Source organism: Halichoeres trimaculatus, unplaced genomic scaffold, assembly GCF_033239565.1.
Source record: "Halichoeres trimaculatus isolate MK-OKI-2021-1 unplaced genomic scaffold, fHalTri1.1 fHalTri1_scaffold_17, whole genome shotgun sequence".
NCBI classification, from domain to species: domain Eukaryota; kingdom Metazoa; phylum Chordata; class Actinopteri; order Labriformes; family Labridae; genus Halichoeres; species Halichoeres trimaculatus.
In genome coordinates this window covers 14,507,465-14,795,822 of record NW_027437195.1, presented here as the reverse complement: position 1 = coordinate 14,795,822, position 288,358 = coordinate 14,507,465, and the positions used below count along the sequence as shown (strand labels likewise).

The window sequence follows — 288,358 nt, the reverse complement described above, 5'->3', positions numbered from 1 at the left end:
GAGGACAGTTTTAAGAAAATAAGTCGCTCTAAATCCCCCTTTTTAGCGACGCGCAGGAATGTGAGAGGACGGTGCAGCCTTCACATAGAGAGACCGAGATTTAGTCCAGGAGAGGGCTTTGTTTTTTTTCTTCATCCACTCATTTTTTTGGTCACATGTTTTTTTTTCTTTATCTGTAGATTTTGACTCTACTTTTCATGAAACACACTCGTATATTAACTGACCTTTATTTTATTTTGCGTGATTTGATGCTCCTATCTGAATCTTTAATGAAAATTAGATCTTTAAAAAATGCACTTGTGGGTAAGTTTATTATGCCCCCAATCAACATGACTGATCAAAAGGTATGAAAGCTTGTGTCACGGCAATAATTTGGCACACAGCACAATATGGATTACGGAAAACTCTTTGTTCAGGCACACAGTCTAAGCACATATTTTTGGTCGCATTTTTCTCTCTTTTCCCCCCAAATACTGCCTCCACTTTATAGATTAAATTTTAAAAATCATTTGTGACTACACTGACTTTTCCTGCTTCAAACTGCACTTGTCGTCATCCCCTGGTTATTTATTATAAGTGTTCCCTCTGTGCGCTGGGATGGGGATGTTGTCAGTCGCCCTCGCTCTGCCATTGGCTGAGGACTGTGCGTCAAAAAAGTAGCTGGAGACATTTGTTTCCCAGAGAAAAAAACCCTCATCCTCCCCACCGGTGTGAGAGACGGAGACAGAGACAGACCTCAGCTCAGTCCTGCGGCTCCCATTGGCTGGCACTTTGTACAAAATCCAAGTCAAGCACTTCACTCACAACACACCAACAAATCCTAAAGGCGTTCATGCAGCCTCCTCCTCCATCACTGCGCCGCTGTAGCACCGCTTCAACACCCGATGTAACCGCTCAGCGTTTAACTTTAAACCGTGCTGCTTTCCTGCCACCGACGACAGTTGATCCTTTTCCTGCTCCTGCTCCTGCTTTTGGGCTTTTTCATGTGCCAGGACTTCGTTTGTCTGCGCTGACTTTTATTATTACTCCAGGAGGAAACCGAGCAGACAAAGAACTTTACAACTGCCGAATTGAGGGTGAGTTTCACTTTTATTACCTGCATTTCTTTTATCAGACTAACGTTTAGCATCACATTATAGTATCAGCTTACATCGAGCTCTAGGATCGCGAAACCAAACCAGTAAAACGAGGGAATCACAGATTATTTCAAACCTTCATTTAAAGGCTTTACAAAATATTTTCTATATTTTTTAAAAGAGAAAACGGTCCCTTATCAAAAAGCAGACGATTGCTTTCAAACTTACTTTTTTTATTTTATTTTAGCGGGGCACTTAGAGAGTGAGTGAGTGTCCCTCCTCCATAAATATTATTGATAAATTCGTACAGAAGTAAAGAGGGAAGTTATTATGCCTGAATATCTGTTAATGCCAGCAAACCAACACTTACAGCTAAATAAAAGCCTTTTTATGCTACAGTCTCCCTTTATTGTACCGTGGGGCTGACATTTTACACATTCCACCCTCCTACTGACTGAAGCCGGTGCGGCTAAACGAGGAGACCGGCTTTATACTTAGGGAATAAAGTTCCTACTTAAACCGTGTTTATTTACACGGATAATTGGTCGTTAATTTAGAAATAAAATTCTATAACGATTGAATGATAAATCTGGAGAGCTGTAGCTGAAATCTGCACCAAATGAAGAGTGTATTTAGGCCTCGAGTATCGAAATATATTCCGGGGCCTTTCCTCTCCCCTGGCTGCTCTGTGCTTCACACATGAATAATGTAGAGACTACAAACATACACGTCAATTGTAATAAGTCACCATGTGTTGGGTCGTATTTACGCGTCTAAACCCAAAGTTTAACTCAGTGAAAAAATATTTCTAAGATTCCTATTTCTTACTGGATGTTTCGAGTTTGATTTCTGCATAAGGCTGATGATGAATCACGTCAAACAGGAATACACAGGAGGCCCATGTTTGAACTCTAACAGTAGTTATTAAAGGACCTAATCTGAGATATAATTTCCAGGAGCCTGGAGCAGCTCGGACCGTCTTGATACCAAACTGCAGTTCTACTCATACCTGCCACTCAGATTATCTCGTTAATTCATCACCAGAAAAAAAAACATTTATCATAATTAATTTTTCGGACAAGGAGGTTGTTATTGAGCGGGTGTGTGCAACTGGTTGACGGGTGCGTTTTAAGTGTGACAGATTGGGATGAGGGGGTTAAAACCGTTGGATATTGAAAAAAGAAACTAATCAAGACGCGCAGTGGGGATGACGGCTGAGGGTCACTGAAGATGAAGTGACAGCAATCACGTTTACCGATCAACGCCACGGAGAACATTGATAACTGTTTAAAAGACTGGCACAAACTACGTGTTCAATCTGGACGCATGTGTAGGTTCAATGTATTGGAATATCACTAGAATAAATAATCTCGCGTTTTTTACATGAGAATAAAATATAATGACTTCTAACTGCCTTGAATGCAGGGCCTAATTTGTTATTTAAAAAATGAGCCAGGTGCTTTAAACAGACACCTTTCTTCACGAGCTCTTGATGAAGAATAAATATAATTTAATTTGGATTAAGGCGTGAAAATAATTTTATCACCTCTTCCTTCAATAGATGTTTTAAGTTCAACATATTTTAACTTCACTTTCCCTATTTGTTGGAAAAAATAAAGCAAATCTGAGTACAAGGTTAAAAAAGGCAACCAACACCTGAAGTATTTTTCATTTAACTTTGATGTTTGAGTTTTTTGTACCTCAATCAGCTAATCATCAAATATTTCCATTTTAAATATGTCTCACTTCATAAAGCTACAGCTCTCCTCGTTATTACTTGAACTCTCAGATGCCGTGCTGCAGTTTTAGTTCGGGGTACTGCTTCATGTTTTTGGGATGTGGAGGAGGGGATAGACATGAGGACAGCTGGAGATGTGGTTGGTGTTTTTTCAAGGGGCGCTGTGCGTTTTTGCAGGGTTCATTCCACGTCAGCGGCATGTTAAGAGACCTAATTCCTTTTTTTTCAATGCGCTTCCTCATCGATGTCTTCCTGTCTCGTCGCTTGTGAACAGGTGCCCGTTGTATCACGGACCACAGGGCGCGCAGAAGAAACCAAGTCCACCTCGGGAGCTCCATCAGTTTTCAAGATTTTCTCCAACTTCAGCCCTCAGACAAACATTAGCATGATGTCGTATCTAAAGCAACCACCTTACACAGTCAATGGACTCAGCTTAACGACTTCCGGGATGGATCTGTTGCATCCATCAGTGGGCTATCCAGGTGAGCTTTTATATATGAACACCTAAAAGTAATACATGGACAAAAATAGCCTGGGGTTATTAACCTGATGTATAGGGAATGTTACAGATTTTATTTTAAATCTTGTAATTGTTGCTCCCAAATAAAGACTGCTAATGTGTTTGTCGTAAAAAAAAAAAGTGAAAATATTTATTTTCGAAAATCCTTTGCACAATTCTTTAGAGATTATAAAATGAGACTCTTTAAGTCTCATCTTGTGATTATAATTGTATGATTTTATTTTTAGATGTGCCTTTCGAATGAATTACTGAAAATTGCTTTGATTTTTGAAAACAGCATCAATTTATGGCACATTACTGTTAAGTACATCAAGTGCTACAATTCGCCCCTGGCGTCAGTCTCACAGGACTTGTGCGTAATTACGCAAACAACAAAAATTAACACTGCGCTTCGGTTACAGATCTGCCTTTGATGACTTTTGATCTTCTTAATTGCTTCTCTAAATGGATACATAACAGACTTTTTTAATTTATTTCAAATTCCCTTTCATTTGCAGCAACGCCACGGAAGCAGAGGCGAGAGAGGACTACTTTTACGCGTGCACAGCTCGACGTTTTGGAGGCGTTGTTCGCCAAAACTCGATATCCGGACATATTTATGCGCGAGGAGGTGGCCCTGAAAATCAATTTACCCGAGTCCCGAGTACAGGTGAACTCACAGAAAAAAAGCTGTCATGTTTGGAAAGTGATTGTTGTGGAGAATATTTACAGTATGAAAAACAAAACATGCATTAGTGTGGCACCAGAGTAATGTACACTTTTGAGTCTGCTTCAGTTTGATGATTGGATTGCTGCAATAATGAGGGAAAATACTTCAAGCAGACTACATCTACAAATAATGGATAACCCTTAGAGGGAATTGTAAGAGGTAAAAAAAAATATTAAAAGTATAACTGCAGTGCATGAGACAGTCATCTTAACCTGTGACTGACAGTTTTTTCGAAGCTCAGGATTTTGTCTGCCTGAAATCAAGTGAAAAACTTTTGCCGGAGGGCTGAGATAATTTCACACGACGTAAAATGTACTTTAAGAGAATTCAGCAATTAAATGAGAACGTTTTTTCATGGTAGCAAAACTAGTAGGAGAAAGGTGTAGAAACCCTTGAATATAGTGAAAAGTAGGTTTTTACGCATAGGTTTGTCTGAAATAAAAAGCGTCTTTCAAACGGCTTACATTTTAGGTTAGATGACTGCTATAATAAAGGGATTTATTCGGTAACATGAACCCTTCTGTGCCTCTTCCAGGTCTGGTTTAAGAACCGGCGGGCAAAGTGTCGCCAGCAACAGCAGCAGCAGCAGAACGGGGGCCAGAACAAGGTCCGACCTGCCAAAAAGAAAAGTTCTCCCGCCAGAGAGGTGAGCTCGGAGAGCGGCGCCAGCGGCCAGTTCACACCCCCCACCAGCACCACCACCGTCCCCGCCATCTCCACCAGCACCGCCCCGGTGTCCATCTGGAGCCCTGCGTCCATCTCCCCGCTCGCGGACCCCCTTTCTACCTCCTCCTCGTGCATGCAGAGGTCATACCCCATGACCTACACGCAGGCCTCAAGCTACAGTCAGGGCTACGCCGGCTCAACGTCCTATTTCAGCGGCATGGACTGCGGCTCTTACCTCACTCCCATGCACCATCAGCTGTCAGGACCCGGTTCGACCCTCAGTCCGATGAGCACGAACGCGGTAACGAGCCACCTGAACCAGTCCCCGGCGTCCCTCTCCAGCCAGGGTTACGGGACGTCCGGCCTGGGCTTCAACTCCACGGCGGACTGCTTGGATTATAAGGACCAGGCGGCGTCCTGGAAGCTGAACTTCAATGCCGATTGCTTGGATTATAAGGATCAGACATCCTCATGGAAATTCCAGGTCCTGTGAACAGAGCAATCAGGTGTCACTTCAAAAAAACAAAGTGCACAAAACAGTGACGATCACCCCTCAATAAACACACAGGACAGGTTAGCACGAGGCAGAGCTCTCAGGGGCCTCGAAATGATATTTGGTCCTCCCAGAAAGAGGAGAAGTTTAATTTATTTTAGCACTGGCGATGAGATTCCCCCCTCTGTTCCAGGTTGTAGCCCCCCATTCATGTCTGTCAGTGTGCCTCTGTGCATAAAAACACCTGTTGAGGACAAAGTTACACCACAGCCACGGAACTAATGTTTATCCAAGAACAAAACTAAGTTCGTTCTCCTGCTCGGGATGGACAAAGCTCCTTGAAACTTTTCATACAACTTTGCCCAAACTGTAGGCAGAGAGACATGAGGACGGTGTGAGGACATGGATGCACTACTTTATTTAAGAAAAAAGTGTTTATAAGGAATCAATATGTAGTTTCTAAGAGACAATCAGTGTGTGTCTTATATAAATGGTACATATGTGTTTTTTTTATCTGTGCTAGCCTTCAAAACTGTGATCTGTTGTATTGTATGCAATTTGTGAGCCCCCTCGCATCAGACTCTCTGCTGTGATTTTAATAGATTTTTAACTTTTTTTGAACAACGAAAGGATGCTTATGGTTCGATTCCCGGCATCACGAAGAGAGAAGAGACTTTCCGAGCACATGGTAGTTATAAGTTAAGGGTTAGAGCCCCACTGGAAGTGACTCTCGGGCCGCTGAGAGCTCCACATTTTTGCTCCCACTCCACTGATCTGAGCACACGGTGATTGTGGATCCTTCACTGGCTCCAAAGATGGTGTGACCTCACCGCTGAAAAAGACATGAATAAAGGTCCTGTGAGCTTAACACTGTCATCAAGAGACGATCTCTGTGTGCCTGAACGCGTGTGTTTGTATGGGTCTGTGTTTGGTTGCGGGGGAAATGGGGAAAATTGAGTTGTAAAACTTATTAGCACAGTGAAGGAAACAAATTTGGGGATTTTTCTAAGCTTTGATTTACAGGAATACTTATAAACATAAAGTCTCTGAAATTATCTAATGGATCATATATTCATAAATTATTCTGTTGTCTTAAACGAAAGCGATTATTTTGAATTTGGCTAAACTTAAAAAATCAACTATTTTCCAAACAGATGGCGAAAATAAAGACAAATATGATTTAAATTAGATATTCTAAAAAATAATGCGCATGAGTGTTGTAGCATCTCCATGACCACCACATATAGATAAAAGTCTGCATAAAAACCATGATATGAAGAACACTGCTTGTACCCACTACATTGTATTAAGTGGTTTTAGAGCCACCCAGTGTCCGCAGAAAAGTGCACAAAAAACGGTTCAAGGACTGTCAACGAAATCAAACAAAAGATGGAGAAAAGAAATGAATATTGGGTCATGGGTGGTGTTATTAACATTTATTCTATCCCTTTCTTCGTTTCCGGTGATTCACTTCAGATTTCCCTCACAACGAGAGTGTACGCTTTGTCAGAGCACTTTTTAATCCCGGCCTCCAAGAGATGTTAATCCCAATATTTTACCGCCGGGTTTTTTTTTTTCTTGTGGGGCTGCAGTGGTCCCTTTCAAAGCCCACACCGCGTGGGTTTACAGGCCTGATCCCCAAATGTGCGACATAATGCCAGGCCTAGTATTTCATCTAAGGGGGAAATAAGAGAATGCATTTTTTTTGTTAGCTTTTCTCGCATCAATATTTAAAAACCACTAAATAAAGTTGCAGTGATTTAGTTAAATTAGCTTATAAATTTTGTGAAAACAGTAGTGATGCGTTTATACTGTTAATGCACCACTGCAGCTTCAATTATTCAAAGTTAAGTGCTGGGCGTCTTTTATCTATTCAAAAAGGCGACAAAACAATGTACTGTGTATTTTACATACCCATCAAAACTAGTCAAAAATGCAATAAAATAACATTTTTTTTTTTTAAAGCTGCAGTGCCATGAGGGAAAACGCTTCGTTAGATGAGTTAAATGGAACTCACTTTTGAAAGTTTCCGGATGGTGACATTTAAGGTTTTGTTGTCGACCTCCTTAAAATGTTTAGCTTTAGCTTCTTGAAACACACCCGAGCAGTCAGAAGGTTAAACCTGTTTTCAGTGTTTGTTTGCGTTTACTTCTGGTGTAAACTGAAGGTTTCACCGTCGGACTGAAGACATGAGACAATGCAGTGAGAGCGGCTGTGGGATGTGTAATGAGTCGACATGGCTCTGCAGAGGGCTAATTGTTAGAAGTCCAACATTCAATTAGCATCCTTGACATTGCCAATAATCTCTCTTTCATTGGAGGCTGCGCTAAAGGAGAGCTCTAATTAAAAGCGTTGCTTGAAATAATCGAAGCGTTAAAGAGAAGAGCGACTTTGATTCCACTCCTGCGTGGACACAAAATAGGTGTGTGTGTGTGTGTGTGTGTGTGTGTGTGTGTGTGTGTGTGTGTGTGTGTGTGTGTGTGTGTGTGTGTGTGTGTGTGTGTGTGTGTGTGTGGTTTGAATGTACTTTTTGAAAGACTTAATGACACAATAGCCCGTATCCATAACTTATTCAAGGGTGAAGCAGAAGTAGCTGTTTATATCCGGGTACTCTGTTCTTTGAACTCATCACACTGGCTGATTTCGAGCGTCATAATATTCAAGAATCAATTATAATATCTCCGCAGTGCAACGCCAAGTGTAGCTGCATGCATATATATCGTTATGGCGACAAACAATGCAACAATTGAAAGTTGGAAACAATAGCTGAGGCTGACAGAAGCCTGAATATTCATGAGCTGCGTCTGCGAGCAGTGTCAACAGCTCCTCCAGACAGACTGCTGCAGAAAAGGATGGAGAAAAAGAGAGGGAAAAAGTGTTTCAGGCTGCAGGGTCACTTTCAAATGTCAGCTGTGGAAAATGCCACAGTTTGAACCACTGAGAAGATGCAGGAAAGTGAGTAAAATGAGGCTCAAAGAGTCTTGAAAATGTGATCTGGGACTTTCCTATTTTTCATCTGGAAAAATCAAATAAAATAAAAATTAAAAAAAAAGAATAATAATTAGCAAATGGGCCTCAACGTATGCATCCAAACAAACTGGCAGCACAAGCAGGCGACTCAGTAAAATCAGAAGAGTTAATTTCCCACTCTGAACAATACACTTAGTTAACCCTGATCAATGCTCACACATACTTCCAAGAACAGCAGACTCACAATGTTATTGTAACCTTGGAGCCTCATGCCTTCAAAAGTGCACAAGTCATGAGGAGGATTAGATATCCGGCCTCTGCAGTACTTCATACACATCCATACAATGGGTTTTAATCAAGAGCGAGCAGGGCTGAGGAGCATATGGGACCAACAGACGCAGCATTAATCCCTCTTGGTTTGTGTCTAGCAGCGCCCCTTGTCCCTCTGGTCTCCTCCGCCTGGTACTCCTAAAACCATCACAGGCCTGCTCAGAGCTGCTGGTCACAAGACCGTCAGAGACTGTCATAGGAGGTGACTCTTGTGGTTTTTCCCCGCAACAGTCAGCAGGTGAGATTCACTCAACTTTAATCTACTCCTGCTTGAAAACTTTTGATGAAAATGGAGTCTAATTATAGGCAAATTTATGATTGAGGAAAAACAGCATGTCAGACAGAAACAGATCATAAAAAGTTCCCTGGAATGTGGGGCAGTTTGTTAAAATAGTAAAAATAATCTATGGCACTCATTAAAATTACCCACAAAATGTTTTTTGATAGCCTGCATGAGTGGCTGCTTGTTATTTACAGTGTTTGCATGTGCTTATATTGATAGACATTGTAATGAAATTAAAAATACAAGCAATATTGATGTGGATAGATGTGCCAACAACTAATAATAAAAAAACAAAAATAAATAATATTTTTAAGCTAATCCAACAGTATCCCCTTGAAAGTGCTTATCCGGGCTTAGTCGACATTTTTCTGAAATTATTTAAGTTTGTGACATCATCAATGAATTTGATAATCTTGTCAAAGATTAAATTAAAAGGGTTTTGTATAGCCTACATAATAACAGATTTAAATGTTTTTTTTTTTTTAAATGAAGTCTAAAGAGATTTGAAGTAAGCGCAGTAAAAAGCATGTTATTTTAATTTCTCAGACTGCTCACACAAATCCGCGGATTTACACAGATCCACAACTGATAATGATACCAGCAGCTCCACTAGCTGGAGGTCTGATGAAGTGAAAAAAGGGGCCACACATTCTTTCTGTACCAGTTACACTCACACAACCTGTGAGATAACCTCAGACCTGCTCACAGTGTTTCACCTTTCTGTGTTTTAGCTCAGGTCCTCTGCCCTCTTAAGTGCTCTTTAAAATACAATTTAAAAAACTGTCTCCTAAAATACGCCCAAACATTTGGCTTATAATGTTCATAAGCCCCACAGGACACAGAGGGCTTATCAGTTCATTAGCCACTTGATGGCCTATTTCAAGTTATAGAGGGAGGGAGGAGGGCGATGGATGAGGATACCACCATCCATTACCGAGGCATATTTTGTTAAGCTATTCAGGACCACGGAAAAAAAACCTCAAACCCATAAGAAGATTACCAGATCTCAGCATATGTTAAAAAACACATTATTACTATGCTTATGGGTCCTGCTAATGCCTAGTTAGTTAAAGCTCACCTAGTTAGTTTGGAAGAGGACGTCCTTTTGAGTAGGAATTGTTAACATACATTTTCTTTGACCACTTCGTGAGCATAAATCAAGTTCTGAACAAAAATAACAGAGTCTGAATTTTTGTTTGATGTAATAACATGGTAAAATAAAGACTTTGGTGATGGATTTTAAGCATGCAGGTTCTTTGTAACCCCGTCAATTAAATAATCACTCACCAATAAAAAACACTTTAACTGGAAAAATTTCATCATGGATTATGGTTCATCATAACACCCCTTATACAGTTTTACAGCCCCAAACTGATTAACAACACTGAGGCCCCCAAGGTTAAACAAAGTTTGGCCACTTCATATTTTAAAGATCAAGTAAACACTGACTTGGTTGTTAAAATCCAACATATAGGCTACACTTTTTGAAGCCACAGAAATGAGAGACAGGACCCACAGCTAATATGCAAACATGGTAGGGAAAATAAACTGGGTTAAGGTGTAACTTCCTTTTAGTTTCTGAAATATCCTCCCTAATTTGCAGCTGTCATTGGATGGAAGTACTCAGTTTGATCTTGACCAGGTCAAAAGATTTAATTAAAGGGAAAAAAAAGTGAGTTACAACCTGCTTTAAGATTTTTTTTCTCAAGCTTCCATTTCTGAGGTCAAGAATGAACATTGAAGCTCATTTTTTCTGCTTGTTTCAGTCCACAGGGGAGTTGGTCTGAGCCGGAAAACTGAGTCAGAGGGAGGATTTTGTGCATCAAATGTTCGTCAGAAAACAATGCAGCACATAAGAAACCTCAGAGGTGCTTTTAAACAACATTTACACAGTCAGCTTTTCATTTTCTTTCGTGGCTTAATTTTTACTTTTAACTGAAATTGGGTGGAAATAGCGGGAACGAGTGACATTTGACACTGCGTGTAAGCCATGATCAAACTCCATAGTTAATGGCCTCAAACATACCTTTTGATCACAAACAGCTTACAAATTTAATGACTTCATGGTGAACAGAGCCAATTTTTTTCTCCATTCTGCAAGTGTTCTCACCACAGGCTACACGGTGAATCAAAAACAGCTACACAAGAAGCAAAGTAGCAACAATATCAGTTTCTAGTTTCACATTAATCCCTGGCCGCATGGATTCTGCAGCATCAACACAGTAATTCACAAAAGTTCAGATTCCTCTGAGCTTAAATCACCCTCACTTTTTGCAGTATTTTACAATTATAATGTAGCTCATTCATTGACGAGATCATTTAAGTATATGTGATTCCCCTGTCAGCTACCTGTGAAAGACCCTCTTCTCTCCTCTTGATCAGACCGCCGAGACCCCTCATTACAACAATTAACACAGGTGCCTGTGATGAGGCCTCACTGATCATTTACACCTTTCTAACAAACACTCTATCTCTTAATCTCCTGCAAACACTACTCTCTTCAGAGACAGGGAGGAGGAACCAAAAATTAATTAGCTGCATCCAACAGATTAAAGCCTGGAGACCCCCCCCCCCTCCTCCTCCTCCTCTCTCCCTAAATGGACAGCAGTTAGTCAGACTACAGTTCAGAGAGGACAGGCAAATCAGCCCCAGAGCACAATCCCCTTTTTCTTTGCTTATTTCAATATTTCATTGAGTGTTATACATCAATGAACTGTTTCAGGGTGTCGTCGTGCAGAGGCTAAGCCTTTGGAATTCACAGCCTGCAAGTGTACGCCTTCATCCAACGTGCTCTGAATACATGAGAGCTGGCGTCTCTATCACACAAGTTCAAAATACACTTTAGCTTCCTGAGACAGCACATACACAAGACAGAGGAAGTTCACCTAACATCGAGCTTCAACAAAGGAGAACTTCTGAGGTCATAGAGACAGTCCATGAGCATGCAGCTAACACCTACGTACAGTACGCATGCAGTTTGCATACAAGCCCTCGTGTGTATATTCTTGTTCTTGAAGCTGAAAGCCTGGGTTCAAATCCATCCTCCACCCATCACACCCCACTCTCTTCCCAAGTTGCTTTCCTATCCACTGAAATGCCTGAAATATCCCTAAAAGAGGCACCAATTAGGCCTACTGGTTAAAGCTAAAACCCCATATATAAAGGCTTCAGACCTTAGTTCAGCAGTTGTTGGTTCAAGTTCCAGCCATGACCTGTTGCTGCTTGTCATTCCCCACTCTGTACTCCGGACAGATCCCATCCCTCCTTAGATGTCCTGTCCATCAAAGGCAAAACACTCCATAAATCAGTTTTAAAAGAAGCCAGCATCAACTGAAGAAAAGGTATCTCCCTATTTCTTCTGTTTTCAGTCTTTCTCCTGGACATCACCTGAAGATTAAGACAAAAATATGATAAGTAAGGAAAAAGCTAAAACCTGATCCCACAAATATTGATGCCTGGATTGAAATAATATATCAAATTTATATTCTGGGGAAGCTGTCTTTTTCTCAAAAGGTTCAGAAAAAATCATTTTATAATATCTGGTCCAAATGGACAGAATATGTTAAACCTATAAGACCTGATTTTATTTGAGTGAAGGAGTGAAGATAAGGTTTATTACTTTCAACTAGTATTTTATTTTGGCTTGCTTACAGTTTTCTTTTTTTTGCAAATTTAAAATGAAATCTTCTCATGTTCTGTTGTATCTCTTCAGTTGTTCAAAAAAACACTCTGAAGAGATAAATGCTAGAAAAATGTCAAATGTTTTCCCAGCTTTACTTGTTGAATTCAGCAGTTGATATATGCTGGTTGTAAAATGATTGCTCTTCTTCAATAAAGAAAGAATAAAGAAAAAAAGAAGTTGATGTACACAAGGACACAAGTAATGAGTGAGTCATAAATGACCACAAGATCTTCATGTGCAAGTGTCAGAGCTCAGAGTATCTTGACTGGTAACTAATACTAGACCTTTTACACCTGAGACTTAGACATATTGTGTTGTTCTGGTAACTACATAAAATAAGCCTTAACAGTTGATGACCCAGTCCAACAGTCGTGTAAGGCACAGGCCTTTTATCACTCCTGGTGTTCATAAGTCTCATTGGTTCTCAGTGGTTTCTTTAAGGAGGGAAAATCTTAAACCTTTGGTAACATCGGTCTTTGAGAATCTACCACAGTTATTGAGTTCACAATAACTCAAAAGGATGTCAAAAGACATGGCTCGTGGTGAGTAGCATGGAGTCCACCCAGTCTAGAGCAGCATCATGGCTGTTGCTGTTAATAGAACATACAGCACCTAAAAATGATTCACTTTTGGATTTTGTCCCAATGGAGGATCAGCAATGTTACTTCCAAAACAGGGAGACTGTGCAAAAAATAGCCGACTACACAAACACAAAGACAGCAACAGTGGCCTGTTGAAGAGACGATGCTCTGGGGCCTGGGAGCCAACACAGCCTTCAGGCAGAGTCCTTCTAATAATGCAGGCCAAACATTTAATATGGCTTAAGGGTTAAGAGTCTCCTCTAAGTGAAATCTTCCAGGGATATTCAAAATCTCTCTTTGGTTTCATCTCGCTAATTTGACAGTTTCAAAATCCCTCTATCCTTTTTTTGATCAAATTTACCTCCCTTAATCCCCCCGTCCCCCCTCCACCTGTTAGTCTGGGTGTGCCTGCGTGCCTCCCTCTCTCCTGAGAGCATATGGAGCAGAGGCTGACCCAGGGAGTCGTTGAGTGTGGGGACAGATGCAGCCTCCCCCTCCCACCGCCTCCGCATCCCCCCTCTCGGTCCACCCGCCTCGCCCCGGCCCCTTCCCTCCTATCCACCTGTTTGGGTCACAGACCAGAGGGACGAGTGGCTGGTGCGTGTGCCACACCAGCGGCTTGGCCACTGCGTTATTATCCCACCAAAGACAAAAGGGTATTTAGGGAGCCGGCTGCCCGCCCGAGGGGACACAATGCCATGAGGCTGGCAGGCCTGAGGACTCAGGGCCACCGATCACGTGCCCGCTTTATGTGGACCAGCGTCAGGGGGCATCTGGTGTGTGAGTGTGTGTGAGTGTGTGTGTCTAACCTGAGGTATTATACCAGACAAGGGGGACAAAGAAAATGACGTGTGTGTATTTGTGCGAGTGTGGGTGAAAGAGAGGCCAAGGGGTGTGTTTAAAACAATTGCACCTATTATAATTAAATGAGGTCTGTATTTGAATACATTACACCCTGACAGGTCAACTTCTGCTGCTAATGACAGTCATAACGGAGCACTTATAAACATGTGCTTCATAATAACTGCTATTAATTCAAAAACCTGTTACTCATCGTCCACCTCCTGCTCTGAGCCTCTTTAGTGAAAAATAAGAAATTTTAGACTAACTTTAATGTTTATGAGTAAAAAAATAAAAAAAACCTGAAATGGTTCAAAATTCAAGATTTTCCAACCAAAGTATGGGTGTGCCTCTGTATGTATACCTCTGTATGATTGAGACGTTATTAAATTTCAGCTTTAATTTGTCTCCTTCAGCACTTGTTGCCATGCTCATTTATTTTCTCCTCATAGGTCGGTAAAAATTGATCGGTTTAAACAAGCTATGAGTGTTTTCTGCCATCTGTTCCGATTTGTGTTTATCAGTGCAGCTCTTGCTAGCTCTTATTTTTCTTAGATGTTTGTTGTTTACTGGACTGGATCTGTTTAAAACTATTAGTACACCAGAGTGTAAGCCGCCTTTCTAACTATTATAACTGCTTCTATCTGTTGTCAAACAGTGTTCCTGTTTTTTAGCCCTGTACGTTAAACTCATTTATTCATGTTTGTATTTTTGTTAAGTCTAGACTGTGTTACATCATCCTGGCAGTGGTGTGTGTGTATGTTATTGTGTCTACTGATGCTTACTCCATCGTGTCATGCTCTCTTGTCAGGCACGGTTACACATGGCTTGTGGCGCCCTGACCTACAACTCCCCCTCTTGTTTGTCAGCAGTTGTTTGGCCTACTTTCACCACGACAAACACGGCCATTTGTGTTGTTTTGAATTTCCATGAAAATGGAATAAACAAATGGCAGGGTGGGGGACAGTTGGAGCAGGTTGTGTGGGTTGGGCGAGGGGGGGGATTCTTGTTCTTACAAAAATTATAATTTCAGGAAACTGTAAGAGGCTGTTAAATTATGCCCATTAAATGATCCCAGAGAAAAAAGTCACAAAGAAAAAAAAATGAAAAAGACATAAGGCTGCTTCTACACATACTTAAATGCTGCACTCACTAGAAACAGACTTGTTTTCAAAGACCAGCAGTAAAAACATTGATTTGCCCACTTTATTTTTTCATCTCTGTGGATCTCTCTCCTGACCTTCTGGGCACCAACTGAACCACAAGCCACGAGTTCATCAGACTGTCACAGTGAATCAGCCCCTCCCTCCCTCCCTCCCCTTTCCTCTCACTCCACGGACAGTAAGGATGCTACAGTTCATTAATGAGTATGCTCCATAGCTCTTTAAGAGTCCTTAATTAGTGGCACACTAACACTGGCCCGCCATGCACAGGGAGGGGCATGCTGGGGGGAGGGGAGGTTATCTGACACTGTTTGCTTCAATGTTTTTTGATTATAATTCATTTAAAAAGATTAAAAAAGGCCTTCAACCCCTTCTGACTCAAGGATCCCAAGAGGAAATCAATAGTTTTGACATGAGGAATCATGATCAAACAGAATTGATTAGGTCTCTAAGAGGGTGTGACACGGATAGAGCTCTGAGGCGAGGCGATGGACTGTAACAAACACATGTGATTGAAAAGCTTTAAATGGGTGTCAAACAAGCGGGAACATAATGTTTGACTTAAATTATCAGCAGTCCCACAGGGGGCTTCCAGGACCCGCTCCCCAGAGCCGAGGTAGTGTGTGGAATACAAACAGGGGATTCACCAGTGACCAGCGGGTCAGCTGCTGGGAGAGGGATGGGGCGCTGGGTGCTCCTGTGGGACTTGGCGACATTCCTGCAGCAGCTTTTTTAATTTGCTGGACATGACCTCCCGGCTAGCAGGCGCTAACAGGACAGACAGCACTTCAAACATACAGACGCAGTCCCTCGAGTGTGTGTGTGAGTGTGTGTGTGTGTGAGTGTGTGTGTGTGTGTGTGTGTGTGTGTGTGTGTGTGTGTGTGTGTGTGTGTGTGTGTGTGTGTGTGTGTGTGTGTGTGTGTGTGTGTGTGTGTGTGTTTTCTGAGCAGGTGGGGGGTGAGTGAGTGGACTGTTGTAGGGTCCCAGATGGGTTAATGGGGAGTTTAGCATCAGGATTACAATGCAACTGTGTGGCTTCAGATGGAGTAGTTACTGGCTGCCTTTTTCAACTGTTCCCCAGTCACTGCTACAAGACAAGTCATTGTGTAATGTACTGGTAAATAAAAGCTAGACATTGTATTGACTGAATGATCCCAATTTTTAAGTTGTTAAAATTTTACTCTTACACCGAACTTTGCAAACAAAAAAATCATTGATCCAGTCTTAAACTATGAGTCATAAATAGTTCTTCTGTTGGGTTCTTTTTAGGTTTAATATGCTACACTAGTATGTCATAGTCCATTTAGCCTTCATTATCAGTCATCAAGTCTTGTTAAACTGCAGTCTCTATTGTTGAGAAACAAAGCAAACAACGAGGAACATAAATAACGTAGTTCCTTGACCGTTCATTTGGGACTGGCTCCAAATGACAAAAAATCTTCATGAAGCCCATACTGCCATCCTCATTTTAACAGCATTATATAATGTGTTTACAGCCTCTCACTATACACAGTTTTAGTCTTTCTGACAACTGAACAGAGTGCTCTTAACTTATCTGCTCTGATTATAATGAAGAGGAATTTCCCTTAATTTAACATTATCAGTGCTGTGGCTGACTTAACTCAAAGATGATCACATTATTTTTGTTTTCCTGACAGTAAGGTTATAGTCTCAGCACCAACTCTCAGGTGGTTTCTACTTGAGAAGCACCAATACCAATCCTGGTATCGGATATCAGTCTATCTAGCCCCTCAAAACTGGTTTGAGAATCAGCAGGAATGGGCAAATCCATGGTGCCCAACCAGCTCTATGTCTTATTTTACCAGCACTTCTTGATTTGAAATATTACCTCTGATGAACTTTTTTTGTTTTTTTGCTGAATTACCAGTCTACAGGGTATAAAAGTTAACGGTTAAATAAGAATTTTTGTATGTCCAGAAGCTTTGTTTGTTCCAAACAGCTGGTAAACATTTAAATATTATATAGTTTAAATAAAAATTAATTTCAGGAATTGTTTTTACTCATTTCTTGCCTTTTGCCCAAAACATTACCAGTCTTATCCCACAGTAGGGCATGCAGGTTATTATTACTTCCACCAAGGAGGTTGTGGTTTTGGGAGAGTTTGTCTGTGAACAACTAACTCAAAAAGTAAGAAACGGATCTTGATGAAATGTTCAGGAAATGTTCAAAATGGGATAAGGAAGAGGTGAATACATTTTGGAGGTGATCTGGATCACCGTCTGGATCTAGGTTTTTTTTAAAGTATGCTTTATCATTGTAAGATAGGGCTGTTTTCACCTTATGTATATATGATTCCACCATAAATGGTCGGATTGCTTTGTAAAACAACACAAGACAAAATCATCATAATTTCTGACAGATGTAAAAGTACGATCCAGATCCTGGCAATATGCTGGATTAGGGGTGCACTGATCACACTTTTCTGGCCGATCACCGATTTTTAAAAAGCCTAACCTGCTGATTCCAATTTGGGCCGATACCTATTTTTATTTTTTATATCTGACAGCATATACCCTCAATGTTCCAAACTTATTTTGTTGAAAATCATTGAACAATAAACAATAAAATCTTTATGTTTTAACTTAAACAACTACTAAAGTGTCCTGAGTTCCAGGTCTCAGAGCAAAAAGCAACAACAGCTGGTTGTCAGACCTTCCAGGAGGATCAGTTTCATATGTAAGGATGGGCCGATCACTGATCTCCCAAAATTAAGGAAATCTGCACCGATCAATCGGCCGACTCATCGATCAGTGCATGTTTATTCTGGATACTAAGATCTGGAATATGAAATATGTACTGGGTCATCATCATTTTCAACACTGTCAGGAAACAAATTATGGTACAAACCTGCAACTAGTGTTGGTGACAATTACAATATGCTTAGCAGAGGTCTGCGCTTTCTGAGGGATTTTCTAGTTTAACACTGGTATCTGATTGGTATCAGAGTAGGTCAATACCAAAAGCCCAGGTATCGGTATGGGGAGCAGAAAAGTTGGATCAGTCCTAGTTTTTACGTAAGCTGGAAGTCAGTTGGAGTCAGCATTTCCAAAATGACCCTTCAGAAACCAAAAGCTGATGTCACAGAGACCACATCCATGCTTTCAAAAGTCTTTAGTTTTGGTCAGATTGTGTGAAATGGACAGCCCAACAGCTCACCAAAAAAAGAAACCAATTGAAGACATGTGAATGCTGGTAGTATAGTTCATGGAACCAACAACCTCGATTGTAACAATTAGGACTTGTGTCAACTACAAAAGCAAAATCCCCTCAAATCCCCTATCAAATAATATTTGATCAAACAAGGTTACTGCCAAAGAAGTCTGATCTTATCACAATGATTTATGTGCAGTTTCCAGCTCAAAAATATGTCACCAGTGCGACATGTCAGTGACTAATTGCTGTGATATTTTGGCTTCATTTTTACAATGGAAGGAGATGGGATGTATCATCCATATGTCTGCAAAGTCTCTGGTCTTTGAAAGGTACAATGTGTTTCCTCTAATGGCCGGAGGTGATTATTACAACGTTTTAAGGAAAATATTTGGCGAGCACGAGTCGAGACACAGTTGAAGTCCATTTTCTGAGCCCCTCTGTGCTCCCTTATCTCCCCCCCATCAGAAACACTCCATCAGGGTGCTAGACTAATCTGTTTGTCAAAACGTGTCTTGCTTCTGCACCCAACATCCCTCCTCCTCCCCTCCCTCCCTCCCCAGCTGCTGGCCATCACAGGTCCAGCTCCAGCTCCGCCAGCGAGCCAGCCAGCCCAGGGAGATTGAAATGTTAAGGGCCGGGACGACAGCTCCACTAATTAAATTCCCCAGGTTAATCCCTGCCGATCCCCTCATCGCACTCTCCCACCAGGCCCTGCAAGGAGAAGAGGAGGCAGAGACTGGGGGGGCAACAAACAAACACTGGGCATCAACGATGGGTTTGAAAAATTAAAAAATGTGAAAATGGAAAGACTGACAGACAAACTGTACATGACTGGGGGGCAGGTTAAACACGCAAGTACAGAGACTAACATTTTACTGGACTATATCTGTTTCATCTCTCACAGAAAAACTCACAGATGGAAATTAACTTCATGAGTCCTGCTGATCTATAACATAAAAAAACACCTTCAGATTACATTCAAAATAAAATGAGCTAACAACTAGCTCCCATGCTGACAACATGTTCAGCTGTGGCCTCACATTCCTCGCAGTAGCCTCAGACCTGTCATCATCTCAGCATGTACAGTGGCCTCATGTCTGACCTTCAGCCACTGTACTACAGAGGACAGCTGACATGCTGACCAACGAGCAGCCAGCTATGTGACCTTAACAACATCAGAAGAGGCAATATATTCCATCTCCTCACCAAACCATGCGCTACAGGCTCAGGGAGTCCTCTCAAAGTGGTGTAAGATAAAGACATTTCTTTCCTTGTAGGCTTTTATTTTGAAAGGGACATCATGATACAAAGCATAACAAATGACCCTGATTTACACCAACTTACAGCAAAGTATTATTATGAACCTTTGCATGACCCAACAACAAACTCTTCTCTTGATAGACTAAGAAATGAGGACATATCCACATGCATGCCAAGTGCTTAATGTCTGCAGATGCATCATCCAAAAGAAGAACAAAAAGTGCTCCTGTTTCTTGTATTTCTCTTTTGGCTGAATGGATGAAGTGTGTGCAGGAAGGTGGGTTTAAAATGAACTGAATAGTGCAGGTGCTTTTGCACAGAGTGGGTGCGGTGTCGGGGAAGACGTGGGTGTATTACACAGTGTGGGCGTGCTGCGTCACACACACCACGCGCCTGCGTTGTGGCTTTGCTCAGAGGTGTAATGCCTGATTAGGGGATTACAGGAAAGTGCTTCTTTGCAGTTCTGTGAGAAACAATTATTAACATGTTGGTGTCTCTAATCCTGGATAAACACAGCTTTTCAAGAACAACAGCGAGTCTTTCTTCCCCCCGTTTTCTTTTTAAAAAATCCGTGTTTAAACCCCGTAGTCACTTGAACTCCAAAGCCTAACTAATACCAGCGGAGGAGACAGGCCAGTCGTGTGGAACAGTGTCATTACAGAGGTTATGCTCTTGGTGGAAGACGCAGCTGGCCAGCAGGCCTTCACATCAGAGGGGAAATCCAAGTTTAGCTCGGGGATAGGGAAGCATTGTGCTGAGCAGTGCTTGTTGAAAGGGCATTAGACTGAAACATGTTCACAGCCTGTAATCTGTCATTTGTTTGTACACTTTACTTGTGTAATCTGCTTTCTACCAACACAGAGATGATTTCCTAAGTCATTTCAGAGGAACCAGGGATCCAGGTAAAGCACAAAGATGTAGGGTGGGTTGATACTGCAAATTACTGAACCTGACTGTATGCACGCTGTGTTTCTCTGCTATCGAGAGGGTAAAGATCTCGATGTGAAAACTGTTCATCACAGCATTATGAGATGGTAACAGCTCTTACAGACCTGTTGCGTCTGTGTTATTCCATGACTCACCATCAGCTGACCTGGTACACTATGTGGTACCAGGTTGACAAAGTGACCACATCAGATCTTTCTGCAACCATAAAAATCCCACTTTACGCCCCTGCTAAAGCAGACTAAGTGTAAACGAAGTGAATGAATCACATAGAGAACATAAATTGGTGTATTGACAACTTAAGAAACATACACGCTAATCTTGTGATTTAGGATCCCAGCTGGAGATAATTTAGGGCCAAATGTGTGATTACAGTCAAGCATGAAGCAATCAACACACTGCTGATTCCTGAGCCACAAGTATAGCCACCCACACACACACAAGCTCTGCACACACATACACACACTATCATTTCAGTGTTGCCTGTGGCTCAGAAATACAGCACATCAAAACAACCTGTAAGTTTCATTACTGATACCCCTGAACCTGCTGACTGGCCATTCTGTGCACTGGCTGACACTTTGAAGAGTACCTCATCTCAGTCGTGTCTCCTGCCGCCATCCTGAGTGGTCCTTAGAAGACATGATGGATGTTGGGAAGAAAGGAGTCTCAGTATTATGCAGGTAGCATTGCTTGCTACATTTAATCATTTTGTAAAAGTGCAGAGCTGTTGTAGGTGAATTGATTGTAACATTTTCATTGACCAGTGAGTCATTGAGGAGCATACCAGTGAGTCCATGACAGAAAAAGGGGGGCAGGGCGAGTGCAGTCCTAAAGGTGCTGGTGTGCGATGTTGGGGATGTGCTGCCCATCTGGCAGGGCAGGGTTTAGCCCTAATCTCAGAGCCCCTCGGCAGGGGAGCCCCAGACTGTTGATCACTCGCCCCCCTGCTGGCTCCTCCACACTCCTGACCTCCTCAGCACACAAACACCCAGACCCCTGCCACATGAAAACAAATCCACACACAGCACCGGATCATAAACTGCACAGCCTCGCAAGAGTACATTCATATTCTACAAACCTCTCATTGTTCTGGGCATATGTCAATATTGGGGGAAGATTTTTTTCTGTCCAGTAGAGACATACAGGCTTAGGAAGCAGCTCCGGTACACAAATACAAACAAACACGGTGAATGACGGGAAGAAAATATGACCCCCGACCAACAGGAAAAACAGAGAAACATATCCACACGCATGCAGAGGGCACAGAAACTTGTTTTTGTGAGGCAGCGTAGAATAACACATTTATCACACACACAAGTAGGGAACGAGTAAATATACACACACATAATTACAAAAACATAGACAGATAGGCAAACACACAAAGACACCCAGAAGCAGTCACCCAGCCATACACACCACACACCTAACCACTGATAATCCCCCAGACACAGGAACACACTCGCACACACACACTGAGCGTCATTATGTTTATCACTGTGAACCAGCCCACCGACACCCATCACTCTAATTCCATTTGTCTGTTTAGATTCGTTTTGCTTTAATCCTCCCTTGTTTGTGCACATCTGCAAGCACTGCAATAGTACAGACACAGCGAGACCGGGAACCAGAGACCGACAGAAAGAGACAGAGAGTGAAAGAGAGAAAGGGAGAGTGAGGGAGAGCTCACAGGGAGCACTCTCCCTCCTGACATCCTGGTCCCTGTAGCTCCAGCAGAAGGGGCAGACAGGCGTATCTTCATGCCCAGGGAGAAGCTCCCTGTCCCAGCCACGGAGCTGCCGCCAGGCCCGCAGGCCCCTGTAATCACTACAAACAGTCAAACATCCAGTCACACAGGCTCTTACACCAACACAACATTACAGGCTTTTTACACAGTATTACACCACATCTTATTATCCCATTCAAGTCCCTCTATTAGCTCAATTGGATGGTGGGATTTTCATTTGTAAATTGGGGGATTTTAGATTAGCTTGTCTGTCAGCGATGAAATGCCCCCTGAGACTGTGAATTATGTGACCAATCACATATGAATCAATGCTTACGCATGCTGCAGAGCATGAATGGATGGTGTCAGCAACAGGAAATGAAACAACTTGAACCTAAATTTTGTAGACTCTGTGTGCTATACCACAGATTTTATCAATAAACGTCTCACAGACGTACAGCTGCGTGGTCACGGATCTCATCCCCTACATCATCTCCTATAAAAGACTAAACACACACACGAATGAATCAGCCTTAATATGACCACAAAACGCGAATGACACCATTTTTGTAGCGCTGACAATGAGCAGTGTTAGCTTTTATATGGCAAATAATATTCAGGTCTAATAGAGAATTATTAGGGAGATAAATATTAGCTGCTTTACACACCTAGCAGCAACATTATGCAGAACTGAAGCTGGTTGGCTGAAAGGAGGCGAATGAATTACCCGTCTTCCTCCCCAGGCCTTCCATTCAGACACGGAGCGAGAGCAGGAGAAGGAGGAGAGGGAGGGAAAAAAGGCACCCCGAGCTAGCCGAGAGACCCGGCAAATTATGAAAATGCTTCTCTGTGTCCTAAATGGAGGCCGAGCTCTTTAATGTGGCACAAAATTAGAACCTGGGGGAGGAAGTGTGGCCCGCTTGATTGGCGAAACCCCTCCTGGTCCACTACCCCCCCCTTCCCCACCCTCTCAAAGCACACAGAGATATTATCCTGTGGCTGGTGGCACTCTGCTTGTATTGGGGGAAACTGAAAGACCCCAGAGAGAGCCCAGGGGCGTCCATAAAGGTGCCTAATTTGTCAGTTTACTCCTCAATTATTTAAATAGATCTAAGAAGAGAGCGGCGAATGGGGCTTTTTCTGCCTCTTCGCTGTAAAAGCAGAGAGAGACCTTTCTCCACGGTAGCCATTTTCAATTGCGCTCTGCACTGCTGTCTTTGATATACAGAGGAGCGGTAGTGGAGAGGGGCTGTATCAAATAAACAAATGTGTGTACACAAGATAACAACGGGAACTTGGGGATAATATTCTGCTTGCTCAGAAGGACTCAAAGTTATTCCACGTTTACAAATTTACGGATGGAAACTAACTTTACAAATTTCTGCACGCACAAAACACAGACACACCATGTGACTGACTAACAAACATAAAAAAAGATAAATAAGTTTAAATATCTGTCAATGAAAATTAAAGACGTTTGGATTCAATAGAGGACCTTTTTGTTTTATCCCTCTGCTCCTCCATTTATCCACACAGTCAGGTTACCACCACACGCCCACTATCTCATCACCCCACAACCAGCAGGAGCACCAGCTCACTCAGCCTGGCAATGCCAATGCTCAGCCAGAGAGACCACTGGAGGTATGCGGGGCCTGGGGCCAGAGATTATCGAGCAGTTGAAGATTGATCCTGGAAATAGAGATGTCGCATTTCCCAACCCTCTGACCTCTAATCCCTCACATATCTGCCTCTATTGTTTGGTTTGTTTAACCAGACGGGTGAGGTTGGTCAGGCTGAGGAGGGTGAGGATGCTGTGACGGTGGAGGGGGGTCCACTCAGGGTCCTGAGGTGACTTTATCTTCCACATGCGTCTGGCTGCAGCAGGTAAAGAAGCCTTTCTGTGTCTGAATGCTTTGCTGCAGACGTCTATTGAGATGAACTCTCATCTGTGCAACAACAATCACTTTCAATAAGCTCTATATCAGCAGCCATGCCAGCACTGGGTCCAGTGTTAGCACAATGGTCTGGCTGCGCCCACACAAAGACATGCACACCAAGACAATGGCACAGTCCTTTATATGCAGGAAAGACACTCAGGAACAGAGTAACACTTTGACCATTCTGACACAATGGATGCAAAGGCAACACAAACCGGAACATAATGGAGAAGACTACAAACACCTGGACAAATAAACTCAGTAAACCCGCAAACATTCTACACCTGACGTACAAACAGCGGCTGCCACACACTGAGAAACACACACATCAGGAGTGATAGCAAACAAAAACCTGAGACAAGTCAATCAGGGCACCACGTCAACACAGACTGACGCTAATGGGCCTAACTCAACCAAATAAACATCCATGAGCTTCAAGGAAAACGTTTAAACAGGCAAAGTGACTACTGCTTTAAATATGTGAAGAGATTTTTAGACTTGTAGATTAAACTCCCTCATGAAATAGATCAAAGTCTATATGTAAAAAGAGCTGCCATTTCACACAACCCTGAAACTTAGTACACAAGAATAACTACAATCCCCGGCTAAAAATACGCTTGGAGTTTGTTAGCAGGCACTGGCACCCTCCACAAAGATGGGTGGCACCTCGTAAACATCCTTGAAACAGGTTTCTCATGCTTAGGAATGGGATCTGCAGGCAAAGTTTTACTGAGAGTGAGATTCTGCAAAATCTGTGGCCAGCTCAGTATATCATGCCTCTCACACCCTCTATTCTCTTCCCAAACGCTAACCAACACAGCCCGGCCCTCCGCCTCCCTCCACTCCACAAGCCTCCATCCAGCCAGAGAGAGGAGAGGAGAGGAGAGGAGATAGGCCCAGTTGCTAAAGCTGTCTTTTCAGCCCCTGCTCCCGCTCGGTCTATCTGAGATACACAGCAAGCGGAGGTGTCGCTTTTCCGCTGGCATTTCGGACAGTATCTACTTATAGACGGGAGAAAAAGAGAAAAGAAAAACAGAAGGGGTATTATCAGGGAGGGATGAGAGCAGCAAAGGCATTTTGTCTTTTTATTCCCCTCCTAAGCCCTGGGCTTTGCTCCCAATCCGATTGGTCGATACGGCCAGGGATGTAAATGAAATGCAAAGAGGAATAAGGCTGGCTTCCCATCTCCAGTGTGTGCCCCCCTAAGTCCTCCGCCCCTCTTTCTCTGTCTTGCTCTCTGGGCTGTTTATGGTGTTGTGTTTCTGTCTCCCCATTCACAGACTTTCTGCTCTCCCTGTTTCCGTCTCACCCTCCTCGTTCTGCCTCGCACCCCCTCCTCCTCCTCATCACTCCTCTCCTGCTGCATCCCTCCCCTCTCCCTGGCTGGGCTCACAGCTCTTATCTCCTCAGACGCCCCACATTCCAGCGTTGCTGTGGCTCCCTGCCTGCATCCCTGGTCACGGCGATTCCATGGGTTCCCACAATCCTCGGCAGCTTGCTGATTTAGGGTGGGCAACTGACTCTCAGAGACAGGGGAGAGGAGAGGAACAGGGGGGTTTGGGGAAGACAGGGTGAGAGGGGATGACAGGATGGAGGACAACAGGAGGATGACAAAAGGGAGGACAGGGAGGAAGTGAAAATCACAAACGGGGCATAAAAAGAAAAGGAAACGGTTGTGATTTTAAAACAACAGAACACAAATGGTTGAACAAGTGTGATCAATATTTGAGGCCTGAAAAGGCAAAGTCAGCTGTGGAGGAGAGGTCCAGAATTCATTAAACAAACATAATCTTTATTGAAATAGTTTTATCAGTAGAAAGCAGAGTGACAGTTTTCCCTTTTCATGAGAAAGCAAACCATCTGTGCTACAGCAGGTCGAATCTCATCATCCAGCCAGCTGACAGCCGCTAACCATTCCTGCGAACAGAGAGGGCAGATTACATTCTGGGAAAACTACACGTGCACAAACTGTCCTTCGCTTTCTAGTAGTATCTCAAACAGCAGGCTCCTTCAGCTGAGTTTTATAAAGCTTATGGCCATACACTGCTTTGACCTCTGCATAACAGCTTCCATGGCAGCAGGTTCATTAACATCATCACAAGTATTTACAGAAACAGTCTGTAATTGAGGTTCTGGACCCTGAGAACACGTCAAAGACGGGTGACTCTGGTCTGTTCGCATGCCACGTTGTCTCTTCAATAACCCTCACGGGGATAAAAGTCTGTTTTCCCGCAAGCTGGGAGGCGGATGGTCTTGCGTGTCTCCGTTTGTCCCTGAAGTTTGCATGACTTTGTGCCTCTATGACGATCAAAGCTCTTTGCTTTTCAGTGCGCCGATGTGTTTATCGACTATGTTTATACACGGTTCAGGCAGTGAAAAGGCTTGGGTGGAGATTTAAGCATGTTCTCACACACACACACATACACACACATGTCCACATGCAAACACAAATCAACACACATAAAAACACACCTCTAAAAGGGTCCCTGGCATTGTGACATTTCACATTTCATTTAAATCCATGAAGGATTACAGCCCTCCTGTTAGGAAGGAGGAGAGGGGGAAAAACACTCATTGAATCCATTAGTTTTAAACATTTAAAGGACCATCTAAGATAGACTGATGGAAGGATAGAGGGGTGGGTGGGTGAGTGGGTGGTGGGTAGTGCTGGTTATGCAGAGTGGGGACTGTGTGGCATAGCACAAGTCTGTCCTAGATTAAACAGCCGCTCTAATCCCCCATTTCTGCCCCCAAATTGGTTTTCCCTCAATCTCGGCCTTGCCATCCTAATGTGAGAAAAAGAGAACTGGAGCAGTGGCTGAGGCAAAATAATCAGCACGTTAAAAGCTGTGAGAGCAGAAGAAGAGAGGAAAAGGGACTGCGATGTAACGATAGAGCAATGATGGAATGGGTGAGTTTAAGGGGAGCACGCATAGCTTGATTGGGGTCAGTCAAGGCCTCCTGAAGTCGGGCTCTGCTCCTGGTCAAACATCACAGACTGAAGCTCAGCCGAGGGGACGTCTGTTCTTTATACCAGAGTTCTGTTTTGATGTCTCGAGACCCACAACTCTGCATCAGCATTCTCCTCAACTCATAAGTCATATTTGAACTCATTCACGAATCCTAAAGGTCAGCAAAAATCTGGACAGCCACTTTTATCCTCTGAGAAGAGGCATGATCAGACTCCTCTCCAGAGTGCAGCACTTCAGCTGGGCTCTCACTCTCCGTGTTTCGGCTCTATAAAGGTCTCTGGATCCTGTTACGGGGTTGGCCTCTGCCTCTGGCGGAGTCTGTCCCTCTCTTTCAGCAGGTGAGTAATGGCCGAGCGTATGGCGGGTGCCTGGGGATCTGTGGGGTCCTTCTCTAAGTAGAGACTGAAGTGCTGTGTGCTGCAGGTCAGCAGGCTGTCTGGACTGTGGCCCTGTTGACCAGAGCGGAGCAGCCTCTCGCAGGCCAGTGCCAAGTTCTTGTCCCAGTTAGGAGGGTAGTCTGAGTGGGCCTCCACAATCTCCTTATACAGCTGTCCAGCAAACACAAACACATAAACACACAAAAACACATAAAAGCAGATGTTTTCACAAATAACAAGCCAAAGCCTCTGATTATGTCATACTTTAAATCTGCTCCATTATGGTCAATGACAGTGTTGCTACATGTTTGTTAAGGTCAGACTCACGGTGTAAGACAGCTCAAAGAGGCGAGCGCTCCCCTCTCCCTGCATCCTTTCTGCCAGGTCAAACAGAAAGAAAGCCGTCTTCATCCTGAAACAAAGCACGCAGGCTCAGGGCTAAGTGCTGGATGGATGAGCCATGCAGATCCACACTCACAGACGCACCACTCCAATGGAGTGATTTATGTAGATGCCAATACCAAATAGAATGTACATGTAGATGCTCTACTACACAAGACTGGTTTATGGAGATGTTCTTGTGAGCTAGTATGCATCGTGACGCAGCTTTTTATCTGCAAACTATACAACCTCTCCACAGACAGAAGCAGTGTTTGCAGTAAGAGCTGTACTCTACCTGGCTTGCCACATCTCCTCATTAGCGACATGCTCCCAGGACGCAGGATGGAAACTGTTCACACATGAAGAAAAACATTTTATTTTTTATCCCACAAGCTTGAGGCTTTTCAGCACAGTCTCACCATCTATAAAGAATTATTTATGTGAATATATTGTTCCACTTGACTGTGTAGATTTGAACACACTAAACATGGATGTTTGCTGCATAAACACTAATGACGGAGCAACAATACCAGCAAACACATTAGACATGCAGTAAAGCCACATCTCTCCTTTTTTCACTTTGTTGACTGTAAACACTTGACCTCTTCTTCAAAAGAATATTTTAGCTGGGCTCCCAAGCTAATATTTGGCTTGTGGGCATCGACGGACACGCTTGTCGTGAGGGTGCAGGAAATAATGTCACAGTATTCAGCCGTGGATATCTGAGTGAATGAGGGGCTGCTGGCAACAGCAACAGAATATGGAGCTTTGACTAATTCCACTTTTGACACAGTTATTGACAAAATGCAATAAGAAACTCATTATTTTTCATCTTCAGTCTCATTTCAAATGGCTGAGGGCCTGATGTCTGCTCTGGTTAAATTCACAAAGAGCTGGATCACAGCATGAAGAACAGAGAACAACCTCACTGTGGGGAGCTCTGTGGAGTCTGATGAGAGATGACTGAAGACCACAGGCAGATGAGAGGCTAAATAAACTTGGATAAAGAGGAATGTGGTGAGAATTCGTGAATTAAATCTTTACAGGTGCATAATTATAGTTTCATCCCAACTTATGAATTTTCTTACTGCGCTATCTGAGCCTATTGATCCCTGTCATTCTAGCCAGTTCCAACCCAGAGTCTCAATGATGCTCGTTCAGATGCCAAAGTTTCAAAATGAAACAGTTTTATATATATAAGACAAACTATTAAAGGCAAATGCTACTTATAAGAAAAAAAAAACACATCTGAGGGTTGAAGTATCTGTGATTCTGAATGTGTGTGTGTGTGTGTGTGAGCACCTGTCATACGGTTCCGTCCAGTCGTACAAGTTGCGAGTCTGCTGGGCCCACTTTTCAGGGTGGAACTGCCCCTGAGCTGGCACCAAGACATCACACACACCCCAGGGCCATCGGGAGAAACTCTTCTCCCAGCTGGGGTCTCCTTCAGGTAGCCCGATGCAGGCAACCACATCCCTCCTGCAGAAAAACACAACATTTATTAATACTCCTCTCTCCACAGCTGGCAGCTGATGATGAGACAAACACAAACACCATGTAGACAAATATTTCCTCACATCTAAACACCTTCTAGCTCCCCTCCAGCCTCGGCCCGGAGGTTAATCCCACAGGTCAGTGTTGCCCCACAGGGAGACAGGCATGTTGGCCTGGCAAACACTGCCCCCTGGTGGGCTTGGTATTAACAAGTCCCCAGCCGGTTTCTCGGTCTCATTTCCTCTTGGAGGAGTCAGAGATGAGAGCAGGGAGCAGCAGCGAGTCCACCAGAGACTGTTTAACCAAATCAAGTAGATTAGACGGCTTCTGTACTTCATCAAACTCCTTTTATGGCCTCAACAGTTCTACCAGCTTATCTTCTGGCTGCACTTACCGCTGTGTGGATCATTCCCCTGATCTCTGCCTCATTAGATCACCCACTTGTTCATTTGGACTATTGTTGCCCTCCCAATTCACTCTTTCTCCTTTTTTACAGCCTTCTATTTATCCTTTCAAACCGCCTTTTAGCTCCCTCTTTCTCTCCTTCTTCCTCTTTCTCTGCCTGTGTGTCAGGGACTCACTGTGTGTTGTGCATCAGAAACTGCTCCAGACTAAAGGTGTCCTTCTCCTCGGGGTGGACAGGGTCCCACAAGCGGCCGGGGAAGTGGACCCCTGGGTGATGCTGCGCCAGCTTGGCGACATACCAACTGTATGTCATCATCTAGGAAGAAGGAAGAGAACCACACAAACTCTGTTGGCGTCTTTGTATCCAATGTGATTAGCAGTCAAATTAGCAGCCAGTGTACAAATGACTCCAACAAAAGGATTTGTTGACTTTGTCAGTGGCTTTTTGCTCCTTAATTGGAATTTTAAAAGGCTTGTATTTCCTTTGATTCAATTTTGCAGTCGAAAATGGGAAGTTGCAGCTTCTGCCCCTTATTTCAACCAGTGAAGTTTGTTCAGAGTGATGCACAGACTTATGATTGCGCACAAAACTTACAAAGCAATTAAGTAACTTCTAATCATTGGGCTAGAATAAATGTTTGTTACCACTTTTTTTCTTAGTTGTATTTTTATTTAAGGCACGCAAACTGTTCTTGCAAGTTTGTTAATGTGTGTGTTGAATACCAAAACTTCATAAGAACATCGTGACACTTAACAAAAAGTAAGAAACTGGAGATTTCAAAGCTCTAACCTCTTGATCGACCAGACGTACATCAGGCCGCACCCCCTCACAGAAGTATAAGTAGCGCAGTGAGTTTCCAGGCAGATCTCCTCTGGTTAGGATGATCGAGTTGTTTGGGACGGAGGCCAGAAGCTCCCTGCCGAACCTCTCCACCACAGTGTTTCGGCTCTGGTCACACTCCCTAAGATCCACACCACAAACACCATCATACTGTAAATAACATCGTCAAAACACAAGCTGTGTTTACATGAATTTCAAAGAAGGTTGAGCACATCTTTACCCCTGCTAAGAAATGTTTGAGATCAGTAAAACCAAGTGTATGAGAGTGAGTCGCTGCTTGTAGGTACGCTTTCAAGGTGCTCTGAGGGTAAGTTGTCAGTGCCCCCGCCCCTTCCCCTCTGCGGAGCGCTGTGGCTGCCTATCTAATCGTGGGGAGACAGGTGTGATGGGTCTGACAGCACAGGCCATGCTCTCTCCTTGATCAAAGCCGCTCAGTGATGGCTGTCTGGCACTCCCCAGCACTACGCCGGTGTAATCTGCCTCCTCGGACAGCTAACATCTCAGACTGAGCGCTGTGAGTGGAATCTATGTGCTAACCGTGCCTCTCTTCAGCCCCTACCATGGGGTGAGCAGAGAGAAACCTGACATGTGGAGTTCAGACCTGCAGTATGAAGCACAGAGCAGAAACAAATCAGGTTGACTCAGGGAAAACTTCTGCACGGGGATTTTGGAAGGAAGCAGAATGAGAGGGGAGTTTTTACTTCACTTCAACTTTACTCAACAGAAGTATTACAAAGTAACTGCTGACATTTTATTCAGGTGTAGTTCCTTCAAAAATCACTGTACAGTTAAACTATTCCACGGCTAAATGCACACAGATTCACTGCTTGGAGATCAGAACAACCTCTATCAGAGGCTGTCATCACCGTTTGCCTGTAGAGCAAAAGCAAGCAGCCATAATAATTATAGAGGTAAAGATTCCCTGATGCTATCGGGTACAAAATGCAGTTCTTGGAGAATTACTTTTGTAAGATGTATGTTTCAAAATCAACTCAGTGTGTCAGCCCTAAAGTCAAGTGATGGGTGTTCACTGCAAGTTCTGAGCAGCTGAAACGGAAGTGAAGTTAGGTGGGCTGAGGTTTTCACTACATAGACCAATTAGATTTGAGAGGAGAACAAGGTGGAAGACTTATTTTGAGAAATACAAAACAGTAATCCCGTGATGTTATTATGCATTTTAGGAACAGTCTGAGGATGTAAAGTCAACAATTTGAACTTGCAGTTTTTGTTTTTTTATTTAGAAGCCATTCAAAATCATTAATTCAAAGAAAACAGCATAAACTATTACAAGTGGTACTTTTATTGACTCTACATGGTGAACACAGACGGCTCAAAAGTTAAGCTACGCAGCTGCACAGAAACTGCAAATTTGAATGTTTCCACTTTCTTGTTTTAATCAGGGAGGCTTGCATGGAAAGATGTAAGAACTTGTGATCGTGAACCAAACCTACAAAGCAAAGTAACTTTTTGCACACTCTGAGTGTTGCTAAATGTGAAAAACAATGATTAGGATTGGGCCACATACAAAGTAAAAGATTTTCCTTTTAGGACACCCTAAACAGGCTGCATCCTGTTTTCAATTCACTCACGATCATCTTTGTACTCACCTGTGATTGGTGTGCACCATATGTGCCAATAGACCCACAGTGAGAACCCAGCCTGAGGTTTTCCACAGTCCCCCATAGCCCAGCCTCCTCTCCAGCTCCATGTGTGTCCTGCTCAAGCCGAGGCCTGCCAGCACACACACTGCAGCATCGCTCTGGAGCCAGAAACGCTCAACCTGCAAAAAAGGAGTGGAGAGGTGCTCACAAACAAGCGCATAATGGACTCATCCTTAAACCAGCACTCAAACAAGCTGCTCTTTCATCAGTTTTATTCAAGGATGAGTGTTCTGCACACACAGGTCCTGTATACAGACTGTGAGACTGAAGAAATTTATTGAACTGGACAGTGAGCATGCCAAAAAAGAAGTAAAATCTAATATCTCACCACTCCGAGAAGTAATGGTCTGCTGATGTCTAGGTTGGCTCTCCAAGCGAAAAACAGCGAGTACACAACCAGCATGGCAGTCAGCAGCCAGACCACCGAGCGACACATCCTGGGATAGGAAAGGGTTTTAGTCATAGGTGCATCAATTCCTCTCATTTCATTATCACTTCTTAAATGTTGCACCGTGGACCCCTGGATTGCAATTTCCACATTTCAAGTCTGATGTATTCTGGTGTCTGTTTTCTCTGTGAATATATACTTGTTTTGAATAAGTCCGTAAAAAATATTAATGCAGGGATGGAGATCACAAGCCCGGGGGCAAATGTATACGCCAGCCAGCTAAGAGGTGCATGATTGATTTTCTAATGCAGACTGAGTCATAATGAGCTGCTGCCAAGCGCTGAATCACAAACTCATTACAGTACAGCTGTAAAATGTACTTATACACTAAAAAGAAAACACGCTAGCCTTATGGCAATAACAAATCATCATCTGAACCTGAAGAGACACTTTCAAGCCAGAGAAAATGACTTCTTCTTTCTCTGCCAACGAATTGATCTGATGTGCTCCACTGCCTGGCCACGAACTCATACTGTCAAGATTCTGTTTTTCTGTTTTGTGTTTTGATTTCCTCAAATTATGCACAAGGTGTGAAAATATATGCATGTTATAATGTGATATATTTGGCATTTGTCTTCTTTTGGCATCCTGTGAATTGACCTTGCTCTGTTTGGATGCAGTTAAGTTGCACGCACGGAGAGCAGGGGGAGCAGAGGTTGGTCGGAGCCCCACCGAGCCCCCAGGCGTCACTGGGTTTTATCAGCTCCACCCCACAGACCCCAGGAAAGGCTCTGCTGTAATGACTAACTGGATCAAACCGCCACACTGCCACAAACAGATACATACAAGCAGTGATTTCCTTGTGCACACAAACATGTTTGTGAAAATTTAAAACACACATCAACCTGTCTTGATTTGAATGTGGAGCGTCGCGACAGCTTGACAGTTAGGTGGCTCAGTGTTTTTTTGTATTCTTTTTTCCTGAGATCAGCGTTTTGTCAGTGGTTTTGTTCCCCGTCTCTTACTGCAGGGGATTAGATTTTTGGTTGAAGTGGCTGAGGAGATGTGTGTGACAGAGTTTGGTGTTTTGTACGCTGGCTCCTCGCTCATCCTACCTGTCCCGTGAGGAGAGGAGGAAGCCTGTTCCTGCCAGGACCAGAACAGGAAGTGAAAGGTCTGCCAGGCAGTGGTCCACCTGAGCCCTGAACACACACAAACACACACTCATATATATGAATATAAATAAATATATATACAACACAGAGTATGTGACGGACACCAAAGACAAGCTCAATTACCCTCCCTGCTACTGAACTCAAGGACACCAATTATTAAATGCCCTCCATCCCCTATCAAAACAAACTCCTTGGACTGTGCGCTCCTCCTTTCAATCGGATTGACAGATACGAATGACTGTGTCATCCACCCCCCTGCTGCCCCATCCTCTCTTCACAGCGCCTGTCAGTCAGCAAGCGCTTGCTCAGAGCAGAGAGATAGTTTCCTGCCTCTTCCTTAATACCCATCTCTATTTGACAGCTTATTGAGTCTCTATATCTCCCAATGTACAATATGTGTGAATGTGCTCACAAGCGTGTGTTTGTGGGTGTGTGTGTCAGCTTCTCCAGCGGGTTTTACGTCTCCAGTGCGACATGCCTGTCATGTTCGCCTCTCTTCCCCATCTTGAAGGTGTGCTTGTCCATCAAGCAGCGGGGGTGATGGGAAGGGGTGGGTGCCTGGTAGAAGGGGGGCTGGTAGTGGGGGGTCTTAAGACGTACATGCTCCCCCATCCCGTCAGCTGGAGAGAGATACCAGGAGTGGGATGACTGCTGTGGTGGTAGAAGGGAGTAAGGGAGGGAATTGGGCAGAGGAGGTGGTGGCAGAGGGAGGGGGAGGGAGGTGGGGGGTGTTGCTGGAGTGGAAAAATACAATTTCTCCAGCTCTATTGCAGTGTCTGTCATCACAGCTTGTCACGCTTAAACACCAGAGCTGAGTGATCATTTCAAACTGCTGGAGAAACAGAACACAGCGATTTGGCCCTCTAAGCAGGTTCAGTTCTGCTTTGATGGGAGAGAGTGGAATGGGAAGAACAAAAGCTGCTGGGGAGAAGAGAGGGGTAGAGGGACAGGCTGCACAAATGACTGCAGGCTCTCAGGAAAGATCGGAGTGTCTGTGGTTAAACCTGTGTAAAACACCAGAACCAGCACAAAAAGAAGTGCTCAGGTGCTCCATCACTCGACCAGCATGTGCCCTCTCCCTGCCTGACGGTGTCCAATCAAATTCACTGTTACTTCTCTTGTTTCTTCACTACTCTGTTTTACAATATTTTATCAGAGTAGAAACTTAAACCAAGGTTACACACACTCTACACAACAAAAACACACTGTCCTATGTAGTTCTGGTCTTCACTATGAAGCAGCTTAGAGCTCAGCTCAATAAGATAAAATAATGACACTGCTGTGGTAACACTGATCATTTGGTTAGCATGAAATGAGTAAAGAACCATCAACAAGTGCTAAACATTTCTTGTTTCCTACTTTTGTGACATCACTGTTTTTTGAGGGTTTGTTTGGTTTCTTGTTAAAGTTATCTAGATATAAACTAATACGAACAGTCAGAATGTAAAATCTTAGGTGCAGCTGCAATTCGGCATCCACAGATGACATAAATGACAAAAGATGCAACTAGAAAAGCAGTCAGAGAGCGCAGACCTCCACCAAGCATATTGTGATTGTCACTTTAGTCCTACTTTAATGTTATACTCACTTTCAGCAGACTGTCTGCAACAATTTGGTGTTAGTTGCAGGTTTGTACAATAATTTGTTACCTGACAGTGCTGACAATTATGATGACCCAGTGCATATTTCATATTCCAGATCTTAGTATCCAGAATAGACATGCACTGATCAATCAGTCGGCCGATCGATAGGTGCCGATATCCTTAATTTTGGGAGAACGATGAAGTCTTATCAAAGGTCCTTAATGGACTGGTGGCTCCCAGCCCTCTAATCTCTATTTTTGGTGTTCCTGACAATTTTGGTTGTATCTCCACCAGAGAGGGGATAGTTATTGCTTTTGCTTCTCTTGTGGCCCGTAGGCCAATTTTATTTCATTGGAAGGACTAAAAACCACCATCTCCTTATTCTTGGCTGAGGGACCTCATGTCTTTTCTTTACTTGGAAAAAAATTACACACAGCATTAGAGGTTGCTCTGACAATTTTAATAAGATATGGTGTCCTTTTTTGTCCTTTGTTGACTCTCTTAGGTCTTTGGATGACTAATGTACTGTTTGACAATCACATTGAGCAAATCTTATTTCTGTGCTCAGCTGTCTTGTACATTTTTTATTTTTCATTTTTATTTATTTATTTATTTTATTTATTTTTTATTATTATTTATTTATTATTTTTTAAGTGTGATTTATTATAAGAATTATCAGTTATTTTCACTGTTATTTTACTTAGTATTTGCAATGTTTTTGTTATATTCTTATTATTTTGTATTATCTTTGTTATTTTGATATCTTGGTGGGAGTGGGGTTAACATGTTGGTTGTTCAGGGGGGACAAAAGGGTTTTGTGTACATTGTAATGGAAATGTGCAACGTGGATAACCCTAATAAAAGAAATATTTAAAATAAATAAATAAATAAAAGAATAAATTTTGGGATATCGGTGACCTGCCCATCCTTACATATGAAACTGATCCTCCTGGAAGGTGTGACAGCCAGCTGTTGTTGCTTTTTGCTCTGAGACCTGGAACTCGGGACACTTTATTGGTTGTTTAAGTTAAAACATAAAGATGTTATTGTCTATTGTTCAATGATTTTCAATAAAATAAGATTGGAACATTGAAGGTATATGCTGTCAGTTATAAAAAATATAAATCGGTATCGGCTAAAATTGGTATCAGCAGGTCAGGCTTTTTAAAAATCGGTGATCAGCCAGAAAATTGTGATCAGTGCACCCCTAATCTAGAATATTGCCAGGATCTGGATCGTACTTTTACATCAGTTAAGGTCATCAATCATGGTGACCTTGTCTTGTATTGTTTTGCAAAGCAATCCGACCATTTATGGTGGAGTTATATACACATATGGTGAAAACAGCCCTATCTCACAATGATAAAGAATCCTTCAAAAAAATCCTGGATCCAGACGGTGATTACCGCCAAAATTTAATCACTTCTTCCTTATCCCATTTTGAACATTTCCTGATAATTTCATCAAGATCTGTTTGTTACTTTTTGAGTTATGTTGTTCACAAACAGACAAACTCTCCCCAAAACATAATTTCCTTGCCGGAGGTAATAAGATGTCATGTGAGCTTAAAAGCTTTGATATAGAGAAAAATGCAGTGAGTACAGTTACGTTTGTATCACTTTAAGAGTAATGAGTAAACAGTCTGGTCACAAAAGCGAGACAGAAAGACAGGTAAGAAGTTAAACAGACTCACTTCAGCATCGAGGTCAGGTTCACAGAGCTCTCTGACTTTGCCTGCAAAAACAAAAACAAAGCAATAAAAAGAGCTGACAACATGAGCAAAACAGAGGACGTTTACTAATGGCAAAGTATACGAAAAATTCAGAGCAGTAAGTTGCCACTTACCAGGCTGAATGTGCCGTACTCAGCCCGCAGCAGGTGGGTCAGCAAGCCTGACAGGGTGGTTTGATCCCCCCAGCTCCAACGCGCCGTGTTCAGGTAGGAGGAGACGGGCAGGTAGATGTACGGCAGAAACCCCACGAGGAAACACACTCCGAGAGATATGAGGACACTGAAATACAGCTCCTGTCGAGATTATTCAGAGAAGTTCTCAACTTTTGCATATTCTCTGAAATTTATGTTAAACTGATTAAGATTCAGAAAAAAAAAACTTTAAATCGAGAAACTCTAATTTGGCCTGATTATGTAATATCTCACATGAAATATACAGTATGACATGTGCCTACACTTTGACTGGGATGGCAACAAGCCCTCTGTGATACTTATATACATCCTTAAAAAAGACAATGTTAGACTCCTCTAAATGTCACATGAAGAGTCAGATAAAAGGTTTCTGCACTTGAAATACTTTTTCTTTTTTAAAACCACAAAGCTTTCTTGAACACATCCTCCAGAGACAATCAGAGAGTGAGTTTTTATTAAAAAGATCTTAGAGCTTACCCTGTGAGCATGAAGTCTGTAAAGGACCCATGGGATGATGACCAGCACGTACAGCACCAAGGTGTGCTGGTTGCAGAGCCCCAAGCCACAGCACAGCGCTCCCCAGTGTGCCATCTGACAGGGTGAAGATTGTTACAGCATTGGCATTTTAATAACTCATTTCTAACTTCCCTGACAAAGACTTCCTTACCTTCCTCCTCTCTGCGCTGTCCTCTGCACAGTGGAAGCTTGCGGTCAAGAAGAAGAGCAGGCCAACAAAAAAGTTGTTGAGTGTGAAGACCTCAGCCACCACTGACCACTGCCAGCTCAGCCTGGAGACAGCAAACAGTCCTCCAGCCAGCACGGATCCAGGACCAGGACCTGCCAACCTGAAAGTGACGCAGGAGAGGCCTCACTTATTGTTCTCTGTTGAACATGAGCCAAAACACACTATATGTGTTGTTTCAGTGCGTAAGGGAAAAGTTTTACCTCAATCACTGATTTAGAAATTAAAAGACTAAAAGTTTGTTTTTTCTTCTTTTAACCAAAGTTAAAAAAGCAAAACAGCAAAATTTACAACTTCACATAAAATTACAGTTTTGTCATCAGAAGACATCCCCCAGACCAATTTAGGGACAATTTTAATCTTCCCCCAACCCAAGTTTGCTTCTCTGACAAGACCTTGAAAAACGCTCCATGAATTGGGCCATTCAAATATCATCAGGAGAATTCCCTCCACAGCAGCCGGTTGATCTGGAGCAGACTGGCACAGAAACCACCGTGGTGGAGATAGCACTTTATTATCCCCAGCTTCTTAAATATAATGTGTGCACAAAAGTTTCCCCTTCCTCCTCTCCTGTACTGTCTCCATCTCCTTTGCGGTAATTGAAGCAAACTTGGGATAATCTGTCATACGCTAAGACCCACCACTTACTAAAATGAGAGACAGAGGAGGAGAGAGGCAGGGAGAGGCGACGAGTGATGAAGAGGGGGGAGAAAAATAGTGCAGAGGAGTGTGCGTTATAGGGGTGAGGCAGTGTGCGGGATAAAGGATGAAATAAAGAAAAAGGAAGAAAAAAGTTCAAGAAGAGAGGGGAAAAAGAGAAAAGGAAAAAAAAAACACAGCCCAGTCCCCGGCATGCTGGCTCTGAAATATGAGCAGGCTCGACAATTAGGGAAGTCAGGCAGTATGGCCCTTTCCGCCATTGTGTGGAGTGGCTTAGAGTCCTCATCAGCCTATCAGCTAACTGACAGGCAGAGAGCTGCTCTATTCAGCACCGCAGATACAAGCTGCAGGCCAAACGGCTGCCAGGTCCCTTATGACCCCACAATCCCTTGCCGGTGACAGCTTCAAGCTCCATAGCAAATTAGGCGCTCTCACATTACAATCGCAGAAGACAGATTCCATTAACGGTATCTGAAATTGAGTAGAGAGCAGGCCCGTTATCAGACCTGACTCATAAGCACCGCCATTAATCACAAGGCATGATACCATTTATACATTTCCAGCTCTCTGCCTGCCGCTGTGATAGTCAGCCACAAAAGGCCTGATGAGACTTAGGCTAGGGGAACAATGGAGCTTTCTGAGGAAAGCGCGGTAAATCAGGAAAAAAAAAGAAGAGGGAGAGCGAGAGGATGGTAGAAAAGAAAAAAAACTCTTGCTTGCTGACTACTTCCCCTTTTTTTCTTGGGTTTTCTCTTTCCGCTTCTCTCCACTATTTTTCCTCTGTGTTCTCTGTGAGGCGAGCTTGGTGAATGAATATGCATGTGTGTGCGCATGTGTGCGTGTGTGTGTGCACATTAGAGAAAGGGGGTGGACTGTGTTGATGGGGCGTCTAGGAGTGGGTCTTAATAAGAGATAGCAGCGTCTTTCTCACTGCATCGCTCCAGGAATTAGTTGTAACTTGAAGGAAAGGATGAAGACGGATGGGATGGGTGATGGAGGATGGAGCAGGAGGGTGTGTGGGGGGCAGATGGGGACTTTTGTTGAGGTGCAGAGACCCCCCGCACCCATAATTTTACCTCCCTGCATGACAATTAACCCGGAGCTCTTACACCGAGCAGGGGGGCTGATTTTGGGGTTACACCGGGTGCAGAACAGTCGTGGGGGTCCACAGACTGGGGTTATTACACCAAGTTTGTTCCTGCGCTTGATAGCAAGGCAGCACCCGTCACACATTCAGACACTCACACACACACCCACACACTCCTGTTCCCCCCACTCTTTTATTCTCCCTGAGTGCCTGACAAATCTCTCTGTTAGAGCTTGTCAGTCTGTGAGAGCCCAGTGATGTGTGTACAGTGCGGGCTGTAAATGACCTGTCTGTCTGCTCGGGACCACCTGGGTCCCAGTCAGCCTCTCAACTGCTCCACAGCTCATTCTCCGGGCCGGCTGCTCCCAGGGCGCTGGGATAAAGCAGGACACATTCTGACACCGGAGTGGCCGTGTTCCCTGTTATCACCGCTCAATGCGGTGCAGGATGCCGCTGTGCTGAAGTGTCGTGGCTCAGGGACAATGGCCTGGTTGAGACGTGGCAGGAGAATAACCCGGCTGACAACGAGGCTGCTCTACCCTGAACTGAACCACCCTGCTGCAATGTCTGTGTCAGCACTTTGGTAATTAACTGAATGGCAAACATTCTGCGTAAAGCCTGGAAAGAGGACAAACTTTTAATTTACAGCTAAAGGAGAAAATTACCAATTAAGACACTTCTTTTAACTCAAAATGACAGATTGCAACATTTAAATGTAACAATTCTGGTTAAAGGGAAGATCAAAGGTAAATAAAAATCAAACAAATGACAATGGCTCTGGTAAGCAATGTTCCCATCAAGGACACAACAAAAGCTAAAAAAAAAACACTTTGAAGTGTCAAAATGGGACCTGCCTCAGCTCGACAGTGTGTGCCAGAGACATGCCAGCACCAGTCGTCTGTGCTAAATAACAGCACACAAAAAGCCGACACCAGCACTCTGCACTGATTGAGGCTTCACAATGGAAGCTGGCCGAGGGAGCCACTGTCACACACCACCCCGGGGAGCAGACAATACCACAGCTGTGCCATCGCGGATCAGCGTAGCACTGTTCTCTAACCGAGTGGTGTTTTGGGAAAGGGTCGCTGGAAAAGAATCACACATTCCTGAAGAGGGTAGAAAGCCCGGGAGAGGAGGTGGCCTGCTCGGGCTGAGGAGGAGGTTTCCAGCTGGCCCTCGATGACACCCGGGGGCTCTCCTCTGGCCAGGACTCCAGGCAGGGTACTCTGTAGCTATTATATGACAGTGCTAAGTGTCAGATGCAATGCTTTGAAATTCCAAAGCCAAGCGGTGACTGATGCACAAATCTAAGCTTTCAAACAATCTGATATGTAAATGTATCAAAAACAATTAAGTAGAATATTCCTAAAAAGAAAAATCCATAAAATCTGTAATCTAAAATGAACAAGCATTGGACTTCAATTTTCCTAATTTACTCATTCTGCATTCATCATTTTTTAACATGGCTTCAATTCTACACATCATGTTAAGCATTTTTGTCAGCCTGTGAAAACTCACATATGCTGATAAGTGTGGGTGTGAAGAAGCTTTCCAGTGTCTAAAAAAATAATTAATCAATGACATCATCTTTATTTGGCTTGGGACTGAAGATTTTTAGCTAAAACTTCATGGAACAAACTTCATGTGTAGAGATGGAAATACACAAAGACATTCAGCAGAGGAGCATGATGGGAAATGTAGTCAGTTTTAGCATCTAGATATGCTGGACACATACACAGTGAAAAAGTTTTTACTTTAAGGCAAGTGTACGACTGCAAGTTTGTGTCTGTGGCGTTGTTGCACTAATTTTTTTTTTCCTTATACTTTAATTGCCGTTTTTTAACCTACAAGACACATACATTAACAGATAAGCAGTTCCAGACCATAAGACAAACCTAAAAATACATACAAACACACAGTGACAAGTTAAACAATCTCACACGCTTAACTTGCACACATTTTACACGTAAAAATAATGATGAAATTAAAATTATACTTATCATAATAAGAAAATAAATTTACTATTTCTGTTCAATCCAAGCCTATATCTCTGGCTTCAATAATGGTCAAATAAGGTTCCCAGAGCTGGATAAACTTTCTCTTTTTGCCTTTAGCAATGTACGTTAGTCTTTCCAAGCCAAAACATGCTGCAAGTTCCTTTGTCCACATCCTCAAGGAAGGGGCATCCATACTCTTCCAACATAGTGCAACAGCCCTCCTCGCCTGAAGAAGTCCAAAGTCTGTTAACTGAAAGTGTTTATACGTTTGAATGAATACTTTGGGGAAAAACCCCAAGTACACAGAGCTTGGCATTAAAAGGTACTTTTGTTTTGAAAACCACTGACAAACATTCTATAACATCCTTCCAAAAGTCTTGAAACTTAGGACATTTCCATAGTAACTGTATAGGCGTACCCTTTTCATAGACACACATAGGACAAGCATCTGGAATACTGGCAGACATATAATGAAGTTTAACCGGAGTAATGTACATTCTTGTCAACTATTTATACTGAAGCAGTTTCAACCTTGTATTTATCGTTTGTTTGCACTAAATTAAAATAAAAAAAGTAAAATTTTCTGTTTGCCAAAGACCTGACATTGTCAGAGTTATCATGATGTGACCTCATTTAGAAAAGGCTTGTGAGCAACAAAGTGTCATGTATGCTGGAGCCTGACAAAACATAGGACGTGTAAATTAAAAAAAACCTGGCTGCAGCCATTAGTGTCCGAAATAAATGATTGGCAGATGTTTGGTGGGATTGTTTGGTGGGATATGTTGTGCTTCCTTTTATTTGTGAGTGTTTGCTGGCTGTAAATCAAATAATCCCTTTCATTATATTAAAGATCACATTAAAATTTACTTTGAACCTGCCACTGACAGTCTTGGCATTGTGTGATCTTATTTAGAAAGTCATGTAGTAGCGTACATTTTCAAATCTAGCACTTCAGCTTTAGTTTCTGCTTCTAATTGGAAACATAGCTTAATGCCTCAAACTTTATAAAGATGCAATTCTAAATTACTCGAGTGTACCTTTGAATTAAAAAAAATTAGAGTAAAACTCAAAATGAAACTCTTGAAGTTTTTAATTGAGAAATCAAAGCAGGTCAGCAGCTGAACTTTGTGATGTTGTTGGCATATTTGAAAAAATCTGGAAACAATTCTCACCTGCTGTAATTGTTAGAAAAAAGACGTTACAAGTTTCTTTAATTTTTGAAGGAACCACATTTTTCAAGATTGTGGTAAAAAAAATACATGTTTTTTTCTCCAGGAATATCTCTATGCCTTTTTCAGTCGGTTACTTACAGAACCACATCTGATTCTTAGATGTCACCGCACAATTTTCACCATCGAACCAGTTACTCCTCCGTCTTTTCTGCCTCCCTCAGGGTACAGAAGTCCGTCTGCTCAAACAGAGAACTGGGTAAATAAGGGTCCCGGCTCTGCCGCTCACACACCCCTCCTACAGGAGAGTACAGCAGTGCTCCAAGTGCATGTAAAATTAATCACCACAATTCTGCTCAAACAATGCAGCCACTGACATGACAATTTCTCCCAGAATGCCATCTTAATCTCCACCCAACACACAAAAATTACAGGGAGAGGAGGAAAAAAAACAATTTACAAAAATCCTGTGTTTATGCAATTCTCTGAATGCCATTTTTATTGCTGCCTTTTCCAACAAAGTCATTAGGCACACACCAGTGATACATAAATGTTGCTGTATAGATTCCATTAACTAATTCTGGGTGAATCGTAATTGCCGAGTCTGATCCGTCTCCGTGCCTGGTGCCTTATTAAGACCGCCTGTGGCGGGTGAGGAATGTAATATTGACGTCCGAGGCAGACACAATCTCGGGCCCACGGGCGAAAGGAATATTAAACTGCTACTGTATTCTGCTGTCTATCTCGCCCTCCTCCCTCCTCCGCTCTATCCCCATCCCATAGCCAGTAATGAGGAAATAACATCTTCATTAGACATCTGTTTAACTGTATTAGAGGATGAGTCCTGGGGGAACCATTGGTCATGCTGAGGATGGGGGGGAGTAAAGGAGGTCTGTTGGACTACAATATGACGGATGAGATACTGCACAAAATGAACAAAAGGTCTACAGATTGGGGCCTTTTAAATAATCAAACCTGAAGTTGTCCTCCCTTCGAGAAGGGAACAGAAATGGCTGTATTCTCTGATGCAACTTGGAAATTTTATCCAACCACAGCAGATGTGAGAGGGAGGGGCAGACCTGCCACCTGCAGGGAGAGGTGAGGACACCATCCGACAAAACAACTCTATTCAGCTGTTTCCGTGACACCTCCCAACAACTCACACTTAGGGAGTCTCTGAAAACACAATGCTTCACAAATAGCTGCAAAACAACAATGCCCACACACCTGACATGACCCCCAACAAGATACACACAACCCCACCTGTGTGGAAAAACAACAACCCACCTGAGCAAGGAGGGAAAAGCAGCATCAGGACCATATGGTGAAAGTCCTTATAAGGAGCTATGAGTGGCACCATGCCCACCCTCAGGTCCTCTGAGGTATCAGCTGTGCAGCACGGGCCAGACCTTAGCAGGGGGGGCATCGTGAAGGTGTGTGTTCGAATACAAGGACTTGGAGTGACAAGGGGGGCCAGACACTTTAGGTGTGCTTCAACAGTCTTGTTATGTAATCATGTGATCAAACAAAAAAGTGCTGATGACTGAGCGTTCAGGGTTGTTTTTCTGCTCTGATGGCTGTCAGCAGGCTGCCGTGTCTGCTCCTGGTTTCTTGGGATAAGCTCAGGAATGGAGAGAGATTCCTCGCAGGTAGCAGAGATTCAGAGCAGCTTTAGCAGATAAACTGTGAAACGAGAGAGCGCAGAATACCGAGCTGTCTGGATAATCCTGCTATGAAGGGTGCATTCCTCCAGAGACTCACTGCCGAGGCCTTTAGCATTCAGCGGGCCAAATGTTTCCCGTCTGTGAACCTCCGAGTGCAATCGATAGTAATTATCATTACGTCCACCATCCTCAAAGGCTTGTCAGGCCATGGTGTGAAAACATAACAAGACGTGCAATTTGGCCATCAAACCAAATGATCAAGCCAAGAGAACTGTAATTGACAAATCAAAGGGAGGCTAAGTGCTACATTTTAACTTATGCAAGAGAGAGAAGTGGCTTCCAAGCCTATCAACTTACATTCCCCCACATTAAACACGGCAATCTGGCCGACTAATTTAAATTGATACATCAAAGGCTTGCCATGTTGGGTATACTCCAGATGAATTTCAAGGTCTCACAATTCACGATTTGAGGGAAACTGCCTTCAAGTATCTGTATTAACTCCAATGTATTTTCCATCTGAAAATGATCTCACAAAGCAACCATTTGTTCGGAGGAGGAAGTCTGCTTCACTCAGCTCATTCAAACCCTGAGATAAAGAGAAGTGACAGAGTTTTGTCCCTCATAGGATCCAATAAAACATTTTTAAAAATGAATCATGTTGAAAGAAGATGGAGGAAACTGGTGTTGCTGGGTGAGGGCAGGTGTGAACAGGTGTTCTGGTCAGTTTTGGCCTTTCATCCGAGGTTGAGGTCTAATGGCAGGACACCTATGCCTTTACTCTTCGTATGTTCATAACACCAACTAACCTTCGCACTGGAGCTGTCAGAGGGGTCCTGCCCATCCAGAAACCCCAGGACCCTCTTCACCCTCCTCACCCCCGTAACCCCTCACCAGGAAGCGTATGCCAGCCGACACGCAGCCAAAAGCTAAACCCTGAGCAGATAATGACTAAAACCTTTTATGCTTATTTTTCAAATTGAAAGCGTAGATTATACTTTCATACTTAAGAGCTTATATAGTGTGACTGTGTGCTCTGGCTGGAGTCCTCGCCACCCATCATCCCTTGTTGGGGTTTGGAGGTCCTCATAATGACTTTTTATTTGACCATAATCCAAAATTGGATCTAAATCTGCAGAGATTACGAGCAGGGCTACAGTTAACATGCACACTGTGAGCCAAGTATCATCCAGACTGCATGGATATTTTTCTGGCCTCAAAGTTACTGTCGGCACGTCTGGCCAAGTGTGCTGTCCAAACGACTGATAACTCATCAAATGCAAAAAGACTGAGGGGGGAGTGGGACACAGAATCAACAAACCCAAAAGAAACACAAGGTTTGACCTTTTCTTTCTCTCCTTCCTTCTGTCCTGGGAATGGTTTTCATTCACCTCTGAAAAGCAGGACCGCTTATGGTCCAAGATTGATGCAGTCTGGGCTGAGATCCAGTCCCCTGAGGAGCACTTCCTCCGCCTGCCCTCCTGTATCAAGGCTGACCCTGTACCCTGACCTACTCCGGACCACCTGCCACCACAAACAGTGGCCAAACACACAGGAAGAAGACCCAATACCGAGCTGGAACACACACATCTTCATCTTCACCCTTACTTCATGTTGATATCCTGTGTCCTGTCCCTGGGCTTCACAGAGGGAAGGAACAACGTTACATTCAACTGTTTCCATTCTGTAGACTATATGGCATGCTTGGAAACGCTCCAGTACGCAAAAACACTGACAAAAAGGAAAAAATGTTGACACTAAGCTGCCACCAACAATGCAATGCGAGAAATGACTTCAATCAGCAAAAAGGTGATGTGAAGTATTTCTGGATATAATCACACAAAGAGGAAGGAGTGGAATACTTCCTCTACAACAGGGTCAGCAGCAGGAAAAACTGCAGGGTGGTCGATGCGATGAAGAGAGCGTAAAAACTGAACTCCTGATTCAATGAGAGGTGCGATGGTTGGAGAAAGAGAAGAAGGAGGAGCAAAGCAGTGATCGTGTCCCTCTCAGGAGGCAAGAAGGGAGAGATAAGAAATCGTGCCATGTCAGGATTGGGAGCATGCTGGGCAGTGGTGTTGGTGGCGAGGAGGGGGACACGGGCAGCGAGTGGGGGTTGGAGGGCGCGATAATTGTGATATACATACACACGCACGCTCACAACGGGTGGCTGATGGGTAAACAGGCAGGGCAGGGTGGTGGGAGGGAGGAGGGCGGCTGGGCTCTGCTCCTGAATACTGAGCAGAGGATCAGAGGCGACACTGACAGTCTGACAGGACCCAAAATTACCACTCTGCTCCAGACAGCATCGGGATGCAAAAAGTCAGAGAGGGAATGTTAAAAGACCTCCTCAACTCGAAGAATGTGTCCTTTTCTTCAAGGAACTTTTGCTCTATGGTTTGATGGACATGCAGTCAAGGTTTTTTTTGAAGAAGAAAAATTTCATCGTATTATACAAAAATTAAAGAGCAGTCTTTCTTAGAGTCCCTATGTGGACTGTCTTGATGGTCTTGAAAAAGTCTCACTTTTATTTTTGCCTGATGGTAACTGCAACTTAGAATGGGATTATCAGCACCAATATAGATTATTTTGCAATGCTATTGCTCAATTTTTTCATGTCACATCAAATTCCTTATGACAACACCACACCAGCTGACAAAGTTTAGTAGTGAGAAGAGATCTGTGTTTTTTTCTTCTGAAAAGGATTCTTGGATTTATTTTGTAGTGATGATGGACACTGGAGCTGGACAGGCAAAAAGAAAAAGGGAGGAAGGGCAGAAGAAAGATAAACAGGAGAGTGATAGAGCATAAGCCAAAACATGGCCAAAGCTTTTTTGTGATAATGAGTGAGGTTACGTAAGCTCTGCTTGGTGAGGTTGGAGTTGGTAGATGACTGGCAGGACATAACCAGGATTCACTAATGTTACTAAACTACCCTACAGATTGAGTTTACAAAATTTGCTTGTCGTCATGTTTCAAACAATAGTGCTTCGTACTTATCAATAAATACGTTACCTCGCTCGCTTTGTGTCTGGAAAAAATGTGTCTTGATCATAGAACAGAAGTGTTGAAAAGAAGATCTGCTCTCCTTTTATTTGCTTCAAACCAAACGCATGTTTGGTGAGAGCCACATCCTCGTGACAATGGGCGCTGGTTAGTGGCATGCAGAGACTTTTTGAAGAGCAGGGGCAAAAAGAGACAAAACGCACTAACTGCAAATTCTCACCACTGAAGAGGGCACTAAGGCCCCGTGTACACATCAACGTTTCATCAGAAAACGCTAAAATCGGTGAAAAAAATCAGTGTTTACACGGAAACGCTAAGAAACTAAAAACGCTGTAGTGAGTATGCCAGGCCTGTTGGCGCTGTAACTGTCTTGTCCAGAAGCAGCTTTTGGGAGATCTCCACCAAAGTAGAGTTGAGCCGATCATCTGGTGTTTTGTTAAATACTAAGAGCAAAGGTAGAGTAACAGATGCTCATTTTGTATAAGGACAGTCAGCAGATGCAGCAGATTGAGCGGCACGAGCACAACACGGTAGACCACGACGATCATAACAACGGTACTGTTGTCCTGTTGTATGCGCTTACGTGAATTGGAGTGTGACATCAGCGTTTCTAGGGATGCACGATATTGGATTTTTGCCGATATCCGATATGCCGATATATCAAAACCCCTTTTGGCCGATGCCGATACCGATAATCACAAGTTTGTTTTTTTCACTGTAAAGAAAGCTAAGTCTATCCTGTACTGGCATTTATATGTAACTCTTATTGTGACGGTCTTATTTGTTTAAGAAACATAAAACAAGACAAAAAACATTTGATTTTACCATAAATAAGAAATGTATTATTTTTTCAAACTCAAGACATTCAGTATTGAAATACAGAAAAATAATTTCTTTAGATCACATGAACTTTAAATGTTCAATGCATTTTTAAACATAACCAAGTTGTATTTGATTATTTTAGAGCTACTGTAACAACCTGGTGACAGACACAGAGCTCTGCAGTGCAAATAAATGAAGTGCTACATTTTATTCAAGGAGCTTATTTTTCAGATGGAAAATAATAATAATCCTAACTGAATAGCACCTTATCAGCTGTGCATATCGGCAGAAATTTTCATATCTGCAGATACCAATAAATGTGCCGATAATATCGTGCATCCCTAAGCGTTTCCACTGAAAATGTCGGCTTCCTGTTAACACGGCAACGGTGTCGGAGGGCGCTTTCAAAAGTTTGTGTTTTAGGTCGGCTGAAACGCTGTTTCCGTGTAAACGCAAGGCCGAAACGGAGCAATACTTTGGCGCTGAATGAGCACTATCACATTTGGTGTAGGTTTCAACTGATAGATTGTGTTGTCTCAGAAACTCTATGGTTAAATTTTAATAATATAACAATTTTAAAAAAGCAGATCCAAAAGTCATCAAAAGGTGCAAGAGCTCAAACCTTATGGGCCTACCTGCAGACTGAAATGCAGAGGGCGCCGCTGGCTAACGCCCCCAGCAGACTGCTCATCAGGTTGACACTGTGGGCTGGAGAGAGGGAGGGCAGGAGGGACATCGCCAGACGAGCTAGTAAGGTGAAGACAGGGTAACCTGGAGGATGAGCCACCTGAGAACAAAATAGGAAAGGGATATGAAATAAAGTTAACACCTGGAGATGAAGTCAGAATCAACTTACAGCTCACAGAGAGCAGTACAGTCTGAAAATGTTGGAACTTGAAAGTAGGATACTAAGGCTAGACTTGATAAATTTTGAAGATGATGTCTACCATGATTGTTCAGTTGGTGTTAAGGAGGAGCATGGAGCTCTTATCTTTCTTGTGGGGAAACCTCGCTGCTCTACCCCTCAGAATCAGAGTGAAGGTATGCTCTAGACTTTCAGCTATGGAGGAGAGCAAAATGTCTGCCTGCCATGACCGCAAGCTGACTCCTCTCCCCCTCTTCCTCCCTCCTCTTACTTCTTTCCTCTGGCCTCTTCCCAAGGACAGTGCCGCTCCCCAGAGTCCCCGCTGGAGCACGTGGTGCTCGCCAACACCAGCCCCCAAACCACCTCCGAGCGGCAGTCACTCTCGCCTGGGGGATCTAAGCAATCACAGCAATTAGCTACTAAGTCTCCTCCGCCCAGATAAGGGCTCAGTCATTAAACACAGACTCATTCGCTGGCCCTGATAACACAAGCCACGCAGGCAGTGAGAAGGGGGCAGCTCTTCTGACGAACAGAGCTGAGAGGTGACAGTGCGGCTGCATCACCGGTCACCTCAGACACAGCAAAGGCTTCGGTTACATTCAGGAGACTCGACCCAAAGCAGAAAGGTGGGCTGGAGGACGTCACAGAGCAGTGAGACACAAGTCGTGTCGAGGAAAGACGAAAGTAGCTGTGCAGACAGCTTGATGAGCGTCTGAAAGAGCATCAGTTAAGAGAGTGTGTGGCCAACAGGAGTGGACAGACACAGCTAAAGGACAGCTGAGGGACAGAGGCAACAGGGAGTTCAGGGGAGCAGAATTCTGGAGCTCTGGGGATCAGAAAGGGGGGCCAGCAGCCTGGGGCCCGGGGACGGCCTGTGAGGCCCTGGGGAGGCCTGAAAAGCAGACAGGCAGGCCACACGGACTGCAGCACTAACGGCAGGATTACTGGCATAGTGACACCGACACAGCCTCCCTAAAAGGATCACAGCGGCGTAATAAACTTTATTAAATAATAAAACTTATTATAACTGTTAACCCGATTTAGTTCATTCTTCGCGGCTTACACACACACAAAAAAAGAGGGGTGGATATAATAAGCCTTATACCGTACATAAGGCAAAGCCTACAAAAGCCATCGCCTTACCATTGACTTTAATTGGATTTGAAAAACGGGTTGCAAATTATAGCATTCTCTACTTCAACTTAGTAAAATAAGTGTATAGAAAAGAAGAGGAAAAACCTGTGGACTGAAAGTAAATTAATCTGCTTTCTGCCCATGCTTAATTAAACTTCCTTAATGCTTATAAGAGTTAATGAGTGAATTGATTAAACAATACAGCTAATACTTACCCCCAGCTCACAAGCAGTGGTGATCAGCTCTCCTGTGGAAGAGAATAGGGGAGGAAATTAATGTAAACCCAATAATTATTATTAAGAGACAAGTCTGCTCCCAAAGTTTTCCCAAATCAAATACTTGCACTGGGGTTTTGCATTAATTTGCCAGGATCAAAACCTACAAATCTTCCCAGTGTGACATTTCCTAAGCGGCACGCTCATTCTCTTCATCTCTCGCTTCTCCCCTGATGCCTCCCTCCCTCTCTCCAGCACACAGATATAAACACACACACACAAACCATTAGACTCCCTCTCTGTCACACAAAGACACACATATGCTGATCTGAGAATAATGCTTTCAGTCCCATCCTCCCCGATGCACCAGGGTCCTTTCCTCTCCCCCTTTCTTCTGCCGCTCTACGTGCCTCTCTGTTGCTCCCACACTCCCAGTGTCTCAGTGTCTCCTTTAGTCCGTTGGGCACAAACAGAAAGGCAGTGTTGGTGACAGTCACAGAATGAGGTAAGCTGTGAAAATAAGAGCGGGTTGCACAATTTTTTGACAAGCTCTGTGTGAGGCGCAGCACAAAGTGAAAAGAAAACCCCTAAAAGCTATTTGAGGAAGCTTTAATGTATCTGGGCACAAACCCATTTGTGCCAGAATACACCCAGAGCGTTTCGAATTAGACTGATTTCTCACCCAATGTTTGCATCTCCCACTCATGAAAATTGAAATTTGGTTCAGATTAAATGACATTGATAAATCTTTGGGTTCAGGACGGCTCCCTCTACTGGTACTAAACAGGTAGTCAATACAATTACATCAGTGTCCTTGTTTCCTCCAGCAGCAGTCTATTCCCACTCATCTATTGAATATATTTGGTTTCTGGTGAACTCAAAAAGAAAACATACTTAAAAGTTTTCATATTTTTTAACCATAAACTTCACAGCTTCACAGAAGTCAGCTATTTTCAATCAGAGCATCTAGAAGTGCTGGAAATATATTTAGAACTCAAAATAAACATTTTCCAGGGCAACAACATGGGCCCAGAGTCAGCCCCAACAATTATAGAACAGAGCGGCTGAATTTCAGACGGCGTTGGCTGCATCACATACTCTGCAACCTTGCCGATACAGTAAATTATTCTGCCTAAATTTCTGCCACACGAGGAGCCCTAACTCTTATCAGTCTAATGGACCATGAAGTCAGAACTCCTCCACCTGCTCAGCTTAAATGTTTTCACAGCTCCATTTCACCTGGCATGAGCCGCCAGCTACCTGCCATCATTTTACATCACACTTTCTCAGCCCTCATCGCTTTCTCAATTTCACTCGTTTCCCCTCAGTAGCAGCACACTTTTACACCATTCAACGGAGAGAAACTCAAACTAGTGTTGAGCCAAAACATCTGAGTGCCACAGAGATGCAGTTCTGCAGCCCCAATGCTAAAAAAGGAAAATATTGACTCAACGGGGTAGCAGCACGGGTGCCAAGACTCTTTGTGATAGTGGAGCATGGGCACCCACACCAGTCTTCCCATAATCCCCATCATTTCCACACTCCACATTCCTAGACAACAGCGTACCCGCGGGGCTGTGCTCAAGCCTCTCCAGGGCACATCACACCTAAAGAGATTAGGACACAGAGACGGAGACCTGGAGAATTCAGAAGGGTGTTCAGCTGGCACTATCAGAGCGGGCATCCTGCACCGTCCCTAAACACTGTGGAGAAGGGGCTGGCCGTTTTTTCAAAGGCCTGCGCTCGCGAGGCAGCAGCACAACCAGCAGGGCTACTCAGCTACTCCAATTGCCTGCTCTCACCTCGTCTCTGCTCGCTCGTATCTGGACGAGCTTTTCATACGCTTTCATTTCGCAAAATGTGCATTTCCCCTCCACAGCAGCTCGTATGGCAGAGCGGTGCAAAGCTAACAAGCAGATCCTTCATGCCCTAAAGTCCACATTTACAAGTTTGTAACCTAGCTATCACTTCGAAACACGGTCTGTAATTGTGCAAGGCAGCGCTTCGAAAACTGTATTACAAGTATGTTGGAAGACACATCTACCTACAACAGAGAGAGGTGCTGATGAAACACAGTCTGTCCCATGCTGAGCCTTGTAACAGAGAAATGCAAATTAAATTCAGATCAAACAAAAAGTCTGTTCACAAGTCAAGAACTGACGACAGCATTTTTCAGAACGCACACAGCTGTATCACAGGGGATTTGTAAAAAGTTTCCTTTTTTGATTTACTCTTAAAAGATTCAGTTTCAAATATTCTCCTATTGGACGCATGAGAAGTAAAATATTCAAGTCTTTTAATTTTGATGGTTCTGGCTTATAGCTCATGAAAATCAGTAGAGCTGAAACGATTCCTCGAATGATTCGAGGTACTCGATTACAAAAATTAATCCGAGTAATTTTCTCAGCCTCGAGGAATCGTTTAATTTTTAAAAAAATCAAAGAGTGGTATTTCAAATAGAGCTGAGGCCATATTAAGAGAGTTTTCAGACCCCTCAAGCTACCTCTTATACAAAATAGCAACTAGCAACAAATCTAGCTTCTTTTCTGGAGTTTGGAGACTAATGGGTCATTTTACGAAACGGGTGCCATTTGGGTCCGCAACATTTGATGAGATGTACAAGGCACAAAAAATGTGTCAAAGTGTGTTAACAAATTTTGGAGCTACCACAGCAAGTGCTCTTATTGACATGCTGTGTCAGAAAATTCTATTTCTTAAAGAGAAAAAATTTCATTTGAAAATTAACTGCTCTTTAACTAAACAAAAATGTATTTTATCCGATTACTCGATTAATCGATGGGATTTTCAGTAGAACACTTGAATACTAAAATATTCGATAGCTGCAGCTCTAAAAATCAGTACAATAAAGTAATATGAGTAGCAGTGGGAGAAAAAACTCAAAACACGCATCAGGATTTTTTGTTTGACAAAACAATCGGGATTCTTTGTCAAAAATCTTTTTTTTTTCCAAATTCAAATTTTTTATTTTAGTCTTTGTTTATAACCTGGATTGGAGAAAAGTTACCACTCTTCTCCAGCAGAGGGTGAAACGTTTCTCTGACTCACTGTGCATTTTATGGGAAAATATGGCTCTCTAAATATGGCCTCAGCTCTATTTGAAACACCACTCTTTGATCTTTTTTAAAATTAAACGATTCCTCGAGGCAGAGAAAATGACTCGAGTAATGTTTGTAATCGAGTACCTCAAATCATTCGAGGAATCGTTTCAGCTCTACAGTGAACATTTTCTGATGGTTGAAACCCACTGATCAAGACACAAACCTGGGGGCAGTCGCAGACCCTGACCATGATTCTCTCTCCTAAAAATGACAGTAAAGCATTAAAACATGTTACTGACTGTGACCTGAAAAAATATATAAAAGAAACTAGAAAACTGATCTCTGCATTTACCTTTCCAACCAAGACCAAAAAGTTGATCACATCACTCCAGTTCTGACGTTGCTGCACTGGCTCCCTGTTTGTCATGATTTTAAAAACTGCTGATGGTTTATTAAGCTCTGATCAATTAATCCGGATCTTTGAGGTCACCTGTTATTGGTCGGCTTTCTGTCCCCAAACCCAGAACCAAACATGCAGAATCAGAAAAGTTTCTGTGCTGTATCTGGAACAAACCAGAAACTGTCAGGTCTGTTATTTTTTAAGTTCCTTGGAATCCAGGTTTAAGATCCTCTTATTTACAGATGCTTTTAATTGACAGTTCTACAGTTTCATTCAGCAGATGCTTTTGTCCAAAGAGACGTACAACACAAGCAAGAATTTAGACAGAAGGAAAACCTAGTAAGTGCTACAACAGTGCTACAAGTTATTTGGCTGCATGTGCTGCCATTAAGTGCAGAATTTTTTAAATAATCAATAATAATCTAGCCAACAAACCACAATTATTTGCTGCAACAATATACTCCAACCTTTAACAACATTAAATTTAGATATACTATTACATTATTTTAATACCTATCTTTATAGCACGAGTCTGCACTGCATTTCTGTAGGCTTATTTTTATAAGTTCCGATTATATTTCAACCTTCTGTTTGATTTTTCCGTGCAAAGACGTCTCTCAACATTCTAACTTGAACACAAGAATGCTTCATGTAAATATCATTAAACAGGATAATGACTATTTCATAATGACTCAGCATCATCGTAAAGCATGATTTGTATAGGAATCAGGCAAAAAGTGGTCGTGTCAGTGAACTGTGAACCGCTACGTCTGGCCAAAGGATTTCTGAAATGGACCCATGATATTTTGGTCTTGTCTTATCATTATGCTGAGTGAACCAGATTTGGGAAATCCATTACATCGCTTCACTTATGATGTTGAGAGGTTTTATTTCAAATGTACTTAGTAGTCTGAGTGAATTTGGAATTTAAACCCATGAAGCTCAGACCTCAGAGACCACAGTCTCACAACTATAGGTTTCTCATATTGGCACAAGTTATATTTTTATGTGCCACATTCTGCAGCAGCTCGAGCAGGAAAGAGGCAGTGCATGATTGGCTGACCTGCAGCACAACAAAGCCACATGACCAGAAGAGAAGCATTAGCTAGCAGACTAGCACCAACCTGAGTCTCCACCGGGAACAGTCTTCTGCACACAGGGTACATATAAAGCCATGACACAAGCCACCGTAGCGCATGTTAGTGTCCAGCTCCTCTTCTGCTCCGGAAACATGTTCCTTCGTGGACAAAAAACGCAAAGATTTCAAACAACCGCTAATGTTGGCTTACTAGCGAGCTAGCTCCCGTTAGCACCCGTTCATTTCAAGCGCTGGAGACCGCAAGTCGAGCTTTTGCGAAAGGTTACAAACAACTTTGAAACCGGAGTAACTCCGAAGCTAATCCGAGTTTCGATAACACCAAGTAAACGCCGAGTTTAACTGCATGAATGGTGCAGGCTTGAATGTTTGCTATCTTGAACTGTTTCTCTTCCAGAAATGAAGAAATGTGTTCTCGTCTGCTGTCAACGCTCGCGAGATTCCCGAGCAATTCGCGCCATTTTTCGAGAAACTGATCATAGGGTCTGGTCTGATGTGATGCACGTCTTTTGTTTTTCTCTGAGCCGTTGCCTGCACCACTTGTCCGTCCTGTTTGTAGTGGCTCAGTGGCTACAATGAGACGCTGAGATTCTTTCCATCACCTCTTTTTATACAAGTGACAGGGGGAGTGTCTGACCCCACAGATAGGCCTGGATAATAAGCACTAAAACCTGTTTGTTTGGCTCCTCTCTTTGTTTTTTGAACTTGTCCTCCAAAGGTCGGGGGACATTCTTTGTCTAAAAACTGAAATAAAAAATGACCAAAACACCTTTCCAACTGTGTTTTAAAGTAATAGAACATTTATAGTTATAGCAAATAGAAGAAGGAAAATATTTTATTATGCAAGAAGAGCCTAGGGTGCAATAAAGAAGACCAAAGGGAGACTTATAAAAGACAAAATTGAATTTTTAAAAACTTTTTAGCAATTACTTATCATCTCTTGTGTGTGCAAAGCTTTTCATGTTTCTGTGAATATCTACGTCCAACTGTAAAAAGCTTTTCCAGTCTCTAGGTGTTACACAGTTGGTTTGTTGGAGCATTACATGTAAATAATAACGTACATGGTACTTCTTTTCCATTTGGTTGCATTCATGCACTTTTGTTCACTCTTATGTTTTTGTTGAAGATACATTCAAACCTGTTTTACCCGTTTCCTGCTCTGCCCGGTATCAGAGAGCAATACCTTATGAGAGTTTCAATATGGGGAGTATAATCAAGAGAGAATATGGACAGTTGAGATTTAGAGTGAATAAAAACTCAAACACATAAGCCTTTATAAAAAAAATCTTCATGCCATATTTATTGTAACCCCTTTTTTAAATCCCTGAAGGTCATGAGATTCATCTTTTTATCATCATCATTATTATAAGAAGTATTAGTAGTAGTATAAGTAGTTGTAGTTGTAGTAGTATTGGCAATAACTACTTTATAAGGCTCTCATTATTAGTGAAAATGTACTTTAGGAAATGTCAATGATCATCAAAAGGATGACTATAACACAGAGAAAAACAAAGCAAAGCTTTGAGTAGAAAATGGGACACTGAATTATATTTCTAAAAGTATATAGTTATAGCATAAAAAAGTAGGCCTCCACCTCCACCCATTTTCAGTGTTTGTTTGGCTAATTGGGCTTTGTTTGTGGCAGATTATCTCTAAAAGGTGCATTTTCTGTTGTGAAGAGTATAAGGATAAGTCATAGTTTGAAATTCAGATCTAAGTTATAACATCAGTTGATTAAACACCATCATGTTCCAGTCAAGGTATTTCTAAAAACAGAAATAAAAGGGAATTAAAAAAGGCAGTTATTTGTGTTAATACTGATTTTAAGAATGACAATACTACTTAAAGCTGCTAATACAACATTACTTGTAGAAGGGGAGAACTAGCTTTTAAATAAAACATGATAAATGCACTCATAATTGTCTCACAGGAGCCCATATTTCACAGGTTGAGAGGTGACTGTAATAAAGAAATTGGCCTATTGAACTGATAATAATCCCAGCCCACCATAAATGAGTCTGATCCCTCAGTAAATTGAGCCCTTGGTGAGGTGGAGTGGTGTCAGCACCTAGGCAACTCTCGGATGGCTCTCTAATCCTCGCTTCCCTCTCACCACCACCCTCATCGTCTAATCAGTCCTGAACACTCACACCCATCCAACGCACACATACACTCACACACACACACACACAAAACCAAGTACTCACCCATCCTCACACTCGGGCTCAGCCATCTCTTCAGTGTGATGTCACCGCTAATCCACGCTTGGTTATCCGCTGGGCTGCAGTGCTGCCAGAGGGGGAGGTTGAAGGGGAGATGGAGTGAATTTGGGGAGTTGGAGGGGGGTAATCAGGCACGTCATAAAGTCTTCTCACTGAAAACTAGCACTCCCATCACCACCCCATGCCATTAAAAGCCAAGGTGTTGCACCAGGCCAAACTGAACAGCAAAGAAGCTAATATGAACACACTTTAAGCTCAGATAGGGGAGATAAAACTGTGGAAGCCTGCAGCTCCTATTTGAGAAGCAAAAGAATCATGAGGGCGCGCTAGATTATCACCCGTCCTAATACAACCAGAAAATGTAAGGCCTCATTATTGACAGCTCGTACAAACAGAGGAATTACCCTGTATGACCATAGTTCCATATGGCACCAGGCTATTAACAAACATTAGTTGACTGTAATAGCAGTGGTATTAAAATCATTATTTTGCAGATGCTCTGTGTGTAGAAGTGATTTTCTATCTATGTGTGAGTGTGTATGTGTGTGTTTTTGGTGCTGCAGTGCATAAACACACACACACTGAATGGTAGCCAGTGTGTGTGATTAGAGACTTCTAATGTTCCAGCTCTGGGGATTTGTAGCATGAGATAAGAAAGGGCATTAATGATGAAATGTGACGGTCCAACAGAGCAAAACTGTTGTTTGAAATGTGCATATGTTTCCTCTGCTGAACCCTCTCGTACTCATACTATCTACATATTGTAACACATAAATGCACCTCTGATTGCTGATTATTAGAACTCATTGCCTTCACACAAATGCACACTGGATAGGCATGCATGAGCGAGTGGCTTACAAGACCACTGAGTGAAATTCAATCTATTTGATTTTGTATTTTTCTCACTTACCACATATCTGTTTTAATCTTACCTTAAGCATCCTTGAAATGAGGTGTAATCCAGTTAAGCCCCTTTTGAATCTGCTCCACAGTCATATTACCCCCATTCATGGTCCCACAAACATTCACACCACTAAACATGCGTTCACTGTGAGGGTCCACAAGCCAGGATTCACATTGTGTTAGAAAGATCATGAACTGTGTTATGGGTTTTATTCAAGTGTGACTGCTCAGTAAGTTTCCTTTAGTTAAAACCATAAGCAACATTACAGATGCTCTGAAACTGTGTTTTCCTTCCAGATGCTGATTCTGATGCTTAAATTCAAAAGATTAGAGTTCTCAAATATACAGAAAATGAAAGTATCTTATAATCACATTCTATTATAAATTATCTACAACATTGTCATTTTTGTTTGGCTTGTCTCTGTACAATCTGTTCAGAAAGACGCCAAGCAGTGAGAAACAGGTTCAGCTAGCCGTAGCTTTGGTAAATGTTCCTGCTGTCCATACAGAAAGTCTGAGGAAAATGTTTTTTTACGTTTAACTGTTTTATTTGATTATTTTGAAAATTTGAATTGTCATTTCTTAATTTTGATAAAACATAATCACAAAATTTTATTTTGGAAGACTTTTAACACCCTGCTAGCATGATGATTCACCTGAAATCTGTTCGTTTTATTCTCATAGACTTTTATTGTATATATTAAATCAGTATGACCTTTTTTAATTTTTTAATATTGACCTTTTGATATTTTAGAGGGGGCTAAAAGTCACATCAAATCAATGCTTTAACAGTTGTACTAGCGTATAACCCCATCTAACAACATCTGAGACTGTATCAAAGGCAAGTTTTTGAACTGAATATGTAGGACTATAAAAATAAACATAGTACAATGGGGCACATTATTGTTGCTTTATCCGTGTTATGAAATAGGTAAAATAAAGAAAGTAAGTTTGTTATAATCAACCCATTCTAAATAAAACTAGATCCAGTGAGTCTGTACTTCCTATCGTGCTGAAAAATCTCCTCCTTTGAAAACCACAAAGAAATTTCAGTCACAAACTCAAACAAAATGTGCCACAAATACAAAAAAAGTATTTGTTTTATTATTCAAAACCTCAGATAAAAAAAATCAACAAAACAAGTCAATTTTCCTTCATTTTATACAAAGTATGCTGTGGCCTTGAACAAGTGAACAAGTCTTCAGAGAGATTAATTCTCCTCTGTGATCCTGTTCTCATTACAGGAAGCAGGGGACTCAAACACACGTAATAACAGGGCCGACCGCTGTTCCTTTGTAACATGTGGCTACCTAAATGATCCTAAATAAGATAGATGACAAGGATAAAGAAAATCATAATCGGCATTTTGCACAATGGAACATAATAGTCTGAGGAGAACAAGGGGACAACATACAGAGCTGGTGTTTGCATCGCCCGGAGCAGCACACCTCGTTGAGAGCAATTAAAATGAGAGGATTCAATTTTGTCAAACACCAGGAACCTGAGATAAATCTGGTATCTCATTTTCCAGCAGAGGACACTCCCCTCTTGTCGCTGCTATCATGTTTGTTATGGTATTTTTTAAGAAAACAGCTGGCTACTGACAGAGTTGGTGAAACAGGCCCCTTCCATGAGTGACTCTAATCCCAGTCATTTCAGTGTGACACCCAGGGGTGAGGAAGGGGGAGACAGGGGGGGATAAAAGATGGTCTCAGAATGTGGTGTTGGAGGAAAATTTAGACAGAGCAGTAAGGAGGGAGGTGGGCGGGGGTGAGACAGCGTGTCTCTGCATGGTTTCCATGTGGGAGAAATCCACTTACTTGAACTGATAAAGATTTAATTAACACAAGACTCTGCAATTACTCCATAATTAAAGTCATTTGTCCGCTTGTTTGGATGAGTAGGCAAGACGCCACATGTGCCTCTGTATGCGGGAAAGGGGGCATCAGAGGCTAAAAGAGGTGCACCCTCAATGTTTAAATTTGATGCTTGATTTTCCAAACCGGTTTTCTCCTCATATGTTTTAATAAAATATTTGTTTCAGCTTCTCTATGGCCTGTTTTTATTTGCCTTTTACTTGACAACTCATTGTTATTCATTGGGAAAGTAATAAGCAGAGTAGGCTGAGTGCAAAGTGTCATCAAGAGCCACATGAAATAGTAAATAGGCCTGATATAATCATAATCCTCTTCAAACTGCAAGGCCTATGGTTAGGACTGGGTAATGCCACCCTCAGAATGTTAACTGAAAAGTAGAGCAGAAAAAGTGAGCATGTTGTTTGATGAGATACAGTAACATTAATGAGGAAAAAAAGAGAGGATATTTTTGTGTGTGACGTGTTGGTTGGATACATACCACTGAAAACTTTTACCAGTTGGAATAAAAAAAATGCCTCTAACTACACAATATCAGGCAAACAGCTGTGTCCTGTGTGCACCCTCTAGAGTTGTATGTACTCTTATTGAGTTACACGAGGAGCAGAGCTCTAACGCTTATTTATGCATGATGATCAGCATACAATACAATTGAGATCAGTATTACAGACCTCAACTTGCCAGCAAGGATGTCTTGTTGATAGCTTCACAGCTCATGCAGCCACCTGCGGCATCTTGTATGTGACGTCTATGCATCAAACAAGCCTTAAAATTCTAGTGCTGTATGATCAATAAGGTTGGATTGATGTAAAACTAAGCAACAGTTTTCTTTGCATTTAAGAGTCCTTTAGTTTCACTTTGAGACTTTGGTTGCACATCTTCATTTTGTTTCTTGGAGGACTCAGTCTTGCAAGATTTGGATGTTGCCAATGTGGTATGTTTCTTTAAAGTAAAGAAGAAGTGAATACAAGGGTGCCAGCTGGCCCAGCAATTTTAGTGAGCGCTAGGGATGGGTACCAAATCAGGTACCGACTGAATTCTGTTAAAAGTACCGGGTACCGATTCACGTAAAATCAAAAACCATGTTTAGGTACCTAAATGCATCCTTGTGACTGTGAGGGAGTAGAAAAGTAGGCAACTTTCCATGCTGGACATGAACACAGCATTGCAAGTTTATATACTGAAGAATGAATATGTTAAATTAAAAAAAAAAATTCTATGATTAAACAAACTGATATTTTTTACCACATAAACACAAAAAAGTACTGAAAGTTGGTACCATCGAATACCGGTACCAATTGCCAGGTACCGGGCATTGGTACCATATCGCTTCAAATGTGAAAGGTACCCATCCCTAGTGAGCGCCACATTAACCAAGGGTATAGTCCTCTAGCGTTTAGCTGAACCTTTGCTCCCTACACTTCCTGTCTCTCCACAGCATTCAATAAAGGGCATAGAAAGCCATAAGTTTGATGCTTACTGAGACAACTGAAAAATCAGAGCTTGATCAGAGATAAATTCACCTTCAAGGAGCAAAAAGAAAAAACAGATTTCATTTTTTTTAATTCAGTGACCTTTGTGTGTCCCTCACTTTATGCTATGGACCAACATTAAGTGAAAGGATAATCCCAATAAGATCAAAGTTTGTTCACTATATTCATTGGCATACTATTTCTCCCAACACTTCAGTTCACCTCCACCCAAATTGTCTGAATTACTGAGTCCCCTCAGCCATCTCTCCAATCTGCTCTGATTTAAAGAAAAAGTTGTGGAGTTTTAGTGAAAAGGATCACAGTTACGTTCCCTTTCATTCCTTTGCTTCTGCAGAATTGGCCTTCAAGTGGTCAGCCTCTCTGTGCGGCAACAAAAGGTGTATTAGCTAACCAAAAAGGACTTTTTAGCACCACTATAATGCAACTGAAAATGAGGCTCCTGTGAAATGAAGTCATGTGGCTGCGAGAAGGGGAAAAGTTAATGAGGTTTCCAAAAGGTTACGCTGGAAGCACTGAGGTTTGTGTCAATCTTACACCGAGCCCTACGTCAATATAACACATGAACCTCACTTTCTCATCCAGGAGGCTGGTTCAAGAAAAAAATATTGTATCATTCCACTTCTATTTGCATAACCCTGGCCTGCTTAAGGCAGGGGAGCCACCGAGTGATCTCAAAATTAACATGCTGTCACCTTCAGTGTCTCTTCTGTCATTCAGAAAAACAGGCAAGTGTGCAGACATATGAACCCATCGCACATCTACTGCAAAATGTTAATTAGGAAGTGAGGCATCCCACGGCTCCGTTCCCTCTCCGAACGCCTAACTGACATGTTATGTATTTAAATCCCTTTCATGTGCCCTTATTATAGAAGAGAGGAAGTCACATGCGAGTGATGGAAAATGTCATCATCATCTGCATCGTGCAATATTTTTGCAAAGACAAAAATAAAAGCTAAAAACTGCTCACAACTGTGCTTATTTGTCAGCCATGTTTGATGCAAGGATTTAAATCTGAAATAAATCTAACAAATGAATAATTAATTTGTAGAAATGTAAACGTAAACACACACAAATGTTGAGGATTAATCAGTAGATGTCCAACCTTAAAAATGTAGCAAACATACATTTTCTCTGGTAACGTAATTGCACATATAGAGGATTTTCAGGCATACTGATTTAATTTAATTTCTCTTGATTGAAATGTATGTGTGATGTATTTATACTGGCTCTTTTTTATAATAAACATCAAACTTCCATTTCATTGCTGTATATTTTGGCTACTGGATGCTGCAGGCTGAGTAGTGTGGGCTTAATGCCAAGACCTCTATTGTTGATGAAACAGTGCCCTCTTGTGGCCACAAAGGGAAACAACACCCAGCAGTAAACACCAAGGAATGTGAGCCATGTAGCCTTTTTTTATGAGAAACATTAAGATTAGTCTGATAAGGCATAACATGAAATGCATATAAAATACGACTTCAAGAAAAGTGTCTCTTATCTTGTGAAATAGTGCGTTTGATGGAGCTATCAAAACAGAGAGCAAGTTTGGCGAGCTGGGAGACAAGAATGATGAAACACACATGTAACTTAACATAACTGCTGTGTTGTGTGTACACAGCTGATACATCTGGAGGTTAAAGGGAGAAGCCTCACAAAGAGAACAAATTGTGAAACTTTACATGGCTGTCATATTTTTGAGAGAGCTGAAAATCAGAGAGACAACCGACTCAGTTTTCAAAAAATATTTTATTCTTTGCAAAGGAGGCATTGGGAGCATCAGTGCGTTCTATGGCTTGTGTACAGAGTTCCTGTAGGGGACAAAATCATAGAACAAGCCCTTGGGTGAACTGAGGGCCCCACCCATGTTTACCGAGGAGGAATGTTTGAGGCAGCTACTCGGCAGCTGTTACAGAACACGGTCTCAAGCAAACCAGCACAGTGTCGGAGCTCAGAGTGTTGGAGAGGAATGCTACTGTACATTATGTGACTTTGTACTCGAACCTTGTTGGCAGTTACATAAAATCTGAAGAAAAACAAGCCATTCAGAAATGCTTCGTGGTATGAGTGAAGAATAATGCTGCTGATAACTTGAAGAATGCTAGGTATGTTTCTTGAAGGAAGGAACAGAAACAGAAAAATGCTCCAGCAGTCAAGTCGGCTTAAATCAAGGTGAAATCTCCCCGTAACTACACTCGTGACTTTTTATTCATTTTAATGCAACCCTGAAGAAAGACTGAACGCTAGAATAGGAACAATACTCTCAATATCCCATCATTTCATGATCTAATACATTTTATAAGACAGTGGCAGATTAATGCCTGCATCTACACTCTACATACGGCACAGTCTGCTCGGCTCACAGAAGAATGCACAGATTTGTCCCAGATTCTTTAGTTTCAATTCATCCGCTGCTTTCTTTTGGACAACTTGACTCATCCACACACAAAAGAACTTGCTAATTTTGGCATAGTGTGTGATAATATCATTATTCCCATGCAGCCGGTTGCAAACAGCCTCGCCTGTAATCCAGAGCTGTCACCGTTCCACCGTAGCAGCAGTTTGGGTTCAGAAGTGTTTACAGAAATACTTTGGATCTGAGAGAGTGGACGTTACATCTCTCGTGTGGAGAGGAAAACAGCTCCTCCTTATATTTGGTATAATCTCTGGATGCTGCTGAGACTGTGCCCAGGTTTGACAGCGGAGAAATCATTGGATCAGACCCAGCGTGGGATAAAGCTAACAACAGTGCAGATTGAAAACAGTACATGTGTGCCAGGCAGGGATACAGCTAGCCTGCAAGCTAGCATGCACGCACGCATGCATGCGCGCACGCAGGTGTCGCTGACTCAGATGGTAGCACGGTTTCAGAAACACACCATATTTTTTAGAAAGCGAGTTGTGTAATTGAAGCACCACCAGGAGAGCAGATGTGTATCAGTACATTCATTGTCAAACCCTGCACGGTCGCTTCCACTCTGTGTTCTCTCCAGTAGTGTTTCATTCTGGGGGGTGGGTGAGATCATAAAACTGAAATCGGGGTGAAATGATGCAGGGTGGTTTGAATAAAGCCCACAGAGTCCAACTCTCACACACACACTATCATACATTAATGCTCACACTCATACACATCATTTATGCAGGAGAAAAATATATTAACATTTGCATTATAAAACAGGAACGAGGGCCTCTGTGTAGTAAAATACGTCTTCAGTCGAATAAAAACGTGAAGAAGAATCTGTGTGGGTTGCAATTTCCTTATGTCATCTGAATGTAAAACTATCTCTCCCTTTGCCCTCAACAAAATATCTCATTTAAGAAAAATATTCCCACGTCTGATGGGATTTGAGGCACTGGATTATATCTCTGTACACAAAAAGTCTTCCTCAAAGTTTGTTCAGCCAACAGCAGAATCCAAAGCGCTGCATGAACCAGGTGTTGTCTCTTTTTTAACGGGGACGTTTTCACTTAATGATCCTCCTGTGCTTTCTCACAGCCAACAGTCCAGCTGTCTGGCTCTGTATAGACTCAGACCCACCGGGAATTGAACTACGAACCCCAGTACTCAAAACAGACCCGACAAAACCTGATCACTGTTTTTTTTGTTCAGTCTTATCCAGGAAGTAAAAGCGATGAATTCCTTCGACTATGTTGACTCTGTGGCCCTTTGATGCAATCCCAGCAGCCATTGTAGTTTCAAACACCCGAACGCTGGAGCCTCGTTCAAAGCAGTCGGCTGGCAGAGCGGTGAGAACAGTGTTTCATTCAAGAAGAGCCAGGCATCTGCGGTCCTGTGTGCGTCACATCTCCGTATCCCACAGAGGCCTCAAAGCAGCCACAAGAGGCCCTGAACAACCTGTACTGGTTCTCTGTGGTGGAGTATCCACAGAGTGAGCAGGACTCTCCTGTCCTCCGCTGGCTGACATGAACAACACAAAGCACAAAATATTCCATCAGTTTCACAGCATGTTGGCATCCCTGTCTCATCCTCTCTGCCAAAGCCGGACTCTTCTGCTCAATCCACCGGGCCCTGGAAGATCAGCTTGGAGCAGCCCTGAGTCAGGCTGAGCTGAGTGGCACAGAAGGGGCAGGCGGCGTGGAAGGCGTGGGTGCCGTGGGGCAGAGGGATCTCTGCCCAGTACTTCACTGATTTTTCCGAACACACGTGTCCACATGGCACAAAGGCGTGCGTGGGTGCCCCCGTGTCCACGTAGAAAGCAGGTTCGCAGCCCAGCCACAGCGGCACGTATGGCCCGACCACCCGGCACATGGGACACTCTCGCTGGGCGTGCTGCTCATGCTCTGAGCGGTGCCCCCAGTTGTGGTAGCCATGCACATGACCACACGCAAGGTAGACCCAAGGCTGCTTGTCCTCCAGAGAGGAGAGGGCACGGCTGCGTTGCATGCTGGGAAAGGCAAGGGTGTTGAGACCCACAGGACACTGAGGCCGTGCTGCGTTGATCTCCTGCCTGAGAGCCTCCAGGTGCTTCTGGGTGGGAGTGTGGAAGAGGCCTTCGGCAGTGCGCCACAGCAGAGTCGCTCCACACAGATCCACCAGGGAGCCGTCCTGCAGTATGTTGCTCTCATTCTCCACCTGCAGATGAAGCAGACGCACATTAGCTCCTCTGTTAATGCAGCACGATGTTAGCATGTTACATTTTGAGCAGGGGAACATTCATGTACTGACCAGTTTGCCTGGGGTCTGTGCTGAGCGCGTCTCTCTGAGCGTGTAAACATCTCCACAGACGGAGATCTCTCTCCAGACACCTGGCTTTGACTCCTCGGTGAAGCCGCCCTTAGGGTGCATTACCAGCACGCCATTAGTGGTTAGCCCGTCCATGTGACCATCAGGGTTCTTCCATTTTGCGGCTTTTTCCTGTTAACCGAACAGAACATATGATGATGATGCAAAGCAAGACTGGTGAAGAAACTGGATTTGTCCATCTGGTCCTCACTCTCAGTTTAATGGGCACAAACTGGATATCCTGTCTATGACAGCGGTGGAAATAAAAATATAGCCCATGGTACTTTAAATTGTAATTACCCCAAGGAAGATGTTTTTGGAAGAATCAAATCCAGCTGCATAGATGCGAGCAGTGAAGGGTGGGTTGCGCTCACAGACGACTCTGCAGGCAAAGCGGGAGATGGTGCTCTGCGTGATGGGAGTCTCCTCTCCATCCTGGCCTCCCGCTATTGTGTCAGTCACCACAAAGTCTATGGGACTCTCTGTGGAACGCCCAATCTGCACAACAACACAGTAATCAGTACGGCTGGAGCGCTCTTTTTATGATGTGTTGACTCTACTCTGGGACTCAGCAAGCTCTCTGCAGATATCTGAACTTTTGACTTTTGTGCTTCTCCAGCAGTTAAAGTTTGTAACCAACTGATGTTAAGAAAAACAGGGTGAAAATGTTAAGATACAACAGTACAAGACATTCTGGCAACACACAGCTGAAGACACACAACATATTTACAGCACAATGTCTCAAACAACATTCTATCACTGCTTCTGTGTGACAGACTTTTGTCTCGCAGTCCGCTGAGCTCAGTCCTGACAACATGCTAACATTTCTCAAGCTGAACAAACAAAAGGTAAAAATAAGCATTTCCCTCTTTCATTTCCTCTTTTTCTTCATCTCAAATTGCCCCAAAGTCCTGCTTTTTGCACAGTTTCCCCTTCCCTGCTGTGTTTGTGCTTCTGGTCAGCGTTTATTTATCACACATTCTCACACACACACTGGTTAAATATGCGTCTGCTTTTTCTGAGACCTACAATTTAATCACTTCACGTTCAGATTAACAACACAAACAGAGCCGTTTTCAATAACATTCAACAAGCAAGGTCAACCCTGGAGTGGTGATGGAACTGAAATGTATTTTACCTGAAACATGTCTGTGTCTTTGTCATGGCAGTACTCCACCACTACCGTCTGGTTCCTGGACAGGGTGTAGGAGATGCTGTGTTGGCCTTTACAGTGCACAGCCTGAAAAATTTCAAAAGCTCATTAAAAACATGCAAAACGTTGTTATGGTTTGGGGATAGTTTGTCTGTCTGTTTGTGAAGAACATAACTCAAAAAGTAACAAACGGATCTTGATGAAATTTTCAGGAAATGTTCAAAATGTGATAAGGAACAAGTGATTAAATTTTGGAGGTGATCTGGATCACCGTCTGGATCCAGGATGTTTTTAAAGGATTCTTTATCATTGTGAGATAGGGCTGTTTCAACATATGTGTGTATAACTCCACCATAAATGGTCAGATTGCTTTGCAAAACAATACAAGACAAGGCCACCATAATTTCTGAAAGATGTAAAAGTATGATCCAGATCCTGGCAATATTCTGGATACTAAGATCCAGAATATGAAATATGTACTGGGTCATCATCATGTTCAACACTGTCAGGAAGCAAATTATCATACAAACCTGCAACTAACACTAAATTGTAGCAAACAGTCTGCTGAAAGGGAGTATAACATTAAACAGGGTATGTGCTAAAATCCTGAGGTTGATCTCAATACCATTTTAAGACTTTTTCAAAAACCTTTAAAAAAGTTTTAAGACTTAATCGCAACTTTCAGTTGTTGTTGGCATCCACTTTTTAACAGTTGTAGTTTACATTTTTACAGAAATGATGTAAGCTAAGGAGTAATAAAGCTTGAAAGAACAAATGAAACTAAAGGCAGGTTTATCAACACTCCCACAACAAGAAACAGCAGTTATTCGAGGCCAACTTGCTGAAGAAAATGAGAAATTATTTAATCATTTTTAAAATTTAGGACATGTGCCAGAGATAGTGTGATTTGCTTTAATGTTGTATTTAATTTCTCTTTATCAAACAAGAAATGACTTTATTTATAGCTGGTGTTTATACCGCTCACAATCCTTATTGTTGTATTTTATTGTAACTAGAGTCTTTATGTATCGTTTTTATTTTATTCTTTTTTATTTTTGTATTTTTCTACTGACTCCATCGATTTCTGCTGCTAACACAACAATTTTCCAGTTTGGGATCAATAAAGTAACTCTATTCTTTTCTATTCTATTCTATTTTAGAACTTTATCGGGTGAATGTTTAACGTCCCAATCAGGGGACAGTTGCAATGAGGAAAATAAATATTAATGGATATTTTTTGGGGTCAAAGCTTGAATACTTATGAAACTTAATACCTCATAAATCCACAATTAAGACTTTTTAATACTTTTTAAGGGCCTTAATTTTCCCAAAATTGATTTATCAACTTTTAATACTCTTTAAGACCCCGCGGACACCCTGTTAAAGTAGGACTAAAGTGTTGGTGACAATCACAATATGCACGGTGGAGGTCTGTGCTGTCTGACTGATTTTCTAGTTTGAAAATATTTTATCAGCCTTTTTAGTCGCTGCAAATAACTGTTCATGCATTTTCCCTTAAAAAGATCTCTGGCAGGACTTTGTGGTAGAGGAGCAGCGTGTAAAGTCACACTCCTATGACAGTGATCATAAAATGCCCACAGGCCTGAGTTCACACAAGCTCGGCCACCAGCTGAACGGCCTCGTCCGGTGCAGTGATGGACGGTGGGTTAGAGTCGGTCAGACAGCGCTCCCATCAACTCTTACCACATGCCACTATCATCCGGCTCTAATCTGCGAATTCCATTTCCCAAACATACCCCCTCTCTCCCCTCCTCCTCCTCCTCCTCTCCTTTTGTCACGTGTGAGAGGGGGAGAGAAAGTGGGTCATCATTGCTGCCACGCTGCTGTAACCTCAGAGACAGACGGGGACAAATGTCATCATCACATGCAGTCCTGTCTCGACTGCACCACTACAAACAAATGGTGCTGCACCTGTTCCACGTAAGAGCACTTCACTGACACAACTCTCAGAACATAAACATGAATATATATGTTTTTAAGCGTGCTGCCACACCTCCCAGAAATGTCCCAGCTGAAGGAGTGGAATGAAGAGTAAATCCACGGGCTATCTGACCCCCTGCAGGAAGGTCAATGCAAACAATCACACAAGAACAAACATGATGATTGAGATCAAGCAGGGACACAAAAAAGCAAGGGCATGATTTGAATAGAAGGCAAGCAGTGGCATCATGGGAGCTCCACGTTATCTGTCATGAACACCAGAGTGTGCACAGACACGTGAGCTTCCCCCCTCAGCGCCTGAGCCACAGAGCAGCCTCAGTTCATCCGTACGACACAGCCACACTGTGAGGGAGCTGGAGCAGGCTGGGGGGAGTGCAGCAGGAAAGAAAATATTAGAAAAAGAAGGGAGGCACGGCTCTCCTCCAAGTAAAGTCCAGCTCATTACACTGCTCGTTTCCAAGGCACGGCTAGTTTCTGACCTCGCGTACCACTGGGACGTGCAGGGTCAGGCAACTGAAACAACTTCCTCCTCAGTTTACCCTTTTAATCCCAGAACTGGTAACAGGATGGCAGAGAGGAAGAGAGGGGAAAGGGGAAGAGGACACACACAAGTTCCCGTCTCTGAAACCATTTTCTGACTAACAGACCTGAGTAAACATCTTTAGAAACAACCTGAAGTGTAAATCAGATGAAACATTTAGCCACGTCTCACACTCCAAAGGAACTTTGAATGATGAACAAGCTTAGCAGAGAGCAGGCGAGAAAAGCTCTCCACAGACATCAGGAGTCAAGTTCCAGAGGGTGAGAGTAACCTGAACCAAAGAGCCTTTCTGAGAATCGAGCTAAACTCAACAAAAGTCTGAAATATCGGCCTCAGAGAGGTGCAGAGGTAAGCAGGTCCTTCAGCTTGTTTGGCAGTTTTGCAAAGGCAGGAATGCAGCAAGGCAGACATGTTATACTCGATGGGGCAGTTTCGGTGAGGCGCTCCTGTGCAAAGAAAAGCTCGGAGGCCCCGGCTAAGAGCTGCAGTTATTGTACTGGGAATGTCAACATTTGGGCCTGCCAAAAACAATGCAAAGGAGTCGACTGCACACCACGAGCTACTGCAAAAAACAACCTGCTGTTCCCAGAAAGATTCTGCTCTCGCTGCTTTTAATCTGCTGAGTTCAACCAGGAAATGGAATCAGCACATCCACAATATTACTAGGGATGCACGATATTGGATTTTTGCTGATATCTGATATGCCGATATATCGAAACCCCTTTTGGCCAATACCAATACCGATAATCACAAGTTTGTTTGTTTTTTTCACTGTAAAGAAAGCTAAGTCTATCCTGTACTGGAATTTATATGTTACTCTTATTGTGACGGTCTTATTTGTTTAAGAAACACACATAAAACAAGACAAAAAACATTTGATTTTACCATAAATAAGAAATGTATTATTTTTACAAACTCAAGACATTCAGTATTGAAATACAGAAAAATAATTTCTTTAGATCACATGAACTTTAAATGTACAATGCATTTTTAAACATAACGAAGTTGCATTTGATTATTTTAGAGCTACTGTAACAACCTGGTGACAGACACAGAGCTCTGCAGTGCAAATAAATGAAGTGCTACATTTTATTTAAGGAGCTTATTTTTCAGATGGAAAACAATAATAATCCTAACTGAATAGCACCTTATCAGCTGTGCTTATCGACAGAAATTTTTACATCTGCCGATACCGATAAACGTGTTTTTAAGCTTTTATCAGCTGATACCGATATTGTGCCGATAATATCGTGCATCCCTAAATATTACTCATCCATCTCTATGCTTAAACACACAAACCACCAACATTTTCTGGGAGTTACCTTGCTGGCCTGTGGTGTGTTGAGGATGTGCACAGTGCTTGGCTTAACACCATTGGCTTTGGTCCTTCTGTACAGCGCAAATCTGCTTTTCCTTCTTCCGCGATCTCCGTTAGGCAGAGAGCCATTGTACCTGTCACAGAGGAAAAAAAACACAGACATTTTTTATGATGACATCAACAGGAAATGTTTCTGATCACCTGAGGAGCAAAGACAGGGAAGTAAAAATGTTTGTGTCTTTTGGAGAAGAGTTTTGCCACACGTTACATCACAGGGAATCTACTGCTCACTATTGGCAATGTAAGCATTACCTTGGATAATGTCTCATATTACATAACGCACTCTGCTACTTGTGATTTCAGTGAGCCAAGCCTGTGTTAACTGCAGCTGTTCTTTGGCGTCGTGTCCCAGGCAGGAGCAGGTTTTAAGATGCACGTCAGGTTTGCTGTCACTTTGGGGAGGCAGAGTCGGGGTGGAGAGATGGTTCACATGACTCAAACACGTTCTTCTCTCTTGGCTGACTTTTGAACATCGATACTAAAAGTTCTAGGATTAAAAATTTAGAGACTCAGAAAAAGCAGAGGAGCATCGGGAGAACAAGAAGTCTCAGTGTGAGGGACCTCGCCGAGGCCTTGTGAATGAAGAAGCCCCTTCCGGTAGACCAGTCCTCTCCCCACCCACCAGCTGGTTCCTACAGCTGGGACACCCCATGCTCTACCTCCATCCAACACACAGACCTTCTGTCACCCACTCACATGTAACCACGGTGTGCTGAGCAGACACTCTGAACAACAGGAATATCTCTATCACAGCCTCAGGTTTGCATAACGCTGCACATCAGGAAGAACCACAAACCACAGCACAAGCCCACTGTTCTCTGTGGTGCGAAATAAATCCAACAGTAGCAACAAGAGCTCCATTCTGCTCCTCCCTACCTCCCACCCTAGCTCCTCCACCTGTCCCATGTCTGCACATGGCGGGCCAGGCATGGAAACACATGGTCCCAGTCAGCAGAGTGCACAAAGCTGGCCTGTAGGACACGCCACCCACAGAGAGCAGGAGAGGCTGTGGATAAAAGTGAAAAAAGACAAAACCGCAACAAACAGACAACAAGAGGAAAAGCACAAGAAATCACAGATGGGTTTTTATTTTTGAGGGAACCTTTGAGGTGACACCGTTACAGGTCAGATCTTTAATTCTAATATTGTTCACTGACACACAGTACACATCAGCCCTGTGGTCCCAACCTGCAGGTGGATCAATCCTGGGTTGTAATGCTCTTGATCTCACTCACATTAGACTCACACTTTTAAGCTAATTAAAAAGTGTGCTGACTCCGTATTCTAATTTTATCTGTCCCAGAAACTCCCCACCTGAATAAAGACTAGGCCTTTATACGCTTTAGTCATCTATTGACTTAGGAAATAAAACACTTATCTGCAGCTTGCTGTTTTACTTGCTCTTTATATCTCCCCACACGTGTTGTCTATTATCCATCATTACATGGAGGAACAATATTCTGTCAGTCAGGGAACATAAAATCACATTAGCGAGGACAAGCTCTATAAAGCTGTGCTTTTTAATTGTGATCACTTCCCCTTTTGACCCGTGTCAGACAGACAGACAGTGGGTTTACCTCCCAATGCTTACAAGCAGGGATTATAAGTGTGCGGTGTATCACCTATCCTCCAGGGCTGCACTAAGCAGCCCACAGCACCTCCCACCTCTCCTGCTAACATGAAAGGCTAGTGTTTTCAGAGAGAGAGGGAGATATGCTGAGATGTTATTACCAGTATTAGTGTGACTGAGAGGCAGGGTGGCCTCACAGGGTCACAGAGGATGGCACAGAGGTTAGACGACGCAGTCAGCTGACTCAGACTCAAGCTGCCATGGCTCCATGTGTCCATCTGACTAATGCAGCCTTACCCAGGATTGACTGCCTTTACTCTGACCTCACTGTGGATTCAAAGATCAGGAAAGGACAACTTCAGAGAGACTGTGAGACCATTTTCTCCTTCCTGACACCTGGACATGAAAACAGGTGCTGACATTTTTGTCAACTTTGACTAACATTAAACTTCTTGAGGCTAACAAACTAGATCAGTGTATTTTATTTGCTAGAAACTAGCTTATTTAGAGGGCAGGGAATTGGACTGGTGCATCCTTAATACTCTTACTAATACAAAGGATGTGAACTTAACTCATGATACAATTAGGGATGGATATCGAATTAGATACTTTTATAGGTACCGAATTCTGTCAAAAGTACCTGGTACCGATTCACGTAAAATCAAAAGGTACCATGTTTAGGTACCTAAACACATCCTTGTGACTGTGAGGGAGTGGAAGAGTACACAATTTTCCATGCTGTAAATGAACACAGCCTTGCAAGGTTATATAGTGAAAAATAAATATGTTAAATTGAAAAAAGATATATCATTAAACAAATTGATATTTTTCACCACATAAACACAAAAAAGTACCAAAAATTGGTACCATTGAGTACCGGTACTAATTGCTAGGTACCAGGCATAGGTACCTTATCATTTTAAACGTGAAAGGTACGCATCCCTAGGTACAATATTTGCCACAAGCTAGTTCACAACATGTTTTCAAATTATCATTTCAAGGTGTTATTGCACTTCATGCTACCTCATTTTATGTTTTGGTTAAAAAAAGAAATAAACTTTTATTTTGAAAAACACTAAACTGTTAAGTTATAGGGGAAATAAAGATGTGTTTCTATTAGTTCCTCTTCAGTTAAGTTTGATGTGTCATATTTTCGTCTCTCTGCTTGTCAGCTGTGGAATCACATATCCCGAACTTTACTCACAGAGTAGAGAGATCATCCGATCATCACTAGTCCATCTGTAGCTGATAGAAATCGTATATAAAAGGAAAAATAAAAATGCTTAAATAATCAGTGAATCATCACCTATGGGTGGGAGACACTGGCACTACTTCCTCAAACATTTGAGATTCAAGGACATTTAATGTGACAATTTAAATAAGTATATCGCCCTCTGCTGTTTTATAAAGGCTTTTATTGCTCCCTTTTCATCTTATTGATAGAAATCAATCCTTATTTGTAACCATTTTCAACAACCTCACCGCCTTGTCAGGGATTCATAAATTTATTTCATCTTCAGAACGACTGTTGAAACCGAACTGAGACACTCATGGCTACATTAACTTCAGCTGACTCAGATTCAGGCTGACATGGCTCTGAGTACATCTGACTAATATAACCTTGCACAAGAAGATGATACCAGGTCCACCTACACTATGACCTCATTGTGGAGTTGAGGAAGACAAAAGGATGACTCTTTCGTTTTCTTTGATAAAAGAGATTTGTTTTTAAAAAGGGATGGCCTCCGAAGAATCAGTGTCACTTTGTACCAGAGATGTTCCTTAAGTTGATTTGTACACTTCCTTGACGGAGTGCTTCTTTGGCGATAATGTCCCAAGTTCAATCAATAGGCCTAGTATCTGCACCACAATGGACAGAGGAAGCTGAGGAAAGGCAAAGCCTGGGTCCTGATCAATCCATCCTTTCATTTCCAGGATCCCAACGCAGCCACCCGCCCTCCTCCTCCTCCTCCTCCCCGCCTCCCCCTCCCTCACTGACCAGCACCGAGCCAACACACCCAGGCAGGGAGCAGGGATGGGGGGCAGCCATGCAAGTAATAAGAGCCACCACGGTCATGACAACAAACCACTGAGGGAACTGCTGCTCAAACAAGCTTTGTTCCGTGCTGTCAGCTATCTTGTCTACCATCGGTTTTATCAATGGGATGTGATGTCATGGTAGTGATTATACACCCGTCACATCTGATTCAAATATGTGTCTTTATGTCAGGAGAGAGAACAAAAGTGTCAGCTTCAAACACACCACATGTTCAGCCCGGGGTAATAAGCAGTCAGCACGTTTTGTCCCTTATAATAAGCAGTATGGCTGTGAGTGGATGGGTGGAGGGCACAGGACAAAACCACACTTCATATATGCTTTTCCCATAGCACAAACACCTAGAAACGTTTGTTTCAAGCGTAGATTACTTCCATATGAGCGGCAGTGTTGGCCAAACTTTAACAAATGATGACGCAGCAAGTGTTTTCCAACCTAGGTGGAAGCTGTCGCCCTTTATAAACACAAACATAGTAGTTTAGAATAACAAGCGGCTGCAGTTTCATTTGTACAAACATAGTCGTGCTTTTGACTTTGCTCTGACAGAGACAGCCCAGGTTTAACCTGCTGACAGGATAAGACATGTACAGAGAAGCCACCAAAACTAGCTCGACTGTTTTCTCACAACAAAAGATTAGAGGGTATTGTTTGATAGTTTGCAAAACTTCTTACAAGGTGATTCCAGTTTCATTGCCTATAGTATCTACTGGTTGCTGGTTCAATACTAGACTGTTTAGTCTTGGATTTAGGACTTGGTCTTGGATCGAAGACCATCAATTTTGGGGGTTTTGAACCCCAAACTTTACAGCAGTATGTGAAGGGGATTATTCATTAGTTAACAGATTGGCTAATTGTTAGTAAATGAGTTAATGCAACATGTAGCTTTAAAGCATCCCAACCAGGAGTAAAGTATCAGTACCCAGCAGTAGATCCATATAACTATTGACTATTTAGGTCATCTTTTCTACTCAACATGAAGAGGTTATTGGTTCCAGTTCCTTGGTGTCGGGGTTCAGTTATATTTCATAAAAAATCCTGTACCAACATTTTAAGACTTTTGACAGCAGGTTGTGAGAAATTTGAAACCATCTTTCAGTGCAGCACTTCTTAAAAGTTTCAACAGTTCCTCAGAAATACTTTTTTTATGTAATAAAAGTTAAACCAAAACAGAGACAAAGCAACAATATTCTTGCAATTTTTATGACATCAAAAATGCTCAAATCAAGCCACTTGTTTGGTTCGGTGTTGAAATAGCACGCCCCAAGTACAGAAGTGGTTGTCTTCCTTACAGTGGTCACTGGTTCAATCCCTAGCCACAACCTTTGGCTGCCCTACTCAGCCCACTCCTCTGCTACAACCATTCCTTTCCATTTCAGTTAAGATAATATAAAAAGTCTTAAGTTGAGTGCTTTCCCACCACACAAACAAAGGTCATTCACAAGTGTTTTTCTCAAGACTGCCTTCACAAAGAAAGTTAGTTTACTCAGAAGCAAATGTGAGAGACTCTACGTTAGTATCAGGCTGCTGTCGTCCTTTGGAACAAAGTTCCTCTTGTGATGAAGTAAAATAGTTTACAAAGATCTCGTTGTGCTATCCAGCTGATGGTGGCTGTCCCATTTGTATTGCTGACTGGATATACTTTGAAGTATATTTGAAATTGAGCAGCAGGTCGGTGTCTGCAGTTGTGATATTTGGGTCCTCAACCTGCACATGTAAACAGATGATTTTAGAGAATTTCAGGAGAAATCCACATTGCGTGCTGAGATAAGTAAGCTGTGTGCTACACAAGTTTTTTGTTTTGTTTTGTTTTGCATCAAGAAAAAAACAACAATCAGGCCCTGGGGTGCTGTACGCGTGACCACAGAGGTAAAGTTGTGTAGCTTGAGATGGTGATGAAAATAGGAAGAACACTGAGGACTGGGGGAGGGGACCATCGCCACTTCCGAATTCCTAAAACCCCATGAATCCAACCTTTAGGTAGGAAGGAGCGCTTTGGTCAGAGTTGATGAGTGTGGGAATTGTTCCACCCGAGTTGCCCAACTTGTCCAGAATGTTTAAGTTTGGTGTGGATCGGCTCGTACAGAGTTAAGAAGGCAGCGATTTACTTCCTCTTAATGTAGGAATGAGGTGCCACAACCGCCTAAAAAAGCTAAAATGTACACATTTCTGACTGCGCACGTGTCTGATTAGTGGAGTAACGTGAGCTCGTGAATCTCACTGCGCTTGACGTTTTACCAAGCTATTTCTAGAGGTATAATCGAGCCGATACTCCTGTTAAAAAATGAGAACTAAGAGATCCACATCTGATCTATTTTTAATACCCAACATGACGTTCAGTCACGTCGCCAAGTTGGCTACGTGGGAGCCCTCTTGTGAAACTTCCTGAGGACAAATAATCGCTTTCAGTTCAAGCGGGGGAGCATATACAAAAATATAACCACGACTTATGCATCAGAAAGGCTTAACTTACCCAAGCACCACCAGTTCCCCGTACTTCACTGGGTCTTTGGACGGGGCGCAGTACTCCTCTTGGCTTGACGAAAACATGAGGCTTCAGGCTTCACTGTGTAACGTTGGCTATACAGTAATAACAACGGCCCCGAAATAACCAGAAACTGTCCTCAAAATACACAAAAAGCTCTCATTTCATGTCAAATGTCTAGCGGTACAAATCTGTGTATCTACACAATTTCAGTTTTCTATAAATACATTGGTCTCAAACTTCTTTACCGTGACATGGCAAAACGTAACTTACTTGGCGGTTGAATCCGCTCTGAAGCAGATACAAAAACAGCGAGCAGCAGGGCCGGAATGTACCATCCCGTCTTTCTTTACTTTGTGTAGGGGTGGCCTATTATCGAGGCTGTGCTTTTACTAATGTCTTTGCCCTTATTCAATGTACATACGTCTGAGAAATATATAGTATTACATAAAAATTCAATTTATATTTGCAGTACTCTTAAGTACGCAATTCCATCGTTACTGAAGTAAAACTATCTACTTTCCCCCCTCACATGGTCCATTGATCGCGCCCTGTGTTATGTAAACAAAGAGTACAATCTGGGAATTCTTAAAGGGATCATATCTTTTCTGATATGTTTGCAAAGTTTCCAGGGTCCCATACCTTATGACTTAACACATGCATACACAAACTGTGTCCCAGCATTTTAAGAATACTGATGTCATTGTGGTAATTTCTGTTAACCAAAGAGGTGTAAAGATTAACATAATACAAAAAATGACTGCTTTATATAAACTTAAATTATCCTAGATTGGCATAGAAAAGATCTAACTGTTTACAAGGAAGCAAATTAAGATTATCATTGTGGTACATTTCCAGGATGCATCAAATAAAAGATTTACTTGTTTTATTGGTGACCCTTTGACTCTTAAACTACTTTATTTGATTAGGACTTTACCACAGTTATAAACTGTATGTGGTTGATAATGCAACACAGCTATATCACTACTTGTCTGCTTGCCTGGAAGCTGTTTTCTCACAGTCTATTACATGGTTTAATTTTGTTATCTTGCTTTATATGTGTATATCACTTGTTTGTAGGCCCAGTCATGTGACTTCACAAAACAAGATACAGATCAATGGAATAATGCCAGCTAAGGTCTTGCCATTTGCTTAATTGGTTCTTCTTGAATGCCTTTCAGACTCCAGCCTAATGCACACACCTCATGTGAGGATGTCAAGAACTTATAAACCTCTAATGCCATTCCTTCCTCTATCCCACATGTCCAGTTGTTCTCACGTCTTACTGATGAATGCGCCACTTCTCCACTTTTGTCTGGCGGTCTCATCAACATTTTACTGCCTCTGTCTTGTTTTCACAAGACCCTCTACTGCTGGAGGTGCCCTCACTGCTCCAGGCCCCCTTCAGTGGCCCTATTGCCTTAGCAATTATTGCCTCCTGTTTGAACTGGTGTTCAGTTTCAAAGTGCAATAACACTTGACACAAAAACAAGAAGCAGTGGGGGATTCAGAGGAGCCCATGAAGATTCTTACCTTTCCATCCTTTTGTAAAAATAAAAGATAAAAATTTTCAGTACGAGATACCACACAGTAGTGTTTTTGACTATAGCTTTTGTTGTTTCAGTTCATAGCTGCTCATACTTGTCCATTAATGGTACAATGGAGTGAACTTCAGCTTCTTCAGTAGTTGTGCATGAGGATCAGGCTGCATTAGGCCCTGAACTACAGGCCTCGGGCCGGCCTTAAAGTTACGGGGATAATGACTGTTTACTGCTCTTTTGTGTCACTGTCTCTTTCCGCTTGCTTTCATCCACTGGCCATTGTCTGTGCTACAGTCTTTTCTATGTTTCTGTGACTCACCCTCCCGCATGCGTACACACACACACACACATAGTAGATTTGGGGGGCGGTGGGGATCAAAGGCTTTCTAGCACATACCACACTGATGGAGAGCAGATGCAGGGAGTGGGCTGCTTTGCTGAAGTTGCGCTGGCGTAGTGTGAGTGCAAATCTATGTTTAGGAGGAGGAGTCAAATGTTACCAGGCATGAAGCATGCAGAGCAGAGGCCTACTGCAACAAGCTCAATTGCGCAACTGAGTCTAAACACTGTGAGCAATGATGACATAGAAAAGACAAAGCCCCCATTAACTTCCTTGCAGGCTTAACACGTCAGACTTTTGAAAAAAGTCATGAGACTATCAGTGTCTGACAAAGTGTAACCTCAGGCTGATTTGTGCTGGTTGTTCACCCACTAATTTATGTCTTTTGTTGTTCATCCCACAAAGGATGACATGTCACGCTACATGAAGGAATAAAGCAAAGAAATGGCAAGATATTCTTCCTCATAAATGTGTCGGTAAAAAATTCAAATCTATATTTCTAGAGCAGAGTGATAACAATCTGAGGAAAAAAAAGACATCTAAAACCAGGGCTGTTTCAGGAAACGTACATGAGATACAGCACACTCCAGCAGCAAGCTGTGAGAGATGCTCCCTATATTCTCCACTTCATGACGTGTGGTGAAGACACGGTGATGCCTGTAGAGCCGCGAGGTTTCCATGAAGGTAAAAGCCAGATCTCAATCAGCTGACTGCAGCATGACAGTGTGGGAGAATGTGAGGAATGTGCTGATCCCATGTTGCTCGCGCCCCTGACCTGACCCCCACCCTCACCACACCAGCACAACAAAACTGTTGTTTAAAAGACCTTTTTACATTCAAAAGATAAGAGCAAAGAATAACAAAGAGCTTCTATTCGTCTTTTCTATAAAAGGCTGGTGGTGAGAAAGAAAAGGTCAAACACTGAAGGAATCAAGCATCTCACTAGCAGCATCCATTCACACTCAACCACTCATGTCATAAACAAGTCACCCAAACAGAGTGTTCATTTATTAAACATTACCCCCAGGACAGATGCTGGCTTTGGGGTATTTCAGAAGTTGTATCCTCACTTTGCCAGAAGTCTTACATTTGATGGAAAACACAACGTAAAACTTTATGCAGGAGATATGTCTCCTATTCTGAGGGATTATACTGCACATTAGCTTCACAGGAAAGTGTTCACATCACAAATGTTTGAAAATTTAGGGTGCAGTGTGCTCTCCTCTTTCGTCACAGAACCCTTACCTAAAATGACACCCCTGCAGGACTAACATGTCAAAGAGGGAAGTCAGATGAATATTTTGCCAAATTAGAGTATACCTGCCAGCAAGAGCTTAATTTCCCTGTGCACATTTAGGCTCGAGTTGAATCTCCACATCAGGCATGTGCTGCCTCACAGTGGTAGAAAGAAAGAAGTGCATGTGAGTTGAAATAAGTAACACAGGAAGCCGAGCAGATTTATCAAGCATCCCTTTTATTAACATCACCTGTTACAAAAAGAACATAATCTTCAGTGTTAATGAACTTAGCAACAATATAGCAAGTGTTGATTACAGATGATATGGGACACTTATTCCTAAAGTAGTTGCAGTAGGATTAAAAACCTAACACTGTTGACCTGGCCTTCTCTTTCCACAGCCAGGGTCACAGACTCCCTTCTCTCTCTGGAGCTGCAGTACAGACACACTACAGTTTGTCCATAATTACAGTCACCTGGTGACCCTTCTGATATGCTTAGCCCCCTTCTGATCCCTTCTTCTCCCACCCAATACTGAGCCAAGGTATGTGTGGAGCCATGATTTCATGAATGCACGGTTTGTGATACTTTTTCTGATCAGGAGGCAAACAAATCAACAATAATGTATTTCAGCAGGTCCTAACTGTTACATTTCAACAATACATGTCTTGAAGTTAAGAAAGAAAGACTGAAAAAAAACAAAGTTTGTTCTCATCAAGTTGGAAATTTGTATAACTGCCCTCTCTTTACAAATAAACAACAAACTACTGCAGTATTCAAAAGGAGTTCATTGAAAAATACAGGTGTCTTTAAACAGAGGAATGGTTGCCACACAGTTTAAATGATGCTGAATGTCACTTAAGTTAAAGATAAAAATGAACTGGTGATGCTGCTGAAGGAGGAATGTGGTGGGAGCTGAGTAGTGTGTTTTGGTACAGTGTGTGGAGTGTTTGGAGTTAACAGTAACCATCACCTGTTCCCTTATGGCCGACTGTGGGGACTGGGAGTGGTTTCCCAGAGTCAGTCGGAGGCAGCCTACAGTACAGGTGAGGTGACAGGAGTTTGAGGGAGGGGGTGGCTGGGCCTGACAGGATGGTGTGACGGTGGTAGTAATAAGACCAAAGGTCAAAGGTGGTCTTTGTAGTGCAGTCAGGATGGCTGCGTGGGGTGGGGGTCTGTTGTCCTCTTACTATACCTTGGACAGGTCTTTTTCCCCCTCCTGTAGAAAGTCAGATAGTTTCACAGTCAAATACAGCCTCAAGTGGACAGACACGCTTTTTAAACGGACTGTAAGGACAGCACAGTCACAGGCCTTACCCCTTCCTGTCCCTTGGTAAGTTGCCGGCTCACGCCTTGTAGCAGCTGCTGCAGTTCTCTGACTGTTTGGTTCAGACCTGCAGTCATTTTCTCCTTTCTGTCAATCTCTTCCTGCAACAACCGAAACATTATGCCATCAATAAACCTCCATAACCGCTGAAACATTCACCACCAGCTGTCACCTGAACTACCCCAGACTCTTACTCTCTGTGACGTCAGACTGCTGTTCTCTATCAGGTCATCAGCATTATCCGTGGCATTTGAGAGCTCCCCCTGGATCAGGTCAAGAGACTGCTGGGCCTGAATCGAGGAGCAGAGAGATCCACTTGTTTACAACCCGGTCTGGAGGCAGCGTCACATCAGAAGTGGAATGACAATAAAAGCGCACGCTCACCTTATAGAGATCGGCAGCCACCTTTTGCCTCTCATTCTCTTCTGTCTCCAGCTTTTGCAGAGTCTCAGTGAGCTGGGTTTTTAGCTGGAATCAAAAAAGACATTATAACCTACAGTGTCAGAATTTGATTTTGCATATATGCCTATCCCATTTAACTACAGCTTCCTACTAACCTTGCCCTCATTAAAAAAGTCAGAGAGCTGGACTTTAACATTGATCTAACAGTTTTTCATTGTCCTATTTAGGCCTTCTTCAAAAAAACAACAGCCCTTGCATAAAGAAAGAGTGTTTGGGGCTGCGTTGGTGTGGGCAGGTTGTTACAGGTACTTGTGGGAAGATGAATCACAGATCTAAAAGTCCGGTGTGATGAAGCCTTTTCAAAGGCTATCACACCACAGAATACTTTATGACACTTTAAATCAGAGTTTTACAATCAAGGAAACAGTGCAGCAGTGGTAACTTTCCACTGTCTCTGTGTCATTACTTCCTTCACAGAGTGGAGTGTTCAACCAAGAATTTGGATATTTGCAAACCAAATTTGCCAATGCATTGTTGGGTAATAGAAGTTTAGCCATTCAGTATGTTGTAATTATTTAAGAGGCTTCGTTCTTGTACAGTGCATGTGTTGGCATGAATGCAATAGTTAGAAGATTACAGAAGATAAAAGAAAATTCTCTAAAAGAAATGATGAAACAGACAGAGAGGACAGCGTGAGTTTGAGAGGTGTAAAATTACAGTCAACAAAGGAGCTTTTTCTTGAGCTTGAGAAGTCAGCTTTTTGTTAGATGCCTAACCAGAGGTGATAAGAAATGCCAGCAGAGAGAGGAGGCAGGAACTGTTAGTCTTGTAAGTACTGCTAAGAGTGAAGGTGATACATCATCCTTAACCTCTTGAACCAAAATCCCTCCAAAATCAGGGAGGATAATTCCACCTGTAAGTTTTAGGTGAGTCAATGAGGTTATGGATTGATGACCCCTGGCTGCAGAAGACACGAGAACCCCGTCCCGGTAAGAGCCACTGCCGCTGAGTGCATTAAAGAAGAAGTTTTTTTTTTAGGAAGAGGGAGATCTAGCTAGAGAGTGAGCAACGCTTACCAAATTCAGCTCCTCATTCTGTCTGATAGCCTCTGTATATGAACCATCAAGCCTGGTCTGCAATTCAGTCAACAGATCTTTGAGCTGAAATTAAGTTTGAGATGATTTGTTTAATGGGAGTCTGTGGGGAGTCATTCCAGGACAGCACTACGACACAGTCTACGCATGTAAAGGAACTGATGGGGTGACAAGGACAGAGGGGGGACTCCTGAGGAATCAGCCCAGCCATGAAGAGATAAAGATATAATACAGCACAGGACCATGTTGTGCTGTAAACCCCCAAAGAGACTCGATTCAGTTAGTCTTGTAAGTTGTGTAGCTAAGTTATTGCGAAAGTTTGCTATGTGGAGTGTTTAACTTTCATTTTGTAACATCAGTCCTGAGTAGGGATGGGCATTGATAACCAGCTCCTGTTAAGAATCAATTAGAAATGGTTTGATCCATCAACATCATTAGCCTCTATGCTGATCGACTCCCTTGTCCAATCTTCAAAGCAACCGAAAACTTGGTTTTACTTGACCAAAACAATGCAGAATGCAGTTTGTGTAGCGCTGTAATATCATACATGGGTGACAACACCACCAATGTGTTAAACATTCGTTGACTTTTGGCGTTACATAAATGTTGATACAGAAAACCTGTCGGTACTAGAGATAGAAAGGTTTGTGAGAAAAAAAAAAAAACTTTTACGGATTCCCTCATTTAGTTCAGGGTGCGTGTGCTCTGTTCGGTTTGTGGTTTTTTTTTTCTTCATTTTAGAGTTTAAAGCAAGTACGTAGCATAGATCATACCCATACGCAATGGGAGGTGGGGAATATAGCTGAACAGTTGTGGGGAGGCCTGTTGTGTTGTTTACATGACGAGCGAAGAAGACAGAGTTAGAGGGTGTACTTGTGACGTTAAGTCATTCTGCTGTCTGGGAGCACATTAGATTAGATTTCAGACCCCCCCTAATGTTAAAATGGAAAAAATAACTTGTGTTATGAGAGGCAGAGCACAAGAATTTGAAGAGGTAGGGACACCCCTAATGAGCTTTCTTGAATAACAATAATGACAATGAACTGTGGAGTGAGACAGCCACTTTTATTTATTTATCTATTTTACTTATTTCTTTATAAATCTATTTATTTGGGGTTTTTTTAATATGTATACCATGACTGTTATTATTTTGAACTCTTAATTTTTCCTTTAGGTACTTTTTGCTATTATTAATTTATGTATTACTGTCTTTATGATTGTTTTGGTTTTTGTTTTCTTTCGTCTTTGTTTGTATGTTCATATTGTTTAATAGCAAATGTTTTTTTTCCTTTTTCTAGCGTATTATTAATGTTTGTCTGTTGAAAACTAATAAAAAACATTTGGAGTTTGGAGTCTGACGTTGAAGCGGGCTTTGATCACGTGACTGAGCAGCGTGTGCTATCGTGAGCCCCTCCCCTATCTAAAACAATGGATTACTATGCAAATTAGACAGCAGTGTCATTTATTTCACTTTTAGTGACTTTGGGGACGGCCAATAGTGACTTTCCTTACTGAGGAGTTGGCATGTCGAAACATGCAATGTTCCACTCAACTTTAATGATGTTTCAAATGGGAAACAGCCTCATTCTTTCAGGTTTTTCATGACTAGACATGAGATAATTAATGTACTATGTAGGTCCGATAGTTATCGTGCATCCCTAATATTAATAATGTAATACGATAAAAATAAAGGTGTTAAAAACAACAACAATGTTCACTGAACCAAACCGAAAACCGTGACCACAAAACCATGTTAAGAGCTGGATTGTGGATTTTGTGAACCGTTCCATCCCTTGTAGGAACTGATGAGGAAGTCAATGAAGAATTGGATCAATAACGAGAATCAGAATGGCATTGTTATTAAAAAATAAAATTTTATCAAAACCCATCCCTAATCCTGTGTGGTGTAGACTTCACATGACCTGATTGAAGAAAGTGCAGTATGTAAAAACCACCAGAACACACCAAGTGACACACAACAGAGCTCCCTCCCAGCAGGATGGACACTAAAACATGACCGAGGACGACAGGACTGAGGGCAGCAGCCATGTTTGATACTCACCTCTCTGACCTCTGTCACGTATGTAGCACTCTCACGCTCTGCCCTCTCCAGCTCTGACTCCAAATGCTGCTTTTCTCTTCTCAGCTACAGAGACCAACAGCGGTGTCAGACATATGAGTAAACAGAGTTTATGAAGTTCGAAGTGAGAGTGTTAACTTGTGACGTGTGTTTTAGCATAACTCACATTTTCCAAGTCTCCTCCATCACCTAGTCTCTCAATCTCTTGCTCCAGCGTTGTGACTTTCTGGCTCATCTGTGGTGATTAAACGCGAGAGTGACGCAATGAAGTGGTGCAATAATTCATCACCTCTGTGTTTTGGTTTTCACCAAGGCAGCTCATTCCTAACAAAACCTGCCGACTCACCTCCTTGAGCTCTCCCTGTGATAGCTCCAGTTTCACCCTCCAGCGAGACTCCTCCTGCTCTACGCTGCTCTGGAGGCGCTGCAGGATGCCCTCCTGTGGATGCAGCAGGAATAACAGCTCAGTCTATTAATGACACAACTATAAAAATCACAAAGGTATAAAGTAAACCTTCAGTGCCTCACCGTCTCTGCCAAAACCTTCTTGTACGTCTCACAGTCTTTCTGTAGAATCCTTTGGGTTTCCTCGGCTTCTTTCAGCTTCTCAGCCAGTCCCTGGCACACAAGAGGGAGAGTGTTTGTCAATGAAAATGCCTTCTTATTAAGAAGGAAGTGTTCAATTCTGAAATCCATTTTATTTACCTTGGAATCCCCTGATGCAGGGGTGGATTGTGTGGCTGAGCTTTCAGCTGCTGCTGCTTCAAATCTCTGGAGCCACTCCTGATGATTCTATTCAACAGGAGACAAGAGGCAAAGAATAAGCAGAGAAACACCATGAAATAGAGTAGAATAGGGTCTTTATCACAACTCAAATGAGGTACAAATTCGATTATTTACCTGCTCACTGGGCAGAGGCACATGGGGCAGAAGTCTGTGCAGAACATCCTGACACTCAGCCTGAACAGCTGCCAGTGCTGTCTGGTTCTCCTACAAGGTGACGAGCAGGGCAGAGAGGAAAGAGAGGGAAAAAGAGGAGGGAGAGCTGATTAAGCGGCAATTGTTGTAAAAGTTCATTTTTCTCAAAGACAAGGCCGTCGAAGCAGATCTGAAGTTATCAATTGAGCTGCTCCAATCAATGTCACAGGAATGATTCAGCACCCAAGTCATCATTTCAGAGAAGAGCAATAGGATAAACAGTCTCGCTTCTACTTCCAATTACCCCGAGAAAACATCTCTCAACGGGCCACACCTACACAAAGTGTCAGCAATCTGCAATTCAGAGCATATCACATGCTTCAGTCCTCCTCGTACCACAAATACATCAATCTGCTTTCAGGAAATTGTACAAAGTACCTTGAAACTCCTCAATAAATAAAAAGGTAGCTATCAATCCTCCCACAATAAGCTAGCATCATGCACTGTCACTCTGAGGCCTGGAGGGAGAACGCACGCCAAGCACTAGCCAGCTGGCGCTCGAACCGCTATTCACATTAACACACTGTGTCACAAGGCAGCTCAGAGACGAGTGAATGCGACCGGCGTACACTGACAGTACACAACAGCTGCCAAGGAACTCCCTGGCTCTGCTCAGAGGGAGCTTTCTACTGTACTCAGATGGCAGAGGAGCAGCTGCTGTGCTGACAGTTCAGCATGTACCCTTCCCTAATGTAGGTGGAGGACAGCAAAAATACACACACGTCACAGGAACTGCTAATAGACCAGCTCTCTGGTAGCCCACTGTGTTAATACCACGGACCTTAAATCTCCAAGAAACACACTTAGGATTCTGCTAACAGAGGAGGAAGGAAACTGTTGCATGGTCAGTGAACTTATCTCAAACGATCTCACTTCCTGGGTTTGACCTTAAGTGATTAATCAGATATTTATAGACTGAGGGAATGCTTCAATTTAGGTAAACAATCATATCAGGTAAGGAAATCAGGAATTATTACACAGAAGGGACAATTCATACAGAAGGCTGATGAATGAATCTTCATGACCTCTCCTTAAACAACAGATCTGCATTTTGATTTGTACATCAAATACCAACATGCCTCCTGGGTGAACGCATCACAAGTGGTCATTCTAGTGCACTCGTTACAGGTATACATGTGTCATGTGTCCTGAGGATGAATTGATCCATAAAGGAGACTGCAGGTAATGTTTTAATGAGGAATGATTCTGTATTGATAAAAGAGGAGGGAGAGACAGGGCAGGTTAATGCTGTGACCCATAGTTTAAAACATCACAGCGCAGATGTTTTATGCAAAGGAGGCATGGCGATTGAACAGAGATCTCTCCATCGCAGACCATTCAAAGCTGAGTGATCCAATATTTTTGTGATGTAATGTGTCATCAGTGCCTCCACACGCTGTGAATTATGGGAGAAGAGCTGAACAACTGTCTTATCGATACTGATTATTAGTCGGCAAGGAGGCCGATAACCGATATTTGAAGCCAATATTAATTTGCAGTCAAAGTGAAAATATTGGTGGAAAAAAAATTGAACAATACAAACTCAAAAACTTGACTGCAATCAACTGTCTTCAAGCATATTCTTATTAAACAGCTCTCAGGCTTAGCAGAATGTTTTACAAAGTTAAATGAACACTTAAATAAAATAAAAAAAATAAAATAAAGTTTTCCAAAATTTCAGTGTAACTGGAATAAAACTGGACAGAACTGAGTTTGTGCTGCCTTTTACTGGCATGTTATGCAGTTGAATTAATTTTCCGTTTAGTTTTACATGACTGATTTTAAATGACCATCTAGGGCTTCCATAGTGTAGACAGGGAGAAATTCTGTGCAGAGAAACATCAGAGCCAAAACAACACAGTTTTGGAAGGGTTTCATATCGGCTGTCAGATTTTAAAAAATGACCGATGCCGATAAGCCCCAAAATGCCAAATATCGACCGATAGTCGGTCTATCCCTAGTTATGAATCTGTATGTTGCACTTCATGAAATCAAACAAAAGGTAATGATCACTCGATTACTCCAATAGTCACTCACACTCTGCTGCTTGTGTTGTCTGCCTGTGCAGCTTTAACGCATTCTGATCTGCACAAGAGTTTGTCATCATCATCATCATCATTTAAGGCTTTTTGGATTTTAAAGATGCTTCTTGTAAATACACTGGTGGTCACCAAAGACGATGAAGCGCATGTTGATATGAAGTGAAAACTTGAAAACGCAGAGCTGTTCACTATGATCCGATCATCCAGGAGGCATATTAACACTACAGCTAAATGACTTCATGTTGTCTCTATGTTATAGCGTGCACCATGGTGAAGCAGCAAGTGAAGATTTAGCATTTGAGGCCCAGTGTTACCAACACATGGTAGAAAACTAGGCACCCTGAAGAAGTTTATGTGCCAACCATTTTTCCTTTTATCGCTATCTAGGATTGAAAAACCAGTGGACCACCTCTCTGACTCTGTCTACTCATCTGCTCTCTGTTATAAAGATCTTTCGGCTATCTTAATTTAAGACTGTAACCTTATAACCCAGCAGAAGTACTTGTCCCATCCTTCAAAATAAAAGCACTTTTGAACAGTAAAAAAGGCCACATACATGTACCACAAATACATTAGTGTGTAACAACCTTTCCTCTAAAGTGGGAACATTTACAGTATCACACCTTGAGAGGATTTGCATAACATTGTAGTAAACCGAGAATCTTGAGTCATATCATGTGATGGCATGTGTAAGCGTATCATTACATCTCTACTTAAATTCACAGAATGGATGTCCAAAACAGAATAAAGGAAAACATGCTAGAAATGAGTCACATGAAAGAAAAGACGAGAAGCTGCGAGAATGATTATGATGAATCTCACTCTAATGAAATCTAGTGAAATTGTTTCTAGGACACTGCACACTCATTTCCAAGCATCAGCCTGAGCTTTAGGCGAGGACAAATCTTTTTATAATTCAGAGCTTAAAGCACAAATATATCTGCTAAAGAAAACAATGTTTAAGGTAACAAAGTCAGACTTTCCCAGGAGAAGAAGCATAGCTTAACAGCTCAACACACAGCCAATTGAGAACTGGAGGCCAAACGACAGAGGGGAGGTGGGTGAGTGGGAGGCAAATGAGTATGCAGCTTTGTTATGATTTAGGGTGGGAAAAAAAAAGAAATTTCACTGGGTCAATCATGGCAAAAAAAAGCATTTTTCGAGGGGGAAGGATGGGGGGATGCATCAGATTGGAACTAGAGTGAAGCAGGTGGGGGTGTCGAACCTTGACAGCTTTGCTGAGTTTTCCTTGAAGCATGGACTCGGTGGCTGACAGAGCTTCCATTGCACTCCAGTTTTTCTCCCGAAGCTCCTGTTTTGGTCAGTTCCAGAGAGACACTACTTTCAGTTTGCCTCAGGGGAAAATGCATCCAGTGACCCTCAAATAAAGACTGGTAAGAGTAACAGAACACACTGATCGCATTGCTAGTTTTGAGATTACTACACTCTGCTTTTCACCCATGCTCCAAGTGCTAAAAAAATTATGAAGGAATACCCTCAAGAGTCCGTGTCTCACACCTTGTGTGGGTAAAATCAGCAAGGAGAGTACGCAGGATAGGTAAAGTAGCTGTGAGGCTTCTATTAACATTCTGGTAATACTGTTTTAAGAGATAGAAAAGATAGGTATAAAAATGAAGAAATAAAGTCAAAATATTTATCTTCAAATCAAAGACACCTCGCTTAAAAATACAAGGTAGGTGAGTTTCTGATGCCCTGATTCATTCACAAGCACAGACAAGCTAGCTCAAACACTCATGGCCACCGGCGAGCATAACAAGAGTAGGTTGGAGGCCCTGTTATGCAACGCTCAGCTTAAGCAATCCGAATCAAAATAGACATCTGTGCTGATGTGTAAAATCTCGTTGACAGCAAACCTCACATAGAGAAAGCTTTCTATTCTCCGCTAAAAAAAAAAAAGTTCAAAAAGAACAGAAAGCAAAACAATCAAGACTTAGTGGTGGTGGACAACAGGGGTGTGGATGTATGCAGTGTGCAGCTCCAGTGAGAGGGGAAGGCTTTGGGGTACCACACAAGAAGGAAGGAGGGTGGATTTTTGCAGGGGTCACACAGTTCAAGTCATCGCTACAGGAAAACCTACGTTGTTCTTCTTCCTGTGAAGCTCCACAGAGTCCCTCAACTCAGCCAGCTCAGCTTGCAGATCTGAGACCTGCTTCTCCTTCTCTGACAATCTGACAGACGAGATAACCACTCATTATTAACGACACAGTTATGATCCTTTTAAATGACACACGTGATTCCTGATGTTCACATGAACTTACTCTTTAAGCATCTCCAAGCTTGGTGCTGCTGCGTGGGACTGCTGTGTAAGGGGAAAACAGATATTAAAGGGTGATGCTGTCTTTGATTAATATCAGCATTATATCACTTTAGTCAGTTCTCATTATGTCTGCATCACATTTCCACTTTCTAAAGGAGCATTTGTTTGTTTGTGGCTGATCCTCACCTGTTGTTGTACCTGCTCCACCTTCTCACTCATCTCCACAGTCCTTGCCTCCAGCTCAGCCTGCAGGTTCTGGATCTCCTGGTCCTTTGCCACCAGTCTGCAGATGATGGAAGGTCATCATTCGGCTGGAAAATGCATGGTTAGTTGTTTGTGTGTGTGGGTGTGAGTGTCTGAGGCATGGGGGTTAACGTACTGATCCTGGAGTTCATGAACCTGGGCACCACAGCTGCTCTGCTCTTCTGGCATCTCTTTCTCTCTCAGCTGCTCCATCTCTGCCTGCAGGGTGGCCAACTGCTGCTCCAGAGCCTGAGGGACACAAATTGCTTCAGACGAAGGCTCAAAGTAGGCCAGTGCAGCACGTATTACCGAGGTACTGCCATCAAAAATGTATTTGATTGATCCAGAACAGCCCAAACCTCTACTGTCTTCTCTCTGGCAGAGCCACTGTCCTGGGCTGCCTGTAGGCTCTCCTCCATTGATTTGAGCATCACATCTTTCTCTTGGATCCTAGAAAACAAAGTGAAACTAGAGTTTACCACAGTCTCTGCTGACTTTTCTTTACACAACATTACCTGCTTCAAGCTAAACAATACATACCAGGAGATGAGGTGTTAAAAGTCTCAGTATCAGGGCTGTGTGTGGGGATTAACTTCAATATGCTCACAGTAGACTAAGTAGTGGCCTTAGGTTACGTAACGTGTAATTATGACATCAGCTGCTCTACATCCAGGCTGGCTGGCAAAGCTGGCGCCACCGATGAACGAGTGTGACTGAAACTTTCACAAGATATTTTTATCCGTAGTGTCTGTGTGTTGTGGATGGAGGTGTGTGTTCATTAGGCTGTTATTACACAGCTGATTGGTTAATCTAATGATCATGAAGGGCACATGTCTTTGGAGGAACAGGAATTTGAAGAGCTTCTGGTATAGCTAGTAACTACTGATAAAGTACTGAGGCTATATCTTACATTATTGTGCTGTGGCTATGTTTGCAGCCTGGTTAAAAATCTTAAATAGCGGTAGTGGTGAGGAAAAGCAATATTTAATAAGTAAAGTTTAGCAGCACTTTTATGCAGGCATCAGTTTGTTGACTTTAACTGCAGCTTAATCGCTATTAGGGGCCACCAAGGGGCTCCTGGAATGTATTTTATTGGACTGTGGTTTCTGTTTTACTGTATAAATTCAATCACCACCGAAACTGAGGACAAAACATTTGTACTACAAATTTAAATCAGAAAACCACAAATATCATAATCCCATCCTGCCCCTGCAAGTTTAGGAATTAAAGCATCACCACCCTTAACCATTCATAGTACATTGTCCTTTTTAAAAAAATGGTTGGTGGTTGTATGTGTTTTCATGACCAACGGCATTAAAACTAAAGCCATTGCTAATGATACTACTTATTCCAGTAACGAATAATCTGATTGATTCAAATGTTATAAAGCCTTTATCGACAGTGTAATAAGGCCCATTACTATGTATGCGACCTGGCTCACTCAGCCAGGCACAAGAGAGGAGCTGTAGATAAAATGTGGGGAAAAGCAGCAAACACACAAGTAATGATGGGAACAACGATGTTGAAATGTCTTTAACAAAGAGCTGATGCTAAAGTTAACTTTTCAGCAACAAGTATCACACAACATGCGTCTCCTTCAGCATCTTTGGATTAAACCAATTCGAGGAAGAAGGGTGGATGCTTTTTGAGGTTTGATTGTATGGCACAAGTAGCCGACTTAAAGCAGGACCAGGCTTAAAAATAAGGGGTTAATTGGGAGAAATTACAAGTCGGGAGTGGAGTAAGAGACAGGGTTAAAAAGTGGGGAAATCCCTCCTAAATCGGGAGTGTTGGCAGGTCTATACGACCTGGCTCGCTCAGCCAGACGCTGGACAGGAGCTGCAGATTTAAACAAGCGAGTCCGGGTGGAAGTAAACGGACACCACTTCAGCGTCATAGATGTTAAAGGCAGGAACATATATGTGAACATTATGTCCCAGAGCAAAAACAGTTACTTTTTTAAAAAAACCTTTAATTTTGCAAAAAAGTAACACAATAATTACTTTCCCTGGTAATTAATTACATTTACGAATGAGTAATTCTGTTACTAATTCAATTATTTATTGGGAAAGTAACAAGGAACTATGACTAATGATTTTTTTTAAAGTTATTTGCCCAGCACTGTTCATGCCTCACTTAGGAGCCTCATTATCACTTCTACATTCAACAGGGGAGCACCCTGTAACTGTTTGCCAAACAGCAAGTTTATTGCTTTGGCCCTGCCTCTTCTCCAGTTTATTAATTAGCTCAAAGTTGGTTGGACTCAGCATTTCCAATCTGACGATAGCCATCTTTAAGCTTCACAACACCTCTTTGGAAGCCAGTGGTTGATGTCACAGACTTCCTTCAGATAATGTGTACAAATTTTATAATCATGATCCCTAAATAAAGTTTACTTGTTTGATCTTACTTGTTCTGAAGTTCTTCCACTATAGACTCTGATGGGACCTGTAATGTGAAAAAGAGATGATTTTTAAAAATGAATCTCTAAAAATAAAGCCTACAGCCACTCCTCATTTTAACAATGCTAGACATTTCACCTGCTCTGCTGTTTGTCTCTTCACAGCTTCGATTTCTTGTTTCAGAGCCTCGTTCTCTTCTCTTACAGCCTGCATGAGGATGAGACACCCTCTGTTATTTTTGCCCATAGGGGAAGTGATTACAAGGCATGCAATGCAATGCAGAGTCACTTAAAGCATGCTCATGTCATTCTGATGGATGTTGTCTCTTTTCAATTAAAAAACAACAGACACCTTCAGCTCTTCCTCCTTGTTAGCCATCTCAATGAGCCCCTTCTCCAACAGGCCCTCCACTGTTTTCATGTTCTCCTCCTTCTCCCGGACACTGAGTGAAAGAGGATTCAGTTAATTATGATGACTTATTATTCCAACTGCCAGAAAACAAGCTGAACCAGCTGACGTATTTGAAATATGTTCCAGTTTTCAAACAAACACACACACACCTCTTCTGGAACTGGTCCAACGCCAACTGAGAGGCAGCCTGAATGGGGAGAGATGTAAGCAGACAGTAAGACAGTGGGTGTGCACATGTGAGCATATCAGCACATGGGTTTTGTTCTTTAAAGTGGAAGTGGAGTAAAATGTTAACCTGATCAGAAATCTGTGCCTGCAGATTCTGAAACTCTGCCTTCAGTGACATGTTCTCATTGTGCAAGGCCTGCAGAGGAAAAAGGAGGCAGAAGAGAAGAAACAAAAACATTATGCAAACATGACACAAAGCATGACACTTGGCTCTATCCACTCGGGCCCTCAAGCCAAAATATCTCTAACTTTGTACCACTCTCAGCTCTCCTGACACAATCAGAGGCCTTACCAAATTCCTGCAGATAAATGAACCCACAGCAGTGTTGGTATAAGACGCTGTAGATGAAACGGTCATGTGACTATACCTGCATTTTGGTCTCTCTACTGGCCCCGCTGCTCCTCTCAGCGTTTAGAGAATCCTCCAGACTCTTCCTCTGCAGCTCCTTTTCAGCTAATCTGAAAAGAAAAAGAGGAGAATGTGGTTCAGGCAAGAACAACTTAATAAGTATGAAGTTTATCAGTATGTGCTGAAAGGTATAAGATGAACTCAGTTCTTACAGCTTCTGTAGCTCCTCAATGTGGGAGACATGGGTTGCCTAAATGAGACAAAAATGTTGTTAGCCCTCAGTTGTACATGGTAAGTCAGAAAGAATCTTAAATCAATGAAATACAGTTAAATGAGGTTGAAAAACACACCTGTGAAGAAATCTGTGCCTGCATGCTCTCATTCTGGGCCTGAAGGCTTTTGTTTTCGTTCATAAGCTCCTGTGAAACATGGGTTTTATTATACTTGAAGAGTAAGTGTAAGTCTCTGGTGTTCTGATAGTGACAATCTGTTTACAGACTTTGACAAAATTGGAATAGAATTCAAAGGACATTTAATTTTGTTTCATTGAATTTCCTGTGTGTTTTGATGCGTCTCACCTGGACCCGTGCTTGCATCGCGTCATCTGGCATGCTGTGCTGCGACATCTCCACCAGCTCCATCACTCTCTCCTCCACTCGCTCCTTGGCCACCATGGCCTCGGTCAGGCTGCTGTGCAGGGTCTGGAGCTCCTTGTTCTTGTTGTTCATCTCCGTCTCCGCCGCCAGCAGCTGGTTGTGAAGCTCTGCACCCACACACAGAAACACATTCAGTTGCTAAATGTAACGTGATGGTTCACTTTGATGTGAATTAAGGTCACTCAGAGGCTCTGATTGTTTCAGTGACTTCATGTTTCATCATCATCACCTTGCTTAGAGGTCTGGAGTTTCTCTCTCTCAGCGTTGACACCGTGGCAGAAATTCTGCAGGTCTTCCCACCGTCTCTTTGCTTCCTGCAGCTGAGCCTGAAGATGGAGAGATGTAACCAATTTGGTGAACGCTTTTCACCCACACATTATACAGGAAAACAAGTGCCTACAAAATGTTATCAGGGGTGGCTTGAGTAGGCGTCAAAATCCTACGCTTGAAGTGTTGGAGTGTGCAGCTCCAACACGCAGGGAAAGATAACAAATGTCATGTATCCATCTGTCTTCTGGCTATCATTACCATTACTGTACTGAAGACTGATATGCATTAAGTTAAGGGGGTCTGAATTTTGAGAGGCCTTGGATTCAGTACTCCTCTTCAGAATGGGGTTAAAATGTTCTTCAAAACAACACAGAACAGAGAAGTTACAAAACCATTTTCATTTCCAACCAGAATAAATCCAAAGTACACGTCTATTGCAATGAAAATATCCATATTGTACTAATATTGATACAGCAATATATCGCAATACTTTGACCTGTGATATGGATATTTTTGTTAAAATAAAAATTCATATTTTAGGTGAGTTGGATGTACAATACATCTTCCCCACCTCCACTGTGGTAGATGGCGCCGAAGAGCTACTCCGCTGCATGTTGCCCATAAATGTTGATGAAAATGTATGTTTTCTCTCTATTCTTGGGTCAGTTAGTTTAAAATCATTCAAAGTTTATTTTTTACAGTGTAGACTGATAAAATAATTATCATAGTCATATTTTGTGCAGTATTAGTTTTTTTTTTTTATAAGTAACATTGTTTACACCAAGGGATATTTATCAGTTTCACCAAATGTCCACGACTTTTACCCAATAAATTTTTTGCAACATTAGTTTCATTTCATAGTAGTTTAATCAACAACTTGACACACTTTATGTTTTTAAGTTAAGTGTATGTATGAAACACTGCATCTGACTTTCATCATTTCAAACACAATAAATAGAAAAGTTGTGCAATGTATCACAATATTGTGATATCGTGATATTATCACATCATGATGCGTATCGTATCATGAGTGTCTTGTCAACACTCAGCCCTGTATTGTTCTGTTTACTTTGTACAGATGTAACACAGTACAGGCTTGCTCTGTATGCTATAGGGTCATAACCTTGAGGCAAGAAACCTGTCCTTTAAAAAACACCTAGAAACAAGCTAAGGTAACACCAGCAGCCCCAGATGAAGTAGAATGACTGCTAATGTTTATCATTTGCTTGCTTTGTTTAACTTTGGGTTTCATTATCTTTACATAAAAAGAGGAGACTGCTTTAGAATATGATTACAAGTACTGAAAGCTGACATAATTTAGCTTTACCACCATAGTGATTCAACAGCATAGCCCTACTGTTCACTGTTATTTTAGCTTCACAAGTTCAGGTTTGTTGCTCCAAAGGAGAAGGCAGACGTAATAACCTATTGTTGTTTACCCATCACTGCATTCACTGGTGTCTGTACTGATCAAGGTTATAATAGTTTTTCATTTGTCATTTTAATTAAGTTTTAGTTAGTTTTGACATTTCTTTTCCATTACAGTTTAGTTTTAATTAGTTTTAAAGCAGGCATTCTAGTTTTTATTTAGATTTGATTTTTGCAACAAGGCTTAGTTTTAGTTTAGTTTTAGTTTTTTCATACCTTATTAACCAGGTGCAGGATTCAAAAAGGTCAAAGTAAATATTTTGCAATACTGTTTATTTTCCAGTTCAACATAGTGCTCACTGCTCAGTCAATGCTGATACTGAACTGTTGGCTGCTGCCTTAAACACAAGAAAATAATATAAACTTAATATAAAAATATAAACATAAATTATATAAAACAATAAAATATGACCTTAAATAATTAGAAACTTGGACTCTGTAACAATAAAGTCAGACTCACATGAAATTAAACAAATACAGATGCTCTGATTTATTGCTCCACTATGTTACGTCGCAGCACAGCGCACAGCCAGTCAGTCAGTGCAGTAAACAAGCACGCTCCAGTTGCTATGATGGTGCTGTACGGCACTGACAACTGCCGTAAAGTGTCGTAAAATTGGTTGGGAAAATGTGTCGGATTACTTTAAATCCTAAAGGCTATTAATGTTGTCAGAAACGATTAAGACGAACATTTTGTCTATAATTTTGGTTTGTTTCAGTTAGTTTTGTGAACACAAGATACAGTTTTAGTTTACTTATTGTTTTTGTTTTTTTTTCTAGTTTTTATTAGTTTGAGTTAACTGCAATGTATTTTAAATTTTAGTTTTCCTTTTTAGTTTCATTTTAGTTAACTATTACAACCTTGGTACTGATACCCAGGGAATTCAAATGGGGAAATCTCTGACAAAGAAAAAAAAAGCTGTCTGTCAGGACAGCCTCGACTGTGGGCAGGACTCTCCCGCTCAGACTCGTCTGTGTTGAGCAACTTTAATGTTCATCTTTGATGGTGGTCAATGAAAAGGCAGGAAAGGCTGATCTGAGTGTCTCGCAGGAAAGTGTTGTTTATACACAGCACAAAGCCTCAAACATTCCTGCCTCTAAAGCCAACACACCCCTCCCAACACAGGTTCTCTTTCCCACACCCTGAAGCTGGACTGCAGCTACATCCCCCTCTTATTTCCCTGTTAAAGTTACCACACCCGCTAACCATATTTGAAGCCGAGCGGCCTTCCAGGGTCTTGTGCAGATCTGTTCTTTTCTATGTTGTTGTCTCGGCTGGGGAAACCGAAGCGCAGGCTAAATAAACACATTGTGCATCTGGATGTGCGTACCTCCAGCTGGGACACGTTCTGCTTGTAGCTGACCTCTAGCGACTTCCTCTGGTGCTCCTCCTGCTGCAGCTTGCCGTTGTTTTCTGCCAGCTCTTTCATCAGAGCGGCGTACTCGGAACGCAGCTTGTTCAGCTCGGCTGAATTCCTATCAAGAAACGCACGCAGACACATGCACAGATGAGTGATCTGAAAACGGCTGATGAGGCATGTTTGGAGAATGGTACGGGTGGAACAATCTACTAATAGCCAGAACAAGGCATTTAACATGATGAGACTAATTTTACAACCACAGGGAGAAAAATGGATGACTACACAGAGAATCCAGGTAGCCACTTTAATAAAGGGACGTGATAAGATTATAATATGAGCTGGGTAACTGGAAGTGAAGGCTGAGCAGATGAGATGTGTGTGATGGTCTGCAGAGCTTCACCTGTGGAGTTGTACTGTGCATTAACCATTTTGTAAACACTCACTTGCTCTCCATCTGGTTGGTAGCAGAGCTGACGGCGTCCCTCAGGATGCCGTTCTCCTGCTGCAGTCGAGTGATCTGGCTCTCCAGCTGCTCCCTCACCTGCTGGAACTGCACATTAAGGAGACGGCAGACAAAAGGATTCAGTCTCTGAGCAGCCTTGAGAAGACTGTCTGAAATTAAACTAGTAGATTTTTCTGACACTTATTATGATACAGGTGGTTTGTTTACTTAAAGAGATAAAAAAGGATCCAGCTTTGGATTTATCTCCACACTTCAGGTAATCATATGTGTCTCACTTTTATCTGCATGGTCTGGATCTCCTGGAAGCTTCCCTGTGCTTTGGCCTGCATTCCCCCAAGTTCTTTCTCCATAGCTGCACGTTGCTCTCTCATCATAGCCTCCACACGGCCTGTCTTTTGCTTCTCCACCTGAAGCTCCTAGAGAAACAAAAGCAAGAAGGCACGAGAAGCTACTTACTGAAAGTTATGTAACACTCTTCACAATCAGGATATTTACGTATAAGGAAGTCAGTCAAAAGGTTCAACAATCTAGACCTGACTGAGCTGTTTCACTTTGTCCTTGGCAATAGAGGCCTCCTCCTGCAGAGTTGTGAGGAGTCTCTCTCGTTCCTGTGCAGCAGGGTCAGGTCTTCCAGCAGTCTGATGGTGAGACAGGTGGTGTTAAAAAAAGCTGGCAAAGCAAGTCTGACTACAAACACATCTGGTTGAAATGAGTCTCTTTTCATGGCTCACTTTGTGCCAGGCATCTAAGGCGTTAGGGCTCTTCTCTCGGAGCAGGGCCATCACACTGATGGCTTCAGCTTCAGACAGAGCCAGGCTGGACAGACCTGACAGCAGCTCCTTCAGCTTCACCTCTGTGTTTTCTGTTAGTACACACACAAACAGAAGAATTTAGCCCAGAGGTGTAGCAGTAAAAAGAACCAAAGATGGTAAGACGTCTCTTTCCTCTTACCTTTGTCAGTCTCAGTCTTCTGTTTCTTGCCTTTGGATGGTACATCGTCATTATGGGTTGCCTGGTGGTTGGCAGAAGCTGCTGAGTCGGCCGTGACATTGGCATCATCGACTGAATTCGAGATAAAAACAAGTTCAGTGTAAGGTGAAATGTTCAAACACACATCCTGCTGTTTAAAGGAATTGAGATAGTTGTATAATCATTACCAGGTTCAGTCTTCTGTTTCTTGGCAGAGTTCTTCTTCTTGCCACTGGGAGCACTTGGAGTTGCACCATCCAGAACTTTGGTTTCAGCAACAACAGGGGCCTCCTTCTTGGCTGGAGCTGGAGCCTGCTCTGCCTTAATCTCTGGCTGCTGGTCATCAACTGGAGGAGAATAGATAAGAGAAAAATGCTGTTAACCTCAGAAAGAGGTCTGCTTTGAGACTAATGTTTGACAAATTATTCCTGTACTTATTGAGGATGTGGCTACTGTGGATAACTTTATCCCACACTTTCCATTGATTCCTTTATACCCTTGTTTTTCCTGCTTTCACTTTTTCCCTTAATGTCTTGTGTTTGCATCTGTAGTCCTTTATACTCACCAGCCTCTGCTTTTTGTTTCTTCTTCTCCTTCTTCTTTCCAGAACTCTGGGGAGGGGTCTGAGCTTGAACTGGGGCCTGAGCAACTTGGACCTGAGCCTCAACTGGGGGAGAGGGAGGGCTGGACTGTTTGCTCGCAGCCAGGGGCGCCTCAATCTTCTTGCTGATGGGCTTTGAGCCGTTCACCTCAGGCTCCTCAGAGGAGGAAGCTGCAGCGGCTGCAGCAGCCGCAGCAGCCGCTGCAGCTTTGGCAGCTTTCTTCTCCTTCTTCTTCCTCTCCCTCAGACTGACAGGAGCTTCTGGAGCCGCCGAGACAGGCACATATGGAGTTGGTGTCGGTGGATCCGGGTCTGGTGTAACCACTGGTGCAGGTTCTTCCTCTAGCTCCAGAGAGGAGCTGTTTGCACCGTCAGCCACATCAAAATCCCGAACGTCCTCTTCTGACTCTCCTCCTCCTCCGCCACCTCCACCGCCTCCTCCGCTGGCACTTTCCTTCTTCTTGCTCTTCTTTTTCTCATTCCTTTTGCGAGTGTCCGGCTTTGATGGTGGTAGCTTGAGGTCCCGTTTCTGCCGAGCCAGCACCTCATCATAAGAGGTTTCCTTCATGAAGAGCCAGAAGAAGAGGAACATGAGGGCGATGACCAGGGAAGGGGCCAGGATGAGCAGGTACTGAGAGTCGTAGATATCCACCGCCATTCTGAGGAGAGGGACAAAGGCTCAAACTCATAAAGTAGAAATGACTTCACACAGTTGACACCAACACTTTGAAGGCACACCATGACATTCATCAGCTAATACGTTACATATTCTGTAAGTATGAGATTATAAAAGCTGGCAGAGGATGTAAAGGAGGTGTGAGTACATCTGGGTTGCTGAGAAGGTGAGAGAGATGGACTCCTACTCACACCCCATCTTCTCTCAGTGGTGTGATCAAATTAGATTACACTACACAGCTTAACATCCAACCTGTTTACAGAGAAGTTGAGTGTAGTACCTGGCAGATTTATGGACCTCTTATAGATATAAACGATAAATATATTACAGTTATAGAGCTGAAACGATTCCTCGAAATTATTCGAGGTACTCGATTACAAAAAATACTCGAGTAATTTTCTCTGCCTCGAGGAATCGTTTAATTTAAAAAAAGATCAAAGAGTGGTATTCCAAATAGAGCTGAGGCCATATTAAGAGAGTTTTCAGACCCCCCAAGCTACCTCTTATACAAAATAGCAACTAGCAACAAATCTAGCTTCTTTTCTGGAGTTTGGGAACTAATGGGTCATTTTACGAAACGGGTGCCATTTGGGTGCGCAACATTTGATGAGATGTACAAGGCACAAAAAATGTGTCAAAGTGTGTTTACAGATTTTGGAGCTACCAAAGCAAGTGCTCTTATTGACATGCTGTATCAGAAAATTCTATTTCTTAAAGAGAAAAAAATTCATTTGAAAAATAACTGCTCTTTAACTAAACAAAAATGTATTTTATCCGATTACTCAATTAATCGATGGGATTTTCACTAGAATACTAGAATACTAAAATATTCGATAGCTGCAGCCCTAATTGAGTATGCATGCATTCACCATGTTCTTCTGTCTTTACCACTTAGTTTCATTTTAAGTCATAAAAAGTTTCACTTGAAGCATTTCCAGCAACAGGCGAGATACAAAAAGTTATTAAAGGAGGATAAAAGCCATGAGCTTCCCTCATGGCGGCTTAAAAGGGGACAAAATAGGTCAAGAACAACTCCACTAAAAAGAAGATGGCTCTCTGTCTCATTTAGTCACTTCACTCCTTCAGCCCCCACAAGGACGGCTCGTGGTATTCTAGACTCATATCAGGATGGATTTGCAAGAGGCAAAAATACACCCACATGCAAGTGTCACCTGGTGCTGAGGGCTGCTGCAGCTGCAGTTTGGCCCCTGCCTGCTTCAAGCCCCAAGAGAAGAGGGGCTTCTTCAATCGCAGGCAAAGTTTTTAAAGTCAAGAGGTCCTGAGAGGACTCCAGTTTCACATCTGCCATAGATTTTTTTCAGGAACTTTCTGTTTCTTCAAAGCTATTAGTAAAACCTAATTTGGCTGATCACTTTTAATAAATCAGTTACAATTAGGGCTGCAGCTATCCAATATTTTAGTATTTGAGTATTCTACTGAAAATCCCATCGATTAATCAAGTAATCGGATAAAATACATTTTTGTTTAGTTAAAGAGCAGTTATTTTTCAAATGAAATTTTTTCTCTTTAAAAAATAGAATTTTCTGATACAGCATGTCAATAAGAGCACTTGCTTTGGTAGCTCCAAAATCTGTAAACACGCTTTGACACATTTTTTTGTGCCTTGTACATCTCATCAAATGTTGCGGACCCAAATGGCACCCGTTTCGTAGAATGACCCATTAGTCTCCAAACTCCAGAAAAGAAGCTAGATTTGTTGCTAGTTGCTATTTTGTATAAGAGGTAGCTTGGGGGGTCTGAAAACTCTCTTAATATGGCCTCAGCTCTGTTTGAAATACCACTCTTTGATCTTTTTAAAAATTAAACGATTCCTTGAGGCGGAGAAAATTACTCGAGTAATTTTCGTAATAGAGTACCTCGAATCATTCGAGGAATCGTTTCAGCTCTAGTTACAATTGTTCATTTTAAACCACTTTCTCCAAACCAGCTACAAGATGAATCTGCATTTCTCTGCATAAACAGCACTGATAAAATGCCTGCATCATGGAAAGAGAGGTAATGGACTTATTTGTCAAAGCAACAGCTACTCATGCATTTTACACATATAAATATTAATCAACTCAGCTTCTCAGCCGAGTAATCTGATTAATCCAATAGACTAACACTGCACAGGACTGTCTCATTTTCCTCTGGTTTGCTCTCATTTATAGGATAGCTTTCTGGTAAGTACTATTTGTTGCAGCACATGTTTCTGTTCAAACAAGCTTACTTTCATTTTAAGTTAAGAGATTACTTAGAGGCTGATTCAGCTTTTTTTTAAAAAAGAAAAATTTATAAAAAGGAAATTTATCATCAAATAAACAAAAACACTGTGGGGTATTTATCTCAAAGGAACACACAGCAGAACTCTAAGATCTTGAAAACTGAGTAAAACCAGCGTTTACTAACAGTAAATGACCTGGCGTGCAGCACAATCACATCCTATTCTTGAGATCTGTGGCAGTAATATAGCGTGGGAGTCGGCGTGGTAAAGCAGACCTCTTCAGTAATTTGGATTAAGCAGATTACCCATGATAATACATTTAAGAATAACTTTCCACTGCAGGCCTTCCTGAGGACTGGAAGGCTTAGGGCTGTAGTGTTATGTTGACCCTGTTTCAGCACATCTTTAGAAACACACACAAATGTCACAGTCCAAGTGTACATTTCACTTTTCTTATACTGCAATTTTTTCCCAACCTTCATTACATAACTTTCCTGAAGAATTTCCAACAGTTTTTCACTCATCACTCACTTTTCTGAGGAGCCATGACTGATACTATCATCTGATTGGCTGCTCCTATAATACCTCTCCACTTCATTTCCTCTGAGCAGCTCCTCCTGTTTCAAAGAGCATGCATTCCTTCATACAGGATAAGCTACAGCTGGGGGCAAACTCATAGAAAATATTTGGCTACAACAGCTTTGAACTTATGAGGCAACCTCAGCACTGAGCTGAAATCCAAACAGTCATTTAAAGACGTTAGCTTCTCTGTTTGTTAGACTTTGTTAGTCTCTAGTTGTCTGTTGAACAGTTATTCAATCTGGGGCCTAATTGGAGGATAAAAGACAGTGACATGTCAATACAGAAATCCTTAGCTAGCAGCATGTTTTCCTTTACTTACATGGCCACTTTACATGTTTTATAACATGGGACAAGAGATTATTGTGGCTCAAGTACACTATGTACTACCTTTACAGCAAGGGGGAAAGAGGTATTCAGTTCAGTGTTTAGTGGCAAGCTACCAAATCTGGATGGTTTTTTATGCATTCATTTCATGTTCCAGGAAACTCCCATGTCAGAAAAAATTAAGCTGTGAAATAACTCTTAAAGCAACACGGCTTCTTGGCCTCTTAGGTATGGGTGGAGTAGGCAGCGTAAAAGTTAGAGGCCTGCGTGCTTTCTTTCTGTCTCTCCCAGGCCTTACTCAAGAGTGGAAGGTGCATGCGTTGTTTCCTTATTGTGTAGCCTGAGCCTTGTCCCAGCATCGAAATGAGCCAGGAGGACAAAGCCCTCTCGGGCTGTTGGCTCCCCGGAATCTGGCTACTTGGCTGGCTGGGCCTCTTGATTTGGCAGGATGAAACAGAGAGGGAACTCCTAAAATCTACCAGGGCCAAAAGAGCAGGGCAGACAGTACTTCAAATCCAGGCCATGCAGCACTCAACAGCCAACATGCTTAAGAACTAACAGCAAGTCAACAGTTTCAGGGAAGCCAAACAGACTATTCAAACAAAGTTTCAGTAGTGGTTTCCAAATAGACCACAGTTTGATTTTCAACGTGCATGTCAAGCCAATCCCAAGTCAGAAATGTGCAGGTTACATTTAAGATGGGGCTAATGCTAGTAGCAAGGGCAATGTCCACCCCTCCCTGCAGTTCTATTTATTCAAACTCTGTTTCACTAACTGGAAAGGATTGGTATAAATTTTATCTAACATGCAATGAGTTTCAATGACTGTGATACAAATAAAGTAAAGGAACCGTTTCACAGTCTATCACTTTGTAATGACACTGCAACAACTTCACACTCAAAACTATTGCTTACTACAACTACTGCTGGTACAACGAAAGCTAGGACATCTACAGAATTGTGGGTTATTAAAGTGACAGTATTTTGGATCATTTGTCAGACAATGAGAACAGCAACACATTTATAATCCACCATAATCAGCATGTTAGTCATAAACAATACAAAAGGTGCCAGAGTACAATCTAGGGCATCTTGAAAAACATTAACAAACAGGTGTTTGTCCTTTGAAATGTAATGCTCTTCCTGTTTGGTCTGAAATGAGGAAGCACATTTGTACTAAATCAAAACACAAAATAAAAAATTATAGGTTTAATCATATCTGGGGAACTGTTAAAGATGGCAACAAGTTCTCAGTTCACTTAACAGGAGAGTAAGTTTATTAAGACGATATATCCTGAAGCCATTAGGGCACAGTGTGACAGATATGCATCGTCACGTCTCCAGTCACCACCTTAATGCTGACGTGGGAGGCTGCCAACAAAAGTGACGATCAACTGGAAGTCCCCCAAATACATCGTTACACTTTAACTCGTCTTGAAGATAGTTTGATGTCCACCAAGCCATCTTAGCACTCTAAACGGGCTAATCAGTATAGTTCAGTACCAAATGTCTCAACATGCTAGGTCATGTCTAATCGTAGGCCTTCTGCATACTGCTGAACCAAACTATGTGACAGCAGCTGTTCGTGTATCAAAAAAGGATGCTCATGAATATAGACAGTAATCGAAGAAAAAGCAGAAGTGATGCAGTTATTCGACTTTGCTCATTTAGCCAAACTGACTTCCTAGCAAACGTTGTAATCTTTTGAACGGAAAAGAAAAGAGAGACGAGGCACACGCCAGTGGCCAGCTAACTTCAACTAAATGATAAGCAAGAAACTGTTTGTGATAACACTGAATGAAGCTCAATAGGCCTATACGTGGCTACAAGTAGTTGATTTCATAGTTAAAGGCATACAGGAAAAGGCTGGTGGGTAGCTTCCCAAGTTCGACAGCGCTATGAATGAGCTAGCAACCATCAATGCTAGCTAACTAACGTGGGCCACTTACAAGCGTTAGCCGGTGTTACAGTTAAACAAGTGACCCCTTTAACCGGCGACTTTCAGCTGAATGCGTCGGTGGTTGTCGTAGTTACAGGGTGAATGGGGTTCCAGGTTTTTTTTAAAACTACGACAATCATCGTTACATTCGGCAGAAACTCGCCAGATAGCATGGTTAAACGTTAAATGTGCACACCGGTCAATCCAATTATTACTACAGTGGAAGTCTTCAAATACGGTCTGAAATGTTTGTTGTAACAATAAAGTTTGTGTCCTTTTCTCAAGCACTCAGCCCACAAGGAGGCGTGGACCGCTTGCCCCACAGGCCTCGTCTTGGTTGTGACCCAGCCTCCCTCTCTCCTGAAATCTCTGACCCAGTCTGCTGCTTCAGTCTGCCGCTCAAGTCCTGAGGGCCGTTCCCAGGCCCGGGTAAAGAGCTTAGCAGTTTAGACCGGGATAAGAGGTGTTCATATGCTGAGAAACGGACAGAATACTACCCGAAAGATCATACCTGTAGTTTCAGTTCTCAGCTTTCTCAGCAAGTGGTGAAATGGCGTTGTTCTGCGTTGACTCTTGCAGACTCCTGACTTCCCGGGGCAGCTCCAGCCTGGCTCTCTCCAGCGCTATCCGTCAGACTATCTCCCGTTTCTGGTTCGCGGGGGCGGGTCATAGTCAAGCTGCTGGGGGAGGCTCGTTTTGTGAACTAGAGCATCCCTTTTCAGGTCGCTGTCGTGTAAATCAATACATTATTACAACTCCGTCTTTCTCAGACTGCCGGTGTTTGTAAATCAAACGATCAACGCAGACGAAAAGAGGGGAGTGGTCATTGCACTTCCCCCAGGCCATTAGCCACATGAGTACAAAAAGTACTTTAATATTTCTATGGGGACCTTTGCCATGTCTCCAGAATGACGAAAACTTCAGCTTATTTCTATCGTATTGCGTAGGTGTTTTTCTCACGGCAGTATCTCACATAGCATTTCACATATATAGCAATGAATGACAAAAGTTTTCAACTTACTTTCAGCTCATTTAGCAAATTTTTATACCTTTTGGTTAATTGTGTTTTAGTTGACTAAAACTGTAGTTTTAGTTTAGTTTCATTGGTTTAAGTGAAAGTTTTGTAGTAGGACATTCGTCTGGGGCAAGATATAAAGATGCCAAGAAAAGCTCTTAGTTGTAAAACTCAACACAGCAGATCATTTTGAAAATGTGTTTAATTTAAAAAGATGAATAAGCACAACCCCAAAGTAAAGACAAACCACATAAAGATGTGTCATGCTCTGTGTGTGATTTTTATTTTTTTAATCAACACCACAGAGCAAAATCATTTTCTCTAAAGTTTTAGTCTTTAGGTTTGTTAAATAACAGTTTTACTTCTCTTCTTTTTAAAATCTTATTTTTTGTTGTTCATTCAGCATTTTTTCCTGACATTCTGGTTCTTGTTCTTACATTTTTTCTTTATTATTATGAAAAGCTTATGTTATTTGATTCCCAGTTTGAAACAGTAGCCCAATAGGTTAAACAAACAGTGATCATTAGTCAAAGATCTAGTCCTCTAAATGTATCACTGCCCCACCCCACAGCTTCCCCCCTCTGTAAGGCTGAGTCAGTCATTCCTCTGCTGTGTCAGTAGACGCTGACTGTCCTGCTGGCTGCCCTGCTGCCTGCAGCTCTGCCTCAAACTGCTTCTTCAGAACCTTCAGATACATACGCAGGCTGTCTGGGTCCAGTCTCGAGTTCCTGGCAGTCTGCAGGAGGCGGGTGGCAAGGTGGTACACAGCTCTCTGCCGCAGTGTTTCTGGGTCACTCTGATGTTTGGTCTAGAGCAAAAAAAACACCATGGATCTTTACCTGGCCAATTTCTGATACGTATCCTAGGATTTATTATCTCTCAACAGAAGCCATAGCACTGCTGGTCTGTCTTATTTTTTGGGTCTTGTACTAGTTAACAAGAATTGTGGTTATAATAAAACCTACTAAAAGTTGCTGGCGGACTTTTGAAGCAAATGTTTTAGCTTCTTGAATTATGTCTGGAGGAAGAGCAGTCATCTCAGCGGCTCTCAGTCCTAAAGAGAGAGAGATAAAATAAGCCATGAAACCGCTTTCACACCCAGTTCCAGAAACATCTTATTGGATGTCACTGAGCTACCATAGTGTCTCTCTTCAGAGCATCCTCGATTCAGCAGGAATGTGTACACCACACCTTCAGCACCAGTGATACTACTGCGTGTGTGCTGGACCTCCATGTGCTGATTCTCCACGTTGGGATACATGGACTCTAATTGGCACAGCTCAAGGAAATGAGTGGCGAACAGGGTGAACGCCTGTTAACATGAGGGGAAACAGCACACACCCTTAACGATCATAACAATAGTGAGCACATGCTATTCCTGTTTGGTTCACTACCTTACTCAGTGACGTGATTATAGCAGACAATTACATGTTAAATTATGCAGAAAAAGAATCTGATCCTTCTGGTTTTTAATATGAGGGAAAGGATTTGCAGTTCAGTTCTGTAAAGGTGGATACTATACCTTAAGGTTAAGGAGGAACTCACAGACTGAGTGACAGATTCCAATGCCCTCCTCAGCACTGGTACCACGCCCCAACTCATCTATGATGATCAGGGACCGGTCACTTACATTGTGAATTATGTACGAGATCTTTGGGGAGGAAATATAAAGTCAATTATAATTTCATGACCCCATACCCAATCAAAAGGCACATGTGCAGGTCAAATGTATTAAAAAAAGATCATACCTCCTTCATTTCCAGCATAAAGGTGGAGCAGCTAGTTTCAAAATCATCATCAACACCAATTCTGGTGAAAATCTGGTCTGCAACTCGGAAAGAAGCGTACTCAGCTGGGACAAAAGAGCCTGGAATGATAATGAAGGGGGGTTAAAAAAAAATCAGATCAAATGATTATCATAGAAACATGTGATGCTAAACGGTTTGCTGCTGACCTATCTGAGCCATGATCTGACACAGCGCCACCTGTTTGAGGTAGGTGGATTTGCCGCTCATGTTGGGTCCAGTGATGATGACAAAGTTGGTGCCCTCAGAGATGTAGCTATTGTTCGCCACAGGCTGCTGCCCAGCCATCCGCTCCAGAACGGGGTGACGTCCCTGCTTGATGGCTAGTGTGTCTGTGAACTCTGGACGCACTGACAGCAGGAAAGAAGAACATGAATCACTGCCTATATTTAATGTTTCTTTTTCTCTCTTTTATCACTCATCACAAGTCAGTGCACGCATCATGTTAACAGAAAACTATATGCCGTAGTCTCACTCAATCTGTTTTTAAATGGCATTGGAAGTTGGTTGGAGTGGAAGGTGTGTCACTGTGTAACAAAATAGATTTCTAAGAGAGGTGTGAGCAGCAGTAGCAACAGCCAGCCAGCTCCTCTGCTGGGGAGATTTTTCTCGGTAAATACAGCGCACCAGTGCACACTTATGTAACAAGGGTAATCTGAGTACAAGCTGGCGGGGATGGAAGGGGGCAGGCACTCAGCACATGTATATGGAGCTACACTTTCAGACAGCTGAGGGGCAGCGTTCACAGCCCACGTGGCTGGAGCTGCCAGCGACCCACACAGAAAAGGATCAGAGGCCTCAATGGAATACTTTCTGGCTGTCATAACTGGGTGATGCCTTATGTGCATGAGACACTCCTTCAGACAACAGTTCACCTCAAGGGTAATGTAACAGTCTGACAGCGGTTCACTCTTACCGTAGTCTGAGATGGTGCATGCATAAGCCAGTGATAGCAACATGTCCAGCATGGATACAGCATCAGAGAGCTTGTAGAGGCAGTGGATGTGCTGGTGGATAGTGCTCAGCAGCTGACATATCACCCTGTATAGTGACAGGTTAGATGCTAAACAAGCAAAGCACTGGAAGAAAATATTTTCTAGCAAACAGCACACCCTAGTGGACAAAAAATAGGAAAAAAAAAAGAGCTTATCAGCCATTACTAACATGAAAACTAATAAGATGGACAAGTGTTGACTTGCAGCGCATCCTTTTAAGATATGAGTTGACTAATTGACTTTATAATTTAATTTAACTAATAAATCATTTTGTGGCCATTAATTGGGGGTTATGTCAGACATTAAATTACAATAGTTTTAAAGCTGCCGGTGTTTTAACACTTTTTAGGATATAATTCTGATTATGTACTCTCTTCTGCTTGGATAACATTTCATTACATAGAACAAAAGGTTTCCAGGGACCTTAACTGTCAGATTGGTCAATTCATCATAAAAAATCTGATTACTACTCAACAAATTCTATTAACACTCTAACAAAGGATAGTCCTTGCAATTTTCCTTTTAATGTGTATCAGTTTAATCAAGTCCTACAATTCATTACTGTGTGTGTTTGTGAGTCAAAGGATCATATAATCCTCACACGTAAGACATGTGAAAGATCTCCCTCAGGGCCTCATCACAGCGATCATTCATCTTCATCAGGTCAGCAGTGGTGAAGCTGTAGTTGTTCTTGTGCTTGGTAACCTTACATATAACAGAAGATAAAACTATTCATTCATTCAGTTATTTAAATGATTTAGGGTCTTTTCTTCTCTCAAATCCATGGAAAAGTTGTCCTCGTCAGTGTTTTTAAATACCCCTGTGATAAGTTTACTACACCTTAATAAACTCTGCTGGGAGTTTCCCCTCTGATATGACCACTCCCTCAAGCTTCATCTGGATAAAGAAACCTCGAGCTGTGCTGAAGCTGGTCCGCATTGGCCAACCATATTTCTCCCCCGTCTGGCTCACCAAGTCTGTCAAACACAATCCCATTCAGTTACTTTGCATTATTATCCCAAACCAAAAGTTTTACAGGAAAAAAGCAAAATAAACACCTGCAATGTCATCCACGATCTCAGTGTAAGCTCTACGCGCAATGTCAAGGAACTCGTTGATGTTTGGGCGGACAGCATAGCACTTCTGCGTGCGCATGTTCAGGCTCCCCTTCAAGTACGTAGTGTCATCATTTATCACTGTTTTGATCTGCTCCAGGATCATGTCAAACCTGAGGTGGAAGTCAAAGATACAACATAGCAAGTTGTAGACACTACATGATTATAAATTCACGTCAAACAAAAGCAAAGGGCCTTTACCTGTTGTCTTCAAGGGAAGTGCTGTATGCTTTGAGCAGGGCTGTGTTGCAGTTCTTCAACGCCAGCTGTCAATAAAGTACAATGCTTAAAGGATTTATTATTTGTGTTTAAAAACTGTGATTTTTCAGCAGTGTTTTTTTTAACCCTCATAGTGTACTATACAAACAGACCCTGAGCCTTGGCACCAGATCCAATGTGTGTTTCAGCTGAATGACATGTGTAATCTTTGCTTCAGCAGCCTGAACCTGTAGAAAAACAACAGTCTCACATGAAAGGCCGATAGAGAAGAGAATCTAAAACTTACATGTAAATTCTTTTAACAGCAAGACATTCCTTGGCAATAAAATCATCCTGTACAAAAAGCTGTACATACGGTTTCCTGCTTTGGGATTTGGACGAGAACAGAGAGCAGCTGGTCAATGTCCAGGAAATGACCAATGGCTGAGAAGTGCAAAAGATCACATATTCAAACCCTGTGTCACAACTTCAGTTTGATCATGAACAGAGTTTAATGGGTCAATAATCTTTACCATTCTTGAGGCCAAAGAAAAGCTCCTCGTCCTGCAGCATCTCTTGTATAGTGTCTAAACGTATGTTGATGGTGTCCACATCAACCAGAGGCTCCAGAATATTTGAGCGCAACCTTCTAGCACCACCCGGTGTTTTGGTGTGGTTAAGTACTCCTAAAAGACTATGCTCACATCTTTGCACAGATAGACAAATACAAACAAATGTACCACCTTTGTGACTAGAAGCACTATGCAAACCTGATACTGTAGATGCTACAGTTCTGCATCTCTTACCTGGGGTCTCTGTTATTGAGGACCAATTCCAAGTTGGAGGCTGATGCTGAGTCGATCATTGCTGTCTGTTCACTCCCCTTGAAACTCACTTTGAAGGATTTTGGAGCGTAGACAGAGTTCTGAATGAACTCTAAATATTTCAGCAAAGCAGCTGCTGCTGCTAGGCAATAATACCTGAACAGATCATGACACGTGGTTGCATAAAATGGGAAGCAGTACAGTACAGTACAGTACAGCTTTGTCTATTCATTTTTCACTTAGTGGCGCACTTAGCTTGCACTTCCATGAGGACGGTGCCAAATTCTGGAGCACACAGCTGCTGAATGTATTCCAGTCCTTTCCTTTCATTAAAGTACTTCCTTTGGACAGCGGTGAAAGCAACTCCCTGATGGAAATACAACAATCAAATAATTAAATAACCTAAAATTAGCCAGTGATACCATGGAAAACACATAAGATGATACTTTCAGTATTAAAAGTGAGCATTTAGATGAATTCATTGTTTGCGTTTATTCAGCATGGTACCGGGAAGTTTTCTTTTATGAGGTTGAACAGCTTTGTCCCTTTCCCCTTCTCACTGGCTGTGTCTGGCATCAGTATTTCCAGTGGCACTGAGATGTTAATCTTGGTTATTACCTTCAGAAAAGAAAATGTAGCTGAGACATGAGTGCGTGTATGGCCATGATAAACAGTAATAACTCCATGTTAAAAGCTTGGTTACCTTGGCATATGTCCCAGTGTCTGCAAACTGAGAGAGTATGAGCTCTGGACATTTCAAGTTGAGACTGGCCATACCAATCTCTCCTCTGGCCAATCCACGCCCTTCAACCACAGCCACAACCACTGAGGCCCCAGAGGCTGTGGTTGCAGAGGATGAAGTACCGGTACTACCAGTACGATCTATAAGTGGTGTTCGTGCAGGGTGTGACCCAGTTGTTCCCCTGACACTTGGTGTCCCTCTACGGTTGTAGATGGGTGTGCTGTCTGAGGTCGATGCTCTGACAGATGAATTTGTCACGCCTAACCTGAAGCAGTGAGGAAACTGACCTGTGCCAAAGCATAATAAGAAGACATGTAACCACAGTATACTCTCAATAGACAAGGGTGTTAAAATTATCCTTCTGTTTTGAAAACAAACTCAAAGACCTGGGAATGTATAATTGAGAAGGTTGTTGTTTTATATCTAATCATACATTATCAAGTTTCCAAACTGTCTGGTGGAGTAAAATGCTAATGTTAGCTTAAAATACCTCAGCTGTCTGATGATAATACCTGAGGGTAGTCGAGGGAGTGATGGATCAAAGCTGGAGCTCGTACTGCATTCATCTGAACCGCCGTGTGATGATCCACATGAAGCTGATGCGAACGAAGTAGTTTCATTCAATCCTCTTCTGTCTATTGTGGACACTCGTTCACATTCTGGGGTGTCATCACCAGGTGTAACCTCCTCTGTGCTGCTATGAAACATGTTAAACCCCTTTATATAGACACTCAAATGGTTGTCAACTTCTTCCTAAATAAAGCCACTTATGTCGCTACCTTGCAGTCTATGGTTACGAGAAAAAAAACGCATTAGACGAACGTGAATGTAACCGACCAACTTGGCGCCTGTAAGAGTCACTACCAATTGCGCATGTGCGTGCACTCGATTCGATTCGACTCCGATTCAACTGCCGCTTGGTAGAAGACTCAAGTGAAGTTAGTAGTTCGATACAGTAAATTCATTGATATATATATATATATATATATATATATATATATATATATATATATATATATATATATATATATATATATATATATATATATATATATTTTATTATTATTATTATTTTTTTTTTGACATTTGACTTCAGTGTGGGCCTGGACTTTGACTGGAGTAGACTATTACAAAAATTAAGTAGATCTGTAGTAGCTCGAGAAAACAGTTGACACTTTATCTTGTTATTTAAGTAGAAAGTAATCTAAAAAATTATGGTTGCAAGCTAGCTTTAGGCTCCCTACGTCTGTGCTTTTATTTTGAACTCCTTTTTTTAACCGGAAGTCCTCTGTATGTTCCTGTCGGCCAACATGGCTGCCAACATAAATGCTAGTCATTACTTTGTCAGGGAAATCGATAAAAATGATGGTTGCACCTTGAAGTTAAAGCAGTGCTACATGGGGGACGTTGGTTGTGTTGTTTGGGATGCTGCCATCGTTCTTGCGAAATATTTAGAGACGAAACAGTTCTACGAGCCGTCCTCAGGAGTGAACGTGTGGGCTGACAGGAGAGTCCTGGAGCTCGGAGCTGGGACTGGGGCTGTCGGTCTGATGGCAGCAGCTCTGGGGTGAGACAACCGTTGGTACTGTAACTATCTTCCCAACGCGAATACAGGAGTATTTTGACCATTTTAGTTCTTTTGCCTGACGTGCTTTTATCGCTGAAGACCCCAAATACTGTCTTGTAGCGTATGTTACATTAATTAAGTTTTTATTACTGTATAACTTTGGTTTTCATTTCCCTGTGCTAAACCCCATAGGGCCCAAGTTACTGTGACAGACCTGGAGGACTTGCAGACCCTTCTAAGGCTGAACATTCAGGAAAACCAGACACTTATCAAGAGTGGATCAATTACAGCCAAGGTACTGAAATGGTTTGTACTTCCATTTTGTTTCTTAACATATCCTGGGTTTGTGTTTGAGTTATGTTTTCAAGTATAACGAGATAAGAATGAATAATTTTGCCATCCATCCTTAACACTTATGACTGTGCTGTCTACTTTGTGCTGAATTTGACAGTTATAATATCGCCAAAATTGTCTGTTGATCCCTCAAGTTATTCTGTACATGGATTTATCCATGCTCTTATGCAAATTCTGAAAATGAAGATGTCAATGTATCAATCTTGATGTTGTATATAAAAAGTTAAACGATTTATTCTCTTTCACAAAGGGGTGAAGATGTGTCTGAGTATCTACCTCCCCCGCATTATATCCTCATGGCAGACTGCATCTATTATGAGCAGGTAATTTGCTGTAATGATCTGCACTCTATAACCATTATGTCTTAACAGAACAAACACCAAATTTGTAATGTTAATCATTTAGAGTACTTTTCATTTGTTTCTACACAGTCTATTGTCCCTTTGGTGGAGAGCTTGAAGTTGCTCTCTGGACCAGAGACCTGCATCATCTGCTGCTATGAGCAACGCACAGAAGGGGTCAATCCAAAAGTAGAAAGCCAGTTTTTTAAGGTAAGATCCGGACCTTTTGCTTTATATGCATACAGAAAAAAAAAAAAAAATCTGAGCCAATAAGGTCCTTGGTTTTTTATTTCAGCTGCTTCAACAACACTTCGTCTGTGAGGAGATCCCTGCAGACAAGCAAGACCCAGAGTTTAATTGCCCAGACATCCACATCCTGCATATCCGAAGAAAAGTTTGAGTTTGTAAGAGAATGTGTGTGTGTGTACACATACAGGTTTGATTATAATGGACATGTAAATAGAGCATTTAAAATCTGTCCTGCTTAGCGTGAGTATCTTTTAACTGCTCTTTTGGCTTTTTTACACAATTTTCGAAAAGTAAGATAGTTGTACATAAAATTGTCATGACTGGAATAAAAATATGTATTCAAAAAGTACACAATTTGACAGCAGTTTTACATTATTTGACCTTAGTTTGGAATCTTTCTGCGTATTCACTGTATTGATGTTGTTAATTTAGATAGAGGTTAAAAAAAAAAGATGAGAAGTCAGACTGAGTGTAACTTTGAAAATAAATGAAGTACAATGAAAACCACAGTGAAAGTAGATCCAAGGTGGGTCAAAATCTCAGACTGAGACTAAGACATTCTTTCTTGTGATTATTTTGATACTTGGTGTAAAGATTTTGTTTTGCAAGGGTAGGTCAATGTTTTGGTTTATGTGCAAATCACAGTGATCATCCAGATTTCACAGCCAAAGAAACTGAAAGAAAACCATTTTTTTTGTTAAAGTCTGAGTAGCAAACTCTTCTTTACTCATGTGTATGGCTGAAAAGGAGTTCTATAAAGTTTTAGTAACGGGACAATACGCAGTCATATCAAAGTTGAAAAAAAAATTGTACATTCATAAAAAATGATCCTGAAAATTTGTGAATGGGTTTGTAATTAGAACAGTCCCTATTTGTAGCAGTAGAGGGCAGTAGTTGCTTAAAATCCAATTTAGAAACAGAGTAAAAACCCTTAAGTTAATGTTTATATAGAAAGATTAGTAATCTGAGGGTTAAATTTGTTGTTTTAGGAATATAATTTACCCATTAATCTTAAAGTTTTTGTTGTGATTACAATACAGAAACACTTAATGGATAGGGCTCAAAAAATAATTGTTTCTCAAGTCCCAAATCCACATGATTTCTTTGATGCAGCTTAACCAACATTAGATCTGAATCCATCACTGTATATTTTAGCTATCCTGGAGGCGTTCGCCCTCCATGTGAGGGGAATTCCACCCCAAGCCCCGGATTAGCTCAAAGATTATGGCGTTTTCTTTTTTTTCTTTTTTAGCGTAAACCATGAAGTACGCCCCGCACTCCCACAGGCATGCTGGGGCCTCTCACTGCCTTTCATGCTGCTCCCTGTTTACACAGTGGAGCTGTAGCGTAATAAGTGGGTGGCCTCATACAATCAGTTCAAATAGAAATGTTAATGGTTGACACTAAAGATCTACTTGCATAAATAACCAACGAGGAGCATGCTCCTCACGCTCATCCTAGTATAACATCTGTAACATCTGTGATGGCACTGTGCCCAACACCTATAAATATTTGTGAATTTAATGGTTAGATTTATCATTTCTACAGAAACAAGTGTCTAGTAATGGCTTAATTTTCTGCAGGTGCATTCATGTGGTGTTTGGGTGCAATCAGCTCTGAATCATGGTTAAAACACAATCTGAATACACATGTTTTGTATCAGTATAATAACGCCCTTTCCTGAACAACAGATTCATTGTTGCAAATTTCTGTGAATGGGAGATGTTTGAAGTAGAAAAAAATTGAGGTGTGGGTGTGTTGAATCATAGCACAACAATCTGACCCCTGACTCCCTCTTGGCCTTGGTCAACCATACAGCCAATCATCAAGCAGACAGAGTGAGATTAATCACCTTTTTTCTGAAAACTGAACCAAGTCATTTAAGACAATCACTCCCTGAGGCCTTCCTCTGCCCTCTCCTTCTAGCCTGAGGCACCTTCACTGCTGCAACCAGAATCATCCTCTTCTAAAGGTCTCCTTTGGCTCTGGCCAGGATATACTCAGCTAATTAATTTGACTCACAGCTGGAATCGAACCTATGGCCCTCAGTGTGATGGAGACATGATCCAGAGGGAATACATGGAGGATTAGAGTGTTAGAAGGTAGCGCCTCCACTTTTTCCCACCCATAGTCACATCATTTATAATCTAGTCTCTCTGGTGTTCTCTCCTTAAATGATAACCCTGAAAAATAAAGTGCAGCTGTAGTCGTCTTGTAGTCGGCTAATTAGGCTAGCACTACAGGGGAATTCAGGGGACGCTCAGTAAATGAGGACAGCCCACAGTGAAGCAGTGCTGTCTCTAATCTGTTATCATGTATACATTACTGTGGCTTCCAGTGACTATAAACATTCATTATAGAACATGTGGCACACATCCTGCATGCATAAGACAGAATGAGGACGTGCTCTGCCAACAGATGGTGCTGTTAGGGGAAGTAGCTCTTACCTGTGTAGAAAACCTGCAGGAGGAAAAAAATAATCTATGTGTCTGTGTAAATAGCGGATGCACTGCTTGTTGCAGGATGAGACTTTGTTTCTTGCCTTTTATATGTGGTCAGAATTAGGATTTGAGAGTCTGCACTTGGATTTACATGGACCCTGTAACCCACATGCATCCTCCTTACTTGTTTTCAAACAAGAAAACATGAGGGAGCCGTGCAACCCCCCTCCTACCAAAACCAGATGGGTGGAGGAGAGCCTGACTCCCTGCAGCCCATGTGGTGGGACCGCTCCGCTCTGCTGCATCACAGCCAAGTGACACAGAAGATCCTTTGTGTCACCATCATCAACGCTGCCTGGAGCCAAGAGACACTGTTCCAGAAAAGGAAGGACTCATTTTCTCACTCACTATCAGGGAGTGTCTCAAGAATAGACATCAAACTGGGCTGATTAAAAATAGAAGAAGAAGAAGGCTGCGTGAGAGTGTGACTTCTCTGATCCTGCAAATGCACCCCACAACCACTGGCAGACTTTCCACTGACAGAAAGCAGCCTTCTCTTTTCTGAGATGAAACTTTCTATGAAACAGGAAGTCAGAGCTCCCTGTGCGAACACAACTTTTCTGAAAAGAAGTTGCAAAACCTCATCATTTTGGCACAGTGCAGGAGAAACAAAGCCTGATAGGACAAATAGCATAAAGAAGCACAATGCTGTCTCCACCCTCCCTCACCCCTCCTGCAGGGGAACATGGGAGGGCGGGGGTGCTGTTAAGACAGCTGTGCTGCAGTTGAGAGGGGACACAAATCCAGCACTGTGAGAATATTGTGCACACTTGCCCTCTTTCTTCTACACCTGTTAATACTGTAGCTGCAGCACTCTGATGTAACATACCCATGCTGTCAGAGGAGGAAAAGTTGTGGGTTTAAAACTCTCAAGAAAAGCTGTTCATGTTTACCTCGGTTCAGAGGGAGCTAAATCCAGTGGTGTATCAGTAAAATGTAATTGTATATTGATCCTGTACTTTAAATTCCTCATGTATGAGGACTTCTGTGTGCCTGCTGGCTCTACAGCATTCTAGTGCACTGATGTATCTGTCATCATTAGATGGTGTGGCGGCCCAGCACTAAGAGGAGAATAGCAGAGGGGAGGAGAGTTGCTTGTGTATGTGTGTGTGAGTGTGTAGCATTTCCCTGAGTCATTACCCCTCAGTAGCCTGAATCTGGACTCTGTGTGTGTGTGTGTGTAAGCAGCAGTGCCTGACTTGCCAAGGATCTGAGCAAAAGTGTTGTCTAATCCAGACGCACCGTCACTTGAAACACCGCCTGCTCTGTAATTACAGCAGATCTTGTCAGAGATACAGATGTAGTCGTTCATGGAGTGTGACGGAGGCCTTTGAGGTTGTTTTGCATTGATCTTCATCATCCTGTCAAGCACTGTGTGGAGTCTCCTGCCTGTGTTACTGTACACTTGCTCCCCTGTGTGTGTAAAAAGGTTGTGTAAAGCCACATTACTACTGCAGAGGTCGGTGCTCTTATTAAGCTTTGAATAATCTTTAAAACAATTTATTTAATTTTGCTTCGAAACAGCAGCAGCAGCAGCATCTATACTGCCTCCACCTCCTTCTCCTTCATGCTGAGCCACTGCTTACATGTCAATGCAAGACGGTTAACACTCAGCTCTGATCCTCTTTACACTCTGTGTGTTACAGCTGGGAAAACAGAGCCCATAAGTCCAGCAGTCCACGGACGAGGAACCATATGGAAAAATTCCAGGTTTTCATGTAGCATTAATAGAAGTCTGAAAGACTTAAAGAAAGAAATGAGAGTTAGACTGTGCCTTTGAAATGGAAAATCAAGCATGATTATCATGCAAAACTGTAATGTTTGTGGATTAAATTATGTATTTAATGCTTGTATGAGCACTTAATCCACCCGTTAAAACCAAATTGCTTGTGTCATTTAGACTTCCAGCGCTTCATAATCATTTTCTGCTTCTTTGCTTTTGTAATTTCACCACAGCAAGTAACCTTCAGTCGCAGATATGAATGGAATGTATTTTGGAGCGGTGCCCAGAGTGCACCTTGGACCCAACAGCCACACATTTCAGCCTTACTTAGCCGGCCTGCACCACAACTCGACAAAGCCCCCTGATAAAAAAAAAACAACACATCAGTGTTTGTTTAGCTGTAAAAATCTGCGCTGAAACACCTCCTGTCAAGGTCAACTACGTCACATCTATGGTTGTGAGGGAAACAAAGTTGATTTCATTCAATTCAAGCAGCTTTATGAGCGAGGAGGAGCTAGTGTGAGGCAGTGTGTTTATCAAGAGAACTAAGTTATGCTGTCCTGCTTTACTGAGCTAAGAAAAAAAGACTAAAATCAGGTCATTCTTTTCTTCTGCTGACTTAGAAAAGGTCATCTATGCATATATTTCTTCTGGAATTTACTATTGTGCTGCACTGTAATCTGGCATCAGCAAATGCAACATCCAGAGGCTGCAATAAATTCAGAATGCTGCTGCCAGGCTTATACTCACTGCAAGAGAAGTGATCATAGACCACCAATCCTCACTGCCCTTCACTGTGAGTTTCAAAGTTGACTTTAGCATTTACTGTTTACCTTTGAAGGCTTATATGCAACAAAATATATGGACTATCTGAAAAGGAAATTACTTTTAAAAAAAGGTGGAATCTTTGTTGCCCTGCTCCATAGAAGCTTCAGAGTTCAATCACATGTGAGATGATCATCAAATAAGCCCCAATCTCTACGTTTGAGCATTTTGACGCACGCTTGGCATTTAAGAAGCTTAGCAGGAAAGAGGAGTTCTTTCTCAAATCTCACATGTGAATCAGACTACACCGGAGAAGTTTCAAAGCCAAACTGTTTTGATGCCCTTGAAGACAAGCAGCAGCTGAACCAATCTGTGTGAGCTGTGGCTTAGAGTAGGTGTTCCCTCCTGCGGCTCTGCAGATAAATAAACCGCTTTAATAACGGTGTGCACCAGAGTATCTGTGTCTGCATGCATCACAAATCCTACAGTGATTATCCAGCTGGGTGTGGCTGTTGGACTGCAGGGCCGGTGTTAAGCCAGCGATGACTGTGTTCAGCTCAAGACCTGTGGTTTGAAATGAGTGCTACCTGCGCACATGTTGCACTGCTGCTGGACTTAGCAGGAAGCGAAGACAAGAGAAAACCACACCCCTGAAAACCACAAGGCTGGGGTTTGCAGGCTTGTCAGGAGTGCAGCTGTAGTACAGTTCACAAACGTTCTGCATGAACTGTTTCAAATCTCAGGCTGACGTTTGAGAGAGGGCTGGTGATGTGACGAAGAGGAGAAACAGGTGTGGGTTCCACTATTGCAGAACTTTGGTCATTTTCAATTTCTTCCCACTCTTCCTCTTTCCATGCAGAATAGAGGAACTGACAGGAAACTTTTCAATACCAGGTCCAGCAGGCCCACACCCACAGAGGTCCCATCAGGCTGTTGTCAAGTAAACTATCCAAACAAACAGGCCACCTATGCAAAACCTCTCACACATATCCGTGTGCAAACCAGTGGCATTTTTTAATCGCTCAACTTCTTCTTTTAAGAATTACAACACCTTTAATTTGGATGAAGTACTCAGTGAAATGCTAATGTTGCTGTGTTGGGGGTCTGTAGTCCTAAAAAGCAATTGGTAAGAAGAAGAATCAGAGTCATTATAAGAAGCACCTTTAACGAGCTTCCTGTCTGTGACCTGACACCAGCTCTGAACCTTTCCTCCCAGGAAGTGTAAGGAATTTTAGTCAAGCACAGAGGGAGTTGACAGAAAGGCCAGGAGGTCTTGTCTTTACCAGAGGAGAGGTCATAAAAGCTTGGTTACAGTCTCAGCCCTTGCCCTCGGGGCCGCCAGTGTTACCCATAAAGCTGTGAGGATCATATGGTTGTAATGAAGTGGTGGGAGCCAAAGCAGCCATTACAGCCAGTTAAAGTGCCATCACTGTCTAATAGAGGCCTTCGTAGAAGAAAGTGCTGGAAGACCCTCAGAAGCTGGGACAGCCTCTTAATTAACGGTGCACTGCTGATAGCTGTAGCTGAAGTCACACACCAGTGTTTATTTGTAAAGGAACATCTAAATCACAGCTACAGGAGGTGTGTGGGTTGTCTGTTACATTTTCTGTTGCAGCAGTCATATCTGTCGATGTCACCTGACCTGTCTGACGGAAACCTCTGGTGCTAAAGCAAACATCCTGAGGCCGCTGAAGCAACTTGATGTAACGTCAGATTTTCCCCACAGCAAACGCCGCCACCATCATCAGTCAGTCACACACAGAAATACTGACAAATGTAAATCCAGGAATGTGGTCTGACAGTAAAAGCGCCCAAAAATTGACTTGTGCTCAAGAGACAGAATGTGCATTCTGTTCTTACCAGTTGCAGAAAATGCAATCTCTGCTTTTTGAAATGGCTTCTATAGTGCAGGATTCTGTGTGGATGTGTAAAACAGTGGCAAAGACACTGTGCCCTTCAGTGTGCAGAGCAGGAAAATCCAAAAAAAATCTGCAGAATAATACTAATCTTTTGTATCCCCAAACACAGTAGCCAGACCATTTGTCACTATCAATCCCATCTTTGTGGGGAGGGACAACACTCATTGTTTATCAGCTATTATGGAATCTGAAACTTTCTGGCTTTCAGTGATGACAGTCCAAAACTTTCTGTCCCAACTCTGTTTTAAGATATCAAAATTATGCTGGTTGTAGAATAATGTTTTTACACAGTCATTAAGCTCATTATTACATGGAAGGACCCAAACACAAGGCTGAGTGATAACTTTTTAATAAAAATGTCAAACTAGCTGAGTTAGACAATGGTTTTTTCACAGTAAAATGTTCATCTTCCTCAGAAAATCAGAGCACTAAAGGTCCAAAGGCTCAGTCTTCATTTCCTCATTCTTTCTCAACACCGGCCCTAGCTTCGTCATCTTGAAAACACATCATCCTCCCTGAATAAAAACTGCAACTTGCTTTCTAGATTCAGGAAGTCACAGCTGACAGCTCAGCATCAACTCGATGATGGCTCACGACCAACTCACAACATTCAAAAAGAATTCACAATTCAGCTGTATATCTCTCCGCTCTCTCCCTCTCTCTGACTCTCATGCAAACTATCATGTGGCTCTGCTGTTGTTCCAAAAGGCCAGCAGTTGGACTTCCTGTTTTGTTCATTTTCCCCTTTTACTAGCAAGGCCGCTGAGGCCAGAGAGTTATTGTGAGCGTGGACATAAAACCCTTTTATGGAGAATCTGCCCATTAGAGCTGAAACCAAAGAGGACTTTAGCACTAAAGGCGTCTATTTCTGAACTTTGTGCATTCTTAAAACTATCCCAGAGTTCTTTTTACAGTCCAGCTCTGCTGTTTAGAGATAACTCTGACTGAAATAGTTTGATCAAACACAGGCCAAGCCACACAAACTGTATTCAATCCTCAAAGAAAATGAGCAGACATAACAGATTTAAAATCACTTTTTTAATAAGACATTACAATGACACTGTTCTGTACATGGTTCCCCCAGTCAAAATAGGAGTAAGAGCTGCACCTCGGGGTGTCTTCAACATTTCTCTGGTTAGCAGCTTCCTCTGACTGCATGACAGATGGACTCTGATGTAGGGTTACTGTACTTTCGTACTCATGCTACAGATATAGGCTATCATATAATGTCCCAATACTGAGACTAATCAACTGTGGTATCAGATTGAGAGCTCAGAGCTGAATGACATTCCTTTGGAAAGACTGAGTTGACTGACTGCAAGTTACCCCGAAAGTTCAAAATGCATCCCCGACAAGCACGTTTCAGACTTACTGGAGGCCTTGTCCATCCAACACGCAGCGCACTTCATGTATCAAGGCTTGACACAATAGGTTGATCAGTGAAATAGAAAGCCTATATCAGAGGATTTGAAGGGGTTAACGTAACATGTCAGATGATTTTTTTTCTCTGATGCCAAGACCGGTGACAATGAAAATGGTCAATACCACTGAGAAGAAATACTTTTCATCACAGAACTGTGTTAAAACAAATCTCAAAGTCCTTCTCCTTCGCTACATGAAATTAAATGTCTTAGAATTAAAGAAAAGAAGGTCCAAGTTGAATGCAAGAGTCTGAAGAGCCTTGAAACAAGCTTTAATCCAAGAGGGAAGATAAAAATTTCAGCTGCATTAGAAAAATTATATAAAACAGGGAAAAGAATAGGCAAAGATGGTGATCTCTGTGGCTTTAACATAAGGACCAATTAATTCAATATTCATCAAGCAAGCCTCGGAATAATGAATGTGATAAAGGCCTGCTACAGAGTACAAGCAAAGTTTAAGCCAGCAAACCCAGTTTAAGATAAATTAGTCATGGGGTAAACGCAGTATTAAAAAATAAATGGGAATAAATCAACTTTTTTTAACCATACTCATTTTGAGAAGTTATTTGTTACTTGCAACGTTGTTATAGTTTGACCTAAAACAGTCTGCACTCAATCATTAAGATTTGTAATTTGAGGTTAGCCATGTCAAGCCCTCATACAGTCCATCACCTGTGGTCGCACAGGAGGGCTGAACATACCAATTCCTATCTCTGATGCGGGTCAATCCCAGCTTCTCTTGGATTTCATGTGGCTTCATGGCATCTGGAAGGTCTTGCTTATTGGCGAATATCAAGATGATGGCATCCCTCATCTCCCGATCATTGATAATGCGGTGGAGTTCCTGCCTGGCTTCATCGATGCGATCTCTGTCAGCACAATCCACCACGAAAATCAAGCCTTGGGTGCCCGTATAGTAGTGTCGCCACAGAGGACGAATCTTGTCTTGACCTCCAACATCCCAAACGTTGAACTTGACATTTTTGTAGGTGACAGTCTCCACATTGAAGCCAACTGTGGGGATTGTAGTGACAGACTGTCCCAGTTTCAGTTTGTAAAGGATTGTTGTCTTTCCAGCAGCATCAAGTCCAAGCATCAATATTCTCATCTCCTTGTTGCCAAATATTTTTGAGAGCATTTTCCCCATTTTGAACTATTGTGCATAAATATATTATTCCTAAAGAGAAAAGTGTCAGATATTGTGCTGATGAGTACTCTTTACCTAGAACTTCTACCTATGGATTGACTTGTGACAACATGACTCAATGAAGAGCTACGTGGAGAAAAATTCAAAACCGCTCACTCATTTTAAACCTTTCACAGTTCTTAATGACTTATGAGTCTGTACGCCCTGTGAAATGCAGGAGCATAAACGTTCAGAGTACTACAATGTGTGCGGGGCCTGTACACAACATGGCACGGTAACACTAAGAAGTTGGCTCCAGCTGTTGCAGGACGTTCATTTTGTTACTCAAATCAACGTTAAGCTGTCTGACAAAGTCCAGCCGTAGCGATAAAAAGCTGCACAGAACAGGCGCAGTGTAAGTTTAAGGCCCAGAAAAACCGGCGGTACTTGTGAATTCCTCCTGGTGTTTGTGTCTGGCGGTCCTCCTCATCGGGTGCGCCCTTGTTCTTTTCACGGCCACCGGAGGAGAAAAGCCGCTTTCTACGCAAACCGTTAGTCCATCAACCGTTATGCCGGGATGATTCACCGGGATGGAATGAAGTTCTACGCTGAAAACCCTCTCGGTGACTCAGCAACATATGTATCCACTCATGAAACTCCACTTCTTGTCCCCCTGAAAGAGATTTGGGAGGAGGGTCAGACATGCCAAATTAGCAAGCTAACGCTCATGGCTGCTACGGGGGTCTAGCATGCTACCATTGGCTAGCTTCAAGCTAGCGTCTGCTAACTAGATAACGGCAGTTAGCTGCTGCAAAATAACCCTTTTTGGACATAAAATAAGAGCCAAGGTAACAAAATGATTATCTTAAATCTTTCTGAGAGCAACAAATAGCTGATATAAAAGTAATTTACCTCCTTTCTCCCCCTCCTGGCTCGATAATTACACCCAGCTCTCGCCTTTCTCCTTTAAGTCGAGCTGGTCGCAGTGCTGCTACACCGGAAAGGTGTGGAGCTGCATTAACCGCCACTTCCTCCCATCGACTTCATTCAACTGCTGCTTCAGCTTTCAGTGTGTCTGACGCATCCACAACACATGGCATGTACAATTCAAGACCTGGAATTTAATCCAGTTTTACTGCCATTTGAATTTCATCATTGATCTACATTTATCATTTTACAACAGCTCTCCATTTAAGATGATTCATAATATTTAACTTAGTCTGCACACAATAATAAAATTTCCTTTAACGTGAATTTTCAGTACGTGTATGTTATGGTCACGTTTTATTAAACTTTTATAGAAATGGGATACGGATAAAATGTTCAGTTTGAAATTTTAAAGGTGACTTGCAGTATATCTAGGGTAACATCACCCTCTTGTGGGATGTATGAGGGATGACTACGCTGTCAGCCCCATGCGTCTTGTTTTGTTTTTAATAATTAGGGCACTTGTCAGACTTAAAAAAAAATTCAAAACCATTGGCCTGTCAGTCATGCCGATATAGTAATAGAACATTTTTCTCATTTTTCTGTATTTCTATCTTTTCTAAAGCTCCAATATGTACAGCATATATATATATATATATATATATATATATATATATATATATATATATATATATATATATATATATATATATATATATATATATATATGTATATATATATATATATATCACTCTCTTCTTGCATGACCAAATATGGCAGTTCAGCTACAATTGTATTTTTCAAACCAATAATATAGACCTGCAGATGTAATCTGAAATGGCTATGCTTTTTAAAAATGTAGGGTGAGTAACCCTAAGTGTCCTGTGACAACAACCATATTGACTTGTAAACTCTCACGACTCTGACCATTGTCAAGTCCACTCAAACATTTAACTGAAAAAAAAAAAACTGTTTTATATACACTTCAACAACCCCAGTGCCCAACCCCACTCTTGTAAAGCCAACCAGTGTTCTTAAACTGAACATAAATCATTGATTGAAAGAAACTGATTCAGTATCACACATAGAATTAAATGTTTGATTCTACTTACACCTTCTGCTTTTTAATGCCTCATAGCCACTTGATGTCACATGGCAGATCCATAGTTTCCATGTGCATCCTCTGATGCAAAATAACCTGTATCAGAGTGTAATACAACAGTGTGGCCCACAGTAAAATTGGTTTAAATGTATGCATTTCACATTTTTTCTTCTTGCACAGACATGTCTTCCTTTGCTCACCTTACCCAATGGTCTTCCTTTCCTTCCCCTTTGGAAAACATAGAAAACATGGAACATGTCAGTAACTGATGTCTTTAATAGATCATCTACATCATTATAATATCAAACAAATACATAAACATAAATCCCATGCATAAAAGGTTACCATGACTAAATGGTTATAGCAGCAGCAGATTTTAATAGAAACTGATTTCAGATTTTTCTCTTTAACTTTTGCCTCTTTGAGTTGAAGCTGCAGAGAACTATCAGCCATAACAGTGATGATATTCATTGAGAGGTTCAGTTCATTAGAGGTTCAGGTCATCAGCTCAGCACAGCTTGAATGAAATGTTTCTCTGCCAACATTTTTATATCTGGCATATCATCCACTGAAGGCTGTTGTTTATGGCATAAGCTTTGCATAATGCCAACCCAACACTTAGAAGAGACAAAGATGCAGAATACTAGTTGGCTTACTAAGTTGGTGGTCATATTTTGCCTCATGTGATGGTGAAGACTTACAAAAAAATAATAATAATTAAATTACAATCCCAATTTGACAGATATCGCCCATACTGCAATACTAACGGGGGAAAAATAATCCTTCCGGTGTATTCAGTACTTTGAATGCCCATCAAGTTTGTTGCACTTTAGGCCACACCCACTTAGTGACGTCAATGTGGGTCTCTTCATCAGCCGTTCAAGGGCAGAATCTTAAAGAGGAGATTCAAGGAGGAGAATTCAGAGGTGTGGGTTACCTTCAGTCGAAGTCAGACTATGGATGCACCATCAGTCCTCGGTCTCACGTCTTTGCTATGAGATCTGCATTTCATGTCAGGAGACAAACAAAGGGTTAAAGAAGCGTGTTGCATGGTCGCATGGTATTTGTAGCACTAAGAGACCACCTTGTTTGAACAGTGTCAACAAGCGCATTTAAAGGAGCAGCACAAGTTGAGTCGTAAGTCATCATGGCGGACTCCAGCTTCAACAACCTGACATCTCTAGCTCGGGCTTTATCACAGCCGAAACTCGACCTGTCAGAATCACCAGACGTCGGCCCACCGCGTAATGTACAGTTGCATCCGACACGAAGGAGGAAGTTATCGAGCTGCAGCTCGGTAGAGACCGTTGAACCCCTGACTTCCCCAACAGCCGCTGAGGCGCGCGTGCTGGTTATCAACACCGGAGGAACCATTGGGATGACACTTCATGATAACGGTAGCTACACGCTAGCTCAACTCGATGTTGTTTTCCTGCACAGGCAAATATAGAGTGTCACATTGCCAGCAAAGCATTCATAGCTTGTGGTTTGGCGTATGTTATTCTCATGTTATTATGAGCGTGAGGCTTCAGGGTAAACTCCACGTGACAACTAACGCATCCTGAAATAGTTCTGCATACAGCCTTAAGTACTCTACAGCACCAGGTTAGCCAGCTGTGTGTGTACACTAAGCACACACGAGCCACCCATCCTCGTTTACTTCATTGACCTAATGTCAAAGGAATCATGACCCCCATGTCCGAAAAAAGCAACACGTTTAGATTTACAGAGCGACAAAGTATGAGCAACTCTCATGATGCAGTTGGAGCATTGTAACAGATTCTCTCAATGTATAACCAGATGTTGACATGGGGTGTTGAGGAACATTTGAAACACGTGCAGAGGCCAAATATTCAAAGGTCCAACCAGTTTCAGACACAAGTTAGAACAAATGTCATTTGTTACATAATAGCTTACATGCTCTGTTTATGCTTGCTGTGTGTTGCTGTTTTGAGGCGCTTGAAAGCATCGTTGGCTTTACTTTTGAATGGAAGGAGCTCTCTGAAAAAGTTTAATTGATCAGAACTATACTCCTGTGTTAAAGGATACTTCCAGCACTTACTTGCATTTCCACGCCCCACAAGAAGTCTTTGAAAATGCATTTTCTTCCCGTGAATTTTACTTTTGTTAAAAGATTATATATTTATATAACAACTTAAAAACGGTTTTTTTTAACCACATTTGTGTTACTGAGATGTGTCTCACTCTTACCAAGGGTATAGATTTGCCAGTTTAGTTCACAGAGTACTGAATAACTGGCTGTGATATTAAGCCAAATACCAAAAAAAGGCTATATTAAAGTTACTGTTACATGAGTTGAGTTAATTTTTGAACTTGTTCTGTAAACACAACTTGTAAGCTACAGGGCTAAGATTGCATCCCCCTTTAATTACATCTCACAAGAACTCTATCTTGAGTAATAAATGAAGTTCACTGTAATTAATATCCTCAGGTTTGGATACTCATGTGTCTGTCAGCAGACATGTGGTGTTATTGATTAAACTGCTAGAATTTTGGAAGAGTGCCTGTACATCAGCTCAAAATGACTGTGACCTCTATGCTATGGACTTCCAGCACCACTTCTTACATTGACCACTAGGGTTCAGTATGAGACTGATGTGTGGTGTTCCAGTGATTGGACACCTCCTGTATTATATTTATAAATCTGTAAGGACAAACTGTAAAACCAAAAAGAAAATTCAAACTAACCCACTTGCATTTTTATATTTGTATCTCACAGTACTTGCCCCGAAAGCCAATGCATTTGTGAAGAGCCTACGCAAGTTGCCCATCCTTCATGATGAGTTGTATGCCCAGCAGACCTGCATGTATGAATACTACGGATCTGAGAACAGCCTGGTCCTGCCGTAAGCACACCTCCAGATTCTTACTGATCAGTCAGCAGATAGCTTCAGTTTAATTATGAAAATCAAACTAATCCACGTTTTCCTTTAATATGAGGTTTGCAGATGTAACACAAGTTATGTCTTGTAAGTAATGTATAACAACTGTTTTGTTTGGTTTTATGTTCAGCAAATTTTTTAAGTGAAGAAACAATAACCATATTCCCATTTTTATCCAAATAGCCATTTCATTCCTCTTCTGATTTGATTTATTTGATATTTTCTATGCAGTCTAATTTAACATATGAGGAAGTTTATAATATGTTAAAAGTAGTGTTTAGCAAACAGACAGAAGATATTGTTAGCTGTGGAAAGTTGGGTTTTTTTACAGTATATATTCACATCAAAACTGTTAAGAGTAAAACAAACTCTCAGCATGAGGATGATAAAAAGTTGTGACTCCAAACTACTTTTGTTGCCTAAACAGGAAGCCAACAACTCATTCGGACCATTTACATCACGGGTGATGTAGCACTGCTAGCATTGCGTGTGCCTGCACTGTGATTTGAAAGTGATTTCAAGTCTCTGTTTTCTTAAGAAATGTCAGGGTGTGCTTGCCTGACAGGAAATGCATGCTGACGTGGCATTGTCAAAAGGGGAGAAAGCCAGGAAGGATACAGGAGCACAGCGCTGTTTATTGCCTGAAAAAATGTCGCCAATGAGCCAGCTGCTTTAATGTGTGGTAATGAGGTGGCTGGCCTATTTCGCCTCATGTGTCTTTGAGTTTAGTTTGTGTAAAGCTGCTGATGACCTTTGAGGAAAAGGAAAGCTCATCTATATGTTGGATGTTTGAACCATGTTGTCTTGATGTCTGGTGCATGTGCTGTGGAGCAGAAAGAATGGGCCCACCAGCTGATCAGCTCCCTCTGTAGGGTTTTTTTAATTGTCAGTGATAGTGGGGGCACCCTACCAGAACTGTACCCTCACTCACAAATTTCAATCCCCCCTTTTTATTGACTGACACTGAGAGTCAGCTGGGGAGCCAGGTGGAAGTGGGTGCCTGGTAAAGATAAGAGATCCACACTTAAGGTCAGGAGGGTTTTATTTGTAAAAGAGTGAAAGTTTTCCTATTTTTAAGGTTACATAAAAGCACAGTTTTTTCAAATCCCGATTCACTCTTTGATACTACTAGCTCATCCTTGAGTCTGCACAGTGTTAATGTCAACATAAGAAGACATAGACTCATGAAAGTCTAATGGGTATACTGTTGATCAGCCTGAGTTGAAGAAAGGAATTAGTTTATTGATTTATTGAAAAGCTTTACTCATGAGGTGGAGGGGCGTTGCCACAAGGCCGGTTGCCTCCCTCCCACCTCCAACCTTCTTCTTCCCCTTCTCAAGTCCTCATTGTGTGCACACATACAAGCATAATTTGTACAAGCTCATACACAAGCATTCATTATTCTTAAGCTACGAGGCATCTTAGCACTGGTATGCTAATGTGTATCTTTGAGGTACACTTCCAGACAGTGGAATAATTGGTGATTTGAATAGTGTTTTCTTATGGCACTTAAGCTTTAAGATTGTCAACAACATATGTTCATATGTTTGAGGGCTGCGTGCAGACTTGAGGCTAATTAGAGGAGTGTGTGTAGGACCCCTGGTTGGGTGGACTGGGCCTTGGGAGCTCACTCCCCACCCACCTGCTGTTCTATTCACCTTCGATCTCATATTATAAGGCTGCCCTATGGTAATAGGGGAGGGGAAGGGGCATCCTTCTTATTCTTAAAAGAGAGATTAAAATGAAAACCTTTCCATGGCTGTTCAGCCAGTCACCCTGCCTTTCACAAACTGCACAAGAGTGTCACAAGTGGGGCTTTAGGGCAGTGAAATGACTTATCAGATAACCCTCAAGTGATATAAAATCATCCAGCACGCGTCCCTCAGCTTCAGTCTTTATTTACATCACACAGTGGAAACACTTTGTACGAAAAGGGCAAGTTGAAGTGGTTCTCTGTTTCTCTTCATTGCCCCTCCCTTTCAACACTTCCAATACCCTGCGTTTGTGTGTGTGAAACAGGTTCTGGCACCCTGCTGCTGAGACAGAAGGCCCGGCTAAACAGACTTTGTCTCGCTTCATAAAGTCAACTTGTTTTTCCAAGCATTTCCCTATCCTTCCTTCAACCCACTTTTCAAATTAACCAGAACTTGTCCCAACTTACTTCATTCCACACAATGAAGACACATTTTTGTCACTGTGAAGATAATAATGTGTTTAACCACGTGTTTTTATGTAATTTTTTTGCAATGGTGTATGCACTTACTAAATCTGGAGCCCTATTTTATTTAACTAAGCTTTATTTTGCCTGTCCCTGTGTCACATATTTGTTGTATACCCATGAAATTCACAGATGAACTTCTCTCTCTTGCAGGCTTAGTAAAGACAATAAGAGGATCATCTACACTGTCTTAGAATATAGCCCTTTACTGGACTCTTCTAATATGACCACAGATGACTGGGGGAGAATTGGAAAGGACATTGAGGTACTTAACACCTTCCTGTTCCTTTAATTGTAAGACTTCTGTGTAATATACATACAGCTTAGAGGAAGAAAAAAAATCTAATTATATTGGAGTGATCCACTTCATGTGCTCTTTTTTGTCCAACTCCAGAAAAACTATCAAAGCTATGATGGTTTTGTGATTCTTCATGGCACAGACACTATGGCTTACACAGCCTCTGCCCTCTCCTTCATGTGTGAACATTTGGGCAAACCAATCATCCTCACCGGCTCACAGGTAAGAGCTGCTTTCCTTTGGAGTCAAGCAAACAAATAAAAAAAGAATAGAGACAAGCATTTCAACTTAAATCCTGCTCCATTTAAGATAAGACGTGTTGTGTCTTCAGGTGCCTATCTATGAGATGAGGAATGACGGCAGAGACAACCTGCTGGGGGCGCTGCTGATCGCAGGCCAGTTTGTTATCCCCGAGGTCAGAAAATGGGGACTACACTTACATGTGTACCCCAACTTTATACAATATTAGATTATTGCAAAAGTCTAATTTGATATCTATATGGACGCGATGTTAGAAAATAAAAATCCCTGAAGAAGTGACTGAGAGAGGAGAAGAGAAACTGTGAGACTCACTAGTGTAGGCTTTTTGGGTGAGTGATTATACACATACAGATTCTGATAGAAAAGTTTTAAAAAAATCATAGATCTAACAATATATTACACTACATCAAGAATACACTCCATGTTGTACAGACAGCACTGCTATCAGGTGACAGGATCTCTCCTACTCAACCCGTCTGATCAGAATGCTTTCTAACAGTGTTCAGCAATGCTCAGCGAAAATCACAAGAACTAGAAGAACACTCAAGTGTAATCTTTGTCTATCTTTATGTGACGTTTGCGCTGACAGACATTTCATAACCAGTTTTGATCAGCCTTCCTACCGTTTGGCGTGTGCATACTGCTTTCTCAGCACAGGTTAAGTCTTGAGGTGTAAAAGGGATTGTGCCCAACAAGATCAGCAACTGTTGTGCATCAAACATATCTTTTTGTTCTCAGGTGTGCCTGTATTTTTACAATAAACTCTTCAGAGGAAACCGTGTTACCAAAGTGGATACCGGGAGTTTTAACGCATTTTCATCTCCAAACTTGGCTCCACTAGCCACTGCAGAAGTAGATATAACAAGTAAGCAGGTGGTTAAACAAGTTATGATTTTCACATCTAAGAGAGTTGGCTTTGTAAAATAAATATCTGCGTCCCACATCTCTTTTGGTCAGTCAACTGGGACACTGTTTGGAGGGCAAACACAACAGCAAAGTTTCAAGTCAGGACCGAGCTGAACAGGAACGTGGGCCTGCTCCGGCTTTTCCCAGGAATCACTGCTGCTACTGTAAGTCTCTGGGTAACACTGATGTTTTGTTTTGATGTGGTATGGCCCCAGAGGTTTCTGTCTTTGTCGTTGTCACGTGATGTCTGAAGAGAAGTCGCTGCACTTGTATAACTTAATCTTACACTCATCACTGGATATGTTATGTATATCAAAGAGCGACTCAAACATTTAACGTCATGTTGAAAAGCTGTAAGCCAACAGTGCTAACCTTCTTAATGTAATTGAGGATATGTTTTTCAAACATAACTGTCTGTACCAAACTGTTGTTTTGTCAAACTGCAGTAAAAATATAGTTAGCTTTAATTTGATTGTGCTATTACCCATCTTCTGTTACTCTCCCGGTCATGTAAACTGCCATCAAAGCTCAGTCTGGAGAAAGATGAAAAGGAGTTATGGGCCATGACCAATCACCCTGTAAAAAGGGAGGTTTGGCATCGATACTGTAACATTTATCTGCACCTCCCCCTGCAGAGGCTGCTGGGAGAGCGACTTTACTGTCTCAATCTGCTCCCACTGCCCGGCTCAGCTATCAACTCTTCCTTACAGCCTCTAACTGCCTTTATGAGGCATCGCTTTGATTAGGCACTAGGCTCCTGTGTGTCCATCGAGAGCTTCTCTGGTAATCTGCGTCAAACATTTCTGCTTATCGCATCAGAAAAATACTGACTGAACCCTGCACTTTTAATGTCACCTTCTCCTCATGTTTTACGGTAACGGCCACGGTCGTGCCAAGTGACTTTATGCCTCCTAATACCTTCAGATTAATTGCTCTCCTTCCTGCCATTTCAGTCATCTGCCTTTCCAGTCATATGCCATGGCTAATGATGTGGTATAGGGCCTCCTGGTGCCAGCCAACCAGTGACTGAGATACTGGTTGCATACAAAGCACCAGATGGGCTTTTAGGAGAGTGGACGGACTCGTGCGTTTGTGAAAGGGGCTGCAGGAAAAATAACATGGAATACTAATTCTTCAATTTGATTCCACACAGCTGAGCAGCCAGATCGGATGGCCGTAAATTTTTCAGGAGTTTATAATGTGAATCCCTCTTTTTCCAGGTGAGGGCTTTCCTGCAGCCACCCATGCAGGGTGTAGTCCTTGAGACCTACGGGAGTGGGAATGCCCCCGATAACCGTCCTGACCTGTTAGAGGAGCTGAAGAAGGCCACAGATTCTGGTGTCATTATTATAAACTGCACCCAGTGTCTGAGGGGGACTGTGTCAACATCCTATAACACTGGCAAGGTAATTCATCCCACTTAATCCTTCCAACTGACATGTCTGCTTAAAGATAAACTCAGATGTTCTTGATACTTTTCAGGTGTTGATCGAGGCAGGGCTGATCGCTGGTGGAGACATGACTCCAGAAGCTGCGCTCTCAAAACTGTCCTACGTATTGGCCAAGACTGAACTGGACCTCGGTGCAAAGAAAAAGGTTGGTATGCACTTTAAAGTAGATAAAACTTGAAAACTCCGAGAGCGCAGACCTCCACCAAGCATATTGTGATCATCATGCAAGGCTTTGGTCCTACTTTAATGTTATACTCCCTTTCAGCAGACTGTCTGCTACAATTTAGTGTTAGTTGCAGGTTTGTACGATCATTTGTTTCCTGACAGTGTTGAAAATTATCATGATCCAGTACATATTTCATATTCAAGATCTTAGTATCCAGAAAATTGCCAGGATCTGGATCGTACTTTCACATCTGTCAGAAATTATGGTGACCTTGTCTTGTATTGTTTTGTAAAGCAATCTGACCATCTATGGCGGAGTTATATACATATATGGTGAAAACAGCCCTATCTCACAATGATAAAGAGTACATTAAAAAAAATCCTGGATCCAGATGGTGATGCAGATCACCTCCAAAATTTAATCACTTCTTCCTGATCCCAATTTGAACTCCCCCAAATAACACAACCTCCTTGGCGGAGGTAATGTTACAGATTTTATAGTAAATCAGGGTCTTTGTTGATATAATAATAATTGTTGTGAGAGCTTTTCCCTTCATAATATTACAATATTTCTTGAACCTCCCTGTACAGTTGAAATGATCTCTATATTATATTTAACCAGATGAAAACTTCTTATTTCGTTGTTGTAAGGCCTCACTTTGAACAATTCTTCCTCTTGTTGTCATTGTGAGCAAATAAGTTTTCACCTCTGATGTGTGTGTTTCTGTGTAAAACTGTCCAGATGATGGGCGAGAACCTGCGAGGCGAGATGAATTCTGACATAGCCGGAGCAAAGTTGGCTCTGAGCGACAGCCGCTTCATCCAGGTCATCGCCAAAAGTCTGAGCATCAGCTGCAAAGAGGTGGGAGCAGCACTCCGAACAAGGCCCTACCAAACATTTCTTTTGAAGTCCTTAATGAAAAGATGCTATAGCATGATAAAAAGCTGAAGCTGAAAATCAGTTGTAGCTTCTTGGTGACAGTCTGTGGTGTCTGCAGGAGCTGGAAGCCATCCGCGATGCCCTGACCCCCTCACTGGCATGTGCTGCTGCTAAGATCGGAGACATAGAGGCAATAGAAGCCTTGAAGGACATGGTGTGTATTCCTGAACCTGTTTGGTTGATAATCTCACCTGAAGATCACTGTCAAGAACATCGAGAACATTTCATACACACATTGTTTGTATCAGAGAGAGGGCTGTATGTATTCAAAGCTACATCTGCCCCTGCAGGCTCTGACACCCTTTTACGTCAGCAGTGCATCAGAGGCTGCTTATCTTGAGTGTTTGTTTTGAGGGGTTAGGGTGAACTAACAGTTCATGATCAAACTACAAGTTTTCAGCGTCAGACCTCCTGAAAAGAGAGGTGGATCAGAAACACACCGACACACAGTCAAACAAAACACAAGGTCAGACTGGAAAGGCAGGTGTAGAGCTGCTCAGGCGCTCACATGTATGTGTTTCTTTGTAGCCTGACTGATGTTTTGCTGTATGAATCAACTGACAGATTAATATGACATGATATCCTGGTAACACTTTACTTAAGAGATCTGCAAATTTCATCACACTTGGGTAATAATTCAACATTTTTTTTCTTATTTCTATGAAATAGGCACATAACTTCTTTAAAATATTGTCCAAATGTATTGTCCCAAGTCACAATTGTTAGGTTACTGTTTTTTCCAGTTTCTTTGAAACTTACTTTAGAGGTTGATATTCTTATACTCATGGAAAGGTTTGATACTTAAATGAAGCTGAGTGGTAAAGGATTGTGCTTTGCTGGTAATTTTGCATTTTAAATCATGGCTGTAAAAAATCATCTGGTTCAAACAAAATATTAAAACCATTATACTCAAGCAAGTCCCAAATTTCTGTTCTAATGTCCCAACACTTTCTGCTGCAAATTTGGTTCACCAGTACACCACCAGTTTACAGCAGAGGCCTGGTATTCAATGGATGAACCACTTATAAACACAGTGCCCATGTTTATTGTAATGACTAAACATGTTTCGCAGTGCAGTTGTGTGTCTCACAGGTTTTTCGGTGATAGTGGAGGTGTATGTCACAGCTGCATCGTGTGTGTTTCATTATCAGGATGGGTTATCTTTTGCTCATGTCTCCTCTTGTATTCCCAACAGTTACACTTTCATTTTCTTCCTCATCACAGGGTAGTAACTTGTTTCTGGGTGACTATGATGGACGCACACCCCTTCATATTGCCGCCTCTGAGGGCCACCTCAAGCTAGTGCAGTATCTACTGAATCATGGAGCTACAGTTTATGCTAAAGATCGCTATGGTGACACACCCCTGTACAACGCTGTACGCTTCAGGTAAGACTTGTTATTTTCACAATAACATTTAATGTGTTTGCTTTAATCTCTGTTAAAATAAAAAAAACCGTTGGTTATGAGGCTGCAAAAAGAACATTAAAAGTCCCCTCTTGGCCATTAGCAGCGCCTGAGTATTCCTGAAAATCTGTTGTTAATGGCTGCTATAGAGGGGACTTCATTAAACAAGCTGCTGCAAGGAAGAGAACGTGGCTTCTCTTAAATGACAGGAAAGGAACAGGGGCTGTCAGAGAGGAGGGCTGCAACCAGGGGAGCAGCCTGTAATGCAGTCTAGAGGCCAGGCAATAATTATAGACTAATTAGGCTAATTGTCATCCAACAGTTTAAACAGTGTTTATTTTTACCAAAGCTGTTTTTTAATTTTTGTCTTTCAGTGACATTGCTCTAAATGTCTATGAGGGAGAAGCCAGCCACGCTTAATGTTTCATTTAGTGCTATGTTGAGCCTCAGGGTAAAGACGTTGTATGAGTGGAAGCGTTGCCAAATGGCTGTTGTCCTATTTTAACGGTTGGCACTACGAGTATGGACTTGTTTCCTTTGTGACGGCAGAGGGATGCACTTGAGCGCAAACACCTGCCATCCCACTTCCTGTGCTCCACTCTTTGGTTTGATTTTCTCTCCTCACCTGTGTTTAATGAAACCATTTGTAATGTAAAGAACTTGAGTTTTGACTAAACGTGTTATAAGTTGCACTTCAGATGTCAGGCAACCAACTTTCCACATTTCACTTCAACATGAATGCCCATATAAGGAGTGGCAGAAAATGAGAATGAAGGGTTATGGAACAAAAGTGGGGAGTGTCACCAGAACCAGTCCTACCAACCTGCTCCCAGTTTCACAGATGAGAGATACTGGCTTTCTGACTCTCTACAGGAAGTCTTCAAGATCCTTTTAATACTTTCTTTGGCAGCGGCTCCACATTCCTCCAAACAATTAGGCATCAAATTGATCTGTTGGGTAACTGAGCTTAATAAATAGTAAACTCAGCTATTATCAAAAACGAATGGGCTGATCATTGGTGGCCCATTGTGTGCCTGTGTTTTGTTTTTCTTTATTTTCTGTAGCTGCTAATGTCTCTGCAGGTGACTCCTATTGCGTAGGCGGTTTATTGCAAGGGGATAAGGAACATGCTCCAACATGCTAAACCTGAACGACACCGTGGATAAAAGTCAAGATTTTAGCCAAACCTTAAAAAATGTTTATATGTCGCACGAATTAGACCATTAGTTTATAAGTTTAGAGGTTTGCTGAAGATTATGAAGCAAAATGGTTAAAATTTAGAATTTATTAGGACTTTGATTGGAGCTTTAAAGCCTTGTGGCAGTCAGATGGGCGTTCAGGGATATGCTTCTTTTTTTAACATAAGACAAAAATGGAAAATTCAAACTATAATTAGAGTTTTGCATTCAAAGAAATCTAAAACATTACCTTTTGCTATCCGCAAAGAATGGAGAAAAGAGGGAATATGTTTGTGAAGGAGAAGATGAGAAAAAAAGGTAAAGGGTGTAAACATTTCTGGGGATAAGTGAACATCTGGAGCACACAACTACACCGTCCTCACATGCTTGTGGAGAACACTATTCGAAGAAAGCAATTAGATTTTTATCACATAATGTAAGAAGTAAATATATGTCTGCAGTTAGGCTGAGTTGAGTCTGTTTATGTGTTAAGGGAAGGCATTTTTTCAAGTTTTTTTTGGAACTACTTTCTGCTTTCAACTGAAGAGGACAGGACAGAGGGAACAGGGCAGGGGTGGGGAGTGACACGCGGGTAAGAAGCTGCTGGTTAGATTCAAACCCAGGCTGGCCGCTCCAGGGCTAACCTCATGGTGTTTTCCCTGAACTGCAAGGCTGTAACTGCCCCCATCGTGTTGTTAGCCTATGACAAGGGGATGCTCAAAGCTGATCCACCACCACCACCTGGACAACTGGCTCCAACTGGCTCCAAACTGTTTCTGGAATATTGAATATGGAGCAATAACCTGGCTGGACATGAACCCCAGGAAAAAAAAAAAAGTTTGGGAGTAATATGAGAAGTTGACGATGTCAGGGGCTCAGTCGGAGAATGGACCAACGAATCTCTTAGGGGTTGAACAGTTTTGTAAACACAGACTTTTTATATCATTTTTTCAGGTTTTAGCTGGTTAAACTGAGTGACAAGCATGTGGTCTTATATAAAAAAACATACACTTGCAAATTTAAATCTCTCCCTTATTCCCTTCCATAAACTCAGGCACAAGGAGGTCGTGAAGTTGCTGAGAAAAACAGGAGCACATTTCTCCAGAGATGAACTGGAGGAAGCAGGAACAGAACTGTGCAGGTAAGACATCCCCTCACACTGCTGCACACACATTCAGTCACGAACCTCTGTATCACAGCGTCCGCAGTGACCCATCCTACATAGCTGCCACAGGTACAACCAGTTGTCCCACTGTTACACAAACTGTAGGAATGCCCCCTGGCAGCATAGCATCAGATCTGTTCTGCATCTCTGGTGTCAGCGAGCATACAGCACACTGGCTGAGCCCTGTTATTTATCTACCAGAGACACCAGACAGGTTTTGTCGGGACAGTTCCAATTTAGAGTTTCAGAAACACACCTTGAGTGAAAAAAGAACCATCATGGCTCTATTAAGATAAAATCAAACACGTTCTGCGTCACAGGGCCAACAGTTGTCATTAGTCTGGCTCTGAACAACAACTCGTCATCCTCAACCAAGTGTCACTTTGATCATGTTAATAATACGAAGTTTGGGAAATGCTTGTCAGAATATTAACAGTCATTTTCTCTGTGTCAGTCTGGCAGCCAGTGGGGATCTGGAGGGTCTGGAAATCTGGAGCCTGGCTGGAGCCAATCTAAATAAACCAGGCTATGATGGACAGAATGCCATTCAAGTGGTGGGTTTCAGGGACACTTAGTAAAACAACTTTTTAAAATCATGTTTCTTATTCTGCCTGCGGCTCAGCCTTTCCCTGTTCTATTCCTGTTGCAGGCTCGAGCTGTCGGCAAAAAGGAAGTGGTGACATTTTTAGTTCAACTTATGAGCAATAAAGCTAAGGTGAGTATCACTGTCTGTCCTAATAGCTCTAACATCTCTTCTTCATTCTTCTCAACACTCAGTTTAATTCTGACCATAATTGTCTGTCAGTCACATGTCTTGTGTGTCTTTTTTAATTTCAGGAAGTATTTGGTGAATTCAATGAATGTGATGAAATTGATGAATATGATGATGATGATGAGGTAACTAGGTGTCGTGGTTGTGTGTATTTCCAACATTGAATGAAGACCCCATAGCATGAAACTCTAGTATCCCTCTGAGCATCCCCTTTGTGCCTGTTATCAATCCTTCCATACACCCCTCCACTTTACCAGCTGCTTATTCTGCTTGGTGTTGTTGTAAATTGTGAACCCCAGCATGCATTACATCGGCCACAGTCTTAAGCACACATGTATTCACAACAAAGGCATTGACACCTACAGGGATACTAGGGCTGCCTGTTCCTGAGGCTCCCAGAGGACACAAAGGCAGACACTGAGAGAACATCAAACACCTTACAGAGAGGCTCCTCTCAGCCCTGCTGGGGTTCAAACCAAGGACATTCTTGCAAGCAACAGTGCCCATGGGGCCCTAGTGCAGAACTTCTAATAAAACAAAAATAGTACACAGTAAAATGGATAAAAAGAGATTTCAAAAGATGGAGGTCTGGTATTTGTTTTTGATTGAATAAAGGTGAAGAAGCTGATTTTAAAAGTCCTGTGTAACCTAATCAGATAAATCATTTCGTTTAAAGCTACTGTGAGGAGTTTTTCCCCAGTCATACTTGTCACGACCTGGCTCTAGGCCATGACAAAGACACGGAGACATGTGGTTTTAAATTAATAAAAGGATAAATTTATTAACAAAATATAAATTCAAAAGGTTTAACAACTGAAGCAAAATCAACTAAACTAACAAAAGAGATCAATCCAGAAATTAAGGTCTGACGCGAGGGAGGACTGCGCCCAGCCAGGCCACGCTGAGCCTGGTGGTGCTGGCAAAGGGCGACCCAGGATTGTATGATGGCCAGAAACTTATGCACCTGGGGGATCCACCCAAGTGCACAAACACCTCCCACAGGGCCTGCAAGGACACACATTACACGGACAGGGGAGAACAAATAGCTGCAGCAGCCCTAGTGGTAGGAGGCCGTCACATACTGAAAATAAATTGACGCATCTGCATGAGTGACAAAACAAAAGACTCATTTCTATTCGCATATCTTTATCGCCTGTAAAACCCTTTTACGTCTCAAGGCAAAGACTCACTCAATGTAGACATGACATCGTCAATAGAGGGTGCCAAATCTACCCGTAACAAAATTCTCCTCACAGGAGCTTTAAAACTGAAGTAAGCTGGAATACAAATTTGCTTATGTCGAATTGTGTTGATTTCAGGGATAAGGCGTTTTCTAATGCCAAAAAAATCCGTTCTAATCATGTAACAGTTAGCGTTGTCTACCAATCAAAACTGTTACATGATTTTCTTTTTTTCCACGGACCAACAGCAGTTTGAGTGAACACTAAGCAGGCTTCAAATCCTTAGTTTTCTCTTCAATTTAGCCAAACAGAATCTGATCTCTAAACCTGTGCAACCTGCTTTTCACAGAGCTGATTAGTGTGTTTGCGCTTGCATGTTCACAAAGGTGGTCAACACCACTGACACCCACCCACCAGCCCGACCCACCTCTCTTGCTTCATTCTCACCCCCTCTCTTTTTGTCTTTGGCAGAACGGGGAAGTGATTGAATTCACTGCTGCTCCAGCAGGACGCTAACATGAACAACAGGAACCTCCTTCTGTTTTCCACCAAGCTGTCCTCGACACACCGTCCACCAGCCTGATGAATTCAGGGACTCACTTTACCTTGAATGTCCGCACAAGTTGTAGATTTGTTTAAAGGAATCACTGCTCTGCTTGTGCTTCCTTTAAACCCCTTTAAAGCACAACATGGTTTAGGTGTACTGCACTGCGAAAGGTCAACACTAGCTTAGCCTATCATTTCTTGTTCTGTGGTATGTGTGTGTTTGAGGAAACTGATCCTTTTTTAACCAAATGCTTTTATTCTATATTTTTTATCAAAAAACAATGATGTCAGATCAGGGATCACCTGAGCTGTTTGAAAACAGACTCTGAAACTAGCTCTGACTGCTGTTCCATTACTTTATAAAGTGATGTCTCTAAATATAGCAATAAATGTAACTACAGGGTACATTTACAGATTTTATTAAGTTACTGTTTTCAGTAAGATAGAAAACAGTGTCTTTATAACCAAACAGAAACTGAAGAGAAGTCCAGGATGTTTCAGTGTAGCACATGTCCACTTTGGTGAACCTCTGCCCTCTGTTCCTCTCTGCTCAAACAGGTGTAACTAAACCATCAGGTAACCTCTCAGACTCATCCGGCCTGTTTCTTTTGCTGACTGTCGAGCTTGAAAAGTCACATATCTCTGTTTGAAATGAGAACGAGGAAAGCCAGACTGTTGAGACTTCGAACTACTTCAGTTTCTCCTTTCTTCCAAATTTTTAAATGTCTCTAATTTTGTTTTCATCCTTATTTTTGTTGTGCAATGAGTAAAAAGTGTTGCCACTTAGTTGTCGAACCATGTTAGGTCAGTGTTTTATACTTTGGTGTTTTCACGTGTAAAGAATCTTCTGTGATGACGTGACATCAAAGTACAAACAAAATTAAAATATACTTGAATGTCTTTCTTGCTGTTTCCAATGCTGTTGTTGTCTCGTTTTAAAATGTTTAAGGGCTTTATGTGGGTTGAAAGTGATTCATGGGTGGTCTGTTTCTCCTGTGTTCATAAAAAGCAGCAGAAATAAATCATTTTGTTTCCACTCTGTCTCCTGTGATTGCCACCTGGTTGCACCAAACCTTTCCTCTCCCATGAAACCATGCATGTACTGCTCCTGGCTAAAGATTCCTGAGCAGTTTCTGATTTGACACGGTCTTCTGTATAAATTAGCGCACGTCTAACCAATTGGTAGAGGTCATTTCTCTTAGTGTGCTGAGTTTCTTTGTGTTTCCTGCAGAAATGTGCTCTGAATAATAATTGGATCCACTGCCACTGCCGAAGGCCCCTGAAGGAATTCAACATTAAAGCCACACATGAAGCTTGTGAAACACTTTCCACTGAAATCGTGTTTATCTACCAGAAATTCAACAACTGTTTAAAAGACAAAGCAACACAGAAGTCCATGTGACTCTCCGGCCTGCTCTGGCTGGTATCTGTGTCTTGAGGGCGGCTGCCCCGTTGTGCTCAGTGAAGGAACCCAGCTCGTCCGGTCGGACCAGCATGGGCCTCATTCCTCCCTGAATGAGAGACTTGTATGAACCTAGCCCTAAAACACTATATAAAGAGCTCTTAACTCTGCAGTCACTCAGTCTGAGCAGGGATGACACTAAGACAACACCATTTCAAGAGACAGAGCTCCCTAACCCCAGGTAAGCACCTTTACTTACTGCTGGTCTTGTTGTAGTCTTGTTTTGGTGTATATGGGAACTGAAATCTGCGATCATGATGAAACTAACTGGCTATTCTCTCCCTTACAGAGAGGAATCAAAACTCTGAAGGACATTTTTTTCCCTGGAGAAAGTGTAGTCTCTCTGATTAAGTGGTTCTCAACAGTTCAACAGTTCTTTGAGAAAATTGTGAAATGTTTAGGACCACTTGACCAGTCAGACAAATGCTGTCAGCTCAGGAAAATCCACCTTTAACGGATCTTAAGGACACCTCCCGAAACCTTTAATGCCTTCAATACAACTGTGTGATTTCCTGCTGATGTTTCTCCCTGTCTTCTGCTCTCATTGTGCCCCCTTGTGTTACAGTAACAACTGCAGTCCAGGTTCTGTGAGTATGTGGGGAGCTGTAAAAATCAGCAGGCTTTAGTAATTCCATTCTGCTGGCACATGTGCAGATTTTTAACAGCGCTGCTGCTGCGGCTGCAACACTAGTCCTTTTTGTGCTTTACTGTTGCCACCATTCAGAGGTACTGATTAAAACAAGTCAATAAAAGATCATTTGTCTGTTGAGTCCTGTGTGGGGGGGACGATGGAGTGTGAGTCTGCAGAGATGGTCGCTGTCCAAAGTACTGAAGCTTGGTGTGAAGGTAGAGGCAGCCAAATCTCCACACTTCTTTTCATTTCTCCCCCTTTAAAAAGTCCAAAATCAGGCAAAATGTGACACTCTGGGATAACTTGTCCCTGCGTTTATAAACAAACCTAACAGTAAGTTTAGTTAAACTTTTTTTCAGACAGCAAATTCCTCGGTTAAATTCTTAACTCACGTTTGCACACACGTTTCTAGTTTTCAGGACTAGTTTCGTGGGAAACCCTGATTTAAAGACTCAAAAGCTGACACAACCCCAGCAAGAAAATCCGTCCGCCTTCCCCCCAGTGGGTAAAGGCTACTTTATACTGCATAAATCATTCATGAAAGCACCGTGCACCGATTATTCCCCCTCTCCTCCTAGACAGCCCCTTCTCCCATTTCCCTTTGATCTCCTCCATGCGCCAAGAACTATCAATATTTGCTAAACGCTTCTCACAAAGCCTGTCCGTGAAGCTGCACGGGTCTCACAGGCAGGGGAGAAGACATCGGAGAGGCTTTAATGAGATGCCCAGAGCGATTTCTCTGTACGTGCACGAGGGCAGCAGATGTAGCAGCACGTGCAGTCCCCGGGGACACGCCCCTCCCCTTACGACGACCGTCCTCGGAAGAGGACCCAAACCCAGACCTCCTACGGGAGAGCAGGGTGGGTGACGTACGTGGTAAATCATCTTCACTGGGGATTGTAATTGCCGGTTTGCTGACAAGCCCGCGCGTGCGTGGGTGTAGTCCTGTGCGTGATTGGCTGAGAGGTTTGCAAGGTGTTTGTGCGATTAAAAATAATTTATTCATCCCTGGGATATTTATTATTAACTCCCCTCTGCTAAACTGCCAAAGCTTGTTGCATGAAATTTGTAATCATATCTGACCTGCTGAAAAATAAAAAACTTGTTGCAAGTACCCAAACTTTTTTTCCCTGACTTTTCCAGTAACCTTCAGCTGTTGAGTGGGAAACACTAATTTGATCAGATGGCCTTTCCTCACACAAAACGTGAGTTAAAGATGAAATTTAACTTCCTAGACAACCATCTGGACCCAGCGTAGGTGCCATGTGGGCCAATACGGACCTATCAAATGATTAAAGGGAAAATACACCAAGAATTTGGATTTCCCTTCACCTAAGACCTATATTTTTGAAGTTTACTGGAAGTCTGTCACATAATAATTACTGGACAACAAAAAGTTGGCTCACGTCAAATATGTCGGTGATATGAAAGGAGGACCAAACTTGATAGATCAAAAACAAGGTATAGCTCATTGCATTATGGGAAATGTAGTGGGTTTTTTTATATATATATTAAACCATCTTAGTTGGGCAGGTGTGGTCAAATAAGCGTATGCTGCCCAGATGGGAGAAAAAAAACTATTTATAGGGGAGTATGAAACCATTCTAAGAGAGTGATAGAAAAATAATTAACTGAAATATAGAATTAAAAAACATGACAGAGACCCATTTCCCTCTCATGCTTGAAGTAAGTGTTATTTGGATGCATTGCATTCTGTTGTGAATCAGGGGGAAAAACATGCTGTCCCTGAGCTCACCGTCTGTGCAGCTGCCCTACATGGATGATGACATCACCACCTCAGTCTGTTTCAGAGCCACTGAGCTGCAGGTTGAAACGCATTGAAATTCATACATAAAGACTGACAAAGAGATTTCTGTTTGACGATAAGTTTAAAGTCATGTTCAAACTTCAAAAACTGCTCTTTGAGTCAGAGGCATTCTGGTCCATTTTCTGCCTTTTTATAAGTAGTTTTGTAGTGATAAGTGACTCAGACATTACTCTCGATTTGCTGAGTTCACTTGAAGGCCTTTTTTTCCTTCTGAACTTGTCCTGCTGTCTTAAATTGCTCCTGCTGTCATGACACTGCTGACTGGAGTAGAATTAAAAGTGTTCACACAAACTCTAGGATGCTTTCATCTGAGCAGGATGAGGAGAAACAGATTTTTCTTACTGCAGTTCACTGACAAGCAACTTGTTTTTTCTTTAGCAATCAGGTTTGTGTTCTTTGAACAGTGTTTTTACAGGTCTTTGAATATGTATACTCTTCTTTTTCTGCCTGTTTCTTTTTGGATTAACCTACAAGTCAGTCTGAATTTGAAAAGCAGGAGTGAGAAAAAAATGTGTTTAGACTTTCTTCTCCCTAGGTTGGCCCAACTAGAACATTGACTGGACCACATCAGTAGCATTAGTGTGCAAATATGACGGATGGAAATACAAACACACTTTATAGATAAATATTAGTTTACTGTCTAGACCAGTTACATTTAGGTATCCACTAAAATTACAGGGGAATTTAGAAATAACGCATCCAAGTGGTGACATTTCTGTCTTCTCACCTTAATCATTCAAGGGTTAAAATATAACATGTTGACCAAGGCCGTTTAAACGACAACGTTTCATCTGAAAACGCTAAAACGCTGTGAAACGCAATGAAAAAAAAATCTGCGTTTACACAGAAAGGCTGATGGACTGAAAACGCTGTAGTAAGCATGCCAGGCCTGTAGGTGGTGCTATAACGGCCTTGTCAAGAAGCTGCTTTTGGGAGATTTCCACGGAAGTAGAGTTGATCCGATCATCAGGTGAATTGGGGAATACTAAGAGCAGAAGTGGAGCAAAAGATGCACATTTTGTTGAAAGACAGTCAGCAGACACAGGAGATTGAGCAGAACAAGCACGATACAGTAGTTCGCGACGATCGTAACAAGGGTACTCTTGTCCTGTTCGCTGACATCGAACTCCGCGCGACGTCAGCGTTTCCACTGAATATGCCGGCTTACTGTTTACACGGCAACGATGTTGGGAGCGTTTCAGAAAAATTCCACTCTGGAGACCGTTTTCAAAAGTTTATGCTTTGGGTCGGCTGAAACGCTGTTTCTGTCTAAACGCGAGGCTGAAACGCAACAAAACTTTTGCGTTTCACCCTAAAACCGTTGTCGTGTAAACGGCCCCTATGAGTCTTGTTTGCCACAGGAAAAAACAATGGCCAACTCCTGCACTCTGTCTCATGAAAATCAAACTGGTTGGCAACATTTAGGTACCAAAGAATTATCCATCTTCTGTCATTTAAAGGGAAAGAGAATTCTGGCAGCCTGTTGCAACACTACTCAAAAAGTTCATTCAATTCACCACTTTTTTCCACAGAAAAAACAGCCAATCAGAGCTTGGGATTTTAGGGCCAGGCCCCCTCTGCCCGTTTCTGTTGACACGCCCCTGGAACCAGACGCCTCAAGTCCAGTAAAGTGGCAGATTTATGTATTTATTTATTTATTTTGGTTAATTGTCACAGCATATTCCAAACCGTCATCCATCAGGGTGATATATCGTTCATTCCTGCTGGGTTCAGCCATTTCATCTGCGAGATAACCATCCCCAACCTGGAGAGGCTATAAGGCTATTCTAGAAGGCTGGAAGGCTATTCATTGGATATCGATCAGCAATCACGAGGTCTGACCGAGTCAAAGACATCAGACTCAACCACAAATGAGTGAAATCATCATGTTGATGATGAGGTTTATTCACTGTTGGTTGATTTTTGCAAGTTGGTCACTATAGTTTTTAAAACCACAGTTAAAGAGAATAATAAATAAATAAATAAACAATAGAAATAAGTTTGTTTCATTTGAAAAAAAAACCCCACATACTTACAGTTCATCCTCATCGTCACAGTAAGCATTTGAGTGTCATTTGATATGTCCATGTTGCAATTATAATGATAAGATTTTAATGCAGTATAACAGCTAAGCGTATAGGGAAACCTCTACAGCACTATCATATAGAAGAATGACACAACCTATGATGAGGTCATTATGCTGCATCCCACACCGAGTCCCCACATGGACATATGTCATTATGGTTATGGTCAGAATTGTCACTGTTTTCTACATCTTAATGTGGGCAAATCGGAAGTGAGGACAGGTCATCATCAAGAGAGAGAAAAGAGAGGGGGACGACCGAGTGAGTGACTGCGGGAGAGGAGAAGAGAGAGAGAGAGAGGCAGGGGGAGATAGGATGAGGAGGGGGAGTGAGGGAGCGCCTGGAGAACAGAGAGCTGCAGACGCGCAAGGTGCCTCTTCGCTCTCAGACCTGCTCGGGCTCAAAGATCAGGGCACGAGGAGCAGCCTCAGGGTGGCTTAAACTTATCCCACTGGATGTAAACCCTTTTCTGTTTTACATGCCTGATGGATTGTATCGCTTTGCTGTCATCTCGGACTCCTGGAAATCTGAAAGGTGATTTTACGCACACGTGCGAGCGCTCACCGTGACTCGCTGGATGTCCGGATTAAAAAGCCTTGTGGATCTTTCTGGAGGGCACGAGAGAAATAAAATAAATGGATACACAAATCAAGTAGGTTTTTCGAGGAGTGGAGTATATTCTAGGCTACACTCGCAGCCAGTATGGCTCTGCCAAACTCATCGGGGTCCCCCGGAGCCGGGAAGCCCAACCCGAGCGTCATCGACCTGGGGACAATCTTCGTTGACTCAGATATCATATTTGGATTTACAAGTCACCTGCTGAAGAGGAAAACAAGGGTAAGATTCCACTGAAAGTAAAGGAAACAGATAACTGAAATAGGTCTTACGGGGGATTTTGTGTTTTAGAATGAACTGGAGAGATAACGGAACGGCTGAGTTGCGCTTGACAGCTCCTGTCCGGTGTTCAGGACATTGAACAGCACTTCGCTGCATCCCCATCTTTTATTTTCTATCTCAAATGTCATCTTTAGATGTACTCTATTATTATTATTATTGTTATTGTGCACTATTGCACTTTTTGGTGCGTAAAAGTGACTTTGACAGATATTAACTTTTATTTTGAAAATCTATTCCCGGTGGCCAAATACTACATAATGGTTTAAAAGTCATTATGATATTTATTTTGATTGTAGCTTAGCATTAATTAATATGCGTATTGCCCTACTAGATCACCATTTTATTTCTCGAATGACTGTCCTGACGGACACTTGGTTTGGATTTCTGTGCTTGCTCTCCCTCTTGAAAAAAGAACATGCATCCTTCTTAAAGTTATTTTATTTTTCTTTAAGTCTACAAGGCTCCAAAAAGAGAAACACGTATTATGCCCTGTTTACTTTACATTTCAACCCGTGAGATCTTTCTAACTGCGGTCTGAGTTGAACAAATCAGAGAACAAAAGATTCTGTGTTTCTCTAAATAGCCTCGGTCGTCTGAGGGCAAAGGAAAAGATACAAGCTGTTTCAGAGCTCCAGCTCTCGGGCCACTGTCGCTTACATCATCCACATGAAATATTTAAAGTTTACCAATTAAATATTTAGCCCAATCACCCTCCACCCTGTACCAGCCTGAGAGGTGCTGTTTTGTGATTTCACCAGAGGATGGCGCCAGACACCAACAACACACACACAAGGCAACCTTGAGCCCGGAGGGTGAGGCAACAGTTGCTGGTCCTGAAACGGAGCTCCCACCTTTCAGAAATGATCTCAGCTCAGAAATGCACTTTTTTATTTTATTTTATTTTTTATAATAAGCCGAGTAATCTACAAATTATCTGCCTGTAATATGAAAAGCGGTGTGCATTGTAGCTTTACAAAGCTTTTTTCTCAGGTAAAACATGTCAAAACTGAAATTCAACCAACAAGAAACAACATGCCAACTATGTCAAACCTTTTCAAAATCCACAGATTTCATTTATTTATTTATTTTCCTTTAATTCATAGAAATCCCAAACTTTATGATGTTAAAACAGTTCTGGTGGACTGTGGGAGAAATATGAATGAGACAGCAGGAAACACTTCAGCAAAATTGCCGTTTATAAAGATGTCTCTCTCTAGTTTGGTTGTTAAACTGCTAAAGGTGAAGCTTAAAACACCTGTATGAAGAGTTTCCTAAAGAGCAGAAAGTGTCCAATGCTTCTGAATTTTTCCAAAACTTTTGAAGGGGTGCTAAGAGAAGAGGCACATCTTAGTGGGTTAAATCCTTGAACCACACAATGGGTTTCATTTAACAGAGTGGTCTATGACTTGGTATTTAAAGCCCCTCCAGTGTGTGCAGAAAAAGTTTGCTTCAGCCCTCCCATTCTGGACTAACACCGCCTCCTGCACACGGCAGAGCGCTCTCCTGGACCAAAACTCCCCCTCTGTAAATGTATGGCACACACTCTCTTGTTGCTTTCGACCTGCAGCGACTGGTGCAGTACACAACCTGACAGATGACTGGAAACTGTCAGTCAGGTTTTCAGTGTAGCCTATGGCTCCTTTGCCCCGCGTTTTTCAGCGGGAAAACTTTCTGAGTTTGATAAAGACGTTCTCCTGGAGGTGTTAGCTTAATCTGCAAGGATGAGCTCGTTTCAGGGCAATTCTCCACCTGATGGAAGGGACCAGAACAACCGTGTGTTTACTGTAAGTGGCTGAGTTCACTAGTAAGTTCGTAGGTAGGATACTCACAGTTTGTATCTCGAGCATACGGCTGGTGCTCACGTGGACAGGTGCTCTGTATTTAGGCAGGTCGTCAAGGTTCAAACTAACACTTTCACTTTTCAACTCGTTGTGCTTAAAACTGAAGCTAACCAGAGTTTACTGTTGCTAAAGGTGGAGGGGTGTCCCAGTGGAGAGTCCCCGGTGACCCCCAGGAAGAGGCTCCACTCTACCGAGGACGCGCGCTGCAGTAGCCGGCCTCCCCCTGAAGGCGCCGGGTCAGTTTCCATCTCTGAGTCGGAGGAGAAGGGAGGCTTCTGCCAGCAATGTCAGAAGAAGGTGACAGAGCTGAAGAAGCAGGCGCTGGCCCTGGCTGACCAAAACTCATTGAAGGTTGGTTTTAAAAGTTTTCACACTCTTTCAGAACAAACACATTTTCAAATTTATACATGATTGCTCGTTATTTATAAGAATAACGTTAGAAACACTGTGATCACATGGGATTTAAAAGTCAAAACAAGGATTATTTTCCACCTGCACCTGCTCTGAACACTTGAATTTATGAACAATGTAATGTTATCCTCTCAATACTGAATTATTGTGCTAGGACAGCCCTCGTCTTCCTCTTGTAAAGTTGTTTATTGCATGTTTGACTTCAAATACCGGCCTTGGATGTGAAATGGACTGGCTTTTGAAATTTTGAAAGTGGCCCATTGTTTGGCTAAACAATGCTTATCTCTTTATTTTGCTGTTGGGCGTGGGGGGCTGCGACTTGGGGGGGAGTTTGGGAGTTGAAATGAGTGAGTTGCTCATGTTGGAGACTGCAGAGAGGAAGTCAAAGTCCCAGTCGACCTTCGCTGTGCATTGAAAGTGTTCCTGTATGGCTGCTCCCACAATTCCCACCGCTGTTAAATATAGGCCCAGAGACTGCTGCTGTTGTTGTGGCGGTCTGGGTGGGTTTTGCCCCCTTTGAGTCTGTTCTCCTTTGTTGAGAGTCACAAAGTTGGATTGGATTACGGCTCCTTAAAGTAACCCCAATCCCACATCACCCTTAGTCCAAGTAGGGGACATTTTTGAAGCACCTGGACTTTTTGTTTGGGATGTCTGCATGTGTGGTCTCATCTTTGTTCTGAGCCAATCAGACCTCTGTTCAGGTATCAGGTAAGTCCATCCTGTAAACACACAAAGCTGACCCCTGGCTGCCATTATCTACTCTGGGAACTGACCTCCCCTTTTTACTGTTGGACCCTCCAGCAGCACTCTCAGCCTTCACCAGATGCTCACAAATGGGAGCAGCCCCCTTTTCCTCCTATTTTGCACTTGTTGATAGCTAAATTGGGCTTTAATGCCAGGGTAGCAAACGCTGATGGCAGGACACTTCTATCGTAAAGGGGTTAAGGTATGTGTGTCTTTAACTACAGGATAAGAAACCCATTGTCTTTGCCCACCTGTAAGGCCTCATAGGATGGATGCAGTTATGGATGATCGCTTCCAAATTGCTTCCTTTGTGGAGAGAATAAGGCCAAAGGGGTCACTCAGGTGGCCCCGCTGGTGTGTCTGGGATCAGGCTACCTGTTAGGGTTTGGCTAGTGTTGTGTCTGCAGTCGTCATGGGAAAAACGATAGCAGAGACTGTTTACCCGAAGTCGCACTTCCCCTCCCTCCCCATTTTTTTTTTTTTTTTTTTTTGAAGAGGAAGTCAGCTTGGTCCCCAGACGTCCCTCTCCCCCTTTTCACCCAGCCTGTAGACGCATTGTTTGAATACAGTGGTGGTGGAGGTGGATACAAATTAAAGGAAGAGTGTTTCTGTCGGGTGAATACACTTTTTTTGTGGATGAAAACCTGAGGGAAAGTTTCTGAGGCCTCCCAGACAGCTTTTGTGTTTTCCTGTTTGGGTCTAAAGGAACCTGCTTAACACCATTTCCTGTTAAAAAAAAAGTCACACTGCAGCCCAGAGGGCCTCATAAAAAGCAACAGTTTTATGCTGGAACTGTATTCTGGTAGAAGCAGAATCAAAATGTCAACTTACTTTTAAATTCAGTTTGTGTTTCACAGCTTTCTTAATCAAGCTACATTTCAAATGCAGCTACATCCCCTTCTTACACATATTTAGAAGTGCTTCTGAAATATATTTTGACATCGTTTGAAAGTCTAAACCCTGAAATTAGCTTTGCTAAAACCATGTCCTTGAGCAAGCACCCTGTAAATTATGCTGAAGTTGTATTTTTTATGTTCATTAAGCATTAAAAGAACTCCTGGAAAAAAAAATGCCCTTTACCTAGAGGACAGGGAGGAACAGCAGAGACTCTGACAACCTCCAAACTGGGTATAGTCAGGGGAATTCACCGACTTCATTTGCATAATTAAAACCCACAGTAAGGAATGACTTCAGTAGTTTCAGTAGTGATAACTCGCAGACAGTCTGGGTTCAGTAATTGTAGACTCTGCTTTTTGTGGCTGGGCAGAGAGGCTAGGCGAGGTATGATGTGAAGAACCATGATCATTTAAACCACAACTTCAAAAAACACTAATTAGCCCCTGACTCTGATCAGTGTGTCGACACAGACAGACAGGGCTATACAGCTGGATGAGACCCAACTTTCCTCTCATATGCTCTTCTTTAGTAATGCAAGTCCGTAACCTTAGGGGGATACTTAATACTTTGTTTGCGCTGATGAGAAGTTATAAAAGGAGAGTTTTTCCTGTGGTTGTTCATCTACAGAACTTATAAAAATGTCGAGACATTGTTGCTGACAATAAAAGATGGTAAGATTAGTGAAGCGCTCAAAGCCTGCGGACATTCTGACCTGTAAGGATTATAACTCTTCCACAGACAGGCTGAATGCACTCAGACCCCTCAGTGACAATTTCGACAGAGGTGTTGTCACTCGATCAGTCTCTCTGCTCAGTTAGAGAGATAATGTTCAAGGGAATAAGAGCCAAGAGACATCATAAGTTAATTTTTTAATGCTAAAAAGTCAGAGGTTTACTAAAGTTTTAGAGAGGTACCATGATTTGCTTGCTTACATGCTAGTAGCTAACCTGACTCTCCTCAAAGGCGACAAAAACTCTTTAAATCAAAATAATGTGTGTTATTTGGACATGCCGTGTTAAAGATAAAACTAAACAATTATCTCCACTGCCCATGTCGTTGGACATACTTGACTCGGAGAGGAGATTTTCTGCTAGTGATGTGTGAGCAAACATTAAAAATGAAGCGTAACTGGCTTTAGCTAACAGGCTGAGCACAGGAAAACTAACAATGTCTAAACTAGGTTAGCTAGTTAGCAGCTAAGACATTATAAGCAATAGGGATGGGAATCAAAAACCGGTTCCTGTTGAGAATTGATAAGAAATGTTTCAATCCATCGAAATCGTTAGCCTTTGTGCTTAATGATTCTCTTATCAATTCTTGACATTGTGCTGGAGACACCGGGCATTATGTCGACTAGTCTGCTGTAGCTATCTTAGCTTAGCAGTTAGCTAACGTTTCCTAAGAAAACTCTGATTCAGAATTGTCAGCTTGAAGTTTTACTGAAGAACTGACTTCATAAAGAAATGTACATCAATGTCTCTCAGGAGATTCATATTCAGTACATTCCAAATGGTATAAATCACCTTATTTACCAAAATAACAAAATAGCGCAATCTTGATGCTAACGTATATGGGAAACTGCATTGATATGCTAGCAGTTAGCATACATCAGTGTAACTTCAGCTTCAGAATATAATTCCAACTTTCATCACAGAAACATATCACATCAACTTTGTAAAAATACTGAGAATTTCAAATGTCAAAAACTAACAGGCTATTGAAAGGCTCATGGCAGACTTCATAACTACGGAAAACTTCCAAACAACTTAAACCATTGCTATAACCACTTTGAGACACTAGATGGCCTACTTGAACTATTAACATATTACAACACAGTTCATCAACGTCACATTGTTTGCAATTTTTACCTGTTTCTGTATAACTATGCCCAGAAATATCCAAACTCAGGGATCAATTACATGTTACTCATTTACAGTATAAACTCAATTAAATGTTGTTGACACAGAAAACCTGTAAAGCTATTTTTTTTACCAAGAAAATTCACAACAGGAATTGATAAGGGAATCGATAAAGAATCGGATCCATTGAAGCAGAATCGATAAGAGCATCAATATGGCAAAAACTTATCAATTCCCATCCCGAGTAAGCAAACCTTACCCTAAAAGAAAAATGACGTCTCTAAAAACAAGGGTGAGATGTTACGTCACTTCTTGTTCGATTTAATGTTTCCTCTCATGACAGGTTGTTTTTGAAAATCAGAGCTGTTATAGGGTCACAGTTGGCATTGTTGCTTCTGTTAGCACTTATCGGTGTGAAATTTGTAGGTTAATTCCATGAACAATGTCTCTCATAACATTCTCCAACAGATCCTGACCTCAAACCAAATGTACTAGCCAAGATAGAAGACGGTGTTTGTTGCCCTCCGATGAGACTCTTCCTAACATGGAGATATGACGTCTATAGTTTCTAGCCAGTGATCTAGGGAGGATACAGTTTGGTTTGGCATGTTGTGGAGACTGCAGGTCACTAAATAAGTCAGCAGTGCTAAACACACGCTCATAAATACTGAGGTCTATGAATATACAAGCAGTCTTGGACCTCGTCAGAACACTGAATGATTAACAGACAACGTCCTGCGGGGCTGTGAGGTTTTGAAGATATGGATTAAGTTGTGCTGGTAAAGGTTGAGGTCAGTTGCAGCCAGGTCTGGATATATGGAGACTGAACTTTCAACGACAAGCTAAACATGCTCTGTATGCATATGAAGGTGTAATGAAGTTAAACCTTGGTGAGAGGATGAGCTGACAAACTATTAATTTTAAATACAGTACACTGCTCATTTATGCACAGCGTGTCTAGGCATATTATGGATGGTGTGTGAGTTGAATTTGACTGCAGGAATTTTTGCTAAAGTGAGGCATTTTGCCAGTTTTCATGTTGAATTTATAAATTATGGGAGCGGTAATTCTCACAAAAGACTCATTTGGCTTCATGTTTGATTTGTCCCTGCTTTGTTCCTCATTTGACCCTTGATCCCCTTGAAGTGCTGGATGCTCATTGAAGTGCTGTTTTGTTTCCTGAAGCAATGAAAAAACTAGATCAATCAGCTGTTTGCAGTGCAGCAAATGTTTCCTGTGCACAAAGTCATTGTTTGATGTGAGTCAACTTGTTTTTTGTGACTTAAACTCTAATGTTTGTTCTGTACAAATCAATCAAGTTTTTACTGAATTAGACAAGAATAGTTATCTCACAACAGTTGAAGGAGTAGAAACCTTTTTAACCTCGACTATAACTGGACTCACTGGAAAATCACCATCTGCCTTGGCCAGACAAACCAAGACAGGGTCTAACTCTTCGTGCCCTCCTACACACTAATGTGTTGGTGTAACCGTCAAAGTGTTTGGTTGCCAAGTATCAAACAGTAACATTTCTTTGTTGGTAGTAGTTCTGTGTAGAGGTGAGACGTGTTTGGATGTCTCTCAGAGAAATGGTCGGGCAGACACAGTAGGCAGAAGTGAGTGCTGGTTAATGGGTGCAGGTCCACCTCCTCAGCCGCTGTTTCCCAGGCGAGTCAGAAGGAGTGTTACCTCTCCTGTTGACTGACCTCTGACCTTTCTGTCAGTTCTCCCACTCTTTATGGTGGGTTAGGGTTTCAAGGGGCCGACCTTAGCAGGAACAGGTGTACGCTGCCTGTTTTTTCGCTGCAGGAGGGCAGATGACGGGACAAAGTGACCGTTAGAGAGGTTAGAAAAAAATTGTGTGAAAGAAAACCCTCCGGTTGTGAAACTTGAGCTAACGTAGAGTTAAAACAGAGCATGACCATATTATTCTATTCACCTCTGAGCACCTGAGCCCCCTGAGGCTCTCTGCGGTGAGTGTGTATGTGGGTTGTGTGCCTGCTCAGCGGTGCATGCACTCCAGAGAGCCCTGGAGGAGATGAGAGACGAGGAAGGAGAATGGAGGAGACTCAGGAGGCTGAGGCATCCCTGTGCTTCATCCCTGCATGCAGTATGACTTCTGCTTTATGGCATGTGGCTGTATTAAACTGTCAAGTAATAATCTGGTGTCAAGTGGTGCACAGACCACAGACATCAGTCATAACGCTGCTGCTCTGCTCTGTATCTGTGAGCCTCGGCCGCATGCAGCTTTTCTCTGCCACTTTACCTCAAGCCTTCACTGCTTCATTCATTCTGTCTTTCAGGGGCTGACAGCCACCACTCTGTGTGACAAATTTGCATACATTGTGTCCACTTCTTTTATTCTCACTGTTAAGGCTGAGTTATAAATCTTAATACTTATTTTTGACTGTGCCTAAAATGAGTTCTGTGTGGGAAGCTTTAAAAAGCATAAAATCTAGCAATTACAATACTTAACATATCAATGCTATGCTATGCAATGCTATCAACGTGTTTTTTTAAGTGGATTTATTGATCATGACAAAAAAAAAAAACTGCTCAGTTTTTTATTCTAAAATACCAAAATTCTAACATTTAACAACTTTTTCTGCCTCTGTATTTTAAAAAAAGTTTTTCTAGAAAAATGTGCTGGTAATCAGGAAGCAGTAATGTCACAAAGATTTACTCTATTAGTTGAAAGAAACTCAACAATCCTGTCACTTGTGATTTTTTTTTATTAAATATGCATGACACTACAACAATGAAGGAAACAATGTTATAAATATCTTGCTTCACCCCCCCCCAAATATTTTCCAACTTAAGATCTGCAGAATTGAGTGATTTGGAGGAACTCCTTTTCTATTTTCTTGGGTTTATGTCAACTTTAAAGCTGCCAGCGTGCCATAAATACAGACGATGGAATCATGGTGTCATAGTAAATAGATTTCCGTCTCCCTTTGGGAAAATGCTTTTACTTTCTAACCTTTTGGCAGCCCTGAAATGAAGGCCGCGTCTTCCTTATATCTGCCTCAGTTTCATTTAACATCCTTAATTTAGGAGGAGCTGAAAGTGAATTGACCCCAATTGTGGCTACCCAGTCTGTTACTTATCGCAATTGGAGGGGTAAATTGCTTTAAGGCAGAGTGCAGGAAATGGGTTCAGAGCGTGCAGAATGTGAGGGTTGATGAATCTGGTTGGGCACTGAGCCGCAGAAAGGCTGATGCTGATCGCCTCTCAACGTGGAGATGGAATAAGGGAGTCTTTCACAGGAGGGAGAGGAGGGAATTCTCCACCTGGAATAACTCTCATTCCTTATGCCCACTGTGAGCTCCTGAATGAAGATGAAAAAGGAGCTGACTGAGATACAGATTCCCTTCAAACCTCCACACACATACACAAAATCCCATCATCTGCATACAGAGGCATGTGCACTCAGGTCGACCCATCCTGAGTTCAGATAGTCATATGCAGAGTTAACCTAAACGTGTCCTCCTTTGGCCATCTGGCCCTGTCTGGTTCACCTGCATGCCACTGTAATGTCTTCTGAGAGCTGTCCAGATGTTCCCTCAGTTACCTATCAAGGTGATAAGAGCTATTTAGAGCTGCTTAGACCTGTGACTTCACTCTGCTGCCTTCTGCTATTGCAAAGGTGGCAGTTCTCTCATTAACCAAAGTAAAAAATGTAAAGTAAACCTATTATCCTTAACAGCTATTCAGTGAAGACATTCAATCAAAGAGTGGGACTTGGAGAGCAGCTGCACCATTAGCTTTTAATGAGCTGATGAAAAAGCAATAAGCCAGCAGCCATGAAATGTCACACTTGGCTGAATGTCTTAGTTTTTCTTAAGTCTTTGTAAATGTTGGTTGGAGTTGCCAGTCACGTTTTAAATGAGATGTAGTGCTTTCAGAGAAATAGTACCACAATGAATTGACAGACCATAGGTGTGTTGGTATAAAAATCAATTCCTTTTCATTTTTTGTCTAAATCTTCTAGCGTAATATATAGCTATGAAACAAAAAGAAGCAGTTTTACAGGATGATTTTCAGGATTCTAGCAACCTCATTTAAGAATTGTTAGCCAGACTAGTTCTCCATATTTTTTAGTTAAGGTAACTGTATTGGGTCTTTATCAGAAATGCATTTATTTGAAATGTTTAACTAATCTATGTCTGGGTAAGTTTTCCAATTATTGTTTTTTCCTAATCAAAAGTTGTTGGAGATTTATGCCACCTAAACAACTATTTAATTTAAGATAGCTCAAACAAGGAGATGGTTAGCTTGCTAGCATCACAGTAAATCCCTCCTAGCCCCAAAGCTGCTAACATCACTTTAGAGGCTCACGGTTTCTTTCTAAAACATTATTACAAAAAAAATGACATAAAAAAATATCAACAGGTGATTTAACAAGGTGAACTTTAACTTTGCTAACTAGTGTTAGCAGGGCCAGAAGTTGTCTCCATTTTCTCTAGCTTAACTGCTAGCTATGCTTGGAGCCTTTTTTCCTGAATGAATTTTCTACTAAGGACCCAGCTCATCCCCATCATCTAAGGTAAAGAACAGACCAAAAAGCTTTATTTCATGAGATATATATTCATTAACAAACAGGGCTTATTTACATCATGCTTGCTAGAATCAAATATCCTTTGCTTTAAGACTTCACTTGGAGTCTATAACGCTAAAATCACAGTCTGTTACAGAGATTACAGGATATCTTGAAGCAACTTTTTCTTGAAATTTTTTTAATTTTGACTAACCAATGTGCAGAAAGGAAAGAAAGCACTGAGAAAACAGCACGAACTAAGCAGAAACTATATAGCAGGGTTTGTCATGTGGCTAACTGTAACAAGGCTTGAACCTGCTGGGTACACGTGTATCTGGTTGAGAGGTTATATCTCAATTTAAACAGAAATTGTCTATGTAGAACTTTATTTTCATTAAAATATGCCAGGCTTTGAACCAAGAAGGCCTGGATTTAAAATTCTTTGAATTAAAGTCCCAGGAAGTGCTGAGATTGTGACAGCACCTGTATTATTAAGCTGTTTCTCATTGTTTGCATGTTTGAAAAATGATTGCCATGCATAATAGCACTTGTCTGAATGGGTTTGCTGCTGTTTACTGAGGGATAATGTCTATAATGAGCCAGACTAAAATGAAACAATGGCTGTGCAGGCTGGGCTGACAGGGTGATGTGTTACAGCACAGCATAGGCCTTTCCAGCATGAGAACAGAGAAACAAAGGCAGAAATGTCAACGAGCACAGACCACAAATGCAACAAGAAGTGTAAGCAGTGGAGATTAATCAGTTTGACTTTTTAATTTAGGTCAAGTCGAGGTGTGTGCGTGTGTTTTTTGTTTTTATTGTATCTCTAGGCTTTTACAGCTCGGCTCCATATTTCACAGTGAAGTGAGACATGAACGATACAGACAGACTGGAGTCCATTATTGAGTCTGATTCAGAGTATTGGAAAAACATAGTAGTTGAGATAAATTTTCAGGCTGGTACACAGACACTGAGGAGCACAGAGTTGGAGGTAATCTCCTCCGGGCTCCATAAAACGCCTCAATTGACAGCAGGCCTTGTGGTAGCAGACAAATCGCCTGGCTTATAGCAAAGTGCTGAAAGAGAATGCCAGTGCTGTGTATCCTTGCCAAGATGGATATGCAGACAGCAAACTCTGAGCTGTTTGGGGCGTGGCTGTCTTGCACACAGCAAACAGTGGACCGGTGCAGTATGGTGTCGAAGCTGGACTTGACATTGCCTTGTTTGCTTTGCTCTTTGGCAGACGGCCACTGTTGTATGTGGATGTCAAGGAAGCAGGTTTATAAAAGCTGTGCTGGATATTAGCAAAGAGTGAACAACCCTTCTTTCAACAGCCATTGTCAACACTGCCAAAAGCAAAACAATTAACTGCTTTTTATTTGGAAGGAACAGATTTTTTTATTCAGTTCTTACCTCAAGTTATTGGGTATGGACAACATGAATAAAAAAACAATCAAATTGTTTATTTAGTTGGCGGAAAAAATGTCTATTAGTAAGCAAAATATACCATTTTACAAATTTTTCAGTTGTGAAATCGTCACCAGTTTCCTTTTAAATTAATCAAATTCATGTTTTGAAAAGTGTTTTCATAAGGCAGTAGTGGCATGTTTTTGTCATTTGGGGTTAGCCCGTAATTGCTAACATTTAACTAACTTATTGTCACTGACTGATGGTTAGATGTTGTATTGTGTTTACGAACAGTGGATTATGTTTACATCAAGTTGACCCCCAAAGGTGCAAACATCACCACAAGTGCAAGTTGAAATTCATTATTTCATCTCTTTTTTGGTCTCCACCAGTTTGTGTGTGTAATAAACTTCATAGGCTAGATGAACCACTATTTGTGTTTGTTGCTTGCTCACTAAGTTGCTACTTTTCTGTTTCATATACGTCATTTCATATTGGCATTGTTAGGTGCCACCCTGTTGGCTATGGCTGCCTTTTGCAGCGGCTCTCTCTTCTTTGTCCGTTTCTTGTAATTTTTTTCGTCTTTTTTCGTAATCTTTGTATTTGGAGTGGATCATTACTTTGTATGGCTCATTTGTTGGTCATGGACACCAAACTTTTTGTGGCTACAGTGATATTTTTACTACTTTTGCTCCTGTGTTTGTCTAGAGATCCTACATGTAACCATGGCTGCATTGTTTACATGTGAACTCAGCTGTTAGCAGCTTGTAGCATTTCTATGCTAACTGGTGTAAGGCCTGATGTCTTCCTATGAGGTGAGGAGAAGGAGGTGAGGACGACGCGCTGATTCTCAGGTGTGAGCTAAGAAGTGATGACATCGACCTGTCCTTCCATCCATCGTTATTGGGAAAGTAAGATCTATCCCCAATAAAATGGACGAGCTAGCCATGCTAACCCAGCAACAGAGGGAATACCAGAGAGTAGAGTAGCATCATGCTATTCACAGACATGGCTAAAGGAGCTGACATCGGACATGCCGTATTGGGGGAGCTTCACCTGCTGTGGGCAGATGGGATGCAGGAGACAGAGATGGAGCATGACAGAGGAGGCTCACTCCTGGACCCTGAGGAGGTGGAGGCTGGCTGAACTGGTGAATGATGGACAAGCTGTCATCATCTTTTTTCTTAAGGACCTTTTTGCACTTTCTATACACTTTCTTACTTTTGTTTTCTTGATTGCTGCTGGGACTTCAATTCTGTTGTACTTGTTAGAATGACAATAAAGTTCTATTCTATTCTATTCTACTGGTTAGCTTGTGGTAGAGCAGTGGTTTAGCACAAGCACAAAAAATTTTCTCAAAAACCTTGTGATGGACAGTGTCGACATGTTGCTCATTGGAACCATCATATAGCAGCTCATAAATGTCTATGAGGTGGTCTTGGTGCAGTGATCGAGAAGGTCGACTCTCTATTGTAAGTTTAACACCTCTATCCTGAGCTCCTGGGCTCTACATGTTCAAGTATCCTTGATTATTACAGCAAACCTAACCTGCTTCTGAAGGCACGAACAATGGTGTGTGAATATAATTAGAGGTGACAGGCTGTGTTGTAGGACACCATACATAGCATCCTCTACCTTCGGTATGTTTGAAGGGTAAACATGAGACATAGTGTAAAAGTGCTTTGAGTGTTTAGAGGAAGTAGAAATGTGCTATAAAAGAGCACTCCATTCACAATTCACTCTACAAAAACTACTGAGCACTTGTTGCTGAAGTAGTTGTCTCACTAACATGAATTCAGTCATAAAAAATCCATGAAAACAAACCTCTCTGTCTGTTACTGCTGGATGGTATCTGAATACACTTTATAAGCTAACCTGGATCCTCTCAGTGACCAGCAGCAGTAAAGTGTGCAGCTGCTGTGTGAGTGCTCCGTTGTGCTCTCATGTCATATTTCTATATATATGTCCCTTGACAGTATGCATGCATCTTTGTGTGATTCTATTTGTGTTTGTGTAATAGTAGATGGATTGTGATAGCTTGTGTTGTGATTGGTAGATGTGCTTGTGTTAAGTCGTCGTGCTGGTCTCTCCTGCTATAGGCTATTCTTTATGGTCAGGAGCTCATTCTGTTACGTATATAGTGCTCTATAAATCTCTGCGCCATGTGAAAATGCCAGTCAAAGTTCACGCCGCTCATGTTCATTTCATGCTTGAGCGTCCAGCTCTGTGAGCGAGGATGAGTGTGTGTGTGTGCGTGTGTGTGTGTTGATGATGTGTGAGTGCGTGTGTAAGTACCAGAGGGAAAGGAAAGAGATGAAGCACATTCAGAGTCCCTCCATCTTTTCCACTTTGCTGCAGAAGTCATCCATCTTTTTGAACTTAACTGCTACCAATTTATGATTGCATTATTACAGCCGGTGTTTTATCCTCATTCTTACACACATGGGCCTGCTGGAGGTGGTCTGGATAATAGAGAAGGTGATAGAGAAGGTGACTGGTCAGTGCTATTACTCTGGTAGTCTGGAGTTGAGCTTTAGGGTGAATGTGATGAGAATAAGAGGCCTAGCTCTGATTTTAGCCATGCTGTATCTGCGTACTATCCATTAGGTATTCAACACCTCAGGTGTTTGCAAAATCATGTACAGCACAAAGGGAGAGGCACACGCTGGAAGTGTTTTGGTTTGCATTTCCCCTCATTATTGAAGGACTAGCTTTGCAACTTGTCTGCTGACATTTTAAGGAAATAGCACAGCAATGCATTCTCCAAAGTGGCAGAATAGCTTTTTCCCTCTGAAAACTCCATCGCTGGAGCCCTTAATAGGCGGTACATCGAAAAGGTCAACCTCAGCTGCATGGATTTTTATAATGGATTATCTCCAATGAGAAGTCGATCAAGATTAAGCAGGGTCTGCTTCGTGTTTGATTGGCGGCTGAGTTTTCCCTCATATTGGTGCACTCCTGCAGACAACAAGGCCTGAAAACAACTTGAGTAGCACAGATTCATACCTTTTCTGCTGCCTGATGCTTTTCTTTCTGTATTGTGATTCATGTTTGGTGCAGATAAGCAGCATCAGCGTGATAAAAATGACGCAAACGAGACTGCATTTCTGTTTGTAACCAACACCAAACTCTTATAAAGGCTCCTCAGTGTTATAGTTTGCCTTGAACATAGGAAACAGATAAACTTCACTAACACTTTTCATCCTGTGAACTTTCACAGTACACACATTTGCTTAGAGGTCACCGGTGTGCAGAAAAAAAAGTCCAAAGGAGGGTAATTAATCTCTATCCAGATCAGCAGAGATCTACTGCACGGTGAAATGTGCCATCACTCCCAGAGGATGCTTGTGGAGTAAACCTTCCTCCGTCTCCCCCCCCATGAACCCACTCCCATTAATACATCTATCCTTTATGCTTCCCCTCTTGTTACTGCCACTCTGTTTTTATAATGTCGCTCTGCCCGCTGAAGAGCTCTGGGCTGTTTTATCTCCTTCGTGTGTGTCGAGCACTTAAACTTAAACCTCTCTGTTTACGAGCCCCAAACTGCCTCTCCAGCCTCTGTGCTTGCTTCTCAGTATCAGCTCAGTGTCGTCTATAAAAGCCAGGACATCCTTGCTGTTATGGGAACTTGCTGTTGGGCCTCAGCATACAGACCCCCTGCTGAGCGCGGACTCCCATGTGCAGTGTGAGAACAAACCCATGAGAGAGTGTCGACAATTATCTGTTCTGTGGAGGTTTGTCATAGGAGTTTGCTATTGTGAGGAGCTGCTCTCAGGCAGTTTCTTGTTTCTACTTCCTGGTATTTTATTCCCAAAGTCTACTCATTCCTGTGGTGTTTCATGCGCTTGTCTGCTTCTTTTAGAACAATTTAAAGCAACCCAGTGATAGTAGGTGTTGTGTACTGCTCTGAATTTATGCATCAAACACAAACATTGCTGGAATGCCTTTGAACGTGTCTGAGCAGCGTGGAATTGCTTCCCTCCCTCAGATGCCCGCTGAAGAGGAGGGAAGCTCCTGGAGAGCACATCTGTGTGCTTGGCCTTGGTGAATTCCTGCACAGCTTTACCGTTCAGAGTGGCAGCAGACGCTAACGCTGGGTTCAGGCTCTGTGACCCGTGACTGCGTCCGACTCACCTTCTCCTCTTTCTTCAAGAGCGGTGTATGATAGGGTCATTCTCTGGTGACCACTGCGTGTCCAGACGGAGGCCGGCTGTAAAGCTATTATGTGGTCAAACTGAAATGCGTGGTTTTTATTTACACACAGGGTTTTACAGGTTAGGGCAGCTTTGGTTTGACGTAGAAGCTGTTTGTCAGTTGCCAAGAGAGGCCTTGCTAACACAAAGCGACGCTGACCAGTGCTGAGAAACAAATCATATGTTTTTTTTTCTCCAGAAACATAATTGAAGTGATTTAAACCCGGTAGATACATGTTGACTGCTACAATCAGAGGATGCCAAATCATTTGCCAGTGATCAGATGCCTGTTAAGAAGTAGGGATAGGTTACACTGATCAGTATTGGCGCCTGATATAGCTATTTTTTGAATGATTGGATAGCATCAGATTTTTTTACGTGATTGGGACGATCCAGTTTTTACCTTTTTTCAGCACACTTTACGGCTGCTGTAAATCAAACCATGTTGCAAACATTCCCCGCTGAGTTGGATTACTTCTCTTTGGAAAGCAATGATAGTAAAACAGCATCTTGCAACATTTATAAAGTGAGTGTTCATCGACCATCGGTACCAACAGGGCTCACTTTAATACAACAAATATGATTCATCATTTACAACAGAATCACCCAACAGAGCACAGGATTTATCAGAGAAAGGTATTGGTATCGTATCGGTATTGGCAAAACATATGAAACTAGAAAAGCACTCAAAGAGCACAGACCTCCACCAAGCATATTGTGATTGTCACCAACACTTAAGTCCTACTTTAATGTTATACTCCCTTTCAGCAGACTGTCTGCTACAATTTGGTGTTAGTTGCAGGTTTGTAGATAATTTGTGACCTGACAGTGTTGAAAATTATGATGATGACCCAGTTCATATTTCGTATTCTGGATCTGGATCATACTTTTACATCTGTCAGAAATTATGGTGACCTTGTCTTGTGTTGTTTTGCAAAGCAATCCAACCATTCATCATGGAGTTATACACACATATGGTGAAAACAGCCCTATCTCACAATGATAAAGAATCCTTTAAAAAAGTTCTGGATCCAGAAAGTGATCCAGATCACCTCCAAAATTTAATCACTTCTTCATTATCCCATTTTGAACATTTCCTGAAAATTTCATCAAGATCCACTTGGTACTTTTTGAGTTATGTTGTTCATAACTCCTTGGCAGAGGTAAAAATCAGATCAGATTGGAAGTCAAAAAATCTGTATCAGGAAAACCCTTTTAAGAAGGCCTATATCTACCAATGGGTGCACTATCTATCAACAAGGACGATGTTGCCTGCGACCCATTCCTATACTGAAAAATCAGTGCCTTCTTGAATCATGATTACTTTTTTCCCCCCATGTTTTTTTTTTGGTTGTCATCTGGTGTCGATCTAACCTCTAAATTCTCAAAATGAGATTTTCTCTATTTCTGTTTTTCGTGTACTGCCGTTGACCTCAGGTTGACACATTTCTGCTCAGATGAATTTAAAAGCTTTTTTTCTGTCCCTGGTAGAGTTCCTTCACTGACATGCATTCATCGCTCTCACATGGTCATTGCCACATCCATCTCAGCAGACGTAACCCCCTCCTCCCTATCCCGTCCATCCACTGACCCCTCAGCCTCGCCTCGTCCCACGCTGGGCGTTTATGTCTTCATCTCTTTGTGAGGGAGAGGCTGTTTTGGCTGCAGCGTTGAATGGAGGGATGAAACCTGGGCACACTTGAACTCCCACAGAAGCAGACGCCACAGACAAGATTTGACCTGAATTTGACCTGCTGCAGAGTATCTGATTGGTGGATTCTCATCCCTTTTATGCACTGCTTTCATGTGCACAAGCGCTTAAAGATACTAAAGTCAGTTTTCATCAGAGGTTGGTTCCCATGCTGGAAAGTGGTTCCTGCTCGAGCTGTTAAGTTATAAAGTGTGCAGTAAAAGCTCTACAGTAGCCATTGGAAGTCATGGCGGTGCTATGGGGATGGAGGTGCTTGAGGCTCCTGCAGGAGCTCAACAATGCTTAATTAGCTCATAAACAAAGGCGAGTGGGGGATCAGAGAGGGCAGTCAAAGTGTCCCGTTCCCTTTGAGCTTCTCTCAGTGTCAACAAAGCCGCTCTAATGGCCCCGTCACTCCACTTGTTGTGTCTCACCACGGTGTGCTTCCTGGCGACATAAAAGGCTCACATTCCAAAAAGAAGGAAGACTCGGACAAGAGAAGATCCCCTCAACCCCCGACGCCAGATATTGACTTTGCTCCTCGGCTCACCTCTGGATGTGTATGTTTGGTTCCCCGTGGTGACCGCTGCTTTCATCCCTCCTCTTTGAGTCCTGTGTCCGTGACTTTGGTGGTCTGTTTTATTGCGCTCCTCTGCTCTGGCACATTGCTGGGGGCCTGTGAGGAAGTGGAGACAGAAGACAGTGCCAGGCTCGGCAGAGGTTACTCCAGCTTGGCATGAATACCAGGGTATAAAAAGACATACGTGTGTCTGTGTTTGTACTAGATCACGCGTGTGTTATTTTTTGGATGTTTGCACACGAGGCCCTGTTAAGAAAACACACGTCCTCTGCCACATGAGGACAGTACGGCAGCAGGTCGCAGGCAATCTGGACTTGTTTGTGCGACTATGTTATCATCTCCTGTTTCCTGTCAAAACAGGAAAAGACAGGGTCGAAAATGGAGGCTAGGAAAGTGCTGCCTTGATGTGTGTTGGCTGGAGGTCCAGCCCCGCCTGACAGTGACCCTCCCTGGCCAGGAAAAACAGACCCGTTCAGGGCGTAACCCACAGTAGGATACTTCACGCCGTTATTTTTATCACTTTCACAAAAGCACAGCAAGGGATGCTTTTCCCAGCTGTTGACACAGGTCTGGGTCATTTTTCTCTCCAAAACAGGGCAGGAGCCGCAGAAAGCAGAGAAAAGGGGAGAGACGTCACATCTGGACATTTCTCTCTGGCACATGACTGGAGTTTCTGTTTGGGAAGGGAAATCCTTTTTGACATTTTCATCATCATGAAAGCGAGACACTCCTTTTCTTTAGATGATCCCTGGACCTCCATCACAATACTTTTTCCGCTGGGTGCCATTTTATCCATCCATCACACATACTTCATTGGCAAACACACACACGCACACACACAAAGTTGACCTCTTGAGTGATCCCAACAATGCAAAACTGCGACTACATTCCAGACAGAGGAGTCACTATCTGTGTGGGTGCAGCTGATGATGGCAGGTAGAGACTCTGGCAATTCAGCCAAATGAGAAGGCGTGCTGCACAGAACAGCTGATTATCATGTCAGCTGATGGTTGACTTGTGGAGACGATAAGCATCTCTCCCTCTGCTCTTCCCCAGGAGTCACTGTGTTAAAACTTGAAGCCACTCAAGAAATGCCAAGAGTTTGAACACAGGGCTAACTTTGGAGCTTTATGAGGTCTCTAAAAAGGAAAGAATGCTATTGTTGGATTGACCAGAGTGCAGCAAAGTGGTTTTCTGCTTTTGTTTCCCGTGCAGTTTTCATGCATTTAGACGCTTAAACCGCACTTTTACTCGGCTACAAAAGAGCCACTTCTGCTGCTTGGAGAATGACCCTGTTTTATTTCAAAATTCAAGAGTGGACACGCTATCAGACAGGTAAACATCAGCAATAGATTCAGCAGCACGAAATATTTAGCTCTGTGGTGGGGGGTCAGCCCCTGTCTCAGTGACCCAGATTAAGATATGTTTGTGTGCTCGCTGACTGGGGGTCGATGTCATCAGCAGGGAGGTCGGAGTTCATTTGTCTTTCCTGACAGACATTCAGGTGGTGTTCCAGAGCTCGGGCAGAAGGCCACACTGATGCTGACCTCCACGAGTCACACAATTAGTTACCCTTTGACCCCCAAGTCCTGCAATCAGACCCTGAGCATGAAGCAGGCATGCTTCTGCATCCTCAGACCCTTTTTAAATATGACTGTGTGTGTGTGTGTTTGTGTGTGTGTGTGTGTGTGTGTGTGTGTGTGTGTGTGTGTGTGTGTGTGTGTGTGTGTGTGTGTGTGTGTGTGTGTGTGTGTGTGTGTGCAGATGGAGCATGTGATTTAGTCTGAAATGCTTTGAGCTCTTTCTTCTTGTTTCTACTCCATGAAATTAACAAAACAAAGCATTTGTTATGCATAAAATTTACACCCAACCTAATGTCATATCTGGCTGCTTTCCATTTTCCACTCATAAATACATAAAAGATCCATTAGTCTGCTGTACAGTACAGCTCTCTCCTTCTTTAGTGTTGTTTAACTGCTCTTAACTGTGTGTTAGTCTCATGCTCTTAAGTGCAATTAAAGAGCATCACTCAGGGCTAATGCAAACAGACTGACTCATATGAGAACCATCGCACCCCCTGAGCCAAAAGCTATGTATCTCATAGCAGACTCAAGCTTTCTGTTTTCACTCTGACGTCTTCCAACACGCAACTCAGAGCAGCACAGCAGCCTCCCTCTGTTTCTCTCAGGGTTTCGTGTTCCTCCATCAAGATGAATTCCTCAGTTCACAACGAGTGCTGCTGTTTTGTGACATTTCATACCGGCAGGCATATGAAAAGCCCCGAAAGACTGCGTGAAAGCACAATTCAAGACATAAACTCAGGGACCCGACTTGAAGCTGCCAACAACTCCAAGGTTGTGTCTTCATTTCACAATTTAAAGTGACAGCAGCCCTGTCCTTGTTGGCGTCCCTGACATGAGAATGGAGACTCTTTTGTAACTTCTTCCTGTTTTGTGATTGGATTCACTCAAGGAAAGTTAAGATGAGCGGTGTCGAACCACATTTTTGTTCTGCCTTGTAGAGAAGTGATCTGTCTGCACTCCCAGTCATAAAGAGCTCAGCTAAATTACGTTAAAGCCCCTACAAATTAGTCCTCTTTTCCCTCTCCTTGAATGTGTTTGAGTGTTTTGTCTGTTGAAGTCAGTGTAGCTGCATGGCCCAAAAGAAGTGATGTAGGTCATTGTCTTAGTCAGTTGATGTTTCCAATGCTTTAGTTTTTCTTCTAATAGGTAAAAAAATGTGATTTTCACCATTGTGTTGGCTTAATGTCACTTGGGAATATAAAATAGCCATTATTATTCAAGGAGGCCAATAACCAATATTCATTTGCCGTCACTGTGAAATTATTGATATCAAAATTTTGAATCATACAAACTCCAACACTCAAAAAGCTCAAATGCCTTTAAAAGCACATTTTTGTTAAACAGGCTAAGCAACATGTCTTGTAAAGTTACATTAAAACCTGAAACAAAATAGCTCCCCAAAGTTTTCTGCAGTAAATAAACTTTTCCAAAATTTCAATATAACTTCAATAAAATTGGATTGGATTGAGTTTGTGCTTCCTCTAATGGGCATGTAATGCAGTTGCATTAATTTTCTGTTTAGTTTTCACTTGACTTTGAGTTTGATTGTTTTGTCCATCTTGGGCTCCCATAGTGTAGACAGGGAGAAAACCCACAGAGGAGCATCAGTAAGTGTCTCCTGAATGTTTGCAGTTAAAATAGTTTCTTAAAAGGCAGTAAAACGTATTCCTGTGCTGAAAAGAGGGATTTTCCATTGATGTTAGCATTAAGCTTGCAGATTTTGGCTAACCAAATCTAGCTGGTTAAGAATCACTTTCCTTTGCTAATTTTCAGTGGAAACGCCACAAAATGTGTGCCGTACAGAGATGAACCAAACTGAACTGCTTGGTGGCAATGAAGCTTAATACGGCAGTGCTAAAAGTGGCAGTTCCCCAAGCGACCACTGTCTTCAAAAGCCCAGGACTCCAAATCAGATCCACATCAAGCTAGCATCGACACAGCCTGGTACAAAAAAAACAAGGTTTGGTACCTGTTGCCCATTTAGCTTTGAGTACTAACTGAACAGCAGGATTAATTTTATTTATTTATTTATTTTTTTGTAAGCAAACTGTGGAATCAGCTTGGAGGTTTAACGCCCGCCTCAGCTCAACCTCTTAGCTTCTTGGTGGGTCGACCAAAGAGTTAGCCTGAGTCAGCGTCTCCAGGGGGAAGTTGTCATCACTGGACTCTTGAAACCAATGAGTTACACTACTGAGACTTTATGATCATAATTGGCACTGTATGTTGTGCTAACTAGCAAGCGTTAACATGCTAATATGACAAGTTTGGATAGGGGAATATGGCATGCGTCCTAATTTAGAAGCTACTTCCTTTGAAGGAAGGGCCAAAAACAAAAAAAAGAAAAAAAAAATTTCTATGGAGGGTATCCTGTCGTATAGGAACAGGTAGCTAACTGGCTAGCTCACACGACTGTCATCATGTAGCTTTAGCTGTCATTTAGAATATACTGTTAACTGTTGCTACAATACTTTTTTTCAATTTTCATTGTTTTTCTAACATTTATTTCACCAGTTACCTTGCTGAGCTGATGAATTGATACCAAATCCCTACGTTGAAACGAGCTGATTGAGAGTCTGCTGGATAGACTGATTCAGTGCCCAGTGGCATTTGCAGATTGAGCCACGTAGGATGCCTCTTGTGATGCAATTGTCACATGGTAGAGCCTACAAAATGGGACAGTTTTTGGGCGTTATTTTATCTATATGGTTATATTTCACACCCTATGATAGAGGCTATAGTCCTTGGAGTGGATGGCCTTTAGTAGCGTATATACCCCACCCACACACCTCTCTTTCTATCATCTGTATGAAGGCATTAAAAGTAAAAGAATAGTCTTAAAAAAAGGGAACAGACTTGTCTTATGAGTGTGGTGCTTTGGTCTTAATGAGTCTTTCAAAGGATGTAGCCTTCTGAATTGGGGCTACCTTCTTAGCATGTTAGCAAAGCATTTTTTATTGCTCTGTGGGACTAACGCTTAAGAAACAAATGAGCTTTCAGCATGGCTGCAGACTGTGGAGGAATGTGTTTAATTGAAATGCATTGCCAAATAATACGGTGGAAAGAAAACAAGAATGAATCGTAAACACCCAGCAGAGAAAATGATTTAGGTGAGAAAATACAGCCGTCACGACTCATTTAAATATTAAGTGAAATGGTTAGAGTTGACTTTTGTTGTGGGCTATGAGGCAGTTTGCTGGAACCTATTGTTCCTAAAAGACAATTGTGACAAAATGTGCCAGGGAAAAAAAATGATAAGCCAAGCATTTTTGAGGACGGTGAATTGAAATCCTTCAGAGTCAGTAAGTGGATTAGAGTGTATTATTATCCACACAGATAGTTCAGCCTCCTTCCTTATCTAGCTGATGTTCAATTGAATGTGTCTAGACGTCTCAATTAGCAAGAAAAAAAACAAAACAAAACAACAGATAATGGGTAGTTCTTATCGCAGTGCATATTTTCAATCAGTGCTCTCACAAGCCTTCAATGTCTACCTCTCATAAACAGACAGCAGCTTTCTATTTATGCAACCCTTCCTGGCAGACAGCCCTGAGCTGATGTTCAAATTTCTATTATTTGTGATAATTGTGCTCTCTGAGAAGTCACTGGCATGGTAATGACATCTTTCATGATGAATTAGCATTACCCCTCTCTCAGTGGCACCTACACTGAGCTGTTGCACCAGACTGATTCAGCCGCTCGCAACTCTGACGCTCCATTGTTCTGCCAGCACGCAGCAGCTTTGTGCCACACAAAAGCATGTCACTCTCGGAGATAATGCTCCGCACACCGCGAGAGGATGGGTTGGGGACGCTCACCTTGGCTCAGGATGATTCATGCTTTGCTTTATGAACACATTAGGAAGCCAAAATGGGAGAATAACCTTTAGCGCGCTCTATAGTCCCTGTTGCTTTGTGATGCTAAGCATTTAGCCTGGTGCTTACAAATCTGTGCTAGCACATGGACTGATAAGTGAAAATTGAGATATGTGCAAAATTTAAAGGTGCCATGTTTAACAAAAGCCACTAACAGAGTCTCATTATGCAGACAGACTCAATCTATAGCCTCTGCTTGTGTGGAGTGAGAGTGGGAGGGACACAAACTCCATCAACAACAGAAAACTTGAATATTGAACAACATGGCAGCTCGCCAGCATAATTACTGTGTCGACCATGTCGGGGGGGTGGAGGAAATAATTGTTGTAGGATACTCAACATTTCACCTCGTCATCACTTTCATTCTGCTCGATTTTCCTGTCCAGGAGTGAGCGTCCTCACAGGAGAAATCTGGTATGAAATACGCCTGTGACCATATAAGATGAACTCATATGTAGATCCATATGTTTCTGTGCTGCTTGGTTTTTAAATGTTGATCTGAAAATGATGAATTCTAATCATGCTTTTGGTGTTTGAGCTGTTTTTTTTCTCCATTATGGGATCTGTTGATGAAGATATGCAATTACTTCTGCTGGAGCGTGAGCAGCTCCCTTTGCATTTTCCTACTTATTAACCGTGCATGTGCGCACTCACATGTCACGATTTGCTTTCCGTACAGCTGAGGGAGTCCTGCACTGGAGATTAGCTGCCATAAGCTGTAGCTTCACTTTGTTTTGTCTGTAAATAAACCACAGTGAGAGGGGAGTTCTGTGTTGTCTAGTCAAAGTGAAAAGTCCTCTTGGAGAAGGAACTTCTGTGTTTGTAGCTCTCTTTGTGTGGCAGTTCAGGCAGAGTAGAAGCAGGTGGCTGTCATCACTGCATATGCACTGAACAAGAGTTTGAATTACAAGTGAAGTAGTGGTTAGAGCTGTAAGAAGGAACCATTGTATCAAGATGCTCTGCTGTGCAGTGAGTGGTTTGGAGTGGGCCCTCGGACCAAAATAGATCATTCAGTGAGAGCTGGTCCAAACACAGCTTCAGTTTGAGTTCACTCTGCATATTAACAGACTCTTCAAACGTATGCATCTGTATTAAACTTGTGACTCTAGTTTTGTATGCTTAGCTTTAACTTTTGATTCTCATATATCCTGTGCATAACTGCAGATTTTGATGAAAAAACAGATGTTCCTATATCTTTTCAGGCCCTGATCTCTGGTATTGTTCCAGATTTTTAACCCACTTCTGTCTAAACAACCTTCATCCCCTCGCCCTACCCACCCTTCCCCCTCTTGCCCTTGCTTTCACCTGCAGTTTATGGTAACACCTGGCTCCTGCCTATCCAGCTTGCCTGTTGAATTTTTCATCATGCTCTCATTCTGGTTCGTTTCCACAGGCGAGTCTGATTTGGGGGAGAAACTACCTTGAGAGTGTCTCAGAGCCAAAAATCAGCCATTCTAATTACAAGTGCACAATAGTTGGTGCAAGTGTACATAAACACAATCCAGTGTGTCCCTGGTGAGGAGAGCACAGAAAGCAGCCCGGCTGCTGCTGCCTGACTTGCTCCACGGCAGCCGTGGGCATGGATGTGGAAAATATTTGAACAGGATAGAAAATATTTTCATCCTTCTAGGTTGTCTAGTGAAGCAGCTGAGAGTGGCTTTTTTCCCTCCATGGCTGATTTTTTTAGCTAAGAAGCCAAGACTTTTAGTTCCAGGAACTTCTTTTTAAGAACAGGTTCCTTCAGTCAGTTCATATCTGGGTTTCCGCTGAGGTGTAAAGATTTGGACAAGCCACACCTGCTTTAAAGTGACTTACACTGTTTTCATCCAAACTGTCTTTTCAATCAATTATTGTTGTTTTAACTATTTCAAATACTGAGCTCTATGGTGTATATTTGTAGAACTGGTGGCTACTGCTTCCTTGGGATATGTTTGTATGTACCCTGGTATGACAGCACATCTAGTAGAGGTGGAAGAAAAAATCGAAAATTGATATATTGGGATTTGTTTGACAGTATCAAAATTGTGATTCTTTGTCAAAAAAAAAAAAATCAAATTCAAATTCTTCATTTCAGTCTTTGTAAACTGGATTGGAAAAAAGTTACCACTTTTCTCTAGCAGAGGGTGAAATATTTCTCTCTGACTCATGAGATGTGCAATTTATGTGAAAATATGGTTCCTGATATAGTCTGTAGACATTATCATCATCATTTAACTTTTTCACATGGTCTGGTTTTAAAAAAAGGAAACTAAGCAAAAATCTTAGATATTGAAGAGTCACAATTCAAATCAAATCGGCACCCCAAAATCATGACAGAATCAAATCACATGAATAGCATATTGTCCCAGCCCTAACATCTAGTGCCAAACTTCTTGCTCTGCTTGTCTTCTTACTGCTGCTTAGAAGTAGTTGGTGCTTCTAGACCAAACCCCAAAGTCCCTGTACTTGTGGAAAGTCCCAATTGAGCAGGAACCATTTAGGGAGTGAAAAATTGTCTTTGGGAGTTTTTGCTCTGCTTGTTCTCTAAAATCTGGACTAGTCCTTGGAACTTTATTGGATCTTGGTCATAGAAACACAATGAGTTCCTCCAAAAGTCTCGTATTGTTGAGAAAGTTCCTGCTGGGGAAACATGGCTTGTACTGTTCTCTCTGTAAAAGAGAACTCGACAAAGCTCCACCGGTCGGCTAATGAAGATGTCTTTCTGGAAGTTGCCAAAGTCCCTCACTCTTCTAGTGTCAAGCCTGGGCTGGGCCTCCCAGCAGTCTGACCTTGTCCACAGTTGATGAAAGCTTGATGGATCCGGGGCTGAGACAGTAAAGGCAGCCGGTGGGTCCTCAGAGGAGACACACAGAGAGAAATGTTGGAGAAAAAAGGGGGAGAGAGTCTGTCCAAACAGTCTGAAAGAGGCTTGTTTTCTTTATGTGCGTGACTGAACAGGAAAAGGTAATTAACTGGCCAAGTGGCGAAAGCTGGAGTGATGGATGGGAGTGGTGTAAAGAGACAGCCACAGAGGAGAACTCACATACACATACACGCAGATACACACACACCAATATTCACTGGCTTCACCAAAGGCTTAGTGAACCTTTTATGCAATTACATTTTTATAAAAACACTTGTTTTTTTGTTCAGTCTCCTGTAAGAAAAGCACCAGCTCTCTGACAGCATGGAGGTAAATATGTGGAGCATATGAAGCTGTAACACATGAGGTCTTGAGTGGTCTCAGGGTGCTCTATTAAAGACTTATGAGTGATTAAAACTGACTTTCTCTGTGTTTAACCTCAGGACCCGCAGGTTCTGTGTTTTTTTATTATTATTATTTTTTTATTCTTTGTTTTTATTTTTTGTAACAATTATACAATAGACAACCTAAGACAGACAAGGGTCATTATGAGTAAATTACAGTTTGTTTTCTCCATGATATCATCTCATACTGTAAAAGAAGGAAGCAAGAGCTTAATAACAAAAATTATATATGTATATACATACCCATACTGATGCACACACATGCATTTGTACATGTAGAATGTAGGATGATTTTAAAATCCTCAAGGGTCCTATCAGTCCAGAGCATAGTCTGTATATAGAGTGGACAGCATGACTCTGCCATTTACCATTGTACGGTTTTGAAGCCAAAATACCCCTGTCACAGGCGCAGCCATTGAAGCAGTTGTGCAACCCCAGTCTGTGCCGTAGAGACTGTGGGATTCTGGGAGAATCTGTGTTCACTTCTTGACTCTACCTCCCGACATATTTTACAATCTCTGAAAAAAATACACGAGAACAGCAGCTGTCAGTCATCGTTAAATGTGACGTAAAGCCTTGTTTTTAACCTTGTATAACTAATGAAAAAAAACTTTTAAGAAAAAAAGAGGACTTGAATACAAGGCAGCCAAATGTTATCTTCAAATCATCACAACAATCAGACGTGACAAACATTTCTACGAGGAGTATTAATTTTTTAAAGTTTGACCACAGCCCATCTGGAATGACTAGAGAGCCAGATTTTTTGACCTATACTGCAGCCAGCCACCAGGGGAAGCAGTTTTCATGGCGACTTCACTTCGAGTCGAGCAACATGACGTCCATTTTTTGTACAGTCTATGGTCCAGAGATGTACATGGTGGGAAGAAAGATGGTTGTTTGCTACAATGAAAGCCTAGAAACAAAATAAAGTAAAAAACTAAACAAAACAATATCATTACATACTCATATAGGTTTTCCAATTTTTCCAATAGATCTGTGGCGCTTTTGTTTGGATGGACAGCTACAACTGTTTTCATGGATGACACAGAAAGTTTCAGGTTGCAGAGCTGTATCAGAGCGCCACACCAGACCAAAACAAACCAACCTCTCAGACCACATCTTATCAAAGTATCAAAAAAATATATTTTGTGGTAAACGTTGCATGCCCACTCAAAGAAAAATCCCACAATCCTTCATCAGAAAATGTGTGGCTGAGTTTTCCTGCACGGGTGGGGCTAGCATGTGTTGAAAGTGTCAGCGAGGGGTAAAGCCTGTTTAAGTTTTCTGTCAGCCGTTCGCTGACAGTTAAAGAGAGGAAGGGACTACATCACACAGGACAGACAGACTGACATCTGCTTCTGTAAAGCTCCCTGTGAACAGATGCTCTAAGCCAGGGACGCCTGGCTGTTCATTTAAGGGAATACTGATGCAAAAATCGGATACACTGCCCCAAACAAGGTAATCTTCTGTTTGATCTGAGTGCAAGGAAGTTTGTTCATCGTGATGTAGTGTTGACTTTGTGAATAAGCAATAAGAGGGTGTCTGTCTCAGAGGAACGCTGTAATGTTTGGTGATTTTGCGTGAGTTTGTGAGGTCATGTTTTAAACATCAATCAATCAGCGCAAATTTAGATTAACTTCTCGTTCTTTGGCTTACTACAGATAATTTTGTGGTATGGATCGTCTTTGTCTTGTCTTTGTCTCGTCTTGTGGTTTTCTTGCAGTCTACAAAAGTTATTAAGATTAAAGTTGAAAAGAACAGAAAGAGGATTAGTGACACAGCAGGCTATGAAAGTCAAAAGCAGAATTGATTTTGCATCCATATCTCTCACAAAAGCTAATGGGATAAGGATTTAAAAACCAAATTTCCCATTACAAATGCTGGAAGCAGCCGAGATATTTCATCATTATTTGATGGAATCTCATTATGCCTCCGTAAAAAACCCCAAAGAGCCAGAGGAAAGTGAAGCCGAGGGAGTTTTGCACAGAGGGTGAATGAATTCATCCTGCATGCTTTGTGTCTGAGGTAGTATTATCAGGCAGGTAATGACTGTGTTCTTGTGTTGCTGCAGAAGCTGCTGCTCTGTTTGGGTAAAGTCTTATTACAGGGTTGTTTAATCTTGTCAACTCAGCAGACGGGGCAAACATCTGTTTGATGTGATATGGTGAGCCGTCTTTTTTTGTTTCCTACCAAAGGCAGAGTTAAACGGCATGCAAGTGTGACATCCTGAGTCATTGTGTTCTCTGCCTCCAAGCAGGCAGTGGTTAAATTTAATGGTCTGTATCCCAGATCACTAAAACCTCCACCTGATATCTAATCAGAGGCCCTCCAGCTTTCTGCTTAGAGTGGCCTGGCATGGAGAGGTGGAGGTTGGTGGGGATAGTTGAGAAGGAGCAGGGAGCGGAGGAGGATTACACCGCTGGATGTGTTGCTTTTATCCCGGGAATGTAATCTGCCTTAATGCCCTGCGCTCACCCGGGGCAAGGCCAGCAGCTGTGCTCGTTTTTCTCCCACTTGGCTGTCAGAGCAAGGCCGGGCTACTTTGTGGGAAAGCAGGCCTGCTGGATGCTCTCGTCCTCACTTCGGGGTCTGGATTTGGGTCCTGGGGTTTATTGGGGGCTAATTCCACTGAGACGTACAGAGACAGTATGTGGTGAGGGTCAACACTGTCTCAGGCCGAGTAAACAGAGGAGGCTCGGCCGCATCCTCACAGGAAGGGAAAGTTCTGCTGTGTGGTCCTGATTTTACTAGAAGCAGAGTCATAGGAAGTACTTAGGAATTGTAACGTGTAAACAGAAGTGGTGCTGGTGAGAACAACATTTAGTGAGGACAGAAATAAAGCTGTGCAGGGTTGTAGAGTGGAGAAATCTTGATGTGAAAGGAAGGAAACATGTTTACTGAAATGGCACAGGGTTATACAAAGTCAGGGTTATCTTGCTCGGCTGCTAGTTTTAAGGTCATTTTTTTTAGAATTGCACCATGTCTGATGAGAAACAGATCAGTAAATAGACAATGAATGCCATGAATAGCCTGACTTTGACAGGAACAAGCCCTTAGATGCAGACTGCAACAGCTGAAATCTGGTCTTAAAAGCTGCAGGCTCCACTCACCAAATCACAACTTTTCACTTTATTTTTCTCATCCGGGATGCATGTGGATACAATTTTGTTTCACTCCTCTGTCTGCCACTGCTTCAGTGGGTCACAGGGAGCTTTTATGTCTGGGAAAATGTCTGTCGGGCTCAACTGGAATAGAAAATATGGTTTCCCAGAGTATTTTACTTTCAATGGAGCGTGCCTAAAAGTCTCTCGGCTAGCGAGGGGCCTCATGCATTTCAAATCACTTTGACCTTCCCCTGATTTGAGTCAGGCTGTTGCTGCATATCTGGCCTGCTGGTCCCTATCAGAAGCACATCAGATCCTGAATGCAGAAACAGTCAGATGGCAGATTTGCTTTGTCTGGGTGGTGAATAGGTGTGCTGACGGGACGAGGTCAATGATGTGTGATTTGAGGAGAAATCCGGTGTGTGACTTTGCCTGGGACCTGGGAGGCATGGCAGAGAAATCATGCACATCTTTCTCCCTGTCCCCTCATCCATAAGTGGTTACGGCTGAGCTTGTTTCCATCAGCCTCTAGGCATGGCCTGTCTGTGATGACACTCTTCATCAACCAGGAGACAGTCAGTTAGTGGGGTGACTCTCTCCTCTTCCCTCCCTCTTTCCTGCCCTGGTTTTCATCACAGTTAGTGTGGGAGACAGGGACAAACTTCAGTCTCTTGGGGCTGCACAGGGCTCATTCCACAGGCAGGCGTTTCTCTCCCCGGTGCGCTCGGCACACCTCCTTTCCATAATAAGGCCATAGCATCTGACTGCATTTGTCCCCTGAGTTTAATAAAGATCAGTGCTTGACAGGCAGTAAACCAACACAACCACCCACAGGCCTCCAGGCAAGGGCCACAACCCCAGCCCTGCCTCCTCCCACCTCTGTCTCCCTCTGTGCTCTAACCCTCACTCCTGCAGCCAGACTCACTCTTTGGGCAGACCTCTGGTTGAAAACCAAAACCGTCCCCACTTGTGCAGAACAATGAGCATGGAGTTTGAGCCCTGAAGACGCTCCACGCCTCCTTGCCAACGGGATTACTTTGAACATTTGAATTGTGTTGATGCCGTGCTCTGCATACTTCTCTGAAGCAGAGCTGCTCTTCACACCCACTTGCACCTGTCAGTAATATATCTTACAGATGGTAAAAGAAGCAATATGGCTATAGGGCAGGGTGTAGTCATGCATTGTATGTAGCTACTGTATGTTTTTGTTCAAGCTCACCAGCAGTGAGTTTGACCATGAGTAAACAAACATGAGTAAATTGGTTTAGCTAGCATCTGTATAACCACTTTTTAAGACGATGTATTTACAGTTTATTTATACACCAACCTGCTGTAGTTTGTTGTGAGTGTGAAGAGCAGACAAAAGTCCCAAATGTAGACTGCAATACTGGACCTTGTGCTGTTAAACTTTATAGAATAGAATAGAACTTTATTGTCATTGTAACAAGTACAACGAAATTGAAGTCACAGCAGCAATCAAGAAAACAAAAGTAAGACAGTTCAAAAAGGTCCATAAGAAAACAGATGACGACAGCTTGTCCATCATTGTCCAGTTCAGCCAGCCTCCACCTCCACAGGGTCCAGGACTGAGCTTCTTCAGCAGTCTGTTCAGTGGCTGTCTCCTGGATCCCGTCTGCTCACAGCAGGTGAAGCTCTTCCAATGTGGTGTTGGTGTCTGATGTTAGCTCCGTTAGCCATGTCTGTGAATAGCATGATGCTACTCTACCCTCTGGTATTCCCTCTGTTGCTGGGTTAGCATGGCTAGCTCGTCCATCTTATTGGAGACAGATCTTACGTTCCCAACAACGATGTATGGACGGACAGGTCCATGTCATCACTTCTTAGCTCACACCTGAGAACCAGCACGTCGTCCTCACCTCCTTCTCCTCACCTTGTGGGAAACATCAGGCCTTACACCAGTTAGCATTGACATGCTACAGGCTGCTAACAGCTGAGTTCACATGTAAACAATGCAGCCATGGTTTCATGTAGGATCTCCAGACAAACACAGGAGAAAAGTAGTACAAATATTACTGAAGCCACAAAAAGTTTGGTGTCCATGACCAACAAATGAGCCATACAAAGTAATGATCCACTCCAAATACAAAGATTACAAAAAAAGAGACGAAAAATTACAAGAAACAGACAGAGAAGAGAGAGCTGCTGCAAAAGGCAGCCATAGCCAACAGAGCGGCGCCTAGCAACCATTTGTATGATCTTATTTGATTGTTGGGAAAGACAAGGGTAGATATTTGTAGATAAAACCCTAAACCATTAAGACAGGAAGGAAAGGTAGAATAGAAAATACCCAAATGCAGACTATAAAGTGTCAGGAAAACAAAGGCCAATGTAATCATTGAGTAAGAAATGGAAAAATGAGCTAGCTGTGATGAAAATTAATATCATTGGAAAAGTTTGTAGGTAAAAGACAAAAATGTACCCCACTCTAGAGCAAGGTTTCAGCTAGAAGACTAAACAAGGTAAAGCAAAGGCAGAAAGAAAACCCAAATACAGACTGTGATGGTGCAGGAAAAACAAAGGCTAATGTCATTGTAGATAGTGGTCCAAAAAGACAAGACCCCCTATTTTAGGGATGTTTGTACGTGGAGGCCAATAACCTGGTAGAAGGAAAAATACCCAAACACAGACTGTAGTGTTGGACCTTGTGCTGTTAGAAAAGATAAAAAAAAAAACCACTCATTTATGACTCATATAGTTGAGCAAATATAAAACTAGATAGCAGACCAAAAAGCACACAAATTAAGAAAATATTTGAAGATAAAATCCTAAAACTAGGCAGGGTTAAAGAAAGAATTGCAAAAAAAACTGAAATCCTAAGTGTTTTTTCCCCTTTTTTAACCAAAAATTGTCTTGTTACACTTGATATGAGCCAGATTCAATGTATCAGTCCATAAAAAAGTCTTGTTTCAAGTTTTTCAAAGACAAAAATGAGGTCTGAATTGCTTGTGTCAAGTGAAAAAAATCTTCCAATGGAACAAGAAAAATTTGCCTGAAGGTAGAATAATATCTTAATACAAGTAACTTTTCTCTTGATCCATTGGCAGACCCTTTTTTTAACTTGTTATAAGCAATTCAGACCTCGTTGTCTTTAAATAACCTGAAAAAAAGACATTTTTCTCCACTGGTCAGGTGAGTGTGGCTCATATTAAGTCTAAAACATTTTCTACTGAGAATAAAAGTGGGGAAAACAGACTTGAATGTTTAGTAGAAGAAGATAAGTCCTGGCTTAGACTAGGACCCAAAGGCAAACTGTTTTATAAGAGCTTTCAAAATAATTAATTTGAAGGGAAAGGGAAAAATGAAAGCTCATTTGTTGACAAAAAAGCAGGGATAGAACCACAGAGTACTCTAAATCAGGTGTACAAATGAAAAGAAACAAGACAAAACAAACAAACAAGAAAAAAAGAAAAAAATCCAAAACAGGCGCTGTCATAGAAAACAACAGAACCACAGACTGTGGGTTTAATGCAGGAATGCTCAGCACTACGTCAACCCAACTTCATGTCTCTTTTTTTAGCTCCTCAAAGCAACCTCCTATAAACCACACCAAGATCGATTCTTTGGCCTTCAGTCCCAACAGAGCCTCATCGCTCTCCTCTGCATCCTCAACATCCTCATCATCACCAACATCAGCCTCATAAGCCCGTTGGCCCTGACCCTTTATTCACTCCACCGGGCACAGAGCTCACAGACAGCTTTACAGGAGAAGACCGCTCCCTAACCTCCAGAATCCCAACTGAATAGCAGATGGGCTCAGCTTTGTGTGTCTTTTTATTAGCTCCCCTAAATCAACACCTAACAATGCATGGACAGAGAGAGGGAAATTGATTTCTTCCATCCGCCAGTGCCCCGAGGTGGGTAAAGGGGTTGGTCGGAGGGTAAAGGGTGATGCTTGATGGAAGGGCGGAGTTGACTGGTTATGACTTGGCTTCAATTTCCTGTCTAGGAAGTGTGTACATGAAGCCAGACTAGACTGTGAAAATAGCAGCCAGGGGTGTTTCCTTCAGCTCTGTCTCGCATTTCAGTCCAATTTGTCATAGGCTGTTTCATCTTATTTCAGCAGAACTGTACAGTCTCACACATAAATATCCTGCCTGAGCAGAACAGTGCAGATCGTTCATGTGTCAGGATAAGATATGATTTTTTTAAAGCTTTATCATAGAATCATATTTCTGTTATAAGCTTCTTATATTTAAATCCAGTCCTCACTGCAGGATATACTCTGGCAGCAACATTTACTTGATCCTGCTCTGCACTTGATCGTCGTCCGCCTGTCAGAGTTTCTCATTCATCACGAGATAAATGGGTTTTTACATCCTGAGTGTATTTCTTAGTGGTCCTTGCATCCTGTCCGTGCCTACTGATGTGAAAAATAAGTAGCCAGTGGAGTAAATCATTAACCAGAGCTGCTCAGTTAACATAAGACCAGTGCGGTCACAGTGCAGTGCATCACTGCATAGGAGTGTGCCTTCAGGGATGGTTTGTGAGAGCATCTGACTCCAAAACAGGACCAAGCTGTTATCAGACCCACCCTGAATTTAGCTTTGGTTTGGGGTCTGTGGAGGAAAACTCTGGGGAATAAAAGGGCATAAAAAAGCAAGCATTGCTCCCAGCATTGTGATTATGAACTGTTATAGAATTAAAGATGTCTGCACTTGCCGAACTTGATGACTAACCCAAAACGTTCCCATAAAAGTGAAGTTATGATGAAGATGGAACAACTTGTGGCTGAAACCCACTTAATGGAATGAAAGCAATATACAACTGCATGATCATACTGTTCATTTTTGTCCTGCAAAGGTCAACTGAAAGTCTTGATATTGAGCAGCTTTTATGGGGAGGAGATTTAGAGTCCCTCAGCCGGCCTCTGTGGTCTCTAGGTCTATTGGGTGAGCTGTATTAAGTGGCACTGCATTAGAGCCGAGGATTGTTGTTTCCCCGCCGCTTCACTCCTCCTGATCACCTCAGAGCTTCCACGGAGCAAAGGCCTCATAAACATTTATGTATGGGCTGTGGGCTGCTGTCTAAGGCCACGACTCCACTGGGCAGGAGCCTGGTGCCCCTTTATGCCTCTTAAGAGACTGTGTTGTCTGTGCGTGTTTGTGAGAGTGTGTTAGTGTTGCTGTGTTTGTTTGCCTAAAGCACAGAAAAACTGATCTTCAACCTTCACTTCAGCTCTGCATGACTTCAGCATCCTTTAGGAGGTGTTTATTTTCACATATGGTGGCTTATCATATGTTTTCATGCTGGGACACTTATCATATGTAAATTGTATGGCTTTGAGAGCTGGAGTCCTCTCAGCTGTTGTTTTCTTTTGTCACTCCTCCCAAGCAGAGACCAGCACCCTGGGGATCCTTCTTGGAGACAAAGTGAAAGGACAAAACTCTGCTGGACACCACCGTTAAAAGCAGTAATAACCTGAAATCTCCCTCCTCCTCCTGAAGCTACTCTGAATAAATAAAGATGTTATTGTGAGGAATTTCTCTGAGGGATTTTCTTATAATCCCTCAGAGCCTTTTTTTCGGAGTCGGCTCCTTATGTCTGGCTTGTTTGGTCTCCGGAGTGAAGTGAGCAAATGCCAGGTCAACCTGATTAGGAGTCTTAAGTTGCATGCAGGCGAAGTATCTCAGTCTAAACAAACAATCGTCCTGAGAAAGAGGAAGTGGTTAAAGCAAAGAGTGAGGGTCCCTGAGGGGTGTCGGGGACCACACGGCTTGCAGACCACTGACGCTCCTGGAAAATGTGAATGACATTCAGGAAATCCTGTCAAAGGAAAGATAATAAGACATGACAGATCAACATGTTGTGCACTGAGCTGAAGCCTCTCTTGTTTGTATTTATTCTTCAGGACCCTGGATATGCAACCTTCCTGTTTGAGCAGCTCCAAACACCAGGGAGCCATGAAGCCGGTGTCAGCTGTTGCCAGGTTTGTTCCACGCCTCTCCACCAACTGAGACAGGAGGCCCTGCAGACGTTCCACTCTCCAATCCTCACCATTAGTTCGGACATGGCAACCCAACCTGCTGCGTCTTTCATACCACAGCCGACCAGATTCACCATGTCGTCCTCCGGTGTCCATGCAAAACAGCTGTCCAAAGGCCAACCAGCTGCACACGCCGTCCTGCCCCTCGGGGAGAGACACAGGGTTACAGGCTGGTCGCAGTGCCCGTCAACCTCCTCAGGGCAGAAGACGAGCGTGCAGGTGACGGTGGCAGGAGGGCAGATCAGCGGATCCCTGAGCTCAGTCACTATTCAGGCCCAGCAGTACCTGGAGGGCATGTGGAGCATCTCCAGAGTCAACAACTTCCTCCCTCAACCTAAACCGGTACGTCATTAATGTGTTCTTCCATATATTTATTTTACATTCTATTTACAACATCTGAAAGTGGGGGTAAGGGTTGTAACAGCAGAAGTGCTCTTGTTCAGTTCCTCTGGTACCCCATAGTAGTTTAATATGATTTAAAGCTATATAAAAAATGTTTCTCACACTGGCGTTTCCAAAATCTCTTAATTCAGACTCAGACTTATTCTAGCTGCTGTCTCTTTAAGGGCACAGTCACAGTGGTCATCTGTACCGTACCCAAGTATGCTTCAACCCTAAAGCCCAGCTGGTTTGGCCAGTGTGACTGCAAGTGTACTGTTAGGGATGGGTACCTTTCACATTTGAATCCATACAGTACCGATGCCTGGTACCTGGCAATCGGTACCAGTACTCAACGGTACCAATTGTCGGTACTTTTTTGTGCCTATGTGGTAAAAAATGTCAATTTTGCTGACTATAAAGTATGACATTTTTTTCAATTTAACAAATTTATTCTTCAGTATATAACCTTGCAATGCTTTGTTCATGTCCAGCATGGAAAATCACCTACTTTCCGCTCCCTCACAGTCACAAAGATGCGTTTAGGTACCTAAACATGGTACCTTTTGATTTTACATGAATCGGTACTTGGGACTTTTGACAGAATAAAAGTGCCAAATTCGGTACCCATCCCTATGTACCGTGCTCAGGCACAGTACACTCCTCTGCTTTGGTGCGTTTCAGAGAGGTGTGCTTCAGCAAAAATACTTGACATTAACCAAAAAGTAGCTAAAGGTGTGTCAGTCTTCTTGGTGTCCATCACTGTGTGGACTCTGGTGAGACCACATGTCTTGTAAACAGATGCTTCATGATGACATAGGTGGGCCATGTGTGTGCCTTAAAGTGATACTCCAGGATGGAACAAGTTGGGTCCTATCACAAGGTTTAGGGCAGAAATTACCCCCACAGCAGTGTTTTTGTGCAGCAGAAGCCCAGAGCGCACGCACCAAACACTCCCTTCCTGCTCCTCTGCCGGTTTCCTCTGCACTCAGACGGGGCCATATTTTTACTTGACCAAAAACACAAATAAACGGACTCCCACTGAAAAAATCTGATATCGATCTGCATTCCAACTTTATTCAGAGAATTTTCTGCATTTACTTTCACACTAAAACACCGCTAAATAAGGCTCTGGTTCTCATTGTGTTGTAAAACGGCGCTACCTCCGCTGCAGAGTCACAGCTGGCTACGAGACGCTCGCCGCTTAGTGTATCAGTCCGCGCGTGCGGCGTGCCAGATATAAACAAACGCAGGTAGTCTGCTAGGACGAAGAGACAAGATGAGAACTAGAGCCTTATTTAGCGGTGTTTTTGTGTGAAAGTAGCACAGTGAAAATTCTCTAAATAAAGCGTAAATGCAGACCGATATCAGATTTTTTTGGTGGGAGTCCGTTTAGTTGTGTTTTTGGTCAAGTAAAAAATGGCCCTGTCTGAGTGCAGAGGAGCAGGGAGGGGGTCTTTAGTGTGAGCGCTCTGGGCTTCTGCTGCACAAAAACACTGCTGTAGGGGTAATTTCTGCCCTAAACCTTGTGATAGGACCCAACTTGTTCCATCCCGGAGTATCACTTTAAGTTTGTTTCTTATTTGAGTCGTGTGACTGGGGGTTGCATGGTATGGATGGCCAGTGCGACCATGTTCTGTGACTTCAGTTCTAAGAAATTGGCTAGTCATCTGGAGGCAGAGCTATTTGCGAACCAAGGAGATTGTGCCACCCTTCAGACATGTCATGGACCAGTCGAAGATCCTTATGCTATGCTTTCATTTCAGTAAGTCTGGTGAAGATCTCTTGAAGATCTCGTGCTATTTTGAATACTTAGCAGGCTGAAAATTAGCGCAGGTTTAAAATGAACATGCAACATTGTTTAATATCCTTGTTTAAAATATAGGGGTGCATTATACCCCCTCTTTAAAATATGGGGACACATAATACCCCTTCTTTAAAGTTGTGGAAAAATAAACATGTTGTGATTTAAATGTGAGATAAATATAACTTTTCAAGGCAACATAGTCTCAAGGAATAGGTTGTGCTTTGATCAAGTCATTTTAAAAAGTGCCTTTTTCCTCCAGCAAAGCACCATCACTTTATGTCTAATAACTACAAATGTGACACTTCAGCCCTTTTTGAGACTCAAAGCCCTGCAGAGAATTTGTGAGTCCATATCTGCAGGACTGCTGACCTCTCATTCCTCAGTAGTCAAGCAGCCTGACTGATCTGAGGTCAGAGGTCATCTCAACACTAATCTGCTGACCTCTTCCTCAAGGGCATTTTAAACGACCACCTCACAGCGTCCTCGTCGCTCTTCTCATGCTGGATAGGTATTAGTCTGCGCTTTATCTGATGTCGAACAGGCTTGTTAAAGTTCTGAGTTTTAGCCTTAGAGTCATACCATAAATCAGTGTGTAAAATAATCATGTCAGGGTGTATGTAGTGGATCATTAAAGCAGCTTCAATCCCAACATTTCTTCTACTGTAACCATTTTCTAGCTTCAGCGTGCTACTGTGATCTAGTCACTGCACTTTAATACTTAACCTCTGGATGTGTAAACCCTCATTTTTCCACTCCTGTTCTGACTGCTTTGATAACTGTAGTCTGTTTCATGTCTCGGCCCTGTTATTCCTTTCTCACTGCATCACAATCAAAGACAGATTTTCACTCCTCCCTTTTAATGTCAACAAGTGCCTTTCGAGATGTTTTATAGGCGGCCATCAAAAGCTTTTAACTGCTTGTACGCAATCCAGGGCAAATCAAACAGCCTGGCACAGAAAGGGAGAGGTCGACTCGTCTATTCCATCTATGTGTCTAAAAGCAATTAGTGGCCCCCGTGCAGCTGGGATGAGTTGTTCAATGCCGCACAGTCGAGGCTGGGAACCTCCACGGACAGAGAGAAACGTCCCTGAGGACATGGAGTTACAGCAGAAATGGGAGGTATTTTCTCAAGCTGGTTTCTGTCATTAAAACCAGATCCTTGAAAAAAAAAACCCACACAGTCGAGGTTTTTGGGAATTCCACTGTAGATTCATGATTCTCTCTTTGTTTCTATGTGGGGAAAGTATGCGCTGTTGTTCAGACAGAGACGCAGAAATGGACTGTGTGTGAGTTAACCAGTAAGCCCGGGGCGCTCCCACACACAGCCCATTACACAGCACCTTGAATCTCTGCTCCACATCTGGAATCATGTCTGTGGTCTTTGGAACTGAAACAGTCTGGCTCTCGCTGTGTGTAACTGACAATGGTTCATGCGAGCATAGCTGCCTTGAATTGAACATATGGCACACAAATAATTAATTCCTTCCTTGTATTATAGTTGGTTTAAATGAGGAGATCCAAGTCGTTTAGACAAACAATAGAAAACCAGATTCCCATGCAGTTTGGCGCTGCTTTTCAAAACAAGAAGTTAATTGACCCGACTTTGGGATTCTCCTCTTGCTCCACAAAAGTCTAAAAACCACATGTGCACTAATCTACAAAGATGCAAGGGCTCTTGACCCACGAGAGTTTCCGTTATTGGCTCGGTGGTTGCTTGCTGCATTGGCCTGCTCCAGTGCCACCAATTTGAAGCCCAGCAGATGATCTTGGCCGCTGATTGTTTGGTGCAGCTGGGCTGGCATGGCGGTGTGCCACCAAAAGCCACAACGAGACGGGAAAAAATGGAAACAGGAAAGGAAAAGGGAGGAAAATCTACAGTCTGGCCAAATAAGGATGAGTTTAGAAGTTTTTCCTTTTTTAGGGGGGAATTGGATAGGAGATGATGGCATTTTCTGTTGTTTAAAGACAGAAAAATAGTCCAGGTGATGATTTACTGTTGAGTTTTCTCTTAAGGTAGCCCTCCAGTGCTGCTAGAAGTTGATTTTCACCTCTGTTGGTTTCAGTTTGGTTTGAGAGGCCAGCCAAGCAAGACAGCCAGATTAACACAAGGCCCATTTCACTGCAGCTGTAATCGCCTGTTGACCGCTGGGATCAAAGGTCACAGGGAGACTCCTGGTTCTCTCAGTGGCTCAGGCTTCAATGGCCTGCTGATAGGTCACTTCGAGGTTTACAGGAAGCACCACACTCCTGAACCCCTTTCTGTCTTTTCCTCACTCCTGATTTCCAAATCTTTCCCCCTTTGTCCCTGTCCTCCATTTTTTACCTTTTCTTTCCAGCAGCAAACAAAGGCAAAGGATCAGAGGGGGTTAAAGAGTGGAAGGACAGCTCATTACTGACTCTTGGAGCAAACGGCCGAGCACACATGGCTCCACTGACATGGCCTAATTACCTGACCAGGGGATAGATTGTACTTTTCAGCCAGAATCAGAGCCAGCACAGGTCCAAGGCTGCAGAGAGCAGCTTTGCTGAGGAGGCTTAAGTCCCCAGCTTTAATACCAGAGGGAAAACTCTTTGATAGGCACTGTGATGAGCTCAAGTGTGTGCACTCAGACGTGTGTTTGAGATTATTTCTTCCATTTTCAACCCATACTCCACCTTTACACAGCTCTCCTTCTTGTTCCTAAAATGTGCTGCTGTTTGATTTAAAAACAAAGAGCCTGGATTGGTGACAGATTTGATCAGCGGCACACATCAGCTTCCTGTTTGGCTGCGTGTGAAGCACTCTAGTGTTTCATGCCAAAGTGTAATGGGTCTTCCTCTCTGGTATGCACAGAGTTCCCAACCTGTCACCGACACCAGCATGGTGAGAGGCTTTCCGGTTGAGGATCTGTATTTGGCTCATTTCAGTTTGCAGCCAGTTTTCCATGCTGTTCTCCTTGAGTCATAACTTCACACACGGCAGCCTGATCTCTGACTTAACCCCCATGATGAAGCCTCCAGAGAGAGCAGAAGCAGACTCTAAAACAAAACTACGATGCTTGACTCTGATAACAAGCTCCATAGGAGGAAAAGAGAAAGCTGGAATCCACGGAGAGCTTTCAATATTTGAAAAATGGTCAGTAAAGATTTTCTGGTAGAGGAAAAAACCTCAGTGTTTTTATGTAGCAGCAGATCGAGCTGCGATGTTAAGCTAACATGCTGCAAAGCTCAAGCCTCATGTAAATGTCAAAATGTAACTATGCCCTCATGTCCTGAAGTGTTGCATTCACATGTCAGGCTTGGCGTATAAATAGTGCAGCTGTCAGCGTGTGTTGACAAATGGCACTTAATGAAAGACTGTACACTTTGCAGAAACGATCATAAAGGATGTTATTTTAGTTGCCAAACATGAATCTAGGGCAAACACTGAGGTGGCAAATATGCAGAGGGGCCTGAGCTGTGTTTATAATACATATCCTGTCAAATAAAACTGAGGCTGCAGCGCTCTGCTGCATTCAAGGTTGTTCCTGCTTACACAATGTTCAAGTGTCAGCGTTATGAATGTTTTTAAGAAAACTGTGGTCTTTATTTATTTAATTTCTGTCGCTGAAATCGCCACAGAGCCGGCTCTTGTCAGCGGCTATTGATCATTGTCTTGCAGGATAAACTAGCGGCTCTGGCGGGGATTAACCTTTTGTCAGGAGCACGATGACTCCGGCTGAAGTGGAGTGTCAGTCTTTTGGTTGGTATAATTAGCTCTGTGCTCTGCTTTAGCTTGACTGTGGGCAATCAGTGAACCAGTGCAGACTCCAGCTGAACCTTTATGCTCCACGCCCACTGAGCCGCTCCTGATTTAGCTTCAACCTGAGACACATGCACAGTGCAAGACGGCTAGATGCACGTCCAGTTTGATCATTTTATCAAATGGATTTATCATGAATTGTGTTTTATGTTAAAGCCATTTTAGCCAGTTTTGAACTTTGAATGAACTCTGTGCACGAAAGGAAAAGAGAAAAGGAGTGTCGGCGGTGCTGCAGAGTTTAAATACAGTGTGATGAATGCAGGCTTTGATGGTGAACACAAGCAGTGCTGTGATTGAAAAGTGGCCAGTGGCTGTGTGAGGACACTGAGCTGTTTTTGTTTATAATAAACATGCACCATAAGGATGAGAATACATTATGATGACAAAGAGGTCATTTAGCCTTAGCCCGTGGCTAGCCTGTTGGTGAAACCGTTATAGCAAGTGCGTCAATAGCAGGAAAAGTATGATCTGTCTTTTTTTCAAAACCTTCACTTCAAAGAAATACTTTAAATGACTTACTTGTTCCTATCAATGATGAATGAGCTATTTTAATATCATATATCTTAAACAACGGGCTAAATGTAAAGGTGTCATATGGGATCACATTGTGATTCACTGTTGGCCCCTTGTGCTTCGTTAAAGGAGCTGTGAGGAGTTTGAAAGTGATCTTGAAAAAGTCTCCCCTCTAGAGATATGCCTGGTGTAATCCACACTTCAAAATGAGATTATCAGCGCCAATATTGCTGGTTGCAGGTTATTTCAAATTTCTACTTCTTAGCTCCCTGGCTTTTTTCCGGCATGTCTAGGTCTCTATGACAACACCACGCCGGCTGACGAAGTTTAGTAGTGAGAAGAGATAAAACAAAGAGATCTGTGTTTTTCTCTTCTGAAAATGATTTCTGTGATTAATTTTGTAGTGATGGTGGACACAGGAGCCTAACTGTCAGACAGAAACAGGACAGAAGAGCAGAAAAAAGCTTAACGGGAGAGCGATAGAGCCCGAGCTAAAGGCTAATTAGCCTTTGTATCACTCTATTACACAGAGGCTAAGCTGTTTGTGGTAATGTTCATTCCAACCCACAGTCAGCAGTTATTCTGCAGTGGTCTGTTCAAACTTGAGAGTCTATCAATAAAATGAAGAGTGAGGTTACGTCAGCTCTGATTGGTAAAAGACTGGCAGGACTTGGCTAACCAGGACTTACTGATGTTACACAGTAGCAGAGCACCGTACAGCCAGCTGGGTTAAAACTGACAGTGTTTACTTGTTGTCACGTTAGCCTACAGCTACGTCGGAGCATCTGGCTAACTTGTAGCCGGCTGCTACAACGTTTGCTTGATGTCACGTTTCAAACCGCAGCACTATGTAACTGTACTGATAAATACCTTACCCTGCACATTGTATCCAGTATAAAGTTGTCTTGAACAAAGAAGATTTGTTTTGATCTTGTCTCCATTTAATTCCAAAACAAACACACGCCTCACTAAAAGTAATTTACAACTGTGTGCAAAGACTCCAAGCCACAAAGTGGTGAAGGAGTGCAATTAAAACAAATCCTCCTCATTACGTCTTTAATTTTTGTAAAACGATTCAATTACTCCAGAAAAAAAAGCTTAAGAAATCAATTCATGAGCTTTTGAAAATGTATGAAGAACATGTCATCATGTAATAAAACATAAAAAAGCAGAGTTACTCCTGTGAAAGCAACACCAGCACCAGCATGACAAGCAGAGTGTTTGTACAAAAAAGTTTTTATAAGTTTCTATAACTTCTGTGATCTTCAGCCACAGATAACAGGAAGCTCTTAAAATCCTCCTGGTTTATTTTGTGTCTTTATTAAACCCTACACCAGCTGATATACCCGTCATTGCTCTGGTTGTTTAGCAGATACATTCTAAACCCATACAGCTAGTACACCCTGTGTGTGACTTTAGCACTTATTTCCAGCGCCTGCAGGCTGACACAGATGCAGTTCACTTCTCTTTGCTTTTGTTCAGTAACCAAGCTGCCGGAGCAGGGTGTGTTCACAGAGGCACAGTTATGTTGTCTTGTAAAGCTATCTCATTCCTCACATTGTTGTTGATTGTTTACTCCCTTTGAAACTCACTCCTAAGCAGTCCAATTGTAACTCAACCTACAGGGTGCCATGCTTATCGTAAAGTCCTGAATTATCAGCAGAGGTTGAGATATAATCGGGTGAAGAGTGGAGTAAATCGCCTGTGACTTAATCACTGATTAAATGTGGGTTATCACTTAATTACTGTAGGCTACAGCCAGAGCAACCTCCAGAGTGTTGCCAGAATCAATGCATGGTGCAGCATCCTGGCTGTTCTGTAGGGATACCTCCGCTGTGGATACTGCTGACTCCAGCTAACCTGCTCTGGCTGCAGCAGCTGCCTGTCCATCTGTGGCACAGAGGGAGTAATGGAGTGGAAGGAAGGTGGGTTCAGTGAGTAAAAATATGTGGTTTGGTTCTTATCTGTGAATCTGTGTGTCAACAGGGGCACGGTTTGATGGGGGAGGCAGACAGGGATGTTACACCATCAGAGGCCCTAGTCACCACAGCCACCACCACCACCATGACGCCTGCCTGCAGCAGCAGCAGCAGCAGCCTGACGCCCTGCAGAGTGAGGAGTTGCAGCCAACCAGGACTCCCAGCACCCATCATCACCACTACATCCACCTCCACCTCTGCGTCTTCGTCTTCAGCAGCCTCCTTTTTCATTAGGTAAGCCCCTCTCCACCTCACTATCCTGTCAAAACACGAAGATTACATCGAGCTGTTGTGGTGTTTAATGAAGTGCTTAGAGTCTCTGTGTGCTCCTGTGTGTAGAAGAGATATGCACGGACTCGTCTTCAGAATGAGTGTCTGAAGTCCTGCTTCATGGTGTTGACTTCCATCTGGGGCTCTTCTTCCATGGAGATGTTGTTCTTGCAATGCTTGGCTTGTAGCATGGCCCGGGGAAACACACCATCATGGGACTAAATGAACCCTAATGTGCAGGCACCAATGCTCATGAATGGATAATAGAATTGCATAATTTGATGTGAAGGAGGGAGTGTCTCACGAAAGGGGCTTAACTAAAAGCCGAGTATTGTCCTGAGGTATTTAATGTTTGGTTATTTGTATCTTTTCAAACAGCTTTCCAGATTTCACAGCTTTGCAGAGCTTTATTTCGGGTGTTACTGCTCAGTCCGAGTGCACCTCTGAACACATTCATTCCTGCTCCTCTTGGCTCTGGTGATGTTGTTGCCCTGGAGAATCCTTCACCCTCTCCAGGCGGGCGGATGCCTGGTGCAATGTGCTAAATTGTCATTGATAGATTCCCTGGCAGGCCGGTCAGTGCATACATCCCCTGCCTCTGCTCTCTGAGGAGTGCTATTCCATAATGAATGTTGGTGAGAGGGGAAGCTGGCTAAGAATGATGCATAGGACCATTGAAGCTCTGCACCACAGGAGGTTGAAGGGACTTGTGGAGTGTGACAGGAAGCCCCATGGGGGATCTGTGGAGCACAAGAAACCCAAATGGAGTTTCTGTTGCCAGATTTCAAAGGCTCTGAGTGTATCTGTGAGACCATGAGGTGAAGGGGACATCCCAGATCGTCTGCTAAATATGCAACGTCCTGTGTGTGCAGCTTCCTGTCGTCCTTTACAGCAGCAAGGTGCGGCCTTCTGCTAGACAGGGCTAATTCCTGACACTGATTTATTAGTTCTCATGTTTTCTTTGGATCCAAGCTCAAAAAGCGAAGCTCTTAAACTGAGGTGTGCGCTAATCGTAGGGGAAAAAGAGGGAGGTGGACTTGTTTTTTCCCCTGCTGTAGGTCCTGTGGGGCAGAGGAGAGTGTAAGTGGAAGTCCAGTTAAAAAAAAAAAAATTCCACCTTTTATTTCTTCCCTGATGATAATTTGTTGCCAAGAATGTGTTGTTTTACTTGGCCCAGAGAAGCATAAAGCTGATGGGCTGGATTTAAAAAGCATTACATTCTGCAGATGTAGAAAAGGGTGGTGGAGATGTTTGATTTGAAGCACACACCCTCTTCCTGACCATGTGCAGCTGGAACATCCTCATCATCGTCTTGTTTTCTCTCTTTCATCTTTTTTTGTACCGTGAATTTCTCTTGATTGAAATGTAAGTTCCCAAAAGTCAACACAAATTGAAACAATCAACAGATTTTCTTGTTTTCTCATCACGGAGCACTTGATTTAAAAAAAAATAAAAACAATGAAATGGGTGTCCTTCACGTTTTAGACTTGATTGAAAACTCACATCTGATTAGTATTCCTTTTTGTTCTCGAAAGATACAATTAGCAAGATGCATGTATAAAATCCTGTGAGCCAAGGATGTAGGAGCAGAATAACCAAACAGCAGTTTCTACCCCGGCGGAGTGGAGAAAGGCTCCTCAGACACTTGTCTGACATTCACTAACACCGTTCCACTCAGAGATGAAATTTTAATTAGAATGCAATTAGCCAAAGTTGAGCTACTCTGCTGTAGAGAGAAAAGAAGAGCAGGGTGAACAAAAGCGATTCATTTTTCATTGCAAAAACAAGTCAACCGTTCACCCAGGTTTGTGAAAAAACATTAAATTTGTGTCATTTAAGATGTGAACTGACTTGAAAAGTCATCTTTGTACAAAGGATTTTATAACCACAGAAACCAGCGGGTCAGAGTCACATTTTAGACTATTTCTGTGAAGGACTCCGACTCATTTCCTCAGCTTTCTATTCTCACAACAAAAGCAGATACGGTAAAACTACTTAATATCTTCTCACTGATGGAAAAGTGTTCAAATAGAGTACGTTTTACCAATTATGTTAGTGATACCTGCAAAAAACGACTTCCTTTCTTCCTAAGACTCTACAAATACATGCTAACTGTGTTTTTTCAGCATTTTTGTGGTAATAAATGTATTCGATGGGCACATTTGTAACCCAGGATGGAACAAACCATTGTCTCGACGGAAGTGGTTATTGTTTCTAATAGATAAAATATCCATTTTTTTTTCAAAGCGTTTTAAATTCTACCCACTAAACAGCTCTTTTGCTCTGCTTCCTGTCTCTGGTAATTATCCTGAATAACCCGAAACAAAGATGACCCCGGGGTCAGCAATGACCAATCGGTAATTAGACAGACCATACAGTCGCTGGGAGACAGGAGGAGTCAAGGGTCAACCATGACTGGATGGTGTGTGAGAGCTTGTGTGCATGTCATTATATATATTTGTGTGTGTGTGTGTGTGTGTAACTAGGGGTGGGGGTGATGAATTTGGAGCCATGTGTTCAGCTGACTCTCACGTTAAGCACTGATTGCCTTGTGACAGAGCATATGATTAGTGTATTGACTCAGAGTTGTGTAATGAAACCAGGCGGAGCTCACACCGGGGGTCTAGCCGCCACGGCTAACTGCCGCCTCGCACACCCTTCTACTCATCTCTCTGTCCCATTAACACCTGCTGATTGTGACGGTGTGTTTATTACCCACAGGGCCGGTGGGATTTCTCAGCGCCCACTGCTGAGAGGAGGCGACTGCTCAGTTTGATGCTTACTTTTCTCAGCGTGGGACAGTATCTTTGGTTGTTAGTTTCTTTTTTACTGGAGAAAGGCGACTCCCTCATTCTGATCATGGTCGGATTAGAAATTATTTACTCACACTGAAATTAAACTTTGGTTAAAACTAAAAGTGTAAAGCAATCTGGAAGCACAGTTAACTGGGATTTTGGCTACAAGAGAAACAGGTTACATTTTTAATCCAACTCTGTTCTTTTTAGTGCATAGTACTAGGGGTGGGAGAAAAAATCGAAAATAATTTTTTTAGGATTTTATTATTGACAATATCAAAATCGTGATTCTTTGTCAAAAGATTAATTATTATTTTTTTCAAATTCAGATTTGTCATTTCAGTCTTTGTTTATTAACTGGATTGGATAAAGTTGAAATGTTTCTCTCTGGCTCACATGATGTGCAATTTATGGGAAAACATGGCTCCTGATATAGTCAGTAAACATCCCAATCATCATTTAACTTTTTCGCTTGGTCTGGTGTTTAAAAAACAAACCAAAAATTTTAAATACCATCGCCCCCCCAAAAAATCTTAATAGAATTAAATCGCGAGAATAGCACATTGTCCCAGCCCTAAATATTATACTGAAATTTAGGAAGTTAAAAGATCTGAATTTGTTTCTTTTTGAATATTTTGCTTCAATTTGATAGGATAACTTCATAGAGACAGGGAATATGCAAAGCAGAAGTATGCATTTGTCAACAGAGCTGTGAATAGATTAAATAACTGAAAAATAACCACTTGTGTAAATCAGCATGTCATATTTGGAAAAAATAAGCTACCTTTTTCGTTTAACCCATGTTTTGTCTTTTAACAAGAAGAAGGTGGAGTTTATGACTCAGTCAGCAGGGGGAGCTCCACATGTTACGACTTTGCAGTCTGTAAAGACTTTAAATCCTTTGAGTCGGGTTTGGCTGAGTGGTTAAGTCATACACCCATCAAAGGTTCCCTTTCAGCCCTGATCCCCTTTTCTACATGTCACTCTTTACAGTCTCTCAGTTTCCTGCTTTGTGCTCTGTCCTGTCCTCTCAAACTAGACTTGTGAAAGTCGCCCAAAATAAACCTTTAAAATAAAATTTAAAAAAATGAATGAAGTCTAGTTTCATCACAAGGACTGTAGCTCTGTACACGGGGTACCTACTTTACCAAAGGCTCTAAGCTGATGCCCTTTCAGATCTGATCCTCAACATTGGGACTGATCCTACGCTGCATTTGACTTATTATGCAACAAGAGAGAAAAGGGAACAGAGCTGATGTCAGTGTCTCAAAGAATCTGTAACATTCCAGACCTGAGGCTAACATTAGCTAGCATGCTAGTATCGACAGCACAAACAGTCTTTTTTGATATAGCTCCAAACCATGAGTTAGCTCAGGGTGCGTCATAGAAAAACTGGTCTAGATTGTAGTCATCATGTTATTTAGAGAGAGCCATCATTAATCCCGCATGAATTTACACCAGTGGCAAGAAAAATATTTTAAACAGGCAGAAACCTCAAGCTGAACCAAAGTCACAGGAGTGAAAACAACAATGGATAATGTTAAACTAAAGCCCCAATTCCTTTAAAGTAGAGAGAAAATGTGTATTAAAAACAAAACCAACATTAGCAGTGTGTGTGTGTGTGTGTGTGTGTGTGTGAGTGTGTGTGTGTGTGTGTGTGTGTGTGTGTGTGTGTGTGTGTGTGTGTGTGTGTGTGTGTGTGTGTGTGTGTGTGTGTGTGTGTGTGTGTGTGTGTGTAGTGATGTTTGAGATCAGAACACGTGCGAGAACTCTTCCAGTGTGTGATTAAGCTCCTGTCGTCTGAGCCCTGTGTAGGTCACTGGATGATTCAGGGCATCACAGACTGTAAAAGGTGGCATACATGGCAGGCAGGTTGTTAGACAGCATGGGCAGGGCAGACAGCTGTTTGTTGGAATGTGGCCCTGGAGGAGTTTCAGGAGGAAGTGGTTTTATGGCCGTCCATCGCCGCCCTGCAGCTGCTGCCCAGGTGAGTGTTTACACCGTAATGACTGTCATCGCGCAGGAGGAATCCTCCTGTAATTGTGGCAGCAGGGCCATTTAGCCTCTTTTCTTCTGCACACACAAGACCCTGCAACACTAACTCTGCCCTTCATCCCCGAGGCTGCTCTGAGTAACCATAGAAACAAGTCATTATCTTGTGGGAATATAATGTGACTGATTTTTTCTTTCAAAGTGCAGATTGGAAATCAGGAAGTCGCAAAAGCCCTCTCTACACCTCTCTGCTGGACTACAATTTAGCCGAGAGGAGGGACAGGCATGTGTTTAATAATGAGTCATGTTTGTTGCAAATTGGAGGCACTGCTGGATCACAAGTGCTTGTTCTGAATTACACATGTTGGATAAGTTGCTAAGGTTTGTCGTCCAATCAGTGTTCGGTGTGAAGTCTCTTGGCTGTTGAGTGTGACCTTTCTGTTGGTAGAAAAGCTGCGATGCTTGTTTGTGTTGCTGGGGGAATGCAGAAGTTCTCGGGGCAAACAAAGCAGGACTGTGCTGCGTGTTTGGTTGGCTGTGCTGTGATTGACAGACGGGATCTCACTAATAGGCAGGACAGATTATGTGGAGCAGCGGGATCTACTGAGCACTGCGGATCTGGTCCACATGGCAGACGGATAGGGACACAGAGAGGGTCAGAAGTCCCTGGGATGAATGTGCTCGTGAGTGTTGTCATTCAGAAGGCGTGCTCAGCCGGATGCTCCATTCTGACAGAATACGAAACAGGAGGCGTGTACCTGTGGAGGGGAATATTGGATTCAATACCATGGGAGTCAGGTAAGTTCTGTTGCACACAAACACTGAGCACACTGGGATACGTGAACTTGTGTTGTTCGTGCAACCAAATGTTTGTGTTAGAGTTTTTGCCTCTACTTTTTTTTCTCCACCTCTTCTCTGTTTCTCTCTTTTTTATCTTTTCCTCTGTGTCACTTCTGCTTCTCTGCTCTGTGGAATGTGCAGTTTTGTGCATGCAGAGTTGGACTGTCTGCTCCCTGGAGGTGAGAGGCTAATGGTTTTGTTGTCAAGCCACAGCGAGATGGATTCCTCCGCCAGCGCTGGTGTGTGAGCAGAATGTATAGCACGGCAGAAAACATATTGCAGAAATGCTGGCTCCATGTTGAGGAAGCAGCCACAGCGGAGCAGAAATGTTAATCCTACCTCTACCTCCGGAGCCTGACAAATGAGAATTGATTCATATCAATCTGTTGAATGCAAGCAACACATGCCCAGGGCGGCGAATAGCTCATCAGAACTATTGAGTGGGTGGTAGCCGGGACGGTTGAGCTGCTCTGTGGTATTTTGTCTTTGTTTACTGTTGGATAAAACACCAGCTGGCATTTTCCTGCCATAATCAGGCTGATGGGACTAATGGCTGCCTCAGTGCAGCGGCAGACGCAGTGGCAGCTCCAGCCGAGGCCAAGAAGGGGCTGCAGCCTGTAGATAAGCCCAGGTGTGAATCAATCCAAGGCCTGTCAGGCACCGTCAAGGTTGAGGTGTTGATGGAGATCAAGCCTGGCCTTGTAGCCTTGGGGATCTTCAGCAGGTAGATACATCCCACTACCCTCACACACCTCCTCATCCACTGTCAGCCTTCCTGTGACTCATAATTCTCCACTCTTCTCATGAAAAGAGGCAGCATTGTTCCCTGATGTAGAGATACAAATTTAATCTTCACAGCGTTAAACACTGCTGCAGAAGTGAGCATGTTCAGACTGTCTGAATGACTCTGACACATCGCATGCTGCTCAAGCTGAATATTGCATGAGAAACTCTTATTTGGATTCTGAGAGTTGCCCTTCACATAATCGGTTTTGTGAAGAATTTCCTGTACAGCTGAAGAAGCGCTCTCGCTGTCGCCGATCCCCCGGATGTCTGTCTCCTCCTCTGGATATGATAACATGGTGTGATAGTGTTGCGCCCCTGCAGCTACAAGTGTGACAGGCGGTGAAGAATCTCTTGTGCCTGTCATCACAAATGGCAAACAGCTCCAGTGATGAAGCAAAGAGAAAGCCGAGAGTTTGTCACAGAATGCGTGAGGGATAACCCACTGCCCTTTCTCCCTGTTCCCCCGAATAAATCCCTGAGTCAGGAAGTCTGTCTAGCCCACTCACATAGCCTGCAGGGGGCCGGCTGAGGGGGGCTGATGAACAAAGAGCTGAAGCGCTGACTCAAACCTGTGTGCTCACCCTGGGCCCACATGTAGTGAGCCCCGCGGGGGAGATGGGGAAAGCACTGCAGTCCACTCATGACAGATTCCTTTCACAGGTAGAGAAATGAGAGGATGTGGAGCGCAGACCTCAGTCCTGTAGGCTTGACACTGAACATAGGGCTGTCTTTGTCTCTCTCTCTGTTTGTGAGGATGATAAAAAGACCAGGGTGTGGGTAGGAGGTCATTCCTTTTGACATCAATCTATTTCCTGCTCTGTTAGCCTGCCCACGTTTGACGTTCCTCAACTGGACAACAGTACAGATATACGCCACAGGGCTCCGCTATCAGTGCTTAGCATTTCGCTACATCATGCTCCACTTTGCTCAAGTCTGAAACCAACACCCTGTTGGGTAGACATTATGAATTGTGCCTTTGGGGACTGAGGGCAGCCTCTTTAGTGCTCCTCAATGAAAGGTGTCATGCAAATGGAGTCTATTATCAGTGCCATTGCAACCACAGTCACTCTTCCACTGTGCTTTGACAGTTATGTGGAATAAAAAAGAGGAAACTGCAGTCGCTGGTGGCGCTGAATATGCATAGAGGAGCTTTATGACCTCTTGTGTACAGATGCAGAACAATGCCCGTAGCCTCTGCTCCCATGAGCTGCCTTTATGTTTTACAATTCAGAGAAACAAAGATGGGCCCTGGAGGGGCTCTGGGCACCAGTGAGCCTCACTGTGGCCCTCTATTCAATATGGAAAAACTAATAGCTGCTTAATCAGCAGTAGAAGAAGGTTGATTTCCCTAAACACTGCTGCTTTATATTTTCAGAAACCATCTCAAACAGCATCTCTATTCTTCTGATTGTCAATGAAAAGGACCAAGCTTTTAGAGATGAAGCTCAGATTACCACTGAGGATAAGTCTGATTTCTGGACAGGTGGTTTAGTGTTTATCTCATCACCTGCAGCTTCAGTTACTGCAGTATTTTAACACTGTCTCTTTTAACTCGGCTGCTGGCAAACCAAGGCATTATGAGGCTAGTGAAACTGATTAATAATTGTCAGTAGTTTACCTTTCCAACAAATCTACTGTATAGTTTTTCTAATACTTATTTAAATTTGTATTATAATTGTGTTTGTAAAGTTCACAGTTATATTTTGCCTCAGCGTCGATCTTTAAAGGGTAGTAACCAGATTTAAGACTTGCTGGGTTGGATTTTCTCTCATCAGCCTTTTCTTGTCCAGTTGTCCAGTGGAGTTAGTACAAACAGCTGTAACAAACTAAAAGTAGCATGGAGGATTTATCTTCTTTGGGTTTCTGTTGCTGCTTCAAGCATACACATCATCTTGAATGGAGAGGATTATTGCCTGTAATCGGTTTATGACCCAGCACGTGAGAGCCAGCTGCAGTGTGCTAAAAATCCCATTATCCCCATCCGCTCTATGTGGCCCAGCAAGTGTAGCCGAGAATGTTTCTATGGTTGACTTTTATGAGTGTGTGATACAGGATAAACTGCTTAACTTGGAATAATGCGGTTGCAGTCACTAATGTCTTGGTTGCTGTTCTCAGGCACACATTTCCCCATGCTGTGAGATTAGTGTTCCTTTTACAGTATACATCTGTGATAAATAATAATCTCTGACTTCCATCTGAAGAATTGTTGCTCCATTGCCTACTTTCAGTCTAATAGATTTTATGATGACAATTTTTTCCTCTTAATGCAGATTTCAGTAAATGTGAGTATTTAGGCAAACATAGAAAACAATACAATAATATTATTTCCCTGTAACTGAGTCAATATATCCAAATATGGAGGTGGTTTTCCATTACTGCTACATGGCCTGACCCAGTTCACCAGAGCAGTTCTCACCTAAATACTAGCCTAGTATACCATCAAAGAATTTAAGCTAGCAGTTATCAGGAGTCCAGTTAGTGGTCCCTCCTCATCTCCTATGTTTTCCAAAAGTTCCCGAAGAACTCTGAGACTTTTGGATTTAGATTATTGAGGCTTTAACTTTAAAAAATTCCATCATCAAGATTCAGCATCATGGACAAAACACTATCTGACTCTTTTGCCAGCTTTGTCTTTGACTAGTTTTACACTTTTAGCTAGCAGTTTAAGTAGTTCTTACACCAGACTTGATATATAACTGATATATTGGCTAATATGGGTAGGATCCAGAAGTTTTTGTTGCGGTGTCAGGTATTCTAGTGTTACTTGATACCACATCAAACAACAGAGCTAAGTTCCCATATTCATGTTTGGCTTTAGCTTTACAAAGGTTAGCTAGCAGCTCTTCTTAACAGCCTGTGTTTGGTAAAAAGCACCAGACTAAACTTAATTTATGACCGAAACCTTATTGTTTGTGTTAAAAGTAATTTTGATCTTCTTGATTTGAATAAAAAAAACAGAGCTAAAATTTTTCATTACAAACAAGGACTTCTGACATGATGTTAGCTTTAAATTAAGTTGTGGTTTAGGCTAACAATAGAGCTGTTCTTTGTGCTTTTTCTGTTATACTCCAAAAGAGTCATTTCTGGAGACAGCAATTTAATAACAATGCTATATAAGCTGTTTTAAGTAGAAGAAATGTGCTGATTTTTTGCTGAATTAAAGAATATTTGATAGCTTTGTGGACTAGCATGTCCGCTACTAACATAAGGCAGCAAGGTGTGATCATATTAGAACTGCTCTACTCCAGATCACAGCCAGCTTTTTGACAGTGCAGCTCATTTCACCTGACTTGGACCCCTCTTTTGCTTTCTTTTCTATTGATTTGAATATAGATGAAGGATTAGGGAACACATGTAAGAAACCTACTCCCCCTGTGTTCTGTCTCTCTGGACAGCCCACTGATTAATCACTCCCAAATGTTCTCCACAGCCTGCAGGCCTGTTTGTTGTGATAGCCTCTGTGAGGAGAAGTGCAAATAAATAATCGCTAGGTGTCTTACTCTGGCAGCAAGTGATTAATGAAGCAGAGAAGAGCAGAGAAGTGCTCTGGCTTTCTTCCTCTCTGACTGCCTCGGATACACTCATCATTCTCTGAAGTTATACTTCATTCTGAGATGGTGTTTTGTACTAATCCAAGAGGACATTGTGTTTAATCAGAGAGGCATGTTAATGATTGCTCTCATTTGTCTCTCGTATATCAAACAGTGTGTCTCAACTCAGTGCTGAACTGTTTTCTGAGACAGAAAATCAAGTGCCAAGATTTCTTTTGGCCTCCTCAGAGCAGGACAGCCTTCTTGAGGTTTTCAGGGGAAGACGTGGGTGGGATGGTGGGTGAATAAGAGTTCAGAATGTGCATTCAGGGCGGGAAGTTATTCCAGATTCTCCTCAGCCGGGGAGAGGAGTGTAAGCAGAATACCTGAAGCAGTGAGCAGCAGAGGTGCAGTGTGAAAATGCCTAGAAGAGATGAAAGCAGCTGTTAATCTCTGTCAGCAATGCCAGGAGTGGGGAATCTGCAGTCTGTAGAGCAGCGGAGAAGATGTCTTCATTATCGTCTGTCACCCATCAGCTGAAGAGGGAAAAGGGAATTTTCCCCCAAGACTTATTCTCCCTGCCCAAACAAATTTGATGTAATAGCAGAGCATTTTATTCACTCGCATCCCACGCTGCAGTTTACTTGAAGCTGTTCTGAACTAGCTGGGGTCAATTGCTGGACATTTTCCTTCGAGGACCTATTGACTCCTCTAACAGGTATGTCCAATTCTCTCCTCCAGGGGTCTTAAAGTGGCCTCTTTATCTCATTGACTTACAAATAAGACCTGCAGAGCTCATGCCCTCTGCTGTGTTCCCCTCTCAGTGGCCTAATGTTCAAGCCGATAAATTAACAATATGCTCCTTAATACTTAGAGAACAATAACACAAACTAAAGTTAAGAGTCATAGCTCCTGGCTCTCACTCTTTAGCTAGCTTTCTTTGTCTTATGCTCTCTTTAAGCCCCTAACTTAGTGAGAGGTCTTTGTTGCTTTAGAGTGTAGGGATGGGGGGAATTAGCGGATGTGTGACTGGGACGTGGGTGTTGGTTGTTAGAAGACGCAGTGCTTTACACAACACCGGATGTCAGTATAACCACAAGAAGGGATAGTCACACTCACAGGGCATGTTTCTCCACCAATTATACTCCCTCCGTTATTAAGAGTTTAGCTGTCCTTTGGGAATCTTTTTTCTCTTGTTGTGACGTCCAAAGGCACAGACAATAAACCTGCCTGACAAAGTGTCTTTGATATTTCATGAACTGTCTTCTATCTTTGTGTTGATACAAGCCAAAGCTTAAATCTACTGTTGCTCACCAGGCTGTAGCACCCAACCAGGCTTTCTTGAATATTGATGAGTTTTTTCACTTTTTGATGCCAACTGTTCCATTTATTCTTGGCCGACTGGGGATTCCCATCTTTGGGAATAAAGCAATTCCAAGCTGGCAGTGGCACATCCCCAACGATCATTTTTTCCTGTTTCTTTCTCAGGCAGAAAATGATTTACCTCTTCATGGACAGCGCCTCGCTGGCACAGAGCCAAGGCCCACTGATCGAAGAGAAGACTCTGCGTTACACCCCTGCAGCTCCCCCTCTTTCTGCCTCCTCTTCTTCTTCCTTTCACAGACTATATTTGGAGATTCTTTCTTTTATATTTCATTCTTTTTATCACTTTCATTTCCTCAGCACTGCTTTTATGTCGGTCCCTTCTTGCACTCCTTTTCTTTCTTCCCCTGTGCTCAAATGATCCCCGTTATTCAAGCTACTCTCCAGAGGATGCCCTAATTCCCCCGTTTTCCACCTCAGTCGACACACCGTTTCAAAGGACTTTTGAGGATACCATGACGAAACAGATTTAAGAAGCCTGGGTAGAATTTAGGATTTTATTTATAGAAAGCTGTGTGTGTGTATGTGAGTGTATGTGTGTTTTCTGCCTTACACAGAGGAAATCTTCTGAATCTGCATCATGACATAAATATGACAAATCAGTCGCGGTGGAAGACATCAGTGTTTGGTGGAACACGTCTCTTTCCTTTCTTTGACAGCACATTGTGTTCACAGGTGTGACATGAATGTATTTGGCCTTAGCTAATTGGCTGAGGATTGGTGCAGTGAAGATGTGTGTGCAGCCTCGGGCTGTCAGAACACAAATGATGCCCCATTTGGTGTTTTGTGTCCAAGGCCAGACAGTGACGGAACAAAAGCCTTGTTGAACACCTTGTTGGAACAAAGAGACTTTCTCTAAGGCGCGGGTCCAACGTGTCTGAAACATGTCGGCTAACTGGACATCACACTCATTGCTTTGTGATTTAGCCGGGATCTGTTTTATCCGTTTCTGAGGATTTATAGGTACTGTATAAATCCCAGCCTGGAGGTGTTTGGAGCACTTCCTGCAAACTACTGCTGTGTAAAACGACACAGGAGGCAGGAGCTCCCTGCCCGGTCTACCATTAAAATAACCGAGTGGGCAAGGAAGCAGGCTGGCAGTTAGTTTAAAGCCTCAGAGCTCTGGGTTGATAAGATTCAACTGACAGACAGATAAGCCTGTTGGTTCTCTCTTCCATTTTAATGCATCAGCCCAAAGAGGAGAAACACATTTTTCAAAATGACTGGGAAGATCTGGATTTGAGTTGATAGCCATCTTAATCTGATTTTTTCATACAACCAAGCTGCACAGTAGTAATTTCTGTTCCTGTATCTCAAAGCCTGAGCTTATTTAGCCACTCCTTTGAGATAAAACTGCACATTTTTGCCACTATTAGCATTGCTGAACCATTCCCCACATGTGCAGGATCGTATTTTTTTTTCTTTTACCCGTTTTGAATGGTTTGGGATAATGGAGAGGAAGTGAGAAAAAGTAAATGAATGTTTATACCTGTGGTCCCTTGATTGCAGGGGGGCTTCAGCATGGAGACAGACTCCCCACCAGACTAAACCTCAGCGCCACACAGGATGCTAGCTTTGTTATATATTCAGCAGCCTGCTCCCCTGTTACCATCCCCGTGTACACGCTCTGTCTCAGGTAACCTGAATCCACATATTTCTGGTTATTTTAGGAGTTGACCCTTCGTGGAAGCCCTGAGCTTAAAGTGTTTGTGTGTTACACTTATTTATAAATGAATGGTCATGGATCTGCTGACCAGAGTTTGACCTGTGCAGACACAGCTGTAACTAAATAGAAACATGATTTATTGTGTGGAAGTATTTGTCTGTGCTTAATAATCTGCATCCTGGCCTGGTGAGTAAATCTCATCTGGGTGGGCCTTCTTGCTGCCAGGGCTGCTTGGCAGAGTATGACATCATCTCCCTCAATGTGTGTGTGAGTGTGTGTGTGTGTGTTTAAGAGCTGATGTCATGGTTGCTTAATCACCACTGAAGCTGAACAGCGGCTTGGTCAGGCCTACCAGTGGCCAGGAACCACAGCTTTGACGTCGGCAGAGAAAGCCAAACTAAATTAGTGCAAGAGAAGACAGTGTAGGAAGTCGCTGTGGATGCTGGTCATTGGTCTGCAGCTCCTGATTTAACTGAAACTGCTCTGTTATCCTCTGAGAGTGTGATCTCAGTGAGTACATTTACAGTTACCACCACACCTTTGGAGCGGTTTGATGGAGTCAAGGGCAGCCCATCAATAAGACAGTGTGTACTGATTTTGGCTCAGGGGGGCTTCCTGAATGATTTCCCTGTGACTCAAAAACACCTTACCTGAATGATCAGCATACATCTGGTCCGATCAATCATCACATCTGCTGCGTCTGTGTTTTCTGACTTTAACACAACAATTGGGTTAGTACACGGATCTCCACTCAAACATGCCTTAAGTCCAGGATAAATTATGAATGTCTGTGTGTGACTCTTTGTGCAGTAGTCATTATCATTGCATGGTGTTGAGGCTGGCTGGAGCCCAGTATTCCCTCCTCCATTCATGAGGAGCTACACTACGCTGCTAACTAGCAGCAGTGTGAGGCAGGACTCACTTTGGGGGGGTAAAACTGTCCGATATCAGCCGCACTGATCTCATTGCAGCATGAATAGCCAGAGCAGCCTTATCTTGTCTGTAGAGAGAGAAAAAGAAGAATCACAGAAAGGTAACGTCAAGGATGGTAAATGTGGCCAACATGGTAATTAGCCACAGACAGAGGCTACCTAAAGAGCCGTATAGCTGGCCCGGAGAACAGAGACAGATTTGCACAAACAGGCTAATGGGCGCGGCAGCTAATGATCCTCTGGGGCAGAGGAATTTCTCTTGTTAATTTGACAAAGCTTGAAAAGAGGGCCGGGGCGAGTATTGACAGCCGGATGCTTTGAAAACATCAGGTAAACACAGCCTCTCCTTTCTATCGGACAATGACCTCTTCCCTCCTAGCTCACTGTCACAGAGGACAAAATCTAGACGTCCTTTCTCAGACAAAAGGCACTGAGAGACCTTTTAATTCAAACGACCCTCGATTTTACATCTGTCTTGCTCTGGCTCATTTGTATATATGACAATCATTATCTGTCTCTGAGGTCTGTTCATAAGGAGGCAGTGATGGAGCTGAGCGGCTATCAGGACTGTACCAACCGTGCCTGTTTCTCATTATTAAGTCATTTATGATGCACAACACTCAGAACCACAATGAGGACTTTATCAATAAGGCTGAGACCAGTGCCTGGCTGCATTGTCCAAGGTTTAAAGGGGTTCAGTGTTCACATCATGTGTAGCTTATCAGTAGTTACAGATTTTGTGTTTAAGTTCTTATCTTTAGGCATTGGATTTTGGTATTTTTGGTATGTTTCTGGTCTCTGTTTGCAGGCAGAGGAGTGTAATCAGTAGACCTGCTGGCTGCGCTGCAAGCTTTCAACGTTGTCTGTCGCTCCCAAAATCCACAGGCTCCAGTATTGCTTCAGAAGCAGTGTGTGATAAAGGGGACCTTGGTTATCTGATCTTCCACCCAGTCTTAGCCCATGGTTGGCTACATGTCCAGTCAGAAAGGATGACATGAGTCCAAACAACTTTGGAGGGTTTACATGTCAGTGTGACTGTACCTAAAATTTTTTAAAATATGCATATATTTTTTGAGATTTTCAAAGTTTTTGTTGAAATGGACAGGGCAGTGGATTGAGCAGGAAACTGGCTGAGAATGAGGAGTGACATGCCACAGGTTGGATTCAAAACCAGTCTTGCTGCAAGAGGCTAAGCCGTATCGGTGACCCTGGATCTCAGTGTCTTTTGTCAGTATTTAATGATGCATCTATTTTTTTGAGTCTTTGTGGAAGATTTATGTGGACCCCCCCCTTGCTGGGCCACCCCTGTCTTAAGGTCTTGACACACCCCTGTTCAGCTGCCTAGTCCCCCCAAAAAAGCCCACCTTAGAGGAAAATATGGACACCTGTCGGACAGGATAGGCGTGCTTTGGCAAGCAGAAAGTTAAAGGTTATGTGATATATCAAAGCGCTCCATTACTGTACACCACTCACCAAAAAGGTAGGCAGCGATGAGTTTTATTTCTGTTTTGTTGGCCTCCATTTTTAATCCAGCAGGGTTCATAAAAGGGGCACTGTGTCAGGAGGAGAGGCAGAGAGTGCTCGCTGTGTGTTTGTGCTGAATGTACTTTCATCTGGAAAGTCTCACACCCACTCTGTCTGCAGCTATGTTGTAGTAGGCACTCTGTAGCCGATGCTGCAGCCTTTTGAAAGAGACTGGCTGGTCGGGGGGCTGAGAGGGCTTGCTGGTAAATTGGCAGCCAGGGGAATACAGGGTACTCTCACCCCGGCGCTCACCCACTCACATGCTTTCATTCCTCTTTTTACCCTTGACCATTGACTGACTTCATTCTCTGCACTGGCCGGCATAAATCTGCCTTTCTAAGACGTCATCTGTGCATTGTCCGTCCTCTGGCTCTCCATTCCTCCCTCGCCTCCACTCTTTTTTTTTTAATCTCTCTCGGCTTTCCAGTTAAGTCAGAGCATCGCTCATTCAAGCAATCCATCTCTCTGCGATTAAGTATATCCTTCCTTATCTGTGTGTCAGTCCTTATGATTAATAACACGTTCATTCATCTGGCTAATTACATCCTTCAACAAAGGCTAAGAAAAACACAAATGTGCTAAAGTACACACACACACACACACACACACACACACACACACACACACACACACACACACACACACACACACACACACACACACACACACACACACACACACACACACTCACTCTTGGGCTCATGCATTCATGCACTGTAGGCATACTAACCAAATCTGTTTGATGTGTGGGACCCTAAAAGAAGAGAAGGCTCCTGTATGCATTAAGTATTCATGTGACGTGTGGTGGGGTGTGTGTGTGTGTGTGTGTGTGTGTGTTTGTGTGTGTGTTTGTGTGTGTGTGTGTGTGTGTGTGTGCGTGTGTGTGTGTGTGTGTGTGGTAGAGACACACAGAGAAAAGGAGAGTACTTGCAATTTGCGCCGCGAGCAGCCAGCAATCGAGCGCTGACACCTCGTCTGGCAGTCAGAGGGAAAAGGGGCTGGGCTGAGGAGAGACAGAGAGAGAGAGAGGAGGGAGAGTGTGTGTGTGTGTGTGAGAGAGAGAGAAAGAGAGAGAGACAGCAGGACAGCTGCCAGCATTTCTCCGATAGCAGGAGAAGGACGGAGAGGCGGAACAGGAGTAGGAATTCTCCTCATTCTCAGCCACCCGAGGAAATCTTCCAGCCCGGCCAGGCGTGGGGATTTTCTGCCCCTCCTCTCGCCTTGAAGGGAAAGAGTCTCTGGGAAGGACCTGGGCATCTGGACCAGCAGAAACACCACAGTGGATTTACTGAGGGATGCAGCGTGTGGGACAAATCAGAACTGTTTGAGAAAAAGAAGTGGAGCATTGAGTTGAAGAAGAAGCTTCTGTCGGGTTTTTACGTTCCTGAACTGAGGCTGAACTTTTCCTCGTGAGGAGTCATGGAGAGAGTCAGAGGTCCTTTAGCAGAACATGAGAAGAGGAGCTTCCCCCCCTTCTCCTCCTCCTCCTGACCTCTTCCTGGAGCATCTTTTTGGACTAACCTCACTGTGAACTCGCTGTTTTTTTTCTTCAGGGCTCTGATCCTGTCTGCCCACCTTTGCCTGCTCCATTCTACACTACTACACCTCCTCCCACGCCTCCTCCTGGTTCTCCCTCCGCCCACTCTGCCTCTTAAAAACCTCTGTGAAATCAAGTGGAACCTCGATGATTGCGATCGCAGCAAAAAGGACCCCTGTGCCCTTACTCGCGAGTTGCCCCGCCTCGCTCTGTGACTCTTGGCGACTGTGCCGGCGTATCAAATGTGCGAGTAATGGAGAACAGTGACAACACAGACATGGACCTCAAAGTTGAACTCTATCAGTTGTCTGTTCTTTGACTGTTAGCATACAGCAGATAATGGATTGGAAAGAGCTGTAAGTACACAGTGCACGTTGAAATGCATCTGTAACATCCAGAGTGTCTTAAGTGTGTGAATATTTTGCTGTAACTTCCTCAGTTTGATGTCAGACGCTCAGCTCCTCCATGTGCACGCTAACGTCTTCATTAGTGTGGAGACTGGGAGTGAACAGGTGGACAAGCTGTTGTGGGCAAAGAAATCTGAGCCTCTCCTTACCGCCCAGTTTCCCTCCACTGATCATAGCAGTGCAAAGATAAAGAAGGAGGGAGAACGTGACAGGCAATTAATTTCTCTATTTACTTCTGGTTGAGGTTGAAGAATCAGCAGTCTCCTCCTTTTTCTCCTCTCCTTTCACTGAGGAGCACATGTGCACCCATCGTTATTGTGCGGCTTGAATTAAAGCTCAAGGTTACAGCCTCAGTTTTAGCACAATTATAAATCAGTCTGCGGCTCTGACTATCCCTCACACTGACTCCTGATGTTTGATTTATTCTCCGCTGGCTGAAAAAAGAGACAGAATGAGGTAAAAGAGAGGAAGTGAGCCAGAGAAACAGAGAGACAGGGCGCATTTATCTTGAATGAATGCAGCAGATCCAGCTCACACACACACACACACACACACGCGCATGTAGTCGCACACAGCCACGTGTACTCTGCTGTAGTTTCCCCTTTCTTTCCCTCCATCTCACATTCATCTATTCCATCTCATTTTTTCTTCAGTCACACGATCCGTCTCGCATGCTATCACACATAGGCAGCTCCCCAGGGAGAGCCTTCTCCTGTAGCCTTCTTGGATGCAATAATTATTCCATCAGCCGGCAGTGTGTTCCCTGATTGTGCTCTTGGGCTGTCGCTGCAGGGGGGCGTACAGTGGAGGGGGGCTGGTTGTCACTCGGGGACGCAGGCGGAGGAATTGGGAGGTGGGGCTGTAGTTTTTTGGCAGTAGCCCACCCAGTTCTGTCCAGAGCTCAAAGCTGGACTAATGAGCTCAGACTGGGCTATTAGAAGCTCCCACTCACCAGGACGCACATGGATCTCTTCTCTTTCTTCTTCTGTAATCCTCTACTCGTATTTTAATCTCACTCAAATTCTCCCTTCCCACGTGTTGACAACCACTCCTTTGTCCTCCCTGTGTTCTCAGAAATCTTGATTGAAAACCGTCTGAGTTTCCTCTCAGTATTACTTTCCCTCCCCTGACCTTGACTTTCCAGCTGAGATACAGTGTTAGTTGATCCAGGGCGATGTGATGCCATCTCTGGAACCACTCGGAGTCTGGCCTGATTCCCCGCAGACCGTGCAGAGATATCTGCTCTGCATTTTGAGCTGCAGAAGTTCACAGACAGAGGGAGCATACGCCTAACTCATTTGGCCCTGTGACCACTTTTATCCTCTCTGCACCAACTCTTGGAGACATGAAGCCAGGATGACAGTGGATTTTAATTAGAGGACTGTCAAAAAGCTGGCTTGGGTTACAGCAAAGGGCTGTGTAGGCACCAGCAAAGCAGAAACCCAAGCTTGTTTAAAGCAAATGATGAAATGTCCCAACATAAGAGGTTAAGACACTCTGTCTTCACTGCTTAACTTTCATAAGAGAAACCTTCCCAGAAGGCAGTGTTTCAGCTGAACTCACCTGTCACATCTGCTTTTTGATCAAGACGAATGAATGCATTTCTTTTTCTCCCTGCTTTGACAGCCTGTGCTTGTTTCCTGACAGACAGTGGATGCTCACTAATCCCTCATTCTACAGATTTGTAGTTTCAGTCAAAGAAAATCAGAGGACAAGAGAGCTGTGTCTGCGCCAGTGGACGTGGAGTTGTGAGGCGTTATCTCTCCTGGTAGGGGAGTGTGAGTTAAAGGAGGAAGCAGACGTAGAGTGGGGAATTGTCGAGGGTAGTGGCACAGTGCAGCTCTCCTGCTGCGTACTATTTCATCAGGCGACTAAAAGGAGTGTGTTGACCTTTATTTTGTGGTTTCAGCGTTTGATTTGTAAGAGCTTTTTTCAGCTCACCCTTACAAAAAATGTCACAGTAGACATTTAAAATCAATAACCTTTTCCCGGGTACTACCACCCTGGAAGAAAACTCCATCTGAGCAAAAAAAATATTTGCTTATGTTTGAACTATGAGACTTAAACTTGCACATATCGCAGTATTTGGTGAAACTATGGTGAAATACCTACCAACTGCTGAAGCTCTGTGCAGCTAAATCGCAGACATTCACATGGTTGTTGTAAACACAGTGGAGCAGAGCTGATCTGATCTAACTTTTAGAGTCTGGATCAGATTAGATTTGTGCATTATTAGTTTCTCTATCATCTATAATTTGTTTTTCTTCTCTTTTCAGGGCAGCACAGAAGCTGAACCTCTCCTCCAAAAGAAAGAAGCACCAGCCCTCACTGCTCCACCCACAGGAGCCCTCCATTTACCCCACCAACTTCAGCGGGATCCTGCAGGTCTCACCGCCCCCTGCCCCACCATGCCTGCTCCGAGCTGTGTCCAAAGTTAAAGAGAACCCAGGGATGGGGAAGGTAAGAGCTGGATTGTTTACACTACAGTAAACTTTATGTTTCCAGAGGGAAGATTTGTCTTACAGCGAATAAACAAATGGAAATATAGACTCAAGTCTGGGAAGTGTTGTAAAACACATCAAGGCTTTACTACATCCTTTCATGAAAGAAAGAAAAATACTGACTGCATATGAAGTTAGATTACACATAACAAACGCATTCTTTACATGTAGACGCCTCAAACCCCCGCCCTACACAAACCTATACAGCTACACACAAACACAGAGACACACACAGACCCTCATGTGAAAGGAGGGGAATGCAGGGTGGCGACAAACCGGTCAACAGGCAGCATGCTGTCTGGTCCAGTCCACGCAGATGTAGTCTGATAAGCCTGAAGGAATGCCATGAATCCCCTTGGTTTGTGAGAGCCCAGCATTCCTGTCTCTGAACACAGAAAGAGAGAAAACTGTAATTCATAAATCCCTGCTCACGTTAACAGCAGGATGTCTAATTCCATTTTAGGTACAGGGTGTGATGATGAAAGTCAGGCGGTCATTAAACAAAGCTGTGCAAACACATCCCTCTTCCTCTGTGGTTTATTGGGTATTGTTTGTCTTTGCTGGCGTCCTGTATTTATGGAGCAGAAGAAGTCCCCTAACAAGATTAGATCCCACCTGGATAGGAAGTGCTTGGATCTCTGGCCAGGTATCAGGAGGGCTGAGAACTTTTAAATGTTGTTGATCCTTTTATAAAAAAGGACATGTGACATTAACAAGTCTAGTCAAGCCCACACCTGAAGTTTAATGTACATCTCTGCAGTGCTTCAATGTGGAAATCAAGATTTATGATAGGTTCAAGCCTCTAATGCCAGATTGACTTATTGTAAAGCAGTAAACCAGAAAATTTTTAGTTGAACAGCTCAAAATCACAGCTTAAAATTATCTCATGACAATTAACATGATGAACAAGTCTACTGCTGCTAGTGAATCCTTTTAAACAGACCCAAAATGAGCCAGCACTTCACAACAAGGGCATCAAAAAAGTCCTGAGCAGATCCAGGTGTGTGATGCATCATGGGATCTCACTGGCAGAAATCTGATGGCACTTTATTCATGTGTCTTATATGATGTTTACACTGCAATAACAGCAAAACTACATTTAAAATTAAATGACAGATCTGCTCAGTGTATGTCGCCTAAGACTCATCAGCATTAAGATTTCCAAGCTTTCTTGAACACACCAGACATGATTGATCCAACTTTAGTTAGACTAGCAAGTGTTTAAAGTTGTTTTCCTCAAAAAAAAAAAAAGAAAAAAAAAAAAAATATATATATATATATATATATATATATATATATATATATATATATATATATATATATATTTAATTTTTTTTTTGTCTGCAAACTTAAGACCCATAAATTCTCAGTAAATCAAAATGAAGTAGGTTTCTTGTCTTTTCTTCTTCTTTAAAAAAAAAATCCAAATCACTGAAGTAAACCAGTGAAGTGTCTGTGTTTCTTCTGTTGATCTGAGACCCACTGATAAAATATTACAGGAAATGTTAGTGACAAAGAAACGACAGCTTACATTACAGATACAAACAGAAAAGAAGTCAAGATGAGTCTCCAGAAGCACGTCTCCTCTTGTCATCAGAGGATGATAGACTTGATGAGCTCTGATGATTGGACAGAACCTGACTCAGTGGTGAACAGCCGTCTGCCAGAGTTTGGCCTTAGAAACGAAATTAACAAAAGAAAAAACAGATGATAGAAAATGCGAGAATAAATGTCAATAATACAGAATAAGATGAATGAAATTTGGATTTGAAGTGTTGTCTTCTTTGAGCCAATAAAGACAGCCACAGGCTCAACATGAGTTATCTCAGGGATGGGCTAGTACTGATACCAGGTATTAGTATCGGGTGGATACCAGCCTTTTTTCAAGGTATTGGTACTCGTGAAGGCTGCCAATACTCAGTTTAACACCACAGCAAATTTGCGGCAGGTCCTGTTCAGACAACATGAATGAACCAAGGAGTTTACTTTTTTTTTTTTTTGCACTTAACTGTATTTAAAAAAAAATACTTAAAATCTGACACCTGTTAGTTTTATTTGGCCCTTTTAATATTATTTTTTAATATGTATTTTGAAAAAACATAAATTCAGAGAGAGTTTTTTGTGTTTTATTTCGGAGAGTGACTGTGCTGTCTTTAATCAAAATTATCTGTCACTGTGAATTGAAATTTTATGCATCAAAAGTACCAGTGGTATCGGTACTTGGTACCGGTGAGTACTTAAGAGAGAGTACTTGTACTGGTATTGTTCTGAAGAAAAGTGGTATGGAACATCCCTAGTTATCTCATAATACCTAATAAAAAAAACATCTCTAGACTTTACTATCTGTTATATCAATGAAGAATCCCAGCTATAATCCAACATGAGCAAACACTCAAGAAAAGAAAAGCAGGTAGAAACTGTGAGCAAATCAGGCGTGTTAAAGAGGAGCTACCTATTCTGGGATGGGTGAGGGAGAGAAGTGCATGAAGCACTAACAATCATAACCAGACACATTTTAAGTTTTTAATGGAGACTGGATATAGAGTAACTTTTATAAACTCGAAGAAAAATGACTAAAAGTAATGACGGCAGTAATGCATTCCCTGTCTCCTCTTTGCTTGTGGAACCACAGTTGATTTTACATTATAAACACGCTGAACAGTTAATGCTTTCTCTGCATCTGTTTCTCATTAATTCAACCTCAGACTTCAGTAAACGTCTTGTTTCCATCAACTGAATGTGGGTCACTTCCACTTCTCCACTTTTGACCTCGAGACTGTCCTCAAAAACGGTGGAGTGGGTGGAGGAATGCCAAGCCCCTCTAATGGGTTTTGGGGGGGATCAAGGGACAGAGAAACAGGGGCCATTAGCACGGACTCTGAGGTGTGAAAATACTGTAGCCAATCCTCTGTAGCCTCGAGTATCAGATCTCTGCCAACATAAATAAAACCGAGACATTAGTTTGCCGAGTGGCCTCTTGTCTGGTAGACTGAGCCTGAGCAGCCTCATGTTGGAAGCCCAGTTTAAATGTCACAGCAAATGTAATTCTCTCAACATATGCACACGTCAGTCACGATAACTGCCCTCCTGCAGAGTGTAAACAGGGTTCACACTTGGCCTGCAGAATGCGAGATGGATTCACTCACTGAAAGAAAGGGCGCATTGGCATTGTTTCAGAAGGCTGGTGTCTGGATATGTAGCAATATTTATACACTAGTCAGGGAAAGAATGGGCCTTTTGTGTAGCCATGAACACAAAGGAGAGTTCCAGGCTGAGTGGAGCAGTCAAAAAGGAAAGGGAGTTTATTTTAAGGTTTTATTTCAGTGCCTGGGAGGCATCACAGGTGCTTTTCTAAGGAGCTTTGAAATGGCCCAGGATTGATTTCCCTATCACATTTACTGAAGGATATAGAAAGTGTTCAGTTAATATAATCTAAGGTGTAACACTAAACATTTAGGGAGCACTATACATATCCCAAGGGTCGTTCATCTTTACTGTCAGGGAGCCTTTGTAAGCGTGCTAAAGGTGTATTTCTGACCGTCAGATGGCAATGTGGAGGTGTCAGAATTTCAAAAGGTGAATCTATAGAGTGGTGTCATGTGGCCACGCATGCACAGGCATGACCACACCCACATGAAAACTACATACATGAACATGGAAGCTAGGAAGAGGCAGAAAATGGTGACATATCTGTGGTTTTATCTGCAGTGATGCCACCAAACACAGACTTTCCCTCACCCCACTAACCACAGGGATCATGTTCCACATGAACAGGCTTGTCCGAGAAGCACCAAATCAACACAGGATGATATGAACTGCTGTTTTAGTTTGTGCACCATGCAGACGCGATGAGCTCCACCAAGACCTGTGGAATGTGTTAAGACTGTATGTATGTCCAGCCCCAGAATGCAACAGGGTGGGTTTGCCATTTTTCCAGGCAACAGAGGAGAGGAGGGGAGGGGAGGAAAGGAGGGAGGAGAAGGAGGAAGAGTGTGTAGGTGGAAAAGAGGGGGGGCCATATGCTCCTTCACTTCACGCTGGCGAGCCGCTCCCGGTCCAGAAAAAACAAACCCCGCCTGAGGGATAATCCCTCAGCGTGGCGCTTCACACATTAATTTCCACCATTTTCTGCTTAGATTTTCAATACACACCTTGCTGCCTTTAGCTGACACCATTAGGCGATGTGTTGACCCACTGGGTTCGCCAGTCGATGTGAGACTGGGGGTTTCTATGGTAACCTTCAGTGTCCATCAACTCTGACAAAGTGGACGTGATACAAATACAAAAAGCAGTGCCACTGGCTCAGTATGGATCCTAACCTATAATCTCAGCGCCTGGGGTTTAGTCCTTTTGCTTTTCTGTGAAAGCACCGCAAGTAGAAGATGTTAAGTGTCATAGTAAGTTTTTCCCTACGCCAGATTTGTCCTTTCTCGCTTCTGATCCACTTTTATTTCTGTCTTCCCCTTTTCTGTCCTTTGTGGTTTAGGTGAAAGTGATGATGCGTATCTGTCCATCTCTGGAGGCTACGGACTCCTCAGAGTCTCAGTCCTTTCTGAAAGTCGACAGCAGGAAGAAGCAGCTGACCCTCTACGACCCTGCATCCAGCCCACACTCTGGTTCAGGACACAGGAGATCCGCCACAGTGGCCGTCCCAAAGATATTCGCCTTCGATGCTGTTTTTACCCAGGATGCCTCACAAGTAAGAGCCAGCAGGGCTTGTGGTTCTCTGAGTGTTTTTTTTAAGGTGTCAAGAAGGAATTCAGCCTGTGAGAAGCAGGGGGACATCTTTATGTTGCAGGGTGCGGCTGAGGGCTTAGAGAAGAAATGCCGGTCTTGGGTCAGGGGGCATTCTTACCAGTGTGGGTCTAACAGCTGGGCCTTTTAAGCCCCATGGGGAATGATTTGAATCCACTGCAGTTATATGTAACCTCTCCTTTCATAGAAGAGCTATATCTAACCTTAGCCCTGTGCGGCTCTGTGCAGCCCACTGCAGGCGTAACCACGGAGATCAAAGACAGAGGTCAGCAGCATGTTTACTGTATGTTGACTCTGAGCAGACCAGTTCTCCTCTTTCTCTCTAGCTTTAAACAAACACTAAGTCTTTTAATGGAATGATTGGATATGTCAATCAGCACAAAATTTCCCAAAAGTGTGAGGTCGAGTATTTTCTGCTTCTCCCTGTGGTGCTGTAAACAATAAATAGCAATGAGGGCAGGCGAGGTTGTCATCACTGCTGTTGACAGCGTTCCAGTCGCGGCGAAAGCCTCAGATCTTCAACCATACCACCTACTTTGAGCAAGTATATCTGTGAGTAAGCTGCTGATAGCTGGAGTCTAAATGTTGCTGCTGCAGAGCGGAGGCCAGTGCTGCTAGATTGTGCCGCTGGGACAGCACTGCTGGTGGCTAACAGTAACAGCAAGCTGTTCTGCTGTTAGAGGCCTTGTTTGCTGTGTGATGTATGGGAGGAGGGCCTCTGCTGCCGAAGCCTGGCCCCAGAGGAGCCATGCTGAAACAGATTGCAAAAATGAGCCACACATTGCAGCACACATAAACACTCCTGAGTGATGAAAAATACTGAAAGTATGAATGGGATTTGGTGGAACCAATGTTCTGAATGACTCTTTGCTGCAGAGAATATCTGTTAAGTGTCATTGTCCTCTCTGTGCCCTTTTTTCACCATGTTATTTCTTTCATGTGGCTGATTGTAAGTGACTATAAAGGGGTGTATTTGTGTGTTTTCCACAGGCTGAGGTGTGCTCAGGGACAGTAGCCGAGGTCATCCAGTCTGTGGTGAACGGTGCAGACGGCTGCATCTTCTGCTTCGGTCAAGTGAAGCTTGGTAAGCTCCTCCGCTGGCAAGAGATTAGAAGAGAGCCATTGTTAGCCAAAGAAAATTCTCATTGCTCTTTGTTAGCTACACTTGATGTACAACAATTGGCTTAGCTGTGCGCTGGGGTGAGTCAAGGAAGAGGGGACTAGAGGGTAGCAGTGGGTAGTGAGTCTGGGGTGGGGGCGAGGGGTGAAGAGTGCTGCATGCAGGCTTCAGGGCTAAGTCTGTAATTAAAATCTTTCTAATTGGTCTGGCCAGTGCTCCCCGGCTGATGGGCTCACTCCCTGTTAGCCGTTGCTTCCACTACCTGTAATTCTCTCCAGAATCATGCTTGTGGGATGAGTCCTTGGATTAGTACATTTTCATTCAGCATGCACAAGATGATTGCTTCAAAGCCCCTCATCAACCATAATCAATTTTCTCATCAGCTGTGCTTCAACAAAAAACCACTGGAAAATAAAGTATGTTACAATTCAGTACATTACACAAGCTGTTTTTTTGTCAGCTTTTACCATTCAGACAGCTTGTTAACAGAAGTCAGAGTAGTTAGAAGGTGAAGCGACTGTACCTGGCTTGCATACTCAGGCTGTGTTTCACTTTCCATCCCCCTCTCGTTCACACATCCCCAGGCAAGACGTACACCATGATTGGCAAAGACAGCTCCACTCAGAGCCTCGGCATTGTGCCCTGTGCCATTTCCTGGCTCTTCAAGCTCATCAACGAGCGAAAGGAGAAGACTGGCACACGCTTCTCTGTCCGAGTGTCTGCGGTGGAGATCTTCGGGAAGGATGAGGAGCTGAAGGACCTGTTGTCTGAGGTGTCGACAGGCAGCCTGCAGGAGGGCCAGTCCCCGGGAATCCACCTGAGAGAGGATCCCATCTGTGGCACTCAAGTAAGGAGAACTCCACTTCCTTCACATTTTTCTTTGTTCCCTGATCCTTTTATTTTCTCTGCGTGTTATAGGGTCTTAGTCTGTGTGAGTATTGATCTCTGTCTGTCTGTGATCTACCTCTTCCTCTCCAAAAGAGTTTTGACTTTTTAATGTGAGTGCTTGTTTGTGTGTGCGTGTTTATCTCCCAGGACTTACCTGCTGCTGAAATCCTTTGCTCTATATTTCCTTCAAGCCCGTCTGTGGTATTGATGGCTTTCTTCTTACCTTTGTATTGACTCTGCTGTCAGCATCCATCAGCATCTATTACCCGTGTGTTCATGCTGGCCCCTCTGCAGCACAATAGCGCTGTTATTGGGGGATGGTGGAGGACTCGATGGTTTGATGGCACTCACAGGTGTTGCTGTCAGATGATGTTTTTGGGAAGGTGGGTCTGTATGGACTCTGACTTCAAAGGCTCTGTCAGGCATCATCTCTGGTCTTTGGGCTCCCTTTGTGATGCTTCTGCTTCCTCTCCCTCTGTCTCCTTTCTTTCTGTCTTTTACCTCACTATCATCACATCTGTGGTGAGTAAAGTGCCCTCACCTCCTGCTCCAGTATCACCTAAACCCTAATCCTCTTCCCTGTATGTGCATATCTGCTGTTTAAATTGCCCTTGAGACCCAATCTAATGGGCTTGGAATGTGTACCAGGGTCCAATTAGCAAGCTCCCCTCTCCTCCTGGTATCGCTTCAACATATATCCTCTTTCTAAAGCCCCATGTGGTTTCCTTCCCTCACCCTAACCCTGTCTTCTGCCTTCTGCTTGCAGCTCCAGAATCAGAGTGAGCTGCGTGCCCCAACAGCAGAGAAAGCGGCCTTCTTCCTGGATGCTGCCATTGCCGCTCGCAGCACCAGCAGACCCAACGTGGATGAGGAAGAGCGACGTAACTCCCACATGCTGTTCACGCTTCACATTTATCAGTACCGCATGGAGAAGAGCGGCAAGGGTGGAAGTTAGTACTTTTAGATTTCTACACCTTTCAGTCTACTGATTTTCTAGCATGTGTGTCTGAATATTGAATAGAAAATAGAATAGAAAATACTTATCCTTTATATGCTTTATTCCTGGTTCCCTGAAATTCAGGGGGATTCACAGCAGCAATCAAGAAAACAAAAGTAAGAAAGTGTATAGAAAGTGCAAAAAGGCCCATAAGAAAATAGATGATGACAGCTTGTCCATCATTGTCCAGTTCAGCCAGCCTCCACCTCCACAGGGTCCAGGACTGAGCTTCTTCAAAGGTCTGTTCAGTCTCTGTCTCCTGGATCCTGTCTGCTCACAGCAGGTGAAGCTCTTCCAATGTGGCGTTGGTATCTGATGTTAGCTCTGTTAGCCATGTCTGTAAATAGCATGATGCTACTCTGCCCTCTGGTATTCCCTCTGTTGCTGGGTTAGCACAGTTAGCTCGTCCATCTTATTGGAGATAGATCTTACGTTCCCAATAACGATGTATGGAAGGACAGGTCCATGTTGTCACTTCTTAGCTCACACCTCAGAACCAGCACGTCGTCCTCACCTCCTTTTCCTCACCTTGTGGGGAAACATCAGGCCTTACACCAGTTAGCATTGACATGCTACAGGCTGCTAACAGCTGATTTCACATGTAAACAATGCAGCCATGGTTACATGTAGGATCTCCAGACAAACACAGGAGCAAAAAATAGTAAAAATATCACTGAAGACAAAAACAGTTTAGTGTCTATGACCAACAAATGAGCCATACAAAGTGATGATCCACTCCAAATACAAAGATGATGAAAAAGAGATATAAAAAATTACAAGAAACAGACAAAGAAAAGAGAGCTGCTGTAACACAGCATGTAGCAACATATGACACATGATGCACATATGACTTAAGTGAAATCTCTAGAGACACTTTCCCCTTCCTTTTGAGAATGACATGGCTTTATATTACAAGTTTGCACTGAAGTTCAAAACTTCCAACATTTTGTTTGGGAATAAAATGTTTTGGCTGATGTGAGATAAAATGTGTCTGTATGTATGTGTGCATATTTCTCTTGGTGAGTGAGGGGGAATGAAGATTTGAAGCCTTCCTGACAGGAGTTTAATGGTTTGTTTCTCGTGTTTCAATTACATCAGTCCCAAAATAACAATAACAATGTGCAGCTCCATGATTGTTACAATGACAGCCAATTCCATCTCTGCATTTTAAACCAGCAGATTTGGACTGTTTACATCAAGCTGTCAGTGAATTCTTCTGTTTTGACATGCCTAACTGACGGATCCTCCTTTTTGCCCTGATTTACACATCTAATGGGAGTTTACCACTTTGAACGACTTCACTGTGGGAAATTTCCTCACACATAAATCAGACAGCTCTGACAGTGCCCTGTCTAGTCTTTTCTAGGTCGTACCACTCCTGTCATCGTGGCACTGTGCATGAGGAAGTAGCTTCAAAGTGGGAGTGTCTGAGCGCTGCTCACCTGGTTTATGTCTCTTCTTCTGTGGTTGGCACAGTGTCTGGAGGACGGAGCAGGCTGCACCTCATCGACCTGGGGAGCTGTGAGAAGGTCCTGAGTAAGAGCAGAGACGGAGGGGGAGGCTTGTGTTTATCCCTAAACGCTTTGGGAAATGTCATCATGGCGTTAGCAAATGGAGCCAAACATGTACCTTACAGGTAAGAAAACCACAGCTAGCTTAACAATCTCCTACGCTGTGGTAAGGAGGTTGTTTTATTTCTTTTAGACATGTCGCTGCATGTGTCTGCACTCTCACAGTTTTTCACTGGAACTGTTTATTTGCTTGGTTTAGTTGGCTTCACATTAACTTCCCTGGTGTTGTAGAGGTAATACTAAAGTTTCTCAATTATGAAAAGATCCCAACTCTCCGACAGGAAGCACCATAGTTTGGTTAACAGAAATCATTTGTGGAATGCTAACAGCTACTTTCATTTTCTCTATGAAACCTCACTGTGCTGTTTGTTAACATCATTGTGATCTCACCCCATAGGGACAGCAAACTGACGATGTTGTTGAGAGAGTCTCTTGGCAACATCAACTGCAGAACCACTATGATCGCCCACATCTCAGATTCCCCCGCCAACTACGCTGATTCTCTCACCACCATCCAGCTGGCATCACGTATCCACCGCATGAGGAAGAAGAAGTCTAAGGTACATCAATGTTCTCATTAGTGCTGACAAATCTGTTTAGCATATGAAGCAATGAACTGGTAGATAAACAGTCATATATTTAAAGAAGACACTGACAGCAGTAATTGTAAAATTAAGTATGTGATTTGTATTTCTAACTAATGCTTCTCGCAGTAAATCCACTTTATCTTCATAGTTCATAAAAGACAAATGTAAAGCAAGTGTTCATCAACCTTTAACTTATTGTAACTGCATCTTTTACAGCAATTGCACATGTTTAATTTTGATTTTATATTTCATGACGAAGCTCATTTTTTCTTCCTCGTTTAATTTTGGAGCTGTTAGGAAAACGAATGTGTGGTCCCTTCTGCTGCAAACGAAAGATTATTAGAGCAGTAACTCAGAGCTAGTTTTCTTCTGCTCCTCAACACATAATCATGTAATCAATAGCACTGCCCAAGGATGTGTGTAATGCTCCTCGGATTAGGGAAATATATGCTCCAGATAATTAGGCAGACTGACAGCATGTATTCATTCTGTAAAGGTCTCTGACATGATTATAACGCAGCACACATACAGCAATTTGTATTACTGGCGTTCATTTCCATATGACTATTGATGTGCACTTTTAACCTTTAGATAAATATCGACTGGGAGTATCATAGGGATTCATATTAGTGATGGATTTCACTTTGAAGTAGTTCAGGAATGAATCTTCTGTAAATTATAAGGAGTTAAATGGTTTGTAGTGGGGAATGGAAACGAGACTGCTACATGAATATTGTAAGACCATAGAATCTCATTACTGTCATCTTTTCATGAGGTAATTTAAAACCAAAAGGATTTAACTTTGAGTTTCATTTCATCTTTGCTTTGCAGTACGCATCAAGTTCATCTGGTGGGGAGAGTTCCTGTGAAGAAGGCAGGATCCGCAGGCCGCCCCACCTCAGGCCGTTCCACCCTCGGACAGTCGCCCTGGACCCAGACCTGCCCTTAATGCTCAGTGACCCAGACTACTCCTCCAGTAGTGAACAATCTTGTGACACTGTCATTTACGTGGGCCCTGGGGGGGCTGCTATCTCAGACAGAGAGCTCAGTGACAACGAAGGCCCGCCTGCTTTCGTCCCAATCATCCCCTCCCTGAACAAGAAGAGGTCTACAAAAGATGGTCCTCTAGATAGAGACCAGTTCTTTAAGTGCAACACGTTTGCTGAGCTGCAGGAGAGGCTGGAGTGTATAGATGGCAGTGAAGAACCCACTGTGTTTGTCGGGGAGGGCAAGAAAAGCCAAGCCAGCCCCAAAATGGACAAATCCAAGGAGAGCCAAGGCTCTGTTTCACCAAAGACTGTAGCAAATATCCTGTATAACCAAGAGGGTGTTTCACCCAAACAATCCCCTAAATCTGTTGCCACGCCACCATCCTGCAGTCCTAACAGTAAATCAAAACTGGACAATGCAAAGATGCAATGCACACCTGCAGAAACGGCGCCATCGGACAGCATTCAGAATGTTTGCAGAACAAGCGCTGATGGGGAGAAAACCTTTGTTTCTGAAAGCAAGGCTAGCTCTAACAAACTGGTGACTTCTGCAGGACCAAATTCAGAGCCAGTGGTGAGGGAAAAGGTCTATTCCAACAAGAAAGCTTTACCTAAACCAGCCCCACCTCCTTCACAGCAGAAAGAGAACACAGACAAGGAGGAGAGATCCTGTACTAGAATGCCTCCTGTGGGGATGAGTCACCAAGCTGTGAAAAGACGAGATCCCTACACTTCCCCTTTGCTCAGAGCTCCTATGGAAGTGTGCCAGGTGCGCTCCACTCTAAGGGAACGATGTCTGGATCGGGACATCCTCAGAGCCACTGTCACCTTGCAGCAGCCTGTGGAGCTGAACGGAGAGGACGAGCTGGTGTTCACTGTGGTGGAGGAGCTCTCTATAGGCAGTATTGTGGATAAGGGCCGGCCATCAAGCATCATCAGCTTTAACAGTGACTGCTCCCTTCAGGCGCTGGCCTCTGGCTCCAGACCTGTCAGCATCATCAGCAGCATCAATGATGAGTTCGATGCCTACACGTCAGCGGTGGGAGGGTCAGAGGTGAACATTGCTGTGGTTACGCCGTTCCAAGAGGGAGCGATGGACAGCAGAGGTTCATCCATCAGCTCGTGGTTAAGTGAGGTTAGCGTCTGCACCATGGAGAGTGAAGGAGTTCATTCCACAGACGTCTTCCTTCCACAGACCAAACACACGGCACCAGAGGCTACCTTTTACTTTGATTCCTTGGATATGTTGCATTGTGTTTCTTCTCCGAGAGACGCGAAGAACTCCTTAAACGACAGTGGATTCAGTTTCTCTGAATTAGACAGTGACAGTGCAGCCTCAAGCAAACTATCGCTGACCAAGTGCCCTCCATCTCCAGAATCAGCCAAAGGCTCCCTCAGAATGACGTCAAAAATAACTAAAGCTCACTCACTCAGCTCCTCACAGCTTCCACAAGGCCCCTCCATGATCCACTCCAGTCTTCCTCGGAAGATCAAACCTACCTCATCCATCTCTCACAGTAGCAGCAGTAGCAGCAGCAGAGAGCCACCAAGGCAAGAGGCTAAACAAGAAGATCCTTGGCAGCGCAGCAACAACCACCCAGAACCTCAGCTTTCTGACTCCAGCAGCACCAGCAAATTCCTCAGACACCCTCCAAGTAGTATCCCTTCCTGCAGCAGAGCATCCAACCACAGCAACAGCGTACCTCGCCCACCCAAGGTGCAGGGGTCTACCTCGTCCCAGAGGGTGGTCGACGGCTGTGAGAAGTCAGCCATCAAGAATCCACCCAGCAAAATGCCTCAGCTGAGACGAGGTGCCACCACCCTGGGGACTGTACCCGTCATCCACTCCTCCACGGACCACAAGGGAACCCAGGATGTTACTGCATCGCCCACCAGCCTTAAATACTCCTCTCTGGGGAAGAACAACAAGGCTAACTCACAGAAGGCAAGCAACCTCCCTAGACCTGGTTGCACGTCTCCTCCACCCCCTCCTCCAGTGAGAAAATCCAGTCTGGATCATAAGACAAAAACCCTGCTGCCCCAAAGTGCCTTAAAGTCAGCATATGGGGAGGCAGGAAGGGGAACAAGGGCAGCTGTATCTGAGGATGAGCTTGAGGTACGTCACAGAGTGGACTCAACCAGTTACAAAACCTCAAGCCTCAACACAGCCAAAGTTACCTCCAGCCTGAAGGGTCGGAGTCCTAAAGGCGAGTATGGACAGCATTATGGAAGTCAGATGTCCTTGGAAAGGTGTGAAAGTCTATCTCTATCAGGCTCCAGAGCTGCGCTTAGCAGGGAAAACAGTGGGACAAGTCTGGGAAGCAGCAAATCCAACAAATCTATCCCAAGATTTGGTATTCCAAATTCATCCAGCTCTCCTATCGCTACCTGCCCATCCTCCCCGAGTGGAGGTAGCCTGAGCAGGTCTGGTCAAGTGAAGGCTGCTGCCAGTCCCAGAGCATTGGGAGCAGTCAATGGTAGTAAAGCACGCTCTCTGTCAGCCAACAACTCAAAGGGCCTGAGCTCTTCCACCAAATCTTTGGCTGCTCCGGTGAGCAAAAACACCAACGCCAACCTGCCTCCATCAGGACGGACCTCAGCCACTCGAACTGCTACTGCTGCCGTCAGCAGCAAACCAGGAAGAGGAACAATTATGGGCACTAAGCAGGCCATGAGGGCTGCTAACAGCCGTGTGAGTGAACTTGCATCGGGAAGCATAACAGGCAAACACATGAGAGCTTCAGGGGATTCGGACAGTGGAAACGATAGCGGGGTGAACGTGAGTGATGACAAATCTCCTGTAGCCATGCTGCCGTCACCTTACAGCAAAATCACGGCGCCCAGGAGGCCACAGCGCTATAGCAGCGGCCATGGCAGCGACAACAGCAGCGTGTTGAGCGGGGAGCTGCCTCCGGCTATGGGCCGTACGGCTTTGTTCTACCACAGCGGAGGCAGCAGTGGATACGAGAGCATGATACGTGACAGCGAGGCCACCGGCAGCGCCTCCTCAGCACATGACTCCATGAGCGAGAGCGGCATGTCGACTTCAGGCAGGATGAGGAGCTCCAAGTATCCCAAGAAAAGAGCAAACGGTGAGGATACAGTGCTGGTTTTAGGGTGTCATATATCTCGTTGTAATACCCATGTTTCAAATTGACTCTGTGAAACTTGTGCTCTTAAGGTTAGACCGGATGCCCTACCTTCCCCTACTCCCCTCATTTGCACGATTTGCAATGATATAGAGGAAAGATGACAAAGGGAAAGGGCTATGGGTAGATGTTAGAAAGAAAGAAGAAGGGAAGGGAGACCAGGTTGAGACGCTTGTTTGGGCTTGAGCTCACTCCTGCTGAGTCAGGCTGCACGCTCTACCTCCCCCCACTCCCCCACCTTACTGGGAGAAGTAAAAACAGAAGGAAGAGTTTGTTGAAAATTCCCAAAGAAGGACTAGAGAGGATGAGCCAAAACATCAAATAACAAAATGCTTATTATTTTCCCTCTAGCAGTATACAGGGGAATAAATCCAACAATATCTGGAATAGAGTTTAGAAACAAAGCCTCTCTGAACAAATTAGCCTCGTAGCTTTTCTAACTTTATGAATCCATTCTTATTACACTCACGAATTGGTATTTCATTGGATTTCCTTTCCTCCTGAATCAGCAGCATACATTATTCATACATACACAGGAAAATGATAATGAATGCTTCAAACCAGCCTGCTTCCATCTCTGTGATGATCAAATAGGAAGAGTCAAACATGAGCAGCAGTGACCTGCTTCAGCTTTTTGTAGCCTTGTATATAACCATTTGAATTCATGTGCCTTTTATATAAAATGGCAACATATGAAAGCTTTATAAATATGCAATCACCACATCACCGTCGACCCGTGTGAAGCCTTGCATCTCTTGGCGTCTCAGAGTGAAGCTCATACATATTTACCCATGGATCCCTGCTAATGCTCTGATTGTAAAACAGGTGTTTGTCTGTCCACATGCAATTTTCTGCAGGCTTCCAGAGAAGGCGGCTCATCCCAGCTCCCCTCCCAGACACCTCGTCTCTGGGGAAGAAGGCAGCCGCAGCAGGCCAGTGGGTGGACCTGCCTCCCATGTCTGGAGCGCTGAAAGAGCCTTTTGAAATCAAGGTGTATGAGATCGATGACGTGGAGCGGCTCCAGAGGAGACGACAGGAGGAGACCGTGGAGGTGAGCGGAGGGGTCGCTGTTACTTGTTTCACACACTGGTGCATCTTGTTAAACCTCTTCATGATACTGTAATGTCTGGGTCAAGGGCGTGTGAATCCCTCTTGCTAAGCTTCAGGAATATTTTGGATGTGCCACATTGCCTTGAGTTGTGGGAATGTCTTCGCTCACATCTTCCCAGTTTCTTTTTAAAGAACTGGACAGGGATAATGTCTCAGACGTCTGACCTTCAGTCAACTTAGATGCAAATCCCGATGTTTAAGCGTCTGTGCTGAGGTCCCCAGAGCTTGGTATTTTTGCAGCGATCGTCTGGAATGTCAAGAGTTCAGGAGGCAGTTAGTGAGGAGGGTTAATTGGTTTGGAGAAGAGTGGCGACCCACATGCTGCTGACGACGGTCGTGGTGTAAAAATAAAAAAAATAAAAAAAAACAAGATGGTGTGAGAAGATTGGTCAGGGAATGTGTGATAAATGTAATGGTACCCAACAGCAGCCCCCAAATCTGCTCAGAGCTCGTGCTCATCAGCGGCTGCCTGATCGCTTTTTATAGCTAACTCCTCATCTGTGGATCATTAACTTGTCCCGCACGTACACACAGCCAGACAGGGAATTGTTAAGAGAGATGTTAAATCAGCAAGATGGTGGTTTGATTTACTTTCAATTAGGAAAAAATGATCTTTAATTTGTCTCTCCCAGCAGTCACTGCCTGACAGACAAAATTGCCTTCTGCAACTTCTCTTCGATGTTTTGAAATTAGGATTGCAGTTATGTGTACCCATGTCAGTTCCTCTTCTTTACAGCATTTCTAGGAACAATAAAACTTCTCTTTTTGTATCGCTGGCTGCACTTGTCCTCCTAGATATTTAATCTTGTGTAAAACCTAACTTGCTCTGTCTGTTTTTTTCCAATTTTGTCTGCAGCAACCATTCCAGGACGTTGACAAGGTGAGCATTTCTTTTTGTTTGTGGTTAAGTTTTACTATAGGCAGAACAAACACTTTCAAAGTGATGTTCTTAGATTTTACTGAAGGTTTCTTTATTTTTATTCATAAGACTGTTTTAGAGTCAGTTCCTGTTATTTTTAACTGCTCTTCAAGCAAGCAGTGTCAGCAGCTTTCCTAAGGTCACTCCTCATTATATCTCTTCTTCTGTTATCTCAGGGTCTGCAGTATTTTAACAGTAAACTGAAGATGCTGGAGAGAAGGCAACAGCAAGTGAAGGAGCTGAGAGTGAAGCATGAAGTGTTGTTGGAAGAGCTGGAAGACACTAAAGTCCGACTTATGATGGACCCCAGCAAGTGGATGGGAGAGTGTAAGTAAACGCTTATTTTAAACCAGAAGCTAAAAGATGTTAGATTTAAGCTGTGATGTTAATGTAATTTTCTATCTCTAAAGTTGAGGTGGACCAGAGTTTGGATAAAGAATCTCCAGAGTACCTGGAGGCCTTGGCACAGGCCACAGAGGAGCTGGAGTTCTGTGTCAATCTATGCAAGTCCCGTGTCATGATGGTGACCTGCTTTGACATCGCCATGCCAACACCTGGTGCTCAGGAGGGACTGCGGGAAGTCGAAGTCTGAGGACAAGAGCAAGTGAAAATGGAGAGAAGAGGAAGTGAGAAAACAAAGGATGATGAAATGTAGTCATCACTGGAGCAAAGAAGAACATGTGACAGAGATGAGCAGAAAGTGGATATTTGCATGAAAACAGAGGAGATGCTAACACCTAGTGACAGTGCCTCGTTGTCCAGGACGTGTTTTAATGGCGGAGATATCAAACGTGAGCACAAATGCTTTTGCTTTTATGGCAAGGCAGTGGCCATCACTTACTCAAGAGTCAATGAACAACACCTGGAAGTGCCTTTTATACTGTTGTTTTAAGTCGTTATTTTTCATAAGGTGCAGGTATCTTCAGCATACCTAAGCAAACCCCTGAACATATTGCTTTTAAGAAAAAATATTTTATATTGCATTGTATAGTGTATTTATATGATGATGTGGTGTGTACAAATATCCTTTTAAGGGAAAAAATAAAGAGGAAAAAAAAGAAAAAAGCAATAAGCTAATGTTATTGCGCTCCCAGACTTTGCCTTTTGCCTCTTCTTTCAAACCTCAGTCAGCATTTTTAACCACGTTCATTCAGCCTCTAGCGCCTTACTTTAACTCTCTGGTTCCGTAGTTTTCTAGACTTTTCAAACTGGACTCTGTTATCTCATCAAGGACTGTGTTTGCTGTTGTCACTCATCTCCTACAAGCTGGCCTGTAAATGCTCACGGGGATGAGTGAATGTTGTTTTTTCTCCTCCAGTTGCCTTGATCACAATGGGTCTCAGTGGATGCACTACGGCGGAGCAGCAGTCGGGCTCCGTTGTCGACTCGTGTTTGTCTCACTGAAAATGAGAGATTAAGCCAAAACATATCAATCAGAGGGCCACTGTGATAGAAAGTGAGTGATCAGTCTTCATTCAGCCATCCTTTCTGGTGCCTCAGTCCAGTATCAGAGGCTCAACCTGACAGTCTCACATAACCCACCGTGGTCACAGAGTTAGCTCTTCAGAGAGCCAGATCTCTGCTGTCTTTACACTGTTAATCAGACACACAGATATGGCATAAGTCCTCTGGCCTCTTGTATCATACTTTTTCTAAAGTGTTACCAAGCCTCTATGCATTCCAGTATGTTTCCTGCAACTGCTGTCAGACCCTCAGAGCAGAGCAGCAGCACAGTTTGGCCTCTTTTCCCCTCTTTTCCTTTTTTAAATTTCTCAGATTATTAGAGCTGATAGTGTCCCAAACAAAGGCTCAAGAATGATAATTTGCAGTCAACGAGAGCACATGATTGTGACCACATTTTGGAAAATCAGTCATGATATCAGCTCGTTATGGCTGCTGGAATGTGCTTCTCCTGAATCAAACAGCTGACTCACAGAGAGAAAAAAAGATGATCGCTGAAAAATGATTGTTAGGACAAACAAACTGGCTTTGTTGTACTTTAATATGTTTGCTTGTAGAGCTAGGATGGACATGACTTTCTTTTCCTTTTCAAAGATGTAAACTCTCAGGCCCTCTCTGAAGATGCTGCATGAGATTTTTTAATCATTTTTACAAATGATTTCTACTCCATTTTTACCATTCTAATTTTTTACAATGCTTCAGTTTTTCACTAATGTAGGGTTGTTTGGGCTCATGAATTAAATAACTGTTACCAAACTTCGACCTTTTTTCCAAGAAATGATTATATGTAAGGTCATGTTTCATATCAAAACCCATATTTTCAAAGACTTTTGTTTTTGTATAGGATTTTCAAACCCTGTGTATAAATGTATGATAAGGCAGCTTGTGTTTTACTTTTACAGTACCTGTGAATAAAATGTTTCTTCTTATTGATGATTTGTGCTTTCCTTGTTTTGTTCGGTCTCTTAAGAGTTGTCTTTGAATATCACTAGAAGGGAAAGTAAAAGCTGGTCAAGATTATCAAGTGTTGAAAAAAGGAAAAAAAAAGTATTCTAATGGATTTACAGGCTTATTTTGAATTTTTGCCAGCATCATGCAAAAATATATATGTTAGGCACACAAAAGATATCTGTTAATACCATGACTAAGTATAAAAATGAAATCCTGGTGGGGATCAGAACTTTGTACGAGACTATGTGAGTAAAATCTTCAACAACTTCAAAGCAATGTCAGAAAAATGAGTCCTTTGGGTTTGAGTCCATTTAGGTCTGAAACATCAAAACTTGGCATTCTTTTTGGAAATTGTGGACATTGGCCTCTCTACTCCAAAGAGAAGAGGGACTTTCTGACATCTCATCAGGGCACAGTTCAAAAGCCAGCATCCACAGTGGAATGGAGAAACATAAGGGCACATGTCATGTGTAGCTCACACATCTGAGAAGGCACCGTAAACACACAACGATCAGGAGCAACACGTGCTGCCATCCACACACTCCTTTTTCACACACTCCATATATCAGCAGGATGATATCAAACCGTGGTCTGAGCATCATGAAACACAAAACACAATAAAGGAGAAAGTGAACTGTTACGAGGCAAACATCCCTTGTTAGGCAAGAATGGGAACGTTCACTTTGGTTTAATTGAGTAATGCTAAACATGGAGCATGCAGCTGACATGAAATGTAAAATATTTTTCAAAAAGTGATAATTGTTCAAGTCTGAAAGATCAATGTTGTTTTAATACTATTTTCAATTAAATTAAGGAATTTCATGATTTGCATTCCACCAGAATCTGTTGTAACAGCAACATTTTACTCCAGTTCCAACCTTATCTGAACTGTGTTTGTCTTATTAAAGAATGCTTTTTATTTGTTCTTCAATTAGTGTTTGAAAGCCATATCTTAATAGTGTTAAACAGGTTTTGACTGGATGAGAATGATCTGACTTTCAACGTGACTGCAGTCTTGCACCTTTTTTTTGGGGGGGGGGGCATAAATTAACTTTGCCAACCTGCTCTGCAGAGAAAATGGGCTAAATTGTTTTGTGATAGTGAGGAAATGAGATAAAACTGGATGGTACAAGTCCAGAGTGATTAATTACTCCATGTTTGGGGAGAGCCTTCAGCTCGGTGTGGAACATGAAGTCCTGTGGAGTGTTGTACTGTAGGTGTGTGAACGTGTTCGGCTAGAATTCAAACCCTGCTGTGCGATAACATCCTGCCTCCTCCCTCTTAATTCTGTTTTCATCAGAAACAGAAGAGGTTAATTTGGCTGAATGGAAAGACCAGCTGGTCAGTGTGTATCAAATCCAACTCTAAGGTTATTTTAGCATCCAGACTGCACACTGGAACAATAAAATTATCCACCACTGCATGTAAAATAAAATTAAGGACAGTAAATTCCTATGAATTTGTTTTTTTCTTTTGATTTTTAGCGTGTTTGGATTAGACTGTAAAAACCTGCTTCCCAGTCACTGTGAGGAAGTCTGTCTGAGAGGAAACTGTCGGCCACTTCAGATGTCTGCTGTCTGCTGGGTGTGTGCAGAGCAGACAGCAGTCAGCGCTCTGTATCCCAGCATACATTGCCTCAGGGCTTGGATCATTAGCAGGGACTTGGATGTAGTATTAGAATAAAAATGAGTTCACTGAAAAGTCAGGAATCCCCCGTCCTCACCCCTTTTCACCTTCTTCACCCCATCCCAGCCCTGACCCTGTTTTCCTGTGTTCAAACTGAACCCACTCACCCCTCCCTGTGAGAGGTTTTATCCTAATCCACATCAGTTTTGAGAATATGCTGATGTCTTTTGCATGTTTTAAGTCTTTGTTCCCATTATCGTCTTGTCACATTCTGGCGCTGGTGCTTTTTGAAGCACTTAAATGAAGTCAGAGCCTTTTTAAATTGGGGTCTCTTTTACCTCTGACCCTTAAAAGATGTTCAAATGCAACAAATGCCAGTCAAAATCTGTGGAAGAAAATCCTTTTACTTTTCATTACAGATGACTCAATGTCTAGCTCTGGATAAAAGCTTCAAAATTTAAAAGTAAAACAGACTTTCTGAACCTCCTTTCTCCCCCTCCGCCCTTGTAAGGTTGCCTGCATCTTCCTCAGGCGTTAGTTAGTGGTTGTGGTTTTGGATTTACAGCTCTGCAGTCCCACAGATTGGCCTGTCTTAACCAAACTCGCTCTTTGAAGAAGCCCCATAAACCTGACCAAATGCTGCCACTTATTCTCAGTAATTAAAACAAGCTGGTGTGGAGAAAAAGTCCTTAAATTATCAGCGCCTACGCACACACACACACACACACACACACACACACACACACACACACACACACACACACACACACACACACACACACACACACGCACACACATACACACACACAACAGAAAGAGTCTCGCTGATTCTCTCTGGGCCTGCATGTTTGTGCTTCAGGGGGGTCGTAACCATTGACATCTTCATCCTCTAAACAGATTGCATGTGTGTAGAGTTTAGCACCAGGACAGAAACCTTTCAAAGATGTAGTCCTAAAGGCTTTTTCTCCTCCTGTGTGGACTGTAAATTCAGGTTGGGTGGCCTTGCTAGTCCAGCAACATGCCACTTTGGCTTTAAATCAAAGCGATGCACTCCATCATGTAAAGGTGGATTAATTAGCCTTTTTCCACAACTTGAACTTGTAGATCACTGAAGATTTAACCCTGTGTACTGCATTTAATTCAGCACACATGGAGGCAGGAGAAGCTGTAATGATGTAGATGACTCAAGACTAACAATTTACGTTTAAGCAGCAAACTGTTATATGAATCATTTCCCTTTTATTACGATGACTGAACTCGTAGAATCCTGATCTGGTTTGGACAGTAATGAGCAGCAGGATGTGGGTCATGGGTTCAAACAGCCTGTTTTGTGTTGACCTGCAAGCTGGCGAGGTAATGACTGGTTATTAGAATGCACAAACACAGCAGCACACTCAAACATGCACATGGCCAGTCTCTGATGCTGTATCTTCTTGCTAGGTTGTCATTTTCTCTGTCGTTGCTCTGGACAGAGTCGCAGTAATGTGATTTAAAATGCTGGTAATCTATGGAGCCGTGGCTGGTTTATCATGTTGCTCTGACCTTGTCAGAGAATGATGAGCAGAACTTTCTCCAGTACATGTTCGCACTGACCTTGTTGTATCTGTGCTCTTGCTGTCCCTTGTTGGAGATTGCTTGTAGATAAAAGCTGATTTCCATAAAGGCTTTGTTTACAGACACTGTTTTAAAACGCCTTCGGAATACTGATGTGAGAAGTTAATGCGCAATGAATATTCATGATTTTAAAAATGAGAGGTTCTACTCTACTGGGCAGAAAAAAATAGACAGTGTAAAGTCCCTGATTACATGAATTGTTGGGTATGTTGTAATACAGTCAGGTTAACGACTTGGAGCTCTCCAAAGGTAGGGCTTTGTGTTTTTAAAAGCTCTTTTAAAGATTTACAAATTGTACTCATGAGATCACTCGCTACAAAGAAATTCATTATACCCATAAAAGAGGATAAATAATGTAATCCAGTAAAAGTGCTCACTAAGACGTAGCTTTAAAAGCCATTCCATCAGGTTGTGCTCTCTCAACAGATGGGCCGAGTTGATGAAAAAGACTTTTTTAATTAGTCCGTCTGAACACATTTCTCCATAACCAACAGACCCCTTCATGGTTAAGTTCCAGCCGCCACCAGGCAGCGTCTTAGCTGGCTCCCAGCAGCAGCAGCCATCTGTCGGACAGCAGAGCCGGGGCTACGGGGTGACTCACCACTCCACTGAGCCGACACATGTAGCCCAAAGACACGAGGAAAAGGTGTTACTCTCTTTGAACCTGAACCATTGTGCTCTGAGTGAGGATCATAGAGAACGCACACACCATGTAATGTTCTAGCTGGAAACATACAACATGATGGTTTGAAGAATGTGGATGATACCTTTCATACCTGTAATCAAATCAATCCGTGGGACTTTCTAAATAACTGTAGTTACTCTTCCAGACAACAATCAAAAAAAAGTTTGAGGACGTATGCTTTTTTAATTGGGTACAAATTGTATAGTCATTTGTCTGTTCACAGTATTTCTCATTCATTGTAAGATGTCTGGCTTGACATGTACCTTCCATCCCTCCTCTTATGTTGGCTCAGTCCATTTCAAAATTGAGGGCACTTTACACTCATAACTCATTCATCCCTTCTTGGATAGACTGTGACTCATGAAATGTTTCAGCTGATTTGAATACTCTCTGGCTTTTTCCTGGCTACTGACAAATGTGTGTTTTTTTTTTCAGGATGAAAAGCAGAGTTGGAAAGTGTGTTACTTTCTCTTTTTCAGCAGGAGGAATCGTTTTGTTGTTTTCTATTTCACTGAAGGAGGGTTTGATTTTTTTTTAGGTCTATGATTGCTTTCCCAGAAACCCTTGTGCATTTACAGAAACTGCCTGCCTTTGTGAAAAATATGACAGTCTGCAAACCTACAAGTGTAAGAAATCCCTCCAAAATAAAACTACAAGGACACCTTTGATTTGTTCACTCACTTGTGAACTGCCAACCACACATTACAGGGTTGTGGACACAGGCTTTGAAAATAGCAAATGCGTAAACAAACTTGACAGGAAAATGGTATACTGTTATCTTATCTGCATGTTATGAAGAAATTAATTGGATGGAAATTACTTCTTTTCAGAAGGGAAAAAATCCATGATCCATCCAGGGCCAAGCTGCGTCTGGCCTCTTCTCTCAAACAAAATGAGCAGGATTTGCTAAAGTGATGCTGTGATGACAGAGCATAAATGGAACAAGAAGCAAACTTGTTTACAAACACCAAATAACTGATAATCATAGGTTTGTTTAATGAGTTGACCATAGACTGTATAATAAGTGGATGTAGCCTCCCCAATGTAACTCGCCTGTTTCTGAAATGGATTTTTGAAGTGAATTGGCTGTCACGGCCTTACAAAGTATTAAATCATTATGACTTATATTTTCTGATAATAATAATAATAATAATAACAACAACAACAACAATAATAATAATAATAATAATAATAATAATAATAATAATAATAATAATAATAATAATAATAATAAATTTATTTAAAGGCGCCATATATCACACAAGGTCACTTTACAATTAATTAAAATAATTTTACTTTTCCTTTTTGAAGTGAAGGGAACAGGCTCATGGCCTCAATAAAGAAAAGACATTTTCCTAAAAATAATAATAATAATAATAATAATTAAATATTAACAATATCTTTAAAAAAAAAAAGAGTATAACGTATATTATTAGATGTATGGTTCAACCTATATTATCATTAAATAATATTTTGCGGTATGTTGTGACGTCAACGCGTATTTGGCTGGATAGCGACCAGACGTTGACGTTTGCGCGTGTTCATGTATGTGCGTGTTCAGTTACTTGCGCTGGCTTAGTCCTGAACGGTTATTCAAGTGCACGCATTAGTGTTTGCAATGTGTCCGATTTAATTTCTGCACAGGTACGATGATGAAGCTTCTAACTTTATTTTGAAGTTGTACAGAAAGCCACGTTGAGAAACTGACGCAACTGATGATTCACGAGCTGCAAGTAAACAGACGCGAATGCTAGTTGCTAAGTGAGCCAAACAGTGCTGAGATAGCGACGAGGAAGGGGAAGAGGACGTTTTCTGCGAGATGCAACTGTATGGTGAGTTAACACAACAGGCTGGAATAATTTAAGTGTGATGCAAGTAATGCTTCTTTAAATCTAGCTTCACCTTGCTAAAGACCCCTGGTAGCCTGCAGGGAGCTGCTCTAAGAGAAACTCTTTCTGCAAATCCACAGTGGCTCACGTGGTGACAATTATAGTGATTCAAATAGACAATTACTATCCATTTGATGTCTTTATAATTCATAGTTTCTTACATCCAAAACTGTTAGCATCTGCATGTCCCTAGTCAAATTAATCTCATGCACCCATGCTAAACATTTGGTTGCAGGAAAAATGATAAACCTTGTCATACAATATGTATGCTTGATTGTTGATAGATAAAGTAACCTCAACAGTGCAGTGGTAGATGATTTATCAATGCATGCAGGTTATTGTTGTAAAAACTGCTTCACAGTATTCCTAGGTTATAATTTGCTCAAACCTGTCTGCTTTTGCCTCTAGTGATACCTTTTGTGTCACATTAACAGTTTGCATGTGTGATGTGTCTTAATACAACACTGAGCCTGTCATGAACCTTCAATCAGACAAAACCAGGTTTTATCCATCACACTTGTGTCTGCCCTTCACTCACAGGTTCTGATTATGTGGGCTGTTTTCTTTACACGTGTGTAGATGATGATTATGGCTGTGAAGACTTGTTTTTCCTTTATACGTTTCCATTGCAGCAGTCAGGGGCCTGTTCATTGTGAACACTGAGATGTGGAGCATTGTCTCATCAGTCTGTTTGAGACACACCGCAGTGGTGACAGCCCGAGCGCTGTCTTTGTATTCTCCCTCGCTGTCTCTTACATTAGAGCTTGATTGGTGCAGGTTGCTGACAGGAGGCTGTCACCAGTTGCAAAGTCTGAAGTGGAATATTTGCAAGTGAAGAGGTTAATTACACAACATTTAAGACCTTTCTTTGCCTCACCATTCATACTACAGCCAATCACATCCTAAACACAGGCTAATCAAAACTAGGCTGGCAGCTCTGCGCTGTGGCAACAGTTGCTGTGATGGCGGCTCGTCTGGCAGGGAGAGCACGTCCTGCTGTTTGCCTGAGTTGGTTGGCAGGCTGTTACAGTCCTCCCTCTATTTTACCATTACCCATTCATCGCCAAAAGAAGGTAGAGAATAAATGTGCTCCGTGAATTACTGATGGACTACATCATTCTCACTTGTGTGTGTTTTGTGCCTCATTAGAGCTGTCAACCATGTAAAAATGGAAACACTTTGTGTATACCATCTAAACAATGAAGCCGGAAACTGAGGGTGCCCAGGTTCTCAGGCTTCAGAGGGTCCTTTGTAAGCTTTAGTTATTTTTGCTTTATTAAAGACTAGGGCTGCAGCTATTGAATATTTTAGTATTTGAGTATTCTAATTCTAATGAAAATCCCATCGATTAATCAAGTAATCGGATAAATTACATTTTTGTTTAGTTAAAGAGCAGTTATTTTTCAAATGAAAATTTTTCTCTTTAAGAAATAGATTTTTCTGATGCAGCATGTCAATAAGAGCACTTGCTTTGTTAGCTCAAAAATTGGTAAACACACTTTGACACATTTTTTGTGCCTTGTACATCTCATCAAATGTTGCGGACCCAAATGGCACCCGTTTCGTAGAATAACCCATTAGTCTCCAAACTCCAGAAAAGAAGCTAGATTTGTTGCTAGTTGCTATTTTGTATAAGAGGTAGCTTGAGGGGTCTGAAAACTCTCTTAATATGGCCTCAGCTCTATTTGAAATACCACTCTTTGATCTTTTTTAAAATTCGAAAAAACGATTCCTCGAGGCGGAGAAAATGACTCAAGTAATTTTTGTAATCAAGTACTTCGAATCAATCGAGGAATCGTTTCAGCTCTATTAAAGACATAATGGACGACAAAAGGCAGAAAGATGATGAAGTGTATGGTGAAATTCTTCACATTGAGATATAAGCATTTAAAAGGGAAAAGGAAAAGATGTAGCTTGATGTGTTGTTGCTCTCCTGGGGTGTAAAAGTCTGAGGTTCCTTAAGGGTTCCAGGATATTTTCAAAAATCTTTAAGTTCCTTTCTGTCAGAAAATGCATTTTAAGCAAACTGAAAGCATACTTTTTCAGATTTGTACCAGCTTTTTGACGAGTAGATGTTCACCATATCAGTAAAAGTAGCAACAGGTGAAGATATTGAGGTCCAGTTTCAGTTGAAGTGGAAAAAACCCAAAGTTGAGAACAGATACAAGAAGGTACAGCGTATTCAGCTGCTGTTGCCTGGCCCCATGGCTGACACTTCAACACGCAGACTCTCATCCACGGCTTGAAAGGCACGGCTGCCACTGGTTGGCCCATGTCAACAACGGTGTCACTTGGCTGCCTGAACTCACGGCTCAAGCTTTCATCCAGTTCTCTTTAAAGTATGACCTCTCTGGCCTGTCAGAGACACTCACCCGTCACACCCTGCGGGTCCTCTCACCACTGCACTAATGAGGAGTGCTGCTGAGAGTCTGTGCGGGCCTTTGGATAACTGTGGCAGAGAATGTGGGCGAAGCAGAGTGAAACTGGACGTAAAACTTTGTATTTCTCAGCTGTGTCTCTGTAGCAGTGTTTGAAATCTTACCATAAAATGACCAGTTATGAGTGTGTACTGAAATTTCTGCATTTCAAAGGATTCATGGCTGACATTTTATTCTCCAGTAAGACCCTACTAATTATATTTTTATGATTATATTTCTGGAGAAATACAGTACAGTTATGTAGATTCTCAGAGGTACTAAAATCAGTGAGATCTGTAACCAGCCCTCATTTTATGACGGATGTCAAAGATGTATAGTTCTGTTTGGTTGGATGCCATGTGAAAAAGCCCTTTTTACAGCTTGGAGCATGTTTTTTTTTTATCCTGCTTCAAGAAAGCGGTTTGACTTTTGTTTCTTGTAATGAAACTGGATGGGAACCCCTCTGAGAGAAGAACAAAGCATAATGTCCTTGCCTCAGCTCAGCCTCTCTCTTTTCCAAATGAAGCAAGAAGATATTGTTCAAAACAGCAGCAGCAGGATTATTACTGGTGCCACTTTCCCCAAGGTAATGCTCATTGTGTTTTTCGTATATGTTGTTCCATAGCAACTGAGATGAAATGGTTATTGATTGGCTCAGGAGCAAATTAGGCCTCACCCCGGAGTACCTATGCTATTCAGTGTGTTCTGCCTCAGCCGTGCTGTGAACATCCTTCAGCAGATATTTCTTCCTTCTCTTTAATTACCACTGGTTACCTGAACGGCATGGCTCTCTCTGAGCTGCCCTCGTAATTAGCTGTCAGCTGTTTTAAGGCACAGCTCATTGATTGGGTCGTGATCGCTAATAGGACGTGAAATCCTTCTGCTGTCTTGATTGATATGGACGAGAATGAAGAGGGCTTTTAAACAGCCTCACCTCAGAGTTACAGACACGAAATGGGAAGTTTCAGATCTGTACTGACCATCACATGTGAGTGAGAAACATTAGGTAGACTTCACCTTGTCTCAAATATAACCCCGAACTGCACTGTAACTTATACACATGGTGTCATGGTGGTGTTTTGGACAACAAGTCTGCCAAAATATGCACACTCATTGTGTCTTTCTGTCAAAGGTCAGTTCCCCCAACTACAAACCATAACATTATATCCTACAGGCTGGATTTTATGAGAACTTGCTGATTTATTGTTTTCTGACTTCTTATAGAAAAGACATTTCCCCAACAAGGAAATACTTATGAGATCATCATTAAAAAATTAAAGTTATTATCACTGCTTCTCTACTTTTCAGAGCGCAAAACATCTCTTCTCTCCTATTTTCCACGTGTTGCATGAATTTGTTAAATTTCTTCAAAGACCATTATTTTATTTTTTTTAGTTGCTTGTGGCTAAAATTAAGATTCAGTAGGCAAGCCCTTTTTGCCTGCATATTGTCAGCAGAATTTTTTCTATTCTGTTCATTTACTTAGATTGAAAACAACAAATTTGATGTTATCATCTTACTGCTGATTGGCTAGTTTCCTTTTATATGTGTCACACAGACAAAATTACGTCTTTCTGGGGCTGTGCTTTGGGATCATCTCACCATGACAGAATTCCAATCCACTGTAACCACCTGCTTATTTAAAATTAGCATCTGTATTACCTGACTACAAAAAAACAAACAAAAAAACAACAACAAACAAACCCAGAATAACAGGTCAGCAAAAACTAGTCATTTGAAGATAACTTTATTGATTTTAAAAGATGTAACCATGCAGCTACATAAATAAATCCCTCAGAGTAAACGGGTACTCGTGCTTTTTAAAGCAGTGGCATGTTCTCTCATCATTGCAAGTTAAACTAACTGTAAATTTCCATTTTTTCATGGGAATGTCAAAATAGGCCGCTCTCTATAATAAATTAGATTTAACGTCACGTTTTCCTGTTTTTCATGTTGGCATTATAAATTAAATGACCATATAATTAAGGTTTATTAACCCTCAATCTGAAGGTTTGTGTTCCAAAAGTGATCTGAAAAGCGTCCTCAAGGTTTAGAATGCTAACAGTGACAACCATGTTTCTTACAATGTCAGCAGACAGAGATGAAATCAGCTGGACTTCTCCACACATGGATTTGCTATATGAACCATCAGGTGGTGCCTCGCAACAGTATACTGTCACGAAACAAATCACAGTTTTTATGTGGATTTGACCAATCAGAATCAAGCTTTTGCTCAGCCATGTATTAATCACAGATAATTTAAAGCAGGGTTCTCATACTTTTTTAGACCATGGACCCCTTCCAGGTTAGACATTCTTCCAAGGATCTCCTCTGACTGTAACAATGATTAACTTAATATTAATACTTTGTTTTAATGTACTAGGTAATATTTTGCTATGATAGAATTGGGCTACATTCATACTTTCCACGTATCTCATTTTGTAAACTTTGACGAAATGCTACCTCCAAGCAGCAGTCATCCCCCTCTTGTGGCCCAATTGATGTAAAACATCTGCTGAAGTGACCTCTCAGGGGCCAAAACCTGTGAGAAAGTGTCCTCCTGGTTGACAAAAAACACTTTACCTTCCTCTCAGGTGGCAAAAACACACGCTACACGTGTGTGCCCTTTTTTTCTTGTTTTCAAACCTGCCATTCAAAAAGTCTGTGCACGCCACAGCACCAAAGTGTTGTTTGTTTTGATCATTTTTTTGTTCTGTTGATGCACTTTATGAAGTGATTAACACGTCATGACCATATCAAAAATGATCTCATGGCACAAAACTAAATTGGGCAGGAGAATTGGAAAAAAATGGCCCATTTTATTGATGGTGGTTTATCAATAAATAGTTTGACTACAATAGTCAAACTTATTTTTAATCCTTGTCACAATTTTTTCCCCTCATTTCATTCATTTTTAAGATTAAAAACCACTAATGGTTAAAATCCTGCATGCTTGCATGATAAGCTTTTGATACTTTGAAGTGCTTAGTCTGACAGGTTTTTTATGTGCAAGTAGCCATCATACATGGCCGGTTTGTCCATGCACGATAGATACCCAGACCCTGGCTTGTTGTTTCTTTGTTTGTTCATTCCTCATTGATCTTGTCTCTGGGAATGTGAGTAGTCTGGATGAACAGGTGGGCCTTTGCCTACAGGCATGTGAACTCCGGGCCTCAGCAGCCCCACCATTCAGACCCAGGAGACTTTTGGCGGACATGTGGCAGTGCCTCCACCTCTTCTCCCTTCTCCCCTCCTCCTCCTCGCCTCCATCTCGACAGCTCCCCTAACACAGTTGTTCATGAATATGGATGGCAGGCAGGGCTCCCTGGCATCATTAACGTGCCACAAGCCCATATAAATCACATCACCATAAAACCTCCAAATGCTCTGATAAAGAATGTAACATGATAACAACCGGCAGGAGTCAAGAAGACAAACAATTGGTGAGGAGAGAAGCACTGGCTTCTGTTTTAGCTGCATGTACTGCAGTTTGATTGGGTCTTATATTTCCCCTCAGTTGTGCAGTGGTGTTAACAGCCTCAAACATCTCATGTGACAAGGCTGGATGCAGTTACACGCACACACAGTTTGTCTTGGCTGAGATGTTGACAGGCACTCGTGCGCAGCTGCAGTACACTTGAACCCTTTGAAAAGTTGCCTTTTTCAGTATGAGAGGAAAAAAGCCTTGACATCTTTTCACTTTGAAAAACGAGGCCGCTTATTAAAGTCTTAGAACCACTTTTGTTGAACCATTGTGTGACATGGATTGCTGGGTTCACCCGGAGTACAATGGTTCGAGTCTTAAGCATCAAGTAGACTTGATCTTTGGATGAAAAAGTCTCAGTAGCTCTTTCTTTCTCTTTCTGTTAGTGCAAAGAATGTTGAGCTAAGAGAAAAAAGAATTTAAGCACACAATCATCAGCTGGACTCTGCTCTGGGGGCGTTTGACGTTCTGTTGGCAGCTGGCCCCGGTCTCTCCAGTCCTTCCTGACAAATCCATGCAGCCATGAAACACACACACACACACACACACACACACACACACACACACACACACACACACACACACACACACACACACACATTTAGTGCTTGTTAAAAGACCTCCAAACCATCTGTAGTGTTCTTGAAAGAATACTTTCATGACTTCTGTTTGTGATACACGTGATCTGCCATGAGCACCCATCTGTATCTTTAGGCCATGCTCAAAAAAACAAAGGCACCGTGTCAAAAACATACTCTCATGACCTTTTGAAGAGACCTCTAAACGGGTTGACCATCAGAAAGCTGCTCCTGTCTCGATGTCATTCAACCTGAGCACCCTCCTTATTACATTTACATTAGCTGGTAGCGCTGTGCTAGCTGTAGAGTTGTTCGCCAATGTTCTTTGAGGATTTCAACTGCTGTTAAATACTTCTCTATTTTCAACATCGTTCACTAGTGTTTGTTATTTGCAATGAACCCTTACAGATGAAAACTAAGTATTAACTAAGTAAAAAGTCAGAAACAATGACGAAGGCTGTGATGAAATCAGCTCTTTTTTTTCCTCATATGCAGCCGTCCGTTACCTTGACAACACGTCTGCACGTGCACACGCAGCAGTGCTTGTCAGAGGATCATTAGAACAAGTACAGCCTTTAGTATTACACAGTCAGTGGTACAAACACAAGAATATGGACAGTATATCCCTGTTTCCATCAAGCAAATGTGCTGGTTTGGATCAGTACAGTTGGTACAGTTTGGACCGGTTAAGACCAATCCATTTCCATAGCCAATCGTCCCCCCTTGTGGTGGGTGAAGTGTAAGCTGTGTAAGTTACAGAATAGCATGATGCCATAGTCAGCACGACGGTGTACCCCGCAAATTTTTTCCAACAAATAAAGAAATCACAGCGTGGTACAAAAAAAGTCCAGGAGAGAAGCCATCTATTAATTTGTCTTCTTTGTGATTTCCATGTGGCCTTTTGTTACCGTCAACCAAACAATGATCTGCAGTGTTGTTGCTCCACCTTCTGGGATCAGATTGATTTAGTTTAGCTGCGTTTCCACCAAACAGTCTGGTTTGGTTTGGTTCAGTGCGGTTTGGCATGGTTTGATACAGTTAAGCCTGATCCCGTTTGCGTTTTCACAGCAAAACTGTTCCCTCTCGTGGTAAACCAGATGCCGAAAGCCGAAGCTGTTAAACAATAGTGTGAGGCTGTAGCAGCCTAACACAGTATACCCCGCTAATAAATCCAACGAAGAAGAAAAACATGATACAGTAAACAAAGAGCAACAATGGAAGACATGCAGCATTTCGTCTTCTTTGTGATTGGCATGTAGCTCTTTGATACAAAGTGAAATCAAGCTTTGTTTCAGAGAAGACTGTGTGCTGCTGTCGGGGTAAGTGACGATTCTTTTGACCAATCAATGGTCTGCAGTGTGTTGCTCCACCTTTTGAGAGCAGATCTGTTCCATCTGGCACCCATACGAAATGGTGCCAAGAAGTGGGACGGCTCGTCTCGGTTATTTGGGGATCTGTCCCGGGATTAGTCAGTGGAAACACCACAAAATGCGCTCCATACCAAGACAAACTGAACAGGTCTGCTTGGTGGAAACGCGGCTTTTGGCACCCCAACAGAAAGGTCCCAAAAAGTGGGACGGCTCATTTCAGTTATTTGGGGATCTGTCCCAGGATTGGTCAGTTGAAGATGCGTGCCGTACTGAGAAAAATCGAGCTGAACCACTTGGTGGAAACAGGGCTTAAGAAGAGCAATGGTGGCGCTGCAAGGCGAAAAAAGCATTACAGTCTGACACCACTACATGTCCCAAAACTAATACCTTTTTCATCAAGAAAAGCAGCAAGATGAAAAAGAAACTCCAGATGGAGAGGATGAAACATGTAAGGCAAGATGTAAAGAAAGTGCAACGTTGCCTGCAAACCACTGTCCAAGTTTATGAATTGTGTATCCTAACTTAACGTTAAATTATGTACATGATAGCACTGTATGATGTGACACCACACACACAGTTTACAGGACGTTTTCTCAACAGTTAGGTTGGTAACATTATTTTTGACCAAAATCTGCCAATAATTGGTCTACTAACTAAACTAAAAGACTTGAAACCAAACTAAAACTCGTATGGTGTTTAGTCGAACAAAACTTGACGAAAGGTCTTTGTACCTTGAGGCCGTTTTTGGTCAGAAATTGACCAACGTTAAAAAAGAAATTGATCCCACACTATGTCAATCATGTTTTCACACTCATGCCCCAAATTTCACCTACCATTAATTTTTTCAGATCAGGTTTAATTTTTCCTGTTTCTTTTCTCATCCGCCAGGCTTATTTCCAGGGTAGTTTGACATTTTCTGTAATTTTGGGCGATTTTTAGAAGATGGATATATGTCCAGGTGTTTGCATGTGCCTGTGTTTACGTGTGTATGCGTTCACGGATTCTTCAAACATGCTGGCAGCTGCTACTCGGGATCAGTTGCTTGAAGCATCCATTTTTCTTGTTCTGCAAATTTTTGGAATTTATAGAACAACAAACATATTGGATACGGTGTGCAAGGTGTCCGCATAGTTTTTTTTTTTTTAAGACTAAGAATCCAAAAAATGCATTAAAAAAACAGACTGTGTGCAAAGACCTTAAGACTCAAAGGTTTCAGGTGACTAAAATATGACTTTAACTGAATATTGGGTTATTCAGAAGACAGAAAATGATTAAATTATAACTTGCTGTCAAAATTAACACTGTAGTTTATTAACACTCACAAAATGAGTCAAAGGTTGTAGCAAGGCTTCATGGGACTATGACCAAAGACACATACAAACTGAAGAGGCACTGATTCTCTTGATGCTGAAAGTTTTTTTTTTCCATTGACGTGAGGGATTAATCCTCGGCACCATGAAAGGAACACTGTGGAGCATGTTATTTTGTGTTTTTTTTTCATGACAGTGCACCCCTGCACGCATCAAACAGGCCTCTGCAGCCAGAAAGGGAGGTCCTTTGAGTTTGACTTTTTGCTGTGTTTGATGAACGAGTCTTTCCCCTGAAATCTTTGCATGAATATGGAGCAGCACGGCCTCCATGAGGCAGCCAGGCATCTCCTCTCTTCTCCCGGTAACTTCAGACGAGGTTCCTCGCGGGGGGTCTGGAGTGGATTCTTGGGGGCACCACAATGCCAGCCTTCTTCATAAAACCTGGCACTTTTGTCTTTTGGAGAGAAGCCGTGCAAGATTTATTGTTTTCTCTCTCAAAAGACAGAGGATGGATAAATATTTTTGAAGCGTTTGTACGAGCAGAACAGAGAAATGGTGTCTGTCTGCAGCTTTGTGCAGAAATATTTTTTTCCTCTCTCTCATACTGTGCAACAGTGAAAGTTACTGTAGCTGATTTAACTGCACTGATCTCCTTTTCCTGATCAGTGGAAGAGAATTATTCAGAAGGCTTGTACATGATTAAACAAGTGGCTGCAGCACTTAAATCTTTGAAGAGATAAATCCTACAAGTGTAACTGGTTACAGATGAGTTTCCTCAGCTGTTATTGCTTTGTTTCTGTTACACTCAGAAGTTGTGCTGGATGATGTTGAAAAATATTATCATTACCGGATTTCACATATGAGTGTGTAAAGATAGTTATCATAGTAAATATAAACCCCTTTTTTTTCAAATTTGGATTTTTACAGAGGGTTGAGTTAGAATGGGAGTTTAATATTTTGATAAGATAATTTTTTTGAGGTGCTAACAGGAAGAAGGTTTTTTGAATCTGATTTATTTTCCTGAAGTTTTAGCTTGTAGATTCTCATTTTTCACAAACTGAGGAGCACATCCCATTAAGGTTCCTGAAGGTTATTGCAAAGTGATTTTATACTACAATAGATGGCAGTGTTAAGTTGTACTATGATTGGGGGATGGACTTTGAATATGTTTGAGATGCACAGCAGATTATGTCCCTGTGCTGTTGCTTTACCCACATTCTGACAGTTTATTAAGTTAAGTGTTGAAATTTGAAGTTGACACAAATACAACAGTGCTAGACCAATCACCTTAAAAAAAAGCGTTATTGTAATTGTAAATGTTTGTGATGTTCTTTGTGTTAGTTGGCATGTCTTTGGGAACATATTTTGTTGGACTGTAAAAAGCCAAAATATCTCTACTACTAAAAGTCAGTGACCTTTTCTTGTTGAAGGTGTCTTCACTGCTTCCTGAGGTTTCTTCAGTGTTGCAATCGCTCATTTTGACTGTGTCCATCAAGCTTCAAATTAGGGATGGCTTTTGATTTACAAATGTTAAAATAATGGTTTAATGATGAAAAAAAGTATTGATCGTGTGTAGGGATGGGTACCGAATTAGGTGCTTTTATAGGTACCGACCAAATTCTGTCAAAGGTACCGGGTACTGATTCATGTAAAATCATAAAGTACCAATTTTAGGTACCTAAATGCATTCTTATGACTGTGAGGGAGTGGAAGAGTAGGTCATTTTCCATGCTGGACATGAACACACCATTGCAATGTTATATATTGAAGAATAGATATGTTAAATGGAAAAAATATATATTTTATCATCTACATACCCATACCCACATAAACACAAAAAAGTACCAAAAATTGGTGCCGTTGAGTACCGGTACTGATTGCCAGGTTTCAGTACCGGATCGTTTCAAATGCGAAAGGTACCCATCCCTAATCAAGTGACTTTTACCTCACCTAGAAAGTGTATTTCTTCACTGGTTTTTATTCACCCCCACTTGTGATGTTATATAACTCCCAGACGGTGTTTAGGGGTGGGTAAAACTATTGACAACAACAACAAAATGGCAGTCCAAGCATCAGCAGCATCATCTGAAAGTCAACATCTTCAGCTTTAAACTCTGACATTTGGATTGTTTTATTGCTCCAAAGTGTGAGGTGACATTCCACATATGTTTACATGGGCATGAAAATTGAAAATAGAAGCATTTAAATCAATATCGAATCAAATTGATGTTGAACTGAATCGCAACCCTAAAGAATCGAAGCCGAAATTGAATCCAATCGTGAGGTTCTTAGCAATACCAGCCCAAACGATGCTTGTAGGGCATCTGATACCAGTTCACTTTTTGCCATCGAGGAGCAAAAAAACCTCCTTAATGACATGACAGCATCTCACTTATCTTTAGAACGCACAAGTGCTGCTTACTGTAAAAAGAAGATGCATCGCTGTGTGATTCAGAGCTGGGACTGAGACTTCTTCAGTGCCACAAGGTTCTAAAGGTAACATCTTCCGAAATAACAACAAAAAATGAGGTTAAGTGCAAACTTTGCTCGGTAAAGCTACATTAATCATATTCAAATCTAACTTACCAACAACTAATTTGCACAGTGACTAAATGTGTCTCCATCTCCTTGCGTCTGCATGGCGTGCAGGGCATTATTCAAGTAATGGGTGATTTTGCATCCAAGTTTTGCATTGACCATCAAATAGTATTTTTGCTTGAGATGCCCTTACCTGCTGCCTCTGTTCCTGGAGCATGATTAGCTGTCTTCTCCTGTCTTCTTCTTCTCTTTAATGTTGTGGAATAAGCTTTAAAACTACTTTAGCCGTCCCTCCTTTGCAAGTGTTTGGGTGTTATAATTACATGTTCAAATATTTTGAATTCTTATCAAATGTTTGTTGCTTTTAGAGAAAAAAAAATATTGTGATTATTTTTATCTCACACTTCTATTTGGAGGTGCAGCTCCTATCTTGTTTTTGTTGTAAAACATTGTAATAAAGCATAACTGACTCAAACTTAAACTCTTGTAACCTTATAATAATAGGGATGGGTACATCAGCCAATCACAGTATGCCCAGTATGGAAGTGACTTTGTGTTTTGATTAGCAAGTGGAAGGAGCTATCCCAAGCAGCCACAATAGTTGGATGTAGAACGTAATCCTGCAGGTGGTTGCAAGGTCAGTACTTGTGCTCGCATAGTCAGGCTGCGGGTGTGTGCTGCAGCTGGCACTGAGCCAAGGAGGTGGAGACCAGTTTAAATTTGCGTTTACTGATGACTAACAAAAAGTCCTGCAGACCATACCTTTAATGATAAAATCTCAAAGTTTTTCAGTTTAACACATTTATTTCTCAACATATAAACTTGCAATGCTGTGTTCATGTCCAGTATGGAAAATCACATACTCTTCCACTCAATCAAAGTCACATGGGTGTGTTTAGGTACTGTTTCATTTTAAATTAATTGTAACTTACAGGCAGAATATAAAAGTACCTAGTTTGGGTCCCATCCCTAGATGCTAGGATGAACTATGGAGGCAAACCTCTTATCACAATAAATCACTTTACAAGCAACAAGTGAATTCTTCACAGTTTCTGTTGAGCTGTCCACTGTAATGAAGCTAGTAAGAAAAGTGTATTAATTCCAAGTTTTCCTTTGTAAAGCTGCTGTAAACCACCATGATTAATGCTTTGTTTTTTTGCAGCAATCCCTCTGTCACTTTAGTTTCATGTCTGATTCGGCTCTGATTTCCTCAGGGACCCTGCACACTAGCAAATCATCCATTTAGAGCCTGTGGAAATCCTGGTGATTTGCTGAAAATGATAGCCTGTAACTCAGTTACGACAACTTTAGAGCAGTGCTCACCCACTTCACGCAGGATTGGATTAACAGTAGGCGAATGCTGATATTAACCAAGCGATGCAATTACATCTACAGGTTTGGTGCTAATGCAGTTATCAAGACGAGGGAATATGCCCAAATCTGATTATCACGGTGAACTTCAACCTCTCTGGATTGAATGAGGCATAATTTATCCATGAAGAGCATGACTACACCCCTCTTTGCCTTTGACTTGTCTTTTACATTGAGATTAATATTCAGAGAGCCCACTTAAACCTGCCTCTGTCATAACTTTGCCTTACAGGCTGAATCTCACTCAGGAAACTGCATTAAATCTCATTTTCACTTATTCAGATGTGGATGTACAGGTTCATCTACTTTGAGCTATACCTGGACAGCACAAATTTATGAGGAGATTCAACTTAATCCTGAGCAAAACTAGATTAAAAAAGGAAGTCATGAGGTATTTTTGATGGCTGCATTTCTTCAGGAGGCTCACTAAGCCTTGTTGTGTAGCTAAAAGGAAGGTGGCCCCTCGGACACAGGTCATTATTATGGCCCCAAGGTTGGGATTATGCAGAATTTAATGCTAAGATATGCAGCAGGATGGAGATGTGTGAACAAGAAGGTTGAGCTGGGATTGACTCCTTAATGTAATTACACCCACTCAGGGGAGAGAGGAAGACAGGAGTGGGCTGGGGATTTGAGAGAGGGGTGTGACAGCATCACAAAGGGGAGCAGAGGAGTGTCAGCAGACCTGTCTCTCAGGGTTGAGGGTTGTCCTCATGGCCTCGGGCCAAGCATGAGGAATTAAAACATTGTGGCCGCAGGGTCTGGAAACAGCAGTCCCAAACACAGGACGTGAGGGCTGGGGTGGGGATAATGGGACATGAGGAAGATGCATATAATTCATTGTTATTCCAGTGCTCTGCTGTTGCTTCAAGCAATCCACTGGCTTGACTTCCATCTAAATTCTGCTGCCAGTTTTTGCTGCTCAAGATTTGAGCAGAATTGTGAATGTGAAAGTGTGCTATTGATGCATGATGCTGGGAGACTTCAGGCTAAGCTTGTTATTTCTGCCAGGTGTGATTTCCAGCGTAGACAATGTGGCTTTTACTTCTCAACACGCAATCACAGAAAGGATTGCCCACTCTGGACTTGGCACTCCCTCACTCAGGAAAAAAAAGAGTAGGGGGTAAAGAAAGGCCTTTGATGAAAGGACTGAACCCAGCCCCCACTCGCACTCTTTCCCTCCCTCCGTCTCTTCCTTGCCCTGTGGAGTTAATCTGGCAAAGAGGAGGCAGCATCAGCCAATTTACACAAGCAGCAGCTTTCTTTTTTGTGCACTGCCTTCTCCCTCGCCTATGTGTCTCCACCCCCCATCCACCGCTCTGTTCTTTGTGTGTGCGCTTGTTTGCCCACATGTGGGTGCACGGCGTCTGTGTTGCTCTTCATACGTTGGGCGGTGGAATAATTTCCAGTACAGTAAGGTGAAAGACGGTCCAACCCCCTCAGGCTGGCAACACCTGCCTCATACAAGCTGTGCAGCTGAAGTGAGAAGACGCAGGTATCACCAACTGCACCTCCACCCATCCTCATGTGCCCTCTCTTATTGAGCAGTCTGGCACTCCTTTGTTGACTTCCATGCTGTCGTCTTTGTGATAAAGACTTTGTAATTGCCTGAAAAAAAGTGGGGAAATGGATTTCAGGGGAAAGCTCCATGATTGAGCCCCACCCTTCAACCACCTTTCCATAAACTCACTCGTTTATGCACACACTCTTAATGTAAAATGACCACCTCTTTAAACCTATCTGTTTACTGAAAAAGGAAGAAATTAAACATTTTAAACCACCAGGCTTACGATGGGATTTAAATTAAAAGCCTGAATGATGTTGTGTTTTGTGCCCATCATGGCGGATGTGTGTAGGCATAAATCACCAGTGTTTACTCTGTCCATCACTGTGTCCCAGCAGTAATTACCTAAACACAAACTATGGCTTTTGTTCTGTAATGGCATTAGTCACGCTGGTGAGGGGCGCTTGTTTCTGCTTCCTGCTGTAATGCGTTCAATAAATCCTCTGGATGCTCTACCAGTTCTGAAGCGTTAAAACATTGTTGTCCATCTTTTTTTTTTCCCCCACAAGGCTTGGTCGGATCAATTCAATCAAAGTTCATCTCGGCCAGACCTTAATTATTTAATAAACCCTGCGTGGACATGGTGTTGCTCTTGCATCCATCCAGGCCAGGATAGGGATGGTAATTTAAAGGATGTGGGATGCATTTCGTCCATTTAATATAGAGGAATCTGTCTGATGATCATGGTCACAGCAGATAATGTTTTGGATAAGTTAGACCACTGGTTCTCAAACTTTTTTCAGTGTTGTACCCCCATGATATGTTTTTTATTCTGCCAAGTACCCCCTAACAGCTCAAAGCAGTTTTGGATGGAAAAAAAAAATAGAACATAGCCCTGTACTCTTAGTGTCTATTGGATATAATTTTAAATTTATGAACTTACATTTATACTGGATTCAAACTAGAGCCCAGCTGATATGGGATTTTTGGGGCCGATGCCGATACCTATACTGGGGGACAAAAAAAGCCGATATCCAATATATCGGCTAATATATATTATAAATTCATTGATATACACAGGATATATACTGTATATAATCACAAATCATTATAATACCCGTATGATTCAAGACAGAGACAGAACACTATTAAATTAAAACAAGGAACTTTAATTATAAAACTGTCAACATAAGAACTGTAGTGTTAACCAATGATAAATAAGAACAAGCTGTAAACACAATAATAAAATACAATAGTGCCCTCCACCTTAGCTTGCTAGAAGGTGCCCTCTGCTCAGGCCGAGGACCCTAATACAGAAGTCAAACTGTAAACACCCTAAATAAATAAGTCAAACTTTAAACACAGATAGTATAAAAAAAAAAAACAATTAAAAATGTAAACACACAATGAGCAACTTACACTTCGTTAAAACATTGTATTATAGTCTTACATTAGATTATGGTGGACATGTAAATCAACAGTAGCATTTATCTCTGTTTATCTCTCAAAAAAACAACTAACACGATGTAAAACGTCATTCTATAGTCTTACATTAGATAATGGTGGACGGAGGGGGCGGGCACTTGGGCAGTGTGCAGCCCAACACAGACACACAGGAGCAGGAGCGACAGAATCTCTGTTGAGCAAAAACTGGCTACATTTTGGCCGATGTTGATTAATCGGTGACAGGCATAATCGGCCTGATTAATGATCAAGGAATTTTGCTTGATTGTCTTTTTTTTGGATGCGTCTCTGAATCTTGTGTACCCCCTGGAGTGCCCTTGCAAACCCCTATTTGAGAACCATGGAGTTAGACCATAGAATTTGACAACAGTGCTCTTTTAGAGTCTGCACTGATATTTGTTTTGTTCCCACCCTCCACACCGAAAGGAAAGGTGAGCAACCCCAGGTGGATTTTAGTGCAGCTCCTGTGAGAAGATTGAAATATTCAGTGTCCTCTTCTGAATTTCTAGGTCTGCCTCTCCTCGGTTGGTCAAAGGTGAAGGAGAGCAGTCTCATCCCAATCTACACAATGATGCATCAGCACTTTGCCTGCCCCGGGTCAATAGAAGTCTGCCAGCACCTCACACAGCCTGTCACAGTCAATAGAGTGGCTGACACGACATGTCCTGCACCAGTGATTGAATTACTGGCCATTTGTCAGCCATGATTGTCTTGCTGTCATATCATTTTTAATCTGGTTGTTGGAGCTGTCTATCACACTTTCATCAGATTTGACGGCAGAATGAAAGAATATTTTTGCAGTAATTTGAAGATATTCTTTAAGAGTGCGCTGCATTAACTCCTATTTAAAACCAATTTGTTCCTTCATTATCCAGAGAGATTCTCCAACAGGGGCTAGAGTGTCTCTACAAAACCCTGCCTGCCTCCATCTTTTCATCGGGAATGATTTAATTCACACTCACAGAAGGAACTGAAAAATAATCTATTCAGCAGGTTCATTTTTCTCATTTCTTTGTGGTTTTAGAGTCGTGTGGATAATGGATTTCTCCGTATGGTAAAATTAGTTTTTTGTTAAACAATGGCACTGAGCTGAGAAAAATCTTAGCAACAAAGTGAGCCCATGAAACACCTGCACACACTTTGTGATGTAGATGCACAGCACTGCACGCATGCTCGACGTATGTAAAATATACATCCCTGTTTTTTTCTGCTGTGATGCGTTTTCTGTAAATTAATTGCCAACACTGTGCAGTATGTTGTAATTACCAAGGAGGAGTGATGTGGGCTGAATTCTGATGAGTAGGAGTAAATAAATAAAGAGTCACTGGGGATATTAACTGGAAGGAGTGCTTCAGGGATAGCTGACATTTACAGTAAACTGGGGTGTTGGCCTCAGATAACATAAACATGGAAATCCCTCATCTTCATGTTTGATAGAAAACTCGAACTGGTCTGATAAAGCTAGAGATAGTTGTTTTTATCCCTAAAATTTATTGTAAATGTATTTAATGTTCCTGATTCCACTTCTTTACATTTTGCTGCAGCAAGCGAAACCAAAGATTTGTTAATAATTCAGACACAGTGGAATATGCATGCTTTCTTCAATTGACTGTTTAAAATGCACAGACTGAGACTCTTCAAATATTGATTTTCTCCTTCTCTCCGACAGTGTTTAATGCAGGGAACCTCCGATTAAGCCCTTTCTGTGACACAAGAAACAAAGGAGAGTGAAAAGGTAGATAAGCTTCAAAAGTAAGTCTGGGTTTCTGAGTCTTCTTGCACTTAACGCTCGGGATTTGCATCAGTTCCCACATAACACAATGCTAGTTTTAGGGCATTCTGTGATATAAAAACACATAAATTCCACCTGCAGCATTAACAGCACACTAATCCAACTCCAGTAACTGCCTCGCTTGTGTAAATTTCTTTTTATAGCCTGTCAGGCCTCCGTGGCACAACTTCAGAGGAACTCCTTGATTGCCGTAACTCACCAACCATAGTTTTCAAAACCTCATCGTTCACCTTGCTCCTCCGATCCCAACCCAGCCCGGCATGTATTATTTAACCAGGAGATAAATGGCTGCTTGGGCGTTGCTCATGAGTCATGGCGTCCATGATGATAAATAACGGGAGCAGACTGACAGGACACAGGACAGTAAAGAGTAGAGATATCAACATCAACACAGGCTCAACCCACCGCAATGTAATTTTGCAAGTCGTTAAATCACTGCCAGAGAAATATGAGTCTAAGGTTATTGAGCGCCGCGTGAGTGATGGAGACTCAGAGTGGTCCACAAGGCTCAAGTTGCTGTGGAAATAAGATTTAACACTGTGTCATGTCAAGCAGGGGAAAAACCCTGAGTGGGGCTGGATTGTATTTTTTGATGCAACGCTGGAGATCTTTAGTGCGTAAGATTGGAAGAATTACGGACTGAAACTTTATCCGAAAATGAATCAACACTGTAATGCTCTGGCAGGGCTCTATTTTCTCCACAGCGGTGCTTTCTTATTCTCAGGGAATGCTGTTTGTTCTGATGGACAGTGCTCATCTTCTACATAATGGAGAAGCAGAAAGGCAAAAAAGGCTGAGGTGATGGAGTGGAAGATGTGAAGCAGTGAGGGGGGTTTAGGCAGGGTGCACCATCCAATTTGTGATGGACCAGATGCTGTACCCTCAAGCGGGGTATTTTACCCCAAACGGTACCTGTAAAAACTCCATCTGTTGAAACGGGCCCTGGAATATGTCAGCACTAGCTGAAGGCTCTCTCACTGAGCTGGGGCTGGCTGTCTGGCTCTGAGGATCATGTGCTGTCAGCTGTACCCCATGGGCTGAGAGAGGCAGAGACATTCTGCTGTGGCAGTCTGACAGCAGGGCTGTGGCAGCCGCAGCCTGTACCAACTCCTCCAGAGCCCGAGAGAGGAAGAGGGGGTGTTGGGAAGGGAAAAAAAGGAGTCCTATCATAATATGTAGAACATGTTGTTGAATGTCAGAGTGGTGCAGAGATTGCAAATTATCTATTCTGAATGTCACAGAAAGGTGCCATATGCATACAGCTGCCACACAGAACGGTCAGCAAGCTAGTGGACAGATGTGTCACGAGCTGATGTGTTCTTTTCATAATAAATGAAAAGATTCACAGTCTATTCAAAAAGTTTGTTTTTCAATGTTAAAATCAGCTCACAAGTTTTAAAGTGTTGTGTCGGCATGTTTCAGAATCCACCTCTCAGTGCAGCAGAGTAATTCAGAGAGTGCAAGCCCTGCAGCCGGCTGTAAGGAAGCCTCAGGCACAGTCTCACATTGTGTGATGATGTGAGTCGTCGTAAACCATGCAGTAAATGGCAAGAACACTGATGTGAGTGACAGACTTCATATCCACACACAGTATTTTTCCTTTCTTCAGTTATTGACATGGAAAGTAATCGTTGCCTTCCATAGGTGTGGTGTTGGGCTGAGATATATACGGTTAGGCTCTAACAAGAACCAGTTTGATCAGTAACTCTAAATTTAGACGGAGTGCTGAATGATCACGCTCGCACCACATGTTCACAAGAGCACACACTAACTGCTCCAGGAGGTGAAACATCGGCTGCAATTTTCCATCCACTCTTCCTTGATTTGACCGAGCAGTTTCACCCTGGTTCAATATGTCCGTCTTTATCAAAGACAATGGGGGGAACATCTTTTCATATGTCCGGTGAAATAGCTGGATTGAAGGAGTAAATGTGGTACCGTCTGCAAAGCTTCGGTCTTAAACAGGTAATCTGAGGTTGTGGATGTTCTGCGTCACCTCGCAGTGATCCAGGGCGAACACTGTGGATAAAAACAGACATCTGTCCTCTGTCTGTGCACAGAGGACATTCATACCCCGACCCAACAGTAATAAGTTCATTTGCAAATGAGGCCAAACCGCTTCACAAAACCTGGATCCTGCACAATGTCTGTATTTTACTTTCATTTTGTGGTGATTTACGGCAATTTTAACACTTCTTCTCATTAGAAACAGTTTCCCCACCTGCAGCAGTGCTGAGCATGTGTGTGTGCCTGTGCATCTGTGTGTGTGTGTGAGGAAATAATCAATCCCCATAGCAGTAATCAATGGGGGGAGAAGTATGCAGTAATTTAGTTAATTAAAAGCTGGGGGGCATCAGACAAGACTGGGCGATAGGTCTCCATTTTTGAGGTGGCATAATTACGTGTTATACTTTGTGAAATGGCTGATAGGGTTTTCCTGCCCGGGTAGAAGAACTGAATATTCATCAGGCTTTGTTAAATAGTGTTTGTAGACATTTCACCTCTTCGGGAGATTTACCCTTGCTCTTCGGTTACTCATCCAAAGAGGCATTAGTGGAAAACAATTCCAGAGGCCTCAGTGTTTAACATCGTACCGCGCCTGCATGTTAACAACTGAACACAAGCACTTCTTCTTGCAGACATTGAAACAGCAAGATATGAGAGTTGCTCCAGCAATGTGGCAACCATCCTGGCAAGAAAAAACCCACCAATTAGCAGTAATCTGTTGTAGCTAAGTGGACTTAGAGTAAAAGCCCAAACCAAACAGGAACACCAGGGATGAATTCTCTCTAATTTGAAGTCATTTTGATGGCCAACCTGAGCATGGTGGAGCATATGGCAGACAATTCTGCTGTGTTTTGATAGTGTTCATAAACAGAGACCATTGCCATGCTTCATTTCAGCCCAAGTGCTCTTTGCTGGAGATAAATGCAGCATAGAAAAAAATGAGGGGGTGTAAATTGGTTCGTAATTGCGTTCTCAGGGGAAAAAACCTGCGCACAAATCTTGTCCCGTGTGCAAGTTATCTGCACAATTTGCACTGGAGCAATTTCATGCAAATATCCATCTTTCTCTGCTGCAAACATACCTCTTAAACTTTGTTTAATCTGGCAGAATGAAAGAAGAATGAAATGACATGTATCTAAAAGTGGTTTACTCAGAGATGTTCTCACTAAGGGATAGTGTCTTCCTGAGACCTGAGACAAACCAGCCGCTGAGGTGACGCTCGGATGAAGTCACACAGCTTACTCATTTGTTGTCAGATTTCTCCGCAGAAGCCTTGATGTCATTAAAAATTGAATTGCTTTCCTTCAGGTGAGATGTCTGTTCCCTCTTAAAATGAAACCTGTTTTTTCCAGAGCTTTTGTTTATTATAGCCCTCGAGTTTACAATCACTACAAGGCCAGATGAAAGCTATAGTTTCTATGGTTACCTATAGAGTCATTTAATTGTTTTGATGGGATTCAATTACTACACCTCCAATAAAATTCAACTGGACCTGCTTTAAGAGTTAACGTTAAGTTTCTCAAGACTTTGACATCATCACAATATTTCAATAACATTATAGTTAGATGAATAGCTTGATATAAATGTTTACACCAATGACAATCCAGATGTGCTCCAAAGCCGTTTCGTGGCTGATTCAGGGTGCTCCCTCTCTACAAGAGAGCCGTAGGGCATGACAGTCTGACTCCACATGTGGCTGTCACTCTCTGTTTGAATAGTCTATAAAACATGATGGATATCGTAGCTCTTCTGGCTGTTTAGCAGCCATCAAATGAACAGCTCTGACACAAGTCTGTACCAGAGAAAACCAGGATGATTTGTATTTATAGATATGATTAGACTTGTCATAAGTCATACTCTCCTCTCCTCTAATCTCCTCTCGTTTAGGTAAACAGTTATTCAGCTTAAGCACATTTGTCAGATTTCAGCTTCTTTGTTTGAATGTCTCTTTGGCCTTAATGGAGGGACAGCTGGACTGCAGCCGTACCTACATGTCCTCACCCCACCCCGCCGTGAAGCGCTTGTATCATGTCTACTCTTATCACATCTCCATCCCAGCAGGCCCTGTGCATCCACTCAGGCTCTACCTGCTCCTCTCATGGAAAATGAAGGCAGGGCTGCACACGTGGTACAGTCTGATTACAATGTTTTAATTAAAAGACGTGCTGCACAGGAGGGAGGCTCAGAGGGTGAGAGGTGGACCATAGGGTGGGAGACATCTGCCCTCACAAGCTCTAAGACAGATGGACACGTTTGCGAGGTCTTTTGATGCTCATTAATATGACGATGAGGGTGTTTTGTAAGTGACCAGAAGTCTGATGGCCAGCGCACGTCGGATCCTGAAGGACAAGGCTGGTGATATTTTAATCCCTGCGCTGAGGTCAACAAACCCCAGGAAAGAGATGGAAGCAGCGATGTGGTCTTAATGCTCTCTGACTGCTCTCAAGCCCTTTTAATCCCACTGACTGACAACATCAATGTGTGTAAACAGAACTCAGCTACTTTCTCTTTGTGCTAAGACTAAACAAATCCTGCAACAGCTGGTCACTGTAGTTCCCAGCAAATCAAATTAAAACAGGGGTAAACAGTGTAATATGGAGAGACTACGGCATAAATTAGAGGCTGAACAAGATTTTAATGGAGCAGTGTATCCTGAGTAAAATAATTATCAATTCCAACAAATATGGTGCTCTAAATAGACTTCCCTGACAGTGTGACTCACTCCAACGCCATTTCAAGAATTCTCATTGTGGTACTGAAGACATCAATGTGAGTAGCATGACTGAATGTTTATTTATTTTTGTGTGTCTATGACTTACATGAGATACAACACCTCTGCAACCCTTTCATTGAAAGAATACATTGCTATAAAAGATTAGTTTTATTAGCCAGGACGGTCTGTGGATGGTTGATGACATTATTTTGGGTAAAACATATAGGAGAGACAAAGCTAACAGCAGTAGTTCAAGCAGCTGACACACAGCCAACACAGAGCCCAACCACAGCCGATTCACGGCCAAATTACAGCTATAACACGGTCAACACATATCTGAAACACAGCTGAATTACAGTCAGAGCCTACAGACACGCAGCCAACACATAGCCATAACAAAACCAAACTACAGCTGAATTACAGTGGAACCCAACTGACACACGGCCATATCACCGCCAACACACAGCCGACACACAGCCAACACACAGTCAACACACAGTCGGTCTAGAGCTGTCAGCTCCTACAGTTGCGTGCTGCAACTGTTCTATAGCCGTCATGCTTCCTGTTTTTACCTGATGATACCCAGATGCTTATAGAGCAGTTCTGTAATAAAGGAGCAGGAGCTATTTGATTTTTTTTTTCTTTTTGCTTAATATTGTAAATTAACTGAAAATGAATTTGATGTACCAACTAAAATCATAAACATCCTTGAGCCTTGTCAGAGCCTGAAATGTAACAATGACCCAAAATATGATAATAATAATAATAAAAAGTGTAATAAAGTCTCAAATATAATAACTGTTCGATAATGTAACAGAAGTTCTGAGTTGGAAGTGTAATTAAAAAAATGTAATAAAACTGAAAATGTAACAACTTTTTATATTTTGGGTCAGTTATTACATTTTGGTTGTTGTTACATTTCAGGCTCTAACAGGCCTGTTAGTATAAGGGATGGGTACCGGATTAGGTACTTATATAGGTACCGTCAGAATTCTGTCTGTGGTACCGTGACCTGAGTACCGGGTAACTTTTCACGTAAAACCAAAAGGTACCATGTTTAGGAACCTAAACACATTCTTGTGACTGTGAGGGAGTGGAAGAGTAGGTGATTTTCCATACTGGACATGAACACAGCATTGCCGGGTCATATATTAAAGACTAAATATGTTAAATTGAAAAATTTGGGGATTTCATTATGAAACGATTAGCATTTATTACCTAGTTAAACACACAAAAGTACCTAAAATTGGTACCGTTGAGTACCGATATCAATTGCCAGGTACAGGACATCGGTACCGTATCATTTCAAATGTGAAAGGTAGCCACCCCTAGTTAATAGTTATTATTAGAAAGATAGATTACTAATTCAATACTTAATAATTAGGTAAATTGATCCTTCGCTTTTGTTTTGTATTCACTGTTAAGCAGATATCATTTTGTATCTTGAGGGTATTGCTTTGCAAAACTTTATGACCGGATCGCTGGGATATGATATTAACTTTGTCGTGACCCACATTTTGCACATTATATCATCTGGCATTGTCCACCTTTAAGAAAAATACAGGTGTGACAGTTATACTGTATCAGATGTGACTGTGGGGTTGAATGAAATTTCACAACTGCTCCCTTTTTCATTGAAATAAGGAACATGTCGGTTACACAAAGGCGAGAAGAACTATTGATGCCTTGGCTTCACAGGTGAGATAAATTCCTTTTTTTAATGATGTGCTAACAATAAGACTAGTGAGATTTTAATCAGACTTTTACCTTCATCTGGTGATGCCCTGCTTTTTCTCTGTTCTGATGGTAAAATCAGTCTTTGTTTAGAGGTGGTAATGTTTGTCTTGAATGGATAGGGCAGGCTCACTATCCTCTTTAATTACAACCTACAGAACAAACTGATCTCTGATTCAAGATGACAGACTCAAAGAATCTGACATAATTTTGCATGATTTCACTTTCATTGTCTTTAGAATCAATTTTCATGTCTTTAGTGCCACACCCCTCTGAGAAGTGTAACCATGCTGGAAAACAAGATAATATTAATGATAATAGTGTTTTTTTTTGTTTATGATGTAAAACATATATGGTGAGATTATCTCATTGTTAATTCATGAGATCCTCAGATGAATAATAGATGGCGTCCTTTGAGACCGCTGCCCTTGTGCCTACCCTTGTTATTAAGAGAATTCCAGATGATATCAGGCCAGCACGTTTCCTTTGGTGTCCTACTGGAAGCTCTGAATCAAAACCGGCCACTGATCCATCATATTGCCTCGGTATTGCACGTATCATACATCATCATTTAAGATACTGGGACTTTTTCTGCTCCTGTCTGCTGTAATATTTGAGTTAGACATTTTCTATACTGCTGTAATGTATGTTGGTGTCCTGACTTGCTTTTTCAGAATCAGTGCAGATTTGTCTTTATGAAAAGGGAACTGTGGATTTTTTTTTGCACTTTTAATCTTGAACTTGAGAAACATTTGACTATTTCTACATTTGTATTACAAAGGAAATAACTCGCCCTTTTCTGTATTTAATGTGGGTATCATTCTCTATCCATACACTTCATTATGATCTACTGTGTTTAAAATAGCAATAATTAAACATCTGCCACATTTCAATTATTTCCACTTGTAGGGAAGAATGGCCCCGAGCAAACTGAGGCTGTGCCCTATGCATCTTGGGTACGAGAGCCTGAATAATCGAGATAATTATCTCCCTCAGCAACAGGGTTTTTAAACAGGGAATTACCATAACATTGCTAATTTTAATAGGAGACCTAATGCATCTCAAATAATTATAGTAAGACAGGCCGAGAAGTGGAGGGAGCTTTGAATCGTTCACCCCCGTCTGAAAGAGGAGAGGGGAGGAGGAGACAGTGGCGTGTATTTCAAAAGGTGTCATGAGATCTATCGTTGCTAATCTAGCCTGTAGAGCTGATGATATGGGTCACTGAGTGTGATTGTAAAAATTCTGTTTTCTCGTCCTCTGTGTTACAGTTGGTAAAAGAGGCTCAATTTGCAAAATGAATAATGTTTGAGTTCCTAATTTTTTCCCCCCTCTTTCACACTCAGACTCCTACACTCACGACAAAAAGGTCACACAATTAATCTCACCATAAACCATGATGAATTACAAAGACCAATTTTACAGAATAATCCATAACAATATCAGTGCACGGTGCCCAGGCTGTAAATAAAGATGCTAGATGCTGCGACGCATGGCTGCTGAAGACCGGAGTGGAAATAAACTCACAGCGTCCCTCAGTAAAGGAATAAAACTCAGGGTCAAGTTGTTCTCATTCCACTCTTTCTTACTCTCAGTTGGTTCCTGGTGATTTGTTGGCTTTATGTTTTGTGACATGTAGTGCTAACTAAGTCCCTTTTGTTTTTCCCTTCCCTCCTCTCTGTTGTGAGTGAACAGCTCCAGCTCTTGAGGCAATGATAAACAGCTCAGCTTCATTCACTGCGTCTATTCAGCCTGGGGAAAAACTGTACCAGAGTTTCTGACAGGCCTAGCAGGATGCTGATTTTACATGTAATCTCCTTTGAGCATGATTGCCATATCTTTTTGAGGTTTTACAATAGGAACCAGTCATTATTGTTTTTCTTTTCACGAGATCAAAAGTCATCAGAGAGGTGCTTTTAACCCAGTCACTCACGGCTGACAGAGCTGATCTTCAGTGAATGTGAGTTCTAAGTAGACGAGCTCCCAGAGGCAGCAGTTTCCAGATCGGAGTGCACCGTATCACTTTACCCCTTAATGAAGCTGCTGTAATCACACTCGTGCAGGATGGTCGTCTCTCATTAGCACTGCAGTCGGAGAAACGCTCTGCAACTCTTTGATGTTGTCAAAGATTCCCTCAACTGTGCTCAGAACAAAGAGCGTCTTCCTCTAAGATAAGGGGAGGAGGACGCTTCCGTCTGTTTTGAGGATGTCAGGAAACTGTTTGAGTTTTAGAGCCCTTTGTTTCAGTTCCAAAACAAATTATAGGAAGAAAAAAACCCTGACTATAGCAGGGATTTGTTCTGAGGGGCTAAGTTTGAAAGAGTGAATCCTGACCAAACATGAAAACAGCACTTTTCCTCATTTACAGGAAAGAAAATAGAACATGTGTTCGTCTGGTGACCCTCACAAGTTGTTTACTTGAGCAGTTTGTCACGAGAGGGAGAACTGTCTCCAAGCAGCAGATAGCAGTATTTAGCCCATAGTTTACTCTGCTCACAGAAGCATTTTTTAATCTGCCATTCACTAACCTGTAGACAGCTACCCTACACTCCTGTACTCGTGTCACTGTTGGTGAAGTTACTGAAAACTAGTCATTTCTTTCATTTAGTAGTTACTACTGTTAGAAAGTAGAGAAGTAGCTGAGTTCCTCTACAATAAAATGTACTTTCCATAAAATTTTGTCTGTTTCAATATTGTTTTGTTATTAAAAAGTGAGATACATCCTATACACCAGTGCAACCAATATACTAGTAAAAATGCAGGGAAAGCAGGGTATCCCCAGGATTTTTAATAAACTGTGGGGGAGCTCCTCACCCCCCCCCCCCCCCCCCCAGGGCACCACAAAAACAAAACAAAAACAAAACAAAACATTAGAAATGTAAAACTTTTATAAATTAATTATTTAACACAAAAAATATTTTGCCTTATCTAATGGAAAAAGTTTGGAAAGATCCTGGAAAGATTTAATTGTATTACAATGAATTACTCTAAAGATGGCGCCCGAAGAAACAAACAACTCCTTCAATCCACAAAAGATGCTCTGGTCTTTTTGGGCTTTTTTCCCTGGGAAAGGTTTAATTTTACATTCAAAGTGAAAAAAAAAGTGAATTGTCCAGTAAATAACCTGTGGAGTGCTGGTTTTGATTGAAAGGAGTCTTCAGTGTAGGACAACAAATTACCAAAGGAATGGTCGCAGCTCAGCAGACTCACAAGTCAGTTGGTCACCAGATGCGGATCCGTCTGTACCTCACAACTCTCAGTGCTACCATAGACTGAGCTCCTCTGTTGACACCTCTTCAAATCTGCATCTACTGCTCATTGCTGAACAGAGTGCAACTCCTTATGCAAGAAGACCGTTAAAAACCTTTTCCTCCTGGGAGCATGCAAAATTCAAAAACAGATTGCATCTTGTACATCAATTGGACTTCTTTTCCAGATTGGACAGTATTTCCTTTGGAAAATAACTTCAGTGTTACTTTGGCTTACCTCTGTGCAACTTAGCAAATTGTGAACACAGGCCTGATCATTTCAAAGACAGTCTGTAATCCTCATGGAAACTGTCACCACCTGATCTAAGATCCTGGATGGTATTCAGAGCAACTAGGAGGAGTGATACATTAAATCAAAGTCACAGGGCTGTTATACTCCATAGCAACACTTAAAGAATGTGTCGTTCAACTCCTGTAAAAATGCCTTTTGCCAGTTTTGTGCTGGGAAATGCTCAGGCCCCAATGATCCTAGTGAGAATAGCCAGGATGGATGGATGAGAAGACTGTTGCCCACAGATGTCTGAAGCACTACTCAGGCACTTTTTTTCATGTTTCTGAGCCTATTGGAGACATCTGAGGCATACCTGGCATTTGATAAGGCTCCGTTCCAAGGCCGAGCTTGAGACAGGATCTTGTGTTTCCACACTTTGGCTCTGGCTGCCATGGCTGCTGTCTGGAGATAACGCTGAGACTGGAGTCGCCAGCCTAATGCCACAGAGCAACTGGAGAAAGGCTCAGGAAAGAGGAGAAAAACAGAGTGATTGTGAGAAAGCAAGGGACCAAACATGTATTTCTTTTTTTGACTCTTTTTAGACTGTCTGGGGGGGCTTTGGTCACACATGGGAGCTCCCTACGTTTGTGCTGATTAAAAGGCATCACCACTCCCCGGCCTGTAGCAGAACAGTTGCAGGGAATCAGAACAAACATGGAGGGAGTCCTAATTGCCAGTATACCTGTAGGGCAGGGAGAGTTGGTTCACGAGCCACACACTGTTTACTCACTATGTTTAGGAAACACTTAAAAGAAAAGATTAATTTGAATGTAAGTATTAAAGATGGACATTTGGCCTGCTGTTTGTTTTACTCAAGCTTTTAAATTAAAATTTGAGAGGATGGCTGCAAGGATGTTCAAGACCCCAGTCATTAAATCTCTTATCAGTCTGTTGAGAATTGCACCAATAATTAAAAGAATATTGAAGAAAAAGAAGTTATGCCCTGCACTCCCTTCTTGGGTGCACTCAAGTTTATTCCTGGTAAAAAAAAAAAAAACATACGGCATGTTTTTTTCTTTATTTATAGACAAGCAAGTTCTAATGAGGGCTGCACAGTGATGCAACTGTTAATGCTGTTGCCTCACAACAAGAAAGTATGTGGTTGATTCCCCAGCTGGGCAGGAGTCTTTCTGTGTGGAGTTTCTGTTTGAATACTCAGACTTCCTCCCACGGTCCAAAAAAATGCTCATCAGGTTGTCACTTTAAACTTTCTGTTGGTGTGAGTGTGTGCTTGAATGGTTGTCTGACTCTGTGATAGACTGGCAAACTGTCAAGGTTTTACCCCAAACTGTTCCCAGTGACAGCTTGGATCCCCTGTCCCTTCAGACAGATGTGTATTTACACTTTTTCTGTTTTCAATGTGAGCAAACTCGCTTAGTGTTTGTGCTGACAGTGCTCAACAAGTAGCTTTTTATGGGAAGAGATGTGTCTCAAAACTATTTATACATGTGTTTTCAGATCCACAAATACATCCATAATTTATAAAAGTGTTTTCTAATTTTGTGCATGCATTCATCATGACTTGTGAATTGTTGAAAGTGCGTTTGTGGATCAACCTGCATACGCATTTTGAGACACGTCACAAAGTTTTGAAAAGATTCACACTTACAAGTTTAACACAAGATATTCTCATGTGTGGAAAGCTTCGCCCCTCATTTAAAACAACAGCAACAGGGCACACAGTACTTCAGAGATTACAGTGGAAAAGCACTCAGAGAGCAGATCTCCACCAAGCATATTGTGATTGTCACCAACACTTTAGTCCTACTTTAATGTTATACTCCCTTTCAGCAGACTGTCTGCTACAATTTGGAGTTAGTTGCAGGTTTGTAGATAATTTGTTTCCTGACAGTGTTAAAAATTATGTTGACCCAGTACATATTTCATATTCCAGATCTTAGTATCCAGAATATTGCCAGGATCTGGATCGTACTTTTACATCTGTCAGAAATTATGGTGACCTTGTCTTGTATTGTTTTGCAGAGCAATCCGACCATTTATGGTGGAGTTATATACACATATGGTGAAAACAGCCCTATCTCACAATGATAAAGAATCCTTAAAAAAAATCCTGGATCCAGGCAGTGATCCAGATCACCTCCAAAATTTAATCACTTCTTCCTTATCCCATTTTAAACATTTCCTGAAAATTTCATCATGATTTGCTTGTTACTTTTTGAGTTATGTTCATTTTAAACAGGCATTTCCACAGCCGCCCTTTTATCTAAGTAGTTCGTAAGTTGTGGATTTTATTTGTGGATCTGAAAAACACATGTAAATTATTTTGAGACAAATCTCTTCCCACAAAAAAAATATATTTTTTCCTTGTTTACCATACTGACAGTTAGCCTCCTGCTAGCAAGATTGTTGATTGTTTTTTGTTTGGCTCTGTTAAGTTTTAGTGCCATCCTAAAGAAAGTCCATAATCACTTGTTAAAAATCTACCTACGTCAGCGTAAGTGGATACACTTTTGTCAATAAATCCTTGCTCTGTGTTTGTATGATAAAAAGAGGACAGTAGTCAAATTAAAGGCCTAATTGAGCTTTGACTGTAGCTTGACTGAACTGTGCATTTAAACCAATCTAATAATTGCTAATTAAGACAACTACAAACCGTTTAATACAGTGGTAATGCAACAAAGTGCTGCGTGTTCAGATAATGGTGAGTTTAAGATCAGACGTTTCCTCCATGACTAATGTAGTTTAATACCAGAAAGTACACATCCTCTGATTTATTCCTGTAAGTTTTCAGGAGACAGTTTCCCCTAATCTTCAGCTTCCTGCCATAAACCCTTTTCAGATAAAATTCCCTGATTTCATCAACCATCCCAGACTGACATTCATCTGTTTTTGGCCACAGTAAATCTTAACCTTGCCTCTCTCTCAGCATTTTTAGTGTGACTTGAATCCCCCATTATTGGTTTTAATCCTCAAATAATGATGGGTTTGGGTTAAACTGTAAAAAGCTGCAAAACATATTTTTGCTTTTGAGTAAAAAATAATCACACTTGGTGTTGAGTTCAGTGTTAGTGTGCATTAAAGTGTTTGTTGTGCATTCAAGTGTTTTGTATGCCCTAATCTGGTGTAAACCAAGGTAATGAATGCTCCTGGCTCTGCTGGTCAGGGATCAATGCTCTCTGGATAGATCATCTGCCAGTGACCAAACACCCCAGTGCACACATTAAAGCAGCATAATTATACCTGGAGGAAATCAACTCTCAGCTGAGGGAAATCAAGGTTTTAATTTAATTAAAGATAAGACTTCACGGGGAAGCCCACGATGTGTGGGTCTTTAGGTTTTACAAGCTGGTGGCTCGGCAGCTCTCTGGAGAGAAATAAAGCTCTGACTGTCCTACTGTTAACATGGAAATCTATTGGCTTTGCCATGTTTAAGAGATACAGTGTCACCATTCACAAGTGAACTCTGCGGCTCACCAACTGTCTTTGAATTATCAGATCAGCGTAAGAATCAGCATTGGGAGATTTCTGCAGATTTGTGTTCCTTGTGTTAATCTTCCTCCAGAATTTGTACCACATGGGCGAGCTTCAGACCGACTCAGAATAGCTTAATGGACAGATGGTAGGCGTTAGACCTGCCGTGAACGGAAAGAGTCGTCATATCCCAGAGGAAAAAGTCTGGTTTGGATCTTTTTGCTCTCTCCCCCCTGCTGCGTTGCAGTTTTATCAACACAGACACACACTAAAAAATGTTAGATCGACTGTTTGACGTGCGAGACTGTCTGCTTAATGAAATTGGAAACATTATACATTGAGTCTTATTCATTAATGAGCAGAGCTGTAGTAGACTTATGACATCTTTCCACCAGCTTCTTATGTAGAGAAGAGTTGATTCCTTACAAATATAGCAACATTTATACTAGGGATGCGCCAATCTGATCCTGGTATTGGGTCTCAGTGCTGATCCAGCCCCTCAAAGCTGGATCACGTATCAGTGGGAAAGGATCAGTCCAAACTTGACAGTAAGGGTGTGCCATATCATACCGTCTACGATATTACCAGTATAATTTTTTTGACACAAATTTGCACTGTAAATATCGGAAAATGACAGATGCACTGACGTATGATGTTCCCTGCTAGGTACAAAACAAAGATGGCCAAAAGCGAAAGTAGCACGGCAGCATCGACTTCGTCCTCAGATGAGAATTTGGTGCCTAAAAGAGGAGCTACCTCAGTGATGTGGAGGTGGTTTGGCTGACCAAAGATCAGACACGCAGCTCATTAAATGCAAAATGTGCTGGAGAACTAAACAGTGAAGGGTGGCAACACCACAAAACATGTTCCACCACCTAAAGCTGAAACCACACAGCGCAGTTCTGCAAATTCTTAGCGTATGCCATTCCATACTGGATGTGTCTCTGGAGCGCCGCGCAGCACAGCGCAGGATAGTGCCTATAGCCGCTCGATACCCTGGATCACAAGATCACAGGAAAACCACATGTTCCTGCAGGAATCCCACCCATGACAATGCACTTTCGTGGTAATGAATTAGCATGTTAAGCTCATCTGGCCCTCCCAAAAGTTCTGCACTTTCAGTTCATGCCTTCTACTTCCTTTTGGTGTCTTTAAAAAAAGAATGTGTTGTGTCGTAAAGAATGATGAAGTTTTTCATCTCCAAGATTAACTTTTCCTCCTCCAAAACAGCAGATTTCCTCTGATCTGACCTACTTACTATGTTTACATTTCAAGCTTGTGTGGTAGTTGTAAATGATTGGAAAAGTGGCTTCAATACTGTGTGCGCAATAAAAATCCTGTTATTCAGAAGCAGAAAGCCACTAATAACAAGTTGTTTGTTTTTTTCCCCCATGACATCACAAATATTGTTATCGCAAATTCCCTTAAAATATGGTGATATAATTTTGAGGCTATATCGCCCACCTCTACTTGACACTAAGGCTAAACTATGATTTAGTCGGGTATAAAATTTTGCAAATGAACAGTCATTTCTGTAAGTTCTGAGAAGCTTTTTACTAAACAAACTTCTGTTAAACATATAAACACTTATAGTTTAAATAAATATATATACATTTATTTAACCTTTATTTGACCAGGAAAACCTCATTGAGATTAATAATGTCATTTACAACAGTGTCCTGGCCATATTAATTTCAGTAATTCCATATGTACTCACTTTTGTCTTTTACTCTAAACATTACCAGTCTTATCCCACAGTAGAGCATGCAGGTTATCACCTAACAATGGTATCAGATCAGGATCGGTATCAGTCAACACCCAAAGCCCAGGTATCGGGATCAGAAAAGCTGGATCTTAAACATGAGTGAAATTTGAAGCCTTGGATTAAAATGTGTAGCATAACGCTAATCATGCCTTTGTAACAACAGCTTTTTGCCATCTGCTTAATGACCAATAATTCTGAATAACTGAAGTTATAAAACGTGAATAACTAATGGGGAGACGACACTTGACTTCAAAGACTTTTATGTGTACACTGAGCATTAATGAAGGTTATGGCAGTACAAGAACATGAGCTGCTGCTGTAACTTAGCTTAGCAGCTTTCTGCTAGTTAAGCAGACCTTTGGAAGCAGATTGAGGCTCTGGGTTTTACAGCTCTCTCTAGACCAGCCCGGCTATCGACAGAGAGCGGGACACTCCCCTGAATTCTGATTACAACCACTTTGTGACACCTGGGGGACTCAGAAAGATGTCTTTAAACCCGCCATAAATATTCACGGCAACTTAATTGTGCATGCTGAAGTGATATAAAGAGCCGGCAGCATCACACTTCTGGGGGATTGGCGCTGCAGAATGCATCACTTTGGCACCGCACTCAGACTTGACTTGTGAGGAACTTGCAGGAACAGTCCGTGACGGAACATGTGTGGTGAAAAAATCTCCCAGCGTACAGTCTGCTCCGTCACACTCTCAGCCCTGCCTTCCTGCATCCCGCCGACTGCAGCTTCCTTTGCAGTGACAGCCTTCCTTGGGCTCCACCTCTCACCTTCTGCCATTGTTCCCCCTCCACCAGTAACCTCCCTCAGGTTTTTATTGACTCTTCCACTAATTGCAGCATGCATAAACAAAGCGTGGAGGGGACTTGGCAGTATAAAATGCTCAGATAATTAGTTTTGCAGGGGGGAGGACTGTGTCTGTGGACATTGATCTGATGGTTTGCTGTACTGAATGGGTGAGGGAGGGACTCTGGTGATGGTGACAGGTAGCCTGTCTCATGGATCACAGCCTCCCGTCAATACTACTCCCCCTCTATGGTGCTCTGCTGTGGAGCATTTTCTAGCATGACACAGGTGCCAATTGATTCTGGGTTAATGCAAGGGAGGCATTTGTTGTAATTTAATGTTTTTCAGCCTTTTTTTATTGCTTTACCATTTTGTTTTTGTCTTTTTCCACCCGAGAATAATGTCTTCATTGGTGAAAAATGTCTTGTGGTGAATTTATCTTCCACCACAGTGGGCTGTTTTCTGCTTTGTTGACCTACAGGTATTATTTGCAGGTGGTATGTAGTGCTCAGCACGCTGCAGCGCACACCAGCAGAATCTAAATGCTTCATTTTCTCTGTTAACAGAGGAGGGGGTGAGCAGAGGGAAGGGGATTTGCGCAGTGGCGTGTGCTATAGGTGTAGCAGGCATAAAGATGATGATGATGAGAGTGTTGGGGTGCAGGTGCTGGGAGCAGGGGAGGTGACCTTGGCCATGGTGGAGACCTCAGAGAGGAGCAGCCATCTGTCACAGGCCGCAAGGAGTTGACCCAGCATCATTGTTTAGTCTGAAGGGGGACACTGGGGTCACTGGAAGGGCCAGACCTCCTGGGTTGGGACCAGAATGGGGTGCCTGAGCTCCATGAAAACCAATGATAAAGAGAATAAAGATGTGAGCCTAGAGTGTACGATAAATTCAGGCCTAATTCATTTTGAATGAGGAAACAAGCTGTTATGTTCTCTATTATTTTGGAGTGAATTCAGTATAAAACATAGAAGTGCTACATCACTCTCAGAGTCCACCTCCCTCATTCACAGCCCTTTTTATACCAGTGAAATAGCTCTTTCCATAATTATTCTGTCATTTTGATGTGGCACCCCATAACCCTTTACCAATTTGTGAGGCATTTTATTGAAAGCGCGAAGAAGAGAAGCCACTAGGACATAATTTGCTCCCTGACTCAATCCAAAATGGGCTTTTAATCTCCAGTTTATAGAAATGTTTCAGCTCACCCCCTGCTCTGTGCAGACCTTCAGTGCTGCTGGACAAACCTTTTCCTCTGCTCCGCAATGGTAAAGCAAAGTCTGGGAGAAACATGAAGGGGCTTAACAACCACTGAACTTCAACTCAGGCTGCTTTTTGTGCAGCTCAGTGACGGCTTCAGAAAAAGACAAAGCAAACAGGCAAGCTGACGGCTTAAGAGTCTAACAGTGGTGTTTTTCATTGTGTTCACGTTATGGTGCCTTTAGCATATGTGTACAGTAAGATTTGTGAACTAAAAGCACAAACCACAAGGTTTAGATTTAAAAGTCTAGAGAAATAGGAATATGTAGCAGTATTGCTCACCCTTTTACCCTTCTTACCAGTGCAGAAATTGTGGCTCTCAAAAAATAGAGAAAACTGGGCCATGTTCCTGGCTTAGATAGAAACATGGTGGTGCAAGACTGCAGCCTCTGTGAAAGGGGACCCTCTCTTTATGTAAATATAAAATGCTCACTTCAGTGAACAAACACACAAAGATTTTTATTTCAAGTTAATACACTGGTTTGAACATACCAATTTATTTTCTTTGTGAATTGCTTCCGAATTCCGCAGACTGTTCCTTTAAGGAAATATTCTCAGAGTTTTCAAAGGTAAAACAATATGTTCATTAAATTTGAATTCTGACCTAGTTAAAACAAAAATATTTAATATTTCTACCCTATGGGTGATTCTCATGGAACGTGGTACAACCCTTAGTGAAAATCAAAAACTATTGTATGCACTCTTTTTTTTTTAATCTTATTCCACAAATTAGGATATTATGTCACTACTCAATTCAAAATTTCAGTACACATGCATACTTTTTAGGCATTTAAGGCATCTTTAGTGCCAGTCTAAGGACATATATTCATTGCCAAAACACATTTTTAATTGCAAAAATTGACCAAATAATCTTGTTTTATTTTTAAACAGCAAGAACTTCAACATCCTGAAAGGTATCGGGTATGTTTCAGCAACATGTACACATACTGTGAAACAGTTACTTCATAACTGTAACATTAAAATGTTTTTTCACCTCAGTTTTCTTCAAAACTGGATTAAAAATATATATTGGTAAAATATTTGAAACACTATAAATGGATGACAAACTTAATCAAGAGACTAAATCAAACATCAAGAGTTATTTGGACAAACAACTTTTTACAGATCATACAGGTGTTCATATTCGTCAGTCTGAGAACAAAGAATGAAATGACCAACAAGCTAGCCTTGTACCAATTAGACCATCCTGCTAGAAAATAAAAAATTAGGATAACCCTAAAGAAACCACTCAATCATTATTTAAAGAAAGTTGTTTATGAGTAATATAAAAAAATATATTTTGTGTTAGCTTGTTGTAAAGTCGGACATGTGCAGCGGAGCGGCAAAGGCCCAGTGAGACTGAGTCTTGTCACTCCACCTTGACTGATGGAAAAACCCTGAAAGACCTCTCAGAAATTTTACACTTAAGACATTTTTCTTGACCAATTTACCCCGTCCTCTGAGGTCTCCTGGGAAAGACCTGGGACCAAATGGGGTGCTCTTACCAGACAAAGAGCTTTGATGGAGCAGCCAGTCTGACAGGGACATGGCAGACAGGCAATCAAGGTGTTAAATGATCAGGGGGCCATAATGTCTGTCCTTTCAGTTTAATCACAAGCCCATAGCTCAAGTTTTACTCTGCAGTTTCAATCAGCATCCCTGTTTCCTTTCACACAAGGCTTGACCCTCTCAGCCTGGCCCTTTTTATACTCTTCACTCTAATGACAAGTTTCACTTCTCACCTCAGGCTCATTAGTCACCTTTGTAAGCAATAACACCAATGCTTCAGAGCCTATAAATTTAAGGGAAAACGGCCACATAAATGAGAGGCTTTTTCGGGAAACGTGTCACATTAATTCAGCTCACTCTGCGTGACAACGACTAAAGTTCAGTGAGTTTATGAGACTGGGAAATCTGTCTATTTTAAGCAAGATTAGTTAAAAGACTTTTTACTGTGTGTTTATCATGCCCACACTTCAGAGGCTGAGCGCTCAACTTCCTGGACCCCTGCTGGACGTAACATTTGAAGAGGTTGCAAATAGAAAAGAGAAGTGAGATCAGAGGTCGTAGGGGAGCTGTGGTTTGTTGGCTGCTAAGCAGATAAAGAGTGACAGGCTCGCTAAGGCCTCATGAAAGTCACCATAAAATAGGTTTACAGCTTTGCATAGTAAAACTGACCTCTTCACATCTCTTTACTATGTCTGCGGTGTAATGACATTGAGTGCTACAATATAACACACATCCGGACTAGATGAAAACACATGAGAGGAAGGCAGAGCAGCTCCGCCTCGCTGATACAGATTAGCCTTGCTCACTCCTGTCACTTCCTCTGTTTTACAGGAAACTTTCTGGTTAATTGGTGCTGTAGATTTAAATCCCCGTAGTCATTATTAAGTTTGCAGTATGGTGGCCTTTGTTTGACCCACAAAACAGATTTCAAAAATTCTCATTCTTTGTTAATTTTCCGCATGTCATATTGATTTTAACAAACGAGGATCTGCTTATCATTAAAGTGGGGGCAGCTAGCTTGTTTCTGTCAAATACAAGCATGTGAGAGCAACATTTGAAACAATCAGCTCACAAACCCAGACAGGAAATACACTCTTTGACAAAACCCAACTACCAGCATGTAACCCACTCACTCAGTTTTAGAGTAAGTGGTTGGTAAAGTATGTAACTTGTGTCTCAGTTGCCTCACTGTCGGTCAAAATATTCCATCCAACTCCAAACAAAAAAGCTAAAAGCTCTCAGTAAATGGATGTTTTTCTTAGTGATGAGCAGCACTATGTGAAAAATACTGAAAATGTTCATGTATTTAGTTCAAGTTTGTAATTGTCACAATATATCTGTAAAATCCAGACAAGTGCATACACAGTAAGGCCAGTTATCATGTTGAAAGAGAGGTTCCTTTATTTGTTTCTGTGGTAACAACAGCCAAAAATAATTCTTAAGTTTTGTAGTTTGGCTTTAAGAAATGATTTTCAAATTTTCAATAGGACAATAAAAAGTCTTCCTGACTTGTGCTTTACAATTTCTGATGTTCCACCACCAAAAAGTAGTCCTCTTAATTGAAAAACTTCTTTATGACTCCTCATGGTGGAACTAATGATGCTAATGAAGATCACATGAACAGAAACTCTACATTATGATAACAGAAGGAAAGGACAACAATATAGTGTCGGACTGGAGTCAAAGGAAGTCAAGAGCCGAGGTAGCCACCGGCTTTTAAAAAGCAGAGAAAAGAAAGAAAGAGCATTTCCAGAAAGCTGGAGGATGCACTCAAGTGTGAAGAGACAGCTGTACTTACCTGTGACGGGTGGACTCCACACACCACAGTGGCAATTACTGCCCATTTCATTGACAAGTGGGAAATGCATTTCTACATGCTACAAACCTGCATGATGCTGGAGACTGACACTGGAGCTCATGTGGCAGGAGATGGTGGATAGCTGTGGGGGAATGGAAGCTAACTGAAAATTGACCAAGGCTAGGAACGGTCAAGAGTATTTCATATCAGTTTGATGGGTATGAATCAATGCGCTTTGATATTTATACAGTGGACATAGATGACAGATTAAGCCCCATCATTCTTTAGAGTGTCTTCTAATATTTGCTAAATGATAATGTGTTCATTGTTTGTAGAAAAGACTGGCCTTAAAAACGAATTTCACTTTTGAGTAATTCCTTAATAAACAGACTAAAACTAAAGTGGACAGTTACATATGAGGCTGTAGCTCCAACCATCCTGCCCAAGCGCCACTTTCTCTGCTGATTCCTTCATGTCCATGTAACGCTTTGACTTCCACTTCCCTCCTGTTAAATTGTACTGCTATGACGTAGTGAAGCTCCACTATGTGCATCTTTTTGTCTCCCTTATTCTCAACCCTGTCGTAAGGATGGAGGCCTGTACAGTTAAGGATCAACACAGACTATTGTTTGCAGATCAGAGTTTTGGTGGTTTGGTCATGGATTGTAACAGCTTAGCACTGAGTCAGCTCAAATAGTTGCATGGGTTTTTTGTGTTGATGCAGTATTTGAACATGGCCTCACAAAGCTTACACACAACATGACTGACACAGACTACGATAGTAATGATAATAATTCTATTTCTATAGCAAATTAAAAAACAAGAGTTTACAAAGGGTATACATAGGAACAAAGAATTGGAACCCAACAGATAAAAAGCTTAAAAAACAACTAGTTCAAATATCAGGAACGTAAACACAAAAGAACCCAGAAAACAATTTAACCCATCATTACAATACAAAAAAAACCTGATCAGAGCTCAGAAGCATGAGACTCTATCACTTTAAACTGAAGAACATCAGAGGAGTACGGGATAAATCTATTTATATCGAAATCTAGAATGAATCAAACCAGCTTTAATCAGCTTTAATGCTTTAGGTGTTGATTTTATGAAACTACCCACTTCTGTCACTTTAACTGCTGAACAGGAGGCTTTAGTCATGCAGGATCTCTTTGCAATGCAAGTCACAGTATAGTGACACTCAGTAATACCCACACAGGTAGTGGGGCTTCAATACAGTGGAAATAATGAATTCCAGAAGTGTTAAAATTGATATACATTGGGAAATAGATATTTCAATACACTAATGAGTTTCTAATCAGTCTTTGAAAAAAATTGGCTGTTGGTTGATGACACTTGATAGAAGTGGCATAGAGGACTTAGCGAAAAAAAAAACGTGAATTTTGCGCTGTGCCTTTTTTAAGTCATTTTATTTTCTTAAATCAACCATTTATCGTTATTTAACTTGATGTGACTATCTTGCAGTGAGTCAGTTATCAAAGAATTTCTGAATTGCTACAATTTTATTACAAAGTCCCATATATGTGGTATCTTGAATCATATTGTATTACAATAATGGTAATGTGTCATATGATATTGAATCCTGAGTCACTCAGTGGTTTACATCCCCCGCAAAAAAAGCAAAACTCAACTCAAGCACAGTCAACACTTCACAGTAGCTGATCCTGTACTGTATCCATGTATTGTGTGTTTGTACTTAAACTCAACTAGAATGTGTATCTGTGCAGGTGTGAGCAGCTGCACTGGTTCCTTTACACTGACATGTCTCAGAAATAGTTCATTTCATGGTTGGCACAGTGCACCATCCCCCCGCTGCATTGAGGGAAGGTGAAACCCGTATAAATGCATAGGTTTTTCTTGAACAGAGCACACCTCTGACATTCATTCTCAGGCTGCTCTGAATCCTGTATGTGTGTGAAATGGTGTGTGGTGAATCCCACTTCTTATTCTTTTAGCATGGCTGGCACCCCTTTTGATTTCATGGGCTCCATTACTCTTCAATCTGGACCGTGCTTAAAGGCAAAAAGCATGTGAGGGGCTGCCAGCATGTCAGAGAAAAGATACTTTTACTTTTCTATGTATGAGTACACAGTTCCTTCAGGACACTCAGTGATATATGATGGGGCCATTTGGCCAAGAAAAATGTGTGAACCATGATAGTTTTTGCTTTGATAAGGTGTGAATTGAAAGTGTAATTATGAAGAAATTTGAGAGCAGACGAGAGAAAAAACACACCTCCACACTGTGGAGCTGGGTGGTCTTGATTAGACAGTTTTATTTCTTGGTTTGAATTTATGACTGTACGCCTCACCACACAGTAATCCAAGGCAAATGGTCGTATGAAAGCCGCACAGAGTCAGGCACACTGTTGCTATGAAATTAAATCTAAAGTGTCGTGTCCATGACCCTCACGTCCAGCTCACAGATGGCGATCCATCCAAAACACACGGTGCCCTGTGACCGTAATCTTGACTCTTGGCAGAGGTCATTGAACTTGACAGGATCCTGACCTTGTGGAAGATGGAACGAGGAAGACATAAGGTAATGCTGACCCTGGCTTTTAGCACAAGTGGTTTCTATCTGCACCTCTGCAGGACACTGACTGATGAACTTCCTTTTCTTTTGGGATGAGCGCACATTAGTGAGGACAGCAGGGCATCCATTTATCACACGAGCTCAAACTTTGACAGACCTCCTTTCTCGCTGTTTCATCCAGAGAATGAATATTTCTCTTACTGCAGCCGTGCAGTCGTCACATACAGAAATAGACAGCCTCCCTAATTCTCATTGTGTGTTCAGATAAAAATAACATTTGAAATGTGTTGTTGCCAAATGCTGGCACACAGAGAGGGAACACAATATGAAACAGATGCTGCCACAGATGGAGGATAAACAAGCACATACATTTCTGTTACAAAGCAGAACTGTCACTCACAGCGCTGAGTGATTGGGGCGAAGGAAGGATTCAGAGCCTGTTGTCTCATGGGTCTCTGTGCATCTGTCTGACTGTGAGAAAAAGAAAATCCTCAACATAACCTCAGTTTGAAAATTCTTTGGCTTGTTTCTGCTGATGTGTTATGTGATCATCTCTTCTGGCCTGAGTCTTTCTCATTAATGTAAGTGAGAAACCCAGAGCATCATTTCACCTCAAACACTCATCTTCTCTGAGCAACAAGTTTTGATGATCTGCCAGCACAAGTATGAGATTACACCATCAGTCATCTTCTCGCTGTATTTATTATGCAAAATGTCATTATTTTACCTTCCCCGTGCAAAAGGGGGATGTGTTGTGAGTAGGTGAGACAAGGTCTGGACTTGTCACCTTCTCAGGGAGCACAGGCATTGATTTACACCTGGGTAGGACACCCACAGTCTGCAGCACGGTGTGTTATGAGGAGTAATCACAAAAAGTCCTTTTGTGTTGCTTCTGTCTTTGTTTTCTGCTGTAGCTTTAGTCTTATGCTAGCAAGCACACACTCTTACATGTTGGAAGTGTGGACGTGAGGTGGTTGCGACTTAAGAGTATAAACATAGGCTGTTTCTTGGCACAAATATTTTGCCCTGTCGTTAAATTGTGATGCATGGATCTACCTCAGACTTTTAAGTTTGATTTTGGGGGAATCTCAATGTTCATTACACTTTGATAACTGGCTGATGGAGAAGGATAAAAAGTCTTTGCAGCCTCAAATTTTGTTCCCACATACTTTCAGCTGCCAGCTGATGTCATTCTTTCTTTGTGAAACTACGATATAAATGCTCTGTTAATAGGGATGGGAATCAAAAACCAATTCCAGTTGAGAATTGTTAACAGTTCCATCAAAGAATCTATATCATTAATCTTTTTGCTGATCAATTCCCTGATCAATTCCATTCAATTGACAGGGTTCAGAAGCGTCAGAATTGTGGCTTAATTTTAATTACACCTACTGCACATACTTAAGTGAATGGACACACCAGCAACTTGAAGAAGCAGTTATCTTTACTGGGATGTATGTTTGGCATTGTTGCCACTGAAAATCAGACCATTTGCCCACATGCAAAATTTGCTGGAATTGAAAAGGGATTTATTTAAGAATTAGATGGATTAGCAGGATCTTTAACAGCATTGGTATTGATAAAATCTTATCAATTCCCATCCCTATTTTTAAACAATACTGAGGAATACAAATTTCAAAATTCTTTCAAGGAAATGAAAGAAAAGTTTGGCTAATGGTTGGCGTCATAGCTACGGCAAGGTTCCAAACAACTTAGAATAATGCTATAAACACTTCGAGACACTAGATGGCCCACTTCAGTCAATAACATGTTACAAAACTGTACATCAACATCACATGATGTGCAATTTTTACTTATTTCTTGATATTTACTCCGGGAGATATCCAGATCCAGTGACAGATTATATATCTATTCACTTGAAAAAGAAGGAATTGATAAGGAAATCGATAAAGAACTGAATTGATAAGCAGAACTGATAAGGGCATTGATATCAATAAAATCATATCAATGCCCATCTCTATCTGTTAAACTACTTTTTGACTGATTTCTGAAAAAAAAAAAAAAAAACAGTCTCTGAGTGACATCAAACATCCTTCCACCATCATTGCAGACTCATAAAATCAAACCTCACCTGCCTCTTGCTAGATGATAAGCAGTCAGTTTTCCAAATAAGTGCGGCATAAAAACCAGCTAGCTCTACTTCTTTATAAGAAAAATGTTATCCATTATGGGATGTCATGGGAAAATATGTCACGATTTTTTTTATGGCAGGGTCAGGATCTTAGGATTTTATCAGGATTTTTTAAAGAAAATTTTAACCCAAAAAAACCAACATATTTAGCCCCAAATATTTCTGCATTCGGAACTATTTTTCTGCACCTTTTCATAATTTTAATCTTCGTCTTGTGTCCTCTCATGTATTTTTTGAACTTGTGATGTTCATGGAGCATTTTTTCACATTACAATATATACATTGATTGAAACATGTCAGCTGTTAGAGTTTTTTTGCAGAATTTACAGAGCTTTAGCTTTATACAAGTAGCCTATGAACAGTCCAAATGTAGATTTATGAGATAGAAAATACAATTGTGGATGCAATTTAGAATAGGATTAATTTCAGTGCTGAAATGAATAATGAAATAAAATATGATACACGTTTGCTTTTGCCCTTATTCTTCAAAGAACAAAAATCAGACCCAGCCATAATGGAATAAGCAGGTCAGAGCTAAACGAGAAAACAATACAGAGTCACCCAAAGACATGGCTTTACATTTATTCTCTTCATCTGCAGTGGACGTGTAACTTGCTGTTGTCTCTACATGTCCTTTAAAACCCACAGACAGAGGGCTGGACACCAGATCATTGATGCAATGATCAGAACTTTAAGTCACACCTGGATGCATCCCAGATAAACTTCTAAATTTATTTATAATGTAATTGCAAGTGACGGCTGAATAGATGACAGTGACTGTTAAAAAGTGTTTTGGCTTGAAATGCCTGTTCCTAGTTTGTAGCCTGAGTGGCTCTGACTTCTAGCTTAGGTAGTTTTTGGCTGCCAGCAGAGGAACAGCCTGTGTGTGGAGGATTAAAGGTAGTAAATACAACTCTGGCTTTAACTACGACGACCAAATGCTTACTAAGCTTTTTTGAAATGTTGGGAACTGATGTCAGCAGTTGAGTGTTAACCGAATAAGATCGTTTCTCTACTCCAACTCCATTCTCATGTGTTAGGCTGTAAGCCAGACCATAAACAACAAGCTGTGAGGAGGGAAAGGATGGGTAATACTTTGCTGTTTTCAACACTGCAGTCAGAAAGGTACATGAGTGAAAAAGCTTCAGTCTGTTGCATCAGACCTTGTGTAGTCTGCCTCTGTAGGTGGTATCTGTCTCTGACTGTCATCTCCTCTTCACAGGTCACTCATCAGCGGGCCAAAGTTTGGCTCCGTCTCCAAACACAACCTGCACTCAACCTGAAGCCTGCCTTCCCCTCTGATCCGCTGACTCACTCCGTGCACAGCGCACCGTTCAGTCCAGCCAGGAGAGACTCCGGGAAGAGGTAAACAATGCAGCTGAGAGGCTCCGAGATGACAGGTACACAAGCTCTGCGTTTTTTTAAGCAAAGGGCGAGCACTCAGGGGTTGCAAACACCCACACACAAATATTTTTGTGCACAGACAAATACTTTAGTGTGTAGGAGTTGGTAGCGGTAGCACACATACAGACATAGAAAGAGAGATGGAGGGAGAGCAACAGGAGCATATTTTCTGTTTTCCATGCCCTGGGCGTTAGACATACCAGGAGTGACAGAAATCTCGCCAAGTGGGATAAGATCATAAAACTGGGAGGCACTCTCCTCTCATTTTCAACTAAATGGATAAAATGGTGTCAGCATGTTACTGCGAGCCCCTCAGGATCCAAAATACTGGCAGGCTATAAACTAAAGCAGTTACTCCACAACAAGAAACTCAGTCCTTTCCCATCAAGAAAGATTTTATTTCAAATGGTGAAGCAATTTGTAGCCATAACAGACCTTCTAAAAAACGAGAGCTAAGAAACAATATCAGATTATTCTTTATATCCTGAAGATGCTAAGTGAAAGCGATCCTTTTCAGACCTGATCAGTCACTATATCCACCTCTGGAATGATTGCGTTAAACAAGCAGAAATCAGCCAGATCGGCATGTCTTTATCTCTACACCTGCCTGAAAACCTGGATTTTCTACAAACAATATCGTCGGCCAGTGTAGAGAATACTTTTTGAAGCAAAAACTCTACCTGTCAGGGACTGAGGAAATAAATGCAAATGGTTTTCCTCTTGAAATTCACAAGGGCCCTGACATTTCCTGGCATGTACTTTTGTGCTGTAATGAAGAAAGGAATGAAACGCTTCACCCAAAGTCACGCCACAGGAGAGAGTTTGAGAATTTGCACTATATGGGATATGTTTTAGACTGGCTTATTTCAGCGCTCAGTGTCCACGTTTTTATGTGAGATAAATACAGCACACTGCAGCAGAGAGCTGACTTAAATCATAGCCCTCATTTTGTCCTTCATCCCTTTTTTCTATTTTGGTGAAAAGAGCATCACAGCAGGCTGCAGAGGTGTTGATAGAAGTTCTTTGTCCCACTGTAAAGGACTGCTGTGTTTAATTTCTTTTTCTCAGCTTTTCTGATCTGGATCAGTCGTAAAGAATTTAATTTACTCTCAGCCTCTCTCTGTGCTTTATGGGTAGAGACTGTCCTGTCAGTTTTCAAGCTCATTAGGCTTTTTGTTACCTCCGGGACCAGCGGGGTCAGGTGTCACTTCATGGTCTGAGTGCAGATGAGAAAGGAAACTGGTGAAGGAGAGGAAAGAGAAGAGAGGACGGTGATGATGATGACTATTGGTTTTTAGAAGTGCTGCTGACCCTGATAAATATGTTTACCAATCCTGAAGGATCGGGTACACAAGGTGAAAGCTCTTTTTTGTAAATATAGACAAGTGCACTCTAATTGTTGATAAAGTGTGGTTTTACACATTGCAGGGTATTATTAAGATAATCATGTGTGCCAGAGCAAACAACGTTTCTCTGAAGCAGAGACTGACGTGCTGCAGAGACTGGCTGTGTTACTAAACAAAAGCAGAAGGTCAGAAGATAGTTTTTGAGACAGGGTTAATATGAGACAGCTTTTATTTTGTGAGACCTGGAGATTTTTAACTCTTTAATAACTGTCCAAAGTATTATGCTAGTGTTTGTCTCACAATAGACATTTAAGACAACCCACTCTCTGTCTTTTGGTATCTTAGGCAGGATTAAACCTTTACACTAAATCTTCAACATTTTGAAACCCAAACATGCAAACATGGAACATAATTATTATTGATGAAGCAGCTCCATTTCGTCTGTGAGCAGTACACTTTAAGCCTGATCTGTGAACTATGCATTTGCTAACACTCTAAATCAATCCTTTTATTGTGATGTTGGTAAATGTGATGTGAATCAAACCAAAAGTTCTTTTTGTAGTCTTAAGGTAGTCTAGGGTTATCTTTTTAAATTGTACAGACTTTTACATACTGCACTCAACAGCTCACTGATTGGGTCTTGTCAGTCTTCTGTCAATTGGTGCTATTGTGTCCTTCCCATAGACTGTATAAAACATGGACATAGTCTCCCCCACGTCACCTGTCTGTTTCTGAAACGGAAAATGAAGCACAATGGCTAAAGCAGCCATATTGGTTGTGGCAAGGGCTTTGTGTACAGCTATAGGGCGCCTGTTGGTCACGTAACCTGAGCTGTGCCTCTGATTGGGTGAGCTTGTGATCTTTGTATCCTCTGAACAGCAGAGTTAGAAAAAATTCACCCCCTGTACAGAGTGTGTCGATAGTAACATCCAGGAGCCAGCGTCAAGCGGACACTCAAGAAACAGCAGATTTTGGCACTTCCACATTGTCTCATATTCTTAGACCAGAGGTTGTTGCTTGGTCCTTCCCTGGTCTGCCACAGTCCAGTCACAAGGCCTAATGGATGAGGAAGGGAACACCTCACCTTGGGGTCGGTACACACATCAATTTTCACATTTTGGTTTTCTTACACACTGTAGGACTTTCCTCTCCCTGAACGTGATGCAGTCATGGTGGCAGTGACAGTACAGTGTGTTACAGAGTGACTGACAGTGTAGACTGAGCCCTGTCTTTCCTGCCTGCTCCACTCTGACTCTGAAGGCAGACTTTACACAGAACCCAGTGAGCTCACTAACGAAAGAGCACTGCTTCGTGTCCAAGCAGGCGTCAGTGTTTACAGAGAATTGTTGGACAGCACTCAGGTAAACCTGTGATCCTCTTCACTAGAATCTGTTGAGACTTTAACACTGGCTATGTGCTGAAATAGCTAGGGACAGTTTTACTTAAGCCCAGTGCTGCAGGGATTGTTTGAGCTAGCTTGTGTTTTGTAGTCAAATCCTGGATTTTCAACCCTATGCCTCTAATAACAGGAGCCAAAAGGTTTCAAACACCAAAGTTTTTTTCGCCTAGCAACATTGCAAAAAAACCTGAAATCTTATCAAGTGTTTTTGTCTTATTTTCAGTAGAAAATGTCTTTTCAGACTTGATATGAGCCACATTCACCTGACCAGTCCGGAAAAATGTCTTATTTCGGGATATTAAAACACAAAATGAGGTCTGAATTGCTTGTAACAAGTTGAAAAAAATCTGCCAGTGGAACAAGAGAAAAGTTACTTGTATTAAGACATTATTCTAGTTTCAAGTAAATTTTCGTGCAAGTTTTTCTTATTCCATTGGCAGATTTATTTTACTGGTTACAAGCAATTCAGACCTTATTTTTGTCTTTGAATAACTTGAAATAAGACATTTTTCTGGACTGGTCAGTTGAATGTGGCTTATATCCAGTGTAAGCAGACAATTTTTACTTAAAACAAGACAAAAAAACTTGATAAGATTTCAGTTTTGTTTGCAGTGTGACAGATACAACCTACTGTTGGTGGTCTGTGGAGTATTATACAAAAATGTCTGGATTTCAGATATTATATATCCCTGGTTGGTTTTCGTCTGACAGATTTATTATTTTATGAATCTCTCTTTCTGCATCGTGTGCAGCTCAAGTTTTCACTGTAGTCATAGTTTCTCCTCTTCAGCTCACAAATTTTGAAGTTTCTGGTCCCGGTTTAAACAATTGATTGTGCTGCACTGAAGCCCTGAAAGATTAGCCCTTTGCTCCCACTGGCTCCATCATCATCAGACAGTAACCACTGGGTTGCAAGATTATGCCCAGCATGTAGCGTCACCGTTTTTAACTTGTTTTGATTGAGTCCCTGTGAAATGCTCTTTTCGGTGTAATCCTGTCGCTGACTTGTGAACCACAACCTCCTTGGTATACAAAAGAGAGAGGTGATTTCCTGCTGCATCCGTTACTTAAACTCTTCTGCTGGCTGCAGAAATCCTTCACGTACTTCCCCACCAGGGACTCACTCAGCAAGGTTATATCATTCCCCCAAGGCAGCGTTCTCAGTATCCGCTCTCCTTTTCTCTGCTACTCCTGACATTTTGGTTTTGGCAGTGCTGCAGGGTGGTCATGGCTGGAGGCGAGTTGAAACTCCGTGTGCTGGCTCTCTATGAGGCTACGCAATTATCCAGCACCTGATAGCAGAACCTGACACATTCGGTGTCACTGTATTGAATGTGTATGCGGGGCGAGAGTGGAAGCTGCCTCTGGAGGAAACACCCCTGAAGGCACAATGCAGCAGCAGAATAGAGATCAGCTGCAGGGGCACAGAGTTTTGCTGCGTTAGCTGACATACTGGCAGAAGTCACATTTATAAATTATTGTTTAGCTTCTTTTTGCCATAATCAGCTGCAGCTGGAGCATGCTGCTGATTTTAACCATCTTGTGTTTATTGTGTATTTAATTCTAAAGGTAACAATGTGGATTCATTATTCAGCTCTGCACCATCTGTACTTTAAAGAAAAGGTTTGAATGGGCTTCAGTGATTGAGTGGCACCTGCTTGTCAGAGGGCTGCTGCAGATATTGCTGCATTCAAGGAAGGGAATACTCAACCTGCATGCCAATCAGACTGTGAGCCTAATCCCCTCCACCCACATCCACTCACACACCATTGGGTGCTCTCTGACTCGCTCCTCCTGTGTTTTCCTCATCCCCTGTAGGTACGGATACATATGCCCATCACACGCCTCATTCATGCATTGACAACCTTTGAAAAACAGGCGCTAATTAAATTTACTCTGTGCTAAGAGTTGTTTGTGTTAGATATCAGCATTTTTTGTCTTTCCTAAACATGGAGGTAAATGACACTAATGCTATTAAATGTCTGCTCACTCGAGCATGGCTGCCAGCTTTGATTTTCCCACTCTCAACATGTTGGGTGTGTGTATCCAGTTTTCTGATATTTTCAGGAGCTAACACCCATAGAAACCCACGTATCAATGAAAAAAGTAGAAGTAAAAACGATGATTGTTCTGTCTGCTGCTTTTAAGCTATTGATTTTACACGGGGAGCTGTGAAAGCGACCTTTGCCCTAGCTTATGTGCTGCTGTGTGTGTGTAGGTGTTCTCGCTGGAGGAGTGAGTGTGTGATCACACAGGCGTGCTCGCTCTATCTGCATGGCTGTTTTTGTGCATGGAAGAACAGAAACTTGACAAAAGCGGTTATGAACATTTGTGTCAGCAGTAGGAGCTCAGGCTTCCGCACACACAAAGCCCATTCTCCTGAGCTTCGTCTCTGATCTCTCTTTTCTCTGTCATGTCGAGACAGTAACAGGTGTCTCACCTAAGGCAAAGACACTGTATCAATGTCTCCCTCTTTCTCTTTATCTCTCTGTATCTCTCTGTATTTATCTATTGTTGCAGCTCGCAGGGATGAAGCAGAAATGTCAGTGAATTTAGAATTAGACTCTTGTTGTGCTCCTCTCCTGCTGCAACCTTGGTGTTATCAGCTGATGTAGCTTCGCTGGGATTAAGAACATAGTGCAGAGGGCCTTGGACACCTTCCCAGCCATGCAGCCATGCTAGGTTGGTTGGATGCACAGAGGGTAGGGCATGTTGTTACACTGTTAAACTGGGCAGGCGACACAGCATCACAGACAACATCAGCTGCTAGTATCTGAACAGCCTCCAATGTGGGTGACTCTCCGGAGCGAGCTTAGTGATTCTTATCAGATTTTATCCATCAAGGTATCACACAGTGAGGCTGCATTGTGTAAATCTTTATTGCAAATTGGATTTGATGTGTAATATCACCTCCCTAATGCCTTCGTGGTCGATGTGAGGATTCACAAAGAATGCAAATAGCATCCTGGAAGTGACATTAACATGAAAATGAGGCTGTGAGAGGGAACAGCTTTGATTCATTTTGAAAAACACGGTGACATGAATGTACCTCTTCTTTCCTCTGTTTGCTCTGTGTGTTGTATGAGTTCTCACATAATGTGCTTAAGCCTATTCTTTAACACCGATACCCTCGTCTAGGGCTGCAGCTATCAAATATTTTAGTATTCGAGTATTCTACTGAAAATCCCATCAATTAATCGAGTAA

At 42.3% G+C, this 288,358-nt stretch overlaps 9 protein-coding genes and 2 long non-coding RNA genes across 21 annotated transcripts in view; 5 read left to right on the top strand and 6 right to left on the bottom strand.

Moving 5' to 3' along the window:
* LOC141806851 (uncharacterized) overlaps positions 1-760 on the bottom strand; it is a 4,469-nt gene extending 3,709 nt beyond the window's left edge. The window contains exon 1 of the long non-coding RNA XR_012599794.1: positions 1-760. This exon is cut by the window's left edge and continues 260 nt beyond it. This is a non-coding gene — a long non-coding RNA (uncharacterized LOC141806851).
* Positions 761-777: 17 nt separating this feature from the next.
* On the top strand, positions 778-7,124 carry otx2b (orthodenticle homeobox 2b). 2 transcript variants are annotated; one of them, XM_074692536.1, is made up of 4 exons: positions 778-1,076; positions 3,089-3,296; positions 3,832-3,983; positions 4,579-7,123. In XM_074692536.1, exons 2-4 carry the CDS (start codon positions 3,200-3,202, stop codon positions 5,200-5,202), a joined length of 873 nt encoding a protein of 290 aa, XP_074548637.1. In that variant the 5' UTR covers positions 778-1,076; positions 3,089-3,199; the 3' UTR covers positions 5,203-7,123. The 2 variants fall into 2 exon arrangements, with proteins under 2 accessions (XP_074548637.1, XP_074548636.1); XM_074692535.1 differs by lacking the exon at positions 778-1,076 and having other exon boundaries at positions 3,044-3,296; positions 4,579-7,124.
* An 18,745-nt stretch (positions 7,125-25,869) lies between these two features.
* tmem260 (transmembrane protein 260) lies at positions 25,870-55,674 on the bottom strand. Its single transcript, XM_074692688.1, has 16 exons — positions 55,239-55,674; positions 50,656-50,687; positions 49,077-49,228; positions 37,962-38,139; positions 37,772-37,885; positions 37,217-37,396; positions 37,065-37,105; positions 33,729-33,815; positions 32,554-32,662; positions 32,172-32,344; positions 30,514-30,685; positions 29,900-30,039; positions 29,127-29,303; positions 28,120-28,173; positions 27,771-27,855; positions 25,870-27,614 (listed from the first exon to the last, which is right to left on the bottom strand). Exons 1-16 carry the CDS (start codon positions 55,345-55,347, stop codon positions 27,354-27,356), a joined length of 2,064 nt encoding a protein of 687 aa, XP_074548789.1. The 5' UTR covers positions 55,348-55,674; the 3' UTR covers positions 25,870-27,353.
* Positions 55,675-63,456: 7,782 nt separating this feature from the next.
* On the bottom strand, positions 63,457-77,915 carry peli2 (pellino E3 ubiquitin protein ligase family member 2). Its single transcript, XM_074692533.1, has 6 exons — positions 77,574-77,915; positions 71,422-71,551; positions 67,582-67,683; positions 66,744-66,941; positions 66,387-66,575; positions 63,457-66,293 (listed from the first exon to the last, which is right to left on the bottom strand). Exons 1-6 carry the CDS (start codon positions 77,648-77,650, stop codon positions 65,715-65,717), a joined length of 1,275 nt encoding a protein of 424 aa, XP_074548634.1. The 5' UTR covers positions 77,651-77,915; the 3' UTR covers positions 63,457-65,714.
* A 3,005-nt stretch (positions 77,916-80,920) lies between these two features.
* Positions 80,921-106,701, bottom strand: ktn1 (kinectin 1). 4 transcript variants are annotated; one of them, XM_074691644.1, is made up of 36 exons: positions 106,541-106,701; positions 100,250-100,944; positions 99,873-100,031; positions 99,667-99,777; positions 99,447-99,577; positions 99,249-99,353; positions 98,991-99,131; positions 98,696-98,802; positions 98,223-98,367; positions 95,423-95,519; positions 95,116-95,300; positions 94,888-94,956; positions 94,750-94,787; positions 94,557-94,647; positions 94,256-94,324; positions 94,110-94,147; positions 93,901-93,991; positions 93,688-93,756; positions 93,558-93,595; positions 91,507-91,597; positions 91,284-91,396; positions 91,091-91,187; positions 90,906-90,946; positions 90,725-90,815; positions 89,852-89,938; positions 86,507-86,596; positions 86,312-86,398; positions 86,135-86,224; positions 85,953-86,045; positions 85,773-85,841; positions 85,589-85,672; positions 83,509-83,592; positions 82,415-82,498; positions 82,225-82,320; positions 82,021-82,131; positions 80,921-81,922 (listed from the first exon to the last, which is right to left on the bottom strand). In XM_074691644.1, the coding sequence occupies exons 2-36, from the start codon at positions 100,941-100,943 to the stop codon at positions 81,893-81,895; spliced, it is 3,816 nt and encodes a 1,271-aa protein (XP_074547745.1). In that variant the 5' UTR covers position 100,944; positions 106,541-106,701; the 3' UTR covers positions 80,921-81,892. The 4 variants fall into 4 exon arrangements, with proteins under 4 accessions (XP_074547745.1, XP_074547746.1, XP_074547747.1 ...); XM_074691645.1 differs by having other exon boundaries at positions 90,906-90,943; XM_074691646.1 differs by lacking the exon at positions 83,509-83,592.
* Positions 106,702-107,414: 713 nt separating this feature from the next.
* On the bottom strand, positions 107,415-113,636 carry msh4 (mutS homolog 4). Its single transcript, XM_074692125.1, has 19 exons — positions 113,236-113,636; positions 112,685-113,010; positions 112,489-112,599; positions 112,233-112,348; positions 111,964-112,137; positions 111,691-111,863; positions 111,534-111,601; positions 111,331-111,405; positions 111,161-111,225; positions 110,903-111,072; positions 110,685-110,821; positions 110,446-110,549; positions 109,766-109,890; positions 108,999-109,199; positions 108,793-108,911; positions 108,567-108,695; positions 108,182-108,356; positions 108,010-108,098; positions 107,415-107,852 (listed from the first exon to the last, which is right to left on the bottom strand). Exons 1-19 carry the CDS (start codon positions 113,429-113,431, stop codon positions 107,643-107,645), a joined length of 2,763 nt encoding a protein of 920 aa, XP_074548226.1. The 5' UTR covers positions 113,432-113,636; the 3' UTR covers positions 107,415-107,642.
* A 371-nt stretch (positions 113,637-114,007) lies between these two features.
* On the top strand, positions 114,008-115,563 carry vcpkmt (valosin containing protein lysine (K) methyltransferase). Its single transcript, XM_074692474.1, has 5 exons — positions 114,008-114,290; positions 114,483-114,596; positions 114,895-114,967; positions 115,076-115,195; positions 115,281-115,563. Exons 1-5 carry the CDS (start codon positions 114,016-114,018, stop codon positions 115,383-115,385), a joined length of 687 nt encoding a protein of 228 aa, XP_074548575.1. The 5' UTR covers positions 114,008-114,015; the 3' UTR covers positions 115,386-115,563.
* A 7,602-nt stretch (positions 115,564-123,165) lies between these two features.
* arf6b (ADP-ribosylation factor 6b) lies at positions 123,166-125,744 on the bottom strand. Its single transcript, XM_074691412.1, has 2 exons — positions 125,602-125,744; positions 123,166-125,362 (listed from the first exon to the last, which is right to left on the bottom strand). Exon 2 carries the CDS (start codon positions 124,708-124,710, stop codon positions 124,183-124,185), a length of 528 nt encoding a protein of 175 aa, XP_074547513.1. The 5' UTR covers positions 124,711-125,362; positions 125,602-125,744; the 3' UTR covers positions 123,166-124,182.
* Positions 125,745-127,588: 1,844 nt separating this feature from the next.
* aspg (asparaginase homolog (S. cerevisiae)) lies at positions 127,589-143,128 on the top strand. 5 transcript variants are annotated; one of them, XM_074691408.1, is made up of 18 exons: positions 127,589-128,115; positions 129,459-129,585; positions 130,049-130,084; positions 131,993-132,104; positions 132,234-132,359; positions 132,469-132,552; positions 133,137-133,263; positions 133,356-133,468; positions 134,525-134,710; positions 134,787-134,900; positions 135,663-135,782; positions 135,919-136,014; positions 137,085-137,248; positions 139,499-139,585; positions 140,064-140,163; positions 140,259-140,324; positions 140,447-140,502; positions 142,033-143,128. In XM_074691408.1, the coding sequence occupies exons 1-18, from the start codon at positions 127,866-127,868 to the stop codon at positions 142,076-142,078; spliced, it is 2,010 nt and encodes a 669-aa protein (XP_074547509.1). In that variant the 5' UTR covers positions 127,589-127,865; the 3' UTR covers positions 142,079-143,128. The 5 variants fall into 5 exon arrangements, with proteins under 5 accessions (XP_074547509.1, XP_074547508.1, XP_074547511.1 ...); XM_074691407.1 differs by having other exon boundaries at positions 140,447-140,506; positions 142,034-143,128; XM_074691410.1 differs by lacking the exon at positions 140,447-140,502 and having other exon boundaries at positions 142,034-143,128.
* A 7,391-nt stretch (positions 143,129-150,519) lies between these two features.
* On the top strand, positions 150,520-230,387 carry kif26ab (kinesin family member 26Ab). Of its 3 annotated transcripts, XM_074691739.1 has the most exons (16): positions 150,520-150,794; positions 150,984-151,202; positions 184,844-185,320; positions 193,444-193,670; positions 213,375-213,558; positions 218,086-218,298; positions 219,345-219,438; positions 220,059-220,321; positions 221,129-221,312; positions 222,836-222,995; positions 223,328-223,490; positions 224,349-227,598; positions 228,513-228,706; positions 229,622-229,645; positions 229,861-230,011; positions 230,095-230,387. In XM_074691739.1, exons 1-16 carry the CDS (start codon positions 150,732-150,734, stop codon positions 230,274-230,276), a joined length of 6,048 nt encoding a protein of 2,015 aa, XP_074547840.1. In that variant the 5' UTR covers positions 150,520-150,731; the 3' UTR covers positions 230,277-230,387. The 3 variants fall into 3 exon arrangements, with proteins under 3 accessions (XP_074547840.1, XP_074547841.1, XP_074547842.1); XM_074691740.1 differs by lacking the exons at positions 150,520-150,794; positions 150,984-151,202; positions 184,844-185,320 and adding an exon at positions 187,033-187,121; XM_074691741.1 differs by lacking the exons at positions 150,520-150,794; positions 150,984-151,202; positions 184,844-185,320; positions 193,444-193,670 and adding an exon at positions 210,269-211,047.
* A 7,188-nt stretch (positions 230,388-237,575) lies between these two features.
* On the top strand, positions 237,576-282,391 carry LOC141807108 (uncharacterized). The gene is made up of 3 exons (XR_012599809.1): positions 237,576-237,853; positions 255,616-255,681; positions 282,227-282,391. It is a non-coding gene; the product is annotated as an uncharacterized LOC141807108 (long non-coding RNA).
* Positions 282,392-288,358: the final 5,967 nt, after the last annotated feature.

Excerpts from the sequence above, each read along its gene's own strand:
- aspg (XM_074691407.1), top strand. The coding sequence starts at position 127,866 with ATGGCGGACTCCAGCTTCAACAACCTGACATCTCTAGCTCGGGCTTTA. Across the intron at positions 129,586-130,048 it reads GAGAACAGCCTGGTCCTGCC|GAAGCCAACAACTCATTCGG; the intron begins GTAAGCACACCT and ends TTGCCTAAACAG. Across the intron at positions 140,507-142,033 it reads AATATGATGATGATGATGAG|AACGGGGAAGTGATTGAATT; the intron begins GTAACTAGGTGT and ends TGTCTTTGGCAG.
- arf6b (XM_074691412.1), bottom strand. The coding sequence starts at position 124,710 with ATGGGGAAAATGCTCTCAAAAATATTTGGCAACAAGGAGATGAGAATA.
- msh4 (XM_074692125.1), bottom strand. The coding sequence starts at position 113,431 with ATGTTTCATAGCAGCACAGAGGAGGTTACACCTGGTGATGACACCCCA. Across the intron at positions 111,602-111,690 it reads TTTCTTTGGCCTCAAGAATG|CCATTGGTCATTTCCTGGAC; the intron begins GTAAAGATTATT and ends TGCACTTCTCAG. Across the intron at positions 108,696-108,792 it reads TTATGCTGGAAATGAAGGAG|ATCTCGTACATAATTCACAA; the intron begins GTATGATCTTTT and ends TCCTCCCCAAAG.
- ktn1 (XM_074691644.1), bottom strand. The coding sequence starts at position 100,943 with ATGGCGGTGGATATCTACGACTCTCAGTACCTGCTCATCCTGGCCCCT. Across the intron at positions 93,596-93,687 it reads AGAGACAAACAGCAGAGCAG|GTCCCATCAGAGTCTATAGT; the intron begins GTGAAATGTCTA and ends TTCACATTACAG. Across the intron at positions 82,499-83,508 it reads AGAATGAGGAGCTGAATTTG|CTAAAAACCCAGCTCACTGA; the intron begins GTAAGCGTTGCT and ends TTTTGATTCCAG.
- kif26ab (XM_074691739.1), top strand. The coding sequence starts at position 150,732 with ATGAGCTCGTTTCAGGGCAATTCTCCACCTGATGGAAGGGACCAGAAC. Across the intron at positions 221,313-222,835 it reads GAAGAGCGGCAAGGGTGGAA|TGTCTGGAGGACGGAGCAGG; the intron begins GTTAGTACTTTT and ends TGGTTGGCACAG. Across the intron at positions 223,491-224,348 it reads TGAGGAAGAAGAAGTCTAAG|TACGCATCAAGTTCATCTGG; the intron begins GTACATCAATGT and ends TTTGCTTTGCAG.
- tmem260 (XM_074692688.1), bottom strand. The coding sequence starts at position 55,347 with ATGTTTCCGGAGCAGAAGAGGAGCTGGACACTAACATGCGCTACGGTG. Across the intron at positions 37,886-37,961 it reads ACAGCGCAGAGAGGAGGAAG|ATGGCACACTGGGGAGCGCT; the intron begins GTAAGGAAGTCT and ends TCACCCTGTCAG. Across the intron at positions 30,040-30,513 it reads TACGTCTGGTCGATCAAGAG|ATGATGACATACAGTTGGTA; the intron begins GTTAGAGCTTTG and ends CCTTCTTCCTAG.
- otx2b (XM_074692535.1), top strand. The coding sequence starts at position 3,059 with ATGTCTTCCTGTCTCGTCGCTTGTGAACAGGTGCCCGTTGTATCACGG. Across the intron at positions 3,297-3,831 it reads TCCATCAGTGGGCTATCCAG|CAACGCCACGGAAGCAGAGG; the intron begins GTGAGCTTTTAT and ends TTTCATTTGCAG. Across the intron at positions 3,984-4,578 it reads TACCCGAGTCCCGAGTACAG|GTCTGGTTTAAGAACCGGCG; the intron begins GTGAACTCACAG and ends TGCCTCTTCCAG.
- vcpkmt (XM_074692474.1), top strand. The coding sequence starts at position 114,016 with ATGTTCCTGTCGGCCAACATGGCTGCCAACATAAATGCTAGTCATTAC. Across the intron at positions 114,597-114,894 it reads ACAGCCAAGGTACTGAAATG|GGGTGAAGATGTGTCTGAGT; the intron begins GTTTGTACTTCC and ends TCTTTCACAAAG. Across the intron at positions 114,968-115,075 it reads ACTGCATCTATTATGAGCAG|TCTATTGTCCCTTTGGTGGA; the intron begins GTAATTTGCTGT and ends GTTTCTACACAG.
- peli2 (XM_074692533.1), bottom strand. The coding sequence starts at position 77,650 with ATGTTTTCGTCAAGCCAAGAGGAGTACTGCGCCCCGTCCAAAGACCCA. Across the intron at positions 67,684-71,421 it reads ACACACCACAGGCCAGCAAG|GCTGTGCACTGTAAAGGCCA; the intron begins GTAACTCCCAGA and ends GAAATTTTTCAG. Across the intron at positions 66,576-66,743 it reads CCAAAAACATCTTCCTTGGG|GAAAAAGCCGCAAAATGGAA; the intron begins GTAATTACAATT and ends TTCGGTTAACAG.